The sequence below is a fragment of the Polypterus senegalus genome, chromosome 13 (genome assembly GCF_016835505.1).
Source record: "Polypterus senegalus isolate Bchr_013 chromosome 13, ASM1683550v1, whole genome shotgun sequence".
NCBI lineage: Eukaryota > Metazoa > Chordata > Cladistia > Polypteriformes > Polypteridae > Polypterus > Polypterus senegalus.
The window spans coordinates 33011306-33299663 of record NC_053166.1 but is presented as its reverse complement, the minus strand read 5'-3'; the positions used below and the strand labels follow the sequence as shown (position 1 = coordinate 33299663).

The 288358-nt window shown below is 38.2% G+C and overlaps 5 protein-coding genes and 1 long non-coding RNA gene across 8 annotated transcripts in view; 3 read left to right on the top strand and 3 right to left on the bottom strand.

The window, feature by feature from the left end:
- grk6 (G protein-coupled receptor kinase 6) overlaps nucleotides 1–22659 on the bottom strand; it is a 111138-nt gene extending 88479 nt beyond the window's left edge. The window contains exon 1 of the mRNA XM_039776121.1: nucleotides 22477–22659. Coding sequence (XP_039632055.1) covers nucleotides 22477–22528 — 52 coding nt within the window. The 5' untranslated portion in view covers nucleotides 22529–22659. The remainder of the gene's footprint in view (nucleotides 1–22476) is intronic.
- Nucleotides 1–38924, top strand: part of LOC120543190 — a 179920-nt gene extending 140996 nt beyond the window's left edge. Inside the window, exon 3 of the long non-coding RNA XR_005636303.1 lies at nucleotides 38868–38924. This is a non-coding gene — a long non-coding RNA (uncharacterized LOC120543190). The remainder of the gene's footprint in view (nucleotides 1–38867) is intronic.
- An 81706-nt stretch (nucleotides 38925–120630) lies between these two features.
- On the top strand, nucleotides 120631–215247 carry LOC120542738 (relaxin receptor 2-like). The gene is made up of 18 exons (XM_039775377.1): nucleotides 120631–120696; nucleotides 132355–132510; nucleotides 137453–137530; nucleotides 139705–139810; nucleotides 149180–149251; nucleotides 168496–168567; nucleotides 170839–170910; nucleotides 176718–176789; nucleotides 185989–186063; nucleotides 186647–186718; nucleotides 192201–192272; nucleotides 193631–193702; nucleotides 195423–195494; nucleotides 198963–199034; nucleotides 200078–200307; nucleotides 201434–201844; nucleotides 206010–206228; nucleotides 211034–215247. Exons 1-18 carry the CDS (start codon nucleotides 120642–120644, stop codon nucleotides 211222–211224), a joined length of 2169 nt encoding a protein of 722 aa, XP_039631311.1. The 5' UTR covers nucleotides 120631–120641; the 3' UTR covers nucleotides 211225–215247.
- LOC120542739 (lysophosphatidic acid receptor 4-like) lies at nucleotides 195520–241696 on the bottom strand. 2 transcript variants are annotated; one of them, XR_005636226.1, is made up of 3 exons: nucleotides 234490–237148; nucleotides 203810–203881; nucleotides 195520–196439 (listed from the first exon to the last, which is right to left on the bottom strand). XR_005636226.1 is itself a non-coding variant. In XM_039775378.1 (2 exons), exon 2 carries the CDS (start codon nucleotides 237013–237015, stop codon nucleotides 235990–235992), a length of 1026 nt encoding a protein of 341 aa, XP_039631312.1. In that variant the 5' UTR covers nucleotides 241606–241696; the 3' UTR covers nucleotides 234296–235989. The 2 variants fall into 2 exon arrangements, 1 of the variants encoding a protein (XP_039631312.1); XM_039775378.1 differs by lacking the exons at nucleotides 195520–196439; nucleotides 203810–203881 and adding an exon at nucleotides 241606–241696 and having other exon boundaries at nucleotides 234296–237015.
- A 4999-nt stretch (nucleotides 241697–246695) lies between these two features.
- nop16 (NOP16 nucleolar protein homolog (yeast)) lies at nucleotides 246696–257071 on the top strand. Its single transcript, XM_039774948.1, has 5 exons — nucleotides 246696–246913; nucleotides 249098–249206; nucleotides 251010–251082; nucleotides 253873–253979; nucleotides 256538–257071. Exons 1-5 carry the CDS (start codon nucleotides 246807–246809, stop codon nucleotides 256679–256681), a joined length of 540 nt encoding a protein of 179 aa, XP_039630882.1. The 5' UTR covers nucleotides 246696–246806; the 3' UTR covers nucleotides 256682–257071.
- Nucleotides 257072–265117: 8046 nt separating this feature from the next.
- On the bottom strand, nucleotides 265118–279222 carry arl10 (ADP-ribosylation factor-like 10). 2 transcript variants are annotated; one of them, XR_005636300.1, is made up of 5 exons: nucleotides 278775–279222; nucleotides 270502–270673; nucleotides 267567–267742; nucleotides 265635–265978; nucleotides 265123–265162 (listed from the first exon to the last, which is right to left on the bottom strand). XR_005636300.1 is itself a non-coding variant. In XM_039776060.1 (4 exons), the coding sequence occupies exons 1-4, from the start codon at nucleotides 278910–278912 to the stop codon at nucleotides 265751–265753; spliced, it is 714 nt and encodes a 237-aa protein (XP_039631994.1). In that variant the 5' UTR covers nucleotides 278913–279222; the 3' UTR covers nucleotides 265118–265750. The 2 variants fall into 2 exon arrangements, 1 of the variants encoding a protein (XP_039631994.1); XM_039776060.1 differs by having other exon boundaries at nucleotides 265118–265978.
- Between the last annotated feature and the right edge of the window lie 9136 nt (nucleotides 279223–288358).

The following is a 288358-nucleotide window of genomic DNA, read 5'->3' as shown; positions in this document are numbered from 1 at the left end:
TATGATTTTCAATACATATTCATATTGTCCCTTATTCTGTAATAGAATCAAAAATTTATAAAAGCAATTGTGTGCTGAAATTCTCCTGCCTTAAGCATTTCTAGGTATGACTTCTGCAGTTATTTTAACATGCATTGTTGCAGTGCTGTATCATTACCACTGTAGCTATTTATATCTTTATATATAATAATACGCTACCGTGGCTGTCCGTTTGTCTGTCCAGGATTTTAAATCACCTGTAGCTCGCAAACCGTTTGAACTATTGATCTGAAATTTGGTACACATATACTACGTGAAGTCTACTATCTGGCTTTCGGGGTGATGATTGACTTCCGAGGATACTCCTTTTTATTTTTATTTTATTTTATTGTAGAATCAACTCTCGGCAGCGCGCAGCAGGGTGCCCGTGTGGCACATGCGTACGGGTGCCGTTCTCATTTATCACCTTCGCTGTCACTTCCCCTACCTCTTCATATCTTAAATCATTCTCAAGGCAGATTGAAGACTTAAGTGCCATCTTAAGTGAAAAATTAAGGAAAACATACTAAACAACTGCAACACAAACACTGACTAAATCAGTTTTAATACGAAAAGATGCCGACGAAGGAAGAGAAGCAGTGGGCCGCTAGGGTGGAGAAAAGAACAGCTGCTCAGGAAGCAGCAAGCGCATCAACCTCTGAGCAAACAAATGTGAAACGTACAGAGAAAAGGATGAAAACCAGGAATGCTCAAGTCAAGTGCATTCCCTGAACATTATCATGCAGTGCGCCTTTACTGGTATTTAATATTTCAATACATTTGTCTCACATATTGATTGGCCTTGGAAAAGACAATATCTACTTGCAGTCAAATGAGTGCAATACAGTGTTTTAAACAGTCCTACCAATACTGTAAAGAAGTGAACAGTGTTACATTTTCAGAAGTCTGGTATTGACTTGGTACTGATGCATCAGTTCTTGCAATATCTAATATGCAAAATGAATTTCTTTGGTTTTTTTTTTGTGTTTTCTTTTTTTTACAGGTAGAAGCGATTTTTAAACTAAATATATAATACATATCTGATGGTAAAAAAAACATAAAAATTAACATTGGTTCTAATTAGTGATAGATTGTGTCAACCCTTTATCTTACACATAATCCACGTGTCTTTATGCAACACGAGTAATATGAGATTTTTTCTTTTGTCCATGAATGCTTTTCACATCGTTCACCCACTGTATAGAACTGGTGGCAAAACCTTCTTTCTTCCAATTTTGCATTAAATTATTTTCTCTCATCACTACAAACTACATGGGTAAGTAACATATGAAAGAAATATTTTTAGGTTCAGTATTCCTTTAACAACGTACTACTTATGTGCCTTTGCCAGCTCAACATCATCCCACTGCTTATTCCTTAAAGCTGGCAACATAGCTTCTAAGAAAAGAGATGGCCTTTTCCTGGACATTCAAGAAAAAAAAAAATAGTAGACTATCGCAGCAGTGAATTAGAAGGATGTTAATAAATTGACCTTGAGATGACAATGTTGTTCAGAAAAACAGGCCAACGTCATAACCAGAAAGTCAGGACTTGTGTCAAAACCCGAAATCCTAACCAGGAAGGATTTAAAGAAAATAGAAACTCATAACAGCTTTATATAAATTTCTCTTTTTTGAACAAATGATTTGTAACATGAATATGCATGCTTCTTTATTTAAAAGATAATATGGGAAATATTTCTATTTTAATATATAAAATCAAATCTTGCATTTAAAACTGAATATTTTGTGCTTTTCAAAATGTGATTAATCAAAGCAGTAATAATCTGATCAATTAATTATGAAAAAAGTTTAGTTGCAGCCCTAACTTTTTCCTTTTTCTTTTTTTGTTTTAACATGATTGGGGTAGGTGTTATTGTCGGCAGAAAGTATATTTTAAACTTGTTTCATGTTTTCATTGTATTTTTGATTCTGGCCTTTTTCTGATAATGTCAAAAATAGAAACATATGCAAGAAGAACTGTCAAAAATTAAAAAGAGCATGGGGTTCATTTATGCTGAATGTCAGCTTCCACTTTGCAACTTAATTTAAAATAGCTTAGATGCGAAGTCCAACTTTCTCGACTGAAAGCAAACACCAGTAAATCTTAAAAAATTTTATTTCATCTTATGCCTGTCTTGCACAATCAATTTTTTCATCAATTTTCTATTTCAATTACTTAATCATTTGAAAATTAACTAACTATGTCTGACAGAAATATATGTCAATTTTCCATGTCAATAAGAAAACAGAGCATGTATATATGTGTGTATAATAGGTTATGTTAACAATAGCAAATATATTCGTTATACTGTATTTCATTCCAAAATATAAATATATAAAAATCACTTTTCTAAATGATTTACACAAAAATAAACCCAATTTTATAATATTTAATATTATGAGTAAAAATAATAATGGCAAGAAAGAAATACAATCGTAATTTTAGCCTAGTATTGCTAACTAGAGGGAAAAGACAAAGTAAATATTATTCGAAACTTCTTATACTGTGTTCTATGGTTATGTTTTGTAGGTTTGGTGTTTATATCTTGTGTAATTATTTTATTTATTAATTATTATTTATAATTATAGGGATAATGTCGTGGTCAGACGAGCAAAATGCGCTTGCATGCAAAATAAAAAATTGAACATGTCATACAGGATATTTTAACTTAAATTTTTTATTTACTTAAAAAATGTATTCATTTTTTGCTATTGTAAAAATTGATCATGTCATACAGGTTTTAGTCTATCCGCGCAGCAGACGAGTCTTAACTTGTAGTATGTCGGACAACTATTACGTAGGTAATTCACGCAATTCAGCATTTTTCGACAGGAATATGGGTGCTTGCAGTGACTTGTTCACAGAATTAGTACGATGGTATCGCAAACAAGACAATGCATGCAAGTCGATTTGGGCTCGATTTCAAATCTATAAATACCAGTGGTTTAGGAATAAGTTTCATTATTTTTTGTGTGCTTTGCCAAAATTCATCAGTCAAAAGTGTGATAGATAAGTAGAGACATACAAAATGTAAATTAAATCTTTTATTTTGTGAATATTGTTGCAAATTTTATTACTTCATTATGTCTGAATCTAAGAAGAAATGTTGACAGTACAGTATTAATTATCTGAAATATGGCTTTATACAGTCTCCTATGAACCAATTATGTGCTTGATTTGCCAAAAAGTATTTTGAAATGAATCAATGAAGCCTTCTAGGCTACAAGAGCATTTGACTAAAATGCATGCTGACAAAAAGAATAAAGATTTGTCCTGTTTTCAAGTACTAGAAGAAGAATATTTTAAACGTCCAACTATATCAAAACTTTTTGCGTCGGTCACTAAACAAGATAATGAAGGGTTACAAGCTTCTTATAATATTTCATTATTAATCGCAAAAGCGGTTCATCAGGAAAATTCCTTTGAGCAATAATTCAGTGCAAAGAAGAACCGATAAAAATGGTTGAAGATTTTGAAAAATCATTGTGCGATTATTTGAAGACATGCCAATTTTCCATTCAACTTGATGAATCAACTCTCCCAAATAAGGAAGCACTACTCTTACCATACGTACGATTCATAAAAGAAGAAAAAGTTTGTCAAGAATTATTATTTGCTAAAAATTTGGAAGCGGATACAAAGGGAGAATCTGTATTTAATACCATGAATAAGTTTTTTCAAGAGAAAGACATTCTTATTTATAATATTTTGTCTGCTGCTACTGATGGTGCTCCAGCAATGACAGGGCACCACAAGGGTTTCATAGCGCATTTGAAACAAGCAGTACCAAATGTACTCGCTATACATTGTGTTCTTCATCGTCAACATTTGGTTGCGAAGAATTTAAGTGAACGCCTGCATACGTCGCTGTGATGATGCGGGTTTGGCTCCACGCTCCCATCGCTATTCGGGAGCCCTTCAACCCAAGACCGTCGGTAATGTCACCGATGAGCTAGACAGTGAGACAATAACAACTGAGCAAGGGGATGGTAAAAAGTGAAAAGTGCTTTTATTTAAAATCCAACAAAAACAGTGTTCAATAAATAAAGTGCAGTGCTTCAAAAATAGTTCAATAAATAATCCAATAAAAAACATGTGGAGGTTTAAAAACACTACAAAAAAACAATAGTTCAATCCTTTTACAAACGAGGTTAAAACGTTCTTTAGGAAGCAGACTTTAAAACCGACAACAAGCCCGGGGCCTTCTTTTAACTGGTGACTCCCCTGCTTCTCCCTGTCCAGGCCTCGCAACAGGGGAGCCACTCTACCTGCAGCTGACCACCTCTCCACTACCAATCTGGAGTCGTCCCGATCCCTGGCTTCGGTTCCACTCCCTCCAGACCGCGATTTGGGAATTCCTCTCATGGCCAAGGCTCTCACGTGGAGGACACCACATCCCAAATCCTGACTCTCGCTGCCATCCGCGGCCCCATGCGGAGTCACCCGTCTCCTTCTTTGGTCACTCCCGCTACATGCTCAGCGGGAGCGACAACAACTACTATGCCCTGGGTGTCGGCCAACACCCAGGCTGTCTTCTCAGCTGCCTACGAGCGCTCGCTCGCCCGCTTCCTGCTGCACCGACCTGCTCGCTTTCTGTTACAACCTCCGTCCGTCCTTTTCTCCGTTTTGATCTGTCTTTTCTCTCTCGTTCTTTGTTTGATCCCCCCTTCTCAACCGACTCGCGCTTCTTTTATACAGTGAGGGGCCATAGCAGCTGCAGCACATTAGCCACAGGAACAATCATGGATGTGGGCAGTTCCTCACCTGTGCACTTGGTGAGAAACGCCCACACCGCAGATCGCCCCGCGGCTTGCTACAACCACTATGCCACCTCATGAAGCCGCTTCGAGTGCGGTGATTATTTATTTTAAAAAAACTGGCCTTTGCACAGCGAGCTGTAGACCCACAACACCACATTCCACCCCCCATAAAACTTCAGTTGCATGGGAAGGCTCCTCACCACTGCCAACCAAATGCAACTGGAGCTCAGGTCCACAGCTCGGCCACTCTACACTGCACTAAAATGATAAAAGCACTAAACAAATCCCCACACTAAAACAAACCCAAGCTCCCTTCATAAAAACAGGACATTAAAAGAATAAGAACTTTAAAAGACATATAAAAACCAACAATAAATAAATGTCCATAAAAAGCTCTGTCCCTTAAAAATGTCCTCCTCTGGCTTGGGTACGTGGGATCTTTACAAAGTCTGGTACCAATCCCGCTTGCTGCTCTGTCTCCTCTTCTGGCCCCACTGCTAGCTCATCCAACCGCTGCCACCAAATGTGACGATGCGGGTTTGGCACCACGCTCTGATCGCTATTCGGGAGCCCTTCAACCCAACACCGTGGACACACAAAACCACAGTCTCTCCATTACGTTATTAGAGCAGTCAACAAGATCAGAAGCAATTCACTGAGTGACAGATTGTTTAGCCAACTTTGTAGTGAAAACGATTTCAATCGTTTGCTGCTTCACACAGAAGTTTGTTGGCTTTCAAATGGTATTTGTCTGAATCAATTTTACAATTTGTTTGATTCAGTACTAGAGTTCCTAGAAAACAGAGACGACGGATTCCGGGCCAACCTGATTACATCCAGAAATGACATAGCTTAGTTGACAGACCTCTATAAAATATTTAATGAAGTCAATCTACAATTACAAGGTGATAAATTGAATTTAATTAAAACAAAAAACGTTATTGCCGCTTTTGTTGGGAAACTTCTTCTTTTCAAGCGGAATCTAGGCCGAGGGGAATATAGCCAATTTTCAAATTTATCAGCAGTGTCTCTCAAAAAGGAAGATTTACTTACATACTGCCAACACTTCGAGGTTCTCCATGCTGACTTCAATGAGCGATTCAAGAATATTCTAAACAGGAATATACCAAATTGGCTTCTAGATCCTTTCTCACATGTAAACACAGCACGATCATCAAATTTTGAAGTGGAACTCATAGAACTAACAACAAATGAAGAACTAAAAATAAAATTCAAAAGTGGATACCAAGAGTTCTGGCTTCAGAAATCAATACCAACACTGTACCCTGGATTATGGGAAATAGTGTAGAAATTTTGAATTGCATTTCCATCTTCTTATTTGGCGGAGTGTGGGTTTAGTGCTCTAACGAATTTACTATCTAAGAAAAGGAACCGATTGCATATAACTGAGCGTGGCAATTTACGACTGTTTTAACGAAAGTTGAACCCAATATTAACAAACTTTTAAAAATGCATCAGGCTCATCTTTCACATTAATTTGCTATTTTTTTCTTTGTATTTTTACTTTGTAAATTCGAAATAAACCATTTTCTAATACATTTGATGGTGTTTTAATTATTACAATAAAATTCTTACTAATGTAATACAATCTCCTAATATGTATTCTGAATTTTCATATTTAAACCATTGTATGAAACTTTACATAATGTTATTCGAGCATACACTTTACAATCTTTACATATGCGCTACGTTTCATCAAAATCGGTATAGCAATAACTTTGTTCAAGATGAAGCACATATTGGCCACTACTTTTTCAATAATTTAACAGCATAAGCAGTAATGTATCATTAGTTGATATTTACGTTGAAAATATCAGACAGCTTGAACACGGAAAACTGGGGGAGCTGTTACAAAATTTATGTTTTACAAAGTGGGCGGTGGCCCGAAAAAGTTTGGGAACCTATGATCTAGAACTTACTTTACCATATATTCATTCTCTCAACTCAAGCATGACTATCATGGAAATGATCCCACATTATAGAGGTATCTTACTATTGGCAAATTTTTCTGCATTTAGGAATGGCTATGCATACAACTTGTAGATTAATCCAGTTTAATCAACTTTTCTCTGCCCTTAAAAAACATATTCATTCTCACAACTCCTGCAATTCTTTTATCAGAGAAAGGTTTTCACCACATAACCCTCCTGCTGTCAGTTGTCCAAAATATTGGCTTAGAAGATATTTTTATTAAAATAAAAATCTTCTTTATTTGATACTCATGAATTAATCCTTACCCCTCACATTTTATACTTGAAAATATGCTTACGTTTTATCCTTTCCCTATTTCTAGGGGGGTGCACTATTTCCACTTTAGTGCATGATATTTTTCAAGCTGTAGGCCAGCATTTCTCAACCTTTAAGTATTTGTGACCTGAGTTTTCATAACAGTTTTAATCGCACCCCCCTAACGTTTTTTTGAAAGGAGCCCACTAATACCAATTTGTTTTTTTTTAATTAATGATATATCATAGATGCATATTTTATTATACCTACTTAACTTTTATCAACATTTATCTAACTGTATATTTATTTTTCTAGTATCAGAATGTAGTTTAAGTTCATTTGTTTTGGTTTCATTAGATGTGTTTCTCATATTTTTGATTCTTGTTTTCTTTTTTCACATCTTCACACCCCGCTTTTTGTTATTTCACACCCCCCTAGGGGGGCCCGCCCCACAGTTTGAAAACCACTGCTGTAGGCTATATAGCTTATCAGTGGATTGAAGGAATATCTTATTTATAGTATCTGTGCTAAATATTCTTTACAGTCAGTGTATTTACAGTATATACAGATGTTATTTTTTGTTAATAATGCACCAGCACACTTCCAACATTCCTGAACCCATTTCACAGCTTTGAATTTTGCTAGATACATAATCAACTATAACAAATCATTTTTATTCCTAATATATTTCAATACTCCTGATAGCAATTTAGCTAGCATACTGGCCTAGTCAATTTATATACTTGAGGATAACTGTCTTCTTCATCTAAATTGTCTGAATATTCTCAGTAAAATCCATTGAATCCTCACTTTTCCGGATCATTCTGCCTTGCACTGCAGCTATCAAAGTGAATAAAGAACCTCACTTAAATCTTATCAGCACAACAATTTCCCCCTACATTTCCTTTCCATCATTATAATGATGGAGTGTTAAAGTCGCTGTTTAAAAATTCATTTGAAATAGAAGAAAAACACAGTTAAAGCACACCTCACTTAGACTCTCAGTTTTAGCATCAGACTGTTATTATCCATCCACTGTTATCCAGGGTTAAACCCTTACATTTTTTCCACAATAGCTGTTCCATGAAAATATAACAATATTTTTCTCCCGAACCTTGAGAATCGAACTGTAATATTAATACATCACAAAAAAACTGCCTTATAGCATAATTTCACATTGTAAAATCCTGAAAAAGTCCCACTTCTACAAATTAGAAAGAATATAAAGAAAATGTGTATTATATTTTTTAGACTTCAATCCCTCCCAGTAATTGGTCCGTCTCTGCCACTAAGTTGTTTTTGAGAAGATTATATTATAAATCTCCTCTTCACACTTCAAGTTGATATAATGGCTTATCACTTTAATCTGGGCCGCAACACTATTTCAGAACATATGCCTGTTATGTTAAAACCCTAGCTATCAATTTAATTAGCACAAATTTCATCATACTTCATTCTTTGAAAGTAACACAACCCAATCCTAATCTCTGATCAGTTCTACCCCTTTAACTCCCTTGATGTTCCTGACACCTTCATGTACATGGTCTTGGGCTATCCTAATTTTGTTGTTCTCTAGTTTCATGCTCTTTTTACTAAGCTATACATGCCATTTTCTCCCTCCTGTATAACTTGTGGTACACACAGATTTCTTATAATTATAAGCAGAAGGAAAAGTGGCAGAGTTAGCAAAACTGTTGGACAAGCTCAAGTAAGGTCAAGTAAGAAAAATGTAAACTTGTTATAATAAAAATTAACTGTGAAAACTGTAAAGCCAATTACACTAAATACTGCAATAATGGAATAAATCCGTCTTTGCAAATGTGTGTTAAACTATATTAGTGGAACACTGAGGCTTTTAATGCTACTCTGCACAATGAATTGCAAATATTCTTGTATGTACCACCTTTATTTCAGATCACACACAACCTTTTTCCCTGTTGTGTAAAGGCATTTTTTTATTATAGTTTTCCATATGCCACGATATATATGTGGTACTTAATTCTAATATGATTAAAATGTAAGAATTATGCATGGGTCTCCATCATAACTTTATAAAATATTATGTACTTTTTGCCAATTATTTCCCACCCCATCTCAACACACTATACATTGTTTCTCTCTTGATAGCTGTGTAGTCCCTGTTGAATCAAAGCAATAAGAACTTGGCTGGGTATGTCCCTGTGAAGTTCCGATAGTAACAAATCATGTAGTATCGTTTTGTGAACTGTACGAAATGGATGTTTTTCCACAACTGCAATAGTTGATTGAGAAGTAAGATGACCTTTCCTTCAGTACTAAAAATCCTAAAATTCTGGTACCACACCATTTTAAATTGTGAGATTTTCTGTACTTTTACAATACCAGTATACCAGGCAACCCTACTGACAGCATATTAAATTTCAGTGTCCATTTAAAAGAAGTAAACTGATCAATGATAAAATAGGAAAAGGAAGATTTTCCAACACAAATAAGCCATATTTTTCATAGATGTTGATGTGTCTGTTTTGTACAGATCACTTGTGTCCATATGTCCAATTACTGTACCCACTGGTAACAGGATGACAGTTTGCATTTCCTAGCAGCATATTCTCAACCATTATTTTCCCAACACACAGGAAATATGTTCTTTCTCAATTATGAGTTTAAATTTAGCATAAGCAACACAAACATACAAAAGACAGCTACATAAAAAAAAACATATGGAAGTTAAAAGCTGGATAAAGTGACGTTTTTCGACTGTCTAAAGCAATCATTGCATTATTTTCTTACTTCTGGTTTGGTGTTGATCATGTTATTTTTCAGTCGCTGTTATGGTTTAAAACCATCTTGTGTATATTTGGGCTTTTAATTTTTCTTAAAGCCATTAACTGCTGCACGTTAAGCTTACATTACACAATTAATAATTTCATAATCGTACCAGATGATATAAATCTGAAATGAGCCCAAAATATATTATGTACTTAGTTTAAATAAAAATTGTCAAGCCTTCCCAGAACTTTTTTTGATTAAAGATTTTAGGAGGCCCAGGCCCATCCCGGACCCTGTGATTATCAGAGGTGACTGTGTGCAGAGGGTGCAGACCTGGGAGTGCAGCTGGATGATAAATTGGACTGGACTGCCAATACTGATGCTCTATGCAAGAGAGGACAGAGCCGACTATACTTCCTTAGAAGATTGGCGTCTTTCAACATCTGCAATAAGATTCTGCAGATGTTCTATCAGACGGTTGTTGCGAGTGCCCTCTTCTATACGGTGGTGTGCTGGGGAGGCAGCATAAAAAAGAAGGATGCCTCATGCCTGGACAAACTGGTGAGGAAGGCAGGCTCTATTGTAGGCACGAAGCTGGACAGTTTGACATCCGTGGCAGAGCGATGGGTGCTGAGCAGGCTCCTGTCAATCATGGAGAATCCACTGCATCCACTGAACAGGATCATCTCCAGGCAGAGGAGCAGCTTCAGCGACAGACTGCTGTCACTGTCCTGCTCCACTGACAGACTGAGATCGTTCCTCCCCCACACTAGGCAACTCTTCAATTCCACCCGGGGGGGTAAACGTTAATATTATACAAAGTTATTGTCCATTTTACCTGCATTTTTATTGCTCTTTAATTTAATATTGTTTTTTTTTTCTTTTTAATCAGTATGCTGCTGCTGGAGTATGTGAATTTCCCCTTGGGATTAATAAAGTATCGAACTGCTTTTCAGAAACACAGAGTCAGAGTCAAATCATTACCCAGCCACAGGGGATGCACAAACCAGTGCCGGTCCCAAGCCCGGATAAATGGGGAGGGTTACGTCAGGAAGGACATCCGGTGTAAGATTCTGCCAAATCAATATGCGGACAACAATACAAATTTCCATACTGAATCGATCGAGGCCCGGGTTAACAACGACCACCACAAATACTGTTAAACAACAGGGTGCTGGTGGAAATAGGGCTACTGTTGGCCAAAGAAGGAAGGGGGAGACGTGTCCACAGGCAGGAAGAGAGGAGGAAGGTAAAGAGAGTGGAACTGAGGGTAGGAACTTTGAATGTTGGCAGTATGACTAGTAAGGGAAGAGAGTTAGCAGATATGATGGAGAGAAGGAAGGCTGATATATTGTGCGTGCAAGAGACTAAATGGAAGGGGAGTAAGGCCAGGTGGATTCAAATTGTTCTACCATGGTGTGGATGGGAGGAGAAATGGGGTAGGAGTCAGACAGTGTAATGATTATAAAGCTGGAAATCGGAGGTGTGATGATGAATGTTGTTAGTGCATATGTGCAGTGTGCAATGGATGAGAAAGAAGATTTTTGGATTGAGTTGGATGAAGTGATGAACAGTGTACCCAAGAGACAGAAAGTGGTGATTGGAGCGGATTTCAATGGGCATGTTGGTGAAGGGAACAGAGGAGACAAGGAGGTGATGGGTAGGTAGGGTGTCAAGGAGAGAAATGAAGAAGGTCAGATAATAGTGGATTTTGCCAAAAGGATGGACATGGCTGTGGTGAACACATATTTTAAGAAGAGGAAGGAACATAGGGTTACATACAAGAGTGGAGGAAGATGCACACAGGTAGATTACATCCTATGCAGAAGAGTTGATCTGAAGGAGATTGAAGACTGCAAAGTGGTGGCAGGGGAAATTGTGGTTAAGCAGCATAGGATGGTGGTCTGTAGGATGACATTGGAGATCAAGAAGAGGAAGAGAGTGAGGGACGAGCCAAGGATCAAATGGTAGAAGTTGAAAAATGAAGACTGCAAGGTTGAGTTTAGGGAGGAGGGTGAGACAGGCATTGGGTGGCAGTGAAGAGTAACCGGACAGTTGGGCAACTACAGCAGATGTAGTAAGGGTGACAGCAAGAAGGGTGCTTGGCATTACAACTGGACAGAGGAAGGAGGAAAAGGAAACATGGTGGTGGAATGGGGAAGTACAGGAGAGTATACAGAGGAAGAGGACGGTGAAGAAGTGGGATAGTAAGAGATGCAGAAAGTAGGCAAGAGTACAAGGAGATAAGGCGCAAGGTGAAGAGAGAGGTGGCAAATGCTAAAGAAAAGGCGTATGATGAGTTGTATGAGAGTTTGGACACTAAGGAGGGAGAAAAAGACCTGTACCGATTGGCTAGACAGAGGGAGCGAGCTGGGGAAGATGCACGGCATGTTAGGGTGATAAAGGATAAAGATGGAAATGTACTCACAAGCAAGGAGAGTGTGTTGAGCGGATGGAAAGAGTACTTTGAGAGGCTGATGAATGAGGAGAGAGCAGCACGGTGGCGGGTCCTCCCTGCATGGAGTTTGCATGTTCTCCCCGTGTCTGTGTGGGTTCCCTCCAGGTACTCCAGTTTCCTCCCACAGTCCAAAGACATGCAGGTTAGGTGCACTGGCGATCCAAAATTGTCCCTAGTGTGTGCTGGGTGTGTGTGTGGGTTACCTGCAGTGGGCTGGCACCCTGCCCAAGGTTTGTTTCCTGCCTTGTGCCCTGTATGTGGCTGGGACTGGCTCCAGCAGACCCCCATGACCCTGTAGTTAGGATATAGCGGGTTGGATAATGGATGGATGAATGAAGAGAACGAGAGAGAGAGAAGAGCTTGGATGATGTGGAGGTAGTAAATCAGTAAGTGCAATGTATTAGCAAGGAGGAAGTAAGGACAGCTATGAAGAGAATGAAGAATGGAAAGGCCGTTGGTTCAGATGACATCACTATGGAAGCATGGAGGTGTTTAGGAGAGATGGCAGTGGAATTTTTAACCAGATTGTTTAATATAATCTTGGAAAGTGCCTGAGGAGTGGAGAAGAAGTGTACTGGTGCCGATATTTAAGAATAAGGGGAATGTGCAAGACTGCAGTAACTACAGGGGAATAAAATTGATGAGCCACAGCATGAAGTTATGGGAAAGAGTAGTGGAAGCTAGGTTAAGAAGTGAGGTGATGACTAGCGAGCAGCAGTATGGTTTCATGGCAAGAAAGAACACCACGGATGCGATGTTTGCTCTGAGGATGTTGATGAAGAAGTATAGAGAATGCCAGAAGCAGTTGCATTGTGTCTTTGTGGACCTGCAGAAAGCATATGACAGGGTGCCTCAAGAGGAGCTGTGGTATTGTATGAGGAAGTCGGGAGTGGCAGAGAAGTATGTACAGGATATGTACGAGGGAAGTGTGACCGTGGTGAGGTCTGCGGTAGGAGTGACAGATGCATTCAGAGTGGAGGTGGGATTACATCAGGGATCGGCTCTGAGCCATTTCTTATTTGCAATGGTGATGGACAGGTTGACAGACGAGATTAGACAGGAGTCCCCGTGAACTGTGATGTTTGCTAATGACATTGTGATTTGTAGTTATAGTTGGGAGCAGGTTGAGGAGACCCTGGAGAGGTGGAGATATGCTCTGGAGAGGAGAGGAATGAAGGTCAGTAGGAACAAGACAGAATGCATGTACTGTATGTAATTGAGAGGGAGGTCAGTGGAATGGTAAGGATGCAGGGAGTAGAGTTGGCGAAGGTGGATGAATTTAAATACTTGGGATCAACAGTACAGAGTAATGGGGATTGTGGAAGAGAGGTGAAAAAGAGAGTGCAGACAGGGTGGAAGGGGTGGAGAAGAGTTCCAGGAGTAAATTGTGACAGACAGGTACCAGCAAGAGTAAAAGGGAAGGTCTACAGGGCAGTAGTGAGACCAGCTATGTTATATGGGTTGCAAAGGGTGGCACTGATCAGAAAGCAGGAGACAGAGCTGGACATAGCAGAGTTAAAGATGCTAAGATTTCCATTGGGTGTAACGAGGATGGACAGGATTAGAAATGAGGACATTAGAGGGGTCAGCTCAGGTTGGACGGTTGGGAGACAAAGTCAGAGAGGCGAGATGGGGCTGGTTTGGACATGTGCAGAGGAGAGTGGCTCAGTATATTAGGAGAAGGATGTTAAGGTTAGAGCTGCCAGGAAAAAGGAAAAGAGGAAGGCCTAAGAGAAGGTTTATGGATGTGGTGAGAGAGGACATGCAGTTGGTAGGTGTGACAGAGAAAGATGCAGAGGACAGAAAAATATGGAAAATAATGATCCACTGTGGTGAACCCTAATGTAAGCAGCTGAAAGAAGAAGAATCAAATCACACAAGTTTATTACCCACATGTCCTCCAGAGAGAAACCTGGATGTAAATGTAGGTGCTATACCAATTTTCAAAAACCATGAAAGCAAACAAATGACCTCTGTTAATTTATATATTTTAAAATTATGGTTAGCCTTCCATTGATTTTTGGGGAAAATTCAAAGTACCAATTAATAAAGCTTAAAACAGCTCATTGATATCACTGCAGTAAAACCTAATCTAGTCACAACTTCGGTCAAACTACATTTACATCACGAAATGGCTAGCTGATAATTCAAATCGACTTATACATACTGTACTTGACAAATATTTAACAAGAATTTTTTTCTGCACAGCTTCAAACATCCATCACTTTAAAAAAACAGACATTTACTGCAAGAATGCTCTATTTTATTCCACCCATGTTCAACTCATCCACCCATGTAAATAAAAAAATAGAGTGTGATGAAAATTCAAGATTTAAATGAAATCGCCAACTAAAATTATCATGTGAATTAAGTACTTAAAAAAAAAAAACTTTAAAAATTTTGCTTTAATAAAATTATGATTTGCATTGCATTGTAGCGAGTCAAAAGATTTTAATGAAAAATGACCTCATAAAATCGTCCCTAAAAATGTAAATTTTAAAACGTAACTCTGCTTCTGTTAGGAGTACAATTCCTGTTACTTTGTGTAGCAGTACTAAAATGGCTCATTTTATACAGACACTTTTTTTAATGATGTCAAGCTAAGAGTGTTGCTGAACATGAATAACAAATGTAAAGGTGTTAATATTTACTTTCAGAATTGGGCAAATTGTAGAATATAATCTACAAATTACACAAATTTACCACTCTGGCAAAAATTAAATTATTTCATTTTTTTTTTTTTTTTTAAATTAACCAGCAGCACACTGAACACCTTCAAATGGTCTTTATACCTTCATTAGAATTTCAGTCAAAAATAATGTTGTTTACAAAATCTTATTAAAAAGTGAAAAAGGCGTGACACGATTTGTCTCAATTTCAGATTTTCTATCAGCAAACATTGAAATTTCAGTCATGGTCTGTAGACTTTCAATATTTATAGTTTCAAAAATACATCTTACTGTATATTTACAAATATCCAACAGTATGGTTGAGCTAGGTTTTGTTCTTTATAACAACAGGGACTACTGAATTTTGTCAATCGCGGAGAGTTTCTAGTCATTGAAAATATAACTAAAACAATATGGAGTGACCTTGGATAGAAAACAGTCCTGTCCAAACTTAAAGCATGTTATTCAAAAACACTGAAAACAGGGTCCCAACTGCTGCTATAATTATTTTCCTTAACTAAGCTATCTAGAATATCATCGAGCAGGTTCTGATTTTATATCAAAAATCTGGATGTATGTATGTATGTACTGCCATATCTAATAACTGTGGCACAATGATATAAGTCAAGCCCCACTTGACCAGCAACAAGTGTTGTTGCCATAACCAATATGGCCGCTGCTTTAGGAAGCAACCACCATATCACAGTGAATCTATAAACACAAAATGGCAATAAGATGAAGTCCAAAATAAAAATGAAAAATAAAAATAATAATAGTAATAAGTGAAACACACAAAATATCAGAATTGTAATGACCAGCAAACACTATAATTAACAAGCTTTGAAAATCACATTACAAAATTCTAAAGGATAGAAGTCCAAATGCACCTATCATGGATTCAATGAAACTACTGCAATAGGATTGTGACCCTGGAACAATCTTATGTAACATAACCATGCCAGTGTAATAAATAATGATCTTGGGAACCCTTATTTGTAAAATACTAAATTGTCTCAGTTTCATATTTAAGATTTGTTTATATCAATAGGATGTTGAGGGTTAAATTGGCACAAATAAACAAGCTTTAAAAATGTGACACATGAGACATTGGATGTATTTTGATATTATCACAGGCATATTGTATCTTCTTATATATTATGCTACCATGGCTGTTCATTTCTTTGTCCAGGATTTTAAATCACCTGTAGCTTCCAAACCGTTTCAACTATTGACCTGATATATGGTACACATATACTACCTGACGTCTACTATCCGCTTTCGGGTGATGATTTTTATTCCTCTTTTTATTTTTATTTTATTGTAGAATTAACTCTCTGCAGGACGCAACAGGGCAGTTGTGCGGCACATGCGTACATGCATCGTTCTCATTCCCCACCACCTTCGCGGTCACTTGCCCTACCTCTTCATATCTTTAATCATTCTTGAGGCAGATTGAAGACTTAAGTAGCAACTTAAGTGAAAAATTAAGAAAAAACATACTAAGTAATTGCAACACAAAAACTAACTTAATGAAGCAGCGCTAGGGTGGAGAAAAGAAGAGCTGCCCAGGAAGGAACAAGCGCATCAACCTCTGAGTAAATGAATGGTAAACATACAGAGAAAAAGTATGAAAACTAGGAATGCTCAAGTCAAGTGTATTCACTGCAGGTTATCGTGTAGTACGCCTTTACTGGTATAAAATAATTTTCATACTAGTACCATAAGTAAGCAAACCAACAACTGAAAAATAAATTTTACTTCTAACTTTAAATGAAAACTGATGCATTCCAGAACCACAGTTTTCATGTACATTACTGGAAAGCAAGTCATAAGCACCTTGACTCCTCTGTAGATATACTACTTTAAATGTGTTGGTTTTCAACTGTAAACCCAGTCTGTAATTTTAGTAATAGCTTTGTGCTTTATACCCAGCAACATTATATTGCAAAAATGTTTAAAATAAAAATGACCAAAAAAAAAAAAAAATCAACTGTCATGACTCGGTACTTATTTTTTTCCAAGCTAATTTATTACTGAATGCACACAAAAATGTCCCTTTCATAACAAAAGGTTGTTTCCCTTGTTTCAGCGTACCTAATCAGCAACTGATGCAACAGGTGTTCCATCATAGCACTGAAACCATGTTCATTCCCAGAGTGCCAGTCACAGCATTTTAAAATTAACTGCACGACACGGATAAAATTTGATACTCTCTTTCTAAAATTCCTTTGTACAGAACATTGTACTTTCATATTTTCCTATTAAATGAAGACTGATATTTCTTAACTTGTCCTCTTGCACATTCTTTAGTTGCATTATCCAATACAAAGTTGACAGCTATGGGGTCTGTGAGGGACTCGCACCCTGTCCAATGTGGGCTCAGGCCTTTTGAACTTTTAATTTGATTAATCAAGTTTAAAAAGGTTAATCTAGTTGAGGTTCACCTCCGTGCAAAAAAGTTAATTATTAGCTATGTTACCTAACAAAGAAAGGTAAAAGAATAAAATGTAAAATATTTTATATTTGATAGATCTTGTCCAACATGTACCCTCTACATTCCTCCTGTGCCTTTCCTCAGTATCCTCGTCTGTCTCAATTTCTCTTGCACAGACTTTACACTCTCGATCGAGTTCTCATAAAGTCCTATTCTCAGACTTTGTCATTTAAAGGCTCATTGCTCACATCCCAATTGTGTTTTGACTACCACCAGTGGTACACGGGCTCCCTTTACCCAATGTGAAAGCATCCATTGTATTTCTGCAAATAGTTGAAGGTGAGTGAGGTTGTGCCATCCAATGTTGGTTGGTACATTAGTAGCTTGTTGGTTTTTTTGAAATGCCCCATTTTAACTATTTTTTTTTTTTTTTTATAAAAAATTGTCACTATTAGGAACCCAGCTTCACACTCCTAAAGTATCACCTCACCATGCCTAATACAGAGCCATGAAAGTCAAACTGACTAATGATATTACTCAGAGGGGACGGACACACACAGATACCAGCATTTTATTATATTCTAAATAGATAGATGTAAATTGACACCCTTCAATTTAAAAGCCAACCAATATTTTAAATTAGGCACCAACTACTTGCTTCTCATCCTTTCATAACCAGGCACAACTACCAAGACAAAGAAACACATCAAACATTCCATTCTGTTTCACATTGTTAGTAAGTTGCATTACACTACATTGTCAAACTTGCTCAATGCATTTCAGGGTGTAGTGGGCCACTGTCTTTTGTTACAAAATCAGGTGCAAGGCAGGATATATTCCTGAACAGAGGAGTGATGCTAATCACAGGGCCCACCCACACTTATACAGAGTTTTTTCTGAGTCAACGATTACACATACTTTCAGTGCAATGATCCTTAAAGAATAAAGAAATGTACATTATTTTCAAGCATGCAAGGCCAACACACCGCGATGCTTGCAGGAAGTGGATGCAAAAGCAGGAAATACACCTGGACAGATGCTCTTTCCCCCTTTTTGGCAGTGGACAATTTTTTTTAACACCCAGTCCTGCTAATGACATCAACTGAAGGTTTCAAAGGGCAGCTTGCGTGTGTAAACTTTAGTCTGGAAGATTGTTATGAAGGATGTCGGTACATCTTTGCGAATACAAGCAATGACAGAAAAAGTAAGATAGAAGCAGCAACTGAAAAGAGACAGAAGAGCACAGAAACGAGAAGTGGAAGCTGGAACAGGATAGGACGTAGGCGTGTTGTTGTTCTTTTATTTCAGTGGCAATCTTTGGGCCCTGACATTTTAGTGTGGGGGATGGGGGGCAGAGCAGCAACATGGGCTATGGATAAAATACCTGCACTTCAGATGCTGCCATGTCCATTCTGGCAAGTCATTATAATATGTAAGACTTGTGCCACACTCTTCTAAACTGTTACAGATGCCTCTTGTGATTTCAGAACAGGCCTGTTACAAAACACAATCTGTGTATCTGGTTACATTTCCCTTTTGCAAAAGCAAGAAAAAAAATTCAAATTACCAAACATGGAGTCGTGTTCAGGTTCTGCAGAACTTTTTACACTACAAGTTGTATAATATCAGTATTGAATCTGGAAAATGATCTGCTGTTGTGTACTGTGTCACTATTCAATTCATGAAATAAACTACAAAACCACAAGCAACATATTGATACATATTATTATGAGAAGTCAAATGTTTCACTTAAAGAGGCCATCAAAAAATAGCATTTGATTTGCTTTTCTTATAAGAGTGCATTTGCATGTCTAGCATGCTATGAGCATATGACAAAATCAGAATTAACAAATAAAACAAAATGATATGGAACAAAATCACAATACAATACTAAAATCCCAACAAAACATAATTATTATTACATATAGTGTATTAATATATATATCATCTGTAGTTCGACTGGCAAAAATGGGAAATCCCTAGTCTATGACATGTTTTATATTAGGCTACAAACAATTCTCAATTTCTGCCACCACAACACATTACTTCCATTTAACTAATGAAAATTAGAACAGGACAATAATATCAGCATTCCATCCTATATTTTATACTGTCAAATATAGAAATTATGCATGTTAACTATGACAAAAGGTAAACAAAAGAATGCTTATCCTATGAATTGATCTGATTTTATTTCTACATCTTCTAGTAAATGAAGCCTATTCCACCACCCACAATAAATAAGCCTAGAAAGGATTCAACTGTGACAATTGACTAGATGAATGAGGTTTTATTTCATAGAAAACATAAAAATTAATCAATGAGATTCCACAGCAGGACTTTTCAGTCACAGAAATATTAGAATATGTTTTCTGAATATGTTTCTTGACTCAAAACGTCACATACATGGTACTGAGAAAAACAATCAATGCTTACAAGGAAATTACAGCTTGTCCTAAATGTTGAAGAGATGATCATATAACCATATGCTACATATGAATTCTCTGTACCACCTACCACAGTCTGGGAGACTTGGCAATAACATTCCTTTTTTGACTATAGTAAAAATGTACATATGTCAAAACTTTCAGTGACAAATTGAGAATAATTCAGTTAAATAAATCATTTAACATCCTTTTCTATGAAGACTGAGACAAGGATTTCATGAACCTACAAATGCTAATTAACAAAAGCTGTATTTATTCACTCCTAAAGGGGATAGGAGATTGCAATATGCTGAAATACTATTGCCACTAAAAACACTTTTGCTTAAACATACAGTTAAAATCAAACTAAAGAAAACAGATTTCTGTCATCTATATAAATATTACAAGAGAGGACTATGGAAGTTTGTGATGCCCTTTTTGTTTTTTTACAGTTCTGTACGTGGAATTAGGAAAGATGATTACTTCTAAAGCTATTTCCTAATATGATGATGGATGGGGTTAGTTGATTGAAGAGCATACACATCTTGTAATTTCAGAACAGGACTGTTACAAAACTCAAGCTTTGCAACAAGTTACATTTCCTTTTTGCAAAAGCTAAAGAAAAATGCAAGTCAAACATAAACATAATGTAAAAATCCAAAAATGTTACGCCATATTAAACAAATAAGGGTAAACAAATTAGCAAGCATAAATATAAATTTAAAAAAAAAAACTAATTTTCAAGAAGAATTATAGCTGTACTTAGATGGCCAAAACAAGTTTGTTTTATTTTTTATTTGAGTTTATAAGAACATATCACTTACTGGTCGTTCAAAATTTATAGTGCCCTTTCTAAGCAATAAGGGCAATCCTTGAACTTTAAAGGCAGACAGAAACAGTAATAAGAATGTATTTATCAATTAGTTACTTATTTAATGTGTAGCCAGAAGACTGAAATAAAATCTTGGCATTAACAATTGATATGTTGGAGATGAAAACTGTAGAGTTTAAAAGGGTTAAGGATTACGCTATGTCAGTAACATTTGTCCAAGAATCAAAATATCCCTTAAATACGTTGTGCAGTGAACAAAAGAGAACTGTTTTAGTTTTCTCTTTAAAGCTGTAGCAGAAAAGTAAAATTTGACACACAGCAAGACTGATGGCCCAGACTGTGGCCTCAAGCTTTAACTTTATTAAAATGTGGTTAGTGCTGGGCTGTATCAGTGTGCATCTGCAAAAAGGAAAAAAAAGGTTAAAGGTCATTTCTACACTGAAAAGAAAAGAAGGTAAAAGACAACATTTTAAATATATAGTTTTCATCACAGGGATTTGAAGACATTTATCAAGGAAAATCAGAAGAAGCCAAGCTCTTTCACAGTCTGTGACCATATATTTGTCCAGATTTTAATTACTAATTTTTTAATCTCACGTTCTCTAATGGCAGCATTTTATCAGCCTTGGATTTGTTCCCTCCTATATGTTACCCAGATTTTCCCTTTTCAGTTTCATACCTAATGAAGACTATACTGCCAAAAAAGTCGTGCCTTTTACCTTATTTCCCTTTCAGCGAGCAAATAACCTTTATTTATCACTTTTTTTCCCTTTATTAAAAGGTGTTAATATTAGTGTTAAACGCCCATTCGGAATTATGAAGAATTGTTGAAAAGCACACAAAGACATATATAGGTAATCACAAATATTTTTTGTACAAAGTACTGCAAGGAAAAACTAGGCACAATTAAATTGCAAAGTAGCATTGTGCGCGAGAATGGAGGATAACGGCTTGCATTCCTCTAGCGTTAATGTCTTAAATGAACACTACAATTCTTTTACTAAAACTACTGCTCGTTTCAATTCAGTTCTGTTTCCACAGTGTATTATTCCCTTTTCTTGATGTCACGGTCTACGCTCCTCCTACTTTCTGCCAATGCTGAATTCTTGTTACTACTTGTACAACTTAAGTTTGTCAGTTTGATACTGTTTCACAATCTTGTTTGTGGTTTGAAGTGCCTTGTAACGCTGAATGTCCGTTTATGACGCTTAATAAAATAAAAAGTGACTCATCCCCCCGTTCAACCCAATAAAAATTCGGCGGTGTAACAATGTCAGATTTTTCTATAAAAATTCTATGTCAAAACAATTAAAATAAAATCAAAACAAAAAAGACTAAAGTATGGAACAACAGATCCATACTAAGCCCATACTTACTTGAAGGGCTTAACCTGACAGTCGCTTGCCTGTCAAATGAGCAGCTCGCCGCCTACCCAGGCGGAAAAGCGCTAAGGTGGGCTCTTCAGCACGTACACCGCATCACCTGCAAAGGTGATCCACTGCCCACTGAGCCTCCAAATACACAGTGCAATATTACCGCAAGGCAAAAGAACATTAATCAGTGCAATTGAACCTGAAAAGCATCGCAGTTGGTTAAATGCACAGCTCACGTGCGTGAAGGGGGAAGGCGCAGGGGTGGGGGGGAATAGGATTAGTGATCAGGAGCCGGTCTGAAAATACAGAATGAGTACGGCATCTTTCGGAAACAAAGGATATATGTAATAGACAATCATGCATTTCTTTTTCTTCCTCGATGTGTGGCCTACCCCTTCACAGGAAATCCCCAACCTCAAGTACAGCGCACGAGGCCGGCTTGTGTGCAAACCGTCGCTTGAGCGCCCCTTCCTCAAATCGTAACCCCCTTCCTTCCTGTCAACCTTACCTTCCCTTGCCTTGAGAAGCACAGTGTTAGCCACAATATTCTCGAGCTCCATTATCTGTTGAGTGGAGGGCGCCACTGGCCAAACGTCGTCCCCAAACTAGCAGCGTCGGCTTGCTCCCCCCCCCCCCAAAGCTAAAGCGCAAGCCGCCTCAAGCTGCGCTCCTTTCGTTCTCTGAACCCTGCAGACACCGCCAAGCTTGTAGACTCCAGACAGCCGCCGAGTGTTTACCCGAAAGCCACGCCCACTCTTTAAGCCTATTGGTCAGAAACAGAAGAAAAGCCCACCCTTACACAAAGCCACGCCTACGTTTTTTCTTTCGCTGAAGCTACTGCGGACGGCAGTGACAGTGCGTCCTTTTCCTTCCTTAACCTCCAAAACTCAAGCTAGGCGGGACCTTTGGTGATCACGGGAGTTGAACCTTCGCAAGTTTACAGAGGGTTGTGATGACTTCTTGACGTAAGTAACAGAGCCACTGTTTGGGTATCTCGAAGTGCTTCTGCTTCCGCAAGCAAGATAAAGAGGAATCATTCGTTGCATTCTTATGGTCGGTAAAACTGTGCTCTCTTTTAAAACTGCAAATCTTTTTTTAACCTTTATGCGCCCCTCGTATCTTAAACGTCTAACAACCGGAGAATGCAAAATACTGATAATTACGAATATTTGCGAAAATTAAAGCGGAGTAACTCCAGGTTGCAAATTTGCTCTAAGCTGTTTTTTAAAGTCACATAGAAAGCTGCTTGCCCTACGGCTAAAACAAATTGTAATGTGACAAATAGTAGACAAGACTTTGCATGAAAGAGAAGACATAACTGTAAAATAGACAAGGAAGATAGGTCAGTGGTAGACCGTTAGGAATCTGTTGTCTGCTTGAACCACCTGCACACATTTTATGTAAAAGGCTAGTCATCATGTGAATGCTACAGCACTAATGACAATGGTAAAAAGTCTGAATTAGCATAAAGCAAGCCTAATTCAGGGTGTTCATAAGTAATGTAATGGTTTACTTCATGAGGTATTAGTACACAATAAACAAGACTAGTTGTATCAAATACTGTATTTCAAATATCATGTATAACATGTTTGTTATAGCTGACCTTGAAATAGTCTAAAACAATTCCCTATATTCTTACATTTGACAGTTCTTACTTTTAACCTCTTAGGAGTCGTTCTTAGTGGGCTAGGATCATTGGTAAAAAATTAGTCAACAAAAATATTATATTTGTAATCAGCAATCTCAAATGCCATAAAACAATACTCCACTTGCCTATATTAACAATTGCCATTTTTTTAAAGTTTTGTGAAAATTGGTAACATTGACAACTCGTGAACCTCTGAAGTTGATTGTTGTGGCAATGCATAGCTTTAAGTCCTTCTGATTATTTTTGCTGAAGACCCTTATTTGTTTACTCTTTGTCAAAAGGGTGCAATTTCTTGCACAAAATAGGGGGCAAAAATTGCCTTAAGATGAATTTTTGTTTGGGTCCTCAGGGCCAAAAATAATAGGCAGCCCCAGAAACCTCTACATCTTGCATAAAAAAACATCCAGATGAGTTGAACAATTTGCTATATGCGGGGGTTGTCTTGTACCAGTGAGTCAGGAGGTGCAAGACAAAATAACTAATTCTTATGAACACAATAAGAATACATTTTATTGATTTAGTGCATACTAAGCCATATGCAGTGATTATAGGAAGAAAAGCACAACTCAGTAACACCCACCTTGAATGCATGTGGAGGAAAACCCATGTGTTTTGGGGATTGAGATGTTGCAGGATTCATACCTGAAAGACACAGAGACATCACAAAAACATGGTAAGGTTTTGAAGTTTGAAGAATAATTATAAAAAAAAATCAGGCAAAAGGCCAAGGATTAGGACTACCAAATATAAGAAAAAGACTAGCCTACAGTCATAGTCAAAAACTTAATACTGAAGAAATTGCCTTTTCCTTATATTTGCAAATGAGAAATGGTATAATAGACACACTTGAGAGAGTGAAATATGCCATTTTAAGGTAAATGCAGATGCTTCATTTGACAAAAAAAAAACAAGCAGTATATCACCCTAAGATGCCCATGTCTACTCTAAAGCAAGCATGAAGGTAAGTTTTTGGTTATGGGCTGTCTGGAATTCCCTGAAAACAGTATAAATGATAGTGGTTTTAGAAGACACACTTTACCTCCTATACCCCTAGTTATAAATGATGTCACTGCCAACAGGGTGGAATCACTTATATTTCTTGGCACATCTATTACACACAATCTGAATTGGGATGCAAATATAACTGCTCTTATCATTAAAGCTTAACAGCTAATGTTTCTTCTTTAACAACTTACAAAGTTTAACCTGTTCCAATCACTGCTTGTGCAGTTTTATTGAGCTGTTATTGAATGCATCTACAGTACACTCTCTCCATAACAGTCTGGTATGGCAAGGCATCTGTCACTTGAAACATAAACTTCAATGGGTTATTTCTACAGTAGAAACAATTGTATGCCTAAAACTGGAGTCCACTGAGGTTCTGTATACATCATGGACCAGGAAACATGCCAGAACTATACTTAAAGACTATACTCACCTGGACACCTCTTTCAGTTATTGGCATTGAGGAAATGTTACTGGTCAGTAACGACAAATAACTGCTAGACATATAAATACTTCTTTCTTACTGCAGTCATTATGGTTAAGCATATTCTCTGATTCATCTGTCTTTTGCTTATTTCTGAACTCATTCATCTAATCTAAATTATGTTTTTATTCCATGGTTATAAGGTCTTACTTGATACATTTCCTGGCAGAAGTTCAGTTCTACTTTATTGTTTTATATATTTGTGTTTTGTGCAATATATTTTTCATTGATGCTGTATATAATGTTGTGATGGTGTCATGTATATTGTGTTGTTTAATTGTATTTACCTTGTTATGTATATGGATGTAACACCAAGAGAAATTCCTAACAACTATGTTGCCTGGCAACAAAGTTCAAAGTTTCTCTTCAGTAGGGAACTGGGAAACATTCTAGATTGGAATATAAAATGGTTAGGAAACCGTGCTGAATCAAAGCTGCTGTCTTTTGCAGTAGGTCAAAACTGGTAAGAATATTTGTCTTTCAAATAAAGGTGTCCATAAACTGGCAGCAACAGTTGAGTGGTTAAAGAAAATCAGTGACAGAGTATGAACTGAGATTTTATTGAAAGTCTTAGTAATAACTAACTAATCATTCTGTCCTCTCTACATAATCTGAATTGACATCAACAGATCTGTTGAGAATCATTGCCTAACTGTGGCAAACCTTAGCATGTTGCGCTGCTATGGAGCCATCCAAATTAAATTATCCTTTAACAGAGTTTGAAAATGTTACCAACAAACACTTGTTCAGGGATGTAAAGATATATGTAACAAACATGTAGTTGTTTTTTTTTTTATTTGATATTTTTGAAAGTGTAAGCACTGATTTTTCATTTGGAGGACATCAATGTGAGCAGTGTCAATATAAACTCTCTTCTAATAATCTTCTTGTTGAAAGTCCACTGACATCTGACAACTAACTTCTTTGTGATGCCTTCAAACTTGGCAAAGTTGGCCTTGCTGCTTTTACCTACAACTGCTACACAATGCAGATATCAGCTTTCCTCAACAGCTCAAGGACACGACTTGTTGTGCATCTTCCTTTATATTTGAAAGAGAAAAAACATGTTCTGCATTTTTTGGCAGCTTTCAATTTCTTACCCTCATCTTCAGCAAGGAATGAATTCTTTATTAAGGACATCCATCTCCCAAGGCCTCAAAGCAATCAGAAATGCTGTTTTATCCTTCTGCACAGTTTTCACAGACAGCTTAACTCGTTCATTACTCACACTGAAGAAAGTGCACAGCTTGACACACAGCTGAAAATACTGTAGGATAAAACTTATATTCATAGAATAAAAGTTTGTCTAACACATGTGCTTTACATAAAAAAACAAATGATGCTTTGAGTGTACGGTGGTATCTGAGTTGTCATTTGCACTATTTTATTTTGTGTCTCTTTAAATGGGGCAGGGTAGTATGGCGTAGTGGTTAGGGCTTTGGATTTTAAACCTTCAGGTTGGGAGTTCAAATCCCACTACTGACACTGTGTGACAATAAGCAAGTCACTTCACCTGCCTGAGCTCAATTAGGAGGAAAAACAAAAGAAATGCAACCAATTGTTTCTCAAATGTTGTAAATTCCTTTGGATAAGGGTGTCAACCAAATAAGTAAATGTAAACTGATTTTAAAAGTTTTTTTGCATGCTTCCTTACATTTTTGCTTTGTGTGTTATTGCCATGATTTTTAGAGTGCTAAGACTAACTTCAACTAAAAGCTGTAGATACCCTGCATATGCTGCAACTGCATGTACACATATAGGAATGCTTGTGCACCTCTATGTCTGATGTTACAGACATTATTTTTTAATTAAACATGTTGTTTTTATGTTTTCAGTGTCTGAACTTTGCTTTGCATAGTAAATGTGAAACTCTGTGAAATTTAGAAGTGATTTATTTAAGTAACTACCTAGAATTAATGTCTAGTTTTGACTTAGAGATCTTACAGTATAAACATGGCTCCAGCTTTTGTTTTGACCGGTATCAAAGTTTTATTCTTATTCTGAGTTTGTGAAAAATATGTTAATGACAAGCCTGTCTAGTATTTTGAAATATCATTTTTTATTACTTGTATGTATATAATATATATATAAAGTCTATCATTTTCTCACTAAATCTGCCTGTTAGAACATGGTGGATGCCATTTCAGCATAAAGGTCCTGCTGCACAAAAACGATTAATAAGTAAAAACAAAAAATTCTGCAAATACCTATATAACTCTCATTTAGGGAAAGAAAATGTACAGGCTGAAATATCAGAAATTCAAATCTTTATATAAGTAAGTAAATATATATAAAATATCACAAAGCTAAATATATTAATACATAGTATTATTTGATATGTAAAGATAATATCCAACACTCAACCATGCCAACATTGGTGAATGGTATGAGAATGGAGAACTGTATTCGCTTTGGACTGTTTTCATGTCAGAGTTTACATTCTAAAAGACATTCTAATGTACCAGATTCGTAATTTAATTATAAATTGGTGTTTTACCCATACCAGCCTGACTTCAATGACTAATTATACTATTATCTGTCTCCACCCTCAATACCCAGTATGGAACGAAACTGTCAGCACTGAATAACAGGCGGAAATAAAAAAAACTCTCAGAAATTGTGAATTCCGCAATTTCGATCAAAAGAGAGTCAATTCATGCAGTAAGCATCAGATACATTCTTTTGGCAGATAAAGTGTCTTTTTAGACCATGTCAAAGTATGACATATATGTGTGCTTTCTTTTCACATTTACCAATGTCTTTGTTGAGATTACCATCTTGTTACCAGAAGAACCACAAGAAGTCTTTCTTTTTTGATCTGATGACAGAGAGATTGTGTGTTTGCTTTAAATTCACTTTGATGAAATGAGGTTAAGTATTTTAAATAGGATGTTGTTAAAAATGTAGGCCATTGAGGAAGACACAACTCAGTAAAACTCCATTATACTGAGTGCTCAAATCAAAAAACATCCATGATCTGGTCTGGCCAATCTGGATGGTACAGTACTTGCCAGTATCCTTTTTCTTCTTCATGTAGTGGTGACATATATAAGCCATTCTGGAGTATCCTCTCCATCACTACAAAGAAGGGATTCTTCATCAGATGAATTTCACGGAGAATATTTCAGTGCTTGAATGTAGCTTTGATGATTTGTTTTCTTTATTTATAGATGTTTTCTTCATTGAGCTTATAAGCACAACACCTTTTATAAATGTGGTCATCTTTAAGTTTTGCTTTATCCTTTTGAAAACAAATCCTTGTCTCTATTTTTTCATATGTACTGTTGCAGTGCCAATAAAAGACATTCAGCTCCTTGGAAGTTTTCATATTTACGTGTTATGCAACATTAAATCACAGGCTTTTTTGAAACTGATCAACAGAAAAGGACTCTTCCTGTCAAAGTGAAAACAGATCTATGGAAAGAGATCTGAATTAATTATGGATCTAAAAAATTAAATAATTGATTGCATAAGTGTTCATATTACACTCCTGAATCAACTCCGGTGCAGCCAATTGTCAATTAGTTCAAAGGAGATCATTTGGCTGCAGTTTTAATGGAGTGTAGTATAAATGGTTAGTCTGCATTATAGAGCAGTATCTCATTATTGTTTGGTTGCTAATTAAGGAAAAAGAAACAATTAAGGGGTCTTTAAGAGCAAGTCAATTAAAATTAGTTCAAAAGAAGTTAATTAGCAGCAAAAACAGGACACTTGTTAAGAAAAGGGATAGGATGAAAACCTGCAGCCACGGTGGTCCTCCAGGACCAGAGTTGGTGACCCCTGGCCTAGCATACACAATGAGTACAGAAGAACACTCCAAGCAACTCAGTGGTAAGGTTATTGAAAAGAACATATCAACGGATAGAGACAAGAAAATATCAGAGTGCCTGAATATCCTATGGAGACCAGCTACATCAACCGTTAAGAAATAGGAATAGTGCAACACAGCTTTAAACCTCTTAGACCAGACCATCCAGAAAACTAAGTGATTGCGCAAGAGGAAAACTAGTGAGTGAGGCCAACAAGAGGCCTGTGATAACTGTAAAAGAGTTACAAGCTACATTGAATAAGATTCGATATTTGGGATTAGCTAAACACTGCACATTATCAGAGACATACTATTCCCACCATGGTGCCTGGTGGAGACAACATCATTCTGTGGTGTTGCTGTTCTGCAGAAGGCCCTGGGAGACTTGTGAGGGTAGAGGGTAAAATGAATGCAGCAGAATACAGGGAAATTCTGAAGGAAAACCTGATGCAGTCTGCATGAAACTTGCACATTTGGATATTTGTTTTTCAGCAAAACAAAGACACCACATATAAAATGAAAGCTACATAAGAATGTCATATAAACAACAACATTAATGTCCTGGAGTGGCCTAGTCAGAGTTCAAACCTCAATCCATATACAAATTTGTGGCTGGGTTTAAAAAAAGGCTATTCATTCACAATCCCCATGTAACCTGTCATTAGAAAAAAATGCAGTATACATACAATATATGTAAAGCTGATACAGATCTATCCACATAGACTCAAGGCTGAATTGTTCCCAAGGTGCATCTACTAAATACTATCTTGAAGGGATGAGTACTCACAAAATCAGTTACGGTATGTTGTGTTTTATATTTATAATTAATTTAGACCATTTTGCAGAGATATGTTTTCATTTTAACATTTTTTTTATGTTGATTAGTGTCAAAAAACTAATTACATTTACCATGATTCAATATCTTCTTATATAATACGCTACCGTGGTTGTTCGTTTGTCTGTGCAGGATTTTAAATCACCTGTAGCTCGCAAACCGTTTTGACCTTTTGACCTGAAATTTGATACACATGACGTCTGCTATCTGCTTCCAGGGTGATAAATGACCTCCAAGGTTATTCCTCTTTATATTTTTATTTTATTTTATTGTAGAATCAACTTTCGGCAGCGGCCAGCAGGGCAGCCGTGCGGCACATGTGTACGGGCGCTGTTCTCATCCCTACCACCTTTGCCGTCACTTCCCCTATCTGTTTATATCTTAAATCATTCTTGAGGAAGATTGAAAACTTAAGTGCCATCTTAAGTGAAAAATTAAGGAAAATTTACTAATTAATTGCAACACAAACACTGTCTTAATCAGTTTTAACATGAAAAGATGCAGACGAAAGAAGAGAAGAAGCGGGTCGCTGGGGTGGAGAAAAGAAGAGCTGCTCAGGAAGCAGCAAGCACATCAACCTCTGAGCAAACGAATGGTAAACGTACAGAGAAAGCGGATGAAAACTAGGAATACTCAAGTCAAGTGTATTCACTGCAAGTTATCGTGCAGTGCGCCATTACTGGTTGTATAATAATTGATTTTTAAAACTTTTTATAGATGTTGTTTATCTTTCCATGCATACTGTGTAAATCTTAAGAGCATGACCATTTGTGTTTCTTTATTTAAATGTGGTGGTTACAACATGCTATCCTCAATGAAGGATAGCATAATATTCTCTAGAGTGTTAATGAAGAGTTTGTTCAATGTATCTAGCCTGTCGATTTGTTCTTAACTCAAATTTTCTTTATGTAAAACTTGATTGATTTGTATGGAATGCAATAAAATTAATAAAAAAAAATGTATCTAGCCTGTGGACATTTCTTGTGTGGATATTCTAGGTCATGGTCAATCTAAAATCTAGCAAATGCAGTGTACAATGTGTAGCGTGGCTTATTGATCTGCTACACTTTATGGATATACCTACCAAACACGCTGAGCTCTGGAATTTCCCGCCTAAGAGACAATGGCTGTTAATTATAAGCAAGAATTTTCAGTGTGGAAATATCAGTATTATTAGCAGAGAATCTTATTGCAGTTCATAGGGCCACACTACTCACCGGTAGCACTAATTTTTCAATGCTGCTTGTGTTCTATGCATTTCAGATCAGTGCATTTCACAAAGTATTAAGCTCTCTGTATGTTGCCAAGAAAGCAGAAAGGAAGGGCATCCTTAAAGTAAAATGCAGTAAAGATCAACTCATCTTCTTCACTGCTGTACAAAGAAAATTAAATTGCAACCTAAAGCAAGTATTCTCAAAGGCACTGTGTAATGCAGTAAAACAGACTGCTTTCAATGTTCAAGAACTGTATGGGAACCTGAAGGATAGTATATTGAAGACAGGAAGCAGAAAACTCATCTTTACACTGAGTTTAACAGGGGTTTCCTCTAAACTATTCATGCAAGTATTATTTGAAGTGCATGCCTCATTATTTTAGATTTTACTTAATAAGGTATACTGTAATACAATGACATTCTAAAACCCTTGTAATCCATTTCAGGGTCCCATGGGTCCTGGGCCTATCCCATCGTGAGTCAGTAAATCAACCCAGACAGGAGACCAATCGTTCTTAGTGCCACTCACGTGCACACATACATACACACACAAGGCCAATTTAGAATTGCCAGTTAACCTAACTTTCATGTCTGTGATGACAAATGAATAGGCATCACACAGAAAACAACTGGGACCAAGATTTAAATTCAAAATGAGCTTTGCTACCAAAAGATATACTATACATAACCAACACAAGTGGAATGTACAGTATTATATTATCTAAACCAGTAGCTGTTAAGTTCAGCTCTGGGGGAACCCTGTGGTTACAGGTTTTCATCCTAACCATCTTATCCTACTTTAATCAAGCTGTTATTTCCCAGTTTCTGTGTCTTGGTGTTGTCAAGAAATTTAAATAAAAAAGATTGTAATGTAGCATCTTTTTGTTATATTGGGAAATGTAGTGCTTTTTTAACTTGTTTTTTAAGACTAGGGTACAATCAAAGGAGAAAACTCAAGAAGGAAAAAGTGAATAAACAGGAACCTGACAAAAGACACTTAAGCATTTAAAGGTATGAAAGAAACAGAAATATTTCTATTTATGTAAGTCTCACAATGGTGCACTTTTCTGAATAGTATAAAAAAAAAACAGCACATGCCTTGCTGATTATGAAACTGTTTGGAACAAAATACTTCAGCCCCAGGGGCTTTCAGGATTGAGCTTGAGAACCATTGCTCGAAACTAATTTGTAAGCTTCCCTTTAGGATATTTTAATATACATTACATATTTCCTGTCACTTTATCTAGACAGGAAAGTTTTGTTTACATGAAGAATAATTTATTTGAGAACATGGCATTAAAGGTAAATAAATACATTGTGAAAACTATGTGAATGGCTGTGGCATATTATGCTTGTCATGATCAAAGCAAACATGTATTCAGATTAAAAGCTCTTGAAAAGGAGTGCTATGTTTGAAGTGGACAAACCCAGCTAAAATAAAAGCATCACTTCCTTAGTCAACTCATAGGCTGATATGCCAATCAGTAAGATATTAAGGTTGTAAAATTAAATATGTGAATGTTATTTTAGAAGAACACTTTGTACTATATGCAGTATGAGCTCTAATTACATATCTAGTTGCAATAAGGATAATAGTTCATGAACATGAAAACCTTTATTTTGGAGTTTTAAAGGCTTGATGCATTCCTGTGTTATAAGTTGTACAGAAGCAGTGACCATCATTTAACCATCATATCTTAGAGAAGTACAAGAGGTGACGAGGACAGGATATTCATCCCAGACAACTGTCATATGTACAGATTATTGCTGGAGAGTGGTCCACTGCCAAAAGCACGCAATGACGTTTGATGGGCTCTGGAGCGCAAGCGACCAACTTTACTTGTATCATATGCAGTGAATGACAAATGGCAAATACAGAGGGGTTAATATATTCTTGTGTGTTTTATAAAACACTTTGTGAAGTTATATTCTGCACAACGTTGTTAGATAGATAAATAGATATATATTTATAAGACAAGATTTATAATATAAGATGATACATTAGAGATACAGTCTAGCGCAGGCAGGTTTGGGATAAAAACAAACCATAAAATTAAGTTGTCAGAAGGACAAGGCAACATTGTATTTAAAGGATACACAAATAATCAGGAACTTAAAAATTCTTTACTGGATCATGCAAAACACTATAGTCAGAAATTGAACAAGAGGTTATGGATATGCAAAATAAAAAGGAAAAAATGTCACAAATGTAAAATAAAGAGAAGACTTCAGACTGAATGAAATCATAACATGGCACTTAAAATTGAATATCTTCTCAATCAGATTGGGAAGTCGACTGTGCTTACATTTATTGAGGAATGGCATATAAAAAATAAATAAAGTTAAGGGGAAAGGGTTACAGCATGACATGAAATAGTTCCAGGAACCATCCTCCATTATACATTTTTTAAGCGCTTCTCTGATATTAAAATGAAAAATTTTATGCAGGCAGAGCGAGGCGTTGAATGGAGTAGGAGAGTGGGAGTGGGCTACACATAAGCACCATTATTTCACAGTGATTCATCATTAAAAGCAACAGTGAGGCATTGAGATGTTGTGCTTTTGCTCTTTACCAAACTGAATTTTGATTCAAAGACGTGTTTGTAATGGGCAGAAAATGTAATCAATAATTAAGAAATCACTCTGATTAATGGTTTAAATTGTTAGTTAATATGTTTTTTTTTTTTAACGTTTTTACTTGTCTAATCACCTAGACATACTCTCCACACACACACATATTACAATATTTTACTTTAGGCTTAGAATATGAAATTCTATATTAGCTGTAGGACAAGGCCCTTTTGAAATGTAGATATTCAGAGAAGAACCAGAAAACAAGATTACGGTATAGCTGAAGAGCTAAAGCTTATCAGAATTTCTAGTTACATAGGGAAAGAGTTCGAAGAATGGACACAGATGGAACTGTATCATTTATTGGGCACGTGTTTTAAATAGTAATTGAGTAAGATTGTAAGAAGAGGCAGCTACCACACTCTATCGTTGTCTGTTTGTCCCAGTGGCTTAATATCTGTGTTCTGTCTTGTTGGAAATCATCAAGCCATCCAGCCTTTGGACCTTTTCTCCAAATCAAGCTATCTGGGTAAAACTGGAGAGCCTCAGAAAAGACTCTTCTTCCTGTTGATTTTGTTGATGTGATGGCTTCACATCTGTTTGTTGCAAGAAATTAAATCACCATTAAAACTGAATTGCTAATTGTTTCAAATGTCCGTGTGTTTTGTTCCCAGCTGTGTGTTTTGAGATATGTGTGGGTGTTTTTTATTTAGAATTAGACTGTGTCCACTGCAATATACAGTGTTGGTAAGTTTAATCATGACTTTAAATTGTCCCTGTGTGTAAGTTTGCCTTCTGATGGAATGGTGTGCTGTTCAGGGTTGGATCATTTCTTGGACCTGTTGCTAAAATGATGAGCTTCAGCCAACCACAACCCTGTAGTATATAAGCAGTTTAGGAACGAGAGTGAGCAATTGAGCACTTATTTGTATATTTCTGAAATCCAAAAGATCCTGTGTGTCTTGTACCTATATACTGTATGCTACCTTTATACATGGGCATAATTTTCAGTCTGGAGGTGGAAGTGTAACTGGTATACTTTTGGACAGACATCAAGTGGTATAACGTGTCTTTGATGTAGAAAGTCACAATATAAAAGGTACCGATATTTATCGAATTTAAGGAAAATAACATTTCCAGTTGAAAGTGAACTGATCAGTAGAGACACATGATTTTTATATTCTCTTTGTGGAAATACATTTTTTTACAAGTTAATGAAAATAGATGTGTCAAGTACTGTATTATAAAGTTGTGATTCTGAGGAGCTAAAATCAAAGGAGAGTGTGATATCAAAGTAAAGCTGTGTTGGTATTATAAGCACTTGCAGAACTGAGTAAATAAAAAATATATATTTACTCTTACCATTCATTTTAGAATTTACTTGATATTTTGGTAGTATTTAAGTTCAAATAAGTGTATTACTTTTGTACTGTAAATGATTTAATTAATTTGGGTCATTCAACCAATCGCAATGCGCAGAGAAGAGATATAACAGTGTTCATGCTGCTATCAATTTCTGCAGCGTTATAGCATGAACATTATAGAAGAGTGCTACAGCAACCCATCCATTCATCTCTGCACCCACCATCTATATAAATATATCCCAAAAGAAACAACGCACACTCTTTTACTGAACTGAACTCTTTTACATGGGCTTTACAACTATCATACTTTTTGTGGAATGCTTAGGAAATCATGAAGCTAGTTCTCTTTTAGCAGGACAGTTCTACATAACCAGCTTCAATTTTCCAGTTTTAGCAGAGAATAGTGATCTTTATTTACAGAAAAAGAATCAACTTATACATTGATTTTCATGGTAAGCACATTATGGCAAATTACTTCAAAAATGGCAAGGTAGGAAAGTAAAATATATAAAACTCATGTGATCACAGCCATATGATGTCTAAGAAAATTAAAAGGGAATGAATTGGAAATTGATTCATAATGAAGCTTATCTGCACAAGCTAAAGATGGAAGAAAACTGAAAAGCAAAGGATCACAGAGTATATAATAGATATAGTAAAATAGTGAAAAATCAAGAATTGGATGGATTATGTAAGAATAGTATTATTTGAATGCTAAGAAGTAAAGTTGCTATTGTGCTTTGGAAAACAGATGGCAGTGACAAACACTTTAGCTTTAAAGCTTTAGGTAACTCAGCTTTTCACTCCTGGCCTGTTCCTTGCCTGTTTTACCATTACCATTTACTGTTTCTCTCCCAGTACTCGCCATCCAAAGACATGCATGATGGGTTTATTAGCCATTCTAACCTGGTCCTGTGGGAGTGTACATGAATGTGGCTTGAAATAAACTGCTCCTCCATACTGGTTTGCACCCATTGCTCTTATGACGAGTTCTGGCTCCTTTCAATGCTAAATTTGATTAAGTGGATTCATTAGATAGATAGAAAACAGTTTACCAGGTGGTAAATGCTTTAAAAACAGTGCCATACTACAATGAACTAAAACAATAAAAAATTGTGAGATTAATTTACTTTAAACATTGTGAATAATGCTGTATATGTGTAAATTCTTTATACATAAAGCAATATGATTTAATGAAGTTGAATTCAAATAACCCTTAAGCTATTTATGTAGGTTTGATAAAATGTGGATGATTGGATATTTGTATTTTGGAGGAAACACTTATTACCAAAGAAAATGGTTGTTATTAGGCAACGTTGGCTAATTGCCTCATCCTTCCACATAAGCACACAAGAACACACATTTCAAAACAGGCAGCAGAAGAACATAACTTTGCAGCTTTAACACTTAGGTTGACTTTAAAAGATGACTTAATTGGTGAACACAGTTTTTTAAGAAAGGACAGGAAGGCAGACATCAGCATCCTCATCCTCATCAAAACAATAGCTTATAGTGCAACTGTGAAAGCAGAAATAAAGCCAATTGTCAGTGTGGGTGATTGTTCTAGAATTAGACAAAGATGGAAACTTTCCAAAAAAACATGAAACTGAGTTGTACTAAAATAGGTTATCTTGTAGGTTCCAATAAATAGTATGTTTCTTCTCTTACTATACTTGACTTTCTGGATACATACTGGACATTCATTGCAGCTGCAAGGCTTCACATTCCATTTAGACTGGGCCATGGAGAGCTACAAAGCTACTCTTCATTCCAGCTTGTGTCTGCCGTGTACTATTTTATTAAATTGCTTATTCCTGTATTGATTAGGTTACGCAGCATACTCCTGCTCTCATCCTGCCACAGCAGAAATTCTCATATTTTAGTTTTCTAAAAACTACCCTAAAACATTAGGGTTACTATTTCTCAGTCCTAAATATTTGTTTTCATTTCTTTGATTGCAGTTACTTTCCTTGAGGAGTTTTCATATTCTTATGTCACTGTGTGGTTTCTTTCTATATTTAAAGTACATGCTGGTTAAGGTAATTGGCAGCCCTAAATTAGCACTCTGATTTAGTAAGTGTGTCAGTCACAAGCAGGTGTGACAGAGCAAGATGCAGAGGACAGGAAGATATGGAAACAGATGATCCACTGTGGCGTCCCCTAACGGGAGCAGCCGAAAAAAGAAGAAGAAGTCAGTCACTCTGCTGCTTCATAGAAGAGCTACTTACTGCCTTATGACCATAAACTAAATTAAACACATTTCATAATGGATGGACATTATAAATAAAACAGTGCATTGCTGCAAATAGATAACTATTTTAGCATTTACACTTCATTGTAGTTGACAGCGATCTGAAAAGAATTAAGAAACACTGGTCTGCAATAAAATCTTCCGCTGCAATAAATTGATGTGCTGAGTCCATTTCTGAAAATTACATTTCTCTACTTTACTACTCTACTATTACTCTACTGTTTCCATGAGATATCAGATTCAGTGAAAAAATTATTCATTGTTCGCACTCAGAATATTATTTAATGTATATTTTGTGCTGAAATATGGCAGCCTTCCTTGTTCTTAATGTTTGTTGAAGTGTTAACAACCTAAAATCAAGTACTTGCTACACATTTTTTGCTGTTAATCAGTATTGCTTTCTGTCTTCTTATTCCATTAAAATAGCCAGGAAATTATGTGTAGATAATTAAAAAGATGCCTTTTTATTTTTTATAAGAGAGAAAAGTGTTGATTCAATGTTTTTCATACAAATGTGCAATGTCAGTATGGTCCAGACATTGTCTTAACCAGTGAATACTGCTTCAAATCATACCAAGCATTACCAAGCATAAGGTAAAAGAAGATGTAACCTTCCATTATTGCAAAAAGCATGTGCCACAGTTTTCTGGATGATTACAAATATGGCAAATTACGAGAAACTAGCAGAGAAGCTTCACTCTTCCTGCCTAGCACTTGGATGAAACATGTCTTTGAAACTCCACTTCCTACATTCTCATTTAGATTTTTAACCCAAGAACATGGCAGCAGTATCTCATGAAGATGGAGAGAGGTTCCGCCAGGACGTCACTTAACTGGTGAGACATTATAAATGAAAGAGGATCGAGCTGATGTTAAGAGACATCTGTTGTATTCCACCGAAGGATTATAAAGGGAAAAAACTACCAAGTGACTACTTTTGTAATATAATAAATAATTTAAAAACAATAATATATGTGCAGGGCGGCACTGCTGCCTCACAGTTAGGAGATCCAGGTTCACTTCCCGGGTCCATCCTGCGTGGAGTTTGCATGTTCTCCCCTGTCTGTGTGGGTTTCCTCCTGGTGCTCCGGTTTCCTCCCACAGTCCAAAGACATGCAGGTTAGGTGCACTGGCGATCCTAAATCGTCCCTAGTGTGTGCTTGTTGTGTGTGGGTGTGCTAGTGCCCTGCGGTGGGCTGGCACCCTGCCTGGGGTTTTTTTCCTGCCCTGCGCCCTGGGATTGGCTCCAGCAGACCCCCGTGACCCTGTAGTTAGGATATAGAGGGTTGGATAATGGATGGAATATATGTGCAATTTTAAGTCTAAACAATTAAGTTAAAAACTATATTGCTTTTGTCTTTTAAATAGCTTTTTTTCATTTTAAACTGTCACCTGTCAAACAAAACACAAGGGACAGGCCAGGAGTAAAAAGCCCAGTTACCAAGAACAATTCTGGATTCAACACCCTCAAATCTATAAAGAACACCTACACTTTTTGATGGGAATGAAATGTTTCTTTTTTTGTAGACTTGTATAATTAAGGTTTTAGAATCTTGTCAAGGACGTTAACTAGACTCATGGGGTGCTAAAGCTACATGTATATGAGGAACGCATGGTCAGAGCGGAGCTTTCGTTGGGAAACAACTCAATTGCAAGTACGTAAAGCATTTATTTATTCAGTTATTTATTCTTTCTTTCCAACTTTCTTATTCTGAAACAGGATTGTGGATGTCAGTCACACACTGATCACCAGAATGAACTCACAGGGCGGAAGCACATGTTGGCATCAGTTCTCCTGTGGGTGATGTAACTTGAAGGACTGCAAAGGTACTGCATGTCACTATGCAAATTATGCCCAGTTTTGTGTGCCAAAGTAGTTTTGCAGATCCAGAAATGCCAACAATGAAGTAGTCATAGTCAAAAGGTGAAATAAGTATTCTTTATGCAGATAAGTCTGTAATCCAAATGGCCACTCCAAAAACAGGCAAGAAATGATTAACAGGAAATGCAAGAAAAAACAAAATTGCATACCAAAATTTAAATAAATACATACGTGTATAAAGGCAGTAGTGGAAACATTTGTTTTCTTTTGAAAAATGCAAGAACATATTAAACAAAAGAAAGATCTGGATAGGCTGTTGGAAAGTAATAATATACAATGTTATCATCCAAGTTTACAAAGATTATATCCCCTCCGCCCCGCGCCGCCCATAATGTGAATGCTGTGTCATAAGTATTACATACTGTAGTAACAGATGCTGATAGGAGAAACCACATGCAAATGATATAGAAGAGGAGGACGGAGTCACAGACAAATCCAGGACATAAAGGAAGGGCAAAGGACATGGCCCTGCGCTGCTCAGGCCAGAGCCTCAAAAGAACGAGACACAAGACCAGTCTTGCTATGTCTTCAATACACCAAAGGGCACGCACATTTATAGTCACTTAACAGGCCAGTTTAGATCTGAACTTTTAACGTTTTAAGTACGCGTTGTTTCCTTCAGACATAGTGGTAAACGTGAGGAAACTAAACACAAGGAGAACAGACCTGACGCGGAAACTGTTTGCGAGGTAACAGCACTAATCACTGTGGCACCCAGAAATGAAAAATAAATATAAAATGTAAAACAAAATGTACTGAGGCCAAACTGACTTCTTGGATAAAGGTAAGAAGTAAAACTCGCACCAGTGCAGCTTTCTGAGATGTGGTGAGGCAAGCCATATAATTAATCAGGAAGTTCAATTAATGGGAGTTTGAATTGACTTCAGATTTAAGAAATTATTGAATTACTCTACTGTATGATCTTGCAAAAGTCATATAAACTCTTCTATAAAAATTATGCTGCATTATACTTATAAAGTAGATGCAAATCAAACTAAAAGGCACTATAAAAATAAAGTTAGTTAATTAAATGGATAGATTTTTTCATCACTGGAAAATCCACTTGACAGATTCCTTTAAGTTTTTCATATATTTTACATAAACAGACCAGACTGGTATTACAGTTTTTAAAACGACTCAAGGGTTTGAGTAAAAACCAGGAACAAAACAGATTATGCAGGAAGATAGATTTCACTGAGAATGATAAATATGTGGAAAAAGCTTAGAAGCCAAAGCAGGTCGAATTTTAAACAGATGTCAAAGGCTTTGTTCAGAAGACGTTGTATAAAAATAGTAAAGTTCTCATTAAGCTTCACTTGGCCAACTGCCACTATTTTAATCTTCAGATGTTCCTAATTTAATTTTCCACTGCGCACAAAAGCCATTTTAGTGACTTCCTTTTATTTAAAAATTTTACACATGGTGCAATAGTACCTATTAAAATACACAACATCTTTAAAAGAGATTTTAAGGCTTTAGTGTCACCTAATGGCAAATCGGTAAAATCACAATTATCTTTTATAGTGTTAAAAATGCATCTGTGTGTCTGTGTGACTAATCTCCCTCCCCAGTACTTCCCTTCTGTCTGATAGATTCATGTGCAAACTGTCAAGACTGAAAATCGTGGATTAGTGAGGTGTGGTATTCATATTCTTATATATTTCCCTTTTGAAAGCCACTTTAAACTTGGAGAAAATGCCTACTTGCCAGTATTACAATTACAAATGTGGCCTCAGCCCATAAAGCAAAAGATAGACAACAGCTGTTATATGAAATAACAGAGTAGGAGTTTATAGCCTATAATTGAACAGTTAGCCACAATTGTGGATGAGGAATTAAGCTGGTAGATTGTAAGGTTATCTTATAAATACTCCCATTGTTATTGCGAGGCCTAAAGCAAATTACTTCATCTACCAGTGCATACTGTAATAAAGATCAAAGACAAAGAGCTGGGGCACCATCCATTTAATTTGGCATAGTAATAAGATAAAAATAAGTCAGAAAGAAAAAAAAAGGTTTCCAGTGTGATCACGAGGTGTCTTATTCATAGAGTGCCTGGAGACTTCTGGTAGGACTGGTCCTTGAATGCTTTGGACCAGAAGAGGTAGGCCTTCTGCAGAACTGGTAGTGATGCCTTCTGAGGATGAAAGAGGGAAAGGTGTAAATGACAGTGCTAACTCATGGCTCTGGGTGGGATTACCAGCATAGAAGCCATGAAAATGCCCCCTACTCAAGTATGTTTGACAATACATTGTAGGAGTATTGGAACAACTGTACTATCATGTGTCATTATGGTGCCTTGAGATTGTTATCAGTATAGAAAGGTTTTCTTGACTTGCAGGTAATGTGAAGTGGCAGGGTGACACAGTGTTGATTACTGCTGCCTCACAGCTTTTCAATCATGGACTAGAATCCCAGTCTGCTTACTGCCTGCTTAAAGTTTTTATGTTTTCTCCTTGAGTTTTTCATGCTTGTCCTAACAAGACATGTGTTGGGTTGGATGGTAACTCTAAATTTTCCATGTATGAATGAGTCTTGTTATGAACGTGTACAGTATGTGCCCTGTAATTGATCAGCACCACTTCTGAGATTGATTGTCACTTAATGCTGTTACCCTGTACTGCATTAGTAAGCTAGAAAATTGAATGGATGGATGAATGGATGGATACAATGTGTCTATGTGGCTCTGAAACAAAAAGCTGCAATTTCAGACTCCATTCATGATCCTGAAAGAGGTGTGCAAACTGGTGCTACTTATGTTTGTAAAATATAAAAAATAAACTACACCATATTAAAGGGGAACTTCATCTTATAATCTAATTAACAAGTAACAAGGAATGACACAAAAGTGAATAGCCCCACCTGACCCATTCTCCAAAGGTTTAACTCCTTACTTTTAGAGAGAGGTCACTCACTAAATTAACCAAAATTACATTTTCACCAAACTTTCTCTTCCTTTCCTTTTTATTCTTTCTGTTCATGCAAATGGGTTTCCATTTCCCAGCTCACGTCTTCAATTCTGCTTCAAGATGTGACTAACAGGGGCTATCATTCAAACCCACCATGCCAGAATTACTTTTTTGGTCAGAGATGTCCCTTTGTACCACAAGTTTATACCATTTTATGTATCTTTTTGCGGGGGCTAATATACCTGTAGTTGTTTCTTCAGCAATTTTGCTACTCATTGCCAGTAAAATGTTGCAGATTCCAGTTTCAAAATGCATGAACTATACTTCTTTACGTGAATTGTTTTTTTTTTATTATTATTATTCAGTTTTATTTTCAAAAACCGTAATGTTACAAAAACTCAATCAAACAAGTCAAAAGAACTTAAAAGATACAACCATTTACATTTAAATAAATTCAAAGGTCACAAAAGCCAAAGCAAAACAAAATGCAACCCCCATCCAAGAAAAAGAAAAAAACCTTCTACTTTTTTTAAATATGAGAAAAATATTAATAAAATAAGAGAGCCAATCACAGACTCAGCATGCTTATCCACACTAATAAAAGGCCAAGTGTCTGTATACCTGTGTGTCCGTCCAGTTACTATGGTTTTGTCATTCCAACACATGGTGCATCACGAACATTTGTAATAATAAAATGCATTGCATTTGCCATTCCAACAGATGGCACTTCACAAACATTGACACTGCTTTTACAAATCCCATAAGAAAATGGCATTTAACAGGCATATATGCATTTTATTACGACAAATGTTTGTGATGTGCCATATATTGGAATGACAAATGCAGTTAATTTTATTACTACAAGTACTACAAAGTACATTCTAATAGATGGTGCACTGCGAATATTAACACTGAGGTCTATGCTGAATAATTCGATTTCAGTCCATCTTAGACAGGTAATATAGCTACTTCTATAATAATATTAATGACTTCTTGTCATGATTTAAAAAAAGCTTTGGACATATCCTTACGTGATTTCATATGCCCAGTTTTACAAGCTTGTGTTTCCTCTCAGCTTATCCAATGAAGTTTTTCTTTTGTTGTTTATATGTTTTCTGCTGTAGCGCACAATAGTTTTCAAAGAAAGTCATTATTCAGAAACATGTGGGTGGAAGACTGTCATATCCGGCTAGTGACTGGGGAAGCTGAGGAGTTTACATTTTTTACTGAGTTTTCAAACTTGATATATTTTTAAGTACAAGCCAGTTGGCTTGTATTGTTTATATACAGTATTAGCTGGAAATCCATTGTGTGCTATATATGGAAATCACAATATTTATATTAGGAAAACTGGAAATGTTTACTTTTATGGATACTTTGAAATATAGCAATATATTTTCAAGTGATTTAGATATAACTGTTTATTTGTTAGTCAGGTTGTAAGATCATAAGCCCTACAGTCAAATCACTTGCTAATGTGACACATCCTGACTATTGTTGATTACCTCTCAGCACTGGCGTTATTGGGGGCAAGGCAGGATTCCGGCATATGATTAAATTGCATCTTTTGACATCTTTGCTCATCTGTCATTATTGTTCATTGTTTTCCATTTTTTTATAATATTTTTCTGTACAGTTATTTGTCTAATTATGTATTTTCTGTTAAATTCATTCTATTTATTGTTGAGTTTCTATGTGAGTAATTACATTCTACCATGTGCCTTGTATATTGTTGGTGGATCCTCAAGAGGTAGGACCTCTCTGCCCCTACTTCAGCATTAATATTCAGGCTGGAACAGCAAATCCCTATGATTTGTACAAATGTGCTGTGGTGAAGGTGGTGGTAAGTAGTGTGCTTTTTAGGTTCTCTGTTTTTTCTGGCTTTCAATTTGTTTCTCTGGGCTGTGAAATTTCTCATGGATTAAGTTTTTGATAAGATTTGGTTTGGATTGCCTTTGGCATCTCCTTTTGCCCTTTAAAACATTTTTGTTTCTATTTGTTATTAATAAAATCATAATTTATTAAAACCTCCTTGTGGACCTTGTATCTGCTCCTACAGGCGCTGGTGATGTTCTGACACTAGCGGACGAACAAACAGGATGATATGAGGACTGGGAAGAGAATGCCAAGCAAATTATCAGGGCCAATGCAGGGAGATTAATCAAAGCCTGGACACTAAATTGTAGTGAAAAATCAAAGCAGGCCCAAACCAAAAAATAAACTTGAGAAATACGTCGCTAAGGATTCTAAGAATAACATTGTCCAAAGATTCCTGATAAAAAAGCATAGTTAGGATGTTTTAATTTCTATAACAAAAATATATTATTTTCAGAATATATTTGAAATAGCAGTGGATTCCTAACAGGCTAAACATTTTTCAAGAATTTGAGACTATTTACTGTTTTTTTAATGAAAAGCTTAATATCCTTTTTGAGGCCTAGTCAGGCCTTAAGCCTCCCATTTCCCTGGGGTAATGCTTGTCTTGGGGTGAATCCTGTTTTGTAAGCCATTTTGGAATGCCTGACTCTTCTCTGTTTTGTGGAGCCAAACTAATCATAACAACTGGTTGTACTAGTAAGATAATGTATGTAATTTTGCTATTAATTAAAATCCTTTATTATAACATATATTATAAAATATATTTGACAAACTCTTTTAATTCCATCTAGAAAAGAAATTCCATTTTCTTGAAAATCTAGCTTCTTAGTGAACTGTATGTATAATAACAATATAGGTACTCACTCTCCCCCATTTTGGGGTGTTTTTTCACTTCAAGAATTTTAATTTTGTCAGTTTGATATCGGTAGGTATCTATGTTTATAAAAGATCGTAGTCAACATGAGGAATTTGCTGCATCACCTTAGCCGCAAACATACTTTGGAGTACCATGAATGTATGGAACTAAGATTGGCACCCTCCATGTCCTCAGGTAAAACTGAAAAAGCTAAATAAGACGCTCGAGTCAGACGTCACTTGTAGATGCGTTTTCTAGAGGTACTGCCTACGACAAAAAAACAACAAGAGGTGGATCGCAATAACAAACGCCATTACAATCCATATAGCTAATGTGTCAGTGGACAGAGATTGTTAACATTAACAAAAAGTGTAGTTGGCCTACAAAAAATATTTACTATTTATTCTTTTTCTAAGACATGTTCGGTGCAATACAACTTTTGACAAGCACCTCTGGATATTTTACTAAGGCCTTGTTCACACGGGCGTTAAAATCAAGCGTTTTTGCGTTCAGAAGGCGTCCGTGTGGCGGATCAAGCGCCGAGTGTTTTCTACGTAGGAGTCAATGAGAGTGTTCACACGGGCTTTGGTGACGCGCGTTTGTCCGGCAGCGTTTATACGGCATCAAAAAGCGTTGCATGCAGCTTTTTCTTGGCGTTCAAAACCCAACGAACGCAAGGAAACCGCTTCTAGTTCGTTTTCTGCGCGTTTATTTTACGCCGAGGACCGGATATATATAAGTTTACATGTTGTATATGAAAAAATATTAATATTTTTATGTTTTCATATACAACATATATATTTTCATATTGCTTATTTTATTTTATTGTCTCGTGTAATTTGTAAACCATGAACCTATTAATTTATGTTCTAATATAATATTTGATAACGATTATGTAGGGGGGCAATCCATGGCGAGGGGGCAATCCATGGCGGGGGCATTTCAGTGCATAACACCGGTGTAAGCGCACACTCGACTACTGTTTCCTTACCTCAAAGTGACAAGTAGTCTCTCTTCGGGGCTAACACCAAGTCGCATATTGGTTGATCGGCATGCAATGTGGCATTGCACCAGCTGCAGCAGACAATCAAAAGTGGAAACCGACATCCAACAGTAGTTAAAAAACTTGCGCGGAAATTTTCGCATTTCTTCATAAAGCACAAAAAAACTTCCTTTAACCCAGTGTTTCTCAAATAGTGGGGCGCGCCCCCGTGGCTCTTTGTTGTAAATTGGTCCATATTTCTTTCTTTTTTTATTCCCTTATACGTTAATAAGGATACAGTGTTATGCAGAGGTGTACTTATAACAATTTTATAGACAAATGATACTATTTATAGTCGCGTGGGGGGCGCAAGATGTTTTCTTCTTCCTAGGGGGGGCATGACAGAAAATAATTGAGAAGCACTGCTTTAACCCGACGTTGTGCAGTCAGAGGATGAACCCAGTAGCGGCGATTTTTCTCTCCCTACGTCGCAGTATTACGAGTATTTTTAAAACAAGAAGATTAATATCTAACATAGCAAAATGGTCCATATTGAAAGGAGGCACCTCAAATAAAACGACAAGGGCTTTCATATCCAGTTCCCGACACTGCCTCCACAGGTTAACACACAAACTACAATTTGGGCTGCAGGCTGGCGTTAGACAGAGACAAACGAACGCCGGTGTAGAAGTCAATCGATCGCCACCACAAAATGCAACATAAACGTCTAGGGACGTTCAGAGCAAGTTCGTTTATTCAAAAACTTAACGCCCGTGTGAACAAGGCCTAAGTCTAAATGCCTCTTTGGACGGTTGAAAATATGTTGTCTAAATTATAGTTTAAGTTGTTTGCAAAATTTGTTCAATAAAAAGGTTCTGTATTTTGACTGCAACTGTCGTGCAGTGTGATTCCTTCTCTTCATTAGTGCCACCCCCTTGAAAACTATCACTTTATGGGGCCATGCAAACCTGTATTAATACTTGTGTGCACATTAAAATGTTTTTTCGTACAATGTACAATTCTCATAACAGTGGAATAGCTTATTCTTAGCCAGTCTACTGCAGTCATTGCAGTGGAAAATGTAGTTAACATCCGCACATGCATGGGGGAAAAAATACTGTTGAATACCGTGAAACCGATATAATTTTGAAAAATACCGTGATATAGAATTTTGGTCATACCGCCCAGCACTAATTCATACTCAAGAAAGTTTTGAGTATAGCTAGGATCATTAGCTTAATAGTTAATTTTGAAAAATTAGTGCTGGTACTTTCTCATATACAAATAAACAAATTAAGCTTTTTTGTCTTAATATAGTAATATGTTATAAGGAACGGCTGTTCAAAACAAGATGCCAGTGTGGCCACTTTCAGGCATCACAGAGTCTCATTTCAACACAACTTTTATTGTCATTCGTTCACATATATAGTACTAGCTGAAATAACCGGCGTTGCCTGGGAGGAAAAAAAAACTTGTTTTTTTTATTGTTTGAGAAAAATATAATTAAAAAAACATAACTTTAAAAATAAATTAATAAACAATGAAGATTCACTAATGTGCTTGTATTGTTCAATGAAGTCCCTTGTTATATGCAATGCTTTTAGCTTTTCCATCTTTAGCCAATATATAAAGATTCTTAGGACTTCCCGCCCTAGAACATGCTACATAAAGTTGTCCATTTGAGAAACAGGCTGTTTCCAAATTGATTCTAGCACTTTTCAATGATTGTCCTGTCGTTTGCTTTTACAGAGCACACCATAAATGTTCCGAGCGTCAACTGGTTGATAACATACAGTACATACAAGACCGAATCTCCAATTAGTCTCTTGCAATTGAAATTCTTTTACAATCAATTAAAGGTTAAATATTTTACTTATATAAATAAATATTATAAGTTAAATATCATAGCTATAGTTGGTCTATACTTTACCTTTGATTTTGATAACTTAATTAAATTAATTTTTTGATTATAAACGTATTAAAAAAAACTTCCTATTACTTTTCTATGATAAAATTGTAACACCAACACGTTAGCTACGATGCTGCAAAACAAATGATATTTCATTCATTAATAAATAAACAAAAATCGCAAAGAGAGCCGCTGAATCCACAAAATAAATATAGTATGTTTATGGTAGATAAAAAATAAAATTGGTTACTTACCTTATATATAATAATAATGGATAGCCTTACATTCATCAAAATATAATCGTGGAATATGTTCAAGGCAGTGTAAAAACTATGAGAAAAGCTAAGCCTTTTCTAAGGTTTTTTGACAGATTCATTTTTGTTTTGTGTTGTAGTAATAAGTTTTTACATGCAGAATTTTTGACGATGAAAAAAAACCTCAGTTAAATTAATGTTATTATTAGGTTGATTTAAGTCTATTGCCACTACAAAATTGTTACAATAAGAATAATGCAAGATGAAAATATAGTTAGCATAAGCAAAGATTAAATAACAAACAAATAATACGGATTTTTCATGATAAAACTGTCAGTTGCTTGCACACCAGAAACATTCCGAGCGTCAACTGGATGGTAAGATATGTACAAGACCACAAGATTGTTACAGTCTGCTTTATATGTAAGATATAGTTGACCAAAATTTCCTTCGTTACAGTCCCCCAATGCATAGACAAATCTACATACATTTAACATGCACCATATTACAGGGTGGCCCACGAAAAAGTAGCCCGCCTTCCTGCCAGAGTGGCGCGCCGATTGACTACCCTCATTACGAAAGCTGTGTAGACGTAGTGCTAACGTGTGAGTACGAGCTGAGCGACGTATTCCATTCCACAAAGAATCATTTAGCACTTTCTGTAAAGAGTGAGTAAAGTTTTTTGCATTTCAAGTTCTTTCTTTATGGAAGGGCGCCTTTTTTCGCCAGGGAGGCGGGCTACTTTTTCGTAGGCCACCCTGTATTACCAAAGCCTGTGCAACAATAAAATGTAACAAGGCAACAAATTTAGGACTACAATGCTCAATATCTGTAGTAAAGTACAGAGTGTAAAGTGACAGTACATAATTGGGGGAATGTTATATAGCTGTGGTGCTGGGTGACGTGTAGGAATTAAGGCGTCTGACAGCCTGGGGAATGAAACTGTTATAGAACCCAGCTGTACTGATCCTAAAGCTGAGGAGTCTTCTGCCTGACAGCAGGAGGTCAAACAATGTGTGTGATGGGTGAGAGATGTCTTTCACAATGGCACAGGCTCAACACAGACAGCTGGTCTGAAAGATGTTCTGGATCGAGGACAGGGAGACCCCTATGATCTTCTCAGCTCTGCAGGATCTTTTGCTCATGGGCTTTAGTTTTCCCAAACCACACAATGATCACAGACCGGACACTTCAGACACAACTACCCTGTACAAACTCCCATTCAATTAAGCCTTTTATTCTTTTTTTTTCTTTCTTTTCAGCAGACTTCTTTACTACAGTATAACAAGATATGTTTCACTGGCTTTTCTTTTTTTCCTTCACCTCCATTCCAGGTGAGCTCTGTGTCAATTCATTTCTGATTCTGACTCCCCTGGCACAGAAAATCGGGCTTCTTTTAAAGTGGGACCCAAAAGTATTTCCAGTACATCGGTAAGATTCCTTGGATATCCTGCCAGGTCAGATAGAAGAGGGCAGGGAAGCTGCCCAACCTCAGAGCTCCCTCCAGCAGCCCCAGTGGTCCCTGACAGGGCTGCATGCTCCAGCTCCGTGGGACTCCAATGACAGCAATAACAACATTTATTTATTTTCGTACAAAGGATGGTGCTCAAAGTGCTTTACAAGATGTCAAAGAGAAAGTTATAAGAAAGGAAGAAAAGATTAGGAAAGCATATTAATGAATAAGTAACAAAGAAATAAATGTAAACAATCTTATAAAACATATATAACTAGTAGAAGAATATTGTCCTTATGTAAAATATCATATTGTATGTTTTTAAAGATGAATACGATGAGAAGGTCAAATATTCAGAAGTCCAGAAAAAACAAAAAAAAAAAAAAAGAAACTACAGGGGTTCCAAGGCCAACAGTCTGGCCAGCCCTCAGAGCACACACAAATCCATTTCTGAACTAACATCATAAGGGGGTAAAAGTGTCAATAATGTAAGCCTGCGTGTGTGTGTGTGTGTGTTTTCTCTTTTTTTTTCAATAATAATTAGCAAGATTCCCACAATTGTGTGCCAAAATTATCCTGTCATACAGGAACAGCCCAAGCAGAAGGCCACCACCCAGCACACTTGGGGAATATATTACCCAACTGGCAGCCATCACTACCCATCCATTGTATTGACATCCTGGGTGGGAAAGCTAATACCAACCATCCCAGCCTGGTCGCCCGTCCACCCACAAATCCCTTCACAACACGGTTCCCTGAAATCCAGTGATCTGTTGCTCCAAATAAAGTATTTATTTGTTTTTTTACCTCTTGGAGGCTCCATGATATTTGGGTTTGGCAGTGTGTAATTCCTCTACATGCCAATAGGTGTCGCTGTATAAATCTCTACACATACATGCATCTACAAACGTAACTGTACCAACGTGTTGAACCAAAGCAGTCCCTCTGTGGCATAAACCATACATTTATCTGCCTAAAACTTTGAAAGCTGCCTGACATAAAACTCAGTGTTATGTGAACAAAAGTGTAAATGTACAGTGGGACCAACAAAGAGATTGTGACACTTCTGCTGGACTGATTGCTTGCATATCTAAGATGGTCCAGTTAGTCTCAATTATGCGGCCAGTTCTGAGAGACCTGTAAGCACATCTGTGCACCAGGAGCTTATGATTTATCTAGTAAAAATTATGCTAAAAACACCATGTGAGACAAGATCTACTGTAAATGTTTTTGTTTTCTGAAACTGGCTATGTGCAAAGGTTAAATCTCGAGGTAATTGTTATTCCAACTCACTTTTGTAAAAGAACATTTTAACAGGACTTTTAAGCAATTTCTAGTGACCATAACGACATTTTACACAAAATGATCAACAAATGGCAATTTTGCATGTTACTTGTTTTCTGCATGCTTTCAGATATTTTTATAATTCTTCTTTTATTGTTTTTGATTATGAAAGGATTTTGAAGGCAGTTATATTACTGGGATATTTTGAAGGTTCTTGTCAGTGGGATCCAGTGATCTGCTTAATGTCTCTTCAGAGAATTTGCTTAATTTAAAATGCATGATAATGCTTTCTGGAAAGTATTACTGACTTGTGCAGACTGTGCTGTTGCTCTGTTACTTCCTCTAGCATTGCTGCAAATTTGGGTTCTACATCTTGACATTATTTTTAAGCAAAAGCAATTATTGAATTGGAAATGCATAGTTCTTAGTTTTTATGGCCTCATTGTTCAAATTACAGGAAAAGCAAAAATGTTGCGTATTCATATAGAATTTCTGGAAGCTTTTATTTTGTAATTGTGCACTTAACACGTCCGGCTTGCCCATTTTCTTAAGTGCAATGTTCTTTACACCGTGAAAAGCAGACCAGAAGACTTTGGCACAAGTTCTATATGCACGTGAATTGTTATGGGGTTGAATACTTTCAAGCTATTTTAGTCTTTTCTGTTGTAAATGTTGTAATCCTGTGCGCTGTAGAGTAATAATAACAAATGATTCATTTTTTTGGACAGTTTGACAAAAGTTCCTTATCATTTAGTAGCTGCAGTTCCTTTTTAAAGACAAAACAGACTGCTGCTGCAGCAGGGGGAGCTGTTTGCCTCTGTGATGGATTTAATCCAATAATTACAGTTCTGAAATGTTTCATATCTCTGTACTTAAGCCTCTACACTTTCCATACAGCAGTATGACTCTTTATCTTCTTGACTAACATTTGCATATTTGTGCACATCTGTAAAAAGTATATGAATATAACATTTTTCTGTTTTCTTTGTTAAAAGGGAGAATATTTTTAATTTACATTAAATGTTTGTTTTGTCTGTTACTACACACTGCTTATACAAAATTTTATATCTAGATAGTCTCATGCAAGGGAGAAGCCTGTCGCTTCCAGGAGGAGACCAAGCAGGTTCCAATGGGAAAGGCTGAGATGGGCACAATCCTCTATTTCTGTCTCAAGTCAAGGAACCCTCAAGCAACCCAGGGTGTTGTGATGCCTCAAACCCTTGTCTACCTAAAGTGAGTGATCATGCAAGAAGAAGACTAGTGAGGGACGCTACCAAGAAACCTATAATAACTCTGATAGAGTGGAAAGCCACAATGGCTCAAATTGAAGAAACGGTACAGGCAACAACTGTTGCCCGGGTGCTTCATCAGTCACAGTTTTATGGGAACATGGCAAAAAGAAAGCTACTGTGAACAAAAACTCATGTGACATCTCGGCTAGAGTTTCCCAGAAGAAACATGTGAGAAGTCAGCTGGAAGACATTCTATGATCTGATGAAATCAAAATTGAGCTTTTTGGCCATCAGTCTAAACACTGCACACGAAACACTATGCTGGCAGCATCACACTGTGGGGATTCTTCTCTGTAGCAGGCCCTGGAAGATTTGTGAGGGAAAAGGGGGAAAAAGGGATGCAGTAAAATACAATCTGCAAGAAATGCACTCCTTGGGAGAAGATTTGTTTTCCAACAACACAACAACCCCAAGCTTAACGTCAAAGCTACACAGGAAAGGCTTAAAAATGAGAAATGGTAATGTCCTAAAGTGAAAATTGAGAATTTGTGTTTGGAATTAAAAATGGCAGTTCACTCACAATCCCAGTACAGCCTGACAGAGCTTGAGCAGTTTTGCTAAGAAGAATTGGAAAAAAATTGCTATGTCCAGAACTGCAAAGGTGATGGAGACCTATAAATACAAACTCATGTCTGTTAAAAGTACATTTACCAAATAGTGACTTGACAGGCTGAATGCTTCTATAATCAGTTATTTTGTTTTCATATTTTTATCTATGTTCAACTACTTTGCAGAGATCTGTTTTTGTCAAAAAAGACAAATTAAATCCACTGTGATTCAATGTAGCTGTTCAAACTTGTGAGTTCTTTTTATAGCCCATATATATATATATATATATATATATATATATATATATATATATATATATATATATATATATATATATATATATATATATATATATATATATATATAAATTATAGAGGGATCAAGAGAGTATCTTCTTACTTCACAAATCACTGTAAAGACATTGCTGTCCCTACACAGTGCTGCAGCTTTTAGAAAGAGAGGTAAGAAATGGAGCAGGGAAATGATCTAAAATGTCAAGATAGAGAGAACATAAGATGTGAAGCACCACAAAAGCAGAGTAAAAAGGTGGATTAATGAGTCCCAGAGGCTTTTTCATGCATCCCCTTATTTCAGGCCCTGGCTAGAGGCATCACGTTATTATGATAATGGTAATGCCTGCAGAACAAATGCATTGTTGATTTGATGATTTCTCACCTTTATGTTATGTTGTGCAAAGGCTTCTTGAATTCAGGGTGACATTTAGCGGTACTGTACATTTTCTTTTTCCCACTAGGAACAAGGTGTACGATTAAGGGCACATTTTTAAGAAGTCATAACAATTTGAATATGTACGTACAGTAGGTTACCTTGTATTTTTATGTATGTTCATCAAGTAATTTGTGTTATAACCTTGGAGATTTGGTACAGCACTCTGGGTCTGTCCACAGTAAAGTGCACTGTACAAAAATAAATTAATATTAAAAGTCAAAACAGGAAACTTTGGAGCACTACTGGCTACCGTCTTTAATTTTGATGATGGGTTTTCTTTTGTTTGTATTTTCAAAAAGAGATCTTGGGTTTGTGCAGACATGAACGTGCCTTGTACCACTCTGGTGATGTACTGGTCTGGATCTTCTTGGCTAGACACAGAAGTAGAGGAGCATTAGTTAGCTGCATCACTCTCAATTTCTTCCTCATAGGAAACCTTTGGTTTGACCCCATAAGCGACAGGCTTTTCCTTGCGTTTGACAAAATATATATGCATGTATACTGTCTGTGTGTGTGTATGTGTATAATTTATATACATGTATGTATGTATTTGTTTAGTGTGTGTATATACAATGTATAATGTATATGCAGTATATACAGTGCATCCAGAAAGTATTCACAGCGCATCACTTTTTCCACATTTTGTTTTGTTACAGCCTTATTCCAAAATGGATTACATTTCCTCAGAATTCTACACACAACACCCCATAATGACAACATGAAAAACGTTTACTTGAGGTTTTTTCAAATTTATTAAAAATAAAAAAACTGAGAAATCACATGTACATAAATATTCACAGCCTTTGCTCAATACTTTGTCGATGCACCTTTGGCAGCAATTCCAGCCTCAAGTCTTTTTGAATATGATGCCACAAGCTTGGCACACCTATCCTTGGCCAGTTTCACCCATTCTTCTTTGCAGCACCTCTCAAGCTCCATCAGGTTGGATGGGAAGCGTCGGTGCACAGCCATTTTAAGATCTGGGCTCTGGCTGGGCCACTCAAAGACATTCACAGAGTTGTCCTGAAGCCACTCCTTTGATATCTTGGCTGTGTGCTTAGGGTCATTGTCCTGCTGAAAGATGAACCGTCGCCGCAGTCTGAGGTCAGGGCTCTGGAGCAGGTTTTCCTCCAGGACGTCTCTGTACATTGCTGCAGTCATCTTTCCCTTTATCACGACTAGTCTCCCAGTTCCTGCCGCTGAAAAACATCCCCATAGCATGATGCTGCCACCACCAAGTTTCACTGTAGGGATGGTATTGGCCTGGTGATGAGCGGTGTCTGGTTTCCTTCAAACGTGATGCCTGGCATTCACACCAAAGAGTTCAATCTTTGTATCATCAGACCAGAGAATTTTGTTTCTCATGGTCTGAGAGTCCTTCAGGTGCCTTTTGGCAAACTCCAGGCGGGCTGCCATGTGCCTTTTACTAAGGAGTGGCTTCAGTCTGGCCACTCTACCACACAGGCCTGATTGGTGGATTACTGCAGAGATGGTTGTCCTTCTGAAAGGTTCTCCTCTCTCCACAGAGGACCTCTGGAGCTCTGACAGAGTGACCATCAGGTTCTTGGTCACCTTCCTGACTAAGGCCCTTCTCCCCTGATTGCTCAGTTTAGATGGCCGGCTCTAGGAAGAGTCCTGGTGGTTTCGAACTTCTTCCACTTACGGATGATGGAGGCCACTGTGCTCATTGGGACCTTCAAAGCAGCAGAAATTTTTCTGTAACCTTCCCCAGATTTGTGCATCGAGACAATCCTGTCTCGGAGGTCTACAGACAATTCCTTTGACTTCATGCTTGGTTTGTGCTCTGACATGAACTGTCAACTGTGGGACCTTCTATAGACAGGCGTGTGCCTTTCCAAATCATGTCCAATCAACTGAATTTACCACAGGTGGACTCCAATTAAGCTGCAGAAACATCTCAAGGATGATCAGGGGAAACAGGATGCACCTGAGCTTAATTTGGAGCTTCACGGCAAAGGCTGTGAATACTTATGTACATGTGCTTTCTCAACTTTTTTATTTTTAATAAATTTGCAAAAACCTCAAGTAAACTTTTTTCATGTTGTCATTATGGGGCGTTGTGTGTAGAATTCTGAGGAAAAAAATGAATTTAATCCATTTTGGAATAAGGTTGTAACATAACAAAATGTGGAAAAACTGATGCGCTGTGAATACTTTCCGGATGCACTGTACATACACACACATATGCATGTGTATGTATGCTTATATTCAGCATTTACTGGCAGAGGCTTGTAAAAATGGTACAGGAAATAAGATCAGAGGAAATAAACCTCCCTGGAAACAACTTGTGAGTTTTCACTGGTTCAAGTAATGCCCAAAATGTGACCAGCGCGATGTCAACCTTATTCTAATTCAAAAGATATTTTTAAGGTATTTTTGTATAAAGAAACTAAGGTCAAATTGTTGTGTTTTTATTTTAAAATGGACTAGAGTCTTAATGTCTTTAGTGTAAACAGGGCTAATTTTCCCCCAGGACTTAATATTTTATTCCCTAAAACAGGAGGACAATATCTCTAAGCCTCTCATTCTAAGTGTGGGTTCCTCACAGGGCTGTATCTTATCACCACAACTTTATTCATTCCACACTGTGTCTGCATTTCAGATTCTATAAGAAAAAAAACACAACTAAAATAATTTATGGTGGAATTTAAGCAAGGCAAAAGATCACTCCCACCTTTATAAAACAATAACTAAAACATTTGTTTACACATTTTCATAAAAGCAATGTAGCTCAAAGTGCTTTATAAGACAACAAAAAGATAGTTATATGAAATGAAAAACAACACATTAGGCAACAATATTAAAGAATCAGTAACAAAGGAAAAAGGTAAGGTTAGATAGCTGGGAGGACAGAAAAACTCCAGGAGGGCTGAGAAAAAAATAAGATCTGCAGGGGTTCCAATGCCAAAAAGACCACCCAGCCCCCACTGGGCATTGCACCTAACATAAATAGTCGTAAATCAGTTTTCAGGCTTCACATGAAAGGATTTGATGATGTTGGTCTTGTGGACTGCTGGGACACCCGCCGTCAATCCGTCAACACAGGAGGCTACATGGTACCTTGATCAGGTGGTGGAAGAACCAGAAATGACAGCAGAGAATAGTAGGGCTTAGTACAGATTGAGGGGCCTTGAAGAATATGATAATTCTCTATTATAAATCAGTGGCCAGGTGGTAGGGGTATTGGAGAATTTCACGTTCAAGGACACCACTATTTCCAGACCTCTTAGATGGGAGATCGACACATCTCGTGCCACACTTCACCTTTCATCATTAAGCCGTTGCCCCAAACTCTCCTCCTAACTGCATGCTGATTTTCACTTTAAAAAACTTTCTGAGTGACTTTTGGTTACGTGCCAGAATCACTTCTGGGATTGGAGCAGCCCTTCTTTTGGCTCAGAAGATATTCTAGCCTCTGGTTAAACCCTCTTGACCAAACTCTTTTACTAAGTTGAAAACTAGGCCCACCTGGCATCTGTTGGGTCATTAGTTTTCTCTTGTGTACCAATCTTTTCCACTACTTCAGTTTTGTCAGCTTGTGCAGAGTTGTTCTGTCATTGTGTCAGTGTCTGTGTGTTTTGGACCCTAGTTCATTTTACACAGGAGTTGCTTTGCTTTGTGCTATCTTGATTATGACTTTGCACCCAGCAACCTCTTACCTGGCAGTGTATGTGCTACATTAAGAGCAAGCTGTAGTCGGCCTCAATTACAAGATTTTGCTCAGATGCACTGCAATGACCTGTAAAGGCACAATTGATAATGGGTCTCCTGTATGATCTATACCAGAGGTGTCAAACTTGTGAGGACAACAAATAACAAAAATTATGGGCCGGAATAAGTGGTGGATTTAGAGATCATGAGGCTCTGTGGGTACACTTTATCAGGCCCGCACCTAGGAAATTCTGGGCCCCAGGCAGCTGACAGAGTTCGGGCCCCTTTCGTGTGCGTATATTTTAAAACTCGAAAAAGGATGGGCCCCTGACAAGTGTCATGGTTGTTCCCCCCCCAAGGTGTGGGCCTGCACTTTATTAGGGTCCTATTATTTTACCAAAAACATAGAACAGGCTCAAAAAAGGTCACTGCAACCTGATAATGCTACTTGAGATTTCAAATGCAATGCGTCATTCACGTTACTGTAATCCAGTGGTTCTCTGGGGAACCCCCTGTGGCCCCTGATATCCAGCTGCAGCGTTGGGTAGGTTTTTGGGTAGGTTGAGCCAAACAAGTTATGCTTTTTAATTGGGCTTCTAGCCTAATACAGCAAGCTGTTATTTCACATTTTTATGCCCGGGGGCCAATGTAGAAATAACTAAACTAAGTTTGGTCATTTTGACTTGCATCTATTTCCATAACCCAGGTCTGTTTATCCACATGATACAACTCGGACCACCGCGTACCAATTTTCTTGAAGTGTGACCCACTTATTCTTCAAGGAAATTTATCAAGACATTTCAGTTTTCACAGAGATATTTTGAAGAGATCGTGCTGTACACAGTTTTGAAATTTCAAAATCTCCCAAGGAAAAGCATTGGCGAATTTGTAAGCTTGTCTCTCTTAAAAGCTGAGAAACGTTCCGTGCGACTTCAGCTTTGAATTAGTTTACTGTTTGAACTTTCACTTGACAATGGTTGCACCAGTTTGTGTATTTTGTATATTTACCTGTTTTTTTCACCTCCGATAACTGCAGACTGCAGGCACAGGTAGGGTGTCGCCATTAATGATTGCTTGCACATGCACAGGGTGGTCGTCCTCTAGCTGCAGGTCGAGAAGGGTGCACACGTGAAAATCTCTACATTCGCAAGCTGTTTCTACTTTACGAAGTCTTCCCAGTTCACTTCCAGGGTCCTCCCTGTGTGGAGTTTGCATGTTCTCCCCTTGTCTGCGTATGTTTCCTCCGGGTTCTCCGGTTTCCTCCCACAGTCCAAAGACATGCAGGTTAGGTGCATTGGCATTTCTAAATTGTCCCTAGTGTGTGCTTGGTGTGTGCGGGTGTGTGTGTGTGTGCCCTGCGGTGGGCTGGCGCCCTACCTGGGGTTTGTTTCCTGCCTTGCGCCCTGTGGTGGCTGGGATTGGCTCCAGCAGACCCCCGTGACCCTGTGTTAGGATCTAGCGGGTTGGATAATGGATGGATGGATGGAAGTCTTCCCAGTGGCCTGAACACAAACAGAAGAGAAGCAGTGCAGTGGCATCTCAATCCTCCACATGCTGTAAGTCATAACAGTTACATTAAATGATTTTCCTAACTGTAAACATATAAAATGCAAGCACGGAAAATAAAAAGGTTACCTAGATATGAATGAAGTACCCTGCAGCGTGTAACGCGCTGTACACAAAGTAAATAAACATTTACTTAAGTGTTTTCCTTATTACTAAACCAACCTGACAGCTCAATTAGCTGCAGTTTATAATGATACTCAGTTTAAGGACACTCTAATATACTAGTAGGTTGACTGTACATCTCCGGTGACAGCAACATTACCGATTTCAGGCTGTGCATCCTGATAAATAACTCAAGAATATCAAAATATCTAGTTTTAAACAGGCAAGGTTTGGAGCATGCACTGATAGCGCGTTTCTGCACCCACCACATGACAAACCACCTGGGTTGGGACACGAGAACAACCGGTGACACCTCAGCACCATACTGGAACAGTGCGCATTTTTTTTTTTTATGGTGGATGGAGTGCCAATCCTGCCACCAACCCCCAGACTGGCCATTTATTAAAACATTGTTGTGCTGACACAAAATATATTTCGAATCAGTGATGTGCGCTGAGGTTCATGGCTGGTGAGGCACTGACTCCATCAGAGTCAGATTTACAAATATATGATCCCAAAAGAGTAGCTTATTCACACACATAGGTAGGTACATATCTGGCTAAGAAAGAACGTTACATTTATAGCAACGAGAGAGAGCAGAGAGAGAGCATTTGCTCTGCGCCCTTCATGTGTTCTAAATGTGCCGTTGCAATTCCTCAATTCATACTCATTCAATACAAAAGAAAGTATAGAGTGATGTACAACAAATTTTTTTTTATTTATTTTTATTTTGACCTTAATTGAAATATTTAGTTGTTTTTGAAAGCTTTTAATTCTGATGCTTTAATCAATTTTAATATAGACATCAATAAAAGGATAACAAGAAAAGCAAACGATTATTTTATTTAAGGTTCAAATTTAGTTTTTAAATATTGGATTGTTTTTTTCTTAGTCTGATCCCATTTTTTTTTTATAAAATTGAAAACCGTTTATGGTCTTACCTTTATATGTAAATGATGCCCATTCGCCTATCCTTCTCCATGAAAATCTCTGTCACTTTCTTGTAAAAGTCCTTCTTATTTTCCTTTAGTTTTAAAAGTCTTAATGTTCCATTTGTGCAGTCAGCAGGAACAAAAAATAAAAATAAACTGACCGCTGCAGTGCACTTGACTTTCTGATATCGCTAACTTATTGGTGGCCAGAGCCTCTGCGTAGAAGAACAGCAACAACGAGACCCCGTTGCGCTCACATGCACCCCCTTCAGTGTGTCACGGTACAGTCTGCCTCACCTTCTACCTTATCACTGCAGTTTTATGTCCGATCAACAAGACTAAATATGTCACACACATTCATTAAAGATATTAGCCAGACTGTGGAAAGTCAGGGTGTATAATAAACATGTCTGCAAACATTATATTGGCGACAAACAGAGCAACAGCAATAGACAAGTGCCAATTGCAGGCATCAACCCCGTGTGTGAGGGAGAGCGCAGTCTGAGATGAGGTTAGTCTCGTCGCTGCCGCACCTCGTATTTCTCCTCTGTATTTGAATAGGAAATGCACAAATTCAGCGATTGTGACTATAAAAATTATCAAAATTATTGGAATAATGCAGAAAACAAATTTATAACACAGAACGAGGCAGCGAGGCAGCGAGGCAGCAGCGCTACCCACTGCACCTCTGTGGTGTCCGCTTTTATATCTGTTACATGGGAAATCATTTACACTTTCATTCTCCCATTCTTTACTAATTTGCAAGGAGCTGATACTAAAGTAGTTGCAATCTTTCAGTACTCAGTGTTGTGAAACTGGTGGAAACAAAAACTTGCAGCCAGATTGAGTCATCAGGACAGAGTTTTGAGAATTAGATAGATAGATAGATAGATAGATAGATAGATAGATAGATAGATAGATAGATAGATAGATAGATAGATAGATAGATAGATAGATAGATAGATAGATAGATAGATATGTAAGGCACTAGATAGATAGATATGTAAGGCACTAGATAGATAGATAGATTTGTAAGGCACTAGATAGATAGATAGATAGATAGATAGATAGATAGATATGTAAGGCACTAGATAGATAGATAGATAGATAGATATGTAAGGCACTAGATAGATAGATAGATAGATAGATAGATAGATAGATAGATAGATAGATAGATAGATAGATAGATAGATAGATATGTAAGGCACTAGATAGATAGATAGATAGATAGATAGATAGATAGATAGATAGATAGATAGATAGATACTTTATTAATCCCAAGGGGAAATTCACAAATTACTGCTATAGTAAAGAAATTAAGTAGTTAATTGACAGGAATTCCAATCATGCATCATTCAAAAAACAATCACAGACCAGTGTACTGTTTATATCTGTAAAATAAATGCAGTAAACTTCTTTCATCATTATAGTATTACAATTGGATTGAACAGTATCAATTATGAACTAATATTGGCTAATCTGGTTATGCTGAAGTATCAGGCATTACTTTTAATTAAATATAAAATATTGATAAACCATTTATAAAATTGTTCTTTTATTTATAGATGAGTTTATTCAAATATTACAAATCGTTTAATGTTTATATAATGTTCCAAAAACTAAATAAGGTTGATCAAAACTTTAAGAGATTATACATTTTTGTATTGCATGCATTATTTTTACAGATATTACATATTTTAAGTCAATTTAAGTAAATTTATGGAATCGTTTAATTTTTATATAATATTCCAAAAACTAAATAAGGTTGATCAAAACTTTAAGAGATTCTACATGTTTGTATTATATGCATTCATTTTACAGACAATACATATTTTAAGTCAATTTAAGTATATTTATGGAAATAAGAATTAAAATATTCTTGCATATTGAAACAGTTGATATAGGCAGCTGGAACACCACATAAACAACAATCTTCTTCTTCTTCTTCTTCTTCTTCTTCTTCCGGCTGCTCCCATTAGGGGTTGCCACAGCAGATCATCTTTTTCCATATCTTCCACATAAGCATCAATATGCTTGCATTTATTTGTTACAAATAATTTTGTAACCATTAATTATAACCCAGCCACAGGGGATGCACAAACCAGTGTGTTTCTTTGTGCTGGTCCCAAGCCCAGATAAATGGGGAGGGTTACATCAGGAAGGGCATCCGGTGTAAAATTTTGCCAAATCAACATGCGGACAACAATTTTGGATGATCTGCTGCGGCAACCCCCAATGGGAGCAACTGAAAGAAGAAGAAGAAGAAGAAGAAGAAGAATTATACCACAGTTTTTACTGTTTAGATATATATCTGTAATGAATTTTACATTACATGTATTATGTTTATCCTATTTTTGAGGTATAATTCTAAATATGAATTTTACTTATGCAGTGCTGTACTAGTTTCTTACCAGTCTTATGCAGTATGATACACATAGAAATCATAAACACAGTACAAACCCTTTTCGTTTTTCTGTACAAAACTGTCAAGGATTTTATCAAACTGTGTGTTTGCGGAGTGTTCAGTAACTAGAATTGCTCAATATGATGAATGTGAGTGAATTACAGTGAAAGGTATTTTACTGTAACTGTGCTGCACAATCATTTTGCAAGATGCATTTGATAACAGTAAAGGTGTTCCTCATGTTGTCATGTCTTCACTACAACAAGTAACAGGTGCAGCCTTTATTTCTGTGTGTGCTTTTCATGCAGTGCTAACAGTTGTCTTCTCAATGCTTTGTTTTCTTTCACTCAGTTTCTATAAACGTGATCAGGTGCTGAAGATGCATTTTAATGGCTGTTGTAAATATAATCTGATATAACTGATATGTGAAGCAAACTTTAACGGGGTTCTTTTGAGAAAACCAGCCCAACATCAAGGGCTGTACGTAAGATGTTTGAAATACGGATAAAGCCAGCTGGACTTGCAGCCCATGAGTTTGACACCCCTGATCTGTGTATAGTGTCTTTCATATTTATCAAAGTGTATAATCCTAATTTAGAATGACCAAACAATTTACAATCTAGCAGTGAAAGAAACTGGAGACAGCAAGAGATTGCACAGATAAAGTATTAGAGTCAAAGCTTTTAAACAGACCTGCGCACCACCAGAATAGCTAGACAATCATACAGTATGTGTGTAACATCACAGGGTCCAGAGCGACACGTGCTTTTTTGACATAAAGAATGGTGTAAAGATACTATACCACCTGTCTGTTGAAGAATGCAATTCATGCATCAGGCCGACTGCTAAAATTAGACAAACCACCCAGGATGACACCCTCTGTTGACACTGATGTTCATTTGCTGTTAATCTTCAATTTCAGTGTCTTTACAGAAAGTATTATTTACATTTCTTCTTATTTTGAATCAAGTTGGCATTTTTATTTAAGATTATTCATTCAAATTTTACTATTCATTTACATTTTTCTAATATTTTCTTCTACTACTTTTATGTTATTCTTAATACATATTACTTTGCCATTACATTTCTTGCAAATCTTGAGTGACTGAAGTAATCAAGTGAATGCGAGGTGCCTACTGCAGGGAGGTTGCCACTTTCTTTCTCACAGTGTTAGCAGGCTGAGTGAGACACCCCAAAAGACAAGAGCACAGTGGAAGTAACACATCTTTAGTTGGTAAGTAGCAGTAGCCAAACTGTATCAGCCTGCATGTGCCAAGGATATTCTGAGGAACCAAAGCAGCCTTTAGGTTTCGGTTACATCTGGGAAGATCTGTCTGGTGAGTTGATGAGTCCTTATGTGGAGTGCTTAGGAGTGACTGGCAGGCATTACTAATGAACCGTGCTTAAGTGAATAGTGTCTGTCTGGGTGTGTGTAAGAATACATCAATCCAAAATCGAACCCACTCTGTTCCACTCACGCCATGATAACAGAATGTACAAAGAGCCTCCTTTCATAATAAGACAGACTGATATCAAACGAGTCGAGAACAATACCAAGTGCAGGAGCTTTTGTTATTTTTGGGTTGCAGTGACTTCTAGGACATACATCAATCAGAACAGACATATCTGTTATACTTACAAAATCCTCAAAGTAAGTGAAGTTTATATGTAAGTAAGTGTATATTTAGCAGGGTCAGATGTAAGCAGGGCTGGCAGTGTTCAATCAGCTCATTCTAATTGTTCCTTCAATGTCCTTGGTGTTAGATGACATTAATTAGATAAATGAAAGTTAGAAAATGTGTTACGATGATCAGTCAAATACCTTTGATTTAATATTAGGCTTTGGTAATATGTCAAATAGTTGCAACAATGGAAAAACTCAGAAAATTGTAATGATGATTTATTGCATTCACTTTACTGAATTTCTTGTTGAAAAAATGCACACTTTCTTAATTTTTTTAACAAAAGGGAAGGTATTTTTAGTGCTAAAAGTGGAGGAACTGATAATGGAAATGTCTCACTGCAATATTTTTGACTAACATCTTCTAAAAGGCTGCATTGTGGGAATCGTTTGAGACTTTATGGTGGGAGCCCCAGCAACCTTTAAGTAGAGTAGCGATGGAGAGCATCTTAGCTGCCCTTCTCTGCATTCCCTAATAATACGTTAGGACCATTTAAAGACAGCTTTGCAAATGCAGTCTGTTGGCAGTGGGAGTGTACAGATTAAGCATTTGAAAACCCGCTGCTCAAGTGTAAAATGGATTTCTAGACTTGACAAGTGCTTTTAGAATATTTTTTTCTTTTGAAAAGCATACCATAAATGGACATCGTTGAACTTCTCATTTGTTCAATAACTGAATGGTCTCTGACAGAGATGAATAAGCCTGGCTTTGGTTCAGGTCACATTGACATCATATACAGTAACATAGGCTTACTTTATTCTGAGACTCTACAGTTGTACAGTAATCTGTATCATAGTGATTTAAAAGAGGGTTATGAATATACTGCAATTTATTTTAAATCTATCTTTAACTTCTTCTGTCTGCTTTGTTTTAGGATCAATAATCTAACCAATGCATATTGATAGCAATTCAACAATAAGATAATGCTATTGATATTAATATTTACTGTAGATAGTACTGTTGCTGGTTAATAGTACAGCTTTGAGGCAAACAAATTAGTGACCTCTTCTGTCCTGAAGAGATCAATAAATGGCAAAAGGAAAATTAATGAAGTAATAAATGAATGAATAAGTGAATTTTAAGTTCATGGAAGACCCTATTTAGGTGGGCTTGTCAACCTTTGTGCCATTGTGCTCACTTGGGTGCTACCGGAGGACTTTCCTTTGGCTTTATTCAAGAGAGCCATAGCAAGGCAACAACACATCGGTCACTCTTTAGTTTAGGCTTTCATAATTAGTGTGTTCTTCATTATGAACCCTATCTAAGTATGTGCAGTGTGTATTCTATAAACTATACAGTAGATTCAGAAAGTGTTCAGACCCCTTCACTTTCTGGCCACTATTTATGTTGTAGATTTAATTTAAATGGATACATTTGCCATTTTTACCCATCAGTTTTCACTCAGTAACCCATAATGTCCAGGTGAAAATATGTTTTCAGAAAAGTCTGCAAATTGATTTTATTTATTTCCTGCTTCTGCTGTACTAGATTTCAGCAGGCTATTATGCTTCAACATTCCCTGTTTTAAGTTTTTTTTTGTTTATGTTTTTGAATTATTATTTTTCCTGTGTTTTTTGTTATATAATTTTTGTTAATATTGTTATATTCAAATATTATCTGGTATTTTTTTTAACTTATGTATCTATGCTTGCCCATTTTCCTTATCCCCTGGAGATGGGGCCACCCTGACAGCACAGCTGAGGGACCACTCTCAGCCTTTTTAATGTCAGGTCTTTAAACACTTAGATGTTCATTGTGATTATTGTGGGGTGCATTTTATCTATGAGTATTGTTGTTAGACTTTTCTGGTTATTGTGGATCCTTGTTTGGGTTATGGATTGGATTTGGACTCATTTTTTGGTCTTTTTTCTTGTTTTTCTTTCATGTTTTGATTAATTAATAAATCCTTTGAATTTGAAGAACATTGTTTTACCTTTGTCATTTTAAGTCAGAGGTTTTCAGTCATCCTCTCCCTTGATGGCCATTTTTGTGTATTTGGGACCTTTAAAATTATTTTTAAACTTTTAAAGCCTGTGCCTCATTATGGTCCCGTGCAGATCTTGAAGCCTGCCTTTTGAGTTTGGGGGTCAGGCTACAAGAGGTGAGGCCTTATTTCTAAGTCTTAACTGAATTGTGTAACACTGAGAAAGTTTTGTGTTCCGTCCATGTATCTATCTTCAAACCCGCTTATTTCAATGCATCGTTTTTTTGGAAGCATTGAATACAAAGTAGAAACGAGCTCTGGACAGAGTGACAGTCTATCACAGGGCACACTAATACATACACCTAAGTCACTTTAAAGGCACCAATTAACCTAACATATCCCAGGTCTATGCAGTCTACAGGGAAAACATGCAAGCTCCACAGAAACCATGACTAGGCCATGACTCACGTTCAGAGAAGTGAGGCAGCAGTGCTAACCATTGCACCATATGTGACTGTTTGATTTTTATATTTTAATTTCTCCTGACTTTGTCAAGTTTGTTGTTTGCTGTACGAGAATGCAAAATAATATCCATGAAACTCAAGGAGTTGTAGTTATCCTTTTGTGACAATTAAATTTCATATCAAAAACAAGTTTATTATCTGTTTGTTTACAATAGATGGTGTATATTTCTTAATGTAAACTTGGTCCATTCCTTTTAGTTTTATGAACTTATTCTGAAACTATTTTTGTCAACAGCTTGAGTCTGTCTCAGCAGCAACCAATCCTAAAGAGGTGACAGCTCATGCTAGACCAATTTGGAGTCACCTAATAACCCAACATGTACCCTATAAATTCCTGGGATGAGGGTGGAAACAGAGAAAATCCACAAGGACATGGGGCAAATTTAAAGACTGCATAGCCAGTATGTGAAAACCAGGACTCAGAAGCTGTAGAGGGAACTCTAATAACCACTGAGCCACAGTGCAGATCTGCCATAACACCAGACATGACATTTTTTCAAAGGTTTGGCTTTCTGAAGAATGTTTAATGATTATAATAGGCAGCTTCAAGCTGAACACAAATATCATTTCAGAATGATTGTATTGCATAGGGATTTGAAGAAACTAGAAATTACATTTTTTCGAACTTGTCAAGTTTATTCATTTAAAGATGCTGGCATTAGTTCAACTGAGCTAAAAATGTCAAAAAAATCTAATTTCAGTGTCCAACAATAGTCAGCCAGCATTGATTTGTTCCACTTGCTTTGATACGACTTTTCCATCATTGCAATGTCCTGGTGAAACCTTTTAAGATGCCATTCACTGAGTGCACTGAGATTAGCAGGACGAAGTCCAAGTGTGAATGCAGAAAATGAATCTTTACTGACATGTTGCACATCATGGTTTTGAATCCTTAAAGCATGTTGTCAACCAGCTAGACATGATGTGGTTCTCTTTAGTTGCCAAGAAAATTCACAGAAACATCCTTGAATTACTTCCATGTGATTTCCTCCACCTTCACTAGCAGATCTTCATAGTGCTTGACATTGATGACCTGTCTAATTCGTCAGTCGACAGTTAGTAATAGAAGAACCTGTCTGAGATATCAAAATCCATCACATGTTTTATTCTTTACTTTCACAAAATTTTTCATCAGTCCAAACTGTATATGAAGTGTAAGCAACAATATCTCTGTTGGATGAACAAGTGCTTTATGTATTACACTTTCCTACCCTACAACAAAATGCTTACAGAGCGGCCAATTCTATTTAATGTAATGAGACTCTTTAGCATCATCAGGTTGGTATATCTATGCTGCAGTCCTAGCAGCATCGCCACTACTTTTAGATCACCTCAGATGTTCCAGTTGTAGTGAAAATATATTGTGACAATAGATGGCGCTATATATACCTGGCACAGACAGACACAAGAGACACACTTACACAAGTTCACGCTTTTTATTTTCTTCTTATCCAACAGCACACACAGTGCACAAATCACCACAGATATAGCTCACTCCTTTTATTTCTCCTTCCGTTACTCTTCTGCCGCCTCCACTCCTCTCCTCACAAGCTCTGTTCTCTGCCATCCCAACTCCAGCTGTCTGAATGGACCCAGATGTGCTCCAGGTGCTCCCTGATGACCTTCCTGCAGCACTTACTGGTGTGGCAGAAGTGCTGCATACAATGGCTTCTGAACCATCCAGGCATCCCCTGGGATTGGCCACTGGTCCGGTCCGTCCCCACAAGGTTGAGCTTCCAAGCTCTGTTCCCGAGGCCCCAACACCCACCAGGGCGGCTGCCTTCTCATGTTCCAGGGGAGGTTCTGTTCCTCTCCAAGTCCTTCCATCCTCCAGGCATCCCGACTGGGCATGAGCCCCAGCCACCTGCCACAATATATATAGATTAGAAATTCAGAATATAGAATAGGTCACAGAAATAGGTACAACGGAACCTCGGTTCACGACCATAATTCGTTCCATATCTCTGGTCGTAACCCGATTTGGTTGTGAACCGAAGTAATTTCTCCCATAGGATTGTATGTAAATACAATGAATCCGTTCCAGACCGTACAAACTGTATGTAAATATACTTTTTTAAAGAATTTTAAGCACAAATATAGTTAATCATACCATAGAATGCACAGCGTAATAGTAAACTAAATGTAAAAACATTGAATAACACTGAGAAAACCTTGAACAACAGAGAAAACTAACACTGCAAGAGTTTGCGCTATAGCGCTACGAACCGCTCGCTAAAAACACTTTTTTTAATGAGTTTTAAGCACAAGGAAAAAAATGAACATTTGAAAGATTCATAATTTAATAAACCACCAAGAAAAGTAACAATGCATGCTACGAACCAATCGCTGTAAACAGAAGTGAAGTGGAGGTTAAAATCCAATAGAAAAAAGTCTTCATTAAATACAATGAGATTAAAACAATGCTCAATGTACATTCTTTAACTGCCTTCTCGGCCTTATGCGTCCAGCCCTCTCTCTTGCTCGCCTGTGTGTGTGTGTCTTTCTCTTGCACGCCTGTGTGTGTGTGTCACGCTCTCTCTCGCTGCACAGGGAATGCACAGGGAGAGACTGAATAGGTGTGGAAATCATCGGCGCGCACAAACTGAAAGGGAAACTGGCTTGTTTGTATACCGAGTGTGTGGTCGTGAACAGGTGCTTGGCACACTTTTTGGTTGTAAACCGATTTGTACGTATTCCGAGACATTTGTGAACCGAGGTATGTGATAGGTAAATGTAAATGTGACTTTTGAGATCAGCAGGCCAAACTCCACAACATACAGCCAAAACTTGTCAGGAGGCAACATTTTTGTAACAATTTTACCAAGGTTGAAAAAACTGATGCCATGCTGTGCGGGATACTAAACAAACAGATTATGCTGTACGATATTGTAACTTGTAAAGTTACTAATTTTGCCACAGTTTGTTAAATTGGTGATAAGAAGATAATATAATAAATCAAAAAATGTTTCCTTTGTCAATGGAAATTATTATGGAAGCCAGTTATGCTCCTATTAAATATTCCAATGTTGAGACTACATGATCAAACATGATGATGTTTCAGTAATGGATTCAGTAAAGCTGTAGCTCTTCCCATAGGCATATAAATCTATAATGCGACAGGTTGACTCAAAGCACTCTTTTCAGCCGCTCTTAACACTGACTAAAAAGGCCAGAATACACCATCCTTTTTTTTTGTCCCATTTAGGTGGTTTATGGTTGCAGAGGGCTGACCCTAATCAGAGCAACATTAGGTACAAGGCAGGTGCCAATCATAATTTTTATCCTTTGGCTTTCTTCTCTATCTACAATTGCTTCATGACTTTCACCTGATGCTGCTGAGCTTAACTCCACTCTCTGTAACTGAAGTATTTAGAAAATGGATGGGTGGATATCTCCTGAGGAACTGAGCTACTCATGTGTTAAGGACTAAAGTATTATTCTTTTGCCCTGCAGATGGCAATGTTTTCTGCGTTTAGCGTCAATTTTTAAATGTAGATTTCTGTTTGAGAGGCAAGTCCTTCACAGTTGAAAAAAGAAACAAAACATTCTTGTGATGGCATTTTAAAGATATTTAAATCTTGCAGATACGTCCAGATATTCTGTGCAGTGCAGTTAAGGGCAAGTGATTTTTTGTAAACTGGACATTGTATAAACCACATGTGTTCTCCATTCATTAAGCAAGTGAACAATTTAATCGACCCCCTGCTATCTACAGTAAGTTGCAAGAGTGCTTATTATCACCAAGCAAAGAACTTCAGATAAGCTGTTAAATGTGGCCATGATTTTCCAATACTGATTACTGAAGAAGTAAATGAACTTTGCTCCTCCCCAGCTGATCATGAGTGATGTTATGTACTACTGTGCCCTTTCTTTACCTTATCTGAAAAACCTTTGTATCCGCCATAGATAAGAGTCATCACTAATTTTATATTTTTATTGTATTAAAAACACTTTTTCTGTTGCAGCAAAGTACAGGGTTTAGGTAGTAAAATTAAGTTTGGAATCTGATGTTACCTAATAGTCCAAGACCTGATATACTCACTGTAGACACAGAAATAACAATCTAAGTTACTCTGAAGGCCTTGTTCTCGGCAAAACAAAAGAGTCTTAAATTTAGAGAAGAGTTTTCATTTCCTGTGTTTCCTTATCCTGGAATGGGACACTTTAAATTGCATGCATATTGATCATTTGTTCAGGGAATGTATATTTCTACAGCTCAAAGGGCTCAAAGGCACCATAAAGCTATTAATCAGAGGGGATGCTATAGGCAAGAATCTGTTATGAAATTGGGCCTGGCTAGGAGTAAAAACATTAGTGATGTGATAAAAAAATAGCATTAAGACAAAGATTCAAACATCAAACTCAATACATAATACACAAATAAGTAGTCTTCAACAAAACTAGAACTTTAACAATCTTAACCAAAAATATTTATAGAATTCACCATGAGGTTGCTTCTAGAATTATCCCAATGAAAGGATATCATCGCTACCATGGTGTGGGGACTGCAGTATGTTTCATTGTTATTAACAATATGGCCACAACCAAGTTGTACAAAAGCAAAATGCAAAGCCTGTGAAGAAAACCCATCTTTACATGATGTTGCAGTGATGTCTTCACCATAGTAATACCAGCAAATGACTACTTAAAAATAAATTGATACAGAAAAGAGTCTTCAGGCTCTAAAACCAAAGCTTCTACCAATTACAATTTCACCTTCTCTTCCATATATCAGTATCACAATGTCTACAACAGGCACCTTTTTAAGGTCTAAAGATAAAATGATGGTGAGAATTGCTTTAACCTGTAAGGATGATGCTATCAGGATCAGACACAAGGCAGGACCCAGTTCTGGATGAAAAGTCAGTTGAGTGCAGGTCACTCTCCCAAACATATCCACACTTCCTCTTGTAAAGCCATGTAGCCTCCTTGGCGTTATGTTTTCACCCGGGAAAACAGATTTTTAACAAGAAAAAATGTTATTACATATAATAGAGATATGTAAATATCAAACCATCACCATAAATACAATACGAAAGATCTACCTAGTGTCCTCTGCTGTACTGATGCAGATTTAGCACACATCCTTCGTGTGATATACTTTGAAACAGTCACCAATGCACAGTCCGACATTGCAATTGGGACAGCAGTCACATTTTTGTTTGTACACTTTTCTCTTAATTTTTCTTTTGCTTGATCATAAGATGTAAGAATTTAAGTGCTTTGTCTGTGTGATTATTGCACCCATTAATGTTATTGTAAGCTACCGCAGCACAAAGCTTAGTTAGTGACTTGCACATTTGCTGCCTCGTGAAAAGTGCTTAGGGGGCTAACATCTTGCTTGTCTTTGCTCCTTGCTCATTCGTTTTGCCTTTTTGCCATGCAGCTACTGTCACCCCACGGTGAAGCTCCACATGACCAAAGCCATCAGCTGTATCACACTGGTTCGGTCATAACCATAGTGTTGCATGCATCAATTTCACTACCCCCTGTCAATGTCTGATTTCCAATTCAGATCATCATAATATCACTTAATTCAAGCAGAGGTTTAGTTTCAGTTTATTCTAAAACTGGCTTTATGCCTTTTTTTACCATTTTGTTTTTTGATAAAGGCTCTGCACCTCTCATGAATATTTATAAGTCACCATAGAGTTACCATAAAGTGGCAGAAAAAATAGAAATATTCATTATTCATTTGCAGTGTGATGTTATTTCATCCACTAGATGCTAACAGAATTCTGTCCTGAGAGTTATTCAGCCTTAACACATGTGGACTTGAACCCGGGCACAGACAGACGGACATCGTTATTTATCCAACACACGTTTATTATACTAATATTTACAATGTTTAGTTCAGTGCACTTCCCAGTGCCTCCATCACCGTTCCCCCAAATGTCCAGGCCACACAGTCATAATGCCTCTCTCTTGGCCGCCTCCTGTCCTCTCTCTAGCTCCGTCCTCTTCCACCTGACTTCCACCATCGACTGAAGGGAGGCGGCCCCTTATATAGGAACCCAGATGGGCTCCAGCTGCTTCCCGGCACTTCTCCGTAGCCACGCCCCAGTGTGGCGGAAGTGCCGGCTGCGCACCCGGAAGCCGTCCGGGTGTCCGATGTCGTCTTCCCCCCAGCACTCCCTACTCCAGGGATATTCAGGCACCGGGGCGCCGCCTGGCGGTCTCCACGGGTCCCTACAGGGCTGGGCTTCCAAGCCCTTTACCCGAGGCCCCCAACATAACCAGGGCGGACGCCCCCTCGCGGTCCTCCTTTACCACACACAGTAAAGAGGTTGGCATCTAAACAAGCTTTATGACAGCAGCACTAAGTACTAGACCACCATGCTGGTGCCATTGTGTGATATCACCACTACAGCATGGTGTTGGTTTCTACAGAGCGTGTCTCTCGTAATGACGTGATTACTGTCATCAGTGCAACAATAGAAAACTTGGCTGGCTTTGCCACAACATAAGCAAAAAGACTTCAGTCATGATAGTAGCAACTTGCAAATATAGTCAAGAATGGCAGTGACCAAACAAAACACAAAATGCCATTTTGAGAGCAACAGTGAAGAATCATAAATGAGAACAAAAAAGAATTTGTCAAAATTTCAGGAATCCAAAAATCCTCTGGATAAAAATCCATATTTCTCTGGAAGTCCTGGGTACAGTTGTGCTGGAAAGTTTGTGAACCCTTTAGAATTTTCTATATTTCTGCATAAATATGACCTAAAACATCATCAGATTTTCACTCAAGTCCTAAAAGTAGATAAAGAGAAACCAGTTAAACAAATGAGACAAAAATATTATACTTGGTCATTTATTTATTGAGGAAAGATCGAATATTACATATTTGTGAGTGGAAAAAGTATGTGAACCTCTAGGATTAGCAGTTAGTTTGAAGGTGAAATTCGAGTCCGGTGTTTTCAATCAATGGGATGACAATCAGGTGTGAGTGGGCACCCTGTGTTATTTAAAGAACAGGGATCTATCAAAGCCTGCTCTTCACAACACATGTCTGTGGAAGTGTATCATGGCACGAACAAAGGAGATTTCTGAGGACCTCAGAAAAAGAGTTGTTGATGCTCATCAGGCTGGAAAAGGTTACAAAAACATCTCTAAAGAGTTTGGACTCCACCAATCCACAGTCAGACAGATTGTGTACAAATGGAGGAGATTCAAGATCATTGTTACCCTCCCCAAGAGTGGTCAACCAACAAAGATCACTCCAAGAGCAAGGCGTGTAATAGTCAGCGAGGTCACAAAGGACCCCAGGGTAACTTCTGAGCAACTGAAGGTCTCTCTCACATTGGCTAATGTTCATGTTCATGAGTCCACCATCAGGAGAACACTGAACAACAATGGTGTGCATGGCAGGGTTGCAAGGAGAAAGCCACTGCTCTCCAAAAAAGACATTGCTGCTTGTCTGCAGTTTGCTAAAGATTACCAGCTATAACCAGAAGGCTATTGGAAGAATGTTTTGTGGACAGATGAGACCAAAATAGAACTTTTTGGTTTAAATGAAAGCGTTATGTTTGGAGAATGGATGGAACAATGAATTCTGAATTATATCAGAGAATTCTAAAGGAAAATGCCAGGACATCTGTCCATGAACTGAATCTCAAGAGAAGGTGGGTCATGCAGCAAGACAACGACCCTAAGCACACAAGTCGTTCTACCAAAGAATGGTTAAAGAAGAATAAAGTTCATGTTTTGGAATGGCCAAGTGAAAGTCCTGACCTTAATCCAATTGAAATGTTGTGGAAGGACCTGAAGCGAGCAGTTCATGTGAGGAAATCCAACAACATCCCCGAGTTGAAGCTGTTCTGTACGGAGGAATGGACTAAAATTCCTCCAAGCCGGTGTGCAGGAATGATCAGAAGTTACCGGAAACGTTTAGTTGCAGTTATTGTTGCAAAGGGAGGTCACACCAGATACCGAAAGCAAAGGTTCACATACTTTTGCCACTCACAAATATGTAATATTCGATCATTTTCCTTAATAAATAAATGACCAAGTGTAATATTGTTGCCTCATTTGTTTAACTGGTTTCTCTTTATCTACTTTTAGGACTTGAGTGAAAATCTGATGATGTTTTATGTCGTATTTATGCAGAAATATAGAACATTCTAAAGGGTTCACAAACTTTCAAGCACAACTGTATGTTTGCATCATTAAGACTACATTTTCATTTTAATCCTTATTAACACCACCTGCCTGCCATATTATGCATCAGGGCCCTGTCTGTTTCACATACAATACAATACAGTTTATTTTTGTATAGCCCAAAATCACACAAGGAGTGCCGCAATGGGCTTTAACAGGCCCTGCCTTTTGACAGCCCCCCAGCCTTGAGTCTCTAAGAAGACAAGAAAAAACTCCCAAAAAACCCTTGTAGGGACAAAATGGAAGAAACCTTGGGAAAGGCAGTTCAAAGAGAGACCCCTTTCCAGGTTGGTTGGGCGTGCAGTGGGTGTCAAAAGAAGGGGGTCAATATAATACAATGCACAGAACAGAACAAATCCTTAATACAGCATAATAATAAAAATTTTAGAAGTATGGAGCAGAATTTAACAGTATATAATATCACATAATAGGATTTGGACATGGGAAACCTCTTTTGTCAGCCAACTCTTTATGCTTCTCTTAGCATCCTTCTAGAGTGGCCATAAGTTGTTTTTACTTTGGTGCTCTCAGAGTAATGACCTCTGTGATTTTGCTCAAATAAGTCGGTTGTGCTGCCTCTACCAGCTATTTTCTCCATGCAGGCACTTGAAGGAGCTCTCCAGTTACACTCTGAACACACTTCTTGAAGAACAGACATTGCCTACCCATCTCCTGTAATGTCTACCTTTTGGCATCCCATCCATTAGCAACCCATTCTCAGTGGTGGAAAATATCACTGTAGCTTATTTGAGTATAGGAAATTATAAAGTGGTTAATTTGCCAGCATTAATTGCTTAAAAGTAGTGCAAAATGGCAAATGTTTCTATTGCTTATTGCAAGTATTTTATAGTTTGACATGCAAGAAACTATAAATTACTGTATATATGATCCTAATCAAAAAGGGTAACTAAGGCATTTTTTAAATACTTAAGAAACCCTGTGTTCCAGCTTTAAACATCAGAGTGAGTAGTACAATTATGATATGGCTAGCTAAAATGAATACCTTAAATAGGATCTACTCAGCTCAGAATTGCTCAGACAGCTAGGTTGCTGTGGTCTAGAGGAAAGGAAACACATTCAGGAACTGTCAGTTTGGATTCATGTGATGTGAGATTACAGAGCTGTCTGGTTGGTACATAATGTAGAGGCTCATAATTGCATTAGTGTAATGGCTGTCATTCCCACCCATGCTTCTTCCAAAAATACTGGAATTGTTCTCTTGGTAATCAGATCCCTTAACAACTGTTCATTTTTTTGCTCTAGCAAATGCACTAAAACGTTTAAGTCATGCAGTTTTATGTAGATATTGTGCATTACTTTAGAGAATGATCTGTTTTCTAATTTATATTTTATGAACTGTGCTCTGCCTACCCACAGCCTTGAATTGGATTAAAGGTGTTTAACCATGTGATCATTTTTTATGAATAGTGCTGTGACATATACAGTACATAACAGACAAACTGAGCAACAATGAGCAGTTTTTAGAAAGGTGAAAGCACCGTTGAAGGACGCACCTCTAAAGGCTTATGGAGATTACAGTTTCAATGAAGACTGAATATTTTTTTTTATCTTCCTTTGATTCAAAAACTATCCAATTGTCCTGTACTTTTATGTATTTAATCTTGTGTTTTTGCACTTTGATCAGTGTCTATTTTGTTGCATTTTGTTAGGATAGAGCACAGTCAAAATAAAGAAAAGGTTTGACATTGGCCTGTCTAAAGGTAGGCTTCACTGTAGGCAGCCTGGTTCATGGACTGTGTTTAATATTTACGTATTGGGCACGGGATTGGGGGTATAAATTATAAATTAGGAAGCAGATGAGCCATAAAATGAATTGCTTTTTTTAGAGTCAAATATGGTACACTCTTGAACTGAAGATGGGCTTTTGATCAAGGAATGAGGGAGAGGCAGATCTTCAATTCAAAAGCATGATCCCATGTGAAGAAGCTTCCTGTTTGCGGTCTAATTTCATTTTCCAGAATTATTTATTTAACACTATTTTAGCCAAAATTCCATTTTGTATTGTTGTAAACATATAGTTGGATGTCTTGACATTTGGATTATGCAACCTGAGTAATATTTTTCCACGGATGTTTTTGATATTGCTTGCTGTTGTCCAGTGTTGGTCACCATTGTGACCTGTTCAGTTAGAAATGTTGTTATGTCCCTTCTCTACGAAAATGTTACATTAAAAATAGTTCTCGGAAACCAATGCAAACCACATGGGTAAGTAAGATATAAAAATATTCTTTTTGGGTGGAGTATTGCTTTAATAAAGGTAAAATTACTGTGGTCTGTTTTAGTTATATTTAAATTGGAATAAACTGTAAAAATGGTTGTTTCATGTTGGCATTCTTCTTCTTCTTCTTCTTTCGGCTGCTCCCGTTAGGGGTTGCCACAGCAGATCATCAAAAATTGTTGTCTGCATGTTGATTTGGCAAACTTTTACACCGGATGCCCTTCCTCACGTAACCCTACCCATTTATCCAGGCTTGAATATATATAAATCCTTTACAATTCTATATTGTAGCATATATATATATATATATATATATATATATATATATATTGTGGAGCTGACCCGGACACAGACAGACGGACATGTTGTTTGTCACCACAACCCGTATTTTATTTACAATATTTACAATAAATGGTCACTCAGACCCAGTTCAAATAGTGCACAAACCCTAACACACAGTCCTGGCCACACAATGCCTTCTTCTCGGGCTGCCTCCACTCTCTCTTCTGCCTCGTCCGTCTTCCACCCGACTCCAGCCCTGAATGAAGGGAGATGGCCCCTTTTATTCTCTCCCGGATGAGCTCCAGGTGGTTCCCGGCATTCCCTTGTTGGCCACTCCCCAGCGTGGCGGAAGTGCCGGCTGTTCTCCCGGCAGCTCGCCGGGTGTCCTTCCAAATCTTACCCCCAGCACTTCCTGGTGTGGCGGAAGTGCTGAGGCAACAGGTCCCCAAGGCATTGGGGCGCCTCCTGGCGGTGACCACGGGCCCCTGCAGGGTGGGGCTTCCATGCCCTCAACCCGTGGCCCCCAAAGCAACCAGGAAGGCGGCCCCCACGTGATTCAGGGTGGGCGCAGACCCACATCCGGTCCCTCACGGCGTCCCGGCCGGATCTTTGCCCCTGGCATCCCTGACAATATATATATATATATATATACAGTAATCCCTCCTCGATCACGGGGGTTGTGTTCCAGACCCCCCCACGATAGGTGAAAATCCGCGAAGTAGAAACCATATGTTTGTATGGTTATTTTTATATATTTTAAGCCCTTAAAAACTCTCCCACACTGTTTATAAATATTCCCCGCAGAGTTATACAGCATAATCCCTTTGTATTCTTTTAGATATTAGGTAAGATTCATTTAAATTATGTATATAAACACACTGTTTATATACAGTAAAACCTAAATATTATTTTAAAGATATTGAGTGTCTCCGATGTCACATGTTACAGCCATTACGATAGACAGGCCAGCAGCAATAAATACGTACAATGCAAGAAAAATAGTATACAGTAAATGTGTACAGTGACACTAAACGTATGTACATGTACTTAATACTGTAATTAGAAAATTAATTATGGTTACTCACCAACAATGAAACGATGACTTGTCCGATAACAATGAGTTTAATTTTACTGCACAACAAAGGAGAGCGTTACAGCCCTTAAAGGAGCCACTTCAGGTGATTGTGTAGCACCGCCGTTATTCTTCTTCAATCCAAATCCCTAAAGCAGATTCCATCCAGACTACTACCTTATTACATCCACTTACAACTCGTTTTGCACCCTGGTTAAAAGGACACTGCGGCCGTAGATCTTATATTCCTTTCCTACTTTTTAAATAAAAAGAATCGTAGCCTTCAACAAATCCAAAACGTTTACCTTCTTTTTGCGCTTGGGCACGGCCCCTGAAGCAGTAGCAGATCATTTTGGAGCCATAATGAAGGGCTTGACTATGCACAAAGATGAACACAAAAGAGCACAACTCTTTACACAGCTAACACGTTGATGCTGAATGAGCGAGACGAGACTTCTTGGTAACACTGCATTCAGCACGCTGGAACTCAACTGCGTGCTCTGATTGGTTAGCTTCTCAGTCAGGAGAACTTAACTGTGTGCTCTGATTGGTTAGCTTCTCAGCCATCCGCCAATAGCGTCCCTTGTATGAAATCAATTGGGCAAACCAACTGAGGAAGCATGTACAGGAAGTAAAAAGACACATTGTTCGCAGAACTCGCAAGAAAAGTCGAAGCCCGATATAGCGAGGATTCGTATAGCCCGATATATATATATATATACTATATATATATATATACATATATATATATATATATATATATATATATATATATATATATATATATATATATATATATCGACTTTTGTGGCTTTGCTCTATCGCAGATTTTAAATGTAAGCATATCTAAATATATATCATGGATTTTTCGCTGGTTTATGGATTTCTGCAGACAATGGGTCTTTTAATTTATGGTACATGCTTCCTCAGTTGGTTTGCCCAGTTTATTTAATACAAGGGACGCTATTGGCGGATGGCTGAGAAGCTACCCAATCAGAGCACATATTACGTATTAAATAAAGCTCCTCAATGATATACGATATGCTACCCGTGCGGTGCTTCACATACTTGAAAGCCCGAACAGCACGTATTGATTTTTGATTGTTTGCTTTTCTCTCTCTCTGTCTCTGTCTCTGTCTCTCTCTCTGACATTCTCTGCTCCTGACGCGCGCTTCTTTGAAGAGGAATATATGTTTTCATTCTTTTAATTGTGAGACGGAACTGTCATCTCTGTCTTGTCATAGAGCACAGTTTAAACTTTTGATCAAAGGGTGTTATTTCATGTCTAGAAGGCTCTAATAATGTTAAAAAAATGTATTTAGAAGGTCGTAAACAGGTTTTCTATGCTCTAACTGCAAAAATATTCAATTTATAAGTAAAGAATCCTACTTCGCGGAAATTCATTTATCGCAGTAGAGTCTGGAACAGATTAACAGCGATAAACGAAGGTTTACTGTATCAGGGCTACTCAAATATATATTTGAAAGGTCCACTTACTAAATTTCCATTCAGTCTGAGGTCCAGAAAAGTGACGGTCAAATTCCAAATAGAGAACTCCAAAAAAAGGCAGCACCCACAGCACCCAACAGGGCTGAGCAACCGAACTCCAAGTCCCGGGATGTCCTACGGGAATCCGGGGCACCGCTAGATTCCAGGGAAGCTGCCATCTACCGTTTTGGGGAGGCAGTGTCCAAAAGTATCTGCTTTCCCCCATCCTTCCATCCTTTGGGTGTCCCAGCCGGGTTGAGCTGCCGGGCGTCTTTCACAATATATATACAGTGCCCTTAACTGTTATTGGCATTCCTAGTAAACATTAATAACAAAGGTTAGAAAAATAACACTGCTTGCTGAAGAATCTCCATCTTGCACTGAAAAAATGAGAAACATCTGAGGTTTTATTGAAACAAGTTCATTTAAAGAAAAACAAAGCCCTCATCAAGTAATAAATATTTTTAGCAAAAACATAGGTGCCACAATTGCTAGGATACCCTGGCTGAAACATTATAATCCTGATCATCTGAATGTCCCACATCCATATAATCAATAATGAAGCTTTGGGTCTTCCTTTGGTAAAGGAAACAACCAAGGAAGGTCACCACCACATTAGGAAAATACTTACCATATGACTGGTGAGATTCATAATTTTTACCTGAAGAAATAAATCTTACTGTTTAATTTGTCCCAAAAATCTTTTAATATAGTCTATATTTCAGAAGTATTCACCTCTGAGCCAAGAATATTTAATCAGAAGGCAGTGCTCCAGATGTCATGGTTTTATCTGTAGAACATAAGGTATTTCACTGAAAACACTAAACACCTTAATACATCTTCTTAGTCTTTCGCCTGCTGTATATTCTTTTTTTCCAGACCTCCTTTCTTTGTAGAATATGCCATAATAGGTATGACAAAAAAATTACAACCACAAAGGACCTACAGTTCTATCTCTAAAATCAGCCTTTTTCAGGAAACCTAATAAACTTTGACAGCTGCTTGGGGGATGCGAGGACACTTTCGGATTATCCTGAGTAGTGAGCTGAGAAAGGGTCATCTTGTAAAATTGCAACTTTCACTCAGGCATGGCATTGTTGTGTAGCACAATAGGGGGTCTTTGAGGATGTCCTCACCACTGCACAAGCGGGAACAGAAATTGATTTGGAGAAGATATTGTGCTAAGAATGAATATGGACAAATCCAATTTGCAGCACTTCGAAAACACATGAACAAAAAAAGAAAAAATAAATAAGAAATGACAGGCAGTATCAGTTACAAGAAAGGCTCCTTCTCATTGCCTTGCCACACTTTCATGTTCTAGTGATCTTTTTCATCATTTCCATGGTAACTGTTTTGTCCTGATTATGATGAACATTTACAAGAAAACTTTTCTTGAGCCTGAAGGCAGTAGACATGCATTAATGTCAAAATACTTTATACTTCTAAGTACTTTCTAACAAAGTACTAATTTCTGAGAGAATTAATAACTTCAATGTTGGGATGCCGTGTCCTATTAGTTGAAAAACCTTAATAATTATCAAAATGTTGTTGCGTGTTTTTAAATGAGAATTAAATGATAATGCACCATTGGCCATCAATACAGCAGATTTTCTAACAAAATGGTAGATCAAAATGATAGTAAATATGAGACAAAATTGAAAGTTTGCTCAAAGGTATGTATTTTATACAGTGGGGCTGCTGCCTGCTCCTCACATTTATATTAATGGCTGACAACATGAAGTTGAATTTGAAATCTTATTATGGATGGTTTACAGCTCCATCAGACTATGTCCTGCAAAAAGAAGGCATAGTAAATAATAATATAATAGTAAATTCCTTATTAAAACAGGATTAACTACTCGGTCATTTTACTAAAAACATCGCCTCCATGTATTGTCTGTTTTTTTTGGATCAATGCTAAAATTATTCAAAAAAGTACAGAGCAAACAAGAACAAGACAGGAGGCATGGCTCCTACCAAACTCATCCTTAAAAACTCTTTGCCTGCCCTGGGACCTTTAACAACTTTTTCATTATTCTTTCAATTTTCTGAAACTAGACGTTTTAGTACAAAAAGCCAGTCCTGAAAGCACTAGGATAAAAGGAGGAATCCATCCACACTATACAGGAGACCATTCAGTCCTATAGCTCACTCAGACATATTGTTCACACTGCTCACTCATGACTGTGCAGCAACGCACAGCTCTAGTCACATCATACAATTCGCCGATGACACGACTGTGGTGGGTCTCATCAGCACAACAATAAGTCAGCATACAGAGAGGAGGTGCAGCGGTTAACAGACTGGTGTAAAGCCAATAACCGGTCTCTGAATGTAGAGAAAACAAAGTAGATGATTGTTGACTTTAGGAAGACGAAGAGCGACCATCATCCACTGAACATAGACGGCTCAACTGTGAAGGTCTTCAGTAGCACCAAATTTCTGGGTGTCCACCTGGTAGAGAACCTCACCTGCTCCTACAACACCAGCTCTTCAGCTAAGAAAGCACAGCAGCAGCTCCGCTTCCTGCTTAGGCTGAGAAAAGCCCATCTTCCACCAGCTATTCTAACAACATTATTTCAGAGGAACCATAGAGAGCATCCTGAGCAACTGCATCACTGTCTGGTTTGGAAATTACACAGTCAGGGATCGTAAAGCCCTACAACAGATAGTGAAGACAGCTGAGAAGATCATCGGTGTCTTTCTTCCCTCCATCATGGACATTTACACCACACGCTGCATCCACAAAGCCACCAGCATTGTGAATGATCCAACACACCCTTCACATTCACTGTTTACACTCCTGCCTTTGATAAAAAGGTACCGAAGGATTCAGGCCCTCACCACCGGAATGTGTAGCAGTTTCTTCCCCCAAGCAGTCAGACTCCTGAACACTCATGGACCGGACTGATATCTGATATACGTGTTCTGTTCTGTTCCAAGTGTTGCACATGGTTGCACATTTGTCTCATATACACCCTGTTATATATTACGTGTCTTTATGTTATGTGTCGTGGATTCTTCGTTGTCCTGTGTTCAATGTAGCACCATGGTCCTGGAGGAACGTTGTTTCGTTTCACTGCATGCTACACTACTGTATATGGATGAAATGACAATAAATACTCTTGAATCTTCAATCTTGAATCTAGTACCTCCACATTGTTATTACCTAACTTAGAATCACAAATGAGTCTAACATGCATTTTTTTGAAAAGCAGTGACATATAATAATTAACTTTAGAGTTTATACAGAAATTTTACTCAGGCCTTGTAAATGGAAATCCATTTTAGGCCTCTGAATTTTTGGAAGCAGCAATGAAAACCACCAGGTCACCATTCTTCCCTTATGCATGAGTAGCAAGGGGCCTGCTAAAGTACAGGCACAATAAAGCTGTCCTCGTTGTTTTAACATACAGTAGGCAGAGTGATAGTGCAGAGCTAGAATTCCTGCTTCATAGCGTTAAGAGTCTGCATGGGGTTCTCTCTGTCTCCGTCTCTTTTTTGCATCCCCAGTGATTTGGCTTCAATGGCAAGATTTCTGAGGCTGCACAGGTCAATGTTCTTCCCGACTTTTATCCACGGACTTCAGGGTTATAACCTTTGTGCAATACCAGTCTTCCACAGTCTTGATAAAGACTGGTTTGATAATAAGGGGAGGAAGACAAAGGAGAGCAGAAGAGCATCGACTCAGACTTACAGCACTCCTTAGCTCATACAATCTCTTTGCAGGTCTGGGCGAGTGCCATCATTGATCACATCTGTGTACTGCAATGGACACTGCAATGTTGACATGTAAAGCCTCATTAGTTTGGCCTCAGTGTGATGATCATTCTGATCCTTGAGGTTTGGCGGAGGAATTCAATGAGGCAGATCTGAGAGAGAAGCTTTATCTGAACTTGGAGAAGTCATGGAAAGGGTGAGATGTCTTGCTGTTCACCAAAATGTTAAAATACTTCAGAACACCTAGCTTTCATCTGAAACTCATACTCGTGAACTTGTCAGACACAGGATAAAAGGCTTTCACTGCATCCAAGCAGACAAGGGTTGACTGTATGAAGTGTTTATTGATGTAGAGGCTAAGTCTGTGATTAGGGACAGCGTGACTGCAGTTCTGCAACCAAGGAACTTGTTGGGGTGGATGACCTATCTGACAACTACCTTTAGTGGGTTGTTTCGTGCCGTGTTGACATGTGACATCAACAATCGACTTTTTGTGCACTTTCTTGAATACTGGTTGAGTATCCCTAATACAAAATGCCTGGCACCAGAAGTATTTTGGATATTTTTGGATATTTGAATATTTGCTTATACATAATAACATAGTTGGGTGGCACAGTGGCGCAGTGGTAGCGCTGCTGCCTCGAAGTAAGGAGACCTGGGTTCACTTGTGCTTTCTGACTATGGGAGGTGAAAGGCTCCTTTAAGACTTGTTATGATGTAATTAGCCGTGCGGCACAGCAGCGAGTGAGTGAGCACACAGGGAACAGTGTTATACATTTGGTGGCAGTACTCATAATATGCTCATTATGATCAGCTAATGTACCCCTCAAATGAAAATACTGCAAGTTTTTTTTCTTTTTTTTTACACATGTGGGGTGCAAATCCGGCAACAGTACCAATCGGGTGGTGACATCACTTGTGCATGATGAGTGTAAAATGTGAGGTGGATATGCTTACAGTATGCATGCGTTAAAGCATTGTGGAGCACTGGGAAAAAACTGTTTGTGCAAGCCAGCCACACAGGAAAATTTCCAGAAAAATATTCAGCCAACAAGATCACCAGTGAACACAGCCTATTCACTGCAAAAAATGGTTTCCTAAATTTTGAAAATTACTGACAAGCTATTACCTTCATTTGGACCCACCTACAAAGCGGAGGCGCATGTTGTCAGTGACTGTCCCAAATCGAAAAAAAAGGTTAGTGCTATGAAAATCTTGTTTTTTTTATTTTTTAATATATAAAAATGAAGCCTATACTTTTGTGATGAAGCCTCGGGTTCTCCTGCCTTTTAGTACCCAAAACTAAACTGTTAGATGAGACCCTCCCTCCCCTTTTAGGCCTTTGGATAAAATGAGGCCTAGTATCAAAATAACCATTCTTTAAACAAAGATGCCCCAAAAACAATTCTTAAATACTAGCCAACCCACGGCGTACCATACGCCGCATAATCAGGCCGATTTTTTAATAATTTTTAAGCACAGGGAGAAAAGTAACATTTGAAAAATTGGTAATGTAATAAATCAGCAAGAAAAGCAACATTGTAACAATGCACGGGACGAACCAACACACAATCGTCAGTGCGCCGCTCAGGCGCGGAGGGTGGAACGGGAGGAGAGGAGAAGGACATCCACTCCGCTCCCTCCGTCATACTAGACTGCTGATTTCTCGTTCAGTATGCACTGCTTGCTCATGTGCCCACCTCCAACTCGTCACTCGAGTCGTTGTCGTCTTTGTACAGTCCAGATGCACCTGTGACTCATGTAGACTTTTCATTGCTCTGTGTGGTTTCGGCTGCCTTTCTATATATAATCCACCAAGACACCCGACCGTAGTGGTAGCGAGGTGAGAGGGGGGTGTGTACAAAGTGCAGGAGCATCTAAGAAGACGCATGTTTGTCGCGGATGCGAATTGCTGTATGTAGCGTGTAAAACAGTTTGCTATGGTGCACGCGTCGCGCGTCGAATCAAAACTTGTTTTTTAAAGACTGCTCACTTCATTGTGTTTTAACCTCAGTTGTAAAGGAATGTTTTAACACACGTTTACACACTGCATATGGCGATTCACCTCCGCGAGAAACATGCCTCTATTAACAGTCAACGTGGGTCGGAGCTGCATGTGACCTCTACGACAGACGAATATAAATGACGCCGGTTTTTCTGTGTTGTCGTGTCCGAGTTGGTGGGTGTGGCTCTGTGAGTTGTCGTCGTATCCAATGGTCTTGGAGTTAGTGGGCGTGGCTCCTTCCTGCGTGCGCCATAGGTGTCTCACTTGTCGGAGGCTTAGTGAATCCACGCCCCTTCCGGCGTGCTTTCCATAGTTGTCTTGCCTTAGTGAATTATATATATAGATGTTCACAAAAAAGATTACAAGGTAGGACCTCCAGTTCCTAAATTATCAAACAATAGGTTGTTAAAAAATTACAAAAGATTAACTTGCAAAAAAGTATATTTTTAGAAAGGACACAAAAGCAAAAAAGAGCAAAGGTTGTGCAAAAAGGCAACCCAGAGCACATAATGGCAGTCCAAGATCCAAATCCCTATTTAAAAACAGAGCCACATTAATTAAAAAAAAAGAAAAAACAATACTTACAGAAATCAAACTCAGAAGAGCAGTAATGGCAAACTGAAGCTTTCCTCTCTCTGCCAGCCTTATATTGGCAGGGGGCGGTGCTTTAGATGATGCGTAGAGGTGGCCCCACCTCTTGGGGTTCTCCCAAATAAAGGAGCCTCGGAGAAATTATTATATATAGATAAATAACAAATAAACAGAACAACAGCAACAAAAATATAAAATTACAATTTACACATAAAAAGTAATACTTTAAAAATAAGAAGAGACAGAAAAGGAAAATAAAAAGAAGCCAGGGAAAACACGTGTTACAATCAAGACGGGGATCCCACTCTAGCTCGTTTTTTAAACTGCTTCTTTTTGAGTTGTTTGTACTTCTTTCATGATTGTTCATTGTTTTTTATAATATTGTTATGTTCATTTATTATTAGTTTACTTATGTGTAATCTGTTATTTTTAATCAATTTGGTTATTGTCTAGTATCTATATGTGTCTTGCTATTCTCCTATGTTTCTTGTATTTTGTGGGTTGATTCCCCAAGATGATGGGCCACCCATCCATCAGAGTTTAGTGACCAACCCCAGGCCTATGAAGGTAAGGTGGGAACTGAAGTCCAACACGATTCATTCAAATGTTTGGTGGTTCTGTGAGTTTTGTAATTTTTTTCATTTTTAAATCTCTCGCATTTTCAATTTGTTTTGCTCTACTTTTTAGGATTATTCTTGTGGATTTCATATTTAGGCTCATTTGCTTTGGATTGCCTTGTAGGCAACTCACTCTTCCCTCTTTCTTGCTCATTTGGAATATTTTGTTATTTTTCTACATTATTCTGAAAAAAATCCTTTATCAGGACCTTTTTTATGACTTGTCTGTGTAAGCTGGAGGTTTGGAGGTCTCCAACTTATAAAGCACATTCATTGTTATTTTTGGAGTTTCAAGAATATTTTGAACTTCTAAAGCCAAATCCCATTTGACATTGGCGTAGGCCTAAGTCAGTCTATACAGTGGAAGCCCAGGCTGCCTTGGAGTTCTGCCTTTTCAGGACAAGCTGGTTTTGGCTCAGTTTTGGAATCTTTCACACATTTGCCATTTGTGTACCACTATAATCACAATGACACCCTGGCTGTAACATAACAGTTAGAAGATAAAGAAGATATTTTGTTTGATGACATTTCAGTCTTCTGGCAAATACAAACATATATTGTGTTCTGTTTTTTTAGACATGTTGTCCCCAGTGAGGTCCAGCACAGGAGCACAGAGGAAATCTTAGGTCTAAACAAAGGGACTCTAGGCACCTCAAAGCTTGGCCTTTCCTCTTCCCAGGTCAAGGATGCCAGAAAAGGACCCACCCCAGAAGGTCATTGGAACTTCACTTAGCAGATCCTCATCTGTGAAGTCCCAGGAGGGAAGCATCCAAACTGCCTCTTCTCATCACATGGCATCACGTTTCAGTATAAAAGAGCAGATTGCAAGAGAAGCTGACAGTTCTGGTTTTGCAGCTAACAGACCAGGACCTCCACCTGTTAGATATTGTCAAATATATCTCCTGTGGGACCAGGTGCAAAAGCATCCAGAAGTCTATGAAAGGCTTACAAGAAAGGACTATTAAGAAAGCATTTCTTCAGAAAAGGAGACTTTTTGATTACAAGTCCAATGGGACTTATCTCTCTATAATAAAAAAAAAAAAACTTGGGACGAGACATTATCTTTTGAAGAGAGACAGAGAGACAATTTCATGTCACGCGAGATGGGCAAGCCACGTCATACTTACATCCTTTGGAAGCAAGTCCCGTGATACACACGCAGAGAAGGTTAGAGGTAATGGAAATAGGAAAATTCAGAAGTCTCAAAAAAGAGGAGAGTAAAGATCGTAATAACACAAAGAAACGGAAAATATTACTTGATGAAATAACGGAACAGTGGAAAGAGATCGAATAGTGTTTGAGGATGTCTGGGGGACCAGAGAGACGAGGCAGAGACTTTTAAACGTTCGAAGCGCTGCACGAAATGCAGATCACACAGCACGGGAGCAGTAGCAAGCCAGCAGCTCATCAGGCAAAGAGGAGGTAAAAAAAACAACTGTTATTTGGTAAGCAAAGCAAGCAGGGGGCAAAGCCCCCTAGTGCATTGATATAAATGGATTTTTAATAAAAGATTCAGTTTTAAAGATGCCTGTTTTTCCATTACTGTACTTCCATATCTTGGTGTCTGAGTGTCCCCACATGGTCACAATATTCTCAGTTGTTCTTCAATCCATGTCTGTACCTTCTAATCCAGTTTACGTTTCTTGTGCATAGCAAGCTCTTTTATATTGGTCCAAGTATCTATAAAGCACATTTGCTGTAAATCTCACTTCATTCATTGCACTCCAGGTTTGCTAACTCCCGACTCAGTTTAGCTTGTGTGGAAGTCATCGGCCTAGGGATTCATATACTTTTTCCCACCCTATACCTGTGAATGTTTGAATGATGTATTCAACATGCAAAGGAACAATATAATAATGTCTGCATTATTAGTTGAAACAGATTGTGTTTGTTCATTAATGTAACTTAGACACATTTATACATAAATGTGGTTATTTTCAGAGTTCATATAATTTTCTTGCCACCGTACCTAAGAATCAACTGAAATTCAGTGCTGTTCAACGGTTAATGGAAGAAATTCGTGTGAATGGCATCTGTTTTCAAAACGATAATTACAAAATCACTACGAATGTACAAATATAACATTCATCAGTGCCCAAGAACACAAAATAAGACTCTGTTTGTCAGGAACAGTGTGTTAAACACAGACTAACAAAGAAAATCCATTCCAGTGGCTAAGTCTGGCACGCTACTAACTAACTATGCTCTTGTCCTGACCAAAGCCCACCAAAATGAGAAAACACAGAAATGGAATTGCTCATAAAAGCCAGCAGAAGCTGAATGAAGGAAGTGAAGATGTGTTTCCAAGACCCACTGCCAGCTGACGGCACCACTTTAGGACTGTCAGATCTATCAGAATACATTCATCTAAAATATTACGTGTCACCACTGAAATGGCAGGCTGTCTCTTTCATTTCATCCTGTCATTTTGTCTGCAAGAATCTGGCTAAGTAAAAATGCTCTGCCGAGTCTGAAATGAATGTTTTGTAATGTACATAAAATACAAAGATAAGCCATTGTGTCCATTTGCTTAACTACTTAGCACTGCAGAGTCTTAACTTGAGCTGAACAGCGTGAATCACATTCTCCCTCAGTCAACTGGAAAAATAAAGCTAAATTGGAAAGCAAAAATTCCAGCTGGCACTTTTTGAAATTGGAAAGTATTGTTCACGAGTATTTCCTTTCAAAACTAGTAATACAAATAGACTGAACCTCTATGTTATAATTTAAACAATGTTTCCCTAGTTAGGAAATTTCCTGGGCATTGACCATTTTTTTCCATTACAGGGTCATTGGAAGTTTGAACCATTCCAGAGCAGCATCAGGAACGAGGCAGGGGTGAACTCTGAGTGAGACACCAGTCCATCCCAGTGCCCCCCAATGCACACTCCAACACTGATTCATATCAGGATACTTAGGAGTCATAAGGCGCCATTACCGTGGACACTTTTAGGGTGTAGGACAGAGGTGACCAATGCGTCGATCACGATCGACCGGTAGATCGCAAAGGTAGTGCAGGTAGATTGCGTTGCATTAAAAAAAAAAAAAATGTAAATGTTAGTCTATCATATATTCTCCCTATGGCATTTGCCACTTGAATGACATACAGGACGGCCAGTCTTAGATCTCTTTTCTTCTGTCATCCCGCACACACCATCAAATGCGCGAGCTACTGCAAAACTCTGGCTGTGATCTAGTTAACCTTTCAATTTATATCGACTAAAGAAGGGATTTAAAAAGAAATTGTTTGAGGAGGGTATGGGCTGGATGTGGAATTGGAAGAGGAATTTTTTCTCACAATGTCACAGTCGAAGTGCGTTTGTCTGATCTGTCAGTCTATCATTGGTATTCCAAAGAAGGAAAATGTGGAAAGGCACTTTCCAACTGTTCATGAAAAGTACGAAACTGACGTCCTTCCAAAAAGTGATCTGAGAAAGAGAAAGAAGAGAGAACTAAAATCGCAGTTAATCGGACAGCTTATGGAGTGAGGCAAGTGGTCAAGAGTGAGCCTCAGGGCCATGGGACCCGTAGGTGGTGATAGGGCCGCTCCTACTGAGCACTTTCTTGGGGAGTAGGAACGTCCTGAGCAATGGCATCTCCCCACAAGGACCAAAGGTTAACGGCAGGAGAGACTGTTTGGGGCTTGTCAGATTGCCCTGCAGATGTTGAAGGAAGGACAGCAGGGAACGGAGCCCAGTGAAGAAAGTTGACTGCACCTGTTGGTCTCCTTACACCACAAGGTCCAAAGAGAATAAGTGGAGAAGATGCCAGTTTTTAAAGGGTAGCATTGGGGCTCACTGTTTTTGTAGTCTGTCTCTGTCTTTTAACCTCATTCTTTAAATGGATTTACTAGGGGGCTTCACTCGCCAACCCCTTCTCCTCCCCACCAAGCGCTGCGCACCGTTGTGAAGAGGTGAGCTGAACGCACCCCAAGGAGACACTGTCGTTCTTCTGAAACCCCTCTTTAATGGTGATACATAGGGAATCAAATAACAGTTGTTTTTTTTTTTTTACCTCCTCTTTGCTCAATCAGCTGCTGCGTGATCTGCGCTTCGAACATTTTAAAGTCACTTCCTTGTCTCTCTTCTCCCCAAGACATCCTCAAACACTATTCGATCTCTTTTCGCTATTCCATTATTTCACCAAGTATTATTTTCCATTTGTTTGTGTTAATGCGATCTTTACCCTCATTTTTATGAGACTTTTGAATTTTCCTACTTTCATTATCTCTAACCTTCTCTGCATGTGTATCACAGGACTTGCTTCCAAAGGTTGTAAGTATGACGTGACTTGACCGTCTCGCGTGATGTGAAAGTGTCTCTCTGTCTCTCTTCAAAAGATCATGTTTCGTCCCAAGTTTTCTTTTATAATAGAGAGATTTATTGGATTTTAGCCTCCACTAGACACTTTCATTTTATGGATTATTTATTTATTGACATTTAGAGCACTGCACTTGTTGAACACTGTTGTTTATTTTAATAAAAGCACTTGAACACATTTTTTCACCATCCCCTTGTTTGGTGTTTGTCCTCATGACTATTGACGGTGTTGGGTTCAAGATGCTACCAAAGTGGAAGAAGGAGCAAGGAGACAACCCGCACCATCACAGTCTTCCTTTCTTTCCCAATTACGTGCCACTTTGGGTTAGCTGGCAACTCTTCATTGGCTCCATAAAGGGTGAGTGTGTCCCGCGTTGGGCTAAAAGTGTTCAGTTCAGCTCTGTTTCCTGACTTGCACCTGATGTTGCTGGGGTAGATTCTACCTCTCCATAATAAAATAAGTAGTTTTAAGAATGTGACCTTTTAAATAAAACTAGCCAAAGCCCGCCGTAGCATACGACAGTGTAGGAATAGGAACGGAAAACGGTGAGAAAGGAATTCAGTATAACAAAGGCTTAGGAAACCACCGTCGCAGTATAACGAAAATAGCAAGGAGCGAAACCAATGCCAATGGTCGAGAGAGTACCTTCCTGTAGCAGGCTACGGAAAACATAGACATATATAGATAGACTCCGCATTCACTGTGTTGCCCAGTCGACACGATAAGTCGGCGCGTCCACCATATTGCGCGTGGTAAAAGTGCCATTTAAACTAATACAGGTAGACGTGGAAACCGGGTTTTCTGATGAAAAAAACAATAACGTTTTAAACAGTATCGTTTACATACAACAGATTTTGGCAAATCGTTTACATGCAATTATTTATATCCATTTATACACTAATAATGGCAATTATTAAATAATAATAATAATAATTATTATTATTAAATAATTCCTCCCGTATAAGTAACATTTCTCGGACTGCTTTCTTCCATCTCCAAAATATTTTTAGACTTCGTCCTGTTCTTATGCAACACAGTACTAAAGCATTGGTTAATGCCCGAGTCACCTCACGTACAGATTACTGTAATGCTATTCTATCTGTCATCCCACAGAAACATATCCATCGCTTACAAATTATTTAAAATTCTGCTGCCAGGATAATAACCTGCTGTTCTAAATCCACTGAACATACTACACCTATTCTCTCTCAACTTCACTGGCTCCCTGTTAACTACAGAATACAATACTAAATACCGCTCTTAACATTTAAAGCTCTCCACAACCTCACTGATCTCCTACAGACTGACACTCGTCTCGCTCACTCAGGTCTTCATCTGCAGCTCGACTTTCTGTACCACACATCAAACTCTGTGCTATGGGAGCTCGAGCGTCTCTCCTAGTGCTCCTCAACTTGGGAATTCACTTCTCTCTCATATACGTCAGCTCGATTCAATAACACATTTTAAAATGACCCTCAAAACTTATCTTTTCAAACTGGCATACCAATTGTGAATTTTGCACTGTTACTGCCAGTTATCTTTGTTTGTTTGCTAATTATTGCTGTTTGATCGAGAGTGACGGTGGACGCGGAAGTAGAATTAGAGATGGCGGGCGGGGCTCTGTCGTGCGTATCCCATGGTCTTAGAGTTGGTGGGTGGGGCTATGTGAGTTGGCAGGCGTGGCTCTCTGTCTTGCGTGTGCTCTCTGTCTTGCTTGCCCTTAGTTAGAGTTGGCGGGCGGGGCTCTGTCTTGCGTATCCCATGGTCTTAGAGTTGGTGGCCGGGGCTCTGTGAGTTGGCGGGTGTGACTCCCTGTCTTACGTTTGCTCTCTGTTTTGCTTGCCCTTAGTTAGAGTTGGTGGGCGAGGCTCTGTCGAGCATATCTCATGGTCTTAGAGTTGGCGGGTGGGGCTCTGTGAGTTGGCGGGCGTGGCTCCCTGTCTTACGTGTGCTCTCTGTCTAGCTTGCACTCACTGTCTTGCGTGCCCTTAGTGAATTATATACTGTACAGTATATAGATATACAATTTTGTCAGATCATTTTAAAAGCACCCTGAGAAAAACCTAAGCAGACAGCATGGAAGTTTCACACAGACAGCTGCTGGTGTGAGGCAACCGTCCAAACTACTGTATTGCTGTATTTAAATTAATTATCTTTTAATTCAAATTAGTGGACACTTACATGGACTAATCACTACTATGAATATAATTAAATCTGCCATGAATATGAAGTGATCAGTCTAATAATTTACGTGCAAAAACAGCAGTTGATTAATCTACTAATGTACAAAAGATCAAAGGTGCACAGTCATGTGCTGTGTTTTCCAATGAATAAAATATATATATTAAATAAAATAAACTGCTCTGCGTGTTTTGTCTCCTTAGGGACTCCTTATAATTTCCAATAAAGTGTAGATTAGAACAAGCAGTTTTGTCTTCGCACTTAATTGTTCCATCTTCATTATTTCAAAGGAATGCGGGCGGAGTGGTGGCTCTGAGGTTAAGGATCTGTGCTGGTATCCCGAAGGTTGGCGGTTTGAATCTCCATCACTGCCAAACGAGATCTTACTCTGCTGGGCCCTTGAGTGGTACTCTGAAGTACCTCACAGAAACCTACTGAATTATGATAAGTCCTCAAACAAACTCTAATTTTACCTTGAGTTCAAATCTTTAATTCAGTTAAACTCTGGATAGTTCTTGATATGAACTGTTTAATGTTACTTTTCTATGCAATGTGCATAAAAACAACCTTACTTATTAGCCCGGGGTAATTCATAGCAGTGCTGGCAATCGGCCTAGGAAAAGAACACAATTTTGAAATGAAAACATGACAATGGTTTTAATATTATTGATCATTTATGTAATTACTGTTAACTCCTTTAGGGAAAATCAAAAACTTACAAAAACCTGGTTTCATAAGTGTGCACATCCCATACTAAGTTGAAGCACCTTTTGATTTTATTACTGCACTCAGTCTATTTGGGTAAAAGTCTATCAGTTTTGTACATTTTAACTTGGTAATATTTTCCCACTCTGTAAGGCCCATCATATTGTGAGAGCATCTCGTGTGCACAGCCTCTTCAGGTCCCTTGACAGATTTTCACTTGAATTCAGGCCTGGGATGTGGCTTGGCTATTTCAGAACATTGATTCTCTTTTCGGTCAAGCCATTCATTTTTTGATTTGGAAGCATGCTTTGAGTTGTTGTTGTGCTAAAAGTGGAATTCCTCTTTATGTTTAGCTTCCTAGAAGATGCCTGAAGGTTTTGTGGGTATTTGTAGCTACTCATGATTTTTTCCACCTTGACTAATGCCACGATTAAGAAAAGAAGCCCCAAAGCATGATGTTGCTACCACTATCATGCTTCACTTTCCATATGGTGTTCTATATATATAACTTTTTATGGCTAAAGGGGATTATGGCTAAAAGGTTAAACCTAAGTCTCATCTGTCCATAACACATTTTTCCACATGGTATTGGAAGACTGGATATAATTTTTTGCGAAATCTAGCTGGGCTTGGATGTTTTTCTTCGAGATAAAAGGCTTCCAGCTTGCTACCCTACTCCATAGCCTAGACAAGAAATGAAGGAAATTGTTGTCCTGAACTCCTTTAACGTTGCTGTAGACCTCTTGGCAACATCCCGGACCAGTTTTCTCCTTGACTTCTCAACAGTTCTGGAGGGCCATCCTGTTCTTGGTAGTGTCACTGTAGTGCCATATTTACCCCACTTGTTGATAATTGCTATCACTGTGCTCCATTGTATATCTAATGCTTTGAATATTCAATAACACTTTCATTTAGAGACTGGAAAAATGCATTTATAACTCGTTTACTCTTATGTAACACGACCTTAACAAAGGCGTCTTTTGGTGCTACCAAAAGTTGCTATTCATCAGTAAAGGGGCTATTCATCAGAGCAATGTGACCTACTAAAATAACTTCACTTTGGAATTTTTAGAGATGGCATAAGTATTGCATACTTAAGTACCTTTGAATCTTTCACATTCATAAGTAATTTTACAAGTATATCATATGCCATACTCCAAGGAGATGAATATCCTATTTACTGATGCCTTAAAATTCTAAATAAGACTAAACGAAGCCTAAATTATAGGTCTAATTACATAAGAATAAATGCATATTAGATTCATTTTTGCAGTCCCTAAACTAAAGTGTTACAGTTTATTCTTTGTATCCCTCAGCTCTACCGATCGATATACCTTTCAAGTATGAGATTCTGTTCCTGTTCTAAAAGCTCTTTGCAGACCTTAGCTTCTGCAGCCGTACTCATCCAAGATGATGTCAGGATAATCCCACAGGTACAGCAGAACTTTACTTTGAGCCAATGAGAGTCACTTTAATTGTTGCCAGTTGTATACTATTATTTGACGTGAGTTCAAATGTGATTGGTTGATTCTGAACGCAGCCACAGCCTTAATTATAAAAGGATGGGTACGTTTAAGCAACCAATATTTGCATATTTCTGATTTTTGTTCCCTAAACAGTTTTTGATTTGTTTTCACTTTCTTTGTATAGACTGCAGTTTTACACTAAAGGTGCAAAGTGTTCCCACATAATTTGTCTTGGTTTCATTTTCTTTACATCACATAAACCTGCCGTTTTAACAGCGGTGTGTAGAGAGTTTACATCCGCCGTACATATTGCCATTCACAAGATGCTCTAAGTATATTTCAAGGCAACAAACCCCTTTAAGGGAGATCAAAGGAGTAAAAAAAAACATCTTTAATAAATGAAGAAAACAATCGAGCTCCCTGTTCTTGTCTTCATTCTAACTCTCTCACGACACAGAATACAAGCCGTCCACTCCTCAAGTTGTGTGCTGTCTGACGCCCTCCTGCCACAATTCTCAGAACGGAGAACAGATACTGCACAAACGGCACTGCAAGAACGACAAGCAGCAATGAATAATGTGTCTCACTTTTGACTCATAAATATTTCATGAAGGAATTATTCTTGGCTTGATTTTTTAATGATATGCCTGTTAACAAACGTGTGTCAGATGTCTTTATAAAGCTCCCACTGCCAGACCTTGGCTTAATCGGCAGTGAAGAATTTCCTAAACTCCAAGTGACTTGCATACTTCCTCACATAATTTAGCATGACGTTGGTGTTTCTGACTCAAAATTGATTTAATAAAGTGCCTCTGCATTAATGACAAACACCCCTGGTACCAGTGGTGCCAAAAGAAACAAAGGAGCTTAACTCCAACTATATTGGCAGAAATCCTCCAGCATTTATTGTACTTAGGATGGGATACCTACAGTACAGAAAAAAGGAACTTTGAAATATCCATCCAAACATTATTGAACGTACTTAATTCAGTTCAGGATTGCAATGGGCTGGAGCCTACTTCAGCAGCATCAGGCTCAGGGCAGGAGCCAACCCTGGACACCACAAGGCCCACTCATACACACACTCATTGGGGAGTTGCCATTGAACCTAACCAACAGCTCTTTAGGAGTGTGGGAATAAAACTGGAGTACCAAGAGGAATGCCCATGTAGACACAAGGAGAAAACGCAAACTTTGCACAGATAGCAACCAAGAATGTGATGTGAACTCAGAATAATGCATACATGAAGGCATACACACTACCCTTTATTTGAGATCCATCCATCCATCCATTATCCAACCCGCTATATCCTAACTACAGGGTCAGGGGGTCTGCTGGAGCCAATCCCAGCCAACACAAGGCGCAAAGCAGGAAAAAAAACCCCGGTCAGGGTGCCAGCCCACCTCAGTTATTTGAAATCAATGTCGTTAAACATAGATCAGTACATCTTCCATTACTTATTTCTGGGTTGTCAGGAGCCAGTGCCTATTCCAGAATAGCATACACAGCCAGACCATAGTAGGACACAATAACATTTACACTCAAGTTACATTCATTTGCTGGTCATTCCTTAAAACCTGACCGCTCAGTTCACTAGTGCCAGCAGTGTAACCTTCCACTTTCTCACCTGAGCAAAGCTAGGTTTTCATCTCGTAAATTTAAAAAGAGATGCACATCTATAACAGCAACTATGGTCAATAATGCAGCACAGAATAGGGAATACAAAGAATGTCCTTCTTTACTGGATTAGCTTACAATGCAGACCACCATATTGACCAGCAGACAGACGCACACACACACACACACATCATTATACAGCATAAGGAGTGATCAAAAAGTATCGTGAATGTTGATTCAGAGCAATGCCAAACAATTCAATGCAGGTTCTGACAGGTCCATCCTAGAGCCGAGTTTGTGACGTGATACTATCAGTCGCTTGTGAGCCACTGTTGAGCTCAAGTGTGTTTTTCAAGTTAATAATGGATATTGAGCAATGCATTAACATGAAATTTTGTTTCAAATTGCAAAAATCTCAGGAAACCCATCAGATGTTAAAATTGGTTTATGGTGACACTGCACCGACAACTAAGAGTGTTTACAAGTGGTTTGATCGATTTCATAATGGATCTGACTCGGTTGAAGACAAGATCCTTCAAGATCAATAACCGAGGAAAATGTTGAAACAGTTTCATTCTTCATCATGACAACGCTCCTTGTCACACATCCCTTCTAGTACGACAATTTCCATCGAATAAAAACATAACACTGTGTCCACATCCACCTCATGGCAATGACAATAAAGATCTTTCTATCTATCTGTCTGTCTGTCTAAAGTGTACTGTATAAAGTGCCTTAACATTTATCTATCTATCTATCTATCTATCTGTCTATCTGTCTGTCTGTCTGTTATATAGAACCTTTCCTTATCTATCTATCTATCTATCTATCTATCTATCTATCTATCTATCTATCTATCTATCTATCTATCTATCTGCCTGTCTGTCTATCTATCTATCTATCTATCTATCTATCTGTCTGTCTGTCTGTCTGTGTGTCTAAAGTGTATATAGTGCCTTAACATCTATCTGTCTGTCTGTCTGTCATATAGTGCCTTTCACGTCTATCTATCTATCTATCTATCTGTCTGTCTATCTATCTATCTATCTATCTATCTATCTATCTATCTATTTTATTTGCCAGATCTGGCACCGTGCAACTTCTGGCTGTTCCCTAAATTGAAAATGACCATGAAAGGCAAATGATTTTAATCCATTGAGGACATCCAGGCAGCCACGACAGCCCAATTAAAGACACTCTTGAAAGAAAACTTCCAGAACTGCTTCACAAGGTGGCAGGAGCCTTGGGATAAGTGCATTCGAAGTGGAGAAGAGTATTTTGAGGATGACTAGTAGTTGTAAATCACCGATCATTCAGTGACTGGTGAAGTGAATATCACTGATTTTCTTGTTACAAGGGCGCCTGTCAGGAGGTGGGATATATTAGGAATCAAGTGAAGAGTAAGTTCTTTAAGTTGGTGTGTTGGAAGCAGAAAAGATAGGCAAGCATCAGGATCTGAGTGACTCTGACATGGGACAAATTATGATACCTAGACAACTGGGTCACAGCATCTCCAAAATGGCTGGTCTTGTGAGTTGTTCCCAGTATACAGTGGTTAGCACCTGTCAAAACTGGCCCAACTTGTGTACCAGCAACAGGGTCATTGATGCGCATGGTTATCTGAGGCTATCCCGTCTTGTCCAGTCCCACAAAGGAGCTACTGTAGTACAAATTGCTGAAAAACGTAATGACTGTACATTAGAGAAAGGCATCAGAACACACAGTGCATTGCATCTTAAAAACTCTGCTGCTCATGTCTTGGTTCCAGATACCACAGGACACCTTCAGGGGTCTTGCTGAGTCAATGACTTGATGGGTCAGAGCTGTTTTGGTAGCACAAGGGTGGCTGACACAATATTAGGCAGGTGGCTGTTTGGTATATAGTAGCCTAACAGAACACATTAGTCTGCTACAAACAGAACAGTCCAAAATATTAGCTGCCTCACATAACACATCCAGGTGGCATCCTTGGCATCCCGAGTTCAAATTCTGCACCTGGATGCTGTTTAAAGTGTGCATGTTCTCAAAATAGGTGCACGAGTGTTCCTCCAGGTGCTCTAGTTTTACTCCCATATCCCCATAGATATATAGTTTAGGTGAACTGTTGATTGTCAATTCGCCTCGTGTGAATGCGAGTAGGGCAGTGGCCATAAGTGGACCTTTCAATGGACAGGCACAACGCTCCAGAGCTGACTACTGTTTTGTGTCCACTGCTGTCACCAGCAACAAGCAAACCTTAACTTAATTCAGGGGTTTAAGAACGTTATAAACTGAACTGAAGAGAAGGGTTGATGTAAGCATATAATGGTAGACTGAGATGAAGGAACTTGGATTTGATGTTTGTTTGTCACCTCTCACTGTCAGCATTTCATTGCAAGAATCTTTTGAACCTTACTGTTGACACCCTGTTGTGTTCCCGTCTCGCTCATCAGGCTGTTGGGGTGACTCACTAAATTCATTTTGAATCTTTAATCTTCGTTTTTCACCTTCATCTTTGCTTTTCTTGCTCCATTCTCACCAAGTACACCCAAGCTGTGAGAGGATGTAGCATTTGGAGTCCTCTGGTCAAAGGCCTTCAACCACTAAAATTAGCAGCTTCTGAAGTAACAAGTGTGGGCTCTTCACGACACTCAGAATCAAGTCTTGGCGTGGGTGTTTCTTCTAATTATTTAAACCAACAGGCTTGTCCTTTAGTGGCTTTCCTCTGGATGTTGTCATGTCTGATCTTCCTGCACTGATTTTTAACAATGCTCATATTGGCCCTAATGTCACTTCTGTATCCCCCAAGTTATTTGTTTCATTAATTGGTTCTCTTCCTTTTATTGAAGTATAATGCAAAAAATCAGTTGTGCAAATTGAGTTAAAACTGACCCCCTTGCATAGTGAAGTCCTCACACTCTCAGGGGAACATCACAACTAGTGGAGCATATCGTTTTATCTGGTGGAGCTGTCATCTATCCGTTCCACAAAACTGCTTTTGATCATTTTGACATCAACTTGACTTGACTGTTTCTAGCAAGCGAGAGACATCACTGTCTTCCCCAGGATTATTTTACAAGGCAGCAGTGCTACAGAAGACATTGTCACTTTGCAGAGCGTCAGCTGCTTTTACGAGGAACAAGTCTTTTCCTGATGCTTCAGTTTATATTGTCATTGTTTTAAATTTCACCCGGGCCCATTTCTGAGATCTGCCAGTATTTGTTTGCAGTCAGGCCGGCTGATGTTGTTCACAATGTTCAGATTGCTACATACATTTTGACAAGCTTGGCTGCTTCCTAGAAGTGAGCCTAATTTTATTATGTTCATCATCTTCTGTCTACAGAAATAAAACTTCCAATGGAAGCAAAACAATTTTCTCAAAGGCAACACGGCGTGGCATGGTCTTTAGCTGGGGAATGAACAGAGGGGCACAGTAAACTCACCAAACTTGTATGTGTTCCCACATAAAAGTGGCATAATTCCCAATTTCATGACAGTGTACCTCCTGTGTATGCAGCGTGCGCCCTGTGATAAGCTGGTGGCCATGTTCAGGGTTGGTTCCTGCTTTGTACCAAATGATACCTTGATAGTCTCTCTCTCCTCACAACCTTGAATGTGAATAGAAGCTTTGGAGTCCTATTTGCACTGAATCAACATGATTACAGGATTAAGTATGCCATTACCTAGTACAACGTTACAAGAACACAGGAAAACTGCCTTGATTTTTTCAAACTGGACAAGACCAAACCATTTAATCTTAACAATCAAGCAATATATGGGCCTTGTGTACACATTGTTACCTTCAAGGCTCCTGCAAGGTAAGCATTTCTAGCACAGGATGAGAGAGGACACTGCCACTAACTACGTGTTCTGTTCCATCTGCTGCTCAGGGAAAAGCCCCGGAGAAGCCAGACCTCCTTTCTGGAAGACACTCTGGAAAAACTGCCCCGTCATATATAAATGAAACGCTCACAGCAAGTTGCGCCTCACTTTGAGACCAGAGACCAAGAATAACAGAGCTCTTTTACAATAGCCATAGAAAGGCAACTTTGAACTGCAGTGATTTCCATTTATTTCTGTTCAATGATTTTTATTTCAGAAGTAAATGGGGTGTACCTGGAGGTAGCCTAAGTCTTGAACTTCTTAACAGGCACACCCAGGGAGTGTCTCCAGAGCTCTTGGCACTGGAGAGTAGGCTGACATGAATGAATGTTGACGCCTTCTCTGCTTTCTCCCGTAGACCGTAAGACCAGAAACAGCGACACCATTTATGCCCTTTAGTCACACCCCTTCCCCCAGACCATACGTATGTATATTGTCACGCTTGGATCATACAGTTGCACAGATTAATTCAGGGTTTTCAAGAGATATAAACTTTATTCATAAACAGCATAATAAAGAATAAAGAATAAAGCAGAGGATGTCTGGGGGAGAAGAGAGACAAGGCAATGAGACACAAGGACAACTGCTGTACATACTTTTAAATGTTCAAAGCACTGCACGAGACGCAAATCACATGATAATGGAGCAGCAGCATGCCAGGAGTTGATCGAGCAAAGAGGAGGTAAAAAACTGTATTTGTTCCCATTGTATCACCGTTTAAGAGGGGGATTTGGTGGACGACCACGTCTTCTAGGGGTGCGTTCAGCCCACCTCTTCACAATATCTATCTATCTATCTATCTGTCTGTCTGTCTGTCTGTCTGTCTGTCTGTCTGTCTGTCTATTTATTAAATTAGACCAACGGCACAGCTGATTCAAACTAATAAAGTAGTGATTATGTAGCAACCGCAAGAAAAACGCACGCGGTTCCTACACTTCACAACCCAAAGGGAAGTGGATGATAAAAGAAAGTTAAAGCAGCATTACCATATTCGGTCCTCGGCCCCTCTCGTCCCCTATGCACGTCCTTATATAACTGGAAAAAAAAAATTCTCACGCAAAGGAAAGTGGGAATGAAAATATATTAACATTTACTATTTACATTTACGTGCCCGGTGCCTGAGTGCTCATAGTGAATCCCTTTACCAGACGCCCTCCCCAGCGCCCAAATCCGAATCCCCGGTTCGACGTAGACAATAAACAAAAGAAAATAATAATAATAATAATAAAAAATAATGTTCCCTGAAATGTCAAAAAAAGAAAAATGTACTTAATCCACCTATAAGGAAAATAAATCCTGCAGTTCAGTTCCTTCGGTGGAAACGGCTTCTCTTCGGACTATCACAAAGAAAATGCAAATTCCGAAACTGACTCACCAGACGGGAGCACCCGGACAACACCAGCCTGGCCTCTTCTCAGGGATTCGTCACCGGATTATTTCTTCGGGGTGGCCACCCATAAATAGCAGACGTCCCTGGGTGAAGAAAGATCCAGAATGATCCTTTAAGCGTGGATAGTCACTCCTTGCCTTCAGCCTTTTCCTTCCTTCTTGATTCTTTTTTTTTTTTCCTCCTTGATCCGCCATTCCCCTTAAATAGGAAAATTTTCCCGCCGAAACATCCTTGCCCCTCTCGGTTGTTATGGCAACCTCACGCCGGCAACAGGCAGCTGGAATACTTACCGGGCGGGGTCCTCCCAGACTGAAATGTCACCAAAGGCCTGAGGGCTATTTACAAGCACCCTTCCAGCCAACCTAATAGAGTGACAAACAGTCCAGGAGGCCAACCCGACTGTCAAGTTATGTAGCTTTGCTACAATTAGTTAAACTGGGTGTACAAGTACTTGGGTATCCTGAAGTGGGCTTTACAAATCGCTAAGCTAACACACTTTGACAGACTCAGAATCATGGTTTTGTATGAACAAGTCTATACTCTGCAATGAATTGCACAGCAAACCAGATTCTCAAGAAATCTGAAAAATTGGGCAAGATAAAAATAGAAAAGGCAGAGGAAGACCCAACAAGCTGTTTGTTAAACTGTGAAAGGAAGACTTGAAACAAATGATCTTGTAAGACATACTGCAGGCAAGAAACCATTCTTAAACAGCCATCAGTTAATAATAAGGTGCAAATGACATAGGAATCACCAGCTCTCCAGCTAACCTGTGTATACATATGCATCATGAAGTGTTAATAAAATAATGTTTAGAAATAAAACAGAGAGAGAACGGAAGGACCAAGCAGTACAAATCTGTTCTGGACCACAAAACACATGGAGAATGTTCTTAGAAAATGAAAATAAAGAGAGATTAGACTCAGAATAATTAAAGAACTAGCCAGCCAATTAATGAAACACAAAGTTTCACTATTTGCTAGGCTGGGCTCCTTATCAAAAAACTCATTGGAATGAAAACTCGCACCCACTGCGACCCTCCAGGACGATGAGTGAGGACCACTGCGGTTTATAATCTGGCTGCTCTCAGAATAAAATCATTTTAAGAACTCTTAACAGTTCAACTTTTTTGTGCAACTATGGTAGAGCATGTACATTTTAAGTTATATCATCCCCATTTAGGGAATTTCAGGCTTCTTTTAGTAAAAACAGAAATTCAGTATGTGGGGAATAAAGCTGACCACAACAACATTCTGTCACTTTATAACTCAACTGAAAATCTCCATTAGTTTTACTGAATCATCTTATCTTAGATACCAGCACGTGACTTAAAACACACGTTACAAAACTACCCAAAACATGTTTTTTTTAATCCTAACAATGTTGCAAAATTAAGATATTTTCTAAATATTAATTTATTCATTAATGCATGCATTTATTTCTAGTAGGGTTGACTACAATGCATACTGACTAGCTGTTCTAATTATTCTTTACGCAGCTTTCAATAATGCAAAGTGCTGCTGCAAGAATTATTACAAGGACTAGAAAATATAAACACATAACTCCTTATACTGGGTTCCAGTTAATCTTGGGGCTGATTTCGAAATCCATCTTTTAAAATATAAAGTCTTAAATGGCCAAAACCCTACTTACTTATCTGAACTTATCATTACTTCCAAAGCAGAGCACACATTAAGATCTCAGGATGCAGACCTACTTAAGAGTTCAAGAATTAGAAAACAACAGTGGGAGGTTGAGCGTTAAGTTACAATGCCCCAAAGCTCTGCTAGTATAAGAGATGTTCAGTCTCGGCTCTTAAATGCAGGCTGAAGACTCACTACTTTAGTCTGGGATACCCTGACTAGAGCTGCTTAACAGGTGTGCATAACACATCTCTCTTTGTTTGTAATATGATTTTTAAATATAACTAATATAATATTTATAAACTGTTACTGTGCCTCCTGTATTCTGTTTCTCTTCTTAGTATCTTGATGTGGCAATTGGCACACTGCTTTACTGTCAAGCTTCTCTCCTGTACATGGAAAAGTCGTTTCAGATAAAGGACCATTAGAATCATGGAATTGAGAGATTCTGTCATCAGTTTGGGCTGCCCAGCCTAGACTGCACTACAGAAGGGGGTGGACGGCCAGTTGGCCAAACTGTCCAGGACTGCAACTGTTTCTGACTTTTTTACAATTTTAATCCTCACCGTTGTCAACTGGCCGTAATTCGTCAATTACTCAATGGACAGATATTGTTGGTTTCCATATACTGTATGTTAATCAGTTTCTACTTTGTTTTCTGACGTTTTAAGCTGATGATTATAATTAGTATAATCTATACTTGCACTTGGCGGCACGGTGGCGCAGTGCTGCTGCCTCGCAGTAAGGAGACCCGGGTTCACTTCCTGGGTCCTCCCTGCGTGGAGTTTGCATGTTCTCCCCGTGTCTGCATGGGTTTCCTCCCACAGTCCAAAGACATGCCAGTTAGGTGGATTGCCAATTCTAAATTGTCTCTAGTGTGTGCTTGGTGTGTGTGTGTGCGCCCCCTGCCCAGGGTTTGTTTCCTGCCTTGCGCCCTGAGTTGGCTGGGATTGGCTCCAGCAGACCCCCGTAACCCTGTAGTTATGATATAACAGGTTGGATAATGGATGGATATACTTGTACTTCACCTGATAATATGTTCACAGCACTCTGTGCCTACACTCAACAAGGAGCGCTATATAAAAAATAAGTTCTATTGTATTATATTGCACATGGATGCTGTCAGTCCATTTGGCATACATTTGTTGCGCCCTGTGTTGACTGGGATTGGCTCCAGCAGACCCCCGTGATCCTGTGTTAGGATATAGCAGGCTGGACAATGACTGACTGACTGACTAAAATTGTATTTTAAGAAATGTGCTATTAATAATAAAGTCCAGTGCTACAGTTAGTGTATTTCTAGCCAGGCTCTCCTGCCTACTATGTCATTAATCATTTATTTCAGTTTTTTTAAGTGAATGCTCAACATCTGCTTCTCTGTATTATCAGCCACACAGTATGTGCTCTGCACTGTGTGCTCTCCAGCTTGGCTTCATTCTATTTATTGCCCAGTCAGGCCAGTGGAACTGAATGCTTCATTTTAATGGACTGCCTAAAAACATGGACAGCTTCCAAGAAAGCAGCATCAGATGACTAGAACAGCTACGGGTACAATAATTAATCAAGCTCAGTACTGCAACAACATAATGTAATAAACCTGTGGTTTGACTTCAAGTAAATGCTTATAACTGTACTCATGACATGAAGCCCACTGGCATACAATGACCCCACTGAATATCAGCCACATGCTCACTGAAAAACAAACTAACTGTTATTTATTTTTAAAAGCTGTGACATGTGAGTATTTGCAACTAGAAGACTGTTATTTTTGAATCAAACTAAATGGTATTTATATCCCTATCAGTCAAGTAAGGAAGGAAAAATCAGAATTGAAATCAAGCAAAAAAAAAAAAAAAAGGCAAACATAGAGTTGTTTTTGATAAGAATTCTTTTAATTGCTTGAGTACTAGTCTCTTGTTGGGGCTTTTCTTTGAATAGATTATTGCAAACAGTCTCATGTTATATGTATCTCTTTTCTGAACAACCATACATTATATTAGCATCTAAATACACAAATAGCAGCTCCCATAAAACTTAAAAACACAAAATGATGACATCAATAAAAACCAAGTCAATAACAAAATATGCAATATAATAATAAAATCCATCCATCTTCCAACCCGCTGAATCCGAACACAGGGGTCTGCTGGAGCCAATCTCAGCCAACAAGGCAGGAACCAATCCCGGGCAGGGTGCCAACCCACCTCAGGACACACCCACACACCAAGCACACATTAGGGCCAATTTGAAATCGCCAATCCACCTAACTGGCATGTCTTTGGACTGTGGGAGGAAACCCACGCAGACACGGGGAGAACATGCAAACTCCACGCAGGGAGGACCCGGGAAGCGAACCCGGGTCTCCTAACTGTGAGGCAGCAGCACTACCACTGCGCCACTGCGCCACCGTGCCACCCCTAACAATCAAATATACAATGAAAATGTAACCAAAATTTGTGCTGTGAGAACAACAGTTAAAATGACAATTTCACTTTTTAATCAATTGACTCAGTAAAATAATTGATTCAGTTGACAGACAAAGAGGCTCATTTTACAGCAGATGCATGTTTTTGGCAACGATAAGAAAAATATTGTGCACCAAGACTACAAGACAGAGAAAATTGAAGTCTAAAATGAGCTAAGGTTAAAAGCCAAAAAGATAATCAAACCGAGGAACCAAAGCCCACAGCGTGAAATTAAAATCGGTGTTGAGAAAAACACGCAAAGCCCTGATGACTGAAAGTATGTGTTACGCTATAGACTTGGTAAATGTGTGAGATCCATGACTTCCTCTCTCCTTTTAAAACATCCATTTTTTTTTTACATTTTTTATATTAAAGCTGCAGGACAAACATAACTGAAAAACGTATGTCACTACATGTCTGCCACATCAGTCACAAGGTTAGACGCAATTTGTGATCTGTTAAATTTAGTTTTTAGAAAGTAAGATTTAACCATAAAAGGAAATGTATAGACTTCCCTTTGTAAACCTGAGTGTCTTTAATTTATACATCTAATTAATTTATTAGGGGCTTTAAAGTGAAATATGCTTGTGCTTATGAACCCCAAAGCTGTGTCTCATGGGGTCTTTGATAATAAGCAGGGGTGCAGAGACAGCAATTAAACATCTCTACTTCAGTTCAGTCCTCAATGGCAGACCAATCACTGGAAGACATACAGTACACGGTCTCAATGTAGTGGATGAAGTGTTATCATCAGGCACTGAGGAACAGGGTCACTGACCTGTCAAGATCATGCGATTGCTGTTATTCTGACAGTAATGAAAACGACAGGAAATCATTTAGGAAGCGATCGAAAAAATAAAAGGGAACCAGAAAGTAGACAAGATTCCTAATCAGTAATCACAAACACAGTTGTCAAGACAAAAATCAGGACTCATGTAGTTAAAAATGCATTTACCAGAATTTGGTGCTGCAGCACCGAGTACAAGTATATTTGTAGGTAAAATATCTAAACGGAGAATAATGAGAGGTCTGAAAAATAAAATGAAAAATAAGGGTGGAAGAACAGAAGATTTCACTTTATGTTACTTGTTCTTATTAGCCATATACTGGATATCAGTTCTTTTTAGAAAAACTAGGGGGCTTTGCCCCCTGCTTGTTTCACTCGCCTACCCCTTTCCCCCCCTAACGCTTCGCCATTTGAAGGGGGGCTGAACGCACCCCAAGGAGACGCGGTCGCTCCTCCGAAACCCCCTCTTAAACGGTGATACAATGGGAAACAAATAGTTGTTTTTTTACCTCCACTTTGCTCGATCAGCTCCTGGCTTTCTGCTGCTGCCATGCTGCATGATCTTCATTTCGTGCGGCGCTTCAAACATTTAAAAGCCTGTACAGCAGCTGTCCTTTTGTCTCACTGCCTTGTCTCTCTTCTCCCCCAGACATTCTCAAACACTATTCAATCTCTTTTTGCTGTTCTGTTATTTCACCGAGTAATATTTTCTGATTGTTTGCGCTAATGCGATCTTTACTATCATTTTTTTGAGACTTTGGAATTTTCCTACCCGGGCATGGTTAAATCTCTTGGCACAAAGTCTAGGTCTCTTTTCAACGCACTGCTCTTTCTTCTTCGCTTAGTCGTTGACGTGTCATCTCGAACGTATAAAATTTTTAAGAGCTGTGAGCACAGGAAGTGTGTCTGCCAAAAGCATTCCAACAACTGAGAGGTCAGATGACCGTGGTCTTGTTTGAAAATAGTTGTAAGAAGGGCAAGACTTGCAAAAGTCACCATCTCAAGGGACTTGCTTCCAAAGGTTGTAAGTATGACGTGACTTGACCATCTCGCGGGACGTGAAAGTGTCTCTCTGTCTCTCTTCAAAAGATCATGTTTGGTCCCAAGTTTTCTTTTATAATAGAGAGATTTATTGGATTTTAGCCTCCACTAGACACTTTCATTTTATGGATTATTTATTTATTGACATTTAGAGCACTGCACTTGTTGAACACTGTTGTTTATTTTAATAAAAGCACTTGAACACATTTTTTCACCATCCCCTTGTTTGGTGTTTGTCCTCATGACTATTGACGGTGTTGGGTTCAAGATGCTACCAAAGTGGAAGAAGGAGCAAGGAGACAACCCGCACCACCACAGTCTCCCTTTCTTTCCCAATTACGTGTCACTTGTCGCAGGAAAAAAAGTCTTGTCTTGTCCCAAGATTTTTTTTTATAATAGAGAGATAATTTACAGTACATACAGTATGTAGAACCACAACCATCTGAATATCTCAAAGACGAGCGTTAGATCTACCATGAAGTTCAAATGGAAACTATGATGTTCCATTGCAATGAATTGTGCAAGATCTAATTGACTCTTCAGGTGTCAAACAGAGATTCATTACAAATATTGTGATTTTTGTCAAATTATTTTTTCATTGAACAGTGTTTTGCTTTGGCATCACACTTCAATGCATCCTATTTTGCACGTTGGCACAGGGGTAGCTACCTGTGGTCTGCCATGAACCTGCAATGTTTGAATTACAAAGGCCTTCAGAGGCAGACTCTTTTTATGTTTTGTCATTGAATCGATCCACAGCCTATCTCACTCCTGTTATTTGCACTGTGGTAACTGCTGGTGGCCAGTCGCTAGCCTGTGATGTCTGCATTACAAAGACTCTCAGAAACAGTAACTTTACAGCATCATCTTCAAGGTGATAAACCAAAGGTGAACTCAGTAGCTAAAGTAAATGTGAAAACCTGTGCATATTACACTATAAATGTGTGTGTGTGTGTTTGAATCTGCTCTTTTTTGTCAGATTTTGAGCGATTAAACTACAGGAGCTGTACAGGAGCAGTTAGACAAGTGAGAAGTAAATTGCAAAGCAGAAAATGGTGCAAAATTCATGAACAAATGTCATAGTCAAGAAGCAACAGAATGCAAGCCGCAGAAAGCAGACATGAACAATAATTATGTGAGCTTCACAAAGGCCTCCTGGAGTATATTGTCCTGAAGAGAGTCTTTTATCTCTTTGGATGAAAGTACACACGGTATTTGAAAAGCTGTTCAAATGTCTAGGTAATGCCTTGCACTTATTCTTATTATGAAGTTCTGTATTAAAATGGTGCAAAAAACCTAGGAGCCTTTGAAAATACTTCAAATTGGTAACTTTTTTAATTTAATTGTAATCAGAAGCAGGGTGGTTGCCTTTTTTCATTTATGTTAATGATGTTGATAACCCAGCCACAGAGGACGCACAAACCAGTGTGTTTCTTCGTGCCGGTCCCAAGATAAATGGAGAGGGTTACGTCAGGAAGGGCATCTGGCTTAAAATTTTGCCAAATCAATATGCAGACAACTATTTTGGATGATCCGCTGTGGCAAACCCTAACGGGAGCAGCCAAAAGAAGAAGAAGAAGAAGTTAATGATGCTGATAAAAATACTAGTTACAAGCAGGCTAAGTTTATTTATTCCACTAAGCTAAGTCGACAGGCAGATAGCTTAGAGTCTGCAGAAGCACTGGACATCATTCTAAGAAGATAAATAGAAGATGAAAATTAATGTAACTAAATATAAAACGTTACACAAATGAAGTAAGAACATTAAGTAGGATTGCAAATTCAATGAACTGGCATATTAAATAAACCTTATGAAAACTAGTAAGAAAATGTATGCATAGAATAACATTCAGGTGCAGCCGGCCACTTAGCTAGCTGGTTTGAAACTTTCCTCATTTTTAAAGTCCCTATAACTTCATCAAAGAGTTAGTTATTACTATTTTTATTACATATTGTTGTCACAGTGAGTCAGATTTAAAGTAACAGTAATTGCTGTAGTGTACATAATATGTGTTTCTTTTTCAAAGAATTACCCGATGAAGACTTAAAATCGCCAGCTAACCATGATAGATAGCAGATCACTATGCCACAGTTTCTGACAGATATAGAATTATTTTAAATAATGCAGCCATGAGGATGTTTTTTTTCCATATAAAAGAAATACTAAGTTTCGTCACTGTTAACATGTCACACAATCTTTTATACATTTCTACATAAGTTGTTTATACTTTTCATTTTTACACACATGAACATCACAGTATGTAGAAGTGAGAAGCTGTGACTGAAGTTCATGCAACATTTAGCACAGCCACAGAGACAAGCATGGGATAGGATGGTGGCAGAAGACAAACTGTTAACATGTAATGAGACCTGCCCCTGTATTCTGGTACAGTAAGGGATGGCATTTACCTTGTATGGTGATGGATCAAAGAAACAATTTCACTACTACCATATTGAATAAATGAAGAAAAGCATTAGTAGTGAATTGAATAAACAAATATACATCTAATATCATACCCGGGTGGCACGGTGGCGCAGTGGTAGCACTGCTGCCTCGCAGTTAGGAGACCCGGGTTCACTTCCCGGATCCTCCCTGTGTGGACTTTGCATGTTCTCCCCGTGTCTGCATGGGTTTCCTCCCACAGTCCAAAGACGTGCAGGTTAGGTGGATTAGCGATTCTAAATTGGCCTGTGTGTGTCCTGTGGTGAGTTGGCACCCTGTCCAGGATTGGTTCCTGCCTTGTGCCCTGGGATTGGCTCCAGGTGACCCTGTGTTTGGATTCAGCGGGTTGGAAGATGGATGGATATCATACCTTTCTTAAATGATAAGACTCATCCTTCCAACCCTACCCACCCCTCATACTACCCATCCCGAATCCTGCAGCGTGGTGCACTTGCCTCACAAATGCAGATATTTCACTCTTTTACTGTCTGGAATGGCTGTTGCAGAAGTAAAAGAAAAAGATATAAACAAATAAGCAATTTAAAATAACCGCTCACAATGTAAAACTGAAACAATAAACTTATTCACAGTTGAAGTCACACAGAATGTTTCTCTAATTTAAAATGCTCCAATGTTTTTCAATGGGAGATCTTGAAATTTCAAAAGTGTACACAGTGTGCTGTGTTCTTAGAGATATCTTAATGAAAGCGCAATTGTCCTGACGAATAATAACCTGATAGACAGACAGACTTGGCTATTGCAGTAGGTGCTTTATGTATTACTAGTGGCCTCTGTCCCCTGCTTGCTTTGCTTGCCAATCTCTGTGCAGGCGCTATGCGCTAGCTACTTCACAAATGTGCTGCTCGCATATGGGGAAGGGGATGTACAATTTAAACAGCTTGTTAATTTAATGGGAATTGTTACATATGCATAATAGAACTATTTTACATTACAGCGAGTAATTAGTCATAGTAAAAAATAGTAAAACGTAATAAGTGGAAAGAAAATTATGTTTCATGTTGCTTAAAGGTATTCGTTGCATTATACATTTTCGTTCTGTTTGGCTTTCAAATTAACATGCAAATACTTTTTAAACTTACACTTTTACTGTAAAACTTCAGTAAAAACAATTCTTTGAATTAACTTTTCGTCAATATCGCATTGAATTTTGATTCCGTGTTTGGACTTACAGTTCTGATATATTCGCACATATTGTGTAACTATGGCATTCGAGGAGGCATTGGCCTTGTGGTTTCTTGTTCCTGTTTCTTTTCTTTTTATCTCTGGAATGCACCAAGAGCATTGAATCTTTCTGATATAAGCTGCACACAAAAACACAAAGGCAAGTTGTTTTTGATGAACTACACTCACCAGCCACAATATTAGGTACATCTTGTGTAATAGCCAAATCCTTTAAGTTAACGTTTATGGTCAAATTTCCTTAGTCTGCCTAGCTTGAACTTGAATATATTATAGCTTAACATACAGGTAGATCATGGAAGATTCACTTTAACCCCCTGTAAGATATAGAAAATGAAATGTTCATTGACAGTAGAATTGTCCACAGACTGAAGTTAGGCAGCTAGAAAGAAACATGAACAGTCAGACAGACAACAAGGGCATACAATTTTCTGAATGCTGCATAGAACGTTACATAGAATGATACATAGATGCTTTAAGAAATGATATTTAAGAAGAAAAAAAAAATTCCCTTTATCCCCTTTCCGTTTTGTGATATCAATTTTTTTCTCTATTTTTTGCGTGAACTGTTTGATTTAAATTTCACTGAAATCTTTAAAACCAAAGACACTTCAATCATGGAGCATATTTTTTGTGGCAAGTCATACTAGTGCCAGAGTGCCTGTCTGGTAATTGCATTTGAACTATTTTGAACCATTTGGAAACCTTCGTCAAAAGCAACCACACCTTGCTAGTACCGGGCTGGACCACCTTTTGTCTTCAGAACCGATATAATTGTTTGTGGCATAGATTCAACAAGGGGCTTGAAACATTCCTCAAGGATTCTGGTCCACAATTACATGATAGCATCACACAGTTGCTACAGATTTGTCAGCTGTAAATCCATGATGCGAATCTCTCGTTCCACCAAACCCTATTGAAATGAGATCTGGTGACAGTGGAAGCTATTTGAGTACAGCGAATTCATTGTCATGTTCAAGAAGCCAGTTTGAGATGATTTGAGATTTGTGACATGACATGTGGAAGTAGCCATCAAGAAATGGGTACACTGCAGTCATAAAGAGATAGACATGGTCAGTAACAATACTCAGTTGGGCTGTGGCATTTAAATAATGCTTGTGTGGTACTAACAGGTGCAAAGTATGCACAAAAACATCCCTCACACCATTACACCACCACCACCAGGACCAGCCTGAAGTGTTGATGCAAGGATGGATCCATGATTTCATGTTGTTGATGCCAAAGTCTGACCCTGTCATCCAAATGTGGCAGCAGAAATCGAGACTCTTCAGACCAGGCAACATTTTTCCAATCTTCTATTGTCCAATTTTGGTGAGCCCATGTGAACCGCAGCCTCAGTTGTCTATTCTTAGCTGACAGGAGTGGCACCAGGTATGGTCATCTGCTGCTGTAGCCCATCTGCTTTCAGGTTCAATGTGCTGTTCTGCATACCTGGGTTGTAACAAGTGGTTATTTGAGTTACTGTTGCCTTTCGATCAGCTGGAACCAGTCTGGCCATTGACCTCTGACCTCTGGCATCAACAAGTCATTTTCACCCAGATAACTGCCACTCACCAGATAGTTTCCTTTCTTCGGACTAGAGATGATTGTGTGTGAAAGTCTCAGTAGATCAACAGTTTCTGAAATACTCAGACCAGCCCATCTAGCACCAGAAACCATGCCACGTTCAAAGTCACTTAAAACACCTTTCAGTAGGTCGTCTTGACATTGTCCACATGCCTTAAATGCACTGAGATACTGTCATGTGACTGGCTGATTAGTTATTTGCATTATCAAGCAGTTGAGCTGGTATGCCTGATAAAGTGCCAGTGAGTAAATATTATTATACTACTTAATGCTGTTAAATACATCAGGGGCCTCATGTATAACGCCGTGCGCAGAACTCGCACTATAACATGGCGTAAGCACAAAAGACGAAATGTGTTTACGCACAGAAAAATCCAGATGCAGGAATCTGTGCGTACTCCAACTTCCACGTTCTTCCGCTACATAAATCCCGATCAGAGTGAAAACTAACGCTCGTGCACGCGCATTATGTAACGCCCCAAATCCTCCCAGAATTACGCCTATTTGAATATGCAAATCAATATAAATCGCCCTTAAGTGCAGCCTTCTGTGAAAAGACAATGGGAAAAGCACGGGGGAAAATATAAGAATTTCAGCGAATACCAAGTGGAGGCAAAGGAAAAACATACTATTTGTTCAAATAAGCCGTGGTATAATCAACAAAAGGAAGTTGATCGAGTGACATAGCGTGTTGGAGAAACTTGAAAGCTCACATTCACAAATCGCACAGTGCGGAAATAAAAAGAAGTCACATATCAAAGTTGCCGTGAAAAGCGAGTTGTAAGCCCACTGTCTGAGTGTCATATGAAAGCTTATTAGGTACAGAGAAAAAGGCACACAGTGGGAAAAAGCACGAAATGTCAACTTCAATCTCGACATTTCCACTTTAATCACATAGTTTATTTTGTCATTAAAGTAGAACATCATAAACTTCATCTTAAAATCGTTTAATTAACCAGTTTCTCAAATCACATCGTAATTAAAGTAGCACGTTAAATGCTTTGTTTTGTATTTGATCTTCTATGTGCTCTATGTGTGTGAATCACTACTTGCTTTTAAACCGGCTCTCTTCCTCCAACTGGACACAGAATCCATTACATTTGTAATATTACAGTTCTCTGAATAACTAAAATACTGAGATGTATACGTGATATCATTTTCATGATGATAGGAGTTAAAGCACGTTATTAAACATGTGTTTCACTTGATGAAATAATTTATTGCAGCAGTACAATCAGGGGCGGCTCTAGGCTTGTGGTGGCACTGGGCAGAGGAAGAATCGGTGGCTCCTTGCCCGCCTGTCAGTAAGGTAGCTTATGCACAGTGGATGGCTGCATAGCCGCCTCGTGCTCATGACACAAGCATTTAACTTTTGCGAAATTTGTCGCTGTGTTTTTAGCTGTGTTGTTATTTTCTCTTTCTGTTTTATATTCAATATATATTGGCGTAGCCGTCACTGCAGTCAGTGCTTTTCTTTCCCAAGTAACCGATCGCCATACAATCAGCTCTGTAATAGGCGTTAAGCCATCTGTAAGCTTAGCGCCGATTCTTCAAAACGTTTAAAAACATTGAAATATCTTCGTAGTACATGTTTAATTATTCTATCCTTAACGACACTCCCAGTGAAGAATATAGATTATTTAAATGAAGTTAAAGTTTTATCTGTATAATTTAATAAACATATTTTGCTGAATTTCACCTTATAAATGATATCGTTTCTGTTTCTGAACCGCGAGGTCCGTACAGGAAAGACTTTAAAACATTTTGCAGTGGCTGAGACAGCGTGTCCTTGAAGCTGTATACCGATAATTCCCTTTCCGATCAGCTGCTGCTGTGATTCACACTCAGATACAGTGATATAAATACTCTGAGTGGTGCAGTGAGAGAAATATTGAAAAAGATGATCCGCTGTGGCAACTCCTAACAAGAGGAGCTGAAAGAAGAAGAAGAAGAAGAAGAAGTGAGAGTAACAACGCTAAAGCAGTTATGGTATTTGGAATACTATGGCTGTTCCCTGGACCATTATATTGTTACAAGTTAATTACAATCAGATGCGTTACACTAATAAACAACATGCGGTTAGTTTCGGTGTATTTATAAAGCCGCGTCAGGAAAATAAGGTGTAACCACACAGGAACAGTACCAATGCTTTGACGCTGGGTGCCGCCAGTCTGCAAAACCGAGCGGAGAACTTGCGTACGACAAGGTATGAGGTACCGTGGAAAAGTGCGTGGATTTACGCCAAGTGTAGGTTTTATACATCGCGATTTGAACGTGGAAAAGTTCTTACGCAACATTTCTGTGCGTACGCACCGTTTATACATGAGGCCCCAGGACTTTAAATCACCTGCAGCTCGCAAACAGTTTCACCTATTGACTTGAAATTTGGTACACATATACTACGTGCCGTCTACTATCCACTTACGGGGTGATGATTTTTATTGCTCTTTTTATTTTCTTTTATTGTAGAATCAAGTCTCGGCAGCGTACAGCGGGGCGGCCATGTGGCGCATGCGCATGGGCGCCGTTCTCATTACCTACCACCTTCGCTAATCATTCTGGAGGCATTTGAAGACTTGAGTGCCAGCTTAAGTGACAAATTTAAGAAAATGTACTAAGTAATTGCAACACAAAAACTAACTTAATCAGTTTTAATGCGAAAGAATTCCGTCAAAAGAAAAGAAGCAGCGCGCCACTAGGGTGGAGAAAAGAAGAGCTGCTCAGGAAACAGCAAGCGCATCAGCCTCTGAGCAAACGAATGCTAAACATACAGAGAAAGAGGATGAAAACTAGGACTGCTCACGTCAAGTGTATTCACTCACGTTATCGTGCAGTACGCCGTTACTGGTTACAGTATATTTATTTTTGTATTTCTCAACATAAAATAATCTTATATTTGATTTTCCTGACCTGCTGTTTGTAGAGGCTCTGTTTAAATTTTGATAAAATATATATACTTTGCAATAAGATGTTGAAATAAAAAGGTCCTAATAAATCAAGTAATTAAATTAACAAATGCTACTCTTTTTAAAAGAAGCCATTGCTTGCTTCCAGCTGAACAGCTGTCTATAACATATAAATGCATGTTTCCCAAGAAAGGTGTAGAAGTAGGCTTTATATTAAAAATAATGGATTTTTGCATCTGTTTTATTATTCAGTCTGCTTAATAGAGGAATACAGATGTTCATTTTTTCCTACACTTTATTATTAAAGGTGTTATAGCATTAGGATGAGATTCATGCTTGGAATATAGCAAACAATGATTTCAAAAAGAGTTTTTTCTTTAAATAACTCTGTTGGAAGGATGCACTTGACTACAAAATATGAAACTTAAGCTACCAATGCAAAAAGTCCTGCTGTAAAGAGTGTCAAAAGCTCTGTGTGCATTTTATATTTATTAATAATAATTATAATAATACAACTTATTTATATAGTGTCGTTCCCATGATCATGGAGCTTATTTAAACAGCAGGGTTTATGTAACATTGGGTACAAATATTTCTGCATAGAACACTAAACAGATAAATACAGGAGACACAAAGTATTAAATAGAATAAAAGACAATAAACAAAGTATAAAATAATAAATTCAATACTAAAAGAAAATCCTGAACAGATAACATTATTTGTGATATAACATACATACAAATTATCCTGAGCATCTGGACAGAGAGGTAACCTGAAAGAGGGGGCAGAATGTCAGATTAAGTTAAAAGCCTTCCTGAACAGATGAGTTTTAAGTTGTTTTTAAAGGAATGAATTGAGTCAGCTGATCTCATTCATTTAGAGAGGTCGTTCCACAGTCTGGGCGCTGGACAGCTGAAGGCCCTGTCACCCACAGAGTGCAGGTTAGTGTGGGGCACAGCAAGACTGCCAGAATCAGAATCAGAGGACCTTAGTGGGTGAACAGGCACGCACCAACCATTTTGCGACTCTGCCACTCGTGCGTGTGGATTTCACTTTCACCAAACAACAAATCTTTTAATTCTCGTGGATACGCCTCTTCATTGGGAAGAAACGCTACTTTTCCCTGATGGCAACACGAATTAGACGATCTACAAGTCTCTGACTTTAATTTTAAATCCGAACAATATATTTCATCTCTTTTCGCTGTTATCCCTAACCTGCTCTACATGTGTCAATCTAACATTATTTAATTCTTTACGACTTTCTACTTTGTCATCTACTCTTTGGCTTTTATTTTCGGCCCACGGGCGTGGTTAAATCTCTTGGCACAAAATCTTATCTCACGGGACATGAAAGTATCTCTCTGAAAAAGTCTTATCTCGTCCCAGGATTTTTTGATTATAATAGAGAGATTTATCCCGATTTGCAAGGCTTTTCTATTTGCTTGATGGAATATTGTGAAACATCTGCACAGATAGATCATAAACCTTTGAATTCAAAAAGTGGAACAAGCCAATCCTATGGTGCTGCATTGTGGCATAGCTAATATGTGCTCCGAAGAGCACAATGATACCTGTTTTTAACTTATTTCTAGTTTGTGGCCATTTTTTTACTCTCTTTGTGGTTATGATCCTGTCTGTGACTTTTGTTGTTTGAGGTATGGTGGCAAAGTGGTTAGTACTGCTGCCTGACAGCTCAGTTCACATTTTTTGCCTCAATAATCAGTCAGGCTAAGTTGGCAGAGGCTTTTCTAACCCGCAGGGACACTTAGAAGGCCATCGTACCATTATAATCTTCTCAATACTTTTTCAGTTTCTCCTTTCCCCTTGACTTCAATGCATTTTGTCCAAATCCAAGCAAAACAAATTCAGTGGGGTTCACTGAACACTACTTGTCACTTGCCTCTTTAAATAGCCAGACGAGGCAGGCATAGAGGTTGTGCTTGTATGATTTATGGTTATGTTAGGTTAGGTTAGTTTGACTTTATTATCCCAGAGGAAAATTTGTTTGCAGACGGAAAGTAAAAACATAAGGCAATGATACACAGATACAAGAAAGTAAGCCAAGACACAAAAAAGATTAGTACAAAGATTAATAATTAACCTTGATGATAGCAGCATCCCTAAAAGTAAGAGAATTCATAATGCTTATAGCTCCTGGAATAAAAGAGTCCTTAAATCTGTTGCTCTTTTTCCTCGGGAAATTAAATCGGCAGCCTGATGGCAGCAGTTGAAATTTAGGAAAAAGAGGATTGCTGCTGTTTGACCCAATTGTGATGGCCTTCTTTCTAACCAATTCATAATGTAGCCCAGTGACAGAGGTCTGCTACAAAGAAATCATTGTACTGCTAATTTTTACGATTTTCCTAAGATAGTGTATTCTCTTAGTGCTGAGGTTGCCAAACCAAAACATAAAAGCAAATGTAACCACAGATTTAATAAAACTATCATTATGGTTTTGTCCACTTTAAAACAATTTCCTAAGAAAGACAAGCCATATCTGCCCCTTATTACAAATTTGTTCTTGAGTTGTTGAGATCAAAGAGTAACCTGTCACTAACGATTGTCTGTAGACATGTGTAGTGTTCTACCATGTCCACAGTCTCCCCTTTAATTAATGCTGATATAGTGGGAGGAGGTGAGCACCTAAAATCTACATCCATATCCTTGGTCTTATACATTAGATTTTTTGGTTTTAAAAAGTAATAATTACAACAATGAATAAACTGATCAACAATAGATCCATGGCTGTTCTCCTTATCGTGTGAAAGACTCATAATGACAGGGTCATCTGCAAATTTCAGGATATGTCTGTCCTTTTGTAAACTCCTGCTGTCATTTGTGTAGAAGAGGTGGCAGAAACCCGCCTTGAGGTGATCCAGTCGATGAAGTAAAGACTCTCAGATAAACACCCATTAACATTCACTCTTTGTGGCTCCTATGATTGCTTGAGGTTATCAGTGCTGCAGATTATCTTGAACATCTTCCACCCCGTGCATCTCTGCAATCAGTCATAATAAGGGTCAGGTTTGCTCTGGAGTGCAACAATATAAAATAAAGCCAAGAATCCCAATAATGATTTATTATAACAAAAATGAACAAATCGTAGAAGGGTAAGGAATTTGGAGGTAGCAGCTACCAAATAAGGGAAAACACAATTATTCTCACAGACTCGCTGGACCTATCTTAACAAGGTTCAAACCCTGGTGGAGCGGCTGTTCCTCTTCTCCCTTTTTCCTTAATCATTACATTCCTTCTAGCTTCTCTCCTTCGTCTGGCTTCTCTACTCCATGCTTGCAAGCTTCTAAGCTGATTTGTGTTCTCTGCTAAATAAAATAAAGTTCTGTATATCAGTTCAGTCAGCCAGTCATTTTCTAACCTGCTTAGTCCTGAACAGGTGTGCTGGAGCCTTCCTCGGCCAGCATAGGACTCAAGGCAGCAATAAGCCTTAAACACTGTGCCATACATTCTGGTTTATTAAGGTAGTGATGATGTTTTATATTTCAGACATGCAAGAAAGAATTCCCCTGTGCTCTGTATACATGCCAATACAACGGTGACTGCAACTACTGCTAATGTTGGCACGAGGGATGAGCACGGGGTAGGGTGGATTCTGTTTAGGGAACCAGAGTTTTCTTTTACGGCGTCTCTCAGGGCCGTAACAATGAGGGGCTTTCTTATTACACAGAGGTCTTAAGCCCCTTACTGTTTCCTGCCTTGAATCCATTGCTGCTGGGACAGGTTCAGGCCTCCTGTGGACTTTGTGTTGATTTAAGTTGGTTTAAGTAAGTTTGACCATCAATGAATTGACGAATATTGTCATACGCTGTGCAAGGACATTTTCAATCATGTTGTACAAAAACGGGTTGTGTTTATAAAATACGCACTCTCGGTTGGTATTGGACACAATTTAATCCTGAATCTTCATGTTTAGTGCTTTTATTTTTAATTCTTATGCCTTATTATTTGTTTAATTTTATTTTGTTGCTTGCTATTAACTATCATCATTGTGGAATTGTTTGCTGTGATGCCAAATGTCTTATATGAGTGAATGTAAAATTGTTGGGTTAATGGCAGGGCCTCACCTTGTTTACCTTTTCTTTATATTTTTTGATTTTCTCCTAATCCCATATCATTTGTCATGTTTATGTAATTCATTTCACAGTTTGGATTACATTTCCTTTTGTTTTGGATAATATTTCATAATAACTAAAGCTGGCAAATAATAATTTAATTGTGATGTCAAACTTACATGCCTAATGATTTATAAGTAAGAACAGTTTGTACAGTGCTATTAATTAATGAGAATATATTAAATATTCTTTCTATGAAAACTTCTTTCATAATAAAAGTTTTGATACTGTCATAATGTACATACTGTGTCACACAATTTTGGAATGTTCTCATGGTGATAACACCTCCAACTGTCTAGTTCTATTTCTGATGTGCTTGCTGCTTTTTGCTTTTTAATAGGAACCATTTCCTAATAAGCTTTTTATTTCTCTTTCACTGTCATTTTTACCTGAAAATACTGTGACTGAAGATGCTGCTAATCCTAAACGACACTCAGACTGTGGACATTTCAAATGTTACACATCTACTTGGCATTTTAAAAGGACTGAAGGATGTAAGCATAATGGCTTTCATCGCAAATGCGTCAGTTTTTGCCTTGTAGAATTTCTAGTAGTGGCCAAAGCATCTGGTATTACACATCAGATGATACACTGATATGCTGGAGCTTGCTGTCAGCAGGTTTAGAGGGAGGGAAGAGGACTGCGAATAAGAAAAAGGGAGACGGACAGAGTTCGGGAAGATGTGTGGAAGCTAATGGGACTACTGACTCTCACATTTATTCTAGTTCATCTGTTTTGAACTGGAATAAAGCTCCCAAAGCCCTCGTCCATTGTTACAGGGTACTGGCGATGGCAGGGGTGCCACTCTCTCCGCAGCTCCTTTTAACACTTTCTGCAGCTATTGGTAAGTTGTGCTCTTTTACCCTGTGCTCCTCATTCATCTCTTCTGCAGTGTGTGTTAAGTGCCACTAAGAGAGCAGCGTCAGGCCATCAAAGATGTCCATTTAATATGCAGATTTCATAAACTGATTTGGCTTTCATTAGTTTTGTTCTTATTTTCCTGGATAACTAAAGCATGCATTTAGTGGCTTCACTTTGTAAATAACATATTGATATCATTGACATTGTGTAAGATGTGTTTCTCTTTTATGAAAAATGTTCGTTTGTAGTCTGTTTGCCTCACAGATTAATAGGGTGGCTATATTTGAGGCAACAGTGTTCCATATGAAACAGATTTTTAATTAGTTTTCATTTCTGGCTGAGATGTGATTGGGAAGAATTCACATTATTCTAATTATAATAAAAATCACACTGGCAATATACATTCATTTCATATGCACTTGGCTTTGCTTACTTTTCACATTATATTATCAGTTACATATTTTGACTTTGAGAGTCGATAGATAGATAGATAGATAGATACATAGATAGATAGATAGATAGATAGATAGATAGATAGATAGATAAGGCACTATATGATAGATAGATAGATAGATAGATAGATAGATAGATAGATAGATAGATAGATAGATAGATAGATAGATAGATAAGATAGATAGATAGATGTCTTTATAGATAAGATAGGATAGATAGATAGAGTATGTCTTTATCTAAAAGGATAGATGAAAAATCTGCTAGATTAGAAAAATATATAGACAGTAAGGTATGAGGCACTATATGATCAATTAGTTACATTAACACACCACTTTTTCAGCCTACGCAAAACACTTTATAGAGAACATAGGGAACAACTTCAACAACCAATGTGTAGCATCCACCTGGATGATGTGACAACAGCCATTATTACTGTGCCAGTATGCTTACCACACATTAGCTGTTGGGTGGTGAAATGGTAAAGAGAGGAAGTTAGCCAATAAGGAACTGAGAATTGTTAGGGTGCCATTATGACCAGACCATTGTTTAAAACCTAGCCAGGACATCATGAAACACCCTACCTTTTTTCAAAAAATGCCCAGTAATCTTTCTCACCCACAGAGAGCCAAGAGCTTGATTTTACATCTCCTCCAAAGCATGGATAGAAAGACATATAGACAGATAGAAAGGTATGGTACTGTTTAAAATGAGCAGATGAGAAAGGTGCACCTATTAGACATATAGATGCTAATGCACAAGGCACAAATGTATTTAAGGAAATAGATAGACAGACAGACAGACAGACAGACAGATAGATAGATAGATAGATCAACTATTTGAAACATTTCTCCAATCAGAGGGCCACTGACTGCTCAAGTCTGTCTTGGTAGATTCAAGCACAAGTCATGAAGCAGCCATTAATGGTATGTCAGTCTATCAAAGGACATATTGACAAAGTAACCTAAGCTGCTTATCTTTGGGCTGTGAGAGAAAACTGGACTGCATGAAGAAACTCCATTTGGAAACAGTGAAATTTTAAGAACGGTCACTGCTTTTCTCATCTGATTGAATGTTATTTTTATAGCATGTCTGCAGAAATTGAATTAACTGGTAAAGTGTGAATGGTTTCAGTTCTCGGGTGCTGGGTTTGGATTCTAGCTTTTCATGGTTTGCTTGGCGTATGTACTGTATGTTCTCCTTATGTCTCTTTTGTTTTTTTTTTCTCCCCAATCCCAAAGGATTTTTTGACTTTTGTGTTAAATGTTTTAGGATAATTGGTGTCTCTGAATTGTCTTTGTATGAGTGTGCCCTGTGGTCACTTTTGTTGCGTCCAGTGCTGGTGGTATAGCTCACCATTAAACCTGAACTGGATAATCATATTAGATAATGGGCTGAATAAGTGCAGTGTAAGTGACAGTGCTCTGTCACTGTCTTCACATCCATGTGTTGGTTCTTGCTTTGTAGCCAGTATAGACTACAGCTCTAGCGACCTTAATAAATTAAAGGTGACTCAATATTAACAATATTCTCCAAGACCAACTTTAGCCCACTCCATCCCTCTAATATAAAAAATACATTAACTGAGTTATGTCTAAGCTGAATGGGCGACTGCACAGACAATGAGTTTGATGCTGTTCAGATGTTTCTCATTCACTCTTTCTTTAACCTAAGACGTCAAATCGTGATCAAAGAGAAGAATGCCTGTCTGTCTGTCCAAACTCCAGGGCTTTTTGGTTGTACTGAGGCAAGTCAATATTGTAAATCCCATATTTTAAATAACTCTGAATTCTGAGTTTTTTTATATATTTCACAAATGTGTTACTCGAGTGAGTTTTTTCCCCACTGCCAAAAGACAAGCGTCTTATTGGCCGGTTAATGGTTTCCAGCACAGCAGGTGTGGAGTGAGCCTTGGCTGAGATATTGAGATATGAACTGATGAAAAACCAAAAAAGTTCTTCAGTGCAAATACACAGCATTGACTCTCTTAAATGTTAACTAAACTACAGTCTGTACATTATATCAATGACTTTTGAGGTTTAATATGCTTGTCACATCAACACACATTCTAGCAGCAGCTCTGTGATATGAATTATAATAAGCATCAGTCTTCATTTAGCTGGTTTGGCTGCATTTCAATAATGGATCAAGGTATGATTATTAGCAAGTTTGTGCGAAATGCTGTGCATGGATGAGTCAGAGTTGCTGTAAATACAATATGCTTGTTCCACAGTCAAGTTGTCTTTTATAAATTATAGCATTTTCACGGAAAGCTGCATACACACATTTCAAGCCTCTTTTTTTGCACTCACAAGTTCTGTAGATGTGACTGCTGATCACTGTCTGTGGAGTTTGTACATTCCCTTTGCGTAGCCTAACCCTGGTAGTCTGGTTTTCTCTCCTGAATGGAGGATGGTATAAATTAATTTCATATTTTACAAACAGTCAGACCCTATCACTTTTTTCACATTTTGCTACGATGCAGCCTTGTGCTACAATCATTTAAATCATTTTTTCTCCACATCAAGGAACACTCGATAACCCAGAATGACAAAGCAAAAACAAGATTTTAGGAATTTCTGCAAATTAATAAAAATACAAAAATGTGAAATATCCCGTTGACACAAATATTCAGACTCTTTACTCAGTACTTAATTGAAGTATATTTGAGATTGATTCCGACTTGGAGTCTTCTTAGTATGACATGATAAGCTTCACACACTTGGATTTGGGGATTTTCTGTCATTCTTCTCTGCAGATCCTCTCAAGCTCTATCAGGCTGGATGGAGACCTTCAGTGGGCAGCTATTTTCAGGTCTCTCCAGAGATGTTTGATTAGGTTTAAGTCTGACTGGGCCACTCAAGGACATTTCCATTGTTCTCCCTAAGCTACTTCTGTGCTGTCTTTAAATTATGCTTAGGGTCATTTTCTTGCTGGAAGAGAAACATTTGGCCCAGTCAGAAGTCCAGACAACTCTGGAGCAGACCTTGATTAAGAATATATCTGTACTTTGCTCCATTCAGCTTTCCCTCAACCCTGTCTAGTCTACCAGTCTCTGCCACAAAACAAGTCTACAGCACAATGCTGCCACCATTATGCTTAATCATTGGAATGGTATTGCAGAGATGATTAGCATTGGTTTCTTCAACCAGAGAATCCTGTTTACCACAGTCTGAAAATCCTTAAGGTGCTTTTTAGCAGACTCCGAGGAGGCCTTCATGTGTCTTTTTCTTAGGAGAAGCTACTTATAAAGTCCAGATCAGTGGAGTCCTGCATTAGTGGTTGTCCTTTCGGAGGTTTCTCCCATCTCCACACAGGTTCTTTGGAGCTCAAGTCACCGTTGGGTTCTGGGCCACCTCTCTTACCAAGGCCCTTCACCCACAATTGCTCAGTTTGACCAGGTGGCCAGCTCTAGGAAGAATTGTGATTGTATTTCTTCCATTTAAGAATTATGTAAATCAACCACATTTTTGGAAACCTTCAATGCTGCAGGATTTTTTGTAGCCTTCCCCAGAGCTGTACCTTGACATAATCCTGTTTCTAGAACATGGAGGCAATTTCTTCGACCTTATGGCTGTTCGTTACTCTGATACACTTTGTCAACTGTGCAGCCTTCTATAGACAGGTATGTGCCTTTCCTAATCAAACCCAATCAATTGAATTGATAACTTTGAACAAAGTGTAGATCCATTAACAATGAGCAATAGAATGGGATGTACCTGAGCCAGATGTCAAGTATCATAGCAAAGGGTCTGAATACTTATGGGATATATCATATTTTTGGGATATTGCATTTTTTTATTTTAAATAAACTGGCAAAAATTTCTTAAATCCCATTTTCACTTTGTCATTTTGGGGTATTGAGTGTTGTTTGATGTAAGGAAAAACTTAAAAGATTTTAACACCAGGCTAAAACAGCAAAATTTGAAAAAGTGAAGGGGGTTTGAGTACTTTCGGAATCTACACTATAACATTAATATCTGTTTGTTTTCACCCTGTGATGGACTGGTTCCCTATCCAGGGAGTATTCTTGCCGTGTGCCTGATGCTTGTTAGGATAGAATCCAGTTTCCCTGCAGCCCTGTCCTGGATAAGCAGGTTTGTGATGAGTGGTCCCTCTTGTGGTCCCAGTTAGAGAAGGTAATATGAAAGGAGCCAGCATAACAGAAGGGGGGAGGAAAATGTGAGAAACTGGAAAACAGGATATGAAGGTTAAAGAGAGGAGAAGGAAGGCAGGATTAGGAGATGGAGAGCCCCCTAGGAGGAGCGTAGGTCCAACGCTCAGGGGCTGTAGATAACAAATCCAATTGAGCATATTTTTTGTAGTTGTAGCAGTAGCTGGAGTGGCCCGATGCTCGATCTTGCTCAAGGCTGAGGAGTGGCACCTGGAGTTGAAGAAGTGAGGTTTGGCGCAGCGTCCTTCTGGGAGCCATGGACAGCAGGGACCCAGATCTGGAGTAGAAGGTTGGCTTTATTTGTTGGCAGGATGATGGTTTTAAAGGGATGCACCAGGGACTGAGTTTTTAGAACATTTCCTGCTTTGGGGATTTTAATCTCATTTTAAAGGATTATTTATTTATTGATTGGTTTTATCCTTCTTGTACCTTCGCTGTGTTTATGGATTATTTATTTATTGAAGAGTAATTTGAAGTACTGCATTATTCATTTGAACAAATTTTTTGATTGTTAATAAAAGCACTGAGCACTTGTTCCACCCACCCTTTGGTGCATGGGTGTGTCCTCATTTGACTGGCTCATCTTGATTATGGCTATTGATTGTGGGGGGTTAAAGAGGCTCCCAAAGGGAAACTGGAGCATGGAGCCATCCCACACTGTAACAAGGCTAAGAACCTGGATAGATGGATGGATGGATGATAAAGAAAATATTAAAAAAGACTAGAGGGCTTCGCCCCCTGCTCACTTCGCTCGCCAACCCCCTTGAATGCGGTTCTGTCGCTCGCGTATGGTGATGTGGTTGCACAATTTAAACAGATTGTTATTTTCATGGGAATTGTTACATATGCATAATAGAATTATTTTCCATTACAGAGAGTAATTAAACATATCACAAAAGAGTAAAATGTAATAATTTGAAAGTCAATTATGTTTCATGTTGTGTTAGTTATTCGTTGATAATACGATTTCGTTCTGTTTGGCTTTGAAATTAACATGCAAATACTTTTTAGACTTACACTTTTACTGTAAAACTTCCATAAAAACAATTTTTTGAATGAAATTTTCATCAATATCGCATTGAATTTTGATTCTGTGTTTGAACTTTCATTGTCACAACGCAATGTATAACTGCCCGTGATTGAATTAAATTTCTTTCTCTCTATTAAATAAAACATCTTTTTCGAATATTTGCCTCTGAGATTTGTTAATTGTCTTTGCAAAAGCTATTCTAACGGGAAACTGTTAACGTTTTAATACGAATGGCATATCAAGATCTCCTTTGTTGTCTAATGTTATCCCCTGAAAATGTACTACATTGCCCTTCTTGGATACATCCTTCTTTCTACAGTAATTCATGTGGTGGAAGACCAGACAGTGTTAATGTTTGTAGCTATTCTTTGGGATATTGTAACTTGATGTTTCATCTTCTGCGTGATCACCACCAACTGTTTCAGCATAGTCTATTGATATGCATTTAACTAATCTGCAATGTATCCGATCAACATTTTTGGTGTTAATTCGTTTGATTTCATCGTTTTTTTCACTGCTAGGAAGATTTGGACATTGTACGTGGTTGAAAATGGTTGAGAGGAGGGTGTGACTTGAAAAAATCTCATGGCCAAAGTCTCAATTCACGGGACTTGAAAAAATCTTCTAAAAAGTTTCATCTCATCGCAGGATTTTTTTTTATTATACTAGAGAGATATTGGTAATCTGTTCTATTCATGTCATACCAGGTCAGATAGATAAGACATTGTTACATATATGTATTTTATCGAGCGAATACAAAATACTTAAATATGGGGACATTGATATACTAGTCATAAACATTCCAGTACCAAAAACAAGTTTGACGATCCTAGGGCTACAGTGAAAAGATGAGTTGGCAAAAGTTTCAAGGACATAAGCCATGCCTCAATAGGATGTTCCTGAGGCCTGGCCATGACAAGGGATTCTGCAATACAGTACAACACCAATTGGCACCTGATGTGCATCAAGAAAGCACATGTCTGACATAAATTCAGGATAATAGAGAAACATCTCAGTGTCTGTCCTTCAATCCAGCTAGAGGCCATACCAGATCAGAGACTAATCAGCATACTAAGATGAAGAGTCACGTGGTTATTTAGGCATACTGAATGCCTAGACTTCTAGTAAGACAAGCTGCTATCTATTCAAGTTGTATTAGTATTATTTTGTCACACGCATTCCTTCTGTTTTGTGCACATTCAGGAACTTTACATTGGAGAATGTTAATATATAATGTTAGAGTAAACGTGTAAATCTTCTTTCCTGCCTGTTTTGCTTTGTAACAAACAGGCTGTTAAGTATTAATATGTGGGTTATAGTTTGTGACACTCTTTATAAAGTTATATAATAAAGAGAGTGACAATAGGGTCAACATAGGACCCTTTCATGGTAAAAAAAAAACTTCTATAACCCAAAGACATCTTTGCTTGGTTAATTGGTGTTTCTAAAATGACCGTTATTTTGTGCCTATTTATGGACGTGCACCAGATGATGCCATGATAGGCTACATGATCTCATGGTCCTGCACTGAGCAACTAAGTGTGCTAAAAAACAAAACAGATGAATGAGTTTACAATGAGTTTTGCTGTCTTTGACTCTTTGACCATGGTTCGGATTCATGTAATTAGCATATAGACAGGAGCTCCTAAAGCTCTTTTAATGTAATAATGTTAAAAATCATAATTTATTAAGCTTATTAAGTTACGACTGTTATTAAAGGACAATAAAACTAAAACTCCACTCTGACTGTCCCTGAGTGGCTCCGCCAAAGCCCAGACCTGAACACCATAGAACATTTGTGGAAAGACCTAAAGATGGCAGTTTACGGACATTTTTCATCTAGTCTAATGGAGATTGAGAGTATCTCCTAAGAAAAATGGGATAAACTGCCCAAATCATGGGATGCAAAGCTTGATCCCATGGGCTTACCCAAGGAGACTTGAAGTTTTAGCAGCTGCCAAAGGGGCTTCTAAAAAGCACAGAATTAAGGGTCTGAATACTTATATGAATGAAAGTCCAGTTTTTGACTTTTAATAAATTAGCAAATCTTTTTGAGAACGTGTTTTTGTTTTGTCATTATGGGTCATTGTGTATAGATTACAGGCAAATATAGCAAATGTATCCATTTAACTTAAATCTACAATGCAATAAAGTGTGCAGAAAGTTAACAGGTCTGAATATTTTCTGAATCCACTGTAAATCTAGTAAGAAGTTAAATCTTAGTGTATGTTGAGTATATTCATTGTGGTCCCCGGCCGGGACGCCCAGGAGGAGGAGAGGAGGGCTTGTGCCTCCTCCAGACCGCGAGGGGGCGTCCGTCCTGGTTATATTGGGGACCACGGGTACAGGGCTTGGAAGCCCAGCCCTGTAGGGACCCGTGGTCACCGCCAGGCGACGCCCCGATGCCGGTTTACCCTGTGTGGTCTTTGGCCGGGGATGGAGCCCGGCCGGGACGCCTTGGAAGACCGGAGGAGGGCGTGTGCCTCCTCCAGACCGAGTGGGGGCGTCTGTCCTGGTTAGACAGGGGGCCTCGGGTACAGGGCTTGGAAGCCCAGCCCTGTAGGGATCCGTGGCCACCGCCAGGCGGCGCCCCAGTGCCTGTTTATTCCGGGAGCCCGGCACTTCCGCCACACCAGGAAGTGCCGGGGAAGACGACCGGGAGACACGGACGGCTTCGGTGCGCAGCGGCACTTCCGCCACACAGGGGTGTGGTCACCGTTAAGTGCCGGGGAGCAGCTGGAGCCCATCCGGCTCCCCATAAAAGGGGCCGCCTCCCTCCAGTCAGCGGTGGACATCGGGCGGCAGTGTTGGCGAAGCTGGAAAGAGGACAGGAGGCGGCCAGGAAGGCACAAGAGACTGTGGGCCTGGACATTGGGGAAATCGGTGCGAAAAGGCACTGGGGGTGCACGTGAGCTATTTGTAAATAATAGTAGTGTAAATAAACAGTGTGTGGTGCAAAATATGTCGTCCATATGTCGTCCGTCTGTCTGTGCTGGGGCCAGTGTTCATCATCCATTACTATCTTTAAACATTTATAATCTTTTCTTAGTCTAATTAATTGTTATTTCACTGCTATTGAGAGGAGTACAGAGAAGCTGAGATTCCAAACCATGAGAGTGTGTTGTGTCGTTCATTCATGTCAATAGCCAGACCATATCCCAGCAGCACTGGGTGACAAATAGGAATCAAACATCCCTGGACAGGGTGCCAGCCCAATGCAGGGACTTTTACTGTGTTAGTGCTCAAATAATCTAATCTAAAAGCAAATTGCAATATTAAAATACTCCAGACATGCTGTGTACATTCTCAACCCTGCCTAATCCAATTCAGTGTTACAGGCTGCACACTGCGATTTATTTGCACAATTCTGTACTTCCTAAGTGGCAGTCCTTATGGACCCTGTGATCATCAGAGGTGACTGTGCAGAGGGTGCAGACCTATAAATATCTGGGAGTGCCGCTAGATGACAAATTGGACTGGACTGCCAATACTGATGCACTATTTAAGAAAGGTCAGAGCAGACTATACTTTCTTAGAAGGTTGACGTCCTTCAACATCTACAATAAGATGCTGCAGATGTTCTACCAGACGGTTGTGGCGAGTGCCCTCTTCTACACGGTGGTGTGCTGGGGAGGCAGCATAAAGATGAAAGACGCCTCACACCTGGACAAACTTGTTAAGAAGGCAGGCTCTATTGTAGGAGTAAAGTTGGACAGTTTAACATCTGTGGCAGAGCGACGGGCATTAAGCAAACTCCTGTCAATCATGAAGAATCCACTGCATCCACTGAACAGTGATCATCTCCAGACAGAGAAGTAGCTTCAGTGACAGACTTTTGTCACCGTCCTGCTCCACTGACAGACTGAGGAGATCGTTCCTCCTCCACACTATGCGACTGTTCAATTCCTCCCGGGGGAGTAAATGCGAACATTACTCAAAGTTATTGTCTGCTTTTACATGCATTTTTATTACTATTTAATATTGTTTTTTTGTATCAGTATACTGCTGCTGGATTATGTGAATTTCCCCTTTGGGATTAATAAAGTATCTATCTATCTATCTATCTATCTATCTATCTATCTATCTATCTATCTATCTATCTATCTATCTATCTATCTATCTATCAACATTGGCAGTTTTCTAGTCATTTCTTTGACAGCATTATACCTTCATGCATTTGACTTGCTACCCTTTCAATGCCACTGGAATTCATTAGTTTGGTTTTCCCTTTCTCACTTTCCTGTAAATGTCAGGATAATATGGGTGGAAATTAAAACGGATACATGATAACAAAAATCTAAAAACCATGGAAGGACATGCAAGTGAGAGGCAAGGGTTCAGGAGCAAGAATGCTGCACTTTGAAGTGAGGTGTTACGATATGGCAAAATGGTTTGGCATTTTTTTCAAAATTCAGATTGTCTGGGGCATCTAAAACTCAAAGAGTCAGAATCCGTTACACTGGACAACTCATTTTTGGACATAAGAAGTTCGACAAATGAGAGGAGACCATTCGGTCTATCAAGCCCCTTTGTTTAGCTAATAGCTAAGATATCCCAATATCTCATCCAGATTCTTCTTAAAGTTTGTTAAGGTTTCTGCTTCAGCTCCATGTCTTGGTAGTTTGATCTAGATTCCCTCAATTCTTTTCGTAAATATTTTGGTATTCTTACTGAGGTGCAAAAGCTGGTAGTGCCTAAGTCAAAATGTTAGTATCAAGCCAACACTACTCTACAAACAGGAGTTAGGGCAGTTGAAAATGACAAAGCAAGCTAATCTATAGAGTATTAACACGGCATGATATCTTCTTATATAATACGCTACCATGGCTGTCCGTGTGTCTGTCCAGGATTTTAAATCACCTGCAGCTCGCAAACCATTTGACCAATTGACTTGAAATTTGGTACACATATACTACGTGACGTCTACTATCCGCTTTCAGGGTGATGATTGACCTCCAAGGTTATTCCTCTTTTTATTTTATTTTATTGTAGAATCATCTCTTGGCAGTGGCCAGCAGCACGGCTGTGTGGTGCATGTGTATGGGTGCCGTTCTCATCCCTACCACCTTTGCCGTCACTTCCCCTACCTCTTCATATCTTAAACCATTCAAGATTGAAGATTAAGTGCCAACTTAAGTGAAGAATTAAAGAAAATGTACTAAATAATTGCAACGTAAACACTGACTTAATCAGTTTAAACGTGAAAAGATGCAGACGAAAGAAGAAGCAGCGGGCTGCTAGGGTGGAGAACAGAAGAGCTGCTCAGGAAGCAGAAAGCACATCAACCTCTGAGGAAACGAATGTTAAACGTACAGAGGAAGAGGAAGAAAACTAGGAACGGTCAAGTCAAGTGTGTTCACTGCACGTTACTGGTATGCTATAATGCAGATGAGGAGGATAAAAAATTCACATTTGAACATATTGGTACAATGCTTACAAGATGAATGAATCAGAAATCAAAAGTAAATAGGTTTAGTATTTAATTAAAATGAACTTTCTTGCCTTTTTTTGAAAATTTCTAATGACAGCATCAATATTAATTGGTCTGGCAATGCTTCATTTTAAAGTGGGATCCAGAATTTACTAGCCTGGCTGAAGAGTGGAGTCACATGATCTTCTGACTGAGACATTCTGTCCCCAGTGGAAGATCTTGAGAACACAATCTAACAACACACCCCATGTAACATCTACCCCTGCTTTCCCCTACTATATGCAGCTAATAGTAAAAAATAATAAGTGACGAGTGATAAAATCTCATTATCATAAAGACTCGGCCCACCCTTGGCCCCCGGTCCCAGTACAGTTTACTGGCTAACCTCCCTTCTTGTAGGTCCTGCCACTAGTAATCCAATAAAAAGTCTAACAAGACTTAATATGTTATGTTATAGCTACAATGCAAATTACAATGTGTAGAACAATTAACATCATCACTTGGGAAATACTGAAAAAAAAAATAATTGATGAATATTATTTATCACTTCCTACAGCTACAATGGGGCTAAAGTTGGAAAAGAGAAATGCAACCCCTTCTGTGTGTCCGGTCGGCCACTTCCCCTGTGGCAACGTTTCTACTTGTTTGCCTCAGCTGCTGCACTGCAATGGAGTCAAAGACTGCAGCAACGGGGCTGATGAGGTCAACTGTGGTAAGAGTCCAAATTTATATAAAAATTAAATATAACTTTAATATAAAATCACAGCTTGTTAGACTGATCCCCCTCATGCCTTTGGAAGTCAGACGTTGTCTGAAATATTGAGTGCCAATTAACATTCCAAAGTTTATAAAGCATTATGGATGCGCTTGACCCTTAATCGTCAGAATTTATGAAATAATTTTGTGTTATTGGTATTATTTTGTTTATTTTATCAACGTATATTGGAGTTGTTTAGGATGTTGTGTGCTGCTACGCATCCAGGTCATATGTGACACTATGTGTGAAATCATCACTTTCGAGCTATTGGCAGAGGTAAATTTACAGAGCTGTTTTCAGGATAGAAGAGGCCTTTATTAAATGCATGGAGTCAAGCAATAGGGGAGGCAATGAAAAACAACTGCTGATTACACTTCTTAAATACACAGCGTATTGCAGCGCGTGATTAGCTTTCATCTTCCTTGTACGTTACTGTTACAACAACAACAACATTTATTTATATAGCACATTTTCATACAAAAAATGTAGCTCAAAGTGCTTTACATAATAAAGAATAGAAGAATAAAAGACACAGTAAGAAAATAAAATAAGTCAACATTAATTAACATAGGTCTGATGGCCAGGGTGGACAGAAAAAACAAAAAAAAAAAACTCCAAAAAAAATAAAATCTGCAGGGATCCCAGTCCCCTCTGGGCATTCTACCTAACATAAGTCAAACAGTCCTCTTTGTATTTAGGGTTCTCACGGAAGGACTTGATGATGATGGTCACGTAGACTTCTGGCTTTTAGTCCATCAATGTTGGAGCATCATGATAAATGGGCCCTATGATGCCAGGATCTTTTGTTTCCTGCTAGAACCAGACTGTTCTGTTCAGATCAACTCTTGAATAAAATGCTTGCTCATAATAAAAATTACAAAAGGCAGTCACCCCCCTTTGTGTTTTCAGGCTAACAGATTTAGGGAAGTCTGTGTTAGCATTAGGAAGTTCTGGTGGTAAGGCAACCTAACCACAACAGTGGAGTGGAGGAATTCACCATTACATTAGTGACAGGGGGCAAGACATTTCAGAACAGAGTAACATAACAACCTAATAAAGACAATGGCTCTTAAAACAATAAATACTGCTTTTAACCATGCTGTGGTTCAACAGATGATCATGTTTTGAATAAATGCATGGAAGGCTTCACAAAAAGATACATTTTGGTTTTGAGTAATTTTTCTTTGAACGTTTCTGCTTTTTACTTTACAGGTTTGAGTTTAGTTTTGTTCTGGGAATAGTAGTTGCCTGTTTCTGTAGTGTCTTGCATGCTACTTTTCTGTCTGAAAAAAAACACTCAGCTTTTCTTTCATATTTGAGATGGTCACGATGTACAGTGACAATATTTTTTCTTAGTTTTGTTACCATGATGAGAAAAATATACATTCACTGTCCCTCTTGCATGTGGTTAACAATGAACGAAGCATGTCCTTTGCACACATTTGTATTTAAAACTGTTTCAAACTTCAATAGTCAATAAAGGGTTCTGAACTATAACAAATGAGTTAACTAAGCTCCAAAACAGTTGCATTTTTAGTAAATAAATGGGTTCTAAGAAACTGGTTAAAGCAAAAACCTGCAACCACTTTGGACCTCCAGGACTGTAGCTGAATACTCTTCCGATATTAGATGAGAGTTGGGGAAGTACATGAGAAAGCAGCATTTCAGTTTTTGGCAACTTTTAAGATTTTCCTTGTGCCTCGTTATGTGGTGGGTGTGAAACACGTTGTATCAGTCCATGCTCCCAATCTCCTCTTCCTCATATTTCATTTCCTGTTTTAAATTATAGAGCAAATACAACTCTTCATCTTAATCAGATATTCCCATTGGACACTCTGATTGTGTAACTATATTCTTCAATGTGTGTGAAGTTCAACATAGTTGGGAACAGCGTTAAGGATTACCTTATATATGAAACCCTGCTTTATACACTGATCAAAAAAATTAAAGGAACCCTTTTAAATCCGAGAATAGCATCAAGTCAATGAAACTTCTGGGCTATTGATCTGGTCAGTTAAGTAGCAGAGGGGGTTGTTAATCAGTTTCAGTTGCTTTGGTGGTAATGAAATTAACAAGAGGTGCACTAGTGGGGCAACAATGAGACGACCCCCAAAACAGGAATGGTTTAACAGGTGGGGGCCACTGACATTTTTCCCTCCTCATCTGTTTTGTCACTAGTTTTGTATTTGGCGATGGTCAGTGTCACTACTGGTAGCATGAGGCGATACCTGGACCCTACAGAGGTGGCACAGATAGTCCAACTTCTCTAGGATGGCACATCAATACGTGCCATTGCCAGAAGATTGGCTGTGTCTCCCAGCACAGTCTCAAGGGTATGGAGGAGATTCCAGGAGACAGGCAGTTACTGTAGGAGAGCTGGGCAGAGCCCCTCGTAGAAGGTCCTTAACAACAACAACATTTATTTATATAGCACATTTTCATACAAAAAAGTAGCTCAAAGTGCTTTACATATTGAAGAAAAATAAAAGACAAAATAAAAAAATAAAAATAAGACAACATTAGTTAACATAGAATAAGAGTAAGGTCCAATGGCCAGGGAGGACAGAAAAACCAAAAAAAAAAACTCCAGACGGCTGGAGAAAAAAATAAAATCTGCAGGGATTCCAGCCCATGAGACCGCCCAGTCCCCATCAGCAGGACCAGTATCTGCTCCTTTGGACAAGGAGGAACAGGATGAGTGCCACCAGAGCCCTACCAAATGACCTCCAGCAGGCCATTGGTGTGCATGTCTCTGACCAAACAATCAGAAACAGACTTCATGAGGGTGGCCTGAGGGTCCAACGTCCTCTAGTGGGCCCTGTACTCACTGCCCGGCACCGTGGAGCTCGACTGGCATATACCATAGAATACCTGAATTGGCAGGTCCATCACTGGTGCCCTGTGCTTTTCACAGATGAGAGCAGGTTCACCCTAAGCACATGTGACAGACTTGAAAGGGTCTGGTAGAAGTCGTGGAGAACATTTGGTGTTTGGTGGTTGGTCAGTGATGTTCTGGGGAGACAGATCCATACAGTACAGGGACACACAGACCTCTACAGGCTAGACAATGGTACCTTGACTGCCATTAGGTATCAGGATGAAATCCTTGGACTCATTGTCTGACCCTATGCTGGTGCAGTGGGTCCAGGGTTCTTCCTGGTGCACGACAATGCCCGGCCTCATGTGGCGAGTGTATGGAGACAGTTCCTGGAGGATGAAGGAATTGACACCATTGACTGGCCCCCACACTCACCTGACCTCAGTCCAATAGAACACCTCTTGGACATTATGTTTCGGTCCATCCGATGCCGCCAGGTTGTACCTCAGACTGTCCAGGAGCTCAGTGATGCCCTGGTCCAGACCTGGGAGGAGATCCTCCAGGACACCATCCGTTATCTCATTAGGACATTGTCAGGCATGCATACAAGCATGTGGGGGCAATACAAACTACTGAGTACAATTTTGAGTTGCTGAAATTTCAGCAAAGTGTACTAGCCTTCCGCATTATTTTTTCACTTTGATTTTCGGGTTGCTTTTTAATTCAGCCCTCTGTAGGTTGATTATTTTCATTTCCATCAAACGATGTGCCATCCTTTTGTTCCTAAAACATTACCCAGTACATATCAGTAGAGATATCCAGCAGGATTTTTTTTCCTATTGAGTTCTGTTGTTTTTTTTCAGTGTTCCTTAAATTTTTTTGAGTGGTATAGTATGAACTTCAAAGACATATGGCAGATAGTTCCTGGACTAAAAGTAACTTAAAAGTAAATAAATGAATTTACCACTTTTGCCCATCAATCTATACTCCAAGATCCCTAATAACCAAGTGAAAAAATGTTCTTAGAAAGTTTCTCAAAAATGGGAATCTCCTATTTATATAAGTATTCAGACCCTTTGCTGTAGCTCTCCAAATCATGGTCAGGTACATCCTGTTTGCTTCAGTTCTTCTTGAGCTGTGTCTAGAAATTGATTGGTGTCTGCCTGTGGCAAGTTAATTTGACTGGATATCATTAGAAAGGCAAACACCTGTGTACATGAGGTCCCACAAGTCATACTGCATGTCAGGACAAAAAACAAGCTTTGAAGTTCAAGGAACTCTGTAGATCTCCACAATAAACCTATGCTGAGCAATAGATCAGGGCAAAGGTATAAAAACCATTTCTGGAGATTTGAGTGTTCCCAGAAGTGTAGTGACCTGAAAAATTGTGAAATTGAATACATATGAAACCAGCAGGGCTGTTCTTGAAGTGATCAAGAACCCAATGGTTCAAAAGAGCTTCAGAAGTTCTCTGCTAAAGTGGAAGAACCTTTCAGAAGGATGGCTGTCTTAGCAGCCCTCAGTCATTCAGGTGTGTATGGTGGAGTGGCTGACTTTCACTTTGCCAAATGGCATTTAAAAAGCTCCGAGAGCATCAGGAAGAAGATTCACAGGTCTGATGAGACAATAATTGAACTCATTGGGCTCAATTCCACATACTATATCTGGTGAAGACCAGGCACTGCTCATCTCCTGCCTAATACCATTCCTATAATCCAGGTGTGCAAAGCTAGTACAGACTTACCATGAAGACTCAAAGCTATAATTGCCACAAAGTGACTTCTACAAAGTTCTGAATGAAGGATATGAATATTTATAGGAATGGGAGATTTCCATTTTTCATTAGTAATACCTTTGCAAACCTTTCTGAAAACATGTTTTCACTTTGTCATTATGGGTTGTTGAGTGTAGAGTGAGGGGCATAAATGGCAAATGAAAAACTAAAATTAAATCTACAACATAATTAAATGTGCAGAAAGCTGCATGATTTCTGAATCCACTGTAAGAGTACAGACAACAATTGAATGTAAATGTCTCAAAGCAATTATGTGTTCATTTTGTTTATTTCTTGTTCGACAGAAGACATCAGTGGCTGGTATGTGATAATCGATAAGGCTCGAGGAACACCTTTCCCTGATAGCTGGCAAACAGAATGCCGTAAGTAGTAAAGAGTTTCTTAAACACCACAGATTCTAAGGAAAACTGGAGGAGCATTCACTAAATAGTCACTCTGTCAGTCACATGATTCTAAAGTAGTGGGCTGCAGTGGGAGAGGTGAGGTATCATGCAGAAGCAGGATCTGAATAATAAACGGGGCTTCGTTAACACATTTCATATGAGAGCATTAGTTCATCTCACTTCTTAAATGAGGCAATCATAGCCTATCTCCAAATTTAAACAGTTTCTTTTTCCAGGCAAAACCTAATGATACTGTGCAAACAAGTTATAATATAAATCCAATATATACCAGTTTAGAGTAGTCTTGTTTGGTATACTTGTTGGGAAATTACTAAAAAGAGTTTTAGTTGGTGAAATAGAAGGCAGTATGAAGAGTTGAGATCCCAAGTGGGAAAACTGTAATGTGTTGCTAGCAGTAACTATGGCACTGGAGGTCTTTCTTCTGTCCTGGTGCTTAGGTAAATGAGCTGGGGATTCCTCAAATGTTTGTAGCATTTTTGTATTTTTAGTCCTGTTATTTTGTTTTCTATTCTAATTCAGAAGATTTTGTTTAATGTATTTTTATTTGGTGTTTAATATTTGATATTACTTTGTATCTAGTGTTTATAATTTGGTCTTTTTCTTGGGCTTGTATTCCTATTGTACCCTTTTAATTTTTGTGAAGCACTTTGAGCATGGGAAAGGCATTGTATAAATAAAATGTTATTATTTTTCTTTTTTTTTATGTTATTATGGGTAGATACCTCCATCTGGTAGAAATACTATGTAGACAATACAGAATAAAGTGAGCATGATTGGTTATAAAAAGTGTTCAAAGGAGACAAAGGCAAAAAGTGATTAAGGGGAACTCAAGCAGTTCTGCATACTCTGCATAATAAGAATCCATCAGGACAAAGTTCTAGCGAGAGAGTGCCATAAAAGATTCTGTGCATTGGGGTATGCTGGGATAGAACCGTCTACGAGAACTGTGACTGTGCTGCACAAAAACCTTTGCTCAACGTGGGCCAGGAAAGACTGTGGACTTGAGGTCTGTTTGCATATCAGCGAGGTAGATCATGCCAGGGACAAATGGATGACTGAGAACTTGGAACATGTGTTTGCTAACCATGGAATAAATGGGACAAACTGTTAATATCAAATATCATTTTTTAATCTATGTAATTAATACCAAGTGTTTATTTTTTTCTTTCTGTTTTCCATCAAAAATGTTGGAATATTTTAAGGAAGATGTGATGCATTGCTTTAAAATGTGAGATTGGCTAAAATGACAGGCATACATCTGGCTGTAATTTAGATAAATTCAGTGTAAGGAAAAGCTTAAAGCAACTTTTGGGTGGAATAACAAGAAAAAAATGATCTGTTAGGGTAGATGGCCTCAAACATGAATGAATTCAGTTTGCTGTATAATTCTTTGCCATATTTCTTTAAATAAGACTATCAGCTAATACTGTACATGCAGTATATATAATATTAGCACTGACCATACAGACATCCATGGAGCCGGTGTGTGCTGCACTATAAGCACAATCCAACAGTGACAGAACATCAAAGCATGCACAATGGTGGCCTGGTTTCCATTACTGATGGTTTATTGTCTCAGTCCCTAATTTACCATGGCACAGGACAATGATAGTTTCCAGCAAGGCCTTCAGGCACAGACAGACAGAAAAGTATCCACCAGGAGTATATTGTAATTGTATTGTAATGCAGTATAACATATGAGGGTAAGTCAATAATGATCCACACTTTTGTGGTAAATTTGTATGGATTGGCCATACAGCTTCACCCAAGCAAATGTGGAAACATGGTGTGTCTTTGGTCACATCACCTTGATTAGTCAGTTTTCTCTGGTTGTTTTCTAGGTGTAAACTTGCCCATTCCACTCGCCATTGGTAATCTGCTCATCTCCTTTCAGAGTCTTCCATTTTCTTTACCTTTTGTAAGGCATTCCTCTTCCATAGATCTTACTACGCACAAAGAAGTGTGGACACCTCATAATTGTGTGTTTCTACATATATATATATATATAGTGTAAAACAGATATGATTCATTGGCATCAAGATGTAAACATAGGATATTTTTTAGCTCTTCACTAAATGCATTATTAAAAAAATTAATGCAATTGTATTCTTTCTACTTCTGCTTGCCACCAGACCTCCGAGAGTATCCCCAGATTTGTGACTGCCAAGAGACTGAGTTGGAATGTGTGGACGTCCATTTGCATTCCATCCCAAAGGTGTCTCCAAATGTAACCTTATTGTGAGTAGAAAAAGACTGTATACTTAATATTTGAGAGGTTTTCTTTTCAGATCAGGTTGCTTTATCTTTTTACAGTCATTTATTTCCTTTCCTTTTATCCCAGCAAAGGAGAATTGATAAGTTCTGTAATTGCGGTCATGTGAAAAAGTCAATAAATGGAAATGGTTGACTTTTTCAACAAATGTGAACAGGCAGACATTAGATATTCATGCAAATAGTGCCTACAGATAAAAGGTGATATACTGTATAGTGGTGCCTGTGGTTCACGAACACAATCTGTTCCTGAAATCTGTTCGTGAACCAATTTGTTTGTAGTCCAAAGCAATTATTCCCATAAGAATATATTGAAATGTAATTAAGTGGTTCCCAAGCCCACTTAAACCTATTTTGTTCATTATTTTTTTTTGTTTTTTTATAGTAAAAATTCTGAAAAAAAGACATTACAGTATAAAAATGCCTTAATAAGAAGAAAATATAAATAAAGAGAACTCTTAGCTCACCTTTGTAAGGGAGAGTTTAGGCGTGAAGGATTGTAAGAGAGGAAGGGGTTAAGGGAGAAAGCCACTGTTTGGAAGGAGAGTCCGCTTCCATGATAACAGTGGGTAACTGTCCTTCGGGCGTTTTTTCATGTCTTGCTCTCTTGTCCCTGATTGGTCCGTGGAGTCTCATGGGGCCTTTATCACTAAAAATCTATCCAGTGAGATCTGTTTTTTTCTGCGCTGAAGCACTGTCCTAAAATATGACATCACATTATCATTCATTAGTTCTACCAATCTGTTTGTCACAGTTTTGTTTGGGTGACAAATTTCAACAAAGGCCTGCACTTCACTCCACTTAGCACAAATGTGTTTTCATTTCGTTGGTAGCTTCCCTCACTTCCTCTTCCTCGGAGTGCCATCGGCTTCATCAAAGTCCTCAAAATCTCTTTCAGGAGCAGCTTCTGGCCACAGTTTCCTCCAGCCTGCTCTTAAGGTCTCAGTGTCAGATCGATGTCATTCATGACCTGAAAACACAGAGGGAACAGAGCCTTCTTTGTACAACTTCTTGAAGCTGGCGATCACTTGATGGTCCATGGGCTGCAGCAGAAGCGTTGTATTGGGGGGCAGGAACTTGATTTTGATGAAGTCAACAACAACAACATTTATTTATATAGCACATTTTCATACAAATAATGTAGCTCAAAGTGCTTTACATGATGAAGAAAAGAGAAATAAAAGACAAAGTTAGAATTAAAATAAGACAACACTAATTAACATATAATAAGAGTAAGGTCCGATGGCCAGGGAGGACAGAAAAAACAAACAAAAAAAAAAACTCCAGATGGCTGGTGAGAAAAAATAAAATCTGCAGGGGTTCCAGACCACGAGACCACCCAGTCCACTCTAGGCATTCTATCTAACATAAATGAAACAGTCCTCTTTGTATTTAGGGTTCTCATGGAAGGACTTGATGATGATGGTCACGTAGACTTCTCGCTTTTAATTCGAGCTGTATGTCCAACTCGTCCTCCAAGCCTGGCGGGTGTGCTGGGGCATTGGCCATCACCAGGAGGCACTTAAGGGGCAGACTCTTCTCAGCAAGATATTGCTTGAACACTACAGTCAGCCATTCCTTGAAGAGGAGCCTTGTCACCCAAGCTTTCGAGTTTGACCTCCACATAGCAGGCAGTGTCAACTTCAAAACGCTGTTTTTCTTGAAAATGCGTGAGTTTTCAGAGTGATAAATGAGCATCGGCTTCACTCTGAAGTTCCCGACTTGCATTTGCACACAACAAAAGGGTGAGCCTGTCCTTCATTGGCTTGTGGCCCAGAAATGCCTTCTCCTTCTGCGTGATGTATGTCCTAAACAAGCTTGTCTCGTCACAATTAAACACTTGATTTGGAAGATACCCTTCCTCATCCACAAACTTGCCAAACGTTTTCACGAACGCTTCCGCTGTTGCCTTGTCTGAACTCGCAGCCTCATCATGACTTACCACACTATGAATGCCACTTCTACGTTTGAAATTTTCAAACCACCCCCTACTTGCTTTAAACTCTTCAAGTTCAACACTCGTACTGCGGGTTTTACCCTTCAAATTGCCATGCAATTGTCTTGCTTTCTTGCAGATCATTGCCTCACTAATGCTATCATCAGTCATCTGTTTTTCATTAATTTACACTAATAACAGTTTTTCAACTTTTCAACACTCGAGGCTTTCACTTACTTAAAGCTGTTACCCCTTTTGCCACATTAGCTGCTTTGATGGCCTCTTTATTTTTTCAAAATTGTCGAAATGGTGGACTTTGCCATCCTGTACTTGGATGCGATATCTGACATGCGAACACCACGTTCATGCTTTTCATTGATTTCTTTCTTCACTTGTACTGTGATTTTCCTAACCACCTTTTTCTCCTTTTCAACACCACTATCGCTCTTCACTTTCTTAGGGGCCATGCTGAAATAGTAACAGGTAACAGTAACAGGAGTTACCATAACAATGAACACAACACGTGTACAGTAAGGACTAGTACGTATAGTACTGCGTGCATGTCTGACCGCGACCGAAGACTGGGAGAGAGTGCACAGGATGCTTGGCGGGGATTTTGTTCATCAAGCAACATTTGTTCGTTAACCACAGCAATTTTTTTACAAAATTTTTGTGAGTGAACCGATTTGTTTGTGAACAGGGATGTTCATGACCTACAGGCATGACTGTACTTAAATTAAAAAAACAATGAAATTTGCCTTTTCAATTATTTATTCAACAAAAATATGAATAGATGTAATGGTCTACTGGGGAAAAAGTGAGTATACCTTTGGCTTCAGAAGCTGGTATTGCCCCCTTTAGCAGAAATTACTGCTTGTAGGCATTTTGAATAACTGAGGCTAGGGATCAGCACTGGCAATTGGAAGGTTGTTGGTTTGAATCCCATAAATGCCAATAGGGACTCTGCTCTGTTGGGCCCTTGAGCAAGGCCCTTAACCTGCAATTGCTGAGCGCTTTGAGTAGTGAGAGAAGCGCTATGTAAATGCAAAGAATTATTAATTTTTATTAACTGCCCACCAACCTCTGACATTGACTCCATGCAAATGCCCTTCATTCCTTCAGGTTGCACATTTCAAATCCCCCAACAATATTTCAATGCAATTCAAATCAGGGCTTTGACTGTGCAAGTCCTTGACCCTCCATTTATTTTTGAGCCGTTCCTTAGCAAATTTCCTAGTTTGCTCTGGAACATTATTACATTGAAATGTCAATTTTCCGTCTCAGGCTCATCTTTCAGAGAGATGACCTCACATCCTCCTCAATCACACTTTTTGATATGATGCATAATTCATCGTTGACTCAATGACTGCAAGTTGCCCAGGCCCTGAAGCAGCAAAGCAATACCAAACCATAACATTTCCACCACCCTACTTCACAGTTGGTTTCAGGTTCTTCTCCTGAACTTCTGTCTTCAGTTTGTACCAAACATGTCTACTGTTACTGTGGCCAAAAAATTTGATCTTTGATTCATCTGTCCAGAGCACATTGTTCCAGGATGTCTTTTCTTTTGCTAGATGTTCAATGTCAAACTGTAGTCTTGCTGTAATGTTATTTTTGGGTAGCAAAGCCTCTCTCCCAGGACACCTCAGTTACAGGTCAAACACTGAGTAATCACTGTCTGATTGTAGATATAGGCACTTTGACACCAACTGTTGCAATGGTTACCTGTAGATCCCAGAAGGAAATTTTGAGGTTCTTGTAGACTTCTTTTAGTATCAGATGGTCTGCTCTTGCACTGAATTTGCTGGGATAGCCAGTCCTGGACAAAGTAGCAGTCATTTGAAATCCGTGCCGCTTGTAGTTGATATTCGTTATGGTTTAATGATTGATTTCAAATAATTTGATGTTTTAAAATCCCTTGCCAGACAACTAGGCATCCATAACCCTCTTTCTGAGGGTCTTAGAGAGCTCTTTTGATATTGGCATGATGTCACCACATACACTAATAACAAAAAGAACACCAGACCCTTGATATCTGCGGTTTAACTAAGACTGGTGCCACCTGCATACTCTCTATGAAGATTCTAATCATTGACGCCTAATTTGGAACACCACATTCTAATTTTAAGGATTTCAATTGGTGATAAATATAGGGGTGGGCTTACTTTTTCCACATAACAAATCAGCACTTTTGTTAATTTAGATAATAAGAATGAATATACTATGTCAACTTTATGTATCATTTTCTCAAACATATATTACCTTTATCTGTAGGTACTGTTTGCATGAAGATCTAATGTTTGCTTGCTCTGGTATGTTAAAGTCAACTTACTTTTTCACATGACTGTAACTCAGGACCTAAATTGAGTTTGTGTGGAAATTAAACTATCAGCTGTGTGGTTTAGAGTCCAAATCCTTACGTTTTATTAAATTCTCCCTTAATAATGCGAAACATGAAACAAAAGATAAAATACAACAAATGCACTGAATTTGTAGCATATTTTAGTAGAACAAGCTTGAACAGTGGTATCTTATCACGGAATCAAGTGCTGCTCTTAATACATTTCTGGGGAAACAAACCAAACATCCTTCAGTGCTTTCCAGTCCATCCATAGAGAGTCACAACTGAACGTTTTATGGATAATCTGAGGTTTTTCCATGCAGATAAAATGTTGTGGCTCTTTTTATAAGAGTTCTGCGCCTGAGCTTTCTTCCTGTCCTTATACTAAGATTCACAGGACGCTTAGCCATTCACCCATCAGGCTGTAGATGAATGCAGCAGTCAGGCTACAATGTAAAGAAGATGGAATGAAGAATTACTGAGTCAATGAAACTAGACAGGAATGGTTTAGAGTTGTTGTTTTGGGGAGACAGTCCAAGAATTGAGGGAAAAAATGGAAAAAATCAATTCAATACAATTTGTTGTCATTATATGTTAAAGTACAATGAAGGTGTTTGTTGCTCACCCACTGGTGCAGAAACATGAAGGAACAAAAGAGTATGTGATGTAATGATATAACAGAAACAAATTATTAGACAAATAAATGGTAATAAAAGTGAATAATCAAACAACCAGCTCAAATTACAAATAAATAAACATCAGATGTAAAGAGTGCAATACTGCATATTCCAAGTACAGCATCCGGTCCAGATTGGTTAGTGGCACACATCTTGTGTTTTCCTGACTTTCTGTGGCTGCTCCCATTTAGGTTTCTGTGGGACTGCCTATAAATTGTAGTTTGGACGGGCGATCCTGCGGGGGTCCTCCAGGACTGCTGGTTTGGGGAGTTCTGGGGATAGAACTTTACTGCTCTAGCTGTCCCAGTAGTGCTTCCAGGTTACTGTGAAAGACCTCTTTGTAACTCAGCTAGAGACGTTTGGAGTGGTTATGAAGAGAAAAACTAAGGTGCTTTGTTAAAGGAGGTCTTTTTATGTTAAGTATTGCAAAATCAAGACAGTATTATTAACTGTTCTGGTCTCACGCAGTTGTGTTCTGGCATTGGGGTGTGTGAGACAGTCCCATTATATCACAACAATTAATATGTTACTGATAGAATATGTCATAACGCAACAGTCAAACTTAATGGCTAGGGCAAACTGATTAGTAGAACAGATGCATATGTGCAGGTCAAATACAGTAGATAATTGTATGGAGGTCAATGTTTTCTGAGGCAGAAATTGTTTTTCAGTCTAGTAAATAATATTCAGTATCTAGTGCTACATCACTTAATGCTATGCCTCCTGTCTGCAGGTCAGGTCATTTTATTCACCCACTGAAAGGCCTTAAAGTTTGCCAGCATACAGTTGCCATACCAGATTGTGATACAACTATCTGTAAAGACTGGCAAAGATCTGGGAAGAGAGATTGATTTACTTCACCCTTCTCAGGATTTTTTTAGAAAGTTGCTACTGAATGTTCTTAACAAGATACATAGTGTTAAACTGTGAGAGATCATCAGTGATGATTCTCTACTGTATGTATCAACCATTATCTTGAGATCAAGTAGTGCCTAAATTTTACAGCCTTTCTGAAAGACTTTGTGTAGCATAGTGTCTTTTATCACTGTACTGAAAGTAACATTTCTAGTACAAAAAAAAAAACGTTCACAACCACTGTTGTATACTGGAGAAACTGATAAGGAGAAAAGGTTTTAGGCCTACTCAATGTTCCAAAAACAGGACCTTCACCTGGCAGCCTAGAAAAGGCCACAACCCAGGCAGCCAGCCCCCAAGTACTACCTGCAGACTTCAGCCTGAGCAGATTCTAAACTGAGAAGCTAGCTGTGAAATTTGAAAATGTAATGAAAATCCCAAAATATACCAAAAATACCTTACAAAGGAGAGGGTAACTGTAAACCCCTGGCTTGTTGAGGCAACCCAAACAAAAGAATCATTACAAGCAAAGAATATTTTGGCAAAAAACAACCAGAAGCCAACAGCATGAAATGAAAACTATTTGCCTAAAAGGTAATCCAGAATTAAAAAGTCCCAAAACACAATCCCAAATCCACAAAAAACAGAAACAAAAGCAGACAATTGTGAACTCTGAACTCAGACGACTACCTGAGGGAAGCTGCCACATCCACCAGAAAATGAAAGTGGAGAGTGGTCCCTCAGGTGTGATGCCATGGCAGCCCCGCCACCTACAGTTCATAAAGAACATATAAAAACATAATGACACAGTATGTAAATAATACATAATAAATAAACATTATAGAAGTTAAATAAAACCTGAATAATAATAACTAAAAACAACAATAAAACAGAAAATACATGGGCCAGGGAATAAACCCTGGCTAAACCATAATACAATATCACTTTCAAGCACAACACAATAATTCCATGAATGCAGTGAAATTACTTTACCTTCATGTGTTTAGAGGATTGTGCAGTAACTAAAGAGACTTAAGAGGCTGAAGAGATATTCCATAATTATTTTTATAACAAGTCTCAAAAGTATTTATTAATATTAAATGAATTGATTGACCAGTTTATTATACCTTTATAGCACTTAATAGGTCACTCTTGGCCTCCAGAATAGCCTGAATTCTTGTAAGCATGGATTCAAAAAATTGTTGGACATCAGTCCATAAGAATGTTGATTGACTGAATAGCTTCATTAAACAGTAGCAGATATTTTGGCTACAAATGAATGCTCCAAGTATCTGACTTTATCGTCATCCAAAAGGTGCATCCAAACAGTCACTGTTATGGTCATTAAAATGATGTGTGGTTTGTGACTTGATGCATTATCCTGCTGGAAGCCTCTGTCTGAAAAAGGGCAGACTGTGGCCATTAAGGATAGTTCATGGTCAACAACATTGTTTAAGTATGTTTTGCAATCAAATGGCACAAATTCGGTTTTAAGAAACTTAATTTATACCCATAAAACATTGCTCACACTACTATACTACCACCACCAGTCTGTATCATTGGCACAAAATAAGTTCTTTTTTTCAGGTTGTTATACCATATTCTAACCTTACCATTTGTATGTCACTGTAGAAACTGAGATTTGTCAAACCAAAACAAATCAATTGTGCCAGGTGTTTTTTATGCCACCTTACCTTCCTGTTGTTAACTGTCAGGTTCGGAATCCAAGTGTAACTCCTCAAAATCCAACATCTTATACATTCAGCAATATCTTTCTGCACAACTCTGTCGTAAATAGCTGTTATTTGTGAGCTTTCTTTTGGCTTGAACAAGGCTGACCGTTCCGACCTCAGTTATTAACCTGGTAACATATTTTACAATGACAGACAACTTATGTTGTTTTGGTTCCGGGGCAATTTGTTTTTATCCTCTCTATTGTTGAATGTCGAAATTTGCCAAAGTGTTTTTTGTAGTGAATATGCTTATGTTTGCCAGTGACCCTGTTCATTAAATGTTTTTCTAGAAATTTGTCGTGCAGACAGCTTAGATAAGCATTTTTTCCCAGTGCCCCATGATGCTTTGTGAGACCAGTTCATAATCACAGAGCTTTAGCAGCCCCCAAGTATATAACACTGATTAGAGTAGTGGGCTACACATTAGTGGAAAACTTGTGAATACATTTAAGCACGCAGAAGAAAACTGGAAATGTGTTTAGTGTTTTCATGTTTTAAAGGTAATGTCTTTTTAAAAAGACATGTATGTGACCGGTGTGTAATACGTGAACCTACACCTTTATAAGTATTACCCAGAGTGCTCTACAGTTGATGCAGACTGCCAGGAGTGAAGAATCCACTTCTTTTAGTGTTTTTAATGAGTGAAAGGAAGCATCATGGAAAAATAAAACAAACTGAACTTTTCAGTTCTATTGAGGTGGCATCTGTGGGGGCTGTCTGAAAGAAATTGTACTGTTCGGAGACGTAATTCTATTAATTTTATCTCAGGAAGGAACAGCAGTATAGCATAATTGATCCAGCATAGTTATCAGATGTTTCTCTAGCCCTATTAGACACTTAAAAGACCATTGCACCATTTTATTTCTCTCAAAACTAGTTCAGCTCCTCTTTCTCAGTGACATCAATACTTTGCTATTTTTGACGAAGTTCTTGAAGATTTTCTTAAATTTTACTGAACTTAAGGCAAAGCAAATTCAGCAGGGTTTGCTCATCACTAATCCTCTCAAAATAAGTGTCAAACACATGTCAAGAACAACATGGGGGCATGTTCCCCATGACCTTCTTAGTTATTTTATTGCATAAATGTTTGCCACTCAGTTTTTCTAATATTTCAACATCTACCCATATCAAGTCACAATATGGCATAGGCAACTGCTGAATGAATATCACCTGGTGTTTGAGTGAAGATTGCTTATATGTTTGGGTTAATTCAAACAAATGGGCACATTAGAGAGATGTTAAAGGTAACTAAAAATTAAACAAGAATCAGACGCCATCTAACAGATACAGCCAAGTGAGGAGGTATATGTGCTATGTTGTCATTCCAGCAGCACCGTAATGACAAGAGAGGATGCATGTAGAGGCCTCCATTTATAGCTGGATTTAGGCCTTAGTGCAAGTTAAATTGATGATGAATTTATTTGATCTGGTTCATGAAGTAACAAGTTAATTAAAAATAATTCAAGCAATATCTTTAGTTCCCAGGGCCTAACATTATTCAAGTAAACATAGTAAGCAAACATTATTTGCTTTTAAAGTAATAATATCTGTGTAAAAAACTATACCTTGGGTTTCTTCCCCCTTTGACAGTGTGCAAGATATTTTCAGAATTTCTATTTTTCCTAAATAAATGTTGGTTAGGTCTGTGTGCCTTATGCATGAAAATGGATTTTGTGTTTGCTCAGCATAATACAGTGTACCAAAAAATGGAGTGTACATATACAGTAATGGGCTTACAGTGCTTTGAAAATTACAAATAATTTTGTACAATTTTATATTTGTTTAATTCCACAGCTCACTGAAGCAGAACTTCATCAGACATTTACCTGCTTATGCCTTCGTCCAATATGCAGAACTGAAAAATCTGTGAGTATCTAAAAAGCCAGTTACAGAATTATTTACTGTATCATAGCTCATGTTGAAATTTGTGGCCAGTTTCATTTATGGTTTCTATAATGGACATATGCCTAGCTCAGCGGCCTCAAACATTCAGAGGTATATTGTTCAAATCCCACCACATTGTTTTGAGGATTTAGCAAATATAGAACTCAATTGCTGTTACCATATGTGACCATCCCAACATCTGTTCATTGCCAAACCAGTTCAGTCCAGTGTAGGGTCGCAGCAGCTGGAGATAATAGCTGCCAGACAAGGTGCAAGGCAGGAACTATCTGTGGTGGTACATTAGGGCACTTCAGGGCATGTCATAGTCATTCAAGGTTGGCCAGCATAGAGTTGTCATTTAAGCTTACAAACCCACACAGACATAGTAAGAGTGCATGGGCTTACATTTGGACAAAAAGATCTGGAGCTGTGGGATAACAGGCAAAGTTAAAAAAAAAATGTGTAAAAATGGCCAATAAAGAACATAGTATAGTGATACCAGTTTAGCATATAGCAAGTAATCAGTTTATAAGCTGCCTTTAGACTGTAAAATACACAATGTTCTTCTGTCCTATCTATCTATCTATCTATCTATCTATCTATCTATTTATGTAATCAGTGCCATTGTTTTGCTTCAATTTGCTTTTTATTGTGCAGTTCATTTTGTTGATCAGTTTTTACTATAGGCAGTGTCCTTGAGTGAGCACCCTGTCTTAAACCCCTTTATAAACTAAACAAGATTAGAGCTCAAAGTTACAATATCAACTGTGGGATCAAGTCAATGTCACTTTGCTTGTCCAATTTCCTGACTGCAGTTGCTGATCTCATCACCGGACCATGTCAGTTTAAATGACTGGTAATCGCTAGCCCTGTCAAGATTACCAGCCACTTGCAGACCTTCCAGCACAGTCATTCTTGCTCCTTTTTGTGACAGACAATAGCGTGCTGGTTGACAGAGCCGGTGCTGTGTAAGGGGTCAGCAGCTCAGCAAGTTGAGGTACATAAAACATAAGACATCAGACAGACAAACTGCTCTTCTGTTTAAGAGGTCCAAAACACCTACTCTTCTTATTCGAGATTTATTACAACTAAAGATTGCTTTAAAAGTCACATAATGTGACATGGCCTTTATTAATGGTGCTAAATCCTGAGGATACATGCTGTTCCTGGACCCCCTCCCTGAGCCGTGATGCCATGTCCATTCAATTTGACAAGTTCAGTTTGTGCCTCATGTGGTTGGAGTCCTTTACAACATTACAGGCATTATTTCTGTGGTGTTTGAGACTGATCTCTTCTCCACCTTTTTGCAGGTCACCTGCTATGTTTATTTTGTGCAGATCTCTAAAATCATTTTTTTTCCTTAGCTGGCTGAGGTATCATGCCATGTGGTGATGTCACTAGCAGTCTGGAGACATTCTTTGATGTATCATGATAGATCACCAATTGCCCCTAATCCTAAAGTTTGGGGTAAATACGGAGCTGTTAGGTCTAGGTCAGGTGTGTTCCAGTCTACATTGCTATAAGAGCCTGTCAGCTTAACTGGCATAAAAATATAAATTTCATTTAGGTATTAAACTGTGACCTATGAAACTTTTCAGCAACTATTTGTAATGACAGCAAGGCAGTCATTGTCAGAAAGGGAAAGAACCGGGAAACAGACAAAGAAAGTGTGTACTGAGAAAAACAGGCACTATTTAAAAACCATAAAGACAGATCCAAGAGAAACGCCAAAGTCAAAACAAGAGCCAAGGATTCTAAGTCAAAGAAGCAGAAGGTTATAAACCAAGAAATTCAAGAGCATAGCTAAATACAGAAAATGTTTTATTTTTAGAAATTCTGGTACCTTCCAGGTATACAACGGGGTTTAAATGCCATCATGGTTAGAAACGAGAGTGACATTACTTCTGGTAAATGATTAGCCCATGATTTCATTTAAACGATGAAAGTTCAAAACAGCATCATGGCAAATAATACTTTAATAAGTAATTATCTGCAGTGGGTTGGCACCCTGCCCGGGATTGGTTCCTGCCTGGCATCCTGTGTTGGCTGGGATTGGCTCCAGCAGACCCCCGTGACCCTGTGTTCGGATTCAACGGGTTGGAAAATGGATGGATGGATGGATGGATGGATGGATAAGTAATTACAGAACTTTATGACACTATTCAAAACTACGTCTTGCTTATTGAAGACCATGCTCATCAAACATTCATTTTTAAAACTTTGCATAAAAACTGCATTTTTTTGTTTTTATTTTTTTTCATTTTTATTACTATTTAATTTAATATTGTTTCTTGTATCAGTATACTGCTGCTGGATTATGTGAATTTCCCCTTGGGATTAATAAATATCTATCTATCTATCTATCTATCTATCTATCTAAAAACTTTACTGTGCTGTTTTGCTGTTGAATACTTCAGTCCCAATAATGAATCTGTAAAATCAACAGTAAATGTTGTAAGTAGTAGGCCAAACTGAATTAGTTTTGTTTATTGTTATACCGTATATGTTGTACCCCATACTTTTTGCCCCACCCCACAAGGTTATGACAAGTTGGCACCCATGTATATCAATACCATTCCAACAGTTATGTTCTTCTTAACCCCTCATTCCTTAGTCACCTCATAAGGTGGATGTGTTTTTTTCCTTATGATGTTTGTGTCCACTTCAAAACACAGAATATATACTTGAATCCAAGGTCTGATGAGAAAGACTTTTTTCCCTGTCACAGGATGGGGCTTTATTTATTCACTGTACAGTATCCTGATGTTTACACTTCATTCATTTGCCTTAGTGATATTTTTGGCTGGCTTACATTACCACACAAAGTCCCAGTTCTGAAACACCTTGTATCTATGCTGTTTGGGGGGCAGGCATATTGACTTGTTAACTGTTACATGGTAAGTTGCTGATGGGTTAGAGCTGGGGTCCTGGGGCCTCATGTATAAACGGTGCGTACACACAAAAATGTTGCGTACTCCCGTTATCACCCTCACATCACGATGTATAAAAACTAAACTTGGCGTAAAGCCACGCATATTTTCATGCTAGCTCAATCCATTGCGTACACAAGTTCTCTGCTCGGTTTTGCATACTGGCAGCACAGCGTCAAAGCAGTGCTTTTGTTCCAGTGTGGTTTCCTTTTCTTTTTTCGATCCACATCCCTGACACGGCTTTATCAAATGCACTGAAATTAACCACATATCGTTTATTAGTATAAGGCATCTCATTGTAATCAACCTGTAACCGTATAATGGTGCACTGAATGGCCAAACTATTCCAAATACCATAACTGCTTTAGTGTTGTTATACCTAGTGCACCATTGAGTATTTAACCCTCTGTAACTGAGTGTGGAATCACAGCTGAACAACAGCTGATCAGATTATTGGTATACATGCTGTCACAGCCATGTGCGCAATCTATTTGAACTGTTCCCATACGGCAAATGCTTCAGAGCCTTTCCTGTAGGGACCTTGCAGTTCAGAAACAGTTTCATCCCAAGTGCTCTAAACACACTCAATCAGTCCATCAATTGCGCCTGGTAGAACTGTTTCTACCTATAAGTACAATTACCTCACTGTAAATTTGCAGTGCAGTTATAATATTGCACAACCTGAGCCACTTTATAAAGCGCGTATTTACATATGATGACAACTGGCTTCTAAGTCAATTTAGATTTCCAAGCGCTATCTTCTTGGAGCTCTTGACATCATTTTTAAGATGTAATGCAGTAAAGCATGTTTATTACTTTATACAGATACATTTTAAACTTCATTAAAATAATGTATATTGTTAATAATTAAACATGTGAGGACATGGTGGCACAGCGCTAGCGATGAGCTGGCACCCTGTTCAGGGATTGTTCCTGCCTCTTGCTGTATGCTTTCTGAGATTGGCGCGACCTGGATGGATAGATGGATGGAATAATTAAACATGCACTATGAAGATATTTCAATGTTCCATAAAAGTTTTGAAGAATCTGCGTTCTAAGCTTACAGATGGCTTGGCATCTATTACAGAGCTGATCGTGTGGCAATTGGGTAATTGGAGAAAGAAAAAGAAAGACAGGAATAGAGGTAAGTACGTTTGAGAGAAACAGTACTGCTGCAATAAATTATTTCATCAAAGGTCACTCATGGCACAGCAAGCATCTTGCGGGAGGCAGGAACAATCTCTGGACAGGGCGCCACCTTGTCCCTATGTTCAGTACATGCTTTAATTCCTGTCATCATGAAAATGATATCAAGTATACATTTTAATATTTAAATTGTTCAGAGAGCTGTAATATCATGAATGTAATGGATTCTGTGTCCTGTCGGAGGAAGAGAGCCGGTTTAAGAAGCAAGTAGTTATTCACACACAATGAGCACATAAAAGAACACATAGAAAGAAGCATTTAACGTGCTACTTTAGTTACGATTGGCTCTGAGAAACTAGTAAATTAAACGATTTTAAGATGAAGTTTATGACGTTCTATTTTGATGACAAAATAAAGTACATGATTAAAGTGGAAACTTTGAGATTAAAGTTGACATTTGGACATTTTTTTCAACTGTGTCCCTATTTTTTTTTTTCTCTTCTCTGTACCCTAATACGCCTCCATATGACTCTCAGACAGTGGGCTACAACTCGCCTTTTCACAGCGACTTTGATATCTGACCACTTCTTATTTATTTCAGACACTTTGCGACCTTCTGAACTTGAACTTTCGAGTTTCTCCGCCACTCTGTTACTTGATTAAATTCCTTTTGTTGTTTAGATCACTACTTAAACCAACAAATAGTACATTTTTCCTTGCCTCCACTTTGCTGAAATTCTTCTATTTCCCCCGTGCTTTTCCCATTATCTTTTCACAGACCGCTGAGCTTAAGGGGCTGTTTATATTGATTTGCATATTCAAAGAGGTGTAATTCTGGGAGGAGTTGGGGAGTGGTGGCAGGTGCGTGCATGTGCGTTACTTTCACACTGACCAGGATTTATGTAGCGGAAGGACGTGGAAATTGGCTTACGCACAGATTTATGCAGCTGGAATTTTTTGTGTGTACGCACATTTCCGCTTTTGTCCATACGCCATGTTTTAGTGCGAATTCTATGCACGGCATTATGCATGAGGCCCCTGGTGTTTCAGTCTTACATCTTAATTCCTTGTATACAAACATCCCTCCATTTTTAGAGACACTTCCATTATAGGATTGAAGGAACGTGGAGCCTGTCTTGGATGAAAAGCAGTAGCTAATCCCAGATTAAGTGGAGTCCCTCAAAGGGCGTGCTCACACACAAGCTCACTCCCTCACACATATTGGACCAATTGAAAGTCACAGATCAGCCTATACTGCCTGTCTTCAGGATGCTAGAGAAAGCATACATATTTGGAGAAAAAGATCTCTAACACAAATAAACACATAAATGTCACATTGATGTTAATGGGGTTGGTAATTGAACCTGAAGCTGAAACCACAGTTGTATTCACTATATCACTCGGCCACTTAAGAGATAGGGAAATTAAATTCATTTTCCTGTGCCATTTGAAGGATACAGTAAGCTCTTATTAAAGCCGCACAGGTCCCCTCCATTCAGAAGGGAAAAATCAATAGCACTATTTTTTCCATATAGTATAAATAAATAATGTTTAAATTTACTAATGGTTTTGAAATATATCCTACTGATGTGTATATTGATTTATCTTAACCACTATACAGTACATCAAGTATTTCAATCCTTTATAACAAAACATTAGCTACAATTTTCATCATTGACTAAAAAAATACAAGTAATTAGATTGAATGAACTTATTTGAAAAAAAAATAAAGAGTACAGGAGGATTAAGGAAACAATGTTTTTAGAACCAGACCTCTCATATGTGTGTTTGAAACTTTTCATTGCATATAAAAAACAAGAAACAAATGTATTGATCTATTATTGATTTGGGCTTCTCATTTTAAGCTCATCTTTTTATTGATGTAATTAGACTTCACCATTAAATTGTTCTCCATGTAATGACTTTCATAATTCCTGTATACTGCTCATGTATTTGTCCACTGATCCATTTTGACAAGCTAATTTTGCAGGCAAGCAATTGAACAAAATCATATTGCAATTATGCCCAAAATAAAATGTAATAACCATTCAGAATACTTTATAAGCATATACCAGAATGATTTAGATCTCAAATTATAAGCCTAAAAATTATAATAATGACAGAGCCCCCCAAAAGTGAAGTCTCCTAACACATTCATTGGGCTTCTTAAAAAAAATCGTTATGAAATTGCTTCAAAAGTGATAATGCATGGAAATCAGACACCGGCCCCCAAGAATAATTTTCAGCTCTATAGACACATCTCTGTACTAAATAACAGAACTATGAACAACATCACACTGAATGAAGAATATGTTGGATCTGATGTTCACAATCTCCCTCGGTATTATTTTTCTAGAAGGAAGGGCAGCTCTCCTAGCAAATTGTTTTGATTTTACTGTTTAAATGAGATATAAGACATAGGCTCCAGGCAAAAGCGAAAGTGGGAGCGCAACAGTAAATGAGGTGGGCAAGGAGGATTCGTTGATTCCAGTAGGATTATTGGAACTGAACATGGCCCTTTTATCCCAGCTGTCAACTGTGACTAATATCCCCTGTGAGTCAGCCGTCTCAACCCCAACCGGACTCATAACTCCATCTGTGGAGCACGGATAAGATTGAAATGCTCTGTCCAAGAAGAAGGTAATGATGGCTGCACTCAGGAGTGTGGTAGTGGTGTGGGGGTTGGGACATAAATAATATAAAGAGTGATATAAAGAAAGATATAAGGGATTTAAAGAAATAAATAAAGGACATAAACAAGAAAAATGAGAAACAGCATCAGGATATAAAAGACCTGGAGAAATGTTTAAGTTTACTGCAGCCTTTACAGAAATTCTAGAAAAAATTGATGAAAAAATAGGGGGAAATATGAATAAGTTACAGAGTAAAAGTAGAATACTTGCTGCTCAGCTTTTAATCAAACATTTGCGGCTCATATTGAAATAGTTGAACAATCTACATCTGCCACTGCCGAAAAAGCAATGGCTACAAAAAGGCGTCTGAGTCAATCAGCAAAATTACCAGAATAGATCTAAAATACACCAGGGGCCTCATGCCTAATGCCGTGCGTAGAATTCACACTAAGACATGGTGTATGAACAAAAGTAGAAATATGCGTATGTACAAAAAAATCCAGCTCCATAAATTTGTGCGTACGCAAATTCCACGTTCTGCCACTACATAAATCTGTCTGCGTGAAATGTAATGCTCGTGCACGCGCCTGTCACCCCTCCTAAACTCCTCACAGAATTCTGACTCTTTGAATATGCAAATCAATATAAATAGCCCCTTATTTTTTGCGTTCTGTAAAAAGACAATGGCAAAAGAATTTCAACGAATACCAAGTAGAGGCAAGGAAAAACATACTATTTGTTGGTTTTAGCAGTGATATAAACAACAAAAGGAAGTTTTAAGTAACAGAGTGGCGGAGAAACTCAAAAGTTCAAGTTCAGAAAGTTCAAAGTGTCCAAAATAAATAAAAAGTGGTCATATATCAAAATCGTTGTAAAAAGCTGAGTCATAGCCCATCGTCTGAGTGTCATATGGAAGCGTATTAGGGTAAAGAGAAAAGAAAAACAAAATAGGGACAGTTGAAAAAAATGTCCAAATGTTAACTGTAATCTCGAAATTTCCACTTTAATCACGTAGTTTATGTTGTCATTAAAGTAGAACGTCATACACTTCATCTTAAAACTGTTTAATTTACTAATTTCTCAGATCTCATCGTAACTAAAGTAGCACATTAAATGCTTCGTATTCTTTGTGTTCTTCCATGTACTCTATGTGTGTGAATCACTACGTGCTTCTTAAACGGACTTTCTTTTCTGCTGACAGGACACAGAATACATTACAGTCATGATATTACAGCTCTCTGAACAATTTTAATACTAAGATTTATGCTTGATATCATTTTCATGATGAAATGAATTAAAGCATGTATTAAACATGGGGACATGGTTGCGCAGTATTAGCAATGAGCTGGCGCCCTGTCCAGAGATTGTACCTGTCTCCCACAAGATGCTTTCTGTGCTGTGTGCAACCTTCAATTAAATAATTTATTGCAGCAGTACTGTCTCTCTCAAACATACTAACCTCCAATTCCTGTCCTTCCTTTTCTTTCTCCAAGTAACCAATCACCACATGATCAGCTCTGTAATAGATGCCAAGCCATCTGTAAGCTTAGAATGCAAATTATTCAAAACTCTAATGGAACATTGAACTATCTTCATAGTACATGTTTAATTATTCCATCCATCTATTCGTCCAGGGTAGCACCAGTCCCAGAAAGCATACAGCGCAAGGCAGGAACAATCCCTGAACAGGGCGCCAGCTCATTGCTACCGCTCTCCGCCGTGTCCTCACATGTTTAAATATTAACAGTATACATTATTTAAGCTTAAAATTTATCTGTACAATGTAATAAACGCGCTTTACTGCATTTCATCTTAAAAATAATATCAAGAGTTCCAAGAAGATAATGGTTGGAAATCTAAATTGACTTAGAAGCCAGTCGTCATCATCTGTAAATACTGATTTATAAAGTGGCTCAGGTTCTGCAATATTATAACTGTAGTGCAAGTTTACAGTGAGGTGATTGTACTTATAAGTACAAACAGTTCTACCAGGAATACTTGATGGACTGATTCAGTGCGTTTAGAGCTCTTGGGTTGAAACTGTTACTGAAGAGCGAGATCCCTACAGGAAAGGCTCTGAAGCATTTGCCATACTGTATGGGAACAATTCAAATAGACTGCACACATGGCTGAAGCTGCATGTGCTAAATGCTGCATCCCGATAATCCTCTTTCCGATCAGCTGCTGTAGAGCTGCGATTCCACACTCAGATACAGTGGGTTAAATACTCAGTGGTGCACTGAGAGTAACAATGCTAAAGCAGCTATAGTATTTGGAATAGTTTGGCCATTCTGTGTACCATTGTATGGTTATGGATTTATTACAATCAGATACCCTAAACTAATAAACGATATGTGGTTAATTTCAGTGCATTTGATAAAGCCGCGTCAGGGATGTGAATCTAAAAAATAAAGGGAAACCACATGGGAACAGTAACACTGCTTTGATGCTGGCTGCCACCAGTTTGCAAAATCAAGCGTATGCAAGGGATTGAGCTTACGTGAAAATGTGTACGGTTTTATGCCAAGTTTTGTTTTTATACATCACGATGTGAGCGTGGAAACGGGCGTAAGCACCGTTTATACATGAGGCCCCAGGTTTCCAAATGAGGCATTTTATAGTTAAAGACAGGCTCTGCTATCTAAATTTAACCTCTTGACTACTAAAGAAACAGATTACCTCATCTTCAAATTGTGACATCATTATTATGAGCAAAGAGAGAATGCCAATAAGATTTTAGCCCAACAAATACACAAGCAGAAAGTCCATGAATGCAATAACAGCAATTAACACCAATGCAGATAGAGATAAAATTTTTGACCATAAAAATATAACCCATACATTTAGAAAGTACTATAAGTCCTTATATTCTCAGTCTATATACTCATTCTAAAGAAGACAAAACACTAATGAGATTTTTTGACTTATTACAGATACCATAGCTAGATACTCTTAGGGCTGTGGAATTGGATCAATCTCTGACACTTTCAGAATTAGTAGAACCTATAAACTCACATTAGTGTGGGAAATCAGCTGGCCCTGATGGCTACCCAGTGGCATTTTGTAAAAAATATTGTGAGAAGTTAAGCAAAATGGCATATTTTATTGGCTAACTAAAAGATTACAATATGCAAGCTTTGAGGCAACCTAGGCCCCTTCTTCAGGCAAGATGTAACACAGAAACTGGAGTTCTCTGTGTTTATATAGACACCAGGACAAATAACAACATTGGAAAAACTTTAAGTGAAACATCTTAATTGTAAAAAGAATACAACCTCTCCAGACTAAGATTCATTTAACAAGAGGTGAACAATGTCTGCAGTGGACTGGCGCCCGCCGGTTTGTTTCCTGCCTTGCCCTATATTGGCTGGGATTGGCTCCAGCTGACCCCGTGACCCTGTAGTTAGGAAACAGCGGGTGGGATAATGGATGGATGGATGGATGGGTGAACAATGTATAGTCAAGATCTTTGGATAAGATAACTCTCCAACAAAGTCTTTTCAAGTTTCTGATGAGTTTTTCAATACAAAGTGGGTCTGTAGACAGGTTGTATATGGCAGTCAAATAAGTTAGCTCCACTATTATTAGAAATGTTTATAGAATCTAAAGACAACAAAATTTTTCCTCAAACTTTTGCCAAGCATTAATTACTGTCTTTCCTAAGAGAAATAGGGACTTACTACAATATGCATCATACAGACCAATCTCACTCCTGAATAATGATGTTAAGATCGCTCCAACGTTCTAGCTAGACAGATTGAGAAAGTGCCTCCTTCTGTAATATCACAAGACCAAACTGGATTTATTAAAGGCAGATAATTACCTTCAAATCTTCAATATTTGTTTAATATGTTCACCCATTAAATCTAACCCTAGAGATCCTACTATCTTTGGATACAAAAAAGCATTTGATATGGTTGAATGGGACTACCTATTCACCACATTACAACAACAACAACATTTATTTATTTAGCATGTTTTCACACAAGTAATGTAACTCAAAGTGCTTTACAAGATGAAGAAAGAAAAAAGAAAAATATTAAAATAAGATTAGACAATACTAAGTAACAAAGAATAAAGTAAGGTCCGGTAGCCAGGAGGACAGAAAAACAAACAAAAAAACTCCAGGGGCTGGAGTAAAAACAAAATCTGCAGGGGTTCTGAGGCCATGAGACTATCCAGCCCCCACTGGGGATTCTACCTAACATAAATGATCTAAATCAGTCATCATGGTTTTCAGGCTTCGTGTGTAAGAATTAGATGATGATGGTCATGTGGACATCTGGCCTTCAATCCATCAATGTGGGGACTGAGTGGTGCTTTGATCAGGTGGTGGTGGCACATATCACCAGCACAGAAAACCAGAAAAGAACAGCAGAGAAAGTAGGGGTTAGTATGGATTGTGGAGCCATGATGAAAATGGTCATTAAATGCATATATAGAATATCAGGGTTACACTGAAATGAAGCTATGAGAAAGCCATGTTACAATAATGGGTTTTAGCAGTTTTGAAGTGCTCCACCGTATCAGCCTGGCAAATTTCTATAGATTAGCTATTCCAGATTTTAGGTGCATAACAGCAGAAGGCCGCCTCACCACTTCTTTTAAGTTTAGTTCTTGGAATTATAAGCAGACACTCATTTGAAGATCTAAGGTTACGATTTGGAGTGTAAGGTGAGAGGCATTCTGACATATAGAATGGAGTGAGATTATTTAAGGCTTTGTAAACTATAAGCAGTATTTTAAAATCAATACAGTGTAGTGACATCAAAACTATTACATTCTGCACTTAATCAGAAATTACATTCAATCACAACCTCATTTATTTGGAAATTGAAACATCTATGCATCCAAAGGGTGACTCTGTAAGGAACTAAAGCAGAAGGGGCATGACATTACCTTTCAATTTTATTAATGGGCAGATATACAGGCCATAACAACCTAGACCTCGACCCATATTGATGAACATACACAAGCCTGGTCTGCATTTAAATTAAAATCTTGCAGTACTTCATTACATTCCCTGTTCTTTGCTTCAGTAAATACAAATTACAGTCAATACTCTAATAATCCAATTGCCCTTCATTCTCTCAGAATATGGAATCAATGTATGAAGCACTTTAAGTCAGAGAAACTCTTATCTGTTGCACCTCTACATGACAGACATTTTTTCCACCGCTCAAACATACACAGTATTTAATTTTTAGAAAATGCCTGGGATTAAAACATTTAGAGACTTGTACATAGATAATGTCTTTGCACCCTATGAACAATTAAGTTTCAAATTTAACTTTTCATCAACACAATGTGTTCACTACTTTCAAACTAGAAACTTTGCTAAATGGAACCTGCCCAATTTTCCTCACTTTACACCAATTTCTATTCCAGAAGAAATATTAATCAGTCTTGAAGACTCAGGCAGTATCTTGACAATTTTTAAAAAGATTATAAAGTTCCTTTATTTCAAAGATCCCAGACTACAATGGGGACAGGATCTTTCACTTAATAATTCAGAAAATGATTGGAATGCAGCCATGAACAGAATATGCTCTAGCTCCATATGCACAAAGCACTCCAACTTAAAATATTCTATTGAGTGCATTTATCTCATTTAAATTATCCAGAATGTTACCAAGACAAGATTCAAACTGTGTAATCTAGCTCCAGCTTCACTGGGCCACATGTTTGTGGTGTGCACTAAATTAAGATCATTTTCGACAAAAATCTTTAAATGCCTGTCAGACAGTCTTGGTGTCACAGTCCCTCCTAATCCGTTAACAGCTGTGTTTGGTGGACTCTCAGATGGGCTTAAAGTGCAGAAGGACAAACAAATCGTTCTTGCGTTTACTTTAATACTAGCATTTAGACTTCTCTTGCTCAGATGGAAGAATCCGCCCACCACTTAATTGAGTAACTGATGTTCTGTAATACTTGAAACTGGAAAAAAGCAAATTCTCACTTAGAGGATCTGTTCAAAACCTTTTTAAAATATGGCAGGATCTAATTAGTAATGTTTTAGAATAAGCTTCTATATCGGGAAAAGAATACTCTTTCTTCCTTGCTACTTTTAAAGATTTGCTTTGTTGGTTGGCTCTCCTCTCTTACATGTGGGTGGGTGGTGAATTTTGGTTTGTTAAGTTGGACTTGAGTGCATGGATTGTTGTTTTCTTTTAATTAAAATAATTAAAGAACATAATGGACAGATGAATGGATAATTCAAATAAAACTTGTGTTCTGTCAGAGAACCGACAAGATTTGAGGAGAACCAGGAGACCTGAACATCAAGAAGCACAATTAGCAAAGCTGAAATGAGAGACAAAAGTACTAGAGCAAAAGTTCAGAACCACTAAGATGATTATGAATACAAAATTCAGCAAAATAACGTTCAGCAAAAGTGTTTTGGATCTGAAACTAGGAGAAGGAAGTGATCATTTGGGTGACCTTTTAACCTGTTACGACATTTAACCACAGGTACCTACCTCTGAGGATACATCCCTAACATGCTGCCCTGATGACAGGTACCCAAAATGAGAACAATTTTTCAGAAATAGAAAATGGTGACTAAACAATTTGAAGTAGACAGAGAATTCAAAATAAATGTCAGAATCAAATCTTATGACCCCAAACCCCTCCAAATGAGTGTCAGATCATACCAAATGATTGAGACTAGTCCATAAAAATATCAAACGATCCAAGGCGTAACAATTTGCTTTTATCTAAACCTGGTCTTCTTATAACTGTTAGTGTTGTGACATAAACATGGTTAAAGGGGTGAAAGACTTCCACAAGACCCTCAAAGCAGACCACAACCTTCACTGACCTACCTAGAAAAGGCTTCACCCTAGATTTCACCTAATCCCAAGGTAGGCTTCAGTTTTCACACGCCCAAAAAGGAGTTCAATCTTTTAAAATTAAAAATCTGATTTAAATGTTCAAAAACACAATAATGTACATCAAGACAGAGGATAACAATAGACCTCTGGCTTAAATAATAATGTTTCTAAATTTAAGAACCTGCTGAGTAATCAAAACCCATAAGGCAACCCGAAGCAAACAAGTCCAATCCATAGCCAAATCAGAATCTAACTCCAGTGAACCGAGGGACCAACTCTTCCATCAGAATATAAAGGTGGAACCTAACCCTATCATCTTTGTGGGAATGTTGGATATGTTGGAGCCAGACATGCAAATTAAATCTATTAAAGGTTTTCATGAATGCAAAATCCTTTTTGGTTCAAATTCCAATTTTTCAACACCATAGGACATCTACAACCGTGGCGAAAAGTTTTGAGAATGACACAAATATTCATTTTCATAAAGTTTGCTGCCTCCATTTTTATGATGGCAAATTGCATATACTCCAGAGTGTTATGAAGAGTGATCAGATGAATTGCAATTAATTGCAAAGTCCCTCTTTGCTATGAAAATGAACTTAATCCCAAAACCCCATTTCCACTGCATTTCAGCCCTGCCACAGAAGGACCTGCTGACATCATTTCAGTGGTCCTCTCATTAACACAGCCGAGTGATGATGAGAGCAAGGCTGGAGATCACTCTGTCATGCTGATTGTGTTAGAATAGCAGATTGGATACTTTAAAAGGAGGGTGGTGCTTGAAATCATTGTTCGTCCTCTGTTATCCATGGTTACCTACAAGAAAATATGTGCAGTCATCATTGCTTTGCACAAAAAGGACTTCACAGGCAAGTATATTGTGGCCAGTAAGATTGCACCTAAGTCAACCATGAAGAACTTCAAGGAGAGGGGTTCAATTGTTGTGAAGAAGGCTTCAGGACATCCAAGAAAGTCCAGCAGGCACCAGGAGCGCCTCCTAAAGTTAATTCAGCTGCGGATCGGGTACAACCAGTGTAGAGCTTGATCAGGAATGGCAGCAAGACAGGTGTGAGTGCATCTGCACACACAATGAGGCAAAGACTTTTAGAGGATGGCCTGGTGTCAAGAAGGGCAGCAATGAAGCCACTTCTCTTCATGATAAACATCAGGGACAGACTGATATTCTGCAAAAGGTACAGGGATTGGACTGCTGAGGACTGCTGGTGTAAGGTAATTTTCTCCGATTAATTTCCTTTTCGATTGTTTGGGCATCCGGGAAAAGATTGTCTGGAGAAGAAAAGGTTAAGCGTTACCATCAGTCCTGTGTCATGCCACCAGTAAAGTGTCTTGAGACTATTTATGTGTGGGGTTGCTTCTCAGCCAGGGCAGTGGGCTCACTCACTATTTTGCCTAAGAACACAGCCATGAATAAAGAATAGGACCAAAACATCCTCCGTGTGCACCTTCTCCCAACCATCTAAGAACAGTTTGGTGACAAACAATGCCTTTTCCAGCCTGATGCAGCACCGTGCCATAAGGCAAAAGTGATAAGTGATAGTGGAACAAAACATCCAAATTTTGGGTCCATGGCCAGGAAACTCACCAGACCTTAATCCCATTGAGAACTTGTGCTCAATCCTCAACAGGGGTGGACAAACAAAACAGACAAATTCTGACAAACTCCAAGCACTGATTATGCAAAATGGGCTGCCATCAGTCAGGATTTGGCCCAGAAGTTGATTGTATGTCAAAAGTGACAAATTGATGACCAAATCTTTCAGAACCATGCATTGTTTTGGGCACAGAAACCTTGTGCTAATAGATACTTGTCCAAATTGATTAAAATCAGATGTCCTAGAGTGTTGAAAAATTGGAATTTGTGCCAATAAAGGATTCTGCATTTGGGAAACCTCTCGTTAATAATTTAGAAAGTGATTAAAGTCCAAACGTCATATGTCTGGCTCCAATGTATCCAACATTCTCATCAAGGCAATGACCACAAGCAAAACAGGAACACAGCTTAGATACACAATACATAAAAATATTTAAAAATAAAAATATTAAAAACTACATAAAAACATGAAAAAACAAAAATAACAAACAAATGGGAAACAGACATATGGCAGGGAACTACTGGCCAACAGCAGCAAAACAGCTATGTTCGAAAAGAGAATGAGACGTTATCTTTCATATGTTTAAATAACTCCTGAATTCTTTATTGCTAGCAGATGTTCTACTATAATTAGAAAAGTGGAAATCTGTCAATTGTGTTTTGTAGCTGACATAATTCTGTTTTTCTGGCCAAAAGAAAATAAAAAAAAAATAGGCCAAAAAATATGCAACTTGCAGATGTATGTCTTGGCACATTTTTCATATTGCCAGAATCAATGATCACGTATTGCTGCTTGCTAATTATCTGACTTGCAAGCTAATGTTAACTCCACTTCATGTGTTTGAAAGTTGATGTACTTGTAAAATAAAGAATAAAACAGTACAGTAGAACCTCTGGTCACGAACGTTTCGGAACACGTACAAATCGAGTTACGACCAAAAAGTCTGCCAAAATTTTGCATCTGTTCACGACCACATGCTCTGGTGGTGAACAAAAACATTGGCGGCCAGTTTCCCTACGTGCGTTCGTAAGTGCCAATGATTTCCCATTCTCCGTTTTCCATTTTCTTTTGTTTGCGTATACAGGGCTTAACAAAGCAGCTGATGTTGCAAAAGGAGTTACAGTGTTAACCAAGCAGAGGCCTCAAGTGTTGGAAGAGGTGGAAAAACTGTTGCTAGTGTGATTGAATGAGAAGCACCTTGCAGGGGATAGCGTAAGCAAGGCGATCACATGCGAGAAAGCCAGAAAGATTCATGGCGATTTGCTGAAAAAAAATCATTCTTCAAGAGAGGATGGTTTGAAAAGTTTCGCAAGAGAAGTGGCATTTAATTTTTTTTCCCTGTGCTTAAAATTCATAAAGTTTTTACAGCAAGCGGTTCGTAAGCATCTAGCGCAAACTCTTACAATGTTAGTTTTCTCTGTTGTTCAAGGGTTTCTCAGTGTTATGCAATGTTTTTACATTTAGTTTACTATTAAACAGTGCATTCTATGGTATAATTAACTATTTTTGTACTTAAAAAAATGTATATGTACATACAGTTCGTACGGTCTGGAATGGATTAATTGTATTTACATACAATCCTATGGGGAAAATTATTTCGGTTCACAGCCAAATCGGGTTACGACCAGAGATTTGGAACAAATTATGATCGTGAACCGAGGTTCCACTGTACATATTTCTGTGACCTATTCTATATTCTGAATTTACATACAGTTCGTACGGTCTGGAACGGATTCATTGTATTTACATACAATCTTATGGGGAAATTACATTTGGGTCGCGTCCAGAGTTTTGGAGCGAATTACGGTCGTGACCAGAGGTACTACTGTACCGAAAATAAAACCAAACTGGATTTTTTTGTCTATTACGTTGTCACCCCTAATCTTTCAATTTACCTTTGATCACTGTGTTCACGAATTAATAAATTACTTGCTGTATATACTGTATATATGATAACAAAAAGGTTTTTTTGAATTGTATATTTGTCAACCATTCTAAGGAGACCTACAAGAACAAATTTCATTGTGCTGACCCTGCTTCAGCCTCTTGTGCATAAATCTTTAATTTGTTTATTTAATAACTTTTCTTTTTCTTCTTTGTATCTTGGGTGGCCAAGAGTTAGTCTGATCATGTGACTAGACAGATAGGTGCACAGAGGATACAGGGTGGACCAATCACATCGCGTGTCTCTCTCTTTCTGTTGCTCCTCTTCACAGGTTGACAGTGCTGCACAAAGAGGGAGCGTGTGACACGGTTTATCCTGTTAGACTCAATGGCCAGTCCATCCCTGCAGGGAATGTAAGGTACACAACCTTAAGTAAAAAAACAAAAGCAACACATTAATCCAATTACTTTTTTTCCAGCTGGGACTCTACAGTAAATTGGGGTCCCTATTCTTCATTCTGGATTAGTGCATTTTTTAATCCCCTAGTCCCAGTTAAATTGTTAGGGGCTTATAAGCAAGAGAGGAATGGAGTCAATGCTGCTGCTTCAAAGCTCCAAGTGAGTGGGTTTGAGTTTGATTTCTGGTCCTGTTTCCTCCACTAACTCCTTACACATCCCAACTATGCATGTTAGACTTATCAGCAAAATTAGCTGATTAGCCTGATTTGGCCTAATGCGAGTGTGAGCGTGTCCTGTAATGGACTGGCTTAGTTCCTGCCTAGAAGACCCAAAGCACCTGCAATGATCCACTCACCCAATATGGCCAAAGTATTGTGAAGCCTCCAAAAATAGCCAGGAAAGCAGGCCAGAATTCTTACATGCCTATGAAGAGACGGGGCAGATGAAGGCAACAAGAGCTCACACTCTAGTGGCTGGCTTTGGCCTTCATTGTGCCAAAACACACTTAGCTTCAGAGTTAAAGAAATGTACTTGATGGTCCCATAATAACAGTAAATAAGCTTTGCAAGTGTGAGAACCGTGACCTCTGGCTGGCAGAAACAAGTTTCACCAGGAATCTTAATAAAAATAGAATTTATTTGCAAAAAATGCCAAATTCAAAGAAAGGACAAAAAGGATTTGCCAACAAGGCAATGCTATGCATGCAAATTCCAAAACAGTATCCAGAAATCAAAATTCCAAACACAGAAGCAAAGGAGTCAAAAAGCTAGTAAATACAAGAAACAGCAAAAAGGAAAAGTCATCAACCACCAAGTGCATACGACACACAGGTTTGACTGCAATTCCCATGAGCCTTTACAGGGATGAAATCAGGATGGAGATTGACATGTGGCCCTGCCTCCTGGGGAACCACCCACAAATCATCAGAGACATGGCAAAACAAGCTTCCACCAAACAATAAAAAAAATGTATAAAAAACACATAATTATAGAAATAGAAAACATAATTAACAACATTAACATAAATTATAACAAAGGACAAAAATTTAACAAAAATTACTTCATAAAGAAATATAAATGTAATCTATTGTGGTGAACCTGGCTCCAGGAGTAGTGTTGTTCTCCTTGACCATGAAAGTTGATAAATTGGGTAATTAATTGGTAGAATGATTGAATGATGGGTTATTTTACTGTTAAAATACTGACTTTTCAGGTTTTGCACAAGTGACAGTGTAATACTGTGACACAATTTGGTAAGCCTTAAGGCAGCCATTGGCAAATGGACCGGGAGATCAAGAGTAAATGTGGGCAAAAGAAGGAGGTGCCAACGCCAAAACAAAAAAGAAATCCCTGACCCAAAACATAAACCAGAATCTTAATCAAGACGTCCTAACTTCTTAAATTCATTTTTTTTTCAGTAGGTAAATGCACAGCACCATCCAAAAACAGGAATACTTCAAGACACTGGTGCGCTGTTTTTTTTTTCCTTTCACCGCTTTTTCTCAAAGAGAAGCCTGCAGCTTTCTAATTTATCAACACCATCCGCTGAATAAAAGACCATGTTTAAAGAAGTTAGCCGTCTCTGCCTTAATATCTGGAATCCCTTTGGCATGTGCAGAGGAGTCTAGAAAAAAAAGCATGTGTGGATTGTAAAATAAAGACTATAGATGTTAATAGAACAAGCATAAAATAAAGTGTTAATTTGTCTTCAAATTTTTTTTCAACCCAGGTTCCTGCAGAATAACTGCATTAAAACAGTGTCCAGGGACGCCTTCTCCGGACTCTACATGCTTCAGAGACTGTGAGTGAGTGAATGAAGAGTGGAGTGACTTCAGAAAGAATTTGAGTGTGACCAAAATCGAGTCAGTTAATCAACACTTTCCAGATTTCTGACTGCTGTGTTAAGAGGAGAGAAAACTATTGTAGAGAGTTGTAAATCTGCAAAAAGGGAAGCTGACAAAAAGCAGAAAGAGCGTTTGGGTGCTGGTCTTCACTGTTACACAGGGAATGTATTTATATTGGCTAAAGAAATTTGAAAAAGCAAATATATTCTCACAAATGTATTAAATAGTATTAAGAATGTTTACTTAGGATAGCTTCAGTATGGCATTTTCAGTATCGGTTACTTTTAAATTAATTTCCTTTATTTGAAAAGTAATACATTTTGATCATAGATTGAAAGGGACTTCATAAAGTAGCAGACATGACTCAGCTCTTCTCACTTCGTTATTATTGCTGTTTGCCCCGTTGTATTGCATGAGCTTTAATAATTATGTGACAAAAACAAATACCCAAAATAATAACTATAAAATGTCTAAAGATTCAATTTAAATTTTCACAACAAAAATTAGCAAAGTCCTGTCAGGTGTTATGTAGTAAAGTATGTTTATGTGTTTTTATTATGGTTTGAAATCTTTCAAGTAATTTTATGTGTTTTTCTCAGGGATTTTACAATAATCAGGCATGCATTTTTTATTTTTTTCAGTCCCAGATTTGATACTGTTGTTTACTTTTTACTTCTCTGTTTTATGGCCTCATTAATTCTCACACATAAGTTCCAAAAAATACACAAAATGCCTACTAGAGGAGGAAACTGTCAACTCTGGCTAGTCACACAAAACATGCAATGAAGAAACTTTATAAATGAAAGATTTATTTTAGCAAAAACAGTCTGTGGCACAAAAACACATTCTGAGGAGCACAAAGGCACAGAAGGCAGTGCATTCAAAAGGCAAGAGTAGTCAAAGTACAGAGCACAGAGATTTAAAAAACCCAGGATTTCACACAAAGGACTGGAACAGATAGAAAGCAGTTTTGAGGAGCTGTGGTATTGTATGAGGAAGTTGGGAGTGGCAGAGAAGTACGTAAAAGTTGTACAGGATATGTACGAGGGAAGTGTGACGGTGGTGATGTCTGTGGTAGGAGTGACGGATGCATTCAAGGTGGAGGTGGGATTACATCAGGGATCGGCTCTGAGCCCTTTCTTATTTGCAATGGTGATGGACAGGTTGACAGATGAGATTAGACTGGAGTCTCCATGGACTATGATGTTTGCTGCTGACATTGTGGTCTGATAATAGGGAGCATGTTGAGGAGATCCTGGAGAGGTGGAGATAAGCTCTAGAGAGGAGAGGAGTGAAGGTCAGTAGGAACAAGACCAGAATACATGTGTGTAAATGAGTGTGAGGTCAGTGGAATGGTGAGGATGCAGGGAGTACAGTTGGCAAAGGTGGATGAGTTTAAATACTTGGGATCAACAGTACAGAGTAATGGAGATTGTGAAAGAGAGGTGAAAAACAGTGCAGGCAGGCTGGAATGGGTGGAGAAGAGTGTCAGGAGTAATTGGTGACAGACGGGTATCAGTAAGAGTGAAAGGGAAGATCTACTGTATGGTTGTTAGACCAGCTATGTTATATGGGTTGGAGATGGTGGCACTGACCAGAAAGCAGGAGACAGAGCTGGAGGTGTCACAGTTAAAGATGGTAAGATCTGCATTGGGTGTGACGAGGATGAACAGGATTAGAAATAAGGACATTAGAGGGTCAGATCAGGTTGGACGGTTGGTAGACAAAGTCGGAGAGGCGAGATTGGGCTGGTTTGGACATGTGCAGAGGAGAGATGCTGGGTATATTGGGAGAAAGATGCTGAGGATAGAGCTGCCAGGGAAGAGGAAAAGAGGAAGGCCTAAGCGAAGGTTTATGGATGTAGTGACAGAGGACATGCAGGTGATGGGTGTAACAGAACAAGATGCAGAGGACAGAAAGATATGGATGAAGATGATCCACTGTGGCAACCCCTGACGGGGAAAGAAGAAGACTGTTTTTTCACTCTATGTCATCGTTATGTCCAGGTCAACCCCTTGCCAAATGGGTAGCCTTGTCATTTCTGGCCTGTGTCACAGTAGTTTCACATCTGCTGTTTCTGTCTGCTGTAGGTTTTGCTTCACTTTTACTATAGATAGCTACTGTAGGAACTGTTTTGGAATGACTAGGTGTTTTTAGCCTGTCAATAATTTTGTTGATTACAATAGTAAATAATGAGAGGTCATTTTTTCTTTATTCTCTTTTTGCAGGTATCTAAGCCACAACTGCATTGAAGTGGTGACGGCAGGCATGTTCCGAGATCTCCATAATCTTCAGTGGCTGTAGGTAGCACTTTTTAAAATTAACTTCAGAAGTGAGGAAGAACATGCCAGAATACAAGAGAGATAAATAACATTACAAAAGCCACTGAACAGTGACCAGCTCTGTGTTGATCTTTAATTTTACTAATGTCAGTCTGCCTTATTGACAACTATATTTGTTATCATTTGTATTAAGAGAATGGAAAACATGTCCTTTTGAGATGGATTTAACTATTATATTACACAAAAACCTATTCCTCGGAAATTCTGCTAGCTTTTTCCATTCCTTCATAGGTTTTTATAGCCATAAAGCAGTTACTTCTAAGGCACCTTTTAAACAGATCTGGCAACATGACACATATAGAGTTGATTCAGTTACTCACGTAAGTTTCTCCATTGAAGTACAAATCACTTTTGGCCCATTTCTGTGTCAATGCTGCGCTATACCCCTTGTGTGCCTGACCAATCTAAATTGTTATGACTGTTATTTTTCATAATTTTTTATACTTTAATTATGGATTAATTCTGGCGAATTATAGGTAACTTCTGGGGTTTTGAAACACAGTGATTCCTATTCTGAAGTTAGATTTCAGGTTTGATGCATTTTTGAGGATCTCATACTTTATAAGTGTTATTCCCTGCATCATTTTGTGGATTCCACCATCATGATGTGGATAACGAACCTAACCTTTATTTCTGATTTCTTAGTATTCAAATCCCCTGCTCTTATAACTGACCTTTCATGTTTATTCTCATGTTAGATAGATAGATAGATAGATAGATAGATAGATAGATAGATAGATAGATAGATAGATAGATAGATAGAAAGTGTGACAGATAGGGGGCGCTCTCGCTCCCTTGAGCCCCTGTCCACGACTCCAGTCACCAGGTAAAAGTCCAATACTTGACTTTATTAAATTGCCACAGTGCACAAAGCACCCTCTCCTCCAGTATATTCATAAACCAATTACAATACTCAATAATACAATCCTCCAACTCCCAGACGTGTTGCCACCCTTCCACCCAGCTCAGCTCCCCGTCTGGGAGCTCCCATAGTCCTTTTATATTCCCTGACCCGGAAGTGTTCCAATCCCCAGTCCATGTGACTCTAAATCCCTTCCGGGTCAGGTACAAGTCCTTTCTTTTCACCCTGGAAGCCCGTCGCTCTTCCTTTGATGAACTTCCGGATTAAAGCGCACAAAGAAGTCTTCAGTCCTCCCTGCAGCTCCCTCTTGCGGCCCCTGTGGCATCCAGCAGGGTCTTGTATAAAAACTACATGTCCCATTACTCCCTGCTGGTCTTCGGGGCACCTCCATACTGCAGGGAGGGCTCCATCTGGCGGCCTGGGGGTATTGGCCGGGATGACAAGCCGGCCACATCTCACGATAGATAGATAGATAGATAGATAGATAGATAGATAGATAGATAGATAGATAGATAGATAGATAGATAGATAGATTTATTAATCCCAAGGGGAAATTCACATGTCTAAGTAGTAGAAAGTAGTAAAAAGTGTTCAGGGAATGAGTTCACATAAAAGAAAGTGGTAGGAGTGATTGGTAAAATAGAGGAAAAGGTAGAAAGATAAAGTCGTACATGGAGCTGCTGGAAAGGCTGCCACTCGCGGCGGCACCTGAGTCATTCAATTCATTTTGGCTTTGTTGATAAATTTAAGGACTCTTGGCTCTGATCTACTGTAATCTAGTGATGGGCAAAACAAGTAGACTGTCTACCTCTTAACCATATTGGAGTGTGTAATATTAGAAAGAATAAGAGGAAGATAGTAAAATGTTGGGGACCAGCTAGAATGCTGTTTAGGGCTGGTAAACAAAAATCAAAGTCCAAGTAATTTTTGAAAATGATCATTTTCTTTAATAATTTGCAAAGCTCCATGCTCTTTATATTCCAGTTCAACTTTGAGTACTGAATTCCATTTCTCAAACAGCCTGTGGATGTACTAATAGCGAGACAGCAGTATGAGGTTTTCTCTGAAGGAAAGTCAGGAGAAGTCGTGCAGCCAGAAAAGAGTCAAACCATAAGCTGTACTGCACAGGGTCAAGTCTAAAACGAGAAGCAAAAATCAGGTTCCGAAATCACAGGCAAGAGTCGAGACCAAAAAGAAACTAAGCAAAGAGAACAGCTAACCACACAATTGAGTGTCAAAAATGTTTTTTGGAATCCATAAACTTGGATAAAGAAATGATCTAATGGGTTACACTTTAAACCCATTGTGTGGGCCATGAAATCTGAGGCCACATCCCTAACAACACAGGGAGCTACCCTAATGAAAGGAACTGTACTCGCTGTCATTTGCTCTGTCTTGAGACATTTACTTAACTTCGATGGGCTGCTCAGGAGCAACGTTTATGGCTAGTTCTCTAAAGACTATAGTTTTGCTGGTAAAATTCTAGTCACAGAACTAAAAACCGTGTTTGAATCCTCTGTTCCTTCTGTGTTTTTCTTATGACCACATATGGAATCCGCAACCCTGATTTTAGATCTCACCAAAGATCAATTGTGTACAGTATATACTGTGTTTCTTAACCCTCGTTACTGAGTTAATACATTTTGCCAACTGTTTCCATGGTGTGTGTACTAACTTTATAATAATATTAAAAAAAGGAATTTTCAAGAACATAAGAACATACTGTTTAGTGCAAATCAGCCTATCAGTTCCTATTCATATGTTTCTAAATGGTGGAGTGGAGAACTGAAGGTCTCCTTGGTGTTATTTTCAACTGTATTTCTCAGTAACTAATCTCATACGACAGTGCAAAGATGCAGTTTCTAATATGACACACATTTAGATAGGTGGTGATATTCTCAGGAAATGAACCTGACTTAGGTTGCTCAGAAATGTTTCTGATGCTAATGGCTCTCGACTACTATGGGCTCCGAACACTGTGCACTACCACATTCAATGGCTGAGACTTGTGCTGCTTCTGTGCCATTAGGCTTTTATGTCTTTTTTGACGCCATACTTTCTTTTTTCTCAAGTTGCCAGCTTTTTCACTCTCTTCTTTGTAGCTCAGTAATGAATCAATTAACACTTCATTACGGGCTACACCTCAAGATGAGGGCTGCGAAATTTCATCCTTGACAATTTTAAAAAGGCTTTTTTTTTAGTATAAATTGAGAGGCTGCGAAATTATTGTTTTCTTTGCTAAGTGACCAGAACATTCAATTCTGGGTCAGGCTTTTTCCAGCTATATTATCTGTAGAACATTTGCTATTTCTAAGTGGCTTAATTCAAAAATGTTTAACTGTTCATTTTGAGCTGAAGTAAATTAGAGCCCAACGAAGATGACTGTTTTTTCTACTATTGCTTGACCAGTCTAGTAAATACCATACTGAGGGTGGCTTCTGCTTGACCTTGAACTGGATTAAGTGGGCTAAAATATAGATAGATGAACATGTACAGGTAGCTATTCTTTACAAATATGTCATTTCTGGTGAGTAAATGGGAGGTTTTCTACTATTTAAGATGAAAAAGTGTGTTCATAATGCCTCTAAGCAGAAAAAGCAGAACCAGGATTTGGTGTGTTTGCCTCAGGCTATGAGTACATATATGAGCAACTGATGGCACAGTGTAAATCAGAATTTTCATAGCAGATATTGAAGATGAACTATTTATTGGTTTATAGTGATTAGCACTGCCGCCATACTGATCCAGCATTCTATGCTTGAGGCCCAAAACTCGTTCTCCGTCTGTGTGTTCTTGCATGTTCTCTTCATGTCTCACTTCCCTTATGCTTGTATCCTTAGGTTATTGGCAATTTAAAGTTGGACTCTGTGTGGATGTGGGAGTAAGTTGGTCCTTTCCTGTCCAGGATTTTACATTGATTTTTATATGTATTTGCTTACCAGATGCTTTTGTCCAAAGCAACTTACAAAATAACTAACATAAGTCCGGGGGACTGTGCGGAATCAAGTGTTACAGGGCAAGATTATAAAACTGGTCATCACAAGTGAAGAGCTCCGAACAAAATACTACTTAGTTACACTTCCAAGACTGCAAAACCTAACAGCCAGTATCAGTTAGACAGAAATTCACCAAACAATTGAGCCTTCAAATGCTTCTGAAACACGTTGAGGGAGTCAAAATTTCAAATGGAGGTAGGCAGCTCATTCCACCAACCAGGCACTACACATGAACTGAGGTTTGATACCATTCAGAGGAGCCATCATCATAGACCGTTCAACAGTAGACCTGAGTGGTTGAAAAGGAGCATAGGACCTCACAGGTTGGCTCCTAATCTGTACCCAGTGCTGCCTCAAGACCCTCATGACACTGAATAGGATGGAGCAAGACTGTGATTATTCTGATGAGTCACTGTTAAACTGAAGAACTCATCTAATCTACTTATTGCTAAGCCATTATTAGATTAATCCACCTAATATTCATACAAGGGACGTTCAAAAAGTTTCCGTACTTTTATATTTTCGTTGGAAACAGTGAAGTGGGAGTAGTAGTTGGGCATTAAAAAGTTGGTACGATGCTGGGAAAATTACATAGCAAAGGAAAGTGATTATGTAGAAAAGCAATGTAATTTGTTTTTGAAATTCTTAACAAATAGAGTTAAAAAAAGTGCGGAAACGTTTTGAACGTCCCTCGTAATAATAATTAAAAAAAATCATGATACAGTCTCTTGAATTGACTGTAGAGAGCGCACCAATGATGCAGTGGAAGTCCACAAGAGATGAAAAAGCAAAAAAATAAATGGTGGTTTAATGATTTAGGAGTGTGCGACACTTGCAATTCTGCTTTACAGTCTCGCAAAGCGATCTTGTGGAAAAAGTAATAATTTATGAATGAGCATGTTTCTAACATGACTGATACACTTTAGATTATAAGGTGAAGTAGTATAGCATATTGTCAAAAGGATACTTAATAGAATGTGTACAGGCATTTGGTAACTCAGTAAAGCTTATCTTGTTAAATCCTTGCTAAAAAATCTGGTTGTCAAAGAATACATAGTATCAGGAAATTTGCGTCCATCACTGGTCCAAAATAATCTGACAAAAATGGAGGAATGGAGAGATGGATGGTTGGATGGTAGGACATACACTAATGAATCAATGGATATTTTTAGGTGGTGTAATTTAGTCTGACAAAACTTGTTCTTGCCAACAGAAACTGAAAAGACCCAAACAGATGCACTTACTAAACTGAGTCAGATTTCTTGCTATAAAGATCTTATCTATCTATCTATCTATCTATCTATCTATCTATCTATCTATCTATCTATCTATCTATGTACGTGTGGTATAGTGGGCGCATTTCAACTGTGTGCTGAAGATTGTCTTGCAAGGTTCAGTTTGCTTGCTTAGCTTGTTGCTGTAATTTTATTGATACTGTAGGCAGTTATGATGTCACACCTGCTTTAAATGTTCATCCATCCATTGTCTTAATCCGCTTATCCTGGGCAGGGTTGTAGGGCAGTTGGAGCCTATCCCAGCAAGCATCAGACACAGGGCAGGGACAACACTTGGACAGAACAGCAGGCCATCACAGGGTGAGCTCACACACATGCACACTGTAGGGAATAAGCTTTTGGTGTAATGCCTTTGCTGTATTACCAAAACATTAAAAAAGAGCTTTATTTAGACTGTTGACCGTCCAGTTTTGCCAGTATCTATAGTTTGCCTGTTTACTTTAAATGTCTGTTTTTTTTTACCAAAAAACTTGGTGAATAACTTGTTCAGTTGTTTTCAATGACCCTCACCACTTCGATTGATATTCAGTAATATTTATATTAGTACAATGATTATACCAAACATGGGTACAGGCTGAAATAATCAAGATTTTTTTTTCTTCTTTTGTATAGAATCCTTGATAATAACCAGATAACACAGATTCCAGGCCAGCTATTCACTGGACTCAATTCCCTCATTTTTATGTAAGTACCATTTTCTTGGCAATGACGTTGCTGAGCCAGCCCTCATGCTTGAAAACTCTGACTGCTGCATCATGCAGTATGCAACAGTAATTAATAAACAGCGCAATGTTTATTTGGCACAATCAAAGGTGATCTCTACCTAAATGTAAGCATCTGCCAACTACATGGTATGTTGTGGCTTTTTTTGCAGTAAAATCTAACTCTCTGAACCTGGGTTGTACTGGATTTATGTGGGATGCAGGATATTGTGAAATGTAAGCAACATTGTCTTACAGACATACTCCTTAAAAAAATGATTTATTATATGTTTCTTACCTATTGGTATCTCTGGTGCTGCTCTTTCTTGGTTCACATTATACCTCAGTGATTGTCAGTATTATATCTTCATTAGTGAATACAAATCTGCCACTCTTTCACTCATACAAGGTATCCCTCAAGGGTCAGTTCTCGGTCCACTCCTCTTTAACATCTATATGCTCCCATTAGGTGAGATTAGTCGTCGGTATGGTCTAAGCTTCCACTGCTATGATGATGACACACAACTTTATTTAAGTGTTGATGCAACTGCAACATCTTCACCTGTTGTACTGACTGATTGCATTCGGGAAATCAATCATTGGATGAAAGCTAATTTTTTACAAGTTAATCCTGATAAAACAGAAATTCAATTGGTTGGTACCAAATTTGTCCTCACTGCCCTTCTTGGGCTAAAAATTGATTTCAATGGGATCCTGGTTGAACCCTCAGCATCAGTCTGTAATTTGGCTGTCATCTTTGATCAGCTTCTTACTTTTCAACCACACATTAGCTCAATAGTACAGACAGCTTTTTTTCATCTCTGTAACATTGCTCATCTGCATTCTTTCCTCAGTGTGAAAGATACTGAAACACTAATGCATGCTTTCATCACTACCCATCTGGACTATTGCAATGCATTGTTTTATGGCCTCCCAACTAAATATATCAATAGATTACAGTAAGTTCAGAATAACTGCTGCTCGTTTACTTACACACACTAAAAAATCTGCTCACATCACTCCTGTTCTCTATGATTTTCATGGGTTACCAGTTTCTTCAAGAATCAAATATAAAATTATTCTCATCACCATTAAAGCTCTTCATGATTTAGCCCCTCATTATCTGTCAGAGCTGCTGCTTCCTTACACTCCTGCTCATGAATTAAGATCATTGGACGCTAACTTACTTACTGTACCTAAATACAGGTTAGTAACTATGGGTGGCAGAGCTTTCAGTGTGATGGCCCTAAAATGCTCTTCAACTCAGTCTTCACAAGGGAAAATCTATTATTCATTTCAAACTCCTGTTAAAAGCACATCTTTTTGATGAGTATTATTCATTTTCTTGTATGTAATTTCTACTGTCTTGTTAATGTGTTTATTGAATTGTAAAGTGTCCTTGAGTGTATAAAAGGCACTACATAAATAAAACGTATTATTATTATTATTATTATTGTTACCTCATGTGGTTTGTAGTGATGACTGAGAAAAAAATTTTAAAGTCGTGTTTTTATAGGGAATGGAGATAACAAGGTTTCTGATGCAACAAGGGACTATGGTGACCAACATTGGAGAACAGAAAACAATGTAAAAATGTTTGTGAAAGAAATCTCACATAACTTCTTTCATTACTTCTGCAAAATGAAAGCTTTTTTGCTAAAACATTGTTATGTAAATACTGTAATTAGCACAGTTCATTCAGAGGAAACGTGCTGACATTGGAATAAGCTTGAGAATCAAAGACCTGCTTCTTCCCCTCATTCACTTGTCAAGAAGCTTGTCTTTATTTCAGAAACTAATTCCTATGTGAAGAATTCTTTTAACAATATTTAAAACATATATGCATGTGTTTTGCCCATCGTGAATATATGGCTGAATAAGACTTCATGTGGATTATTAGAATGTTCAAAAAACATTTGATGACAACAGGCCATTCAGTCGATCAAATCTTACCAATCCTATCCATCTAATTCCTCCAAAACAACATCAGGTTCTGAAGAGCTCTAACGACCTGCTCTCTACCATACCACTTCCTAAGAAGTAAGAAACATTTCCTAAACATTATGGGGATCACCATTTTCTGACATTTTTGTTTGTAGTAACCATAGTGATTTTAACCACAATGATACGATTTCATAAAGGTCCGAGTGTACACATCCACATCATCTAAGATAAGGATAACTTTGTGCACTGGGTTCAAGTGGAAGACTCTGCATGTGATGGTGTGCACTCCTGGTTTTATTACATGGTCCTTTGTGAGTGTAGTGTGATACTGCCTTCCTTGTTAGGCTCTTTGTTGTGTACGCTGCAGCTTCATTGGGTAAGGCGTTACTCTTTCTGGGACAAGAGTGTAGGTGGCGAAGTTCCTTTCTTGAAGTAATGCTGCTTATCAGTCTTCTCAGACAGAGCCCAGTCACTGGCATAGAGCTTGGCTTGGCACAGTGGATCTTAGAGGTAGTTCAGGGCGTCCAGCTACAACAGGCGTGTCGAACTCCAGTCCTCGGGGGCCACAGTGGCTGCAGGTTTTCATTCTAACCATCTTCTTCATTAGTGACCAGTTTTTGCTGCTAATTAACTTCTTTTGCCTTTGTTTTAATTAACTTGACTCAGACCCCTAAGTTCTTTCTTTTTCCTTAATGAGGAGGCAAACAATAATGAGACAAAAAATAAGCTGCCACATCACCAGCTAGCCACATTATCTGAACGTAAAGAAAGGTGAGGGCCTCAGTAAGGTTGATCTCTCAGGTCACCAAAACATCTTGACGGTGTTCTTAGAAAAAAAAGAAAATCAACAGTTTTGGAAATGTCTGCTGTGGCAGAATGAGAGCAGCAACAAGCCGTGGCATTAAGCAATTGGTTTAATTAACAGCAAGAATTGGCTTCTCATTAAAGAACTGGTTGGAGTGAAATTGGCAGGAGTTTGAAGCCCCAGTTTAGTTGGTCATCTTTTGGCTCATTTCACATCTCATTTCTGTTTGGCTGCCATTTAATGAAGAAACTAATCAATTCAGAGCACTGAATCCTTAAAAACAGGGCTATTAAAATGAAGGGAAAACAAGCTAATTAGCAGTAAAAACTGGTCACTGATTAGGGAAAGGGTTAGAATGAAAACCTGCAGCCACTGCGGTCCTCCAGGCCTGGAGTTCGACATCTGTAAGCTACAAGATAGCAGATCATCAGTGTTCAGCTCTTGCAAAGAGAGCCGCTTATCAGCTTTCAGGTCCTGTAAAGAGAGTGTATACTTAGCCTTTAGCTCCCCAAAGAGAAAGAAGAGACGAATGCAGCTAGTTTTTGAAAGTGGGTATAACCTCTGTGGATTGGATTAAAGTCCCTTACAGTTACAGATCGAGTGTCTGCTTATTGGTGTGGAATTTTATTCAACACATACAGGCAAAGTTCACTTTTCAGTCACAAATCTAAAATGAATGTCCACCTGGTCTATCTTTGGTGTGAAGGAGTCCCTGCAGAGGTGTCAGCTCAACTGTGGTTTACACTTTTGTTTAAGTACTGGGTTGACCATAGTGTCGGTTGGAGCTATAGTTCAGCAACTCACTCAGGAGGGCCGGTAGAGGGTTGTGTAGATACATTTCTGCTTCCCTTTTAAATCTGCTGTCTTAACAGGCCTTGTGTGCCACTAAAAGCCTAGCCATATGGATAATGCCCACTTTATCCTACATCCTTCACCATCATTAGTCTTGTGTCTTCATCTATCAATTCTAACCGGACTGCTCTTCAGTCTTCTTTTTTCTTATATCAGAACAACATGCAGCCAAAGTCTATCACAGCAACTTTAGGAGCAACCCTAGTAAAGGGGCCATCCATCTCTCATAGGTGAAACTCAAACACACAGCTCTAACTGGCTCACACTGCTCCGCGCCTACAGTTAACTTCACATAGTACGTCAAACACTGGACCATCTGCAAAAAAAACAAACAAAGAGGTTTTTGCAGAATACACCCAGTAACCAGACCATTTACAAGTCTCCAACTGTGCCTCCATATTCTTAATGAACTCATTTTAAAACAATGCTGCATCCAATCCTTTCATAATGTTAAACACTTTCATTATGTCACCTCTTTATCTCAGTTTATATGACATAACTAACATGAGATACTTTTATAATATGTGCTATGGTTCATCTTTGTTCTTCATAGGTATGTCTATTCTGTCAGAAAGTTTGCTATCTCAGTTTTCCATGAAAACATCAGATTACATTTTTTTCTTGACCAACACTACAAGTCACATGGATTAAGTAACATAAATAAATATATTTTTGGATGGAGTATTCCTTTAAGACCAAACATACCAAAACAAATTCCATGTACGCATCAGCATTGGGTGCTTATCACAATGGCCATCACACATTTGTAGAATATGTTAGGGAATGCAGTAGTAGAGGTGTATTTCAGGCCAAGTTTGCTAACCAGAATTTTAGCATGTTTTTCATCAGCCCAGTATACTAACCCAGAAAGAGGGTCTAAATATCAGAAGTTGAAGTTTTTTGCATCGGAAAATACACCAAAGATTTGTTCACCAAAGCACAAAGTTATCCTCATCTTGGATGATGTGGACGTGCACACTCTGACCTTTAGGAAATCTTATCATTCTGGTTAATATCACTATGGTGACTACCAACATAAATGTTAGAAAATGGAAATCCCCTTAATTAAACAAGAATGGCATTATGGCAGAATACAAAAATGTTTAAATGTATTCAGGGCAGATTATAAAAAAATCTAATCCTTTGTGTTAAAAAGAAAAAAACAGAATAAATATATGCATTGTAAAAACACCTCAGGAAAGCCCTTATAAAATTAATGAAAAACACCAATCATAAGAGTACTGAGCCACATAATAATAGCTGACAAATAAGTTGTTTAACTGTGTGCTATTTTATACATACTTATGTACATATGTTGTACATTATTAAAATTCTCAATGGTGTACTCAGAGGAGCAGGTCATCTTGCCAAGGCCAGGACTTGTGAGCTCTGTGGCAGTAGCTTATAAACTAACTGCTGTGCCATATGCTGTTCTTCACATAAATCCCACAATTAATTTGTACCCTTTTCCATATTCCTTATACATTAAAACTAAGTGTTATGCAGTACAGATTTCAGAAACATGTATGTGTCTGTTTGTTAGAACGCCTGGCAGGTGAAGATTTGTGTGAAGAGAAATAGACTGGGAGATGGAAGGCACAAAAGCGGCTGACAGATGCATAATAATAATCACTGGCATGATGACATTAATAAAGCATCTGTGCACTGCCAAAGCCAAATTGCAAAACTGGCATCAAAGTCAAAATTAAACTTGCAAATTCCTTACATTAGTTTGTATTATCTCCCACTAATTATAATAATCTTTGTAGCTTGTTTTTCGGAAAAAAGTATTCAGTGCTTGAATATCAAATACTGCACACCACCATTTTAATTAAAATCTGCATCATGATGTAACTTGGAGAAATAGCATCCAGTCATGCGATCAGCTATGGACACCGGCACTATAAATTATATGGCTGTGCCTAAACATAATAAAATTACAGTGCCTGCAGCACTATAAATATATAAAATCCTAAGCATAAAAGTTCAACAATTTTGTGCACCAATTTTATGTGACGTTTTTATGTCACGTTTTAAAATGGGTTTATTTTAAAACCTACATATATATGTTTGGTATCATTGTTTTCAGAATTTATCGAACTTTAATGTGAAGTTGTTAGATTTTACATTTCTTTATTCTGTTTTTAAATTATAAACTAAAATATCAAGAACTTGCTTCCCAGCAATACGAGACTTTGTGCCAAGAGATTTAACCATGCCCGGGGCCGGAAATAAAAGACAAAGAGTAGGACAGCTGCTTTACAGGCTTTTAAATGTTCAAAGCACCGTTCGAGATGCAGATCACTCAGCACGGCAGCAGCACCAAGCCAGCAGCTGATCGAGCAAAGAGGAGGTAAAAAAAACCTGTATTTGTTTTCCATTGTATCACCGTTTAAGAGGGGGTTTTGGAGGAGCGACTACGTCTCCTTAGGGTGCATTCAGCCCCCCTCTTCACAACACGAGCGGCAGAGATATGAAGTGGCTGGCACGTAGCACCGGCCAGGGGAGTTGGCAAGTGAAGTGAGCAGGGGGTTAGTTACTAGTATATATATGTACAGTGATCCCTCGCTATATCACGCTTCGATTTTCGTGGCTTCACTCTATCGCGATTTTTTTCTCATACACGCTAACATCACTACGCATGCGCTTTCTGAGAACTTTTATCTAAGCCCTACGATGGCTCCTAAACGTGCTGCTTTTTCTAAGCCTTCTGACAATAAAACTAAGCACCGGAGGAAGATGCTTACTATCCAGGAGAAGGTGAAACTCTTGGATATGATTAAAGATGGCAATACCCTACAAAAGCCTCCTCATGCATATGAAAAGACAGCGCCAGCAACTGCCTGTCAAGATGTTCTTCAGCTGCGCACCCAGACACCCACTGCCTACTCTTAGTACTTCTTCACTGAAGACAACAACGCACCTGCTGAAGATACTGCACCACCTCTGAAGACTCTCCTACTGAGGTCGTGCCTTCATAGGTTAGTGGTTGTGTGCAATTAAATGTACAGTATAATAATCTATTATATAAAAGCGTTCGGGATTGTCCTTCCGTCCCGTGAGTGCAAAGCGTAGCGGTATTCTGCTTATTACAGACTTACTACTTGTGGCGTGAGGTACGAAGCGACGCGATGTGAGCAGAGTTCTGGTGCTGTCATTGTTCCCTTGTTTTTGTGCGCAATGCGCTGGAAAAATAGACCAAATTATGTCTCTGGAAATAATTAATGTTGATGGAGTACAAATGCCTCACCGCGTAGTAAATATCAGGGGAGATGGTGCTTGCTTATTCTCATCTATAGCTTATTTAGTGCATGAAACTCCGTCTTTAGCGGTACAGATTCGGGCTGACATTGTACGACTTTGGGCAGGCACTTGAGGGGATAAAAATTTTTTGTGTTTTCGGGAGATGTTATGAATGGGCACTTTGATGTTCTCATTCCCTACACTTACATGCCTGATGTACACATGGAGCGCACAAAAATTGAGGACAAAAGTCGGTCGCCTTAAAAGGCGAGTGCGCCTAGTAATATGATATTTGTAACGTCTAATATGTCTTATTTTCTCTTATTTTGTCTAATATATTGGGTAATACAAGTGTAATGGTGACTAAAGGGTGTTATTTCATGTCTAGAGGGCTCTAATAATGTTAAAAAACGTATTTAGAAGGTCGTAAACAGGTTTTCTATACTCTGCGCAAATATTCGATTTATAAATAAAGAATCCTACTTCGCGAAAATTCATTTATCACGGTAGAGTCTGGAACGGATTAACCGTGATAAACGAGGGTTCACTGTATATATATATATATATATATATATATATATTCATAGCATCCATAGTCTGAGTCTCAATCTCATTGTATGGGTGGTTACCTACCAGGTAACGCATGTGGTTGGTCTGCCAGTCTGCAAACATCCACCACGGGCACTCTCAGTTGTGAGAAGCAGATCATGGAATGTTACATAGTTTACTGTCAAATAATGCAAAGAGTATGCGACACATGTTTCGACCTCATGTGGGCTCATCAGGCGTACACACTCCACTGCACCCCTCGCGGGAATCGAACCTTGGACGTCAGCGCCAGAGACAAAGTCCCTTTTATGTTGTGCCACGGCATGTGGTTCGTTTATTTGACAGCCTGGAGATCAGAGTAATTACATTCATAGCATCGATTCCCATGAGGGATGCAGTGGAGTGTGTACGCCTGATGAGCCCAAATAAGGACAAAACACGTGTTGCATACTCTTTACATTATTTGACAGTAAACTATGTAATATATATATATATATATACTAGACATTAAGCCCGTTACAATAACGGGTGCTAGAACAGTAGTGCATAAACATTAGTAGCAACAGTCTATATTAAATGGCAAGGGACCTTGTATGTGGCTGTAATATGCGTCACTGTATTGTGTGCCTTTAATTTTCTCTCTCGGTAATACTGGTTTGTATTTCCGTAAAATGCCTGTAATTTTGTCAGTAATACAGTGGAACCTCGGTGGAACCGAAGTAATTTCCCCCATAGGATTGTATGTAAATACAATTAATCCATTCCAGACCGTATGAACTGTATGTAAATATATATATTTTTTAAGATTTTAAGCACAAATATAGTTAATTATACCATTGAATGCACAGCGTAATAGTAAACTGAATGTAAAAACATTGAATAACACTAAGAAAACCTTGAACAACAGAGAAAACTAACACTGCAAGAGTTCGCGCTATAGCCTTACGACCCGCTCGCTAAAAACACCTTTTTTAATGAGTTTTAACCACAGGGAAAAAAATAAACTAACAAACAACCAAGAAAAGTTACATTGCAACAATGCACGCGTGCGCCTGTGTGTGTGTGTCTGACTCTGTCTCGGGCCTGCATGCGGGCGGGTGTGCGTGTCTGTCTCTGTGGCGGGCCTGCGTGCGTGTGTGTGCGTGCATGTCTGTCCCCCATGCGGGCCTGCCTGTGTGTGTGTGTGTGAGTGTGTCTCTCGCGCGGGCCTGCCTGCATGCGTGCGTGTGTGTGCACGCACGTGTGTGCGTGTCTGTCTCTCGCGCGGGCCTGCTTGTCTGTTTGTCTGTCTCTCGCACGCAAGCACCAATGTGTGTCTCTCTCTCCGCACACACAGGGAATGCACAGGAAGAGACTGAACACGTGCCGTGTGGCCCCGCGCATGCGCACTTCACCAGAAGACACACACACGGACACCTGGACGCACACAGGGGTTTTATTAAAGAGGATATTATATATTATATAAAATATATACAGTATATATATATATATAAAATATACTATATATATATATAAACAGAAAGAACAACTAATTTAAAAAATCGTCATCATGGAAAACACTGTAGCAGACAATGCCAGAGAACAGATATTATGATTCTGTTTTGTTTTTCTTCAATTCTTTATGTATTCATTTACATTTATTTCATATTCTTTGTGCCTGTTTTGCGGGGGTTTTAACACAGATAATCCATATTGAATTATGCTTTTTGCTTGTTTCATTCTTTTCCTATTTATAAAGATATAGTAAAACATGGGTAGATAACTACATGTTTTTATTGTTTCCCATCAGGTCACTGGTGAATAATTCACTTCAGACACTTCCTAGTAGTGGTGTGTGTGAAGATATGCCTGCACTTAACTGGCTGTGAGTACAAACCATGGAAATTATTAAACACAAATGTTTCCAAAATAAAAGGTTTTTAAGCCACAGGATTGCACCATATATTGTTGTGGTGAATGTAAAAACCTAATGTTAACCCCAACTCTAATAAATTCATTTAATTCATATTGAATGTCTTGTTATTTAATAGTAGTATGGCTGACTTTTTTTTAATAGGGATAAGCTTAATTCTTTATTGAGTGACACATTCAATATTTTGTGTTATTATTATATATTGCTCTGTGAACAGTAATGGTAGAGATACTCATTTTAGATGAGGTGTTCACAGAGGTTAACCCCGCTGCCTTCGTGTGTGGAGCGTGCATATCCTACAGGTGCTCAGCATGAATGTGTGTGAGTAGGGCATGTGCTGAGCTGGCACTCCATGCCCAGTACTCCTGGGTTACTCTCCTACTGTTTAAACTAGGCAGTGGATTAGAAAGTGCATGCATGGCTAGAAATACAGACAGTAATATATCCAGAAGCTTTACTTATTTGGCTGCTGTGATCACAGGATGATAGCTTTTAGCACTTGTTTAAATTAAGCTGTATTTGCTGTTTTCTTTAGGGATTTTGCAAGCAACCATATTACAACATTAAATTCGTCAGTGTTTCCCATGTGTAGTTCTCTCACAGTGCTGTAAGTATTGATTTTGATTTGTAAGAATTAATAAATAAAAACAGTCCCTAGTTTTACTTATTCATTTTTCATTATTATGCATCATAATTTGCATTATCCATCTAGTTATTTTCTAAGCCTTTCTGTTGCCATGCATGGGTGTTATTATCCTGGTTAATTTATTTTGATTTTGGTTTACTTTTGTTCTTAGTCACACAATTGATTGTCTTTCAGTAATGACTCTGTAGGAAAATTTGAACTTGGGCCCAGCTCTGGACACCAAAATAATGTAGGAAATGTGAGGCAATTCTGTTTCATCCACCCAGAGACACCAAATAAATGTAGGAAATGGTGTAAAGACATGAGAAAAAGAATTGATTGATTAATGTAAATCAATATGTTTCCAATATGTTGTTGATGTTAATTAAATGGTAAGGCTCCAACTTTAGTTTTCTTACCTTTCTTTGCAGGATTGGGTTTATAACCTTTAGATTTACAGTATATCAAATTAACTGATGGACAATTGTTTTAAGAAACAGAATAATACAATTTATTGATAAACATAAGGATTATAGAAGTATGAAAACTGCATATGTATTGTCATAAAATACATAATGCAAGACACACAAACATATAACACAGAAGAGGCTGGCTATTTAAGGTTATCACTTTTTTGACACAGAGAAACAGTTTTACGATACCAAGCTGTAACCAGAAATGAAAAACGTATAGCGTGCATATAATATTTTTTTAGCTGAAGCAAGGGTAGTTCTTTCAGGCAGAGACCTTAAGTGATTAGAGCAGATGCACTGCTCACAGATAGGGTAAGAATTACTAAATTGGAGTCTTAGAGAGCCTAATCAACACATGGTATGGGACCCAAATACTGTAGCTCACTAAATATACTAAAAGATATACTAAATAAATATACTAAAAGTGTGGATATGTAAGGTTTAAACAATACTTCTGCACTCTACCAAAATGGAGCTGAAATTGTCAACGAAGGACTGCACGACGATTGCACTGTTTTAATGGTTTTGTGTTTGGCTGTGTTTTTATGTATAGATGTTATACTACAATGTATGTTTGGAGCAAAAGCTGCATTTTAAAGCAACCTAAATATTTCTTTTGTTGAGTACTGTATTTCTGTTGTCTTAATATTTCTGCCATGGTTACCAATAGAGGGGGATATATGAATTCAAGTGTGAGCTGGATGTCTTTAAGAACAGATTCCCAGGGAGCATGGACCCCCTGCCTAACACACAGGCCCTCAAGGGTGATGTCCAGTGCTTGTGTCTTGTTGCTCTTGGTTCAAATGGAAGACTCTGCTTGTGTTGGTGTGCACTCCTGGTTTTACTACATGGTCCTTTGTCGGTGTGGTGGGATACTGCCTTCCTTAGCTTGTTGTTAGGCTCTTTGTTGTGCACTCTGCAGCTTCATTGGGTAAGGCGTTACTTTTTCTGGGACAAGAGTGTTCCTTTCTTGAAGTAATGCTGCTTACCAGTCTTCTCAGAGCTTGGCTTGGCAGAGTAAGAAAACTAAGTAAGTAAGTAAATGTCAACCTTTAAATTCTCACATGGAGTGTTTTTCTTATTCCATTTCAGCAATAGATTCACATAGAAGCCACTTTATTAGGTACATTTGATAGCATCACATTAGAACAAGCTCTTCTTTCACTCTGTGTCTCCCCAGTTCACCCCAACAGGTGTTCTAACTGGGAGAGACATCAACAGCTATGACCTCCTCTCCTAAATCCTGTCCCACCTGCAGGACACACTCAGCCAGAGATCTGTCCTCCTGTACACCAGGACAGAGCTACTTGCATCCCTGGGAGACTCATTTCATGTCCCCGCTCCTGCACTGTTCAATGGGGCACCCTTGTAGAGTCCAGTTGTCCTGTCTTCTGTCCTCCACAATCACTGGACTCTTCACATTCAACAACCCTCCTGAATCTTCTTCCTTTGTTTTCTTTACATTCTGCACTTTTGCCTTGCAGGCTCCGTTTTAAGCAGCGATCGGGTGCAGGTACTACGATGAGCTGCTCTGATACATGAATGAAGCACTTGACTAATCCACGCACATTTGCACATGAAAGCGTGATTAGCTAAACAGTCCAATCAACCTTAGAGCAGGCCATGAATATTCCCACGTGCACATGTACCAACCTGGGAACTGCATTATTTATTTAAAATACGTAATGTCATCACACCTATTAATCTCCATTTGCTTTAACAAGAGGTTCAGCTCCTTTAATCTCCCCTCACAGCTCATAACCTCTCATTCCTGAGCTCAGCTTTTCCACTCTCCTCTTGACTTTCTCAAGTGCTGCTATGTCTTTTTTATAATATGGAGACCAAACCTCAGCACTCCAGGTAAGGTGTCTCTCATGTGTTATGTAAATTTCCGCTCCACACATGACAGGTACCACATAACCTAATGTCCTATTAGCCCTCTTAGTCCCTTCGGTTCACTGTCTGGATGTAGATAGTGAGTTAGTTGTCCATTACAACTCTTTGGTACTTCTCATAAAGTGTGCCTTCAGGTTTCAGACAGCCCAATATGTACTCAAATCATTTTTACTTCTTACATGTAACACTTTACATTTATTTGCAGTAAATTTCATCTTCCACACATCTACCCAAGCCTGTATTCTGTGTAGGTCCCTCTGTAATGATTTGGCTGGTTGTTCAGTACATTATCTACTGTTAGACCATGAGTCTGGTATCATTTGCAAACATAACTAACTTGTTGTTTAAATTATTTTCATAATAAATTATGTGTATTATAAAAAGCTGAAACCCCAGGAACTAAAAAAAAAAGGAAAAAGTCCCTCACATCGTAAGCCTTTGCTTCTGTGTTTTAACCAATTTTGCACCCACCTACACATCTCCCTTCCTCTAGCCTTTCATGTGAGACCTTGTTAAATGCCTTCTAAAATTCAAGATAATAATGTATGCACTTCTCTGATTGTATGCATTTACTGCTTCCTCATACAATTCCAACATATTAGTGAAATTGTAATTCCACTGTCAAAACCCAAGGTGACTGTTCACTAATATCGTTGTTCTTGACTTGTATTGCTCAATTTTTTTTCCATAATGGGAGCTTACATCATTTTAGCTTTTTTTGCATATTGTGCTTACTGCCCAATAGTTACTTGATCACCTTTTTGTATGAAATTTGATAACAGCTACTAGCTTTTAGTCTTTACAAAGTTTCCCAGTGTGCAGTGATTTTTAAAATGTTTTGTCAATTTTGTCTAAAAGAAAATGCTGATAGCAAAACACACATTGCATGTGTGGGCAGTTAAGATGAAGAATTAGAACAAACAAGAGTAAAGGTTTGATTCTGAATGTGGGATGGTAGTGTGCACTTCAGACAATGGCGTGAGTGTACTCTGAAAAGCTGTGGATTTTGCATATAGCAGTGTCACAGTTGTATTAACAATGTGTGACCCCAAACTACAAGCAGGTGGTCAGAAAGCAGACTGTTGACAAAAGGGGCCAACAAAAAGTGAGAACATATCGTGCAAAGAAACAGACGGGATATTGTCAACCAAGTAAGCGCAATAGTAGTGCTGAAGGAAGCACATCACAATGCCCAACTTATTGTACTGTGTCGCAAATGGAGTATGATGGGTGACAGCTTCATTTTTGTTAATGATAGACAAGAAAGTTCATTTATCGTGGGTGAATAGAAGTACATTATACTGGAGGACTGGAAAAATATTGCCTAGTTTGATAACCCCAGTGAGATTAGATACATAGAGCATGGTGTCAGCCCAGTGGATTCATGCATCACCAATGTAGGTTGGCATTGGCAGTGCAGTGATGTCAGCTGTCTTTTTGTAGCCCACATTCTGAACAAATCGTTGCTTCAATAATCTGAACTTTGTTATCATTCATGTGTCTTTCTACTATCTGTTAAAGGGCCTTTTCTTTTTTATATAATTTTTTATGTTATTTTTAAAAAGTGGAACATTATAATGGCATACTATTTAATCAAACATAGTAAATCATTAGAATTTTCTAGACGAGAACATCCCAACAAAGCTCACCTGTCTTATCTGCTTAATTCTTCTAATATTCTTCTTCTAACATCTAGTCTAGTTTCGATCATCCCTAAAGTCCTACAGTCTACCACACTACTTGGTAGTTTTTGTTTGCATGTGCCTGTGTCCCTGTGTTCTTGATGAATCCATTTTAACGACACAGCCTTAATCCACTGTACTGATCTACTCTCTCATTATAAAATTCTAAGCCTAAAAGTGCAATTTTATGCAACAATATTATGTGACGATTTTATGTCACATTTTTGTCACGCTGTAAATCGGGCTTATTTTAAAACCTGCATATATATGTTGGGTATCATTCTTTTCAGAATATATCAAACTATAATGTGATGTTGTTAGATTTTCAGATTATTATTCTGTTTTTAAATTATAAACTAAAAAATATCAAGAACTCCAGTCCTGCAAGACAAGACTTTGTGCCAGAAATAAAAGACAAAAAGTATGACAGCTGCTAGTTACAGATGGTTTCCTTTATAATTTTGCACACTTCAGTCAAGTCTCCTTTTAATCTTCTTTTGCTTAAATTGAAAAGTCTCATTTCTTTTAATCTTTCTTCATAACTCATCCACTGTAGCCCTGGAATCAGCCTAGTCAACCATTAATGGATTCAGAGTGATTTTCACACCAAACCTATCTGAGAAGTATGGAATTATTTTAGTATAAAATCATTTTAATTTAGTGTACAGGTATTCCCAAAACATATGGTCTAGTGATGCTCCAACTAAATGGCAACACTCGCGGGTTGGATTTTGCCCTGGTTACATTTCAAACAATTTTAATTGACATCAGTTTATCATTAGAAGAGTTTTAGTTGAGTTATGGAATGCTGAGTGTATAGAGAACTGCAGTATATTCTTTATATACGCCTTTTCAGCACGATAGTACTAAAAAGGGATTCCAGAAACATGCCAGTGAATTTATTGGAATGCATTGGCTTTTGCAGACAACAGGTTTTAATCCAATTGGTTATTTGTGGGATGAGACAGAACAACTCATTTAAAGCAGTTATCTCACCAGTGATCTCAGTGAGACACTTTGCAGACAGCATGAACTAGCATCCTTATGCTGTACATTCAAGACAAATTAATTCCTGGCTCAAATAAGTCATTCAGACTGTTCTTAAGGTGAATACGTGATTGACTTCCTTTTACATAGGTGGAGCTAATAAAGTGGATCCTCAGTATTTGTGAATATAAAAATTACTTCTTTTAATCCCAGTCTGCTTTTGACTTTAATAAATAACTGTCATAACCAGTACTGAATAATGCAAGCATCACTCCACATGGAGTGTCCCAATTGTTTTACAAGGGAAGAAAATGAATCTTTAATAATTGTCTTCAGCAGCTTTGTTGTAACTATGAAATATCATGTTTACATGTTTGAATATCTACAGAAACATCTTCAGTTACAATTTATTTTACTCTTTTAAAGATCTCTTGGGCACAATGAACTTGAAGTGACCTCAGAAAACACCTTTAGTCGGCTACAGAATTTGATTGAGCTGTAAGAAAATTTACTATCTATCTATCTATCTATCTATCTATCTATCTATCTATCTATCTATCTATCTATCGTTATTTATTTGTAGCCTAGTATCCTGTACACTGTTACAGATGCAGCACTGGGGTCGTCATAGAAACAAATCATGAATTGGGTGGCAGTCCATCACAGGACAACTCCATGCACAACCATTTAAGGCCAATTAGGGTGAATGTATTTAAAATATATAATTTTATATAACACCTTTTTCATAGATTACCAAGTATTTCACAAAATAAGTAACGTTACAATAAAAAAATAGAGCATAACAATTTAGATTATACAAAAACAATAATAACAACCAAAGAAAACTGAGACACTGGGAACGACTCAAAGCCTATCCTAGCTGCAGGAGACTCATATCAGGCTGTAATTGGCATGGAGTTCAGTTAAAATCTAACACAAGGACCTCAATCTGCAAGTGACAGTGAGAGTTGATAGATTACTGAGATGCCAAGGCCAAATTTGCCACACAAGGTACAAAACCAAAAGTTTTCATATTTTAGCCCATTTTGCAGATAAGACCACTTAGGCAGGAAATTCACATTGTATTAATCTGCTTGAAACTGGATTTTGGCTTTAAAAAAAATAAAATATTTCCATGTAGGCTGGGGTGTTCAATGGCCTTTTTAAATGTGGTCCACTTGGCACTGAACACAAATTTAGTGAACTATTGATTTCATTTGATATTGGCCTTAAGGTGTGCATCAATATGGTTAATGTTTAAAGTGCACATTAATCAGAAATTAAATAAATATTTAATAATTATTATTAAAATGTGTTTAAAGAAAAATCACTTCTAAATATAAATTCCAGAATAAAAAAAGATCACTTACAGAGTGGCACAGTGGTTAGAATTGGTTCCTCGTGGCTCCATGTCAGTATGGGTTTTTCTCCCAGACCTCTGGTTTTCCTCCCACATCATAAAGATGTTGAGATTAAGATGAAGTGCTACTCTAAGTTGGGCCCATGTAGGTGAGCATATAAATGTTACCTCCTCTGTTTCCTGCCTTGCCCCCAGTGCTGCTGGAGTAAGCTTCATCTCTACATAACCCTGGATGTAATTATTTACAACACTCCATTTATTTATTAATTTTATTCTGATTAGGGAGCACTTTCAAGTCACTCCTCAATCTTAATAACATGATGCTGTCAAAGCCATGTAATCCTACAGGTCATTGGGCTCAATGTTTAGTTTTTGATAAAGTAAAAAGTTAAATTTCTGCATCCATTACACTTAGTAATAGTATCTATCCATTTTCAAAGAAATGATTAAAATAAAGTAGCTAAAGCCTTCAATCAACTGTCCTAATGTTTTGTAGAGATCTGTCAGCCAACAAGCTTGTGGATATGCCAGATAACATTTTTAAGGACCTCCAATCCCTGCAGACCCTGTAAGATTTAAAAATATCTTTTCATTTTTTTCATTGTACCTTCATCGTTGTCTTGTCTTGTATATTAAATAATGTTATGTTGGCATGTGTGATATGTAGTCATTTTAAATGCCAGGAACATAAAATATCCCAACTGCCTTGATTTGCTAACATTAATATGTTATAAAAAAAGCAGCTTTAATCAATGTAACATCCAGACATACCAGTCTAGAAAAAATGCAAATGATAATTGCAGGAGCTTTTTTCATGCACATGTGCTCTGGAGTTTGAATATGGTCCCCTCTTGTGTGTCATAAAGGGACAACTAAAGGAGGTGGGCATCAGGAAGATCATTCGGCCTTAACAGTTTCTGCTCCAATACCCCCAAGGTTTTCTAGGCAACTGGCAAATCGTGGTAAATTCAGAAACTATTAAAGCTGTTCTGTCTCACAAAGAGAGATATTTTTAGAATGTAAAAATGGGATCAGAAGAAGAAAGTAACGCCAAAGTCATAATCAAAACTCAAACATGATCATCAAGTTTAAAGCACTAAGCAGAGATCAAAGAGAATATTGAATAACAAGTAAACACACTGACTGCATTTTTATCTAATACTCTGACAGTCCACAACCGCATGTGCCAATCCTAATCTAGTCGTACAGATGATGTCAACAATGAGAACAACAACATGCAGAAAACAATATTTCTCAAGGTGCAAAAAATGCCAACTATTAACACTTAGTTCTTTTTCATTCTGCGGTAATACTTATGGATTCTGAGAAAGAAAAAAACATTATTAACTGTAATGATTATAAGTAGTTACCTTACAAATACAGAGGACTGTATTTTGTATTAATCATGCTGCAGAGAGCTATATGATTTTTACTTCTATATGAATTTGAATTTGTTCTTCATTTAGGTAGAAAAAGAATTAAGCTTGTGCGCAGAATTATGTGATTAACTTACATTCTTTTTTGGAGAAAATACTGACCTCTTGATACTAACAGAACACCCTGTGATATAATAAATCAATATGATTGTTTTCTGAATTCTTACTTAAAAATATAAGAAAACATGTCACTTATGAATTAATAAATAAGAATTGTTAATCTAACCAAACAAATATAATCTAATGAAGATATTAAAACTATAAGAATGTAATCTTTTTATAACTAATGTAATGAACTATAAGAAACTGCCTAAATTGGTCTTGTGTGTGTAGTGAGAAGGGCATATTCCTTAGGAATGCGAGTGCCTGATAACTCTTTCTTTTGGTATACTGCTGTATGTAATAAATCGGGATGTAACCGTGACTTACAGCAATCTAGGTATGACCTCAAAATGAACTGCCATGTTTTTTCTCTTTGTCTAATGAATAAGCTAGCTCTTTCTTTTGAGCAGTCTGTCTAAGCCTCAATCAGTTGCACTGAGCTTTAGTCTCTCAGTCTCTTTAACTCACCAAGAATAAAGAAATTGCTTTTTAATTTAAATTGGTTTTTGCCTCTCGTTGTTTTTGACTTCAGCGTCCACAATTCTTACCTTGAGTTAATTGTAATATTTTGCCGTTCTGGTTTAAAATTCTGTTTTTGGCCCTTCCAAGTGCTGAATTTAAGTATTTTGAATTCTGTGTATCCTTTTAACTTTGTTTCTTTGTAGTATTCCCCTTAGGTTTATTTTTTCATATTTGGATCGATTTAGTTGATCTTCTGGTATTTGATTATATTTTTATTATATATTACAGAAATCTTTCAAGGAATCCACTTTGTTATATTCACCCAAATCAGTTTGACAACCTGAAAAGTCTGCAGTCTCTGTAAGTATTTTTACTGGTTTTCATTCTTAAGTACTGTTACAAACTGCTAAATGCCTCTGGCTGGCACAAAAAGGATTTTTATAAATGTAGTCTACAAGTGAAAGTCTCATGAAAAGAGGAAATATTTACTGTGTGGCATATTCAACAAGAATAAGAATTTTCCACAAAAGGGTGGCATGGTGATGCAGTGGATAGCCCGGACACTGTCTATGTGAAGGTCACATGTTTTCCGTGTGGTACATGATGGTCTTTTTTTTATAATTCTTGCATTCTTCTCATTTCCATTGATCAGTTGCTTAACTTTGGCCTGGTATGAGCAAGTGTGGCTGTATGCAAGTATTTATTTACAGAATGTTTAACTGGCATTTGTATCCAAAGATAATTAATAGTTCAGGATATAGCACAATTGTATACATACATTTTTGCAGTTGGAGCAGAGGCAAATTAAACTTGTTAAGGGTCACTTACTGAGTCAGAGGTGGGATTGAACTGGAGATCTTGGAGTTTAAAGGCATACTCAACCCAAAAGTTGTTTTTTATGTTACTTATTCTATGTAGCTTGTAACAATAGCTGGGAAAAAATAAATAAAACTGTTACAGTTATGCAAGGGCTTCCACCTTATCTAATTATTTTTGATCTTTTTGAAAGGGACCAAAATCTTTGTTGGTTTGTCAGAGTCATGATACAGACTTGTCCAATGCTACTGTCAGAAGCAGTTGTAGAAAAGCATCCCACGTGTTCTTTGTGTTTAAAGCTTGCTCGACCATTTTTGAACTACTCCATCCATTTGTAAACTCTCTGCCATGGAAAACTCTGTCTTCATATTGTGTAAAAAAAACTTCTGTGGATTTCAGTCCCTGATACATCTTCAGCCCATAAAAAGTAGATCACTGCTTGCTGTTCTTCTTTGGTGCAAATGGAGAGCAGAGCAGCCATGTTTACTCCTAGAAAACAACAAGAGAAACTGAATGATAAAGGTTGAAATCTTACCACTGTGACCACAGTCTGACTATGATTCCACATGTGCGTGGTGAAATTGTAGAATCAACCCAAACAAAATTAACCAAAGTACAAATAATTATTGACCTGTATTGTAAATGTTTAATTCATGTTAAACCACGTAACTGGATATTTTGCTGTAAGCTAGTTATTTTATTAAACGATGGAGTCTTTCCATTCCTAATCCCCGGGTTGAGAAGAGTTAGAGTTCATCCTGAAATTACCAAATGCAAGACAGAATCTAATCTGTACTGGTCACCCTTTCATTGCAGACTCCTAAAATATCCTTACACTGAGTCAGTTTAGTCCGGTCTGCTAACCCACCACAACTGGAGTGCAAAACCAGAATACCCATGAATAGAATACAATATGAACTTAATATTCAAATCCCTCTTACCCTAAGCAACTTGCTCTTGCATGTCACCTATCCTTAAAAGGAACAGAGAAACATTCTGCATGACATTAATTACAGATGAATGTGCTGTTTCATATCTAGTGTAAAAGGCGCTATATAGCGCCCGACTTGGCACAGACTTACGCAGAGGCACATGTAAAACAAATAGGCTTTTTATTTTTCTTTGCCCGTGGGCGCACGTCTTCCCCGTGTCCCTCAGGCCCAACACAGTCCCAAAGCACTTTATACAGAGCTCAAACAACCCTTCTTGGCACCACCACTCCTCCCAGGCAACCTCGTCCTCTTCCTCCCGATTCTGGCCTCGAATAAAGGGAGGCTGGCCCGTTTTATAGCCCACCCGGAAGTGTTCCAGGTGCTGGTCCTGATTGCACCTCTGGGTGGGACTGATAACTCGTCCATCCGGGTTGTTGGCTCTCAGCAGCACCCCCTAGCGGCCACCCCATCTCCCAACTAGGCTGTGGAGGACTCCATTGTCCATGGAGCCACGTGGGAGACTGGGAAACGAACAACGGCCAGGGAGGCTGCCACCATGCATCCCGGGGGAGGTATTTAGCTGTCCATGGTGGCTCCCCCGAACATATTCAGCAGGGGCGTCCCGGCCGGGCATGGGACCCGGCTGTCCGTCACACTAGCTATTCAATTTGAATATGTTGTATACAGAATGTTCCTCTTTTATATGTCATATAACAGCTCCTGTCAGTAAACAGGTCCTCAGAAGTCAGTCCAAGCTCTTGAAATGGCTGTAGAGTCACACACATGTGCTCACCGCTGTTGCTTAAAAGTGCAGTACAGTAAAATCTCTTTTGAGAAACAGATTCACTTTGTGGTCAAGAGTTGCTTTTTCCAGCTTCGTCTTTCAGCCATGGTCAAGCCTTGTTTTTCTCCTAGGGATCTTGAGGAAGTTACTCATGCTTTTATCTTTTCTCAGCTTGATGACTGTAACTCATTATATTCTAGGATCAGTAAATCCCTGGTATGCAGGTTGCACTTGGTTCAGAATGCTGCTGCTTGTTTTTCAGTTGGGACAAGAATGTCTGCCTCTGTATGTCCAATTTTAGCCTCTTTACACTGGCTACCAGTTAGCTTTAGGCTTGGTATGCCCCTGCCTATCCCAATTGTGTGTTATACACAAGCCATCCAGAGAGCTTAGATTTACTAGTCTGTTGTCTTTTGTTGTCCGTCGCACTAAGTGCAAAACTAAGGGGAACAGGGCTTTTGCAGCTGCTGCACCTCATCAGAGGAATTCTTTACATAATTACATTAAGAAGCCCCCATCAATTGAACTGTTTAAAACTAAATTGAGAAAACGCATTTCTATTCTCTAGCTTTCTGTGACCTTCAGTGATACTGATGTTCCCCTCGTCTTAATCATTTGCTTGTTTCAATTAACTGCTGGTTGTATTGTGTTTTATTGTATTTCATTCTATTTATTTTTATTGTATGTTTTAATGTAAAGCACTTTAGCAACAGCATTGCTGATGTTGTTTTAAAAGTACTCTATAAATAAATTGACATTGACATTGCTGTCATTCCTAAGCAGCTCCTAAACAATCTTTTTGGTATACCCTTTAAAGCTGAAAGCTACCCTTCAATCATATAATAATTGCTTTGTTTTAAATCCATTGTGGTGGTGTACAGAGACAAAATTATGAAAATTGTGTCACTGTCCAAATATCTATGGACCTGGCTTTTAGTGAAATGTAGTTCATATTGCAACTTTGTATTTGATTTGAATTGTAACTCTAAAAAAATCCAGTTATTTTTATTATTCATCAAACATCCCCAGGCTAAATATTGCACTCCACCCATAAAAATAAACAAAAACATGGGGTGAATGTGGAAACTCCACACAGATAATTCAAATGCAGCCTACCAGAGCTCTCTATTTTGCCTGCATTTGTTATTTTTGCTCCACTATACATAATTCCTCATATGTCAGGCTTCAGAATTTACCTTATATATTATATGATTAAAGGATTTTCTAAAATATTTTGATATAATCTAACAAACACATTTTTTGTTTGTATCATCAATATCGTTTTTCTTTCCTCAGAGACCTTGAAGAGATTGAAATACCTGATACTCACTCGCGAATGTTCACCCGTCTGAAGAACCTCACACACATGTAGGTTGTCTTTTGGTATTCTTTCTTTTTCTTCCAATTTTAAGATTTTTTTAAAAATAGCTGTATTGAAAATTTTGATACTTGAAGATGGCATGGTGGCATGGAATTCAGCACTGCTGCCACACAGATCCTGGGTTGAAATCCCATGCCCAGCCACCATCTTATGTATAGTTATCCATTTTCTTTGTGTCTCCATGCCTTTTTCTTTCCAATCCCTAGGATGTACATGTTAAGTTAATTGACAAGTGTAAATGATCCAGTGTGCATGTATGGATGACTGGAACCTGCAATGAACTTGCACCCTGTTGCAGGTTAGCTCCTGCTTTTTCTGTCATTCTTGGAAATTGACTGTGTTTTATGAGGGGAAAAATAGTTTAAAAGATTTTAGCATAAGGTTGCAACATAACAAAATGTGACAAAAGTGAAGATGTCTGGACACTTTCTGAAGGCACTGCATAATATTCTAATAATAATAATTACATGGACATGGATAATATGCCTTTAATAGTCACGAGTATTTTAGAATTGGTGTTTATTTTTTACAAAAGCAATTATTTATACAGCTTCAGCACATACAAGTTAAGTGACTTGCTGAGGGTCACAATTGTTAACATTATTGGGAGCATAAAAAACTTTGTGGTTTCCAGTCCTAATCCGAACATGTGAGACTACTTTGATTGTAACTGACTAGTCATCTTAATAAAATAAAGTATGTTGTCATAAGCGAGAATCATTTAGCATGTCACTTCTCTTCATTTCACTTTATCAGAGGCTGGAACTCAACACAGGGCCTCCAAGTCAGTTTTACTAAAAGGAATCTATTTCTAATTAGGAAACTCATTATTTAAGGCCAGCCTCTCCATGTGAGGACATGAAATGGAGATGGGTTAAGACCTTGGTCGGTTATCCCCTGGTGACCTACAGTATGTGCTTTATGGAAATGGAATAACTCCTCATTTGAGCACACATGTCCTGACTCACTTTGGAGTGACCTTACAAGAAGACTAACAAACACTGTAACGTGTTTGTCTCTCTTTCGTCAGTTACTTCAAGACATTCCAGTACTGCCGACTGGCACCTCATGTCAGGAGCTGCAAGCCAAACACAGATGGCATCTCTTCACTGGAGGACCTGCTAGCCAGCATTATTCTTAGAGTTTTTGTTTGGGTCATTGCTACGCTTACTTGTGTTGGCAACATTTTTGTCATTTGCATGCGCTCCTGCATCCGTGCAGAGAACCAGCTGCATGCTTTGGGAATCAAGTGCCTTTGTGGTAAGTTTATTAAAAGCATTCATTCACTGATTATAAGGTGTACTCTGTTCAGCTCTCCCTCAACCCTGTTTAGTATCCCAATCTGTGCTGCCTAAAAACAAGCCCACAGCATTATGCTACCACCACCATACTTCACTGTTGGAGTGGTATTGCATAGATGAAAAGCATCTGGTTTACTCCAGACATGACACTAATCTTGGTTTCATCAGACCAGAGAATCTTATTTCTCCCAGTCTGAGAATCCTTTTCGCGCCTTTTTGCAATCTCTAAGCAGGTTTCCATGCATTTATTTTAATGAAGAGAGGCTTCAGCATAGCCACTTTATCATAAAACCAAGATAGTTGGTGTGTTGCAGTGAGGAGAAGTTTCTCCCATCTCCACACAGGTTCTTTGTAGCTCAGCCAGAGTGCCCATCAGGTTCTTGGTCACCTCTCTTACCAAGGTCTTTCTCCCACAATCGCTCAGATTAATGGTTGTTCAGTCTTATTCTGTTTAACAGTTATGGAGTCCACTGACCTCTTGGGAACCTCCAATGCTGCAGGAATTGTTTGTAGCCTCAGATCTGTGATGATGCAACCCTGTCTCTAATCTTTGCAGACAATTCCTTTAATCTTTGGTTTTTGCTCTGACACACATTGTCAGCTTGGAACATCTGTAGACAGGTGTGTGCCTGTCTTAATCATGTCCATCATGGGTGAATTCTAAACAAGGTGTGGAAACATCTCAGTGGTGATCAATAGAATAAGGAGCACCAAAGCAAAGGGTCTGAATGCCTGTGTCAATGTGAAGTTTCACTCCTGAGGGAATGACACAAGGCTGCAAAATGTGAAAAAATGAAGGTCTGAATACTTTCAGAATCTATTGAATGTGTCGTCATAAAAGCTTGTTTGTATGTGCATATGCATGTAAATAACAAATTATTGTCAGTTACGTTGTATAAATAATAACATAGTAAAGACAGTAGAAGATTAGACATGAAAGGGTTTAATATTTTACTTGATGAATAATTTAACATCACTAATGCCCCATCCATTTTTAATCCGTCTATTTATTTCAAGGTTTTGAGGGAATTGCGTTGACAGTTTAGACATTTTAATTTCTTTGGTTGCTTTTTGCTCCCATCCAGGTGCAGATTGCCTTATGGGAATATACCTGTTCTTTGTAGGAGTTTTTGATGTTATGTACAGAGGTGAGTACAACCAACATGCCCAATACTGGATGGAGAGCACAGAGTGCAGCTTTGTGGGATTTCTGGCTATGCTGTCCAGTGAGGTTTCCGTCATGCTTCTTACATATCTGTCCGTGGAGAAGTGCCTGGCCATTACATTCCCTTTTAATACCATGAGACCAGGTCGCTGCCAGACTCTCATCATCCTACTGTCTATCTGGACTGCGGGCTTCATCATTGCATTCATTCCACTCCATAACTATGAGTATTTTGGGAATTATTATGGCCGAAATGGAGTTTGCTTTCCCCTTTACTCTGATGAGACTGAAAAACCAGGAGCTAAATACTACTCTGTTGGCATATTCCTTGGTAAGAATTTACTTTTTTTACTTTGCTACTCATTAAAAAAAATCTAATTTCAAAAGCATTTTATACATTGCAGTTAATAGTTCTATACTGGAATGCAAAAAAATTAACATGGAGTTAGATTCATGTAAAAAGGTTTGTGTGCGATAAGCTCAAATTTTGTAAGAGTGCGTTGTATTTTGAGCTCAAGTGATACATTTTGTAAGCATGCATAGCACATTTTGAGCACAAACAATACAATACAATGCAAGTGTTTGTAGGACATTTTCATTGTGTCACATTTTGAGAGTAAATGATACATTTGAAAAGCATGCATAGGACATTTTAAAGTGACCGAACCACATTTTGAGTATATGTTTGAGCATAAAAGTAAAACTAAAAGTGCAAAAGTTCGCTGAAGACACTGCTATTGTGGGCTGCATCAGGAGTGGGCAGGAGGAGGAGTACAGGAAGCTAATCAAAGACTTTGTTAAATGGTACGACTCAAACCACTTACACCTGAACACCAGCAAGACCAAGGAACTGATTTTAGGAGGCCCAGGCCCCTCGTGGACCCCGTGATCATCAGAGGAGACTGTGTGCAGAGGGTACAGACCTATAAATACCTGGGAGTGCAGCTGGATGACAAATTGGACTGGACTGCCAATACTGATGCTCTGTGTAAGAATGGACAGAGCCGACTATACTTCCTTAGAAGGTTGGCGTCCTTCAACATCTGCAATAAGATGCTGCAGATGTTCTACCAGACGGTTGTGGCAAGTGCCCTCTTCTACGCGGTGCTGTGCTGGGGAGGCAGCATAAAGATGGAGGACGCCTGACACACATTGTCAGCTTGGAACTTCTGTAGAGAGGTGTGTGCCTGTCTTAATCATGTCCATCATGGGTGAATTCCAAACAAGGTGTAGAAACATCTCAATGGTGATCGCCTGGACAAACTTGTTAGGAACGCAGGCTCTATTGTAGGAATAAAGCTGGACAGTTTAACATCTGTAGCAGAGCGACGGGCACTAAGCAAACTTCTGTCAATCATGAAGAATCCACTGCATCCACTTAACAGTGTCATCTCAAGGCAGAGGAGTAGCTTCAGTGACAGATTTTTGTCACTGTCTTGCTCCACTGACAGACTGTGGACATTGTTCCTTCCCCACACTATGCGACTCTTCAATTCCACCCAGGGGAGAAAATGCTAACCTTATTCAAAGTTATTGTCTGTTTTGTATTACTCTTTAATTTATTTATTTTTTTTGTATTAGTATACTGTTGCTGGATTATGTGATTTTCCCCTTGGGATTAATAAAGTATCTATCTATCTATCTATCTATCTATCTATCTATCTATCTATCTATCTATCTATCTATCTATCTATCTATAAGCATTTTGTGGTCATGTAATTTTTCTCAGTGTTGTTGCGGAGCTCTACTGCCAAAAGCCCATGAGTGAGGAAAAAACATTTTGTAAGTGTAGACTACATTTTGATTCTGTACACTTGAATTTTGACTTTGCTCTTGTGATTTGGAGTCACAAACATGGCAAAAATGGGTGTGAGGTTTCCAAAATATAGCCTAACAGCAGAACCTTCACTAGCTAGCCCAAAAGGGGCTCATACTAATCTGGCTACTCCTCGCTGCTATCTGTTGGCTTCAGCTTAGAAAACCCCAAACAATGAAAACTAGCTACATAACTAGAAAAGTCCCAAAATTAAGCAAAAAAGCACCACAAGAAGGAGGATGACCCTAAACTCCTGGCTTGCACACAAAAGGGAAACCAAAGTATCTTTCTAAATGGATGATTTATTTATCATAATAGAGAAGTATAACATGAATGCTCAAAAAAGCAAAAAGGAGTTGCCTGGAAGGAAGTGCCAGGCAAACAAGTCCCAAAACGTAAATCAATATCAGAATCTACAAAAAGTGCAGAAACATATGTTAAAAGACATTGTGAGTATATCCACAAAAAAACAATGCTTACAAACAACTTCAAACCTCTTCAGTACTTAATTGCAGGGTCTTGCTTCTGACTGGAAATAAATGGCCAGTAGTACTAAAGGAAAAAAAAAAAAGAAATATAAAAACTCAAAATTAACAAGAAAAACGATAATATATGAAATATACATAAATCTAAACTGATACATAACACTTGTGTAGCATTATAGACTAAGTAATCTAAGCAGGAAAGCCCAGGGGTAATGGTGGATCTTTACTCTTCTAGCCAATGGGAATTGTCGTTATTAACCAGCCAATTACAAGACACACCTCCTTCCCCACCTCCAAATAGTAATGTTTCTAGACTCAGTAATAGATTGTATGCTCCACCACATACTACCCACAAGCTCCACCTTGTCATGCTTTGTAGGAAAGCGCAAATGATTTTATAGAATAACCAGGAGAAAAGACATAGTCAAAGTACAAAAAATATATCAAATACCAAGAGATCAGAAATACAACAATCAAAACCAAATTATGAGACTAGAATCAGAGTTGAAAATACCAAAAACTAAGGTATTTAGCTAGTAGATTGTTAAACAAAGGAAATAGCAAGAACTTTTTTTTTTCTTGAATCCATGGACTTGGATAAGATACATGACCACACAGTGATTTTTTTCCTATTGGGCTGTGATTGATAGTTCACAACCTCAAAGGACATGTCCATAATAATGGAAGCCAAAAAATGGCTGCAGAAATGTTCCAAAATATTTCACAACAATAAGACAAAGCTCTAAAGCAAAAAACTAATGTCATTAACAAAATCTCAGAGGCAGAAAACTCCCAGATTCATACCTAAAAGGCCTGGAAAAGTTGGGAAAAAATGAACTAAGACAAAATATACAACATTCTTCACTAAGCAACAAATAATTTATACTTACAAAATGTCTTACTTTTATAATAACACTGGCAAAAATCATGTGATTACAAAATATATCACTCACACTTGTATTCCAGTTCTCATATGTGTTTTAGAATATATCACTCACATTCAAAACGTAACATTTGCTTACAAAATGAGTGGTGATTGAACACAGACCTTTGACAGCAATCTTACAATTACAAGAATTTAAAAACCTTTGTGTGAATGCATTTTAAGTATCTTTCATTTACATTTATTTGCATGTACTTAGCAGACACTTTTATCCAAACTGACTTAAAAAGAGATCAACAAAACTGAGTAAACATCAGTCTGCTGGACTGTTTGTGAACAAGTATTACTGGACAAGATTACAAAACTGATCATTACAAATGAAGAGTTTAGAACAAAATGTAAGCGAGTTACAATTCCTACAAAACCTAACAAAAAAATTAGATAGAACTTCGGCAAACAAAAGTGCCTTCAAATGCTTCTTAAGCACATTGAGGGACTCAGAATTTTGAATGGAAGTGTCCAGCTCATTTCACCGGCCAGGAGCTACAAACAATAAGAGTCTAGACTGAGATTTGATAACACACAGGGGTGACGCCACTCAACAGCAATCCTGCTTCTGCTCACTCATTTCATCTAGGGTACTGCCAGAGCTGCAGGGAGCTGAAGTCTGTTCATATGTAATGTGTTCGTATGTAATGCAACATTCCCAAACCTGAGTAATCCAGTCACAGGAATATACATACATAGTATATATTATAATATAGTTGAGCTCACTTCAGAATAGATTTGCAGGAACATTGGTGACGACAGATTTTGGGCCTGCTGAATCATGAGAAGTCTGCATGAAAACTTAGTTACACTAGGGAAAGCTCCTCAATGCTACCAGAAGACGTTTGTGCCCTGGCCAGGTAACCCAGAAGTACTTGTAAAGGCTTAATCAAAAGGATCTCCTCATCAGGGGTTAAAAGGCCACTAGAGTCATTATATGGGTGGGTTGGAGTTGAGAGGAATCCATTGCTAATGGCTTGACAGGAAAAGAGGCTAGAGGTGAACTACATAAGAGGTAAACAGGAAGAGATTTTTATTATTTTCAACCTGAGTTTTTACTGAGCATTTCTTATGATTATTCACCTGCTTGGTTAATAAAACCACTATTCTTTTGTTACTTTTGTTCTTCTGTAACCTGTACTTATATACATACATTATATAAATATTGTGTTTGTCCTCAAAATTAGTGTTTGCAGGTTACAGTTCATAAAGTTTTTCTTGACTTTAGAAAGTTGATTGCTTTGTTCTTTTTTGTTCTTGGTAGGCTTAAATGTACTGGCCTTCTTGGTTATCCTCCTGTCCTATGTTACGATGTTCCTGTCTATCCGCAAAACTAGCTCGCGCACCTGCTCTAAGAAAAGACAGTTGAGGAATGATGTGGCCATTGCTCACCACTTCTTCTTCATTGTCTTCACTGATGCCCTCTGCTGGATCCCCATCTTCATCCTTAAGGTGCTGTCTCTTCTGCAAGTGCAGATTCCAGGTAAAACGTAATAGACAACAATAAATGTAACATTTTGGAAATTTTGATCTCCAATGGTGACTTGTTCGATGATGTCAACTTCAGTGATATTTTGAAGCATTTGCGTAATTAAAGATTTACAAAGTTCTTAGATCTCATTAAATATGCCCAACCTCTCACGCAAACAGGGCAATTTGTTACTGTGAGCAAAAAAGTGTGTACTTCACCTGTGTGTCTGACTTCACAATATTGATTGCATGAGGTATTTGTTGAAGGGAGAGTATCTGGCAGTGAATAAGATTGTGGTCTGAGACAAATACTTGACTGTCCACTACCTAGGAGCTTTTCACTCCTTGAGCCTGTGTGATTTTTGTCTATGTACTCCATTATTTTCTTCTACATCCAAAAGACATGTGCCTTAAAGGCGTACTCCACCCCAAAATGATACCTTTTTTCCTCATGTACACTTACTGGATAAATTATTAGGATCACTGTAGTAATACCAGCTAGGACCTCATTTTTGCTATCAAAATAGCCTCAGTTCTGCATGGCATGGATTCCACAACATGTTGGAAATATTCGTTTGAGATGCTGGTCCATGTTCACATGATCGCATCATACAGTTTAAGCAGATTTGTCAGCTGCACATTCTTGCTGTGAATCTCATGTTTTACCACATCCCAAAGGTGTTCTACTGTATTCAGATCTACTGACTGGGAGGGCCACTGAAGAACGCTGAGTTAATCATTCATGTTATTGTAACCAGTTTGAGATGTCTTTTACTTTGTGACATGGTGCATTATCATGTCACAAAGCAGAACTAATCATGCTAGATCTAGCCTTTAAAAAAGGGTAAATCATGTCCATGAAGGGATTCACATGATCAGCAACACTGCGCAGTAAGGATGTGCCATTTTTGCAATGATTGATTAATGATTCAATGATTGATTGTATTAATACGCCGAAAGTGTGCCAAGAAAACATTCCCCACTCCATTACACTACAACCACCAGGCTGGACTGTTGTAACAAGTAAGGTTAGGTGCATGGATTCATGCTGTTAGTGCCAAATTCTGACCCTATCATTTGTGTGTGTCTTAGCAAAAACTCGCAATTCATCAGACCACTCTATGTTTTTCCAGACTTCAACTTTCTGGTTTTGAGCCTGTGCCCACTGCAGCATCAGCTTTCTCTTCTTGGCTGACAGAAGTGGAACACGACATCAATCAATCAATCAATCAACATTTATTTATATAGCACATATTCATACAAAAAAATGTAGCTGAAAGTGCTTTACAAAATGAATAGAAAAATAGAAGACACAATAAAAGATAAACATAAGTCAACATTAATTAACATAGAATAAGAGTAAGGTCCGATGGCCAGGGTGGACAGAAAAAACAAAAAAAACTCCAAAGGCTGGAGAAAAAAATAAAAAAAATAAAATCTGTAGGGGTCCTCTATTGTTGTATAGATAAAAAGAGATCTTTATTTTTTTTCCCCAGGGGAAAATTTGGCTTTTTACAGAAGCTTCTTAAATAGATAGACACATACATATGTAAATAAATAAATAAATACACACACACTTTGGTCTGGAATGACTATAAAGCAGAGAGAGAAAAGGAGACAGGACTATTCCTTATGGTACTCCGGTGTTGCTCATATTCGTATCCAGGGCTACATTGGCTCATCCAGCTGCATATCTCTGAGTTTACCCTTTAATAGGGGTGGCTTGATGGTATTGAAGGCACTGGAGAAATCAAAAAACAATCCTCACAGTGCTGTCAGCGTTGTCCAGGTGCTAATAAGCCTGGTGGAGCAGATAAGATAATTGTATCCTCCACTCCAATCTTTGTCCAACAGGCAAACTGCGGTCGGAACAGGTGGTCTACCTGTATCCCATCTGCCTCTAAGTTCAAAATGCTATGCATGCTGAGAAGCTTTTCTGCTCAGCACAGTTGTGCAGAGGGATTATCTGAGTTACTGTAGCCTTACTGTCAGTGCAAAACTGTTTGTCCACAGGCAGTGCTGTGCACAGAACTGCCACTCACTGGATATTTTTTGTTTGCTGCACCATTCTGAATAAATCCTCTAGAGACTGCTGTATGTGGAAATCCCAGGAGATCAGCAGTTACAGAAATATTCCAACCAGTCCATCTGGCACCTTCAATCATGCCACAGTTGAAATCACTAAGATCACATTTTTTTAATGTGAAAATTAACTAAAGCTCCTGACCTGCGTCTGCATGATTTTATGATTTGTGTTGCTGGCACATGATTGGCTGATTAGGTAATTGCATAAATAAGTAGGTACACAGGTGTTCCTAATAATTTGTACAGTGAATGTAGTTTTTAGTGATGGACAAGTAAATATTTTAATGTCATGTTTTCATACAGAATGGAGATAACAACATTTTTGATATAACAGGTGTCTATAGTGACCATTACTAGACAAGAGCAAATAATTTCAAATATATCCATGAAAAACTCTCACGTTACTTGTGTTGCAAAATCACGTCACATCATCCTATCAATTTCTCAACAACATCCTAAAATAAAATATTGTTAAATAAACCTCATCCAGAAAACTCTATTGTGAATAAAAATGAAAAGCATTCAGACAAGAAGGAGCGTTTGAATTGTAGGCCAACCTGCTGTCATTACATTAACAGTATATTCATATCCACAGGTGTAAAACTGTGTGGGTGAATTGACCACTTGTTTGTTGATCAGCACTTCCTGAAAATGCCTTCACTCGCTTTTCCTTAACTTTTAATCTTTAGTCTCTCTGTGCACACTTTTTGTCAATATAATGTCAACCATAATGATAGCCAATGAATAAGCTGTTGCTGGGCAGGACTCCTGACCAATGTATGAGACAGGGAGGTGGGTCTACAATTTAAATGCTTGGGTGCATCTAAGCACTTTTTAGTCTTTTTAACAATATTTTAGTAAAAAATGTGTTTGGGACATTGTCAACATACATCTGGAGATATGGATTATGTGACACAAGTAACATGAGATTTTTTTATATGGACAATATTTTTCTGATTTTTTTAAATATTGTTTTCTGTTGTCCAGCATTGGCCACCAGACTCCTATCATACCAAAAACTTTGTTCTGCATGAAAACATGAGATTCAAATTTTTCTTGGCCAACATCACACACTACATGGGGTAAGTAATATATAGTTAAAATGTAAAAAAAATGTTTTTTGGACAGAATATTTCTAAAAATTTAATTTTTCGTTCTAAATTGTTTGTTTCCACCATGTGCCCAAGGCTGTCAGAACAAGTTTCAGCTCCCTGTAGCCTTGATTTTGATTAACTTGAGTCTGAAAATGTTATGTTATCAACACAGTGAGAACTGAGACCATTCAGGAACTACTGTATTTACTATCTGAAGTGGTGCATGGAAAAAAATTATCTGGTCTACATGTCATTGGCAGTAAAAGTTTTATTACTAATTAAAGAATCAAAAATGTTATACTACACTTTATTTTATTATTATGAAAGCACGTCATTAAAGGCTGTGCAGAAAATGGTCTTCACCACCAAGGAAGCAAAGCTCCTTGTGACATAAAATATTTCTGACAACAGACAATTTATCATCATATCATCACCTTTTCATATTTTTACAGTTTTTCTCAGTTGCTTTGGTGCATTTCTCACAACAGAATTGCAGTTCTCAAAACTGCTCGTTCAACTCCCACAACCTTTAGTGAGTTGTGCACATCATAACAGCAATTTCTTGGTGTTTTTGTCATTTTGCAATTGCTTTAGTTCACTCAGGCAGATGCTTATGTGCAATTCTCAGCTATATCATGCATCAGCGGTTGCTTATGTCATGATGATCAAAAAGCATTGTGTAGCCCTCTTTTGCATAGTCTTACACTCCAGACAAACTTGTCATTTTTTCACTGTGTAAGTCATTGCAGTCAAAAGTGTTCAACATGATATCATTGGCTGTCAAGTGTATTTTATAGGTTTCTACAAAACTTTTTTTGGTTTGTATTCACAATACTGATGATTCCTGCACCACCTTAAATTGCTCTCAGGTGACACATTATTCGGGGCAGGTGTGAGATCTTAGATCAATCAAGCAACTAATTACTGAGCAGTCCCCTCAGTTGCTTTGGTGCATTTCTCACAACAGAATTGCAGTTCTCAAAACTGCTCGTTCAATTCCCACAACCTTTAGTCATGTGGCCCAATATACAGAATCAGCAGCAATTGTAGAGAGCATTTAGAGTTTCAGTATGTATATATTGTTTTCGATGTTGTAATTTTTTTCCCTTCATTTCATATGTTATGCATAAAGTATTGAAATGCATTTTTTTGCTAGACTCCAAGTGCAGTGCATGGTATGTCACCATATACCTGTGCAATCAATAAAATATTCTTCTTGAATCAACCTCCAGCAATCTGTGTTTTGTATTTTTATGTTTCCTGCCCATGTCATTCAGATGTTTTGTGCTCAGAAAATGTTTAGATTGTGCCAATTTTATATTGATAACATGACTTTACATTTTGGCTGTCATGTCCGTAGACGATGATTCATGGACTTGGCATTTTGATAGCACTGACATATTCAGCGATGTAAATACTTGCTTTTGAGGCATGGATTAAGGATTTTGAAGAGGTTACCTGCTTTTGCTGGTCATCCATGATGTTTTGCCATTTGCACTAAGTGTTTTGAGAAATGAACTCGCTGTTATGCAAATGTTAAGTCTGTTGTGAGAAATGCACCAAAGCAACTGAGAAAAAGTGTAATGCAGTAACATTATATATATGCTAAACCTTCTAATAGTCTTTTACTCTTCCTCAGGGACAGTAACATCTTGGGTGGCCATATTCATTCTACCCATCAACAGTGCTTTGAACCCCATCTTATATACCTTGACCACCAGTTTCTTCCGGGAGACAGTCAAATCATCACTTTCAAGAGTGCACAGAAGGAACATCGACAGCTTGTCAAAGCACACTTCTTCACTAAAGCTCAATTTTCTTAAATCGTAATGTTGGCTGGTCATTTAGAAACTTAGAACTGTTCATTGTGATTCAGTAGGCACCCTGATGCAAAAAAAGTGGTGCAGTCTCATGTTTCACTGATGAATGGCACATTGAGAAGCAATGTTTGCTTATTATGGTGTTTTAGAAGGCCTACCAGATACAAGACTACAAAACAAATTAATCGATTGTTTCTCAGAAGAAGACCAGGTCTGTACTACTTGAACTTTGGTCCTAGAGGATGGGGTTGCCCTCATACCTTAGTTGAGTGATGAAACATTACTATTCTACACACAAATAGAATTTGTGACTGAACATAACTTCTCCTAGAAAAAGCAGTTCAATTTTTCTAAAGACAGACCTGGCGGAGCAGCATGACTTGGTATGCAGATGATTCGGTTTGCCTGTTCCTCATGCTCAAGACCATCAGTAATTATCCTAAATCATGAAATAATTATACTGCAAATACAAAATACCAAGAATACCTTGATGATAACTTTGTCAGCTGTATTATCAACTGCGTTTGACAAGTGGGACACACAAACTTATTCCATCCTATATTGTCTGTTGTGACAGTGAGATAATGCTGAAAGTTATGGTTGCATGAAGGTTTATTTGTTTTGTTGAGAAGATTCTGAGAGGACAAAAGGAATAATACCACAGGAGTGCTGTCAGATCATGTAACTGACCTCCACCATTCCTATGTCTATGATTACCAACATACAGTAAGTAGTAATATTATCCATGAACTGAAAACTAATATCAAGCTCAGCATCCTTTATGACATCTGACATTGTTATCTCAGTTATCAGATGCCACTGGCACTTGCCTTTAATTCTTACATGGCACAGAGTCCAAGCAGTGGGTATCATGGTGTATATGAATATGCCTCCAGTTATAACTGCAGTTTGACAGCGTGAGAAATCCTACCACCATTGTATTACTTTTTATTTTATGTCTGTTATTTGTACTTTTCAAGTAGGGCAGCATTCCACTATATGAAACCATATGATGACATCAATCCATCATGTATAGGACCTCAACTACAGTGTGCTTCATGTCATCTACAAACCATTTCCCCCTTACTGGAGCATTGGAACATTTGTTTAGTTGCATCTTTAATCAGGTTAAAGAGTCCAGTGTTTTCTTTACTAAACAGCAAGGTTTTATCCAGTACACACCACTATGGACCAATTAAAATGTCTTTGTTCTGTTTTAGAATCTAGGCTCTGGCCTTAGTGGACCTGGAGTAAGTGGGTTCAATAATAAATAATGAATGTTTTTTGTAATTACTTTATGTTCATATGCCATCTTTCATACCAATTGGACAAGAACATCTATCATGCTTTTATATTATTTCTTATACTTTGCAATACTCTATTTGAGTAAAAGGACAATTTACTTGACAGGATTGAGTGTTAATGGACACAGGCACACCACAGCTAGAAAAGGCAGTAAATAAAAACATAAACTGGTGTGCCAAGGGAAACAAGTGGCGGGAACAGTAAACTTTCAACAATAATTGGCAAGTATAGATGTTTCAAACTTACTGTATATCAAATAAAAGTTACAAAAAGTAGTAAAGAACAGTGATGTTTATGGAATACCAATTCTGGTGGAGCTTAGTGTCTATAGATGGTAAGAAAGGGCAAAGCCAGCCATGAAATGAGTTGTGCAGGAAGTGTGCATGTTTGTTTGCTTATGTGTTGGTGTGTGAGATAGAGCAAGAGCGAGCACAAGTCAGAGATATGATCAGGCACATAAAGACCACTCTTTGTGACTCCTAGGAGATCTGCACCTCTGCTTATGTTTTATCATGTGAAAAGCTTTTGAGAACACCTGTCCTTAAAACATACTCTCCTTTGACCAAATGCGATTATCCTTTTCTATAAACTTCAGTTATATGACACATCCCTGTCACTACTTGTGTTTAGCTATTCTTACACCTGCCAAACATTAGGGTTGTACATTTCACTGTTGCAAGGCACTTGCACTCAAACCTACAGTTCACTAGCATGAGATTTCACCCAGGTATGACTATCACTGTAGCTTATTTCTTACACCCTTGATCGGCTAATCTGTAAAAAGGACTCATGTTCTCGACTCTCAGAAGACCAAATAGAACAAAATGTAAAATTAGAAAAGCAGGGTTAATAACTTTGAATCGTTAAATATTATAACTAATACCATAAACAAATGCAAAAAGGGATGTGGCCTTTTATACCAGTACATCCTGGATTATCCAGATGTATGTGCGTTGATTCCAGGTGGCCAATATTCTTAGTAGTTACTATGCACAGAATCTCTGGTCAGGTCATCATCTCCAGTCATCTCTTTCTGGTCAATTCCCTCTCTATCCAGATCTTTGTCTGGTCTCCTATCTTACTGATATCTTATTGGTCCTGTCCCATTTCATTGTCTGGGCTCATATTTCTTATCTGTCCCTCTTCTACAATGCTTTCTTCCTAGAAGAGGAAGGATTACTCATTCTTCTGAATCCTACCCACCTTAAACAAAAAATAATTCTTTAATTCTAAATCTTCAGGCTTTCTTCCTGGGGAAAACACTAACAATTCCTAAACAGTTTCCCCATCTCTGATATTTGGAGCTCTTACAAAAAGGTCTGCGGTTCTCACATTACAGATAGAATGCAGAGGCTTCACTATTCAGCAAGTCACTTGTGAACTACGTCAGAAATAGCAGCTTCACACTCAGCAGGGTTTATAGCAAAACATCCTGAATCATCACTTAACACAGTTTTATAATGACTTAAGGGAAGCTTAAGTAAATGTTTGTAACATCATAAAATGGCTGTTCTTCTGAGTAACATATACCTTCCTTAAAATAATGCCTCTTTATATCCTTTTTTAACACTTTTCACTTAGAAGATATTCTAACTTATCAGCCGTTTCTTTCTTTTAAACACCCCTTCAAACCCATCATCTAAAGACATTTAACAGACAGATCATCACAATATATACTCATTTTCATTACATCTCAAATCCGTTGGACTAGGTATGTGGCTGCCGGCACAGAGTTGGGGAAAGTGAGAGTTGCCTCTGATCGTAAGTGAGCATTGTAAAGCAGAGCTCGTGGCATTAAGGTGTTGACTGGGGACAAGGTAGAAAAAAGGTCATTGGAGCAGCTAACAGCATTAGTGATGATAAAACCACAGCTGAATAAATAAATACATAAAATGATGATCTGTGAACATATAATTTTGTCATACAGGACAGTATTATAATACATTTCTGTACAAGTTAAAATAATACTCAACACTGAAAGCAGAGCACAAATGACTATAACAGTCAGCATATCACAATCTCAATCCAAGAAAGTAGAATATAGTTCTTCAGATTGATGTGGCCACAAACATTAGAATTTTCATTATTTGTTCAATGTGCAAAATTCTAAATTGTACTTACATAATTAACGTCATTCATGATATTTGCCAATCACAGATAAATTTGCAATTCTTGTTACAATCCTGATGCTTTACTGCCCAACTGAATTGAAAACAATTGGCTCAGAGGAAGTTACAGGTTTTTTTTGTTTTTTTTTTACTGGAAGTGACTTTTCTGTAAAAATGTTTCAAGTGAAAGTGGCTAGAAATAAAAACACCTACAGTATTTGTTTAACGTTTTTGTTTGAAACCAACAGCCATTTTCTAGGAATGGAAGTAATTATTAAAGTACTGTCAAAAACCTGGTGTGCCCACTCAGTGATAGCCCATTCATCTTTGGAGTCCTTCATCTAATGGTCACTTATACTGTGTTTACTTTGTTTAAGTGGTTCTAATGTGGGTTTGGTTATGTATAAATCTGGTCCATCACGCACTTATTCTGTGTCTCTTTGTTAAAGTGATTATTATGTTGTTTTTTATAAATAGATGTGCTCCATGGAGTGTAGCCATGAAGCCAATGAAACGGATCAGAGTATGAACAAGACTACATGTCCCACAGGGACAGATTTTCTATTACTTACAACACTACTGTTATAATGAATTGCAAATAAAATATTTTGGATTTTGGAGTTTCCTCTTTCCATGGTGTTCATTATTCAAGTTTTAATAGACAATGGTTAAGTCTGTTTTTAAAAGTTTTTAAAATTTGTATATGCAAAATAATAAAGGCTGTATTTCTGCTTTATCATGCCACTATTGACTTGATAACTGTAAGACAATTTTAATATTACAATTCATTAAAGGCAGTGCAACTTACATAGAAATATTTTTGCAGTTGGCATACAGATGTCTTTTTTAGAGAATAAGTAGTCAATAAAAACAAGATATGTAGGCCAGCCAGCCAACCAATTATTGTTTTCTACCAGCCTTCCTCCTCTAATCTTCACTGCTATCTCTTTAATGCCTTGTCACCTATTTCCTTTTTTCATTTTTAAGACAATGCTTTATGGCTTGAAAAGTGACAAGTGTTTTGTAAAAGAGGTCAGGCAGACACAGCCTTATTACTTTTCCCCAAATACTGTGCATCTTCTCATGGGAAGAGTGTTATATATGGAGTCAGAAAGTCTCCACAAAGTCTCCACAAGCCATGCCGGGTCTCCTCTGCCTTCATAGAATGCGCCTCATCCCAAAAATGTCTCAACTGCCAACTCTACTGGCCTGCTCAAGCTAACAATCTTATATATAAACATCTACGCATGGAAGTGTGCGTGTTTGCCCGGCCCAGAAGTGAGAGGTGGAGTCAGGGTAAGGGCTCCACCTCTGAGGAAACAGAAAACTCACTTAGCCGCTAATAACACAAGCGAGGCCAGCACGTCAGCAAAACGAAACCTCAGAAGAAAGACAAAGTCGCTTATTTGCTAACATCGTCAAAACAGTATCAATTTTTCTTTTCCTCCCACCGATGCACAAAGTGATACAAGTACATTGGCAAAACAAATTCTCTCAGGAGACAGATGCCAAGAGTAGTTCCTTTCAATTACCTGACATCTCTACATTTCAATTTTTTTTCTGATGATTCCAATAGTTTCTAGGACCCCGGCTTTTTACAGCATGGGCTTACACAGCTAGTACTTTATATATCCCAAAATCTCAATGTGCTTCTCAAGGCATAGGAAAAACCATAGAAAACCTATGGCTTGAAAAAATATTCCACCAGATACTCTTTCTATTATAAAAGGAAATCCTGCGACGAGACATTCTCTGAGATAATTTAAAGTTTCCCAAGAGATAATTTCAACTCCTGCGAGACATGAGATTTTGAAAAGTCCTGCCCTCCTCTCAAACATTTACAACCACGCACACGGTACAATCATTTCTCATTCATGTGTATTGTCAGACAAAGTTCATGTGCTCTCATCTCCTATAAATGTTTATGTTTTACACATTTTAATTCGTTTATGAAAAGTCCTCAGTTACATCCTTTAAAGAAGCTTTTCTGGACAGTATTTTTAGACATACAATCTATTTGTTTCCTTCGCTGTGGTCCTTTTATGGACAATCATTTTATATGTTCAAGATGACACATCAAAGACTAAGCGAAGCAGAAAGGGCAGCGTGTCGAAAAGAGGCCCAAAAGCGCTGGAGAGAAAAATTATAGTAAAGATCGCATGAGCACTAACAAACAGAAATTATCAATCAGTGAAATAACAGAACAGCGAAAAGAGATTGAATATATGGATATAGGTGATATGATAGAAGTATGTTGATATTGCTCAGCTTTAAAGTTTAAGTCGGAGACTTGTAGATCATCTAATTCATGTTGGCATCAGAGAAAAGTAGTGTTTCTTCCCAATGAAGAGGCGTATCCGCGAGAATTAAAAGATATGTTGTTTGGTGAAAGTGAAATCCACAAACACTACAGGCAAAATATCCGAATCTACAATAGACTGTTCCCGTTCACTACTACAAGTTTAATTTCGAAGAAACCACAATTTGGTCAGGTTTATATTTATGATCACAGAGAAGCGATGCAACATAGAATCAAAAGAGTTAAATGATCGGACGTATTAGAAATTCTACAACCAATAATGGATACAATTCCATACATCCAAAAGTATCGCACTTTACACAAATCTTCAAAACATGGACAAAGAAGTTTTCTTGGATTTTGGATTTGTTGTTTGGTCAAAATGAAATCCACATACAGGAGCAGCACTGACGTGAAGTGGCTGGTGTGTAGCGCAAGCAAGGGGGGTTGGTGAGCAAAGCGAGCTGGGGCAATGCCCCCAGTCTTTATAAATAAAAACATTTACTAATGATGAGAAATATAATAAATGGCTCAAATGGAGTGAAAAGGAATTGCCTAATACAGGCAATTTTAAGTAATCAAGTCCTGAAATCAAATCCAAATCAGAATTCCAAGACACAAACAAATAAATGCACCAAAACAAAACTCACAATGACTCCAAAAGGCTCCAATACATCACCCCATGCTCTCTTTTTCTGGCTTAAATAGACAGAGAGGAGTCCCAGGAGTGGGGATGTCAGAGTGGGCCCCCCTCTTTGGGTACAACCCACAAAACACAAGGAACAAGAGAGAACATCACATCACACATAGAATTTAATATTTACATCTACTATATAATAAAATGCTAATGCGCGTGTGTGTGTGTATGTGTGTGTATGTAAGCTCCATCTGACCAATCTAATTGGCCAGTTTGGCTTTGAAAGCTCACTCATTCTGATTGGTTAGTTTCACTTTAGTTACTCTGTGGTAAAAGTGATGAGACGATACTATAGAAGTACAAAGTTTAATTCCTGATTGTGACAATTAAATGAAGAATTTCAACAACAATAAACTGTAGTACTAGGGTCTTGTACCATGTTAGCTATTTATGAATGTACTGAGAAGTCAAGCAAAATGACACCTTTCATTTTGCTTGACGTCTCACTAGAACAATGAACTGAATAAGTTACCAGCTGATGTTGGGTAGCTAAATACTATAAATGTGCAACCCAAAAGAATAAGTATCGCTTAACCATAGATGAGCCCAGAAGATGCTCCTCCGACATGCACGTGTGACTGTTGTCAAGAGACTGGAAATTGTCAGGACTTAACAAAGGGTTGAGGTACCAGGCAGTAGCACAATTTAATAAGTAGAATAAATAAATGGGAAAGAAAAATGTGCTTACGGGTGAAAAACACTGCGTGTTTAAACAAAAAGGTGCTTCTAGTAAAAGTTCCATCCTCCTCTGCTACAGATTATCATTGAACACTGACTTCACTTAGCCTCTAGACCCAGATAGGGCAGGGCCTCGTGGGCAGAAGAGGGAACTGGGTCACTTGTCCTACAGTCAGTGAGCCACTGAATTGTAGGTGAAAAAGAAGACAAAATTAAAGACAGTATTATTAACCTTTCTCAGAGTCTTGAAGATAACTCCTTTATTGTCACACACGTGCGATGAGTGGACTGGGTGCTGCAGCCAGAAGACCGCAATGGGGGGCAGTGGGACACATGTACAGTACTAATTTCTCTTCCTTTTCCAGCCTGAGAATGTAGGAGAAGACCTTGGAAGAAGACAATAACTTTCGGAGCCTCCCAGAAGTCCTTTCCCTTCCGCTGCCTTCCCTACAAAAACACCACAATGGTTAAAAGTCAGCACTCAGGTTTGAACCCATGACTGCTGGAGCCACATTAGCTTGCAGAAGCATGGTCTTTTAGAAAAGCATGTGACGACTGCAAAGTTGCACAACATTTGTTATATTTACTTATTTATTTAGCCTTTTAAGTGCGTTCACATATAACACACAAAGCAGCTGTTGCGACAACTCATGTCGGTCTGTTCGCCTGTCTGCAGGAAAGAACTCGATCGCCGTGTACCAGTTTTGTGTAAATGTGACACACTTATTCTTTGAGGAAATTTGTCGACACGATTCAATTTTCGTGGAGATTGCATGAACAGATCGTGCTGTACACAGTTCTAAAATTTCAAAAGCTCTCACTGTAGTGAGACGTCGTGCAAAACGACATCTTTTATTGGTTAACTTTGGATTACAATATGCAAGCTTTCGAAGGCAACTCAGGCCCCTTCTAATGGCTAACATGGTACAACATCCTGGTACTACAAAATTTCATTGAAAAGCATTAGCGGATTTATAAGGTTGTCTCTCATAAAACAGGGAAACGCTCCGAGTTACTTCAGCTACGAATTCATTTACTGGTTCAATTTTCTCTTTACAGCGGTTGCACCAACTTGTCTATTTTGTATTTTACCTGTTTTTCACCTCCGCTAACTGCAGACTGCCTGCGCGGGAAGGATGTCGTTGTCAATGGCTTTTTGCGCGTGCGCGGGGCGGCCATCCTCTAGCGGGAGGTCGAGAAGGGCGCGCGCGGGAAAATCTCTACATTCGCAAGTTGTTTCTGCTTTGTGAAGTCTTCCCAGCGGCCTGAGCACAAACAGAAGAGAAGCAGTGCAGCGGCGTCTCCCTCCTCTGGATGCTTTAAGTCATAACAGGTAAGTTAAAACTCTTTTCCTAACCGTAAAACGCAAGCAAAGAAAATAAAAGATTATCTAGATGTGAATAAAGTACCCTGCGGCGTGTACACCGCTGTGCACTGAGCAAATAAACATTTACTTAGTGTTTTCCTTATTACTAAACCAACCTGACAACTCCATTACTGCAATTTATAATGATTCACTTTTTTACTGACACTTTAATTTACATGGGTGGCGTCCGCGGTGACAGCGACAGTCCCGATTTCAAGCTATGCGTCTTCATATACAACTGAAGAATCTCCAAATGTCCGATTTTAACAGGCAATCCATCTAAAAAATATTGCTATAATGACAGAAGCATCCTTATTATATGTTTAGAATACATTTGTGAAACTTCAAGGGGCACAAAACCCCATATATAAGCCAAACTTAACGCGGTCAAAATGCCGACGGCGAAAGCTTCACTTGTAATGAGTTGAAAAACATCGTAAGGATGACTAGGAAGCCGACAAAGACAGACAGCACTGCCATTTATTTGTTTCCACTTCAAGCACGGTGTGGGCACCTACGCTTTCATTTGTGAAATTGCATTTATTTTTTCAATACCCTGATTTTTCTCTGGTAACGATGTGATAAAACAGCCATTAAACAGAGGAGGATGGGCTTTGTGCCTGGCATACATGCTGCACAAGTGTCCCTGTTTGGGACTTTAAAAATCTGGTCACCCTGTAATTTAACATCACAGTGCCACATTCACCTCATACCCATAATGATCACTTTCTGTAATAAAGTTTGCCTTTCACTTCTGTTATCCCGTAACATTTGTCATTACTGAGCAGATCTGCAAGTCTCATTTCCTGAAAATTACTACAGCCAGACATGCTCAAGCAAATAAAGAATTAATATTTCTCTCTATTGTATAAAAAAAATCTTTTGATGCAACAAGACTTTTTAGGAGAGGATATGAGACTTTTTGGAAAAGGTCCCATGAGATGAGAATATTGCTGTGATATTTTTAAAGGTCACACCCTCATAGCAACCATTTTCAAACAGGACCACGGTCCTCTCACCTTTAAGTCTTGTGAATGCTTTTGTCAGACACAGTTCCTGCGCTCTCAGCTCTTATAAATTTTAATGTTTTCCTCACTTCAAGTTCCCAATTAAAGAAGACATATTATGTTCAAATCTCATTTCATCACGAAGGGTTATCAACAGAAAAAATGAGTACAAGGGCAATCCTAGCACAGAGAAAAGAGGAAGTCAAATGAATTTACGCCAAAAAAGTAAATCAGTTACAGGGCAATGCTTAAATGCGTATGAATAGTCTATGCTGAAACAGTTTATGGTGATTGTGCGGAAGATGAAAACAACAACTTACAATGTCACGAAGAATATCTACAACCAATAACATTGTTTGGTCTTCCACCACACGAATTACTGTAGAAAGAAGGATGTATCCAAGAAAGGTAATGTAGTACATCTTCCGCGGATAACATTACACAACAAAAGAGATCTTGATATGCCATTCGTGTTAAAACGTTAATAGCTTCCTGTTAGAATAGCTTTTGCAAAGACAATTAACAAATCTCAGAGCCAAACATTCAAAAAAGTCGATTTATTTAATAGAGAGAAAGAAACAAAATGCAATCATGGGCAGTTATACATCGCGTGGATGCGAATGTAGCACATGAAAATGAAAATCTGTTTAAATTGTACATGTACATCTCAATATGCAAGCAGGAGAACCACAAAGAGGCTAGCACGTAGTGCTGCCAGGGGGTTGGCAACCGGGGGGGGGTGCAAAGTCCCCTAGTATTTATTTAGTTTAATTTAGATTTTGTTAATTGCCAACTGCAAGATGTTGCTGTGTGTGAATATTGTGTGTGTGTTAGATGCCCATGTGTGAGTGACAGTGGTCCTTGTGTTGGACTAAAAAGAGGATAGAGACTTGTCCACCAACATCTCAGATAAGGAATGGAATTCGGTTATTCTTCACATTCATCGATCAGTGAAAAACATACTGTAATTCATCTTAACATTCTACACTTGACATACTGTATCTCTCCAGTTTAAAATGATCTGAAACGCTGTATATCAGGAATTGGACTCTAATTGTGAAAGATACCATGTAGCCCAAGCCACACAAGTTGTATATTTTGAGGCTGTGTTAAATTAAGACTTTTCTGGGAATATTTACCAATAGAATCACATTTTCAAACATTCCACATCCTCATAAAGCAGCATTTGGAGTAAAATCAAATGTGATTAAACTATTTAGCAGTAAATCTACCATTAACACTGCACGGTTAACATGCTGACTAATTTTGAATAAATGGAAAAATCCTAACGCACTCTTCATAACTTAATACAAAAATAATATCTTACATTACCTAAAACTATCCAAAAAATACACTTTGCAGAATTTCTTTGGTATCTGGGAAGAATTCCTTTATGTTATTCTAGATAAGATTGCTGGGCCTCTGCCAGCTGCTCTTCTTAACGCTTGTGAATTAAACTAATACAAAGAAGCATCCCATAATGAGCCTGTTGTTACTAATTAGCTCTCTACAGTGGGCAGGTATGGAGTTTTGCTGTTGTTTAAGATTAATCAGTCGGAACACTTTCTGTAATTTATTCAATTGACTATGTTTAGATTGGACTGATTTTTTGTCTTTTTATAGCAATGCCTTTGCATGTCAAATTATAACTCTGTTGAAACTCTGTACAACTGCTTGCCCAGGCAATTATCTAAACAGCCAGTTAGCCAGTCTTGCAGGTACTGGTCAGGAGCTTCAGTTAATGTTCAAATCAAACACCAGAAAGTGGAAAAAAATGTGATCTCACTGATTTCTACTGGTGCCAACATGGCTGGTTTCAGTATTTCTGCAACTGATGATCTCCTAGGATTTTAAAAAACATGCAGTGAGTGTCAGTTCTGCAGATGGAAATACCTTGTTGATGAGAGAGGTCAGTGGAGAATGGACAGACTGGTTCAAATACTACTACTACTACTACTACTAATAATAATAATTTATTATTATTATTATTGTTATTATTATTATTATTGTTATTATTATACTTTTTAACAATGTCACCACTGTGTTCAACTGTGGTGAGCAGAAAAACATCTCAGAATGCGGAACACTTCAAATATTGAGATGGAACGCAGGAGACCACATTGGGTTCCACTCCTGTAAGCCGTGAATGGAAAGCTGAGGCATCAGTTGGCATAGACTCACCAAAACAGGACCAATGAAGACTGAAAAAATGTAGCCTGGTCTGTTGATTCTTGATTTCTTCTGAGGCACACAGATGATAGGTTCACAATTTTCCACCAACAACATTCATCCATGCACCCAACCTACCTTGTGTCAGTTCAGGCTGTTGGTTCTTGTGGTGTAATGGTGTGGAGCATTTTTTCTTGGTCTCTGTTGGGTCCATTAATACAAATCAACACTTGAATGCCACAGCCTCTTTAAGTATTGTTGCTGATCATGTGCATCCCGTCATGGCCACAATTTACCTATCTTCTAATGGCTACTTTGAGCATAATAATGCACCGTGTCACAAGGCAAAAGTCATCTCAGACTGATTTTATGAGTTCAGTGTTCTTCAGTGGCCTTCCCAGTAACTAGATCTGAATCCAATAGAACACCAGGTAGAGCAGGATATGCACAGCATGAATGTGCAGCTGAGAAATCTGCAGAAATTTTGTGATGCAATCATGTCAACATGGGCAAGAATCTCAAAGGAGCGTTTCCCAAATCTTCTACAATCCATGCCATGAACAACTGAGGCTGTTGTGAGATCAAAAGGAGGTTCTACCCAGTATTAATATGGTGGTCCTATTTATTTGCTCAGTGAGTGTATATATCTGGAAATTAGAAATAAAAAAACATAATGAAAAACAAAGAGAAAATACATTAATGACTGTTTTGTTCAGGGTATTAAGCTGTGACAATGTGGCGTGACGGACAACATCTATCTTAAAGGACCTAATGCACTTAGTGTTTTGTGATCTCAGTTTCCTCTGCCACCACTCTAGATCTGCTTTCTTTAATAAGCTTTATAATATTGCTTGGTAGCTTTTCTAGTGCTGTTGCCTCACTGCTCCAGGCATCAGTGTTTGATTTCTGATTCTATGTGTGTCTTTGTAGACACTGTGTATTCTGCCATTATCTCAAACTATTTAGTTTATTTGGCATCTCTAAATGATTTGAGTGCTCCCCACACCCATTACCGAGTACTTTTAGCCAATAAATTAGTGTGTCAGAAATGTTACTGGGGCTTCTTCACACCTACAGCAATACGGTGACTTTCTCAGACTGCTTTCACATAAAAAAAAATGAAATGAGCAGTATCATTACTGCACAGACGTGTTGCAGATTTTGAGAGATTTTGAGTTATTCTGATTCCTGCATCACAGGGTAGTCTAACACACGAGTACTCCACCCTGGATGTGGTTAATGTGTTGGCAGCCTTTAAACTCTGCAAGACTTTATGTGACTACAGAAATTACTCTCTAATTACATACATTAGTCACAACCCAAAGGTGTTTATTTTAAATCATATTGTTTTCTGCACATAATAAGACTCACTTGATTTATGATTATACTACTAAAGTCCTAGTTTAAAATGAAATGGCTTCTATGCTCCCCAAAATGTTTAAAACAAATTTAAGCCAGTCAAAACATAGTGCTACAAATGAAATATCTTTGTTGAATAATGAAAGTTTGAATGCTTTTGAATGCATAACCACACAACAAATCGGGGCAATGGATGTAGAAACATGTATGGCTGAACGAGTGTGAAAATGCTAAGCATCATAACAGTTGTAACCAAACCACCTCTGTGAGGTAGTGCACATTGTGGCATTGTGGGGTGAGATCCCTGGAAATAATAGTGCATGGAGTGCAAATAGCTGTCATCTTTATCGGATACTCTTAGAGCTACTTGGTGCTAGACTTTGGGTTTATTAACCAATGTGGCAGAACAAATACATGTATCTATGGTTTCCAAAAAGCCACGTGTAGGTGAACAGATCAACCCAAGAACAATAATAAAGCACATAAGCTACTACAGGTAGCTGTGCAGATGGCTGGGACATTTGTGAGCTGTTCTGTGTAACCGGATTACTTTGTACTATCTGTTTCCAGCACATGTACAGTACATGCACAAGTATTGTATACAAGAAGTTTATTTTTAAAGATGAGATGTTTGCTAAGTACTTTTAATCTGTCTAACTATTTTGGGACGTCTAGATCTACAAAAATATAAGGTCTGTTGTGGATTATACTCTTTTGTTTATCTGTTTGTTGTGTTCAGGAAAATACAAAATAAAGAAGAGGCTTGAGCCATCATTATATGTGAAATTCAAACATGGTTGTCATTTATTTGCACTTAGAGGAGGTAACCTCATGCCCCTTCTTCAAAGCATCATGGCAGACTGAAGAAATCTAACAGAAAAATTCATTTTATCAATTATCCTGTTGTATTTCATTATTTGTTTACATAACACATTTCAACATATTTTAGTTTTGACAAATCAGCAGATAAACGGTATAACCAGAAACACACCTCTGAGTTGAGTATTATGTAAAATCCCAAATAGTTTAATATATGAAAAATATAAGAAGTAAGACTTCTTATATATGAATTGTTGTCAGAGAACAACACACAAAGTTAAATGTTATATCTCATTTTATAATTTAAATGTCCTGGTACAAATTAAGTCAGGTTGTCCAAATTCACAAGGTAGGCAGTTTCAAGCCCTTTTTTTACTCTTACAGTCGACAGCCTAATGTATTTCTGAACTGTGTTAATGCATATTACTCTGGCTTTACAGTATAAGCCTACAGACCTGGATAAATGAGATAATAAGTCAGAAGGCTGTTCATAGACTTTAGTTCAGTTTTAACCACAATTTTTCTGCAGAAGGTTATTGTGAAACTTAGTGAGTGGCTGAACATCTCCCTCTGTAATTGGATCTTGATTTCTTGACAGAGATGACCCAGTCAGTTCGTAATGGCTGCAACACTGCCAGCTTCTTCATGCTGAGTACTGGAGTTCTTCAAGGCTGTGTGCTCAGTCCTCTGCTCTTCACCCTGTTGAGTCTTGTTGACACATTTTGCTCCAATTACATCATCAAGTTCTCTGCATACACAACTGTGCTGGTCTGATAAAAACAGGGATGATGAGTCAGCATATAGAGAGGAGGTGGAACAGCTGGCCATTTGGTAGAAAGGCAGCAATCTATACCTCAATGCTGATAAGAATAAAGAATTCATTGTTGACTTTTGGAATAAAACCTGCCCAGACCACACCCTAATCTGCAACAATGGGTCAGTTGTAAGACAGAGAAGAGTGCCTCACATTGACTAATAATACCACTTCCCTAGCTAAGACAAAGACTACAGTTTTTGAAGCAACTGAAGCAAGTGAACCTCTCATTCTCCTCACAACTTACAGAGGCACCATCGAGAGTGTCCTGACCAGCAGCATTATGGTCTGGTATGGTAATAGTAGCATGTTCAAGTGCAAGAGACTGCAATGAATAGTGAGTTTACTGAAGAATATTAACAGGGTGTTTCTCCCTTTTCAGGAAGACATGTGCTCCAATGCTGTGTCAGCAAGACCTGCTGCACTATGCAGGCCCCTTCCTACTCCCCTGTTTCCGTTGCCATCTGGAAAAAGATACTACAGCATTAGAGCCAAATTTGTCAGGGTAGGTGATAACTTTTTTTCTGAGGCTATCAGACTCCTCTACACAATACAGCCACTCATGATTTTATACTCTACAATAGCTTTTTAGACCACAATGTTTTGTTCCAGTTAATGACCAAGTCACTTTATCTATCATGTCAAATGATCAGTCACTATACTGATCTGTGGAATCTGCACTAAATGAAACTCTGTGTAATTGTATTGTCATCGTATTGTCAGATTGCCTATTTAAGCAGTATGTTGCATGGTTTCTGTTTGTTTGTTCACCAAGTCTTGTTTTATTTGCACTATGTTTACACTGTGAGCCCCAAGCTTTAACATTTTTTCTCTGTGTATACTTGTGTATGGCTGACGTCAGGTCAGGTTGGGGGAGCATGCACTGGTACAGCACATTGCCGCACTCACCACACGACGAAACAGCTTGGGATCCCAATTGGCAACCCCCCAGGCAGACATGCAGTCCACTCCCACCCCCTAGAAATGACAGTCTTTCTGCTGCATGTAGGTGTTACGTGGGTATCTCCTTGGCTTGGTCAAGCTGCTCGGATTCTTAACACTGAGGATCCTGTGAGTCGGATCACCCTCTGTGAGCAACCACTCGTTTAACTCAAAGTCAAGCCAGCAGTACCCAAGGATTCTCCGAAGAGACACAGTACCGATGGACTCCAGTGTTCATCTCAGGTCACTGAATAGCATCAGTGTCTTGCAAACCAGGACTCTAAAGACTTGAATCATCATCCTTTTGCAAAAATATTGGGAGTGCCACACACCCCTTTCCAGCGACCTCATGACCCCCCACGTATCTCGCAATCTGTCTACTTACTTCATACGAAGAGTCACTGGAGACATGAATATCCCTGCCAAAGTAAGTAAACCTCTCAGCGAGGTCGACATTCCCTCCACAGACAGAAACACTGCTGATAGATGTGCACAAGAAGTCATTAAAGGGCAGCTCGATCAACTGAGTTGAACGCTTTATGAAAGTCCACAAAGGCTGCAAAGAAACTCTGCCGATATTCGCGTTTGCATTCCACAAGAACCATCAGTGCAAGGATGCAGTTGATGATAGACTTCTCTAGGCATAAAACCAGGCTGCTCCAGTAACTAGTAGGTGAGCAAGTGATCCTTTTGAGAATGATCTTAGCAAGGACCTTACCCAGCACTGAGAGCAGTGTTATCCCCCTGTAGTTACCACAATACAGGCAATCACCGTTCTATTTCCAGATAGGAATCACAAGTCCTGTTTTCCAGTCACTTGGGATTATGCCCATCTCCCATATGGAAGCAAAGGTTGCTTGCAATGCAAGGAGGACAGCCTGGAGAAGTTCACCCCCGAATACCACAGATCTCTGCAGCCTTCCATACCCTCAGCTGGTTCACCACCTGTGCAATCTCAGTGAGGTTAAGTCGTTCACATCTAATTGGAGGATCAGCCTCAAGAACCATGGACCCAGAGATGACCAACGTCCTAGCCGGATGATCTTCTTTAAACAGCTGCTCAAAGTAACCAAACCAGCGGGTCACATCTGCAGTGTCATCCATAAGGACCTTTCCATCACCCCCACTGACTGCGACAGCTGAGATGAAATAAAGTTTACTCTTCCAACATTACTTGATCTAACATAGAGAACCAGTCTTATTCTTTTGTGGAACTCCCAGCCTATTGTAATAAAAGTTGACCCACTTGGAAGAATTAGAAGGGTGATCTTGACTGTTATTTAAAAATAATTTCCACAACATGAGGCAAACTCCAAAGCAATAGTTTCTTTGTTTCATATGAGTCTACCTTTAGCCTCAACCAACCAGCCACTCAACTTAAGATGGAATCATTCCTAGCAAAAGGAAAGGCACAGTCCTTCAATAAAGTGATACAATGTTTCTGCACTATGGTGTGCTGGGCCAGTAACACCACTTCAAGAGAGGCCCATTAAACCAACAAGCTAATTAATAATGAAAACGTAGCTATGGGACACATGGTTGACCTTCTGGGGGTAGTAGTGTTTTAGGAGAGATTCAAGATAAACCAGAGAGCCATTATGAGAATTGCTGCACATCCTCTCTTTGACACACTAACACCAAGGACTTTCAGCCAACAAATTATTCAACAGAAGTGTGTCAAGAAACATTTTTTACATTTTTTTGTTATTTGTGTGTGTTTTTATGTGGGGTTGTTGTTGTTTGCTATAATATTTCTATATTTCTTGAGGTACTATAAAAGCTATATGTCTCCTTTGAACAAATTAAGTTCTATCTATCTATCTATCTATCTATCTATCTATCTATCTATCTATCTATCTATCTATCTATCTATCTATCTATCTATCTATCTATCTATCTATCTATCTATCTATCTATCTATCTCTAAAGTGTCTCTTTTTCGAAAATATGGAGGATTATTGCAGCCACATACTCTAAATCAAAAATGACAAACACTGCACGAGTGAGATTCATTTAAATTACTATCGGTACAAGGGCTGGTGCCTTGCACTCATTTGTGGCATATAGTATAAAACCTGAAAACTTGAGCAGTGTTTAATTTTAGATTTCACCATGGTGAACAGGAATGGAAACTACCTCAGACAGGATGGTGAAGATTTTAGAGCCCACCACAATGTCCAACTTATTGTCTTCTGAAGTGTACTGATGACATCTGAAAAGAGGATGCACATTCTGACTGTCAGTCTCTCAGACACCATGACTAATCATTATTAGAACAAGTGTATCCAAAATGAAACAAGGGGTAAGCTTGTACATAAGGTGGCTAAGGTAAGAAAAATTTTAAAATATTACAGGAAGAAGAAGTGAGACAAGCAATTCATTCATATTGAACACTGAACAATGTTAAGCATTCATTCATTTTCCGTTCATAATCCTGTTGTGGGGACAACAGTGTTAGCAAGGAGGCCCATGTGTCCCTTTCCCCAGCCAAACTTGCCAGCTTATACTTTGGAAACCCAAGGCATTCCTGGGCCATCTGGAAGATACTGTATAATCCTCTCACTGAGCTCTGAGTCTTCTGTCTTCTACCAGCTGGTTATGCCCATAAAACCTCCACAGGGTGGCAAGCAGGAGGCATTCATTGCAGATGCCTTAAACACCTCAATTGGCTCCTCTTGATGCAGAGGGTCAGTGGCTCTATTCCTAACCTCTTCGAGATGTCTGCGCTTCTCACCCTGTCTCTAAGGGAGAGCCCAGCCACCCTGTGGAGAAAGCTCATTTTGGCTGGTTGTGCCCATGGTCTCAACCTGTCGGTCATTACCCAAAGCTCATGACCATAGGTGAGGGCAGGGACAAAGACTGTCTTATTTTTTACTACAGATCGGTATAACACAATGAAAAACATCAATTAAAACGAAAGTTGGAAGAGCATTTTGTAAAATACAGTAGTCCACATGCATATAACTGTTAATGACAAAATAGTTAAAGAACATAAAAGATTTACATTTCCATTCTTGACTTCCAAGTGGTCTTAACTTCATGTAATGTATACTTTACCATACATTTACATTAAAGGGGAGACATGACAGAGACGTTTTCCTGCAGGAATCCTTCTGGATTCAGATTCCAACCTGGGCATAGCATATTATATGTCCAAAAGAATGTGGACACCCCTCCAGATTATTGAGTTCAAGCATCTCATTGTTAGCAGGTGCATAAAATCAGCACATAACCATGAACTATCCATTAACAAACATGGGCAGTAGAAAGGATCATACTGAAGAGCTTAGTGGCTTTAAATGTGGCACTGTCAAAGGATTCCACAGATAATCACATTACGTGCACTGTTATCTCTAGACATCTCACCCCACAATGCTACAATGTTCACTACTTCACAGAGGTGGTTTGATTACAACTGTTATGATGCTTAGTATTGTCATGTTTGCATGGACATGCATTTTTCCACAGCCATTGTATCAATGCATTCCACGTTTTGTGTGGCCATGCAATCAAAAGCATTCAGATGTTTAACCTGTAAGGTCTGCTAAACAAGTAGGACTCATTTGTACCATCATGTTATAACTGACTGAAGTTTGTTTTAAACATTCAATGGTGTAATCATAAATCTAATGAAACTGAACAATTTGATTTAAAGTAAACACCTCCAGGTTGTCATTGACTCAGGTATTAGATGAAGGCCAGTAATCGCTATAGTTACCTAATGTCACCAGGAGTTTAAAGGCTGCTGACTTTTTAAGACACCCAGTGGAGCACTTGTGCATTAGAACACTTAAAATCTGCAACATGTCTGTGCAATCGATAATGTTCCCTTCTTGTTTTTCTTAGAAGTCTGATTGAAGCTCTGCTTTCCTGTGTAACCTTTTGTTTCACACTCTTCTATAGAATCTGTTTTTTTCTTGTCAGTAATAAGAAGTCAAGCAGAATGACACCTTTTAGTCAGTAATCCATTTGCACTTCCTGTTTCATGTCTCACAATATATCTGGAAAGCCACAAACTCACTCAGATTGGCTGCACTGAAACACTTTTGCAAATGAAGTAATGTGTTATTGTAATTATGTACTTGATTAGTTTTTCAATGTGTAACATGATATATTGGCTGGGTTACCAATTTTTGTCCATAACAAGCAAAAAGTGGGCTGAAAATGGAGAGGTTGAAGGTTGAATGTAAATGAATAGTCAGATAGACACCACTGTCAAATTACATGTTTTAATGAACCCTGCAGTGAAAGGAAGTTTAATCAGCCTTTGCATGTTATAATTCTTTATGTTTTTTGCACAATTAATATTAATTTGCTGAACTGAACAGGTTTAAGAAATTGGAAGATATACAGTATAATGGTGAGTATGAAATGTAGAAACGTTTGGGCAGCCTTTCTTGATTGACTTATTAGGATGTAAATTTAATATAGGAAAGACCATTCCAAAACTGAGTAAACACTTCTTACATAAGAATATAAGAAATATGAGATTAGGCAATTCAGTCCATCAGGCTCCTTAGATTAGCTAAGATGTCCCAATACATCATCCAGATCCTTCTTTAAGGTTGTCAAGGTTTCTGCTTCAACTCCATGTCTCAAGAGTTTGTTTCAGATTCACACAAATCTTTGCACAACAAAGTGCTTCCTGCCTTCCACCCTAAATGCACTTCCCCTTAATTTCCATTGATTTCCTTGAGTACACAATTCACAATTAACTTGATAGAATTCTGCTCGATTGACTTTGTCTGTGCCTTTGAGAATTTTGAAGACTTGGACTAGGTCCCCATGCAGTCTCCTCTGCTTGAGGCTGAAAAGATTTCATTCTTTGAGTCTGTCTCAGACTAGTATGACATGTCTTTAATGCCTAGCAAGTACCTGGTTGCTCTCCTAACCTCTGCCCTCTTAGAATGTTATGCCTTAAAGGTAATTAGAGCACACAGAACAGGATGTTTATAAAAGGTATGTTCACAATTCCAGGTTGGAACTTCCTTGCCCTAAAGTTTCTCGGAAAATTTGAAGTCAACAAGAGAACTGCATATCATGACAAAGGATTTAGTGGACACTGGTGTGGTGGTCCACAGACCTACATGTTGCGTTTCTTAAACACAAATGAACTACATGGACAAATAATTATAAGGCACTTTTCCACCACAGGAACATTTTTCAGAAACCAGGGACTTTGTAGAAACTGAAGAACCTTTGCAGCATTCCTACCACAGGAACTCGGGCCAGTAGTTGTTCCAGGTAGGTAGTTCCTGATACTTCCATTAGCTCCGATTCCAAGGTATATACTTTTCATTCAAACAGGAACTATCATGGGTGGAACTTGGGTAATAAATTGTGCTGATTGGTTGACCACAAGCACTGGCGCCATCTTACAAATCTGTTAGTAGTTTTGACTTTGGAGACTTATCAGTGAAGATGGTGCACTGCACTTCACACCACATCACTCTTAATAGCTGCCTTCCTGGTGCACCTCACTTTGCACCACATTGAAGCAATAAGTTCCCTAATGAACTCATGATTGCTTCAAAGCAGTATGGCTGAGGGGTCCCTTGTGAACTCCTGAACGTGTCTCATTTTGCACTGCATCACACTTGTTTGCACGTTACCTATTTTACATAAAGGATACAGTTCCTGTTGTGTGAAGGGAATGCAACACACGAAAGTGGCCTGTGACCACAAGTAACCCAGGGCCTACATCATACAGGAACTCATTGGTTCCTGAAAACATTCATCCCAGGTTGGGAAAGCACCTATAGATAAACAATCTTAAAACAAAACTCAACATATGACATGTCAGGTGTCAGCCAGGATTGCCTCCCAAAGCCAAAGTTCAGAAGTCTCGTTTATGTTTATTTTGTTCATTTTTTTTATATTAATAGCACTGGCTATTTAGTTTATATATGTCTATAAGTATTCCACTATGTTTTTTGTGTTTTGTGGGTGGCCCCTATGTTCTTGGTGGCAACGCTATTGTAATGGACTGATAAGGAGCTGCTCCACAGGAGGTGTAAAAAGAAGACTTGTGGATTGTGAAGAGCCTCTGGAAAAGGTACTATTATTAAATAAAAAATAAGAACTTTTAAACCAAGGACTATTGTGGAGTGTTTATAGATTGTAATAACTTCACCTTTGTTAATGGTTATATACTGTGGGGGCCAAAAACATATACACACTTCAACAAAAGATAAAACCTGTATTAAAGTTGTGATATTAAATTTATACAGATATGAAGGGATGAATTTAAGTCACTTTTGACATCTACATTTACAACAGGTGCTCAAAGTGTTTACCATGAGCATCCAGAAACTTCTGATTATGGCAAACTGCTGCTTGAACAACGTTGGCCAAAGTGTCCAGAGAGATTGATGTGCATGCCATTTCAATTTATTTTCGAAGCGCTGCCAGTGTAGCTGGTTTCATTCATTCGGGTAACGACATCTTTTGGGATAACATCCTACTGCACATTGTTGCTGTAATGCAATTCAATTTCGGAAAAGTCCAGAGATAACAACTGTTAAAGTCGGTATACATTTTTGCCCCCATCTATAGATAGATAGATAGATAGATAGAACTGGCTTTTGGGTTTTTACAGAAGCTCTTTCAATAAATTAATACATACAGTAAATAGGTAGATAAGTGAATAAATAAATAGATGATATCTTTTTCTATCAACAGAAGCAGAATTCGGTCAGCTGATCTTGTCCATTTAGGGTTTCATATAGTGGACTTAACTGATCTTTGCTCATCTTTGTTCAGTAGTTGCCTTTAATACAGGCAATGTGGCATTGATTTTCCACAACTTAAACAGTGAAAACAATAAATTAGCAACAAACTCTTTGGATATACCCAGCATGGCTTGGGTACTGTTCTTTTAGAGGGTGTATGCAGAATGAAATACTCTTAGCCCTGTTAGTAGACCCAGCCCAAATGAACTTGAATGAAACTGACAAATATGAAACCCTGGACCCTATACTGGTTTTTCTCTTTTGCCTTCAGAGGGAGCAGACATAGTTGGTTGGCACCCTGCCAGGGATTGGTTCCTGCCTTGTGCCCTGTGTTGGCTGGGATTGGCTCCAGCAGACCCCCGTGACCCTGTGTTCATATTCAGCGGGTTGGATAATGGATGGATGGATGAAGGGAGCAGACATGGAGATGAAATTCTCACAAACACCTGCGGTCTTTAGATACCTGGCTTGAATGTTTTAAGTTTGAGGTAATAGGTACAAAATGTTGAATAATTTGGAAAAGTAATTGTATAAATCTATAATGTGTTTTGAGTGTGGCTGATCAACATAAAAAACAGACTAGAAAAACTGTCATTGTGAGCAAAGTGAGTATGTGTAGTTTGTGCACAGACATTATAGCTACTGTACCTGTTGTGGACTACGGGTCCTAAAATATAACTCAAAATGCACACTAGAGGAGGAAAACTGTCAAACCCCAGCTAATCACAAAATAAAAGGCAAATGTGAAATCTTCATGAATGAAAGATTTATTATAACAAATGCTGTATTACAAAATAAGCTCTGAGAACTACAAAAGACACAGAAACGCAAAGCCTTCATAATAGGCCATCCATATAGCAATCATAGTCCCAATACAAAATCCAAGAGGTGAAGTCAAAAAAACAAGGTAAAAGTTCTCAAAAAGCCAGAAAATTAGTAATTATGAAAATATCAGAAAACATAAGAGAAGTCACCACCCACCTAGCACATTCAATGAACCGCAAGGAACTGTGGGTTTTCATCAGCAGTCGCTTGTGGTGATAAGGCAGGTGGTCCTGCCTCTTGGGGGACCACCCACAAAACAAATGGTACATGTAAAAAGATATATAGACATAAAGAAACAAAGTGATCAACAATGTCAACATAAACAAAAGAATCAAAAATGAACAAAAAAGAAATAAAAACAGTATTTGAACTCCAGCCAGGGGAGGAAGCATGGCTGAAATATAATGCTACCTTCTGCACTATAACATCATACAAACCAGCTTGACCAGTACATAAACTTTTATTTTACATTTTTGTGTGTGATTAATATCAATAATTATCACAGAATATATTTCTTTGTGGGTCAGAAAACAGTAGCCTAGCTATCTTTAGGCCTATTTTTGCCTTTTCTTTTATTCTTACAGTGAAATGAAGGTGCTCACTTGTGTTCAGAACTGACCAGTTAAGTAGTAACAGGAGGAGAGGACATTTGATCCATTCAGGGGAAAGGAGCAGGGGCTTGAGAGACTGTAGCCACCCTTCTGTGCATAACTCTAGCTCTGGTCCTTTATTATTTTGCGTTGTTGCACTGTTACCACTCCTTGTGTTGACGTATCATTGTACAGTATTTACTTTACTTTTTTGTCCAGATCAGCCTTTGGTTTCATCTGACCTGCATCTCCTCGGTTATTCTGGGTTCAGGGTCAACTCAAGAGCAACCCTCCTGGTCACAACATTTTTGAAAAGGCACAGATTGTGTGATTTTTTTATGCATCTTGTCATGGTGAGCTCTATGAAATATAAATTCAAGATTAATGAATTGTTTGATGCCTGGGTGGTTACTTTGGCTGCCTCACTACTCTGGTACACCAGGTTTCAATCCCACCTGGTCAGTGTCTGTATTGAGTTTGCATGCTCACCTTAAGTTAGTAAGTTAGTCTCGGTGTTCTTTCCACATCATAGTACCAGGCAGGCAAATGAATGACCCTAAAGTGGCCCTGTGTCAGTCTATGTGAGTGTGTCCTCTGGTGGACTGGTGTGCCCTTCTTGTTTGGTTTCTGCCCTGCTGCCATTGCCATTCTTAATAAAATGGATAGTTGGATACAAGGTCTGAATTTTCTGCTTATAGGTGTTACTGTTTTTAGAAATAAACTGAATAAAGTATCTATCTATCTATCTATCTATCTATCTATCTATCTATCTATCTATCTATCTATCTATCTATCTATCTATCTATCTATCTTTATTACCTACTTTCATCATAAACTGCAAAATTTCAATATAAAAATTACAAGTCTATTTTCACTTCACCAGCTGCAGAAGATGAATGGATAGATGTTTGGTGGATGTCCTGTGATAGACTGGTGCCCTTTCACTGGACTGTGCCTTGAGCCCAATGCTGACTCGACCATGAACTAAAAGCATGTGAGTACATAAAGGGATGCATAGATGACTTGATCGTTTGAACTGAGGACGCTGGACATGTTTGTCTGGTGCTTATAGTTTTATCTCAGCAGTTTCTTTACTTATGGTTGTCTTGCTGTCTTTGTCCACGCCAAGACAGGAATATGCCCATTTGAAACTGTCACACAAAAAATAATAAACAAAGGGGTCGAGAAAGCTGTTGAGGCTCGCCAGGCAGACTGAGATGCGCTGGCCCACACATATAAAGAAGGAAGCTCTCTGAATGCGAGCAGAGTGCAGTCTGTGAAAGGCGTTTACCATCTGAAAAGTGTGAAAGGGCAAGTAGCAGATTGTCATCACCACAAAGACGGACAGGATGGCCTGCATGCATTTTTTCTTTGGCACTTGTGACCGGATGTTGCTGTCTAAATATCTTAGTTTTAGGACAATTAGGGAATAGCAGGATAATACAAAGACATAGGGGACAAAGAAACTCATGACAGATAATATAATAATGAGGGGTGTCAACAGGTCACTCCATGCCTCTTCAGAAAATGCATCTCCACAAGTTATGGTCCCATTAGGATGTCTAGTAACCATCTGAACCTTTGTGCAAATAAAGATAATTCCCATAATGATGATCAGCCAAATGGAGCAACAAATGGTTCTGCAAATAGCTGGAGTCTTTACTCTCTGATATATGAAGGGGTGGCAGACAGCTGTGTATCTCTCCAAGCAGATGGTTATGAAGAATAAATTGCTGCCATACAAGTTGCCATAAAAGAGGCAAGATGACACATAACAGAAGAAGTTTCCAAAGAGCCAGTTGTTTCCTTTACTGTGATACACAATGACAAGGGGAAGGCTCAAGGCCAGCAAAAAGTCCAGCATTGCCAAGTTGGCCATCAGCTTCTTGGATGTTGACGAAGACTTTCTGTGTAGGAAGAAATGGACTATCACATAGCCATTCCCTAGAAGGCTTGCTGGAAAAATCACACCATAGCTGATGGACAGAATCAGAATAAGGAAGTTGTAGTCTTTGATGCATGATAAGTAATCTGGGTTCCACTCACCTAGAGAGATGTTGTCATATATTGCTGAATTGGTAAACTGTTCCATCTGTATTGAAGAATTAACACTCATTATTAATTGTGCTAAAATGAAACAAAAACAGTTAGGTTCACTTTTTAGGAGCACTGTAAAATGCTAACAGAAAGTGGTTCAAGGTTCAAGGTCGCTTTATTTAGTCATGTTTTCACAAGAAAACCTGAAATTTACTCTCTCAGTTGCATCTAATAACAAGACAGAAAGAAAAAAAAACAAAACAAACAGAGAAAAGACAGGTTACGTTAAGGCAGTTTGAGTACATATTTACACAAAAATGGTTACAGGATACATATCAAACCTTAATCATTTTCTCCAATATACCTTATTAAAAAATCGTATGGCACTGGGAAAAAAGGAGTTTCTGCAGCGATTTGTGTGGGTTTTAAAAGTGACTATCCTTCCTGATTTAATGAAGTTAAGTTCTGCATGTAATGGATGTCTGTCATCAGTTGAGATGTTTTTCAGTTCCAGGCATACACAGTGTGATCTTTAGAAATAATGGTCAAGCAACTGCTCTGACTGAATGATAGAGTCTCCAGTCGTGTATGTGTGCAGACTGTACAATGATGTTCGGTCTGATTGACATGCCACGATGTGCGTGCTCAGACTATACATGTGCATGGCTCCAACAGACAGTTTCACATATTGACTCTTTGGAATTAAGAGTCAATCATTGAAAAAAAAACAATATGGCCACAGGCTTCTCAAAATTTCAACAAGAAAAATGGCTGCATTGCTAGCTCTACTGTGCTCTGAACAGTACAAAGAAATGAAAACGGACAGACAAGTGGTTGAAGTGTGGATAATATGGCCTGTCTCTTTTATAAACAGAACTGGATGTACATAATCTTTTTAATTTACTAATGGGCGTGTTTATTTCGGGTTGTTCCATTAAACATTTCCTAGGATACTTTTCTCATTAGCCATGGAGTTATATGTGTTTCTCTGTATGTTAGTTAGATTTCTGAAATCACAAAGATGAAAATGAGCAGGACAAATGAAATAACGAATGTACAATACAATGTTGCTGGACAATCAATTTTGGCTTGATGGCCATGTCAGAAAATCAGGTCATTTGACTGCTCACACAAGACAGCCGACTGCAATTTCTGACATGACTGAAATTCTTCTGATTGTAGGAGAGCTGAATCATAAGATGCAATCGGGCATGAAACTCCTTTCATACTGCACATGAAATAATGGCCAATGATGCTGAATATCAGTCGACGAATGCAAATCAGGCGTAAAATCGTTACAAAAATTGCAGTCTGTTGTACTCATTAAGTCTTAATAAATCTCCTCTGCCCTTGTTTGCCTCATAAATGACTACAATGTTGTTAGAATGGTCTGAACATTTAAAACCACTTGAATCCTGTAATGACCACTACTGGACTTCTTTCATTGAAAGAGTAGCTAACCAAAATCATACTACACAACGCTAATTGGAGAGACAGGGTGGCCTGATTATGTTGGAATAATTCAGACAAAAAATAAATAAATAAAAATAATGTGAAATATTGCAATAAATAAATAACAAATAATTTGAAATGTGAATAAAATTTATTAAATATGTCACAAAATATATTTTTTGTTGCTGTCATGCATGCACTACCACTCCGGGACACAAGGGGCCCCTAATGGTATCATTTGTACTTCTCCCACAGCCCAGAGAAACCACCAAATGAGAGCTACTGAGTCAGATCCTTCCAGACCATCCGTGCCTGTGCAAAGCAGACACTTTAGTTCAAGAAACTCCAAAGTGTCTGCTGTAAATGTGGCACATGATTGCAGAAGGCTTCTGTCTGCACTACTGACATTTCACTAATCAAAATACAGAACTCAATTATTTCATGTTGTGCACATGTCAGGGAAATAAATAAATGAAGAAATCTACTATATAATAAAACACTAAAGTCTGTGTGTCCATTCACTCAGAGTAATCTGATTGGTCAGTTTGGCTTTGATGATGCACTGAAGACGAAATGCAGGTGAGACATGCAAATGGAGGAGTAAAGGTGTATGAGACATGCTGAAAGAGTCATCTTCAAAATGGAAAATATAAAACCAGACAGGATAATGATAGGTGCCTCGCAAAGAATGAAAGAGTATGAGGAGCGGCTTTATGGTAACGCACTCCAGAGAGGGAGCGCTGGTGAAGAGGCATTCACACACATGAATACTGAAAAAGGTACACGCAAGATAAGAGATAGTGAATATTTTTTAATTATTTTGTTATCTGTCTGCAACAGGTACTGTGGCTAGTAATAAATAAATACATAAAGAAAAAAGCTACAAAAAATATATTTATCACATATTAAAATGGTCTTACTCACATTTCATATTGCTATTATTTATTTTGTTTAACCAACACTGCCATACGAACACCCAGACTCAATACAGCTGTCCAACACCTGTTAATCCTGTTATATTGTTTTCATGTAATAGTGATGGCTGACATCCAGCAATTACATTACTACAACCTACAACATTGTGTAGTTGTTATTAATTTAGCCACCAGAAAACTGAAGCACTTATTGATCATGTGTGGCCAAGTATCTGCAGAGTTATTACATGGAGAGCCAGGTTGTTAATAAGTGCAATGTGGGTCAAGGGGGTGTGCTATATTAGTTTCAACATGAATAATCTATCTATCTATCTATCTATCTATCTATCTATCTATCTATCTATCTATCTATCTATCTATCTACACAGTCATCCAACCATTCATCTTTAGGGCAGCTGGAGCTATTCCAGCAAGCATCTGGGTGATAGCCCATTGCAAGCTGACCACACACACACTAACTAGGGCCAATTTAATAACATCAGTCCATGTAACCTGCATGTCTTTAGACTGTGGCAGAAAACCGGAGCACCCAGAAGAAACCTACATGTACATGGGGAGAACATGCAAACTCCACACAAGGAGCACCTTCTTACTTGCATATGCTAATCAACATGCAACATATAAATGCTCTCTGGCACCATGATTAGTGAAGTCAATAAACATGTTCTGAATTTTAGGGATTTGTATTTTTATAATTGTAAAGGACTTTAAACATATTACCATTTATTTTTTACAACTGGTATTCTCTTTTCAAAAGGAGGCTACCATCAATCATTTATAAAATTTGTTATATATACATATTACTTGTGTTTACACATTTTGTAAATAAAATAATACTCAATCAAATTTACATTCATTTACCTAATATCTGTAGAAAATTGCTAGTTTTCTTTGGCATCATTCACCAAGAAATGTGAAATTCATCAAAACAAATACTGTAAATAGCTATAGTCAACATAAAATGCACATGTGAATGTGAATATATGTATAACCTCATATTCCTTTTAAACAACCAGATTATATACAGAATGTTATACAGCTAATATGATATCAATAGATACAAAAGCAATAGTCTTACATTTATGAATCTCTTATGGCATAGATTGGGTCATATGCTGGGGGTGGGGTGTTGAGGTTCCCTTTCAGGTTCGCTTAGGGCATCAAAAGTACTCAGGGGAAGAGGCAGCTCTGCATGTCTGTGTATTTTATTTTTTCTGTGCTTATTTATGGTGACTCTAAACTGTCCATGATATGTAAGTGTTGACATGTGCATGAATGTGCACTTTGGTAGACTAGTGCCACCTCTGGAGTTGTTTCTAGCCTTATAACTAATGCTGCCAGGATATTTTCCTTAGGACTCAACATTCAGATTACATAGTCTCTGTGAATGTGAGCATGGATGGATAAAACTGTAATACAAACTCCTGTAAAGCCTTAGTGTGCTGGTGTTGATGTTAAATATACAGTATATCAGAAATGAATAGACAAACTATGAAATATTTATAGCATACAAGTTTAAATGCGCATAGTCAGAGAACATTAAATATTTGATTAAAGAATTAAAAGAACAGTTTGAAAAGACCTCATGTAGTACAAAAATGAATCATTGTGTATTTCTCACTGTCTGCTGCTGTATAAGAGTTTAAATAAAGCCATAAAAGTGATTCTACTTAACACAATGACTGTCATGCTTTAATCACCCAGACTTGCCACAAACAAAAATGGATCCATTAAATAATACCTAACATTCCAAACAAACTGCCTAATCCAGTTCAGCATCATTCTGTCACTGGACCCACTCACAGAGGCACCTCTGGGGCTCATTTGGAATCACCAATTCACCCAACATTCATGTCTTGTGGGAGGCTGGCCCTCACCAATATGGGGAGAATCTACAAACTCCACAGGATTCATACCCATGACACTGAATCAGACAGGCATGTAGATGTGACAAGAAAGCTTAACTGCATCTGGGATCTAACTTGGTTAAGGGTGACATAGCACTACCCTAACTGATCTAGTTTACATGACTTAACTTATTTTATTGGGAAACAATGCAGCTTTTAAAAAGTAATTGCCTTCTAGCACCAAAGATTAATATTAAACAGTAATCTAATCTGAATTTCTAATTTTTTAACATTTTTAACTGATTACATGACTCAAATCAACATCATATTATCATCTTTTTTCCTAACAATTCTCTTTTTCTAAGTTCAAACAACTTGAAAATGGTCATGAAGAAAGTTTAGGTAACTTACCTTGCCTTCCTTTGTCTTATTTTTTTAAAATGAGTCTGTCACATCTTACTGTGAAGTGTGCAGCAAAAACAGTCGGTAGACTTCCTTCTAATCTGAAGACAACACATGTAACAATCCCCTCATTATCAGTCATCAAAAAACGTCTTGTGAAGCGAGCTTGCACTGTGATGTCTGAGTCTAAAGTTTCATTTGTAGTGCACAAACAAAAATAGTTTATTTAATATGCATCAGCAGACCTGGGGGATTTAAGTGCAAAACTGACATCTGACAACCAGTAGGGAGCAATTCACTTTCATGAATTACTTATATTTGAAAAAAGAAGGGGATAGAGATTATGAGGAAGGACAAGGATCAGGGGGTCAATAACAGGGTGAAAGTGTTAAGCCGGATCTATTCAGCCTCCTACTTGGGAGAGCAGTAATGGTGATCAGGCAAGATCGGGTCCTTTTACTGGCTGCAATCTTTTTTCATTTGATACTGTTAGCTTTTATTTCTTTTTTTAAATATCTTTAGCTATTAATATTGTAGAGCATGTATGTAAATGTGCTACATAAATAAACATTGTGGTTGTTGATATAGTCTGAAACACATTTTACAGTAAGCACCAAGAATTACTTGCAACTGACAGAAACTTAAGACAGTAATGTTTAACTTGCACCTTTTGCAGCAGCACCATGCATCACAAGAATAAATTTAAGCATAGACAGCGAACACATTACCCTCATGAACCACACGAATTAAAGTACAGCAACCTCAGAATTCTAAATAAAGGAACGAGATTCTAACTTTAGGCATTGAGGAACCCTGCACAGCTAGCAGCTTCAAAAGGTGCCTCGATGAGCCATTTAAAAATCAGTCTTCACAGCCAGTCTCGTTTCTTTCTACCTAGTTAATCCTTTTTCTTCAATTTGCAGCTCCAATCAGTGTTCAGGGCTTGCAACATCTCTTTGTCTGACCCTGCTTCGCTTGGACACACTTTTTTCTTTGTTTTGCTTCTTTTTTTTCCCTGAAACAATTCACTACTCTCTTCATTGTTTACTCCATCATGCAAATAATAAACCTTCTCCTTTAGTCTCACAATAGTCCTGTGATTTTTCTCCACCGGTTTCTCCTCTCTTCTTGGCAAAATATTCTTAAGAATGTCAGAATTTGATCCAGGAACCCAAACTACTAATTCTGCCAACTCAAAATAATTCGTAGACTTTACCCAGCTCCCTGTAAATATTTTCTCATGGGTCTCTCTCCAGAGCAACAATTGCCATTTATGTTCCCTTGCTTTACATGGAACCCTCCTCCATATGTTCTAGCATTGCCATCAGGTCATCTCCTTGTGATTGCAGATAAGCCAGTTTCTCTTGTCATTTCTGTCTGGAAACATACAGTAAGTCCTATTCCTTAAATTCGTCTTCTGTTAAACGTTTTCTCCACTCTTACCAACATGAACTGCTCTATTCTTTTGCTGTAGCCGCTAAATTACTTTTTGCCTTGACAATTTGCAATCTTCCTTTTAAAGTTGTGTTTCCTCTGGAACTGTCTGCCTCTTGGATGAATGTACCATCCTTAGAATCCGTTCATAATTGGTCCACTTCAGTATCCACAATGAAAATTCAATAATTTGGGGCCCATTGACATCACACTTGGGTTCATTTAGTGGTGTGCTTGATGCTTTTGTTACCCTGGGTTATCTTCCTCCTCTTCAGCTATGCATTTTGTTGATTTTGACTCAGCTGCTGAGCTCTGTTTGGGGGGATTGGATGGGATAGGCGGGTGCCATATGGGGTATATTGTTTTCCCATTTTCAGCTGATCCTTTTTTGTGTTTTCCATCCATTCATTATCCAACCCGCTATATCCTAACTACAGGATCACAGGGGTCTGCCAGAGCCAATCCCAGCCAACACAAGGAACAAGGCAGGAAACAAACCCCGGACAGGGCGCCAGCCTAACACAGTTTTTTGTATGTTAAATTCTTCAAATCAATAAAATAAACTGCTCACAAAAAAACCTTCACATTAGGGCTCCCTCACAAGTCATCTTATAAAGCAACATGCTGACCCACAGCGCTAAAATAAAATGCAAATAAAAAGCTAAAAAGTTAAAGATAAGGAGTTGTTGACACTTCTTATGTTTTCTAAATTGTTTCTTCTTTCAGTTGCTCTGCAAGTGATAATGGATTTTATTACTTCTGGTGGCTCATTTACAGCAAGAATGTTTCTTTTTTGCCAACACATTTTTTTTGTTTCAACAGAAAAAAATATAACTTGACATTGGTCACATCGCTGATTTAACTTTTCTAAGTAGTGGTCTTCAAAGAAACATCAATGTAAGTATATAAAAGTAATACTTTCATATGGTCAGAAGTCTTGACTAATTTACAGTCTTCTCGATTGCCACATTGCATTTCTGTCTCTGAGGCTTTCTTGTATACTGAACTTTGTTTTGCATGCTTGTGGCCTTTCGCGTCTGTTTGCTGCTCAATTGCACCATATTCAGAATTACTTCTTGCTTGCCTGTATGCTGCAGTGTCTTGTCTTGTTATTCTTTCTTGTCATTTGTCACTTAATCGGCTTCTGCAATTTGCTTGACTTTCAGCAGTTGTCACTGCACCTCTTTTTCTTTCTTCCTTTCTGCTATTATGATGGCTATCATGTGGTTATTTGATCATTTTGCCATAAACACATGACCATAGGTCACTTGGCTGTCCCTTAGAGCTACCATGTTGCTGCTACTTAAACCTTTCTGAATTTTCAAATCATATCAGGTCATAGGCTTTTGACCAAGAACAGGATCAAGGTTTTAGTCCCATTAGTTTGCAAGTAATCATGTGACAGACAGACAAACCTTAGCATTTCATATACTGTATAAAAAAGTTATTCATGACCCTTACATATTGTTATCGGTCACAGAGCCTCTCACTTCAGGATATTTGAGGAAGCACACAGGCATCACCTCTAATTTTATGGAGCACCATTAACATTTTTCTTATCATTACATATTTGGCTGATGGCTTTATCCAAGGCAACTTTCAAGGTCAGAATGCTTTACATACTGAATGTTTATACATGTATACTATACACTGTAACACTTTAGAGACCTGTGACCAACAGATATGTTATATGGGTTGGAGACGGTGTCAGTGACCAGAAAAGCAGGAGACAGAGCTGGTGGTAGCAGAGTTAAAGATGCTAAGATTTGCATTGGGTGTGACGAGGATGGACATGATTAGAAATGAGTACATTTGAGGGTCAGCTCAAGTTGGATGGTTGGGAGACAAAGTCAGAGAGGCGATATTGTGTTGGTTTGGACATGTGCAGAGGAGAGATGCTGGGTATATTGGGAGAAGGATGCTAAGGATAGAGGTGTCAGGGAAGAGGAAAAGAGGAAGGCTTAAGAGAAGGTCTATGGATGTGGTGAGAGAGGACATGCAGGTGATGGGTGTGACAGAGCAAGATGCAGAGGACAGAAAGATATTGAAGAAGATGATCCGCTGTGGCAACCCTTAATGGGAGAATCCTACAGAAGAAGAATAAGATAAAGCCTACATTAAAATTTTGTTGTGCCATTAAAAGTCTACTGTTTGCACAAGTCTTCATTTCTGATGTTGTGAAAGCTCCATGTTTAAACAGATGAAACACAAATGCCTCATCAATAAATCATTCAAATAACCAACACATTTTCTGAATGAAATCCCCAAAGTTATTTGGTCACTGTAAATCCAAAAGATAGCTGTGAAAGTGAAGACTGAAGAGCACTGCAAAGAAAAACCTGTGACCTGGGGTTTGAATAAGGTCACCATGCCTCTTGTATGTCACAAAAGGTGAAGTTTGTTGGCACCAGGGTGACCTGCTCTGATACCTATTAACGAAATGGGTGTGCATTTTGTAAAAGATCTTGCCTTGTGGCCTTTATTGTTCTCCCAAGTGGAAGGCTGGATGGATGTTGCACAGTTTTAAGGACCTCATACCCCTTGTCTGTTTTCCTTGATGATACGATACAAAGATAAGAGTTACAAAGATTAGAGAATGGACATTCCCTATTAACCCAACCTGAGTATGTCAAATGTAAAGTTGGGGGACCCACCCTGACCACTATGATTGGAAACCCAAACGGTCACCCACCCAATAGTAGAAATAACACCACACATTTAAACAATATATGCTAAGCATTTCCATGCATTACATTTAAATGATCGAACTTATTATTTACTTGTTAAGAAAAAATGATAAAAAAAATAGAAATAAAAAAGCACAAGAAATTTTATGCGCTTAATCATAGTAAAAAACAAATATTGTTCGCCGTTATCTGTAAAACAATATTAGTATAAACGTCTCATAGATAGAACTGGCATTTTACAGAAGCTCTTCCAATAAATGAATATATAAATTGGTAGATTATATATTTTGCTATCAACAGAAGCAGAATTCAGTCAGCTGATCTTGTCCATGTATGGTTCTGATAGTGGACTTGACTGTCTTGGCTAATCTTTATTTAGTAGTTGGGCACTGTTCTTTGAGCAGGAGTTTGCAGAATAAAATACTCTCAAGCTCAGTAGACCCGGCCCAAATGAGCTTAAATGAAACTGTCAAATATGAAACCCTGGACCTAAACTGTTTTTTTCTCGTTTGCCTTCAGAGGGAGCAGATATGGAGATGCATTCTTACAGACATCTGCGATCTACAAATACCTGTATTGAATGTATTAAGCTTGAGGTAATGGGTACAAAATGTTGTACAATTTGGAAAGGTTATTGTATAAATATATAATGCGTTTTGAAAGTGGCGCATCACCATAAAAAGCAGACTAGAAAAACTGCCATTGTGAGCAAACGGAGTATGTGCAATTTGTGCACAGACATTATAGCTACTGTTCCTGTTGTGGACTACGGGTCCGCAAAAAACAGAGTCCCAAAATATAACTCAAAATGCACACTAGAGGAGGAAAACTATCAAACCCCAGCTAATATAACAATACTTATATCTTTCAAATAATACTTTTCGCCTATTCTCAAACAACAGTTAAGTGCCGATTTGATCGTGACGTATAGCATAATACTGCATCCGCGTTCGTCAAAGAGCGCCAGTTTGCAATAAAATCTGCGACGGAACCGGAAATCGACGTGGACGGTCCGCGCACATTGCGTGCACGTGAGTTAGAAGTAAACGCGTAGTAACTGGCAAGTTATATCTACATCGAACGTTAAGGATGCCCAAGGCTAAAGGTGCCAATAAACGGAAGAAGTTCAATTACAATGCCAATAGGAAGAAATTAAAAACAAAGGCCAAGAAACAGGCCAAACCTAGGATTGAATGGTAAGTGTGGTTTCTGCTATATAATGACTTCGTGGCATTACATTCCCAATGGTGCCCTGCCAAAATCCATCTTGTCGGTCAGTTTACTGGCACCATGTCCTTTAAGGCCCCAAAGCCGTTTTAGGTGCCTTCAAATCTACAATTTTTTGCCGTTTCGTTAGCGATTGGAAACTATTCCCAATTGCTGGTTCATCGTGTGGTAGTGACTGCTCACATAGCCAAAGTTTGTATGAATGTTAATCCTCAGGTCCAGGTACATTTTTCTACTTCTTGATGACTGTTTAATATTATTATATGCAGTAAATATAGTCATAATGAGAAAAACGTTAAGCGTTATATGCCATATTAAATTCTGATTGTCTTCTCACTTTAACACATTGCTTTACCATGTGTTGTGCACACTGCTGCTAGATCGGGCCACAGTCATGTCAAGCTTATTGTCGTGTGCCCGTGCTGCAGTGAAATTCATACTTGCAGGTCTCCTCAGAACAGATGACAAAATACAGTACCATAATATGCGGATGATCTACAGAAAAGTAACAGATTCAAGTTTCTCGATAAGGCTAATTTAATTCCTTACCATATTTACTATATAACAAACACAAAAAATGTCATTAATATAAACGGCATTTCGAGGTCACTCTGTTTGGCAGTTTTTATGTGAGTTTACTGAACGCCAGAGAACTGTTACATTCTTGTAGGTCTACAACATTAGCACTGTCTTCAATGAAGTTGGAAATTTCTTGCAATAGTTAAAACCAGTTGAAGAACACACCGTTTCTGTTCTTTGTCCTTTGTCAGTATGCCATTGTAGTTCTCGCCTAGCCTTATTCTTGTTTTAGCTCGTCAGCATATGACGTCAGGGAATGCCTGGTAACGGTGGTCGCTGCTGGCTTTGCACCATTTTCTCCTTTGCTTCTGCAGAGACTGTGTCATCTAAAAGGGCTAAAATAGAAACTCCCACTAGAACTTTCAGTTTCTTTTTTCTTTTCTTTTTTAAGTTGTTTACTAGAGTATATACTTGTACATAATAGCAATGCAAATAAAATGTTCAGAATGGAATGACCTTTAAATGTTTCGTAGGTTGAAATGTCACAGGTAAGTATGTTATCCCTAATGGACAAAAATAAGTCTTGTGGAAAAATGCTTCTGTGCTTCTACAAACATCAACTCTTTGCATTGATTTGTGGACCACCCTGATGTACGTGTGTGAGTATGTATATGTAAATATGTATAGGTATAGATACACACACAGACATGAATAGATACTTGCAAGTATTGTTATGTAACTTTATATACACAAACACTGATTGTTATGTTGCAGAATGTGAATTCTTAGGATTGAAGGATTGACTGTTCAGGGGCCTTATGACTTGCGGGTAGAAGCTGTCCCTGAAACTTTTATTACAAGTGCTAGTGGCTCTGGACCTGTTTGTCAGAAGAAGGACGTGAGAAGAACAGCTGTGTGGAATGGCTTTTGTGCTTTTAAGGTAGTGAATGTTGTGTCTTTCCTGAAGAGAAGTCAGCTTGGTGCTGGTGGTATTCTGTGCCACCTTTGCCACACTGCAGTAGTGTAAAATCTTAAGCTGATCTGCTGCTATACAAGGATCATGCGATGAAGACAGTGAGGGTGGACACCACTGTGCAACTACTTTGTAAAGATCAATGAGTAATTTATTTTTATTTTTCAAGCATTCAGCTGTAACTTGTGAATATCTTCATTAGTCTTCAGATTTTTTTCCTTTTCTCATTTGATGAAGTTTATGTGTGTATTAAAGTGACCGAAGTCAACAGGCAACCTTGGCTGCATTTGGAACACATGTGATATTATTACTTCTTCAGCTTGCACATTGACAGATGAATTTCAAACAATAGGCAGTTGTTATTCTTTGCAAATAAAATGATTGAAGGTGGCAGTTCTGAGTATCTTTTCATTGTGCAAACAAGTGCAACTGTATTACTTATAATACAGCTTACCTGTTGCAACATTTTAGGATTCAACTTTCCAAAATATTTTCTACAGCTGAAGGGCACATTGGGAGTTTTGTTTAGGATAACATAATTGTAATTTTATTAGATGACTGGTGGATTGACAGCTGTTGTTTAATTAGCTAAGGACAAACTTAGTATATACTGTAGTCTTTTTTTCTACTTTAAAAGGTATTTTATTTTATTTTTTAACAGTAAGCAGCTAAGAAGTGCTTGGAATTACAGAAAATCTGCTTCTCAGAACTTAGCAGACATGGGTCTAGCATTTGATCCTAACAAATCTTTGCCTTGCCACAACCGAAAGGTAAGCAATACACATTATGAAGATGTGGAACTGGCAGAGCTGGTATGCAGCTGTATCCAGCTGATGTGTTTGTGCAAAAAGAGTGTGGTTGAACACACCTTTTTATATGGTATAAATCATTTTGGTTCATTTTAATGTGTTTGTTTCTCTTAAATGTCTTTGTCAAGTGTGTGAATGCTTTTAGTTTGTTGCCCTTAACAACACCACTTGGTGCATTGGCCTCCTTGGGGATGTGAAGCAGGGGTAATAAGCTTCATTTTGGACCAGTGTTTGTAGTCTTACTCGATGATCAATATCTCATCTTTTTGTAAAACAAAAACATGTTATTGAACAGTTTTATGACTGATTAATTTAATCCCACTATGACTGATACATTTAACCCCACTAGCAATGTTAAAATTATAGAAACATTTCGGGTCTTTTCCCAAGCTTTAATTTAAAACATAAAACAATTGCCAAGGAAAAAAAAAAAACATTAATCCCAACAAAACTCATTAGTTCATTTAATTTCTCTAAAATGACTACAGGTCAGTTTTGAGGTTCCCCATAGTACTACTTGCATGGCCTTATGCTTTCTGCAATGCAGGGAACAGACAATCTCCAAATTGACACATAAAAACAGATTTAAGTCCAACATGTAAGGAATTGGGAGATTTGGGGAGATTATCACAAATTGTTTGAATTGTGTTAAATGTTTTGAGTATTTTGTCCTTGCATTATTCAGATATCATGTTCAAGTATGTTTGTTCTTTTATTGAAGGATATTTGCTGAAATCTTGTGCTACTGCCTTTGTGCATACATACAGTATGTATACACGACAGCATGTCGGGTGTCCAGTACCTGCATATCAGTAAAGGAAAGTGGTTGGCAAGTTGTATTGGGCTAATGTTGAAGTGACTTGCTTTATATAAAAAAAAAAAACCTAACGAAACACAGTCTTAACTGCAAAATAAGGGTAACAACAAAAACCTCAGTGATTTTTGTGAACTGTTTTTCTGGTACATATCCATACTTGTGCCTCAATATGAAGTGTTGCTCTTGCACTCTCTTTCACTCTTTCCTTCTGTGGGGAATGCTATTTGAAAGGGGCAACACTGCAGATTTCAGGGGATGCACAGATAGTATTGTCTATATATATATATATATATATATATACACAACATTACCCAATAAGTTCAGGTAGCTGTTTAGAGAAGTTTCACTAATTTCTTTGTTCTTTTTTAAATTTATGTCTCTGAACTTGTTCCTTTTACTGAATATGTGCAATTCATGCAGTTTCATTAAATGGAATGCCGAGTGCCATTTTACTGTTGTGTTTTTGTAGTTGATTATACTTAGTTTCTTATGGTAAAAATACGAAATTCTCCAAAAAAAAAAACTAATTTAAAAAAGTAGAAAAAAATAGAAAATGTTATTTGGGCAAAAGTTAAATGTGTTTCATAAGCATTAGTTAGCCTCCCACACTGCATGCTCCATGTGTCAGTGAGTGGTCCTCTATGTGAAGGAAAACTTTTTAAAGTTTGTGCAGAATCTGTGTTTAAAAAAATTTCCATCTGTGTCCCCATGAAGATTTTATTTGAAACTTCATAGTTTTAATAATATTATTTCTTAATCTGTTTGCCTTAAACTGAAAAGGTTCAACTAATACAGTCTTTCCTCATAGCTCATACCATGCTTGCAAACACGAGAATTGCATCTCTTTACCTCTTCCAAAGAGATTCTTCTGAAATTAGAATTTAATTGCCAAGTAAATAAAGTATATATTTGCTTACTGACACATCAAATTGTTTGTTTTTCAACAGGTTACACGTATGGAAGTTGACTGCTCAGATACTTCACGAAAGACCAAAGCGAGCAAACTCTACGTATTAAAAAGTGAGACCTACATAGTTTTTGCAGCAGCTGGTTTAAAATAAATGAGGTTATATTTGACAGTATTAAAATTCCTGCATGGTCAGTTAAATTTTTATTGTTTGCATGATTAACAATTACACATTAAGTAGAAAATGGACAGATGGACCATTCATTTTTTTGAATGGAGGTAGTGAAGGTAGTAGTTTTCCATTTGTCAGATATTTGTGAGAATCATTGCAGCTTGTAGTGGCAGAGGAATAAGACAAACTCACTTGTGGATGCATAATTCTATTAAGCACTTGAAGAAGAATAGGCCACCACAAACCTTGTGACCCCTCCCCCAGAAAGTGACATATTTAAAGTCTGTTTAGTCTTTATTGAGCACTAGGAATCATTTTTTACATAGTATTATAAAATGTATAATTTCACATCTACAAGGGTTTTCACCACAACTTCAATACATCACTAATACTACTATGTGGAACTCCTGCTTAGTCTCCGTCCCACTCTTCAAGTTACTGTTAGCACTGTAATGTAAACAAGGGTGAGTGAGTTGAAGTTATTTTCTTACAACGTTCACTTAACAGCTAAGAAGGAATGAGAATACAATTCTAGTACACAGAAAGTGCAGAATATCCGAACAATATACTGACTCACATTACCTCTACCATGAAATGACTTACAACACAAATAAGATTACAGATATACAAAATGATCTGTATAATGAAATCATCCTAGTAAATCTTTAAGAATTCAACCTATTTGTGTATTTCAAGTTTCTGTTTTTAATAGTATAACAGGCTGCTACTACTACTAGTACTGAAATATGTTACAGTACCCTGGCAAGCATGAATTTCATTTAGAGGATTGTAGTCAAATACAGTGGTGTGAAAAACTATTTGCCCCCTTCCTGATTTCTTATTTTTTTGCATGTTTGTCACACAAAATGTTTCTGATCTTCAAACACATTTAACCATTAGTCAAATATAACACAAGTAAACGCAAAATGCAGGTTTTAAATGATGGTTTTTATTATTTAGGGAGGAAAAAAAAATCCAAACCTACATGGCCCTGTGTGAAAAAGTAATTGCCCCCTGAACCTAATAACTGGTTGGGCTGCCCTTAGCAGCAATAACTGCAATCAAGCGTTTGCGATAACTTACAATGAGTCTTTTACAGCACTCTGGAGGAATTTTGGCCCACTCATCTTTGCAGAATTGTTGTAATTCAGCTTTATTTGAGGGTTTTCTAGCATGAACCGCCTTTTTAAGGTCATGCCATAGCATCTCAATTGGATTCAGGTCAGGACTTTGACTAGGCCACTCCAAAGTCTTCATTTTGTTTTTCTTCAGCCATTCAGAGGTGGATTTGCTGGTGTGTTTTGGGTCATTGTCCTGTTGCAGCACCCAAGATCACTTCAGCTTAAGTTGACGAACAGATGGCCGGACATTCTCCTTCAGGGTTTTTTGGTAGACAGTAGAATTCATGGTTCCATCTATCACAGCAAGCCTTCCAGGTCCTGAAGCAGCAAAACAACCCCAGACCATCACACTACCACCACCATATTTTACTGTTGGTATGATGTTCTTTTTCTGAAATGCTGTGTTCCTTTTATGCCAGATGTAACGGGACATTTGCCTTCCAAAAAGTTCAACTTTTGTCTCATCAGTCCACAAGGTATTTTCCCAAAAGTCTTGGCAATCATTGAGATGTTTCTTAGCAAAATTGAGACGAGCCCTAATGTTCTTTTGCTTAACAGTGGTTTGCGTCTTGGAAATCTGCCATGCAGGCGGTTTTTGCCCAGTCTCTTTCTTATGGTGGAGTCGTGAACACTGACCTTAATTGAGGCATGCAGTTCTTTAGACGTTGTCCTGGGGTCTTTTGTGAGCTCTCGGATGAGTCGTCTCTGCGCTCTTGGGGTAATTTTGGTCGGCCGGTCACTCCTGGGAAGGTTCACCACTGTTCCATGTTTTTGCCATTTGTGGATAATGGCTCTCACTGTGGTTCGCTGGAGTCTCAAAGCTTTAGAAATGGCTTTATAACCTTTACCAGACTGATAGATCTCAATTACTTCTGTTCTCATTTGTTCCTGAATTTCTTTGGATCTTGGCATGATGTCTAGCTTTTGAGGTGCTTTTGGTCTACTTCTCTGTGTCAGGCAGCTCCTATTTAAGTGATTTCTTGATTGAAACAGGTGTGGCAGTAATCAGGCCTGGGGGTGGTTACGGAAATTGAACTCAGGTGTGATACACCACAGTTAGGTTATTTTTTAACAAGGGGGCAATTACTTTTTCACACAGGGCTATGTAGGTTTGGATTTTTTTTCTCCCTAAATAATAAAAACCATCATTTAAAACCTGCATTTTGTGTTTACTTGTGTTATATTTGACTAATGGTTAAATGTGTTTGATGATCAGAAACATTTTGTGTGACAAACATGCAAAAGAATAAGAAATCAGGAAGGGGGCAAATATTTTTTCACACCACTGTATGTATCTTTGATTTTACATGACATTCATATGGTTCTATGTATGTTGTTTTTTGTGTTACATTACAACCACATATATAATGTTGAAAATGGATCAAATGTGGTTAGGTGCAAAAAAAAAAAAGAAACGGACATGTGCATAAAACATCTGTTGTGTACATACATATACAGTTGTTCCATTGAACTACTGGGTGTTTCAGTGTACAGGATTATAGTTTTCATTCTTTCAGTTCTGCTCTTCTAAGAGGCGCTGTGATATGCTTAAAACAATCTTCTAATAATTTGAAAAACACTGCAAAATTTGACTCTCTTTAATTTTCTAGAACTTGAGGCAGAGGCTAGTCTTCCAGAAAAAAAGACAAACGCCTTGTCTACGGACATGAAAGAGTATGTGCGACATATGATCGAACACCATGGAGAAAATTATAAGGTAGGTACCATGAAAGTTGACATACTATACATTTTGTCAGTAGAATTAACTCACTTAAATATACTGTTGGTCAATGAAATTTAAATATTAACTTTCAGATATGTATCTCATTTCGTGAGAGTAGTCAGTAAATTCTGAATAACTGGCACTCAGTTGGTATTGTTTAGAATACCATGACCATCCATCTAATCTTTAATAGCCTTTTAGTTGTAGAATTCTAAGCTATTTACAGGATTTTGAGTTGCAAGATCACAGTCAAGTTTCACCATCTTTTTAGTAAAATTAACATCCTTTCTAAAACTTGATGTTTTAGAGCTTCATTTAATCATGTGTTTGGAATGTAAAGCTTTCATTGTTTACAGTGGGTACGGAAAGTATTCAGACCCCCTTCAATTTTTCACTCTTTGTTATATTGCAGCCTTTTGCTAAAATCATTTAAATTAATTTTTTTCCTCATTAATGTACACACAGCACCCCATATTGACAGACAAAAAGAATTTTTGAAATTGTTGCAGATTTAATAAAAAAGAAAAACCGAAATATCACATGGTCCTAAGTATTCAGACCATTTGCTCAGTATTTAGTAGAAGCACCCTTTTGAGCTAATACAGCCATGAGTCTTCTTGGGAAAGATGCAACAAGTTTTTCACACCTGGATTTGGGGATCCTCTGCCATTCCTCCTTGCAGATCCTCTCCAGTTCTGTCAGGTTGGATGGTAAATGTTGGTGGACAGCCATTTTTAGGTCTCTCCAGAGATGCTTAATTGGGTTTAAGTCGGGGCTCTGGCTGGGCCATTCAAGAACACTCCCACAGCATGATGCTGCCACCGCCATGCTTCACTGTGGGGACTGTATTGGACAAGTGATGAGCAGTGCTTGGTTGTCTCCACACACTGAGGAGAGGCAAGACACATTATTATTATTATTTATTTTATTTATTTATTTATTTATTTTATAAGCCGTGGAATTGGATTTAAATTGGCCCAGTCCTTAGTCTAGGGCTACAAACATACAGTTATGGTATGGTATTCATAACACTCACTGGTACATCATCTAACCTTAGCCTTCTGAGACAAGTGTTTGTATTAATGCTGTCACGTAAATTATGAATATACATCCATTGTTTTATATTTTAAAAATGGATTTATTTCTGTCATGCCTTTAAATGTAGAACTAGGGCTTGGATGTGGAAGGAGCCTTGCAATGTTGGCAAAAAGTTAAAGTAGGCAAATGTGATTGCTACTCCTATACAAAGAAAAATATGTTCGCATACTGCTTTAATTCTTGCAAAATAGAGCAAGAAGTACTTGGCAACTGTATGTAACATACCTATTGTTACATCATTTAATCTTTGCAGTTAGAGATCTCTTCTATGAGCTTTCATACAAAGAGAAAGGAGGCTTGTCTGCCTGATGTTTTGATTTTTTGTAACACAACAGAATTGGGGGGGAAAAGAAAGGAAAAGGGCCAAACTATTTGTCTTTAGCGTTACAATGTGTAGTTAGCTCTTCTTGACCACAATTACTAGTGGATATAAAAACTGATAAGTGTAAGACTTTGATTTATACGGTCAAGCAATCTAAAAAATATTAAATCTACCTCAATTTAAAAATGCCTATTGCAGTCCGCTTTACTATATAAAGGTTAGCTTTTAAATATACACATGGAATGCCTAGTGAAGCAAAAGCTTGGGGTAGAAATTTAACAGTTTTCACCATCTGCCAATGAAACCCCTTATAGCTTTTATGTATACTGTAGAATGTTTAATTCAGTTATTAAGTGAGCCAAAGAAGCTTTGATAATATATAGCATTTGATGTGCATATGTGTTTTGGATCAAAATTGATTTGTTTAATCTATTGGGGGGTCAGTCCTCATCACACTGCATGACATTTTCAGTGATTGTCAGTCCAGTTCCACACTTAATTATCTTAAAATACCTGGGTGGGGTGGTAGTCAAGACACACTTCCATGACTACCAGTTGTGTGGTATGACATACTCAGATTGGTCTGAGACACACCCTGGCAAAATCGTATGTTTAGGACAGGCTTGTGTGTGTGTGTGTGTTAAGAACCGACAACCAGTGAACACACAGCCGGAAATACATTTTGTTCAATATGGTCCCAAGGAAAGAAGGAACACAAGTGTTTTAGACTGGCTTGCATTTGTCATAATGCAACAGGATTGAAAAGGGAAAACACATTGGCTGAGATTGTGGCTGAGCGTGCCATAACTGGAAAGCCATTAAACAGGTCCTCATGCTTCCAGGCAAGCATGTTATTGGCCATCAGAATGTGTGAAACTCGCAATACTTTGGAAATGTGAACCTGTGCTTATATTTCTGCATGGAGAGCCCTGTAATTTGTGATCTCCTTTGACTCCTAGTCATATAATGTGACATCCTCAAGGCAACAGAATCAGCAACTATAGTCATTAACTTTGACATCCTATCTGAAGCAGTGTGCTTGCCTGCAATAGGAATAGTTCATTGAAATCAAGTATTCAGAATTTAACCAGAAAACTAATCTGGACACTGTTTTCTTGTCACTGTTTTGAAGGAAATGGCCAAGAATGAGAAGAACTATTACCAGGACACACCCAATCAAATAAGGAGGAAGGTGGATCTTTATAAGCGCTATCACCCCGAGGAGTATGAGGCTTTCATGACATCCTTGAAAGAAAAGAAAATGGACACATCATAGACTGATGAAAAGTGTGCTGACTTACTCCTGCATTTTGTGAACGTTTTATGCAGCCTTTACAAATGGATTGTTGGAGGGCAACATTTTCACTGTACATTTCAGGGTTTAAAAAAATGCAAGACATACATACTAGCTGCTAATTAAAAAAAACAAAAAAAAACAAAGTGTCTCCATTTTCTGTCAACAGAGAATATGGTCTGCCTTATGAAGAAACATGACATTTGGTGTTCAGTTTCCAAGAGGTCAATCCTGTATATGGTGAAATTGTTACAAATTTGCTTTGTTTTCCCTCTGTTGTAAATATCAAACAGTGCCCATGTATGTATTTCTGAGGAATTTAATCAATACTGGATGTTTGTCTTAATAAACATTTTTCTTTTTTACTCAGAACTGAGGAGTTTGAATTCCTCCTTTGCAGTCAGTAAAGGGGATCTGGAAAAATCAGTGGTGTTGGTAAGATGTACCCGGTCAGTTTACAACAACAAAAAAATATCCTTTGATAAGCCTGTATGCTTTTATAACGCTGTGGTTCTGTGAGTAGGATTTGTATATACAGTAGAGACAATTAGGATAAAATGAACAAGGTTACTAACAAGAGATGTTGAACACAAGCACATTTCCTTGGATGTTATTTGTGCTGTGTTTGTTCTTTTTTCTCTCTCCATGGGCTAGACCCCAGCCATATATTTAAATGTCTCCTTGACTTTTGTCCTCATACACTTTAGATAAATTTAGTAAGAGCTGTCTTTCTTGTTCATCCATGTTGGAAGAAGCTGAATTAAAAATTTAAGATACAACAGTGCAGCACATTTTTACAATATAAATAAAATCTTTATTAATCCCAACATTTTTTTAAAAGTATAGTATTACACCTTATCACAAAATTATAAAGTCTGGTCTTTTTTTTTTTAATGGTTCTACACATTTACATTTCAGCAAACACACTAACACTGGACAGCAACCTTGCTTTTAGAAAAGTAGCACACAGTTTTGATTCTGCCAGCTTAATGACAATGTTCTCCAGGAGGTGATAACAGCACAGTGCAATTACCAGATATTCTCATATGAACTCTGTGTGGTATGGCATGCTTACAGGATACGTAGACTCTTTATGCCTGAAGTAGAAGAACGACGTTCAATTTAATCCATTCAAAATTCTATCCTGGTGAGTGTAAATTTAAGAAAGTATCTCTTCTGTTACTGTTTAATTAGCACAAAGCTAACTGTGTCATTTGATGATGAATTTTTTTGTATGTAAATATTTTTTAGGATAAATTTAGTTTTTCAGATGGAAAATACATTTTCAGTTAAATTGCTGGTTATGTTTCAAGCTAGTATGGATTAAAAAAGCATTGCCACTTTCCCTGATGCAAGATTATAGATATTAAGTAATTGAAAAGGCACAGTAAACTCATTTATTTTCCTTGTGTCAGGGATGCCAGGGGCAACAACCCGGCCGGGACGCCTTGAGGGACCAGAGGAGGGTCTATGTGCTCCCTGGATCATGTGGGGGCCGCCATCCTGGTTATTTTGGGGGCCACGGGCACAGAGCTTTGAAGCTCCACCCTGTAGGGACCCGTGGTCGCCGCCAGGGGGCGTTCCTGTGCCTTGGGAGCCCTGGACCTCAGCTCTTCCACCACACCAGGAAGTGCTGGGGGGAAGAAGAGCAGGGACACCCGGAGTGCTTCCGCGGATGAGGCCGGCACTTCCGCCACACGGGGCGTGTCGGCGGGTGATTGCCGGAACCCACCTGGAGCACAGCCGGGTGATACTAAAAGGGGCCGCCTCCCTTCATTCAGGGCGAGAGTCGGGAGCGGAGAGGACTGAGCTTGCTGGAGGAGGCAAGGAGGCGGCCTGAAGGTGAAGAAGGCATTGTGTGGCCAGGACTTTGGGGGTTTTGTGGTGCACTTGTGTGACTTTATTATTGTAAATAAACGTGTTGTGGGTGAAATGAACGTGTCCGCCTGTCTGTGTCTGGGCCAGTCTCCACACTTGTTTCAGATAATAATTCTAAAAACTTGAACAAACCAATTTTGTTTTTTCGCATGTATTGTTTTATTTCGTGCCCAAATTTGACATTAGATACTGTGGTATCCTTGCAGTACAGTAATTCACAGTAAAAACAGTTCACTTCCATTGTTTTGCATAAGTAGAAATAACTCCTAATAACCTAAAAGATAAATACATTTCATATCTTTTTGCTCATACTTTATTGTGATCGCATCACAATTTTATTAAGTAAATAGTGCAGTGTAATTCCTTTCATGAATTTGTGTATTTAGTATGTAAACATTTAGTGTGTGTGCATCAAATCTTTTCTTGTCTAAGAAATTTGAACAAAAAGAAAAATAACTTGTTTTACACCAAGCAAAAAAAATATAATTTTCTGTTTTTATATTGGAAGCAGGTTAGGTTTCACACACCAACCCACATGTGATGAAATGATGAAGAGCCATACTGTGTATGTTCTTTACGGAGCTCATCTAAACAGATGGTTCTGATCTGAAAAAAAAATGCAACATAGAAAAACTAATGCAGCGTGCTTTTTAATTTTTTTTTCTTCCAGCCCTCCTGTGAGCACCATACAGGAATATTTAAATATAATAGACAGGTAGGCACAGTAAATATTATAGATAAAATATTAAGGATTGATTTTAGAATAGATGGGATAAACAGTCCTTGCAAGTCTTTGTATTGTTGACTTATACCAGTTACTGAACAATATATCTTCTTGTTACCATAGAAGTGAAAGCACAGTGCCAGATGTTGTGTGGTGTTAATATCTTCTCTTTAATTGGACTGGTGCTATTGCTGCAGGATATTAGCATGACAGAAAAGGAAACTGTAGAGAATAATAAAATAGGTTTTGTTGTTTTCACCTGTTTTAGTTCTATGCCAGTAGCTTCAGAAAGTATAAAGAACATGCTGAACAATATGGACAGAAGACATATAAGTGCTACTGGGAATAATGAAGTTGAAAACAAAGCCCTGGGAGCAGTCAATAATTTAGCAAGTTTTCCCAAAAGCCTTTGACGATATTTACAAGCCTTTAGCACTTAACAGTGCTGAGCTAATTACAGAAGATTGAAGTCTTGTTGCATACATGAAGATGACAAAGCCAAACCTGGCAATTAAAGACCAGATAGGTGTAAATGTGTGTCACTGGCAAAATAATGAAAGCATTGATAAGACCCAGTAGAGGTATTGGCAGACCATCCACGTATGCTTAGACATAAGTGTTTGTTAAAAAATATGAAGTCATTATATGTAGCCACCTCCTTCACCAGCAAAAATGGAATAAAAATCATACTGCTGATAAAGATTTAGCTTGACTTTCAAAAAGTGTGCAAAGAAGCAACCCATGATGAGCTAATTATTGCAATCGAGAGACAATGCTTCAGCGCCCAGTGTACAGACAGCAGAAGAAATAATTTAATTACATAAAACAACTTGTAATAATGCAAGTCCAACATGGTGTTCCACAGAGGCTGCTGCTCTTTATATTTTGCCCAGAGGGGACTGGGTGGTCTCATGGTCTGGAATCCCTACAGATTTTATTTTTTCTCCAGCCGTCTGGAGTTTTTTTTTTCTGTCCCCCCTGGCCATTGAACCTTACTCTTATTCGATGTTAATTAATGTTGATTTATTTTGTTTTATAATTGTGTCTTTCATTTTTCTATTCTTTAATATGTAAAGCACTTTGAGCTACTGTTTGTATGAAAATGTGCTATATAAATAAATGTTGTTGTTGTTGTTGATAACAAAGTGCCCACTTCATCTGGTTCATGGTTGTGGGAGCTTGAGCCTATTTCAGAAGTAACGATTGGCAAGGCCGTCATAGCACCAACTGGGGCACACACTGACTTAAGAGTTACCACCAAACCTGCACAAGCATCTTTGGGAATGTAGGGAGAAGGCTAAAAAAAAACTAACAAGTTAGTTAAATTTGCAGGTGAGAGTGAAGTCAGGGCAGTAGATGTCCTACAGTTGTCTAAAATCACTGCACATATGCCCCAACAAAATTCAGAATTAGACAGATAATTTCATGTAAATACAGAATGCGTAAATGTCTTATAGGAAGTAAAATTATTCAGTAAAATAACAAGATGTGGCTGGGACTCTGTATTTAGAAATTACAGCTTATGAGAAAGACTTGGGAGTCCAAATAGACCTGTTTCTGCCCTCAATCAGACAGCATTCAAAACCAATTACAAAAGGGTTAAAGGAAAGCCTGCTTATATAGGACTTCTAGGAGTGGGAAAGGTTATTCTTATACTCTATAACTCATGAAAGAGCACATACACACATTGCAATATTAATACTGGAATATACTGTAGTGTGCATGTTTTGTTTAATCGATTGATTCAAAGACTCTTTAAGAGATTTGAGGAAAGACTGAATTAACTAAATCTTTTCATCTTATTGGTCATTGAGAGGTGATGGGATTCAAGTATTTAAAATAAGTACCGCCAACTGTTACTTTAAAATAAATTCTTAGCCATTGGTACAGTGCTACCTGCGTAAGATGGTTGTTTTGCATAGATGTCATGAAATATAAGCTCAACAAGCTGACCTTAGATAGATTTAGAAAAATACCAAGTGGTACAATTTGAAGTAGCAATTTGGAGACCTGCAATTTTAGAAATGTTAAGTGAACTGGAAATGACAGCATATGTTGGCCTAGTCACTTGTCATCAATTCTCGTTTGTACAGGTACAGCAAATTCTGTAGTATGTCCTTGGACAGTGCACTAAATATTACCTGTTAATAAAAATATAGTTGATAAAAATTGTTGCCTTGCCTACTACTATGAAGATGACAAGAGTCTGTTCTTAGCACGAGCGAACAAAATATATGAGACCAATATACATGTGTAACATAAAAGGTTTCAGAATTTTTAGGATTTCCAATTCATTTAATAAACTTGCACAACAGAATAGTAAAGTCACAAGGGGGGCTGAGGCTATCCCAGTAGCAGTGGGTACAAGGCAGGAACCAATCCCCAAAGGAGTGCCAGACCCTTGCAGGGCTTACACACACAGTCCTACAAAACATAAATTTCGAGTCGCCAGCCAATCCTTATGAGTGGTTTGTTGTGAAGTGAGGCTCTCTTTAGTAGAGAACAGACTGAAGAGAGCATGTTATGAGTGGTCAAATAAAGTTTAGCATCCCCACCTAGTGGATTGATTGGCGTAAAGCACCTGCTCTGCTGTGTGACCTGCTGTTTATTTTACATACATATGATATAGTGGTGATTCCAATTGGTAAAGGAACCCATATAATGAGTAAACAAGTTTTAAATGTTTTAAATACGTATATACAAGTACAATATGTATATGTGTGTGTTTTCAATTGGTAGTTTTAATTCATTTGCCATCACATAATTAAAAGGAATTAATCAAAGTAACATAAAAAATGATTAAAAACATATTGTTTATATATATATATATATATATATATATATATATATATATATATATATATATATATATATATATGTGTGTGTGTGTGTACAGATTTACACAGATAAGCGTGTGTGTTAAATTTAGTGGTAGTCTATTTATAGTCAAACCTATAAATTTAGTGGTAGTCTATTTATAGTCAAATCCTTTAACACATACAAAGGTAAAGCAACAAATAATTAGTGTAAACATTTTTTTAATATATAGTATATACATTTACACAGATACACTATATATCTGTGTCTGTGCACATGTATAGTAACATCTATAATTAAAACAAATGGCAACATAAATAATCAGTAAACAAGTATTGTTTTAAATATATACAGTAAGCAGTATAGGTGTGTTTGTGTTTTAAATAGGTGGTTTTAATTAATTTGCTCTCAAATTAAAAGGAAATAAATAGGAAAAGCAACATAAACAATGCTTGTTTAATCATCATTTATACTTTTGCACAGATATATATCCTTGTGTATGTATTTTAGATTAGTGGTTGTAATCCATTTATAATCATATTCTTAAATAAATAAACCAGTAAAGCAACAGAAAAAAAACAAACAAGTGCTGTTTATTTGTATACATGTGTATGTGTGTGTGTGTTTTTTAAATTAGTGGTTTTAATGTATCTATTGGCAAATCCTTCAACAATAAAGGATTTCAGATAATGAGATTGATGTATCCATCCGTCCATGTAGCGTACCTGCCTTGTCCAGTTTAAATTTATAAGGGAGCCAGAGCCCATCCTGGACTCAGCACAGCAACAAGGCAGATGTCCGTCCACCACAGGGCACCCTGATGCACACACATTGCTTCAATGACACCAGTCCAGTGTTAGACATGCATTTCTTTGGGATGTGAGAGGAGAATACACAAAGACACTGACTGTGCTGAGATTTGAATCAATTTTTCAATCATGGTGCCACCTGTTAGGGGTTGCCACAGCAGATTATCTTCTTCCATATCTTTCTGTCCTCTGCATCTTGATCTGTCACACCCATCACCTGCATGTCCTCTCTTACCACATCCATAAACCTTCGCTTAGGCCTTCCTCTTTTCCTCTTCCCTGGCAGCTCTATCCTTAGCATCCTTCTCCCAGTATACCCAGCATTTCTCCTCTGCACATGACCAAACCAACATAATCTTGCCTCTCTGACTTTGTCTCCCAACCGTCCAACCTGAGCTGACCCCTATAATGTCCTCATTTCTAATCCTATCCATCCTCGTCACACCCAGTGCAAATCTTAGCATCTTCATAAGCTTCAGTTAGTCCAGAATTCTGCAGCTCGCATCATTACTCAAATCTCATCTATTCACCATATTACTCCGGTCTTGCAGCAGCTCTATTGGCTCCCAATTAAGTTTTGAATTGATTTTAAGATTCTGCTATTAACATTTAAAGCCATTCATTACCTTGTCCCTCCATAACTGTGTGACCTCTTTCATGTTACCATTCCCTCCCGTAACCTTAGATCCTCTTCCTCCATCCATCTGACCGTCCCTCTCGCCCGTCTAACCACCATGGGGAGCAGAGCATTCAGCCATTCTACTCCCAAGCTTTGGAATTCATTACCTGGCGAGCTTAGAAATATCAAATCATATTCATCCTTCAAATGTAAACTTAAAACGCATTTGTGTAAAATGGCTTTTTCTTTATGATTACAGTGGTTATGTTTGGTTTTAATTTTTATATTTCCTGGTGTTTTTAGTTGTTTATAATTATGTCTTTTATTTATTTATTAATTTATTGTTTGTTCGGTGTTCTTGAGTTTTCAGAAAGACGCCTTGTATAAATAAAATGTATTATTTTTATTTTAACTCTGACACCTCCAGCTCTGTCTCCTGCTTTCTGGTCAGTGCCACCGTCTCCAACTCATATAACATAGCTGGTCTCACTACCGTCCTATAGACCTTACCTTTCACTCTGTCTAATACCCGTCTGTCACAATTTACTCCTGACACTTTTCTCCACCCATTCCACCCTGCCTGCACTCTCTTTTTCACCTCTCTTCCACAGTGCCCATTATTCTGTACTGTTGATTCTAAGTATTTAAACTCATCCACCTTTGCCAAGTGTACTCCCTGCATCCTCACCATTCCACTGACCTCCCTCTCATTTACACACATGTATTCTGTCTTGTTCCTACTGACCTTCATTCCTCTCCTCTCCAGAGCATATCTCCACCTCTCCAGGGTCTCCTCAACCTGCTCCCTACTATCGCTACAAATCACAATGTCATCAGCAAACATCATAGCCCACGAGGACTCCTGTCTAATCTCGTCTGTCAACCTGTCCATCACCATTGCAAATAAGAAAGGGCTCAGAGCTGATCCGTAATGTAATCCCACCTCCACACTGAATGCATCCGTCGCTCCTACCGCAGACCTCACCACAGTCACACTTCCCTTGTACATATCCTGTACAACTCTTACAAACTTCTCTGCCATTCCCAACTTCCTCACACAATACCACAACTCCTCTCTTTTCACCCTGTCATATGCTTTCTCCAGGTCCACAAAGATGCAATGCAACTCCTTCTGGCCAACTCTAAACTTCTCCAGCAACATTCTCAGAGCAAACATTGCATCTGTGGTGCTCTTTCCTGCTATGAAACCATTCTGCTGCTCATTAATCATCACCTCACTTCTTAACCTAGCTTCCACTACTCTTTCCCATAGCTTCATGCTGTGGCTCATCAAATTTATCCTCCTGTAGTTACTACAGTACTGCACATCCCCCTTATTCTTAAATATCGGCACCAGTACACTTCTTCTCCACTTCTCAGGCATTACATTAAAAAATCTGGTTAAAAACTCCACTGCCATCTTTCCTGTACACCTCCATGCTTCCACAGGTATGTCATCTGGAACAAAGGCCTTTGCATTCTTCATCCTCTTCATAGCTGTCCTTACCTCCTCCTTGCTAATCCATTGCACTTCCTGATTGACTATCTCCACATCATCCAACCTCTTCTCTCTCTTGTTCTCTTCATTCATCAGCCTCCCAAAGTACTCTTTCCATCTGCTCAGAATATTAATTAAAAAATTAAGATCTACAAAGTAAGCATGGCGCAATATATAAACATTAATATTGGAGAGAGAAAGGCAGAAAAAGTACAGAAAGAATGGCAGGTTATTGCTGGCAGTGCAAGTTGCCTCTCTGGGGCAACTTACCCAGAATAAAAGTTTAAACAACTAACACAAAATAAAAGTAAAAACTCAGACCATGTGCTGAGAAAGGCACAGTGAAATGTAGTGCGATGCTGAGTGTTAATGTTTTGAAATGTTTCTGATACCACAAGGTCTTCAAATTTAAAGTTACTGAAACTAAAATGAGGATATGTGTCAGAGTTCATCATACTCAGTTTTGCTAATGTGTTTAAAACGTGATGCTTGCTTTATAAGTGTTTAGTGTACCCACAAGTTAAAAAAGCACAACTGTTTGAATGTGCTGAATATATAAAATAGGAATGTAAAAATACAAAAAAGCTTACTGTGCAAAATAGCAAACTGGGATAAACACTTCAAAGAGAACACCAGTCTCTGCCTTACAGATTCAGTGGCAGTAAAGCTTCAAAAAGCCACCCGTTTAAGGCCTGCTTTGACTCCATCAGGTGCATTTCTGGAGATGGCAGTTCGAGGCGCCTGGATGGCATAAGCTGTTTGGGTGCTCCTTGGGTAGAAAAGGCACCAGCTTCAGCAGCAGCTCCCATAAGTCCGTCAGAGACTCGGCCAAATCCAGGCTGAGGGCCAGCAAGAAGCATTCCCTTTGATGTTCAATGGTGTCCAGCATCAGGGCTTCATGGAGCTCTGAGATTGAGACAGCATTTGGCAGATCCTTTAGCAGAGAGAATGGAAAATGGTGGTAAAGAACAAAAAAACATCATGCATGTTGTAGAAGTTCATGTAACACAGCAATTAGAGGTAAGTACTTCAAATGACCAATAAGCTGTGAAGGCCTTCAGCTGCTGCACTATATTGTGTATTCAATTTTTTTTTTTAATTTGCCCCAGGGACCACACACACGGGAGTTTATTGGAGTGAGGTAGCCTATTTCAACAGCCCATTTACAGTATGTAAAGGTAAGTGCACCCATACATTATCTGTCCTAACTAATTCTAGAACATAAGGGCAGGGAACATGTGTGGGTATGTTTGTAAGGCTTAACGGAGTTTTGACTTTTAGCATGTAAATAGTGTGATTTAGGCAAATAAAAACATCATAATGAATTGCAAAGCAGGATCACCACCACAGAGTTTCTACTGCTTATTTTACAACGGTTCATGTTGCACCTCAGGCAGGCAGTCAGTTGCTAAAAAATATAAGCTTTCCTGTTAGTGACTTTCTTACTGTGCCAGGTGGTGCCATCACTATAATACCAAGCTATCACTTCTATCGTCCAGTTCATATTTCAGGGTTCCTGTTCTGGGGTGGCTACTTGGTAGCGTAACTGACTCTGGACCTGCCATCCCACCAACACACTGAGAAGTATTTTCTCCAGGAATGCTATTGACTTAGACGTTTTTATTTTCCAATCCTGTGTGGCCAAATCTCAATTACGGTGATAGTGGACTTTATATTTTGATATTTGTTTATGTTGATCACACTTCTGTTTTACTTGTTAGTTAATGTAATTTGTTTATGTAAATGGTTTTTCAGTTTTATTAATTTATTGTTAGTACATAACATACAATTAACATTTATAAATTCACATAATCCAGACAAGTTTACAAACTGATTCTACTGAAGGGGGGAAATAAAATTCACTTGCATAATTAAATATTTTGGATTACAGGAAAAATTTAAGAGCAGGCAGCGAGAGATTTTTACATAATTTGCAGGAGTCAGGAATTTTTGGCAGACTCCTGGAACTTCTAGGAGATAGGTGGCGTTTATTCATTCTTGAGTGCTGGAGCCTATTCCAGAATGGGATTAGGACACATATTCTCAAATAGGTGACAAAGAGCTGCTGTCAAAAAATAGATGTTTATATTGTGCCTAAATTAATATTTGGCACAGGGTATAATAAAATTAGACCAGAAGATTAACGCCACAAACGCAACAAGTAAAATAATCACAATAATCATAAGACATGTCCTTAGAGGAAGTATGGAATGAAAAAGACAAAAAAAATCGTAACAGTTAGCACCCTTTGCTTGCTCTGCATTGACTTATTTTTGTGATTTTTAAAGGTTTTGATGTGGTATCTTTGTCATCTTTGTGGTACTCAGTCCTTCTGCCTGCTTCTGGCCCCATCTATGCATAAACCCATGTCGACTACTTAACCTTCTAGCACATTTATAATTCTAATATTTCCTAACTCTATCACCATATGCAAGGTTCAGGACTTCATCTTCTCTTTTTTTGTGCATGTTAACTCTACAGCTTGTCAACTCAGATGATGATAAAGGGAGCTGCCACCTTACCTGTTTGTTGGCCAAAACTACCAAAGGCAGCTCAGAAGCAGCTTGTAAAAGGCTATGAAGCTCCTCTTTGGCCAGTGGAAGGCGCTCTCTGTCTGTAGAGTCCACAACATACACCAGGACACAGGCTCTCTTCAGGTACTGAGCCCAATATGAGCGAAGGTTCTTACTGCCACCAACTAGCATCACAAAACAGACAAATGTGGTGATAAAAATCAAAAGACTGCAAGTTGCTACCACCCTAAAGCTTTCTCTGCCTCGTCATAATTTTGACCTACTTTGGAAAAGTGAACATGACCTGTGGAATGAGGTCTGTCCCTCTCTGTCTCTGTGTGTGTAAGGATTTGAGTCCATGGAGACAACAACTCAAAAACTAATTATGCAGTCCAATTGGAACATGACACAGTTGTTGAAGACATTCGAAAAGTAAACTCTACTAAATATTTTTTTCTTTTTTTAACATACATATGTGGACATATCAAGATTTGATTTTCTTTTTAAACAGTATGTTTAGATAAAGGTGATGTAAGTGAAACAAATAAATATTAGTGACATTTTAATAATGTATTAATTGAAAAATAAACAGCTTTATCTGTCAAAGAAAAAGTCCACCTTAAGCACTAATTTTCCCCAGGGGCAAACGGAACTTTATTTAATTAATCTAATAGCTGGTGATGCCCACTCAGGTAGACATTTCTTCTTCTTTCGGTTACTCCCGTTACTGTCTAAAAGTCTCTTTAATAGTTTTTCTTATTCCTCCATATAGAATTATTTTAACTGTGTGATGTTTGAGGGGCCTTTTGCCTTCACAGTCTGTTTCAAATCATCCCACGGCATTTTGATGGGATCCAGATCCTAGTTTTGACTTGACTATTCCAGAATCTTCAATTTCTTTCTTTTCCATTCCTTAGATTTACTGGTATGTTTAAGGTCATCCACATGTTGCAATATGCACTTTCTGTTGAGCTTCAGTCTTCTACAGATGGTCTCACGTCGTCCTCAAGCACCCTCTAGTGCAAGGAAGAATTCAAAGTAGGTTCTATGATGGTGAGCGGGTTAGGACCTCATACCGCAAAGTTGCCCTAAACCATAACATTTTCACCTCCATGCTTTCCAGCTAGTATCAGGTTCCTGTCATATGCTATCTTTGGTTTTCGTCAAACATGTTGTCTGATACTGTGGCCAAATAACTGTTATCTCTGCATTGTTTTTCCACAGCATATTGTTCTAATAGTCCTGGTGCTTTCCTAGGTGGTCCAGGGCATACTTTAATCTTGTCCCGATGTTCCTTCTAGACAGCAAATTTTTTCTCCTGCCACGTCTGCCATGTAGATGTAAGTTGTGCGGCCTCTTTCTAATGATAGATTCAAACACTTTCACATCAACAGTGGCAAGAGCTACATGTAGGTTTCTGTGATGAAAATCTGGTTTTCTTAGATACTTCTTTTAGCATCTTGTGTTCTTCTCTTGGGCTGTACTTGCTAGGGTGGCCGGGTCTGTGCAAATTGGTAGGTGTTTGAAACCGTCTCCACTTGCATATGAGGTTCTGAACTGTGGAATGGCTGATTTCCAGTTGTTTGGGGATCTTTCTGAATCCCTCCTTAGACTCATAAAGATCTATAGACTTCTTTCTGAAGGTCTCACAGAACTCTTTCGATCTCAGCACGGTGAAAACACACACTTCAACAACAAAGAACATACCAAACTAAATGTCTGCACTTTTTAAACTTCAGATAAATTACTCTGTCATGATTTTCTAACCCTTTGCATCTAAACTTGCACACCTGATTATAAGTTTGGGTATTTGAGGTAGTGATAAATGTAGAGATGGACTTATACCTTTTCCACATACAAAATGTCCGTTTAGGTCATGTAATGTACTAGAAAAGATTGAAAGGTGCTTGTTATATCACCTTTAATTATAAATACTGTTTAAATGAAGATCATTTCTTGATATGTACACATGTTAATAAAAGAGAAAACATTTCATGAGGTGAACTTAGTTTTTTACATAGCATGATTAGCATTATAAAGTGCAAAGATCCTTTGGATTTTGAGCACATATTTCCCTCTAAAAGATAATCACTTTGTTTCTTTCACACATTTGTACCAAAGCTGCAGCACTTTTATGGAGAGTATATATCTGGGGTCCTCAGGTTCAGTTCCAGATGGCCACAGTAGCTGCAGAGTTTTATTGCAAATCAGTTGCTTAATGAGAAGCCAATTGTTCCTAATAAGGTAAGTTGTTATTTAATTCTACAGCTTGCAAGTTTGTTCAGTCTGTTACATCAAGTCATTCTTTAACTGCAGACGCTCCTTTTCTGAGAATATCATTCAAGTGATTTGTGGACTGCAGCAGATTAGTAGTTCTCACTCTTTTACTTTGCTTCTCTCTTGCATTTCTTAACAGTTATTTTATAAACATGGATATTTTTTTATTAAGATGCAGATGTATAAATGGTGATCTATTGGCTCATTTGTCATTTGTTTCTCATTGTTAACTGGTAGCTGGTTAAGAACATGAGAAAATGAAACAGTGAATGCACTGAATCTGTTGAAGAGTAAAATTAATTGGGGATCAGAATCTTGCCAATCAAGTTAGCTAAATAAAACAGAAAAAATGTTGCTTGAGAGGTAATTACTTCAGTAGCAAATCCTGGCTTCTAAATAAGCAACTGGGTGGGGGAAAAAACCTGCAGCCAGTGCATCCCTCCAGGACTAAACTTGAAGATCCCTGGTGTCTGTCCTTTTTTATTCTTTCCAACAAGATATTCTTCCATTCCATTTCTCTTAATAAAATATTTGCAGATAATAAAATTGACAGTTTTTTTTTCACAAGGGTATGTGAGGCATTTATGTTTGACTTAGGAAGGAAGGTTTAGAGAATAAATCCTTAATGTAAAGAGACACCCAAAATCTTCACCTACTTGTCACTTACTTTCTAGGAGGTGCAGCTTGTAGCCTTCAACGTTGACACTAATGGCATTAAAACCTCGGGTAGGGCTAAAGGCAACAGGCACCCTACCGCCTGAAAGACCCCGCATAATGCTGCTCTTGCCAGATCCATTAAGACCTAAGACCAGAATCTGCTGATCCCAACTTTCCTCCACCTGGAAAAAAGTAAATGAAAGTCAAAAAGAGATATAGCTGCAGAAAGACATGTTCAAAGTCATTTGATACATAGAAATACAGTGAAACTGACTGTATGCTTTAGAAACTTTGATTGATAGTTCCACTCATTGTCTAGCAGACACCATGACACACCTTCTAGATATTAGGCACCGACATTGGGGAATTCATCCAGGTAGTTTGGTCTATCACTTAAATGAGGAAATTAAAAGAATTCAGGAGAAACAAAACCGCAGGCCAAAAATATAAAACAAGATTAACTTCTAACTTAGCTTCTACACCGTCGTAAATATAATCCTTCTGTAACAGTACTTTATCTGTTTCCCCACCTGACCTCTTAACTCTTATTCTCTTGAGACTCAAGCAGAAACATATTTGAATGTTGTCCTTTTATTTTTTTTAAACTGACAGCAAAATGAAAGCATGATGATCTGTGATCCATCCATTTTCTGAACCCACCTACTCTAATGTAGCATCACAGGGAGCTGATACCCATGCCAACAGAGTCAGGTGCAATGCAGTAATAAAGCTGGTAAGGGAAGGTAATCCATTGTAGAGCCCACTTACACATACACACCCACATTCAGTGAGGGCCAATTTAAAATCTTCCGTTAACATCAACAACAACATTTATTTCTATAGCACGTTTTCATGCAAACAATGTAGCTCAAAGTGCTTTACATGAAGGCAAAGAGAAAGGGTACAAGAAAAGAAACACAGATAATTAGGCAAGAATAATAATGAATTAGTAACAAAGAAAAAACAAATCCATATGATTTTATAAAACTCATAATATAACCAGTCGAAGATTAACATCCTTATATACAGTTTCACAATATAAATCTCTAGAGATGTGTCTGGTGATATGGTGAGATGTCCAGGAGAAAGAGAGAAAAAATAAATACATATCTTTTACACATCAGTACTTAGGATTTGCAGGGGGCATATGCAGACTCCTTTTAGACAGTGACTGATTGTGGAATCTGTTCCCAGTACTCTAAATCCACAATGCAGTAGCACATTACCGCAGTTTAACATCACAGCAATGCCTGTAATTGTGAATAAGGTGGTAGCTAGCTGGGATATTAACCTGAGACCCTAAAGCTGTGGGGCAACAGTGCTTACCACAGTTGAATATTAAGTATAGGCTTACAGCATAGTGAGGACAGCAAAACTTCCCAAAGAAGGAATGCCGAATGGAGATGTCTGTAAACACTGAAAATTTTTTTAAATAAAATTGTGAAGACCTTTTTAAAACTTTTGTTTGAAAAATTATTCTGAAAATGCTTCTATTTTGATTTAAAAAAATATATATGATTTCACTCAAACAGAAGTTACCATGCATCTATTTTGTTTGAAACCAATAGGTTTGTAGCATTGAGGATTAGCCAATCCCTTTACAAGTTTGTGTGCCACAGACACACATGGCCAAATACAGACTGACCCACCTACATAGAGGCAGACATTACACTAGAAATAGTTAAGTACTGTCCAAATATTGTAACAGTGTGTATATACACTTACAAATGCGTATTTTATATAATTGTATATATGTTGCATGATTAGCTCAGTTTTTCAGTTGTATTTTCATCAACTGTTCTGAAAAGACATGCAAATAAGAATTTCTTTATTTTACAATCGCATGACAATAAACTTGACTATACTTGAATTCACTAATGAGTAGTATATGCAAAGTCTTCTTTTTCTTCATCTTCCTAAACTGTCATATTCTGAGCAGGGCTGCCGGGAAGTTATAACTGACCTCAGCAACCACAGGGAGCAGGATGGGAACAATCCTTGAAATATTGTAGGGTAGGTAAAGTCATCAAAAACTCAAAGTTAAAATGTTTTTAAACTCAATCACATTACTTTCTGCTATAATGCATATGGAGAAAGTAAGAAGCAAATTTTAAAAAGAAAAATCTATACCAAAAATATTATTAACTCAAACACATCATACCGTAATAAGTAATAATATATAATGATGTATATTTATGTATAATGCAAATTAAAGTATATATTAAAAAGTAATGAGAAAAGATACAAATTTACTTTAAAAAGAGTAAGTCATACCCTTCGGTGCATTTCTGACTACAGAATGTGAGAAGGGGGGGAAAAAACATCTAATTTAGTAAGAAGTGTAATTAGAGGAAATAGTGGCTTACTCATTGCGAAATAAAACGGAAAGACACACAAAGAGCCGCTGCCACAGAGATACCCTGGACTGAGCTGGAGAGCCACAGCTGTAATTTGGCCTTGTTTTGTTCTGTTTCATTCTATAGTGTGTTAGTCAAGTTTATTGTCAAATGTGCATATAATAAAATAATAATAATACATTTTATTTATTTGTAGGTTCCTTTCTAAACACTCAAGGACACCGAACAATAGACAAAACACACATTATAAACAAAAGTAAAATACAGAAACTAAAATCAGACAGAGCAATTGTAATCAAAGAGAAAAAGCAGTCTTAACCAAGTGAGTTTTACGTTTAGATTTGAAAAGTGAAAATGATTCAATATTTCTAAACTCAGATGGTAGTGAGTTCCAGAGCTGGGGAGCAGAGCAACTGAATGCTCTGCTCCACATGGTGGTAAGACAGATGAAGGGCACAGTCAAGTAGATGGAGGAAGAGGATCTAAGGGTATGGGAGGGAATGGCAACATGGAGGAGGTCAGACAGATATGGAGGGGCAAGGTTGTGGATAGCCATTTTGAATTGAATGTGGAACTTAACTGGAAGCCAGTGAAGCTGCTACAAGACGGGAGTGATATGGTGAATAGAGGGGGTTCTAGTAATGATGCGGGCAGCTGAATTCTGGATCAGCTGAAGCTTATAAAGAGGTTTGCGAGAAAGACCAAAGAAAAGGGAATTGCAATAATCCAGACGAGAAGTGACAAGGTTATGAACAAGGATAGCAGTGGTGTGGGGAGTGAGGGAGGGGTGACAACGATTAAAGTTACGCAAGTGGAAATACGCAGACCGGGAGATGTTATTGATGTGGGACTGAAAGGATAATGTACTGTCAAGGATGACATCCAGACTCTTAACCTGTGGGGAACAGGAGACAGAGGAATTATCAATAACAAATGAAAAATGATCAGTTTTGGATAATGTTGATTTTGTACCAATGAGAAGAACCTTAGTTTTGTCACTATTTAATTTAAGAAAATTTGAAGAAAACCAGGATTTCATTTCTGCTATGGAATCAATAAGTGAGGAGGGTGGAAAGGAAGCAGTACGTTTGCTAGTGAGATAGAGCTCGGTGTCATTAGCATAACAGTGAAAGCTAATGTTATATTTACGAAAGATATTACTAAGGGGAAGGAGGTAATAATAAAAAGGAGGGGCCCCAGGACAGAGCTCTGGGGCACACCTGAAGTAACAGTGGTGGGTTGGGATATGAAAGTTTTAAGCTGAACAAACTGAGTGCGGCCTGAGAGGTAGGATCTGAACCAATTTAGTGGAGTGTGGGTAATGCCAATCAAAGATAATCTATTGAGAAGAGTAGTGTGACAAATAGTGTCAAAGGCTGCACTCAGATCAGGGAGGATGAGAATAGTAATACTAGAATCAGCTGCCATGAGGAGGTTATTAGTAATTTTATAAGTGCTGTTTCTGTACTGTACTGTGGAGGAGACGAAAACCAAAATCTGACTTGCATGTCTAATCACAAAAAAAATAAATAAAATAAACATAAAAGGTATGCATGACAAGCAACGTGTGTATAAAGCTATATACAGCATATACAATATGTATTTGCAAGTGCTGTAATGATGACCAAAATGTCTGTTATCTGTAAAAGGGACTATACAGAATAAGAATAATATATGAAAAAGTAGTTGTCTAGCAGCAGTTGTTTCATAGTGTGTACAGAGTACAATGAAATTTTACTCACATCACAGACCAATATGCAGCATATCACCACTCTCTGGCACCATAATGAACAAAACTGTATTAAAGTGTCAACTTCATCTGTGCTCACAGGTTTAATGACAACCTTGTCCTAAACTTATGCTTATATGTTCATATACTCCTAAGGACTGCTCATCAGATGATACACCCCAGGCTTTCAGTATGCCAGCTACCAATGTAGAGTCCATGGGGCAGTTGTGTCTGAAGAAAATGTGTTTATTTGCAGTAATACAGCCTGCTCCTTTTCAGCTAGTGTGGTCAGTGCTTGCTCGCCTTCCTCTCACATAAGCATGCACAATGCTGATGGCCATTTCTGCCTCTTACCTAAAGGTTAGCACTGTTGAGGCCCCTTGTCATATTCTGCATTTCAGGAATATCTGCCAGATTGTGGGAGAGTTCAAGTTTTTGGGTTTGACGCGTAAGGAGATGTGCACATTTGTGAATAAGAATATTTAGTGAGTATAGAGTCCCAGTGAAGAGGTTAGTTAATGTGAAAGGTGGCCGTCTATGGCCATGGACATGTGTGAAAGTCCTCACCTGCAGCTAGAGGCTACCTTATAATTTCATTAACTGGAGTAAATGGATTAAAATTGGTTTTGCTACAGATTACTAGGTGTCCCAATCAAAGCATGTGTGTCTCATGTTCTGAGAGTTAATAGCACACTCGGCATATATGGCGACATATTTTTGGAAAGTGCTAGCCATAGCGCATAGAGCAAGTCCTGCTAGAAGTGCAATATCAATAAAAAATGTGAATTTAATAATAGCAGCACAATTGCAGTAACCACTTCCACCTCATGACCCTCAGATTCCCATTTATGGTGTCTTCTGTATGAAGTTTGTATTTTCTTGATATTTTCACGTTGATTTCTTTATACAGTTTGTTGATTGAAATTGACATGGCATGTTCCAAGTGTGGTTGCCCTATCATAAGCTGACAGAGCCATGTGACTGAGGTCGACATTGTCTGTTAAGTCTGAATTGGAGAAGAGAGTGTAAGAAAATGTAACTGTAAATGGCACAGTATGAGTGAATGTGGGTGGATGTGTGCACGAGTGGGCCCTGCAATGAACTGACACTCTCTCCATGTATGGTTCCACTGCTGCTACAGTGAGCTGGATATGTGATTTGAATAGGTAACTAAATGTAATAAAATATAATGCTAGAGAAAATCCTGCTATATGAATCAGTGGGTTAGGCATAGAATATAGATGAACTTGAACTTCAGAGGAAGGGGAACAAAGATTGTGGGGTGCAGATATCATAATCAGACTGGTCTAAAATTAGTACAAGTTCTTGTGCATCTTTTGCTCCTCTCCCAGATAAGAGACAAATCCTTTTGCACATTCATTTATACTTGGGAGAGCAATGCTTCTGTAATGTATTCTAATTTATAATTTTTTAAACTCTGTATGGTGTCTTTCATAGCAAGGGTCATCTTGATCCACCATACAAACTATTTCTCCATCCATTTGTTTTCCCAGCCTATTTCCCCATCTTTGTACCCACCTTGGACCTTCAAGGAAGCAGTGGTAATCACAATACAACTTTGTTATTCTATATAATCAGTTGCAGAAAATTGGTAAAAAAAATGTAAAATTATGATTCTGGCATAGTGGTTGGAATTTCAGCCTCAAAGTTCCTGAGTCCTGCTTTCAGATTCCAGCCAGAGTCTCTTTTTGATTGAATTTCACATGTTGATGTCGTGTCATTACGGAGTTTCTTTGAGAATTCAATTTTCCTCCCAAATCCTGAGAATGTTAAGTGAAATTCTGAATTTAACCAGTAAAAGTGTGTGTGCCCAGCAGTGCACTGGTGTCTAGACCATGGTTGGTGTTCGTCTGGGCCTTAGTCTGTTGGGATAAGCTGCAACCCTCCATGACTTCTAAAATGGAATAATTGTATTAGATACATTAACTAAATAATGAATGCATTAGGTTGGTGGTGCAAAGGATAACATCAGTAAATGTTGAATCAAAAATTAAGCAATTAAATGTATACTTAATAAGTGGATACAGCATATAAGAAAATGTAACAAATTGTATATCAAATGTTCTAAGTCCCCTGCCAAATAAACGTTTAAACAAATGTTAGGATAGCACTGATGACCCAGACAAAACGAAGTAATATCTGGGGGAACCCGGTGTGTTTGCACCCACAACTTCCCACTCATCAGTGTATCTGGCAGCTCTACAATCCCCTCAGTGTACCCTGCAGGGGGCTGATATTCTGGTTTAGTCTTGGTCATCTGTTTCCTCTCTAGAACACCTTAAAATGGATTAAATGTATAGGAAGTTGGAAGGATGGCTAATTTTATTTCAGTAAATGTGCATAAGGATTGGATTAGTTTTGAAATCCCCATAACTTGTCTCTCTGTCATAAACATAGAACTTAAGAAATTTGACAAACGAGACAAGACCATTCTGTCCATCAGGTTTGTTTGTTTAGTAAATAACTTAGCTGTCCCAATATCTCATCCAGAACCTCTTAAAGGCTGTCAGGGTTTCTGCTTCCTTTGCATGTCTCGGTAATTTCTCTCCGATTCCTACAACTCTTTGATTAAAGAAGTTCTTTCCGGTTTTAGTCCTAAATGCACCATCAACTTAAAAGAATTCTGCTGATCTGCTTTAATAATGTCTTTTAAAATTTTTTGAAGACCTCAATTAGCTGACACTAAACAGGTTTACTTTTCTTGAGTCTATTGGAGTGTGACAGACATATCCTTAAGTCCTGGGATGCATCTGATTGCGCCGCTCTGCACAACTTCCAGTATTTCTGTGTCTTTTTCTTGTAGTGTGGTGCCCAGAACTGCATGCAGTACTCCTGATGTGGTCTTACTAGTGCATTATATAGTCTGACCATAATGTCCCTTGATTTCTATTCAACAGTTTTAATAACCCACTATTTTATTTGCTTCCATATTACTTAGATGGTGAAAATGTGTGCACTGCTCTCAGACTAAAATTGCATGTTTAACCTTTTTTCTATTGGTTGTCTGCACTTATATCTTGAAAATCGTGTAGTTCCACTTTGTGATAAATGCCCGCTGTAAAAACTCAGTCAAAAATGCATAATTAAAAGGTATGACAGAAAACTGTCCATGGATGATCAAAACAAAAAAACCACCAGATCTCCATCAGTTAATTTGTGATATAAGCTCATAAATGTACATTGACACATTAGTCTCACTTGCTGCACCCATTTCATTTTGTGCCTTGTTTTGTTTTTTTAACTCTTCATCTAAAAGGTCACCATAATGTATTGCCTCTCTAGTTCAGTTCCATCTGCACTTGAGAATATAGTCAAATTTAAATGTGAAATGCTTTCAAACAACAATTGAACAAAGCATTGTGCATACCTGAGGGGATGTGGAGGTCTAAAAATATAGTCTAACCAAACGGTGGAGTAAAAGATGCTAACAAAGTATTAACCTCTTTGAAAATGGTCAGCTTCATCTATCAAAAACACTTAATCAATGTCTGCATAGAAAATTGTTCAAGCTTCTTCATAAAAGGGTTATTTGCAATGAAATGAGAAACACTTATTGCTAGCATGTGAAACATGCCAGATTTGCCTTTAGTTAGGTGCAAAAACATGGAATACAAGACAGTACCAACTCAAGACAACACAACTTTAACCCACCATTAACATGATAATGTGCAAACAACAATGGAAAAACATTTACAAACTTCAATAGTACTGTAAAATAAATAGAAAAACTATACAAAATAAAATAGAAATAAAATAGTACAAGTTGAGCAAATAGAAATATACAGCACAGTTATCATTAATATGTTGTGAAAACAGGAGTAACCCTAGGTACGTTTATTGTTTTTTATTATTATTAAATGATGACCCATCCAGGATTAAAAACACTTCCTTTCAAAACAGACTTTCGTTATTATTAAATACATAAACATTATTGAAAGTCAGGCCCTCAGATTTAAAAAAAAAAACCAATTATCGCGTTTTTCTCTGTCACCACTGTGCACCTGTTGGAGTCACAGAACGTAAAATAGACACAGAACATACTTTAAATATCTTAGAATGTCTGCTCCTATTTTAAAAAGAACGAAAAATACAAAAACAGTGCTAGTTCTAACACTGTCTAGCCGCGCTCACTTGCAGCTTCAAATCTGCACACTCAGCTCATCCCCACTTCCTCACCTCTCTGGTGACCGCACAGCGGTGTCCCGGCGACCATACCCGTCTCTTGTAGAAGTAATTCCAAGCTAAAAACACCAGCGATCCCAATATCGCTGCTGCGGCGCTGATAGCCAAAGATATGTGCCGGAGCACATGCATGTGTCTGCAAGGAAAGCCTTAGGTGACCGCAATGGAACTCATTGACGAGCTGATGAAATCGGAAAGAGCCACCGAGCCGAGTGTCAACCTTATGTTTACTGTGAAGGGAACTCCAGACGCGCGATACACACCCATTCAGTCTCCGCTCCCTTATCCTGTTAGACCCTGCCCATTAAAGGGGACGTGTGCCAAGAAACCTGCTGCTCGAGATGCTGGAATGTGGGCGGAGCAACAGCCAATCATTTTTTTATCTGACCAATCAACTGTACGAGTTCTCCACTAACTCGCTCAACCGGTGAAAACAAACCCGACGGAGCTGTTTACGCGTGCGCAACGGTCGATCGGGGCGCTGCAGCGTTATTATCATATTTTTACATTTGTCACGTAAATGTCCGCATGCCACTTGTATGCCTTTGGGCTACGAAGGATGCCATTTCCAGTTTTTCTTGTTGTACTTAAGTTACGAGGCTGACGTTAGCATTTGCTAACTACTTTCATCCGTACTCGTCAGCAAAGATTACGCTGAGGCATTGAATATTTAAAAAGTCGTTTGGAGTTGTTTGTGTTTTCCATTATAAATATTCAGTGAACTTGTCATCTGTTTGTAAAGCAAGTTTGAGATTTATTTGTCTGGTACTTAATAGAAATGGAAAGCACCTCAATTGGCAAATATGAACTGCACAAATAATGACAACGTAATGCCGAATAGACAATATAGTTAAATCATTACCGTACGGTGATTTGTCTGTTTCGAAGCCATCCCGGAAGAAAACACAACCGCCGCATGATTTTTATTTTACAGTACATGCTACAATTTTAACTTAATCGAAGACGGAGTCGCTATTTGTTTGTGCGTCGTATTAACGCCTTGCTTTCGAATCCCCCATCTGGCAGTATGAAGTGCACACGTTTTTTTCATGCGCCCAGACTTTTCTCTGGGAACTCCAGTTTTCTTCCCACACCCCCGAATTCGTGCAAGTATTGTGTGCCTCAGTGGATTATGCGATTGAGTGTCGCTCCGTTCATTGGTGCTTCCTGCCTTGATTCCAATGCTGCAAGCAAAGGTTTCGTCTCCCAGCGACCCTGATTCGGATTAGGCGATTTCAGAATGTTTTCAATTTTACCTACCATTTTAAAAATATACTGTAGTTACAGTTTAGTTGTTTTCATAATAGCGGTAATCCAACAGAGGTCGCTACAGTGCCGACTCTTCTCAGCAACACGCACCATCTCTCATTTCGCTTCATGGGAATTGTGCTCTGGAGTATTTTCCCTTTGTGTTTTTGATTGGCAAACACATTAAAGCTAAAAATCACATAGTCTTTCATCCACTTATTTTGTTAAATCCATAACGTTGGACCGTTAGAAAATCAGTGACAAGAGCGAGCCATTCAGCCCAACAACTCATTCCTCATCCATTCGCCTATTCATCTAAATTGTCCAAAATAACAAAGTTTAGATTTGACAGTCACTAAAGTTCTACTGTCCACCACACTACTTGGTAATTTATTTTAGCGTTTTTTAGCATTTTTGCAAAATTTGCCATTATTAACAAGTTGTCAACTGGGCCCCCATGTTTTCTTGCAGTGTTTATTTTAATGTAACAACTGGAATCTTCTGTAATAATTTACCTTACAATTTAAAAAAAATGTCAGACAGGTACTGTACCAGCAAGAGTGAAAGGGAAGGTCAATAAGATGGTAGTAAGACCAACTATGTTATAGTTTGGAGTTGGTGACACTGATAAGACAAAAGAAAGATCTGGAGGTGAAAGAGTTAAAGATGCTAAGATTTGCACTGGGTGTGATGAGGATGGACAGGAATTAGAAATGAGTTTATTAGAGGGTCAACTCACGATGGACGATTTGAAAACAAAACCAGAGAGATGAGATTGCATTGGTTTGGACACGTGCAGAGGAGAGATGCTGAGTGTTTTGGGAGTAGGATGCTAAGGGATGGAACTGCCAGGCAAGAATAAAAGAGGGGAAGGTCTATGAGGAGGTTTATGGATGTGGTGAGAGAGGACATGCAGGTGGTGGTCTGATCGTCCTTAGTCTTCTCGATCATTTCCTTACACTGCCTGGATGTATACAGTGATGAGTCCACTATAACTCCTAGGTCCTTCTCATAAGCAACACTTTCAAGTTTCAGATCTCAAACTGAGTATAAAACTCTTAACATTTTTACTTCCTACATGTAATACTTTACAGTTACATTAAATGTCATCTTCCACACATCTGCCCAAGCTAGTACGTTATCCAAGTCCCTCTGCAACAGCTCAGCTGATTCTACATTGCTGCCCTTCCAACTAGTTTGGTATCATCTGTAGCTTTGTTTCAGATGTTTGAGTTCATTTTTTTTCCACCTACACTCTATGCCCTGAATTTCCATTTTCTAAATAGTCACATGCTGATCCAGATCTGCTCAGTTCTTCTCCCATTCGCTCTTCCCAGCTCTTGTATTTTAATGCACATAGCATTGCATTCTCAAGCCCACTTAATGCAGTCCACGACCACAGGGGATCAGAGTCTTCCCTGGGAGCATCAGACACAAGGTAGAAACCAATCCTGGAAGAGGTGCCAGCAGTACAAAAATGAAATTGAATCCTATTAAATATGACCACAATCAATAAGATACAATGTCCGACTCAAACAAAAACGAGACTAACCCTATAGCCCGGGAACCAAGACTGGAAGGGGAGAAACAAAGAGATGGTTATAGAACATGTCTGACTTGTCAGAAAATCTCAGCTTGATCGATTCACTCAGTAGAATTGGACGCAAGTTCAGATATAGATGTTTTCTTACCCTCGTTCAGAAAATGTCGGAGTGCAAGAGTGAACAGCGGAGTGGTGGCTCTGAGGTTAAGGATCTGTGCTGGTATCCCGAAGGTTGCTGGTTCGAATCCCCATCACTGCCAAAAGAGATCCTGCTCTGCTGGGCCCTTGAGCAAGGCCCTTAACCTTCAATTGCTCCAGGGGCGCTGTACAATTGCTGACCCTGTGCTCTGACCCCAAGGGGTATGCAAAAAAAAAAAAAACAAGTAATTTCCTTTGGTATTAATAAACTTTAAAAAAAAAATCAACTTTCTTGTGATGTTGAAGAAATCCGCGATGGAAACTTTTCAATTATTGCCTGAGACTTACAGTGAAGAGTGCATGTCTTGTGCACACATTTTTGAATGGCACAAGTCAGAGCTCATTTTTTTGTTGGTAGAAGACATGAAAGCAAAAACGAGGGAGACCCTCAACAACCTGTCAGAAAATGATCTGCGGAATTGCTTTGAACGTTGGCAGCATTATATGCAGTTGTGTGTCAACTCAGACGGGAACTATTTTGAAGGTGATTATAGTTTATTTTCTTAGTTTGTTAAATAAAAATAGTGACAGGTACTGTGTCGTTTTTTTTTTGTTTTTTTTTTGTGTTGGACCTCTTATATTAAATTATCATATTTTGCAAATTCAAATTGTATTATGTGATATCATCTACTGTTAAATTCTGCTCTGTACTTGTAATATTTCTGTTGCACTAGTATATTTTATTGAGGATTACTTGTGTTTCTCTTTTGTGTATAATATTGTATTGCCCCCCCTTCTCTTTGACACCCACTATATGCCCAACCTCCCTGGCAAGGGGTCTCTCTTTGAACTGCCTTTCCCAAGGTTTCTTCCATTTTTTCCTTACAAGCATTTTTTGGGAGTTTTTCCTTGTCTTCTTAGAGAGTCAAAGCTGGGGTGCTGTCAAAAGGCAGGGCCAGTTAAAGCCCATTGCGGCACTCCTTGTGTGAATCTGGGCTATGCAAAAATAAATTGGATTGTATATCAGGCTTGTAAGTTTCATTGAAAGTCAACACTCATAATTACACTGGACAACACAATTTTTCAAAAGTTGTGCTTTCTGAAGAATGTTTGCTTTTCCATTGTTGCAATGTCCTGGTGACTCTTTTCACCATTTTTGTTACGTACTGCACCAGGATTAGTAGAGAAGAAGTCCATGTGTGAATGCAGAAAATGAATCTTTAATGATGTGTTGCACTTCGTGATTTTGTATGTTGGAAGCATATTGCCATTCAACCGGATGTTGTTTGGTGCTCTGGGTTTGCCAGAAAAGTTCCATGCCATTTCTTCTGGTCCCATTAGCAGATCTTCAAAGCACTTGTCACTGATGACATGTTTGATTTGTGGACCAACACAAATGCCTTCCTTAACTTTGACATCAGTTATTAATGGAAATATCTGTTTTGAATATCAGAATTCTTCAAGTTTCTTGTACATTGCTAATACACATTTTTTCATCAGTCGAAGTTTTATACACTATATGGACAATTGTATTGGGACACACCTATTAATTACTGAATTCTGATGTTTCAATCAGACTCATTGCCACGGATGAATCACAGATCACAATGGCATCTGCAAACATTGTAGTCTATGGGGACTCCTGTCTAATCTTGTCTGTCAACCTTATTGCAATCAGTGGAAAAATGGAACTACGCCACTGTTTCCTTTTTGCATTTTTCTATCTTGTGTATACGTATGCATAGAGGCCCTCAATGTTTTATTGGTTTACTCAGCGGTTCCCAAACTCGGTCCTGAGGACCCCCTGTAAGGGGCGGCTGCAGGTTTTTGTTCCAACCACATTCACAATCAGAGTTAATAATCAATAACAACTGATCTCATTTAGTTAACTGTTTTTTTCCCCTTTTGTTCTAACTGCATTCAGAAAAGCACAGCAGTACTGTATGATTTTTACATTTATAAGACGTTTAGAAATATTTCTATTTTTTCCTAAAGCTTTAAGTGCTTAACTCTCTTTTGTTATTTTCTTGGTATTTTCCCCTTTTTCTGTGTAGTTTGCGCCCTTCATTTGACCCTAATAGTAACAGTTAACAACAAGCAGAACAGAGACCGGGGATGATGAAAGCTGCAACGACTTCAGAGTCAGACCCGCTAATCATCTTCTTATATAATACGCTACCATGGCTTTCCGTTTGTCTGTCCAGGATTTTAAATCACCTTTAGTCTTTAGAGAACTGTTAGAACTTTAGAGGACTGTTTCATATTATTTTTTTTCTCCAGCCGTCTGGAGTTTTTTTTTGTTTTTTCTGTCCACCCTGGTCATCGGACCTTACTTATTCTATGTTAATTCATGTTGACTTATTTTATTTTTTTATTGTGTATTTTATTTTTCTATTCTTCATTTTGTAAAGCACTTTGAGCTACATTTTTTTGTATGAAAATGTGCTATATAAATAAATTTTGTTGTTGTTGTTGTTTAGCTCACAAACTGTTTGACTTATTGACCTGAAATTTGGAACACATATACTACGTGATGTCTACTGTCCAATTTTGGGGTGATGATTGACCTCCAAGGTCAAAGATCAAATAACCTGTAGCCTGAAATGTGGTACACATATACTATGCTGAAACTCTGCACTACAGCTTTATACTAAAAGCGAAGAGTTTTGGAATTATTTCTTTTTTTATTTTTATTTAATTTTATTGTATAATCGATTCTCGGCAGCGGGCAGCAGGCCGGCCGTGAGGCGGATGCGTATGGGCGTGGAGTTTGGTCAAGTCAAGTGTATTCACTGCACGTTATCATGCAGTACGCTGTTACTGGTTAGTAAATAATGAATGAAATAACCAGAACACCTGAAAAACCAGATTGAAAATCAGGATGAATATATTGTTAACAAATTAAAAAAAAACCCTATGTGTTTCCTATGTAACTGCTTTATACATTTTAATAAAAAAAATGACCAAACTTAGTTTTCAGTGAGAAGTCAAGCAAAATGATACTTTTTTATTGGCTAACTAGAAAGTGTGATGGATGGCCGGCAGCTCAACCTGGCTGGGACACCCAAAGATCAGAAGGATGAGGGAAGGCAGCTAATTTGGGACACTGCCTCCCCCAGGATGCTAGATGGTGGCTTCCTTGCAGCTAAGCAGTGCCCTGGATTCCCGCAGGGCACCATGAGATCTGGAGTTCGGCTTCACAGCCCTGCTGGGTACCATGGGTGCTGTCAGGAAACACTGCAGGGAGACCAGGAGATTTTTATTTTCTGTTTATCCTGGAAATACTCCCAAGTCACGGGGACTGAATCCCTGAACTGAAGCCCTCTATTTGACCCGGATGTGCTAGCCAGTCCCGTGAGAGGAAGAACGGAAGCACTTCTGGGTCAAGGACTATATAGAGGACTGTTGGGAACCCAGCAAGCGAGCCGGAGTTGGATGGCAGTTGACAGAGCTTGCTGGGAGGTGTGGAGGAGAGAATTGCGTTATTTATTGTGTGTTTGTAATTGCCTGTTTACTGTGGCTGTGGTGCTTGAGAGCACGGTTCCAAAAAGGAAAAGAATTAAAGAACCTTTTTGTGCTTTTACCTGGTGTCCTGGACGGTTGTCTGTCGGGTTTGAGGAGCGACAGCGCCCTCTAGTGTCACAAAAGATTCTAATATGCAAGCTTTCAAGGCAACTGGGGCCCCTTCTTCAGGCAAATTGTCTTGAAAGCTTTATATTGTAATCTTTTTTTAGTTAGCCAATAAAAGGGGTCATTTTGCTTGACTTCTCACAACATTCGTAATGGCTAACACGGTACAACACCCTAGTACTACAAACTTAGTTTTGTGATTTTGACCCCAGAACACAGAAATTGGGAAATAATGACTCAGATAATTAGGCCATGAGTCCAATGGTTGGAACAGAAACCTGCAGCCGCAGGGAGTCGTCCCCAGGATGGAGTTTGTGATCCACTGGTTTATATTAATGCATGCGTGTAGTTTAAAATGCTGAGCACATGTTGAATCTGTTGGAGATTCTGTTTTTATTGTATTGTTTGTACTATTCAGGGGACACACTACAGTTCCATTGTACATTTATGCAATGACAATAAACTGCCTTCTATTCTGTTCCATTCTATTCTATTCTATTTTGTTCAATCTTTTCTTCTCTAATATCATCCATTTCTTTTGGAAAGTCTGGACATTACAATATTTTGTATCATAACTTTGCTAATTGATCTTAACAAAGCGGCTCAACTACAAATGTCCTCCGGTCTTGACTCTTATGTTTCCGTGCCTGTGTACAGTAGACGATGGAGTAACGGTCTGATGTTCTAATGTAATTTACACTTCAAGAATGCTCTGAAAATCTCAAGGACAAGATTCACACATTTGGTATGCAATCCATTCTCATTTCTGAGCAGTTACGTCAGTCTTTGTGTGGTGACCTTTAATTAGTAGTCAGCAGTTGCATAGCTTGGTAAATATACATTTGAAAGAGTAAAGGAGGACATAGCTGACCTTGTCCCCGGGTGAAGTTGTGTTGTAATGTAAATGGAATCTCTCTGATGCCCATCACAGACAATACAACTTGGCCTTGCACTAACCACTAAGCAGATCGCCTCGTGCATGTCACATCCTGACGTTATAAAAGCTTCATGGTCAGGCTTCACGCAGAAACAGCCTGAGAGTCTCCTAACTGGCCTATTCAGTTCAGAGTTGCAGGGGCCGAAGTAAATCCCGCATTACTGGGCATGAGACACCAGTTGGTGGCTGTACATCTCTGGACATATTCAGGCACACAACCGCAATCTTTTCTTTGGGGTCAATTTAGAGATTCCATTTGACCGAACACCTAATCTTTGGGGTCTGGGAGTAAAATCTGAAAGGGAAATCATGGCTGGCACAAAAGGAAAGTGTAAACTCCACAAGTCACTGGTGATTAGCCATCATCTAAGGGGCAGACAGCCATCTCTTAATATTAGTGCTGGATAGACCTGAATGTCATCAAGCAGGTTTGAAAAGGTTATGTTGTGGTAAAGCTGATGTGTAAAATGTTGATGTTGAAGTGTAGTTTAGCATCACCTACTTAAGCACACTTGAAGATGCATGATGAAATCAGAAATGAGAATTGAGTTGATGCAGCAGTACTGTTCAGGGAGCCATCATGAGCACATTTGAAATCAGTGCAAATCAGATCCCAACAGAGGACACCATCTTGTAGCCAACATTTCAATATACACTGTACTGAGCGCCTGAACAGACAGGAGCGGACTTCAGTGCTGCCAGCCATAAGAAAACGATGACAAATTATGTGGTAGTTGTAACAGAATGTCAAGTGTGCAGACTACAGTGACATTCATAAATGCTTGTGCAAGCGATAATGTATTCTTTTGTTTATTTGGTATTTTTGTTTTGTCAACATCTGAGGAGGTGTAGAAGTACGAATTTCATTGTACTTCACACACATGGCAGCAAACCTGACTTGACTCTGATAAACAACACTGTATTAAAACTCCATTATTTACTAGGAAGCATCATTTAATGCAGGGGTGCGCAAAGTCATTTCTGGAGGGCCGCAGTGGCTGCAGGTTTTTGTTCCAACCCAGTTGCTTAATAAGAAGCTTTTATTGCTCTATTAACACTTCTGCTTCATTTTAGTTGTCTCGGTCGTTACGATTTTGAACCCTTTTTGCTTATTTTAGTCTCAAACAGCTGTTTTCTTGGTTTTTAATTGTTCCTTATTAGCAGTAAGATCCATCTATCCATCCATTATCCAACTCGCTATATCCTAACCACAGTGTCACAGGGGTCTGCTGGAGCCAATCCCAGCCAACACAGGGCGCAAGGCAGGAAACAAACCCTGGGCAGGGCGTCAGCCCACCGCAGTAGCAGGAGATGCAAATGACAAAAGAGACCAGCATTTCTCCTTTTAGCTTGTTACCATTTACACGTTTGTGTATTTATCGTGCACTATTTGGTTTTATTAAAAATTTGGAAGGAAAGTGAAGAGAAAAAAGTGAAAGATTGAGTCCATTTAAGACTTCAAATCATTTGGATGATAACCTTAGAAAGAAAAAAAAAATCTAGGATATGAGAATTACCTGACATGGCAGAGTTAAAGAACTAACAAGCCATGAAATTAAATTATTGGCCAGGATTGTTTTCTAATTAAGCAACCGGGTTAGAGCAAAAACCTGCAGCCACTGCAGCTCTCCAGGACTGACTTTGCACACCCCCGATCTAATATATTAATTTCTATCAGAAATTGATTTTATCAGTTATTTATTTAATTTTTAAGTATTTAGATGAGATGTTGGGACAGCTTAGCTATTAGCTAAACTAACAAGCTTGACGGACTGAGTGGTGGTCTCTCATTTGTCGTATTTCTTATGTTCTTAAGTGTAATTATTTGGCTGACACTTTTAATCCAAGGCTACTAACAACATTTATGATACCATTGGTTTCATTTCTTTTTGGTTTTCCAATTGGAGCCCAGGCAGGTGAAGTGACTTGCTGATGGTGGTGGGATTTGAGCCCACAGCCTCAGAGTATGAAGTCCAAAGCCTAAACCACTACTCCACCTGCCTGTTGTTCTTATTTCGAAGTTTTCAAATATAATTATATCTATGAAATGTCTAGAAAGCTCAACAACAACAATATTTATTT

What these genes read in the sequence shown, in the direction of transcription:
- arl10 (XM_039776060.1), bottom strand. Translation starts at nt 278,912, where the DNA reads ATGCATGTGCTCCGGCACATATCTTTGGCTATCAGCGCCGCAGCAGCG. An exon ending in GCTGTGCGGTCACCAGAGAG is followed by an intron (nt 270,674 to 278,774) that starts GTGAGGAAGTGG and finishes ACTTTTTTCCAG; the next exon opens with GTGGAGGAAAGTTGGGATCA. An exon ending in TAGTTTTGGCCAACAAACAG is followed by an intron (nt 265,979 to 267,566) that starts GTAAGGTGGCAG and finishes TCTCTGCTAAAG; the next exon opens with GATCTGCCAAATGCTGTCTC.
- LOC120542739 (XM_039775378.1), bottom strand. Translation starts at nt 237,015, where the DNA reads ATGGAACAGTTTACCAATTCAGCAATATATGACAACATCTCTCTAGGT.
- nop16 (XM_039774948.1), top strand. Translation starts at nt 246,807, where the DNA reads ATGCCCAAGGCTAAAGGTGCCAATAAACGGAAGAAGTTCAATTACAAT. An exon ending in TGCCTTGCCACAACCGAAAG is followed by an intron (nt 249,207 to 251,009) that starts GTAAGCAATACA and finishes GTTTTTCAACAG; the next exon opens with GTTACACGTATGGAAGTTGA. An exon ending in CAAACTCTACGTATTAAAAA is followed by an intron (nt 251,083 to 253,872) that starts GTGAGACCTACA and finishes TTAATTTTCTAG; the next exon opens with AACTTGAGGCAGAGGCTAGT.
- LOC120542738 (XM_039775377.1), top strand. Translation starts at nt 120,642, where the DNA reads ATGGCAGGGGTGCCACTCTCTCCGCAGCTCCTTTTAACACTTTCTGCA. An exon ending in ATGCCTGCACTTAACTGGCT is followed by an intron (nt 186,064 to 186,646) that starts GTGAGTACAAAC and finishes TGTTTTCTTTAG; the next exon opens with GGATTTTGCAAGCAACCATA. An exon ending in CTACAGAATTTGATTGAGCT is followed by an intron (nt 192,273 to 193,630) that starts GTAAGAAAATTT and finishes AATGTTTTGTAG; the next exon opens with AGATCTGTCAGCCAACAAGC.